Source organism: Pleurodeles waltl, chromosome 4_2 (genome assembly GCF_031143425.1).
Source record: "Pleurodeles waltl isolate 20211129_DDA chromosome 4_2, aPleWal1.hap1.20221129, whole genome shotgun sequence".
Classification (NCBI taxonomy): Eukaryota; Metazoa; Chordata; class Amphibia; order Caudata; family Salamandridae; genus Pleurodeles; species Pleurodeles waltl.
Genome location: NC_090443.1, coordinates 329,584,149 through 329,872,506, shown reverse-complemented (window position 1 = coordinate 329,872,506; position 288,358 = coordinate 329,584,149). Strand labels below are relative to the sequence as shown.

General features: G+C 46.6%; 1 protein-coding gene across 3 annotated transcripts; it reads right to left on the bottom strand.

The window, feature by feature from the left end:
- Positions 1 to 52,378: 52,378 nt before the first annotated feature.
- On the bottom strand, positions 52,379 to 263,197 carry CSNK1E (casein kinase 1 epsilon). Of its 3 annotated transcripts, XM_069231329.1 has the most exons (12): positions 263,006 to 263,041; positions 239,667 to 239,767; positions 194,635 to 194,722; positions 194,165 to 194,275; positions 167,193 to 167,341; positions 165,127 to 165,355; positions 164,476 to 164,646; positions 134,790 to 134,938; positions 134,350 to 134,548; positions 93,444 to 93,583; positions 93,134 to 93,198; positions 52,379 to 54,460 (listed from the first exon to the last, which is right to left on the bottom strand). In XM_069231329.1, exons 3-11 carry the CDS (start codon positions 194,708 to 194,710, stop codon positions 93,166 to 93,168), a joined length of 1,257 nt encoding a protein of 418 aa, XP_069087430.1. In that variant the 5' UTR covers positions 194,711 to 194,722; positions 239,667 to 239,767; positions 263,006 to 263,041; the 3' UTR covers positions 52,379 to 54,460; positions 93,134 to 93,165. The 3 variants fall into 3 exon arrangements, with proteins under 3 accessions (XP_069087430.1, XP_069087428.1, XP_069087429.1); XM_069231327.1 differs by lacking the exon at positions 239,667 to 239,767 and having other exon boundaries at positions 263,006 to 263,197; XM_069231328.1 differs by lacking the exons at positions 239,667 to 239,767; positions 263,006 to 263,041 and adding an exon at positions 262,860 to 262,973.
- Positions 263,198 to 288,358: the final 25,161 nt, after the last annotated feature.

The following is a 288,358-nucleotide window of genomic DNA, read 5'->3' as shown; positions in this document are numbered from 1 at the left end:
ACAGAGGCTGCTGCGTCCTTCCTGTAATCCTTTCCCAGTGGGAGTGTCATAGTGCTGGACTACGGGATAGGTATGAGTCACTGGGAGCCTCTAAAGGCTCAGACGCCCCTTCTTTTTCCCGTGTTTCCCCCCCCACCACGTTGGACGTTAGGACAAAACCAGTTGCTCAGTTCCTCCTGGCAGGGAATCAAGCGGGGAACTGGACCGTGAGCTACGCCACACTCTGCGTCTCTTGGAGTGCGTGCGCTGCCGCTGATCTGAAGGCTGCCATGGCTGGACATCTGCCGGCAGCACCTTGCGACTTCAGGGAGCCACCCCAACGAGGTCCCAGCGGGACCTCCTCGGTCACCCACGTCCATGCCACTGCAGGAGTCTCAAACAAGTAAGTCTTATTATTGTGCACCACTCTGTGTTTATCGGGAAAAAGAAGACGGTAAGTTATCTCCATCGCTCTTAATTTCTGCTTAACCTCTACATAGGATCTAAGTTGTAGTTGGACTTCTCTTGCATAGTCTGGAAACAAAAGGACCTTTGTTTCATCACAGCACAATTCCTTTCTCGTACATGTCTCCTGTAACACCACATCTCTGTCTTAAAAATTAAAGAAACGGAGTATCACAGGTGTCAAAGGAGAGCCCGGCAGGGGCCTGGCCAGCAAAGCCCAATGGGCTCGTTCTATGGCAAACCAGGGTGTGAGGCGCTCCGCTGGCTTCTAAGATTTAAACCACTCTTCCAAGAAGGATGCGAGGAGGTTGCCATGTTTTCGGGAAGTCCTATGATACGTACGTTATTGCGTCTTGGACGGTTTTTAATGTCTTCTGCCCTGCCATGCAGTTCTGATGTCTGGACTAGCAACTTGGACACTTGAGATTTAAGGGCAGACATTTCGTCCTCCACATTGGATATTCTAGACTCCGCCTCAGTAATCCTTGCCGTTGCATTGCAGAGATCCTGATGCACTAACGCCACATCGACTCTGACCTCTCCGATATCACCTCCACAGCTGTTTCGGAGGTCTGGATGGCCTGAAGAATGGTTGCAACATCTCCAGCGGGCACTGACTTCCCGTAAAAAACTGCTCCATATGTGTTTGCACTGAAGTGGACTGGCCAGTTTATCCTTCCCCTTTGTAGCCCTCACTGAATGTGTACACAGCAGTGGTGGAAACTGTCTTCGTAGAAGGCTACCTCCAGTTGTAGTAGCGGCATCACCTCAGGCTCCGGGACCAAAACATACAACGGTGACCAGTGCCACCCGGGCCTCAGTGGCCCAGCAGCGACTATGTCCACAATCAGCACGGCCTCGGGGAACACAAAACATACTCCCCCACAGCGGTGCGGGCGCCGAGCAGTCTAAGCGAGGGCAACCAGGGGGTCACCACTGATCAAGGACTGCCCAAGATGTCCTCCCAGCAGACCAACCAGACCCCCACCGGGACTGACAGCCACCCCAGTAGTCACATGTCCATTTCTGCTCCGCAGCCCCAGGTTCCATAGGACCACTGGGACCAGATCTCACCCCACAGCACAGGCACAATACCATCACCTGCCAGTGGCACTTCAGTACAATGAGCCCACTACCAATGAATCTTTTCGTTTGGATGGGCTAGTCAATTAAAGGCAATGCCCTCACTCCTCACCACTTTCAGCGTGCAATGGGCCCCCTGGCACATGCAGGCTGCCACTACGGGTGGGAGAGAGTGGAGACGTGGTGAGTGAGGGCTGCGCAGCCGGCGCTCTTCTTCACAACCGTAAACCTCATGCCGCGCAGACGCCTCCCGCATTGGTAGGCCCCAGGCTGCCGGTGCAGGCCAACATCATCCCCGTGATTCCCATTCAGTTGATTTCTCTTCAGGGTAGCGCAGCCCCATGCGCCCGCCTCTGCCATCCAACGGGCCCTCTTTCTCAGCATAGCCCACCACGATCCCCGCAATCACGGGCCCCCAGCACTTCCAGCCTCACTTGGCCACCACTCCGCATTGCAGCCCTCCTGCAGCTCCTGTCCGTCTCCTCCCGTGTCTTTACTGCAGGGAGCGGGGACGCGGACCCAGGGGAGATCTGTCCAGGCAATAGCGGCTTACCCAGGCCAGCCGCTCTGTTGCGGACCCCCGGCGGCCGAACCTAGGAGCCATCTCGCCTCCTTCGCGCCCTCAGACGCCACCCCAGAGGCCCCGTCTGGCCCCACGCCACCTCTTCCTCCACGGCCTCACCTCCAAAGCACATCCACTGCCGTGCCGTGCCAGGGGGGACCAGCGATCAGCAGATCGGCCCTCCCAGCCACCATCTTAGGGCGCACTGCTCCTCGCTGCAATCGCCTTCTTACAGGTCCCCAACAGCCCTGCTCATCGGCTCAAACGCCGCCGCCGGTTTCACAGAACTTCCTGTGCCTGTTTCAATGTAGGGCACAGGGCGAGGAGGGCATAATCAGAGGCTGATGACAGAGGGTTCCGGAGCACTATTACAGTGCGACCGCCATCTTGACGCCTTGGCCATACCCTCTCAGCTATGAAAATGTTACCAAGGAAAGCCATAGTAGCAGCCTTCTTTCTAGTAGAGTGAGCTTTGTGAGAAACTGGCAAAGGTCTCTTGGCTTTAACATAGCAAGTTTGTACCCAATTGACAATCCACTTAGCTATGCCTGATTTGGATACATGGTTGCCTTCGTGGGGTGGAGAAAAATCTATTTATTTGGGCTTTCTAAGAGTGCTCTTTTATCATCTGAAGTGTGAAAGGCTCTTTCAGCGACAAAATCTGGTTGTGGGAAGAAGACTGGTAGCTTGATGGACTGGTTAAGGTGAAACCGAGAAACCACTTTAGGAAGAAATTTGGGATTAGTGCGAAGAACTACTTTATCCCTATGAATTTGGAAGAAAGCCTCTTCCAAGGTTAGCAATTGGAGATCACTAACCTGCCTGAGTTGACTAAGAAGGCCACTTTCTAGGAAAGAAACTGAAGTGGGAATAAGTGAAGTGGTTCAAATGGGGGACCCATTAGTCTAGTGAGAACATTGTTAAGGTTCCACGATGGGGCAGACGGTACTCTAGGTGGAATCACACGTTTAAGGCCTTCCATTAAAGCCTTAATAACTGGTACTCTGAACAAGGAAATATGTTGTATGTTTTGTAGATATGTGGCTATGTCTGTGAGATATAGTCCAATGGAAGTGTAGACTAGAGATGCTTTCAGCAAGTGAAGTAAATAACAGATTTCTTGTACTGTGGCGTTGATGGGGTGAATGTGCTTCCATTTTCTGCATTGCAGGCTCTAGTAGTAGATCTATGTGCTTCTTAGAGAATGTCCATGCACTCTGCAGGTAAGCCTAAATATCCAAACTCTACGACCTCAGGAACCATATCGCAAGGTTGAGCGACCTGGGGTCTGGATGTCTGATTTGAGCTCAAGTTTGAGTGAGGTATTGTAAGGAAATGCCTCCTTGGAATGGTTACCCCCTAACTTTTTGCCTTTGCTGATGCTAAGTTTTGATTGAAAGTGTGCTTGGACCCTGCTAATTAGGCCCCAGCACCAGTGTTCTTTCCCTAAACTGTACCTTTGCTTCCACAATTGGCACAGCCCTGGCCATCAGATACGTCCCTTGTAACTGGTACCCCTGGTACCAAGGGCCCTGATGCCAGGGAAGGTCTCGAAGGGCTGCAGCATGTCTTATGCCACCCTGGGAACCCCTCACTCAGCACATGAACACTGCCTCACAGCTTGTCTGTGCTGGTGGGGAGAAAAAGACTAAGTCGACATGGCACACCCCTCAGAGTGCCATGCTAACCTCACAATGCCTGTGGCATAGGTAAGTCACCCTTCTAGCCGGCCTTGCAGCCCTAAGGCATGAGCACTATGCCCCTACAGTGTCTAAGCAAAACCTTAGACATTGTAAGTGCAGGGTAGCCATAAGAGTATATGGTCTGGGAGTTTGTCAAACACAAACTCCACAGTTCCATAATGGCTACACTGAAAACTGGGAAGTTTAGTATCAAACTTCTCAGCACAATAAATGCACACTGATGCCAGTGTGCAATTTATTGTAACATACACCCAGCGGGCATCTTAGAGATGCCCCCTGAATACCAATCTGACTTCTAGTGTAGGCTGACCAGTTTATGCCAGCCTGACACACACCAGACATGTTGCTGGCCACATGGGGAGAGTGCCTTTGTCACTCTGTGGCCAGGAACAAAGCCTGTACTGGGTGGAGGTGCTTCTCACCTCCCCCCTGCAGGAACTGTAACACCTGGCGGTCAGCCTCAAAGGCTCACCCCTTCTGTTACAGCGCTCCAGGGCATCCCAGCTGGTGGAGGTGCCCACCCCTCTGGCCACTGCCCCCACGTTTGGCGGCATGGCTGGAGGAGATAATGAGAAAAACAAGGAGGAGTCACCCACCAGTCAGGACAGCCCCTAAGGTGTCCTGAGCTGAGGTGACTCCTGCCTTTAGGAATCCTCCATCCTGAGTTTGGAGTATTCCCCCAATAGGATTAGGGATGTGCCCTCCTCCCCACAGGGAGGAGGCACAAAGAGGGTGTGACTACTCTCAAGGACAGTAGCCACTGCCTACTGCCCTCCCAGACCTAAACACACCCCTAAATCTAGTATTCAGGGCCACCCCAGAACCTAGGAAATGAGATTCCTGCAACCTGAAGAAACAAGAAGGACTGCTGAGCTACAAGCCTGCCGAGAAGACGGACGACGACAACTGCTTTGGCCCCAGCCCTACCGGCCTGTCTCCAACTTCGAAAACCTGCAACCAGTGACGCATCCGACAGGTACCAGTGACCTCTGAAGCCTCAGGGGACTGCTCTGGACTAAAGGACCAAGAAACTCCTGTGAGCAGCTGCTCTGCTCAAAACCAGCAACTTCTTTGCAACAAAGAAGCAACTTCCAAAGACTTCATGTTTCCCGCCGGAAGCGTGAGACTTCACACTCTGCACCCGATGCCCCCGGCTCGAGATCCAGAGAACAAACACCACAGGGAGGACTCCCTGGCGACTGCCAGCCAGTGAGTAGCCAGAGACGACCCCCCTGGACCCCCACAGCGACGCCTACAGAGAGAATCCAGAGGCTCCCCCTGACCGCTACTGCTTGTAACAAGGGACCTGACGCCTGGAACCAGCACTGCACCCGTAGCCCCCAGGACCTGAAGGAACCGAACCTCAGCGCAGGAGTGACCCCCAGGCGACCCTCTGCCTAGCCCAGGTGGTGGCTGTCCCGAGAAGCCCCGAATGCCTGCCTGCACCGCTAGAGAGACCCCCGGGTCCCTCCATTGATTCCTATCTGAATCCCGATGCCTGCTTTGCACACTGCACCAGGCCGCCCCTGTCCCGCTGAGGGTGTGTTTTGTGTGCCTACTTGTGTCCACCCCAGTGCTCTACAAAACCCCCGTGGTCTGCCCCCCCGAGGACGCAGGTACTTATCTGCTGGCAGACTGGAACCGGAGCACCCCTGTTCTCCATAGGCGCCTATGTGTTTTGGGCACCTCATTGACCTCTGCACCTGACCGGCCCTGAGCTGCTGGTGTGGTACCTTTGGGGTTGCCTTGAACCCCCAACGGTGGGCTGCCTATGCTCAGGAACTGAGACTTGTAAGTGTCTTACTTACCTCACAATCTAGCCAATACTTACCTTCCCCAGAAACTGTTGATTTTTGCTCTGTGTTCACTTTGAAAATAGCTTATTGCCATTTTAACAAAGACTGTATATGATATTGCTTTTATTCAAAGTTCCTACGTTACCTGTGTGAAGTACCTTGCATTTTATGTGTTTACTTCAAATCTTGAACCTGTGGTTCTTAAAATAAACTAAGAAAACATATTTTTATATATAAAAACCTATTGGCGTGGAGTAAGTCTTTGAGTGTGTGTTCCTCATTTATTGCCTGTGTGTGCACAACAAATGCTTAACACTACCCTCTGATAAGCCTACTGCTCGACCACACTACCACAAAATAGAGCATTAGAATGATCTACTTTTGCCACTATCTTACCTCTAAGGGGAACCCTTGGACTCTGTGCACACTATCTCTTACTTTGAGATAGTATATACAGAGCCAACTTCCTACCTTGGTGGATCAGCGGTGGGGTTTAAGACTTTGCATTTGCTGGACTACTCAGCCAATACCTGATCACAGGACTAAATTCCAAAAATTGTCATTAGAAACTGATTTTTGCAATTTGAACTATTTTTCTACATTTTTAAAAGTCCTGCTAGGGCCTGGCGTAAGTCCCTGTTAGCATTTCTTTTAGAGTTTAAAAGTTTGTAAAAGTTTGGATTTAAGTTCTAGAAGTAGTTTTTAGATTCTTAAAAAGTTATCCAAAGTTTTAGAGAAATAGGGGGTTATTCTAACTTTGGAGGAGGTGTTAATCCGTCCCAAAAGTGACGGAAAAGTGACGGATTTACCACCAGCCGTATTACGAGTCCATTATATCCTATGGAACTCGTAATACGGCTGGTGGTATATCCGTCACTTTACCGTCACTTTTGGGACGGATTAACACTCCTCCAAAGTTAGAATAACCCCCATAATGTCTAGCACAGAAGAGATGGTGGTGGAACTCAACCTCACCCCTTACCTTCATCTAGGGATGTCAGAGCTAAGGACTCTCTGTAAGCTAAAAAATATAAAGACTGGGTCCAACCCTACCAAAGTTAAGCTCCAGGAGTTTTTGGCAGAGTTTGCAAAGGACCCCCCCTCTGAGGATAACCCTACAGAGGGGGCAGCTAGTGACCAGGAGGATGATTCCCTCCCTCCTGTCCTTGTTAGGGAGGCCAGGGTCCCTCAAACCCTGACTCCACAAGTGATAGTCAGAGATTCTGGTTCTTCCACAGGGGGGACCAGTAACTCTGGAAGCATTGAGGGCAGCCTCAATGAAGATGACCTCCTGTTAGCCAGGATGGCCAAAAGATTGGCTTTGGAAAGACAGCTCCTAGCCATAGAGAGGGAAAGACAAGAGATGGGTTTAGCTCCCATCAATGGTGGCAGCAACATAAATAGGGTCAGAGAAAATACTAACATGCGAAAAATCCCCAAAGGGATTGTAACAAAATATGAAGATGGTGATGACATCACCAAATGGGTCACAGATTTTGAGAGGGCTTGTGCAACCAGAAAAGTAAACATGTCTCACACTGGGGTGCTCTCCTTTGGGAAATGTTCACTGGAAAGTGTAGGGATAGACTCCTCACACTCTCTGGTAAGGATGCAGAATCCTTTTACCTCGTGAAGGCTACCCTGATTGAGGGCTTTGGATTCTAAACTGAGGATTAACGGATTAGGTTCAGGGTGGCCCAAAAATCCTCGAGCCAGACCAGGGTTGATTTTGTTGACTTCACAGTCAAAACACTAGACGTTTGGATTAATGGCAGTGGTGTAAATGATTATGATGGGCTGTATAACTTGTTTATGAAAGAACATCTTTTAAGTAATTGTTTCAATGATAAACTGCATCAGCATCTGGTAGACCTAGGTCCCATTTCTCCCCAAGAATTGGGAAAGAAGGCAGACCGCTGGGTCAGGACAAGGGTGACCAAGACTTCCACAGGGGGTGACCAAAAGAAAAGGGTCACAAAGCCTCCCCACGGGAAGAGTGTTGATACATCCAAGGGAAAAAGTAAAGAGTCTTCTACAGGGCCCCAAAAACCTGCACAGGAGGGTGGGTCCAAAGCCTCTTCACAATCCTCATTTAGATACAAGGGTAAAAACTTTGATCCCAAAAAGGCCTGGTGTCACAGCTGTAGCCAGCATGGACACCAAACTGGAGACAAGGCCTGTCCCAAGAAAGGTCCCACAACAACTACTACTCCAGTTAGCTCTGGAATAGCCAGTCTCCAGGTGGGATCAACAGTGTGCCCAGAGCAAATCAGGGTTCACACGGAAGCTACATTAGTCTCAGAGGGTGGGGTGGACCTAGTCACACTAGCTGCCTGGCCGCCTAACATGCAAAAATACAGGCAGCAGCTCTTAATTAATGGAACTAGAGTAGATGCCCTGAGGGATAGAGGTGCCAGTGTCACTATGGTGACAGACAAACTGGTTTCCCCAGGACAATACCTGGCTGGACAAACTTATCCAGTCACCAATGCTGACAATCAGACTAAAGTCCATCCCATGGCAATGGTAACTTTAGAATGGGGAGGGGTCACTGGTATGAAACAGGTGGTAGTCTCTTCTGCTATACCAGTAGAATGTCTGCTTGGAAATGATCTGGAGTCCTCAGCATGGGCTGAAGTAGAACCCAAAACCCATGCAGCCATGCTGGGTATCCCTGAACTGGTGTGTGTCAAGACAAGGGCACAGTGAAGGGCTCAGGGTGAAAAAGAAGTGTTGGAGTCTGGAATAATGGCCCAATCTTCCAAGAGAAAAGGAGAGAAGACTGGGGAACCAGCTTCAGCACAGAAAAAGAAACAGAACCTCTCTTCCCAGGAAGAAATTCTATCCCCTGAGGGAACTTAGTCCACGGAGCTGGAACCTTACCAGGTTGAGCTCTTGGGCCCAGGGGGACCCTTAAGGGAACAGCTGTGCAAGGGGCAAGAAATGTGTCCCTCTCTTGAAGGCCTCAGACAGCAAGCAGCTTAACAAGAAAAAGGAATGGTCAGTGGAACACACAGGGTCTATTGGGAAGATGGACTCCTTTACACTGAGGCAAGACATACCAATCCTGGTGCCACTAGGAGAGTGGTAGTGCCTCAGGAGTTTAGGGAGTTCATTCAGACCTTAGCCCATGACATTCCCCTTGCTGGGCATTTGGGACAAACCAAGACATGGGAGTGATTAGTCAACCATTTCTACTGGCCCAACATGTCCCAGAAGGTAAAGGAGTGTTGTACCTCCTGTGTCACCTGTCAAACCAGTGGTAAGACAGGTGGCCATCCAAAGGCCCCCCTCATTCCACTTCTAGTGGTGGGGGTCCCCTTTGAAGGAGTGGGAGGGGATATAGTGGGTCCACTTGAACCTCCCACAGCCTCAGGGAATCAGTATATCCTAGTAGTAGTGGATCATGCTACTAGGTACCCTGAAGCAATTCCCCTTAGGTCCACTACTGCCCCTGCAGTAGCCAAAGCACTCACTGGTATTTTTACCAGAGTGGGATTTCCTAAGGAGGTGGTGTCTGACAGAGGTATCAACTTCATGTCAGCTTACCTGAAACACATATGGAATGAGTGTGGGGTGATTTACAAATTCACCACACCATACCATCAACAAACCAATGGTCTTGTTGAGAGATTTAACAAGACATTGAAGGGCATGACCATGGGCTTCCCTGAAAAACTCAAAAGGAGATTGGATGTCCTCTTGCCATGCTTGCTTTTCGCCTACAGAGAGGTGCCTCCTAAGGGAGTAGGGTTTTCCCCCTTTGAACTTCTGTTTGGCCATCCTGTTAGGGGACCACTAGCTCTTGTAAAAGAAGGCTGGGAGAGACCTCTCCATGAGCCTAAACAAGATATGGTGGACTATGTACTTGGCCTACGTTCAAGGATGGCAGAGTACATGGAAAAGGCAAGCAAAAACCTTGAAGCCAGCCAACAACTCCAGAAAATGTGGTATGACCAAAAGGCTGCTATGGTTGAGCTTCAGCCAGGGCAGAAAGTCTGGGTTCTGGAGCCTGTGGCTCCCAGGGCACTTCAGGACAAATGGAGTGGCCCTTACCCAGTGCTAGAAAAGAAGAGTCAGGTCACCTACCTGGTGGGCCTAGGCACTAGCAGGACCCCCAGGAGGGTGATCCATGTTAGCCGCCTCAAACTCTTCCATGATAGGGCAGATGTAAACATGTTAATGGTTACAGATGAGGACCAGGAAGCAGAGAGTGAACCTCTCCCTGATCTCCTCTCCACTGACCCTAAGGATGGCACAGTAGATGGAGTGATCTATTCAGACACCTCTCTGGCCAACAGCAAGCTGACTGCAGGCAAGTCCTCCAGAAGTTTGCTGAGCTCTTTTCCCTAACCCCTGGTCAGACTCACCTGTGTACCCATGATGTGGACACAGGAGAGAGCATGCCTGTCAAAAACAAAATATTCAGACAGTCTGATCAAGTTAAGGAAAGCATCAAAGTGGAAGTCCACAAGATGCTGGGGTTGGGAGTGATTGAGCACTCTGACAGTCCCTGGGCTAGCCCAGTGGTCTTAGTCCCCAAACCTCACACAAAAGGTGGCAAGAGAGAGATGAGGTTTTGTGTGGACTACAGAGGGCTTAATTCTGTCATCAAGACAGATGCTCATCCCATACCAAGAGCAGATGAGTTAATTGACAAATTGGGTGCTGCCAAATACTTAAGTACCTTTGACTTAAGAGAAGGGTACTGGCAAATAAGAATGGCACCAGGAGCAAAAGAGAAAACAGCATTCTCTACACCTGATGGGCACTACCAGTTTACTGTGATGCCCTTTGGCATAAAGAATGCCACTGCCACCTTCCAAAGGTTGCTGAATCAAGTCCTTGCTGGCTTGAAGTCCTTTAGTGCAGCTTATCTAGATGATACTGCTGTCTTTAGCTCCAGGTGGCAGGATCACCTGGTCCACCTGAAGAAGGTTTTGCAGGCTCTGCAAGCAGCAGGCCTCAATATCAAGGCATCTAAATGTCAGATAGGGCAGGGTACTGTGGTTTACTTGGGACACCTTGTAGGTGGAGGCCAAGTTCAGCCACTCCAACCAAGATCCAGACTATTCTGGACTGGGTAGCTCCAAAAACCCAGATCCAAGTCAGGGCGTTCCTTGGCTTGACTGGGTACTATAGGAGGTTTGTGAAGGGATAGGGATCAATAATGACACCCCTCACAGAAATTACCTCCAAGAAAATGCCCAAGAAAGTTAACTGGACCATGGACTGTCAAAAGGCCTTTGACACCCTGAAGCAATCAATGTGCACAGCACCAGTTTTGAAAGCTCTAGATTACTCTAAGCAGTTCATTGTGCAGACAGATGCCTCTGAACATGGGATAGGAGCAGTCCTGTCCCAAACAAATGATGATGGCCTTGACCGGCCTGTTGCTTTTATTAGCAGGAGGTTACTCCCCAGGGAGCAGCGTTGGAGTGCCATTGAGAGGGAGGCCTTTGCTGTGGTCTGGTCCCTGAAGAAGTTGAGACCATACCTTTTTGGTACTCACTTCATAGTTCAAACTGACCACAGACCTCTCAGATGGCTAATGCAAATGAAATGAGAAAACCCTAAACTGTTGAGGTGGTCCATATCCCTACAGGGAATGGACTTTGTAGTGGAACACAGACCTGGGACTGCCCATGCCAGTGCTGATGGCCTTTCCAGGTTCTTCCACTTAGAAAATGAAGACTCTCTTGGGAAAGGTTAGTCTCATCCTCTTTCGTTTGGGGGGGGGGGGGGGGGGGTTGTGTAAGGAAATGCCTCCTTGGCATGGTTAGCCCCTAACGTTTTGCCTTTGCTGATGCTAAGTTTTGATTGAAAGTGTGCTGGGACCCTGCTAACCAGGCCCCAGAACCAGTGTTCTTTCACTAAACTTTACCTTTGCTTCCACAATTGTCACAGCCCTGGCACTCAGATATGTCCCTTGTAACTCATACCCCTGGTACCAAAGGCCTTGGTGCCAGGGAAGGTCTCTAAGGGCTGCAGCATGTCTTATGCCACCCTGGGGACCCCTCACTCTGCACATGCACACTGCCTCACAGCGTGTGAGTGCTGGTGGGGAGAAAAAGACTAAGTTGACATGGCACTCCCCTCAGAGTGCCATGCCAACCTCACAATGCCTGTGGCATAGGTAAGTCACCCCTCTAGCAGGCCTTACAGCTTACAGCCCTAAGGCAGGGTGCACTATACCACAGGTGAGGGCATATGTGCATGAGCACTATGCCCCTACAGTGTCCAAGCAAAACCTTAGACATTGTAAGTGCAGGGTAGCCATAAGAGTATATGGTCTCGGAGTTTGTCAAACACGAACTTCACAGTTCCATAATGGCTACACTGAAAACTGGGAAGTTTGGTATCAACCTTCTCAGCACAATAAATGCACACTGACGCCAGTGTCCAATTTATTGTAACATACACCCAGAGGGCATCTTAGAGATGCCCCCTGAATACCAATCCGACTTCTAGTGTAGGCTGACCAGTTTCTGCCAGCATGCCACACACCAGACATGTTGCTGGCCACATGGGGAGAGTGCCTTTGTCACTCTGTGGCCAGGAACAAAGCCTGTACTGGGTGGAGGTGCTTTTCAACTCCTCCCTGCAGGAACTGTAACACCTGGTGGTGAGCCTCAAAGGTTCACCCCTTTTGTCACAGTGCCCCAGGGCATCCCAGCTAGTGGATATGCCTGCCCCTCCGGCCACTGCCCCCACTTTTGGCGGCAAGGCTGGAGGAGATAATGAGAAAAACAAGGAGGAGTCACACACCAGTCAAGACAGCCCCTAAGGTGTCCTGAGCTGAGGTGACCCCTGCCTTTAGAAATCCTCCATCTTGAGTTTGGAGGATTCCCCCAATAGGATTAGGGATGTGCCCCCCTCCCCACAGGAAGGAGGCACAAAGAGGGTGTAGCTACCCTCAAGGACAGTAGCCATTGGCTACTGCCCTACCAGACCTAAACACACCCCTAAATCTAGTATTCAGGGGCACCCCAGAACCTAGGAAATGAGATTCCTGCAACCTGAAGAAACAAGGACTGCTGAGCTACAAGCCTGCAGAGAAGATGGACGACGACAACTGCTTTGGCCCCAGCCCTACCGGCTTGTCTCCAACTTCGAAAACCTGCAACCAGCGACGCATTCGACAGGGACCAGCAGCGACCTCTGAAACCTCAGAGGACTGCTCTGGACTAAAGGACCAAGAAACTCCTGTGAGCAGCGGCTCTGCTCAAAACCAGCAACTTCTTTGCAACAAAGAAGCAACTTCCAAAGACTTCACATTTCCCGCCGGAAGCGTGAGACTTCACACTCTGCTCCCGATGCCCCCGGCTCGAGATCCAGGGAACAAACACCACAGGGAGGACTCCCCAGCGACTGCGAGCCCGTGAGTAGCCAGAGACGACTCCCCTGAACCCCCACAGCGACGCCTGCAGAGAGAATCCAGAGGCTCCCCCTGACCGCGACTGCCTGTAACAAGGGACCCGATGCCTGGAACCAGCACTGCACCCGCAGACCCAAGGACCTGAAGGAACCAAACCTCAGTGCAGGAGTGACCCCCAGGCGACCCTCTGCCTAGCCCAGGTGGTGGCTGTCCCGAGAAGCCCCCCCTGTGCCTGCCTGCAGCGCTAGAGTGACCCCCGGGTCCCTCCATTGAATCCTATCTGAAACCCGATGCCTGCTTTGCACACCGCACCCGGCTGCCCCTGTGCCGCTGAGGGTGTGTTTTGTGTGCTTACTTGTATCCCCCCCAGTGCTCTACAAAACCCCCTGTTCTGCCCCCTGAGGACGTGGGTACTTACCTGCTTAGTTCTGACTGTAGGAATGGTTTTCCTGAAACTGAGGCTTAAAGGTCTGGAAATGCTGGACATGTGCTGGGTTGGGATATGCTAACCGTAACTCCACGTTCAGAATGGCTCCTAAACATGGTTCAATCTGCAGGGGCAGTAGGTGGCATTTGGGAATGTTGAGAGGGAAACTCAGACTGTGAAGAAGATCCACTTTCAAGTAAGTGGGGTGTTGGCACTGTTGTAACAGGCTGGCTTTGATGAGCCAGTCGTCGAGGTAGGGAAAGATGTAAAGATTCTGCTTCTCAGATGTGCTACAACTACTGCTAAGCACTTTGTGAATACCCTGGAAGCGGTAGTGACTCTGAAGGGAAGGACCTTGAATTGGTAATGTTTGCCTGCAATGACAAATCCTAAATCATTTTGATGCACAGGATGAATTGGCATGTGAAAATAGGTGTCCTTTAGATCTAGAGCAGTCATAAAATCACCTTGCTGTAGAAGCGGTATATACTGAAGGGTAAGCAGGTGAGTGTTCTGAAAGAATGTATTTGTTTAGAGGCTTGAGGTCCAGTATGGGTCTCAGAGGTGTCCTTTTTGGGAATCAGGAAATATAGGGAATATACCCCCTGAACTTTGACATTGTGGCAGAACAGGCTCATAGCTCCTTTGAGAAGGAGGGCTCGGACCTCTCGTTTGAGAAGGTTTAAGTGTTCCTGAGACAGCCTGTGATTACAAGGGGGAAATATTGGGAAGAATGGTGGTGAGCTCCAGACAATAACCATGTTGGATAGTGGCAAGGACCCATTAGTTCATGGTAATGGTGTCCCAGGTGGAGTAGAATTGTTGAAGTCTTCCCCCGACAGGTGTTGGATGATCGGGGAAGGTGGAGTTAGTCACTGCTTGGCAGTAGAGGAGGATCCACGTATAGCTGTGGTTTTTCCCTCTCCTTTTATTGGTTAGACCCCCTGTAGGAGTCTCTGTATAAACCTCTGGTGTGGGTGAACTGAGGTTGTCTAGTGAGGTAGATGCCTCTGTGGTAGATGACTTGTGTGAGACCCTGAACCCAAAGTGGCGAAAGGAAGCCCTTTGTGTAGTGGTATGAAGGGCACCCATGGCCTTGGCAGTCTGTCCTTTTTTAACTTCTCTAATGTGGTATTCACCTGCGGCCCTCAAAGGGCATATTAAGGACTGCCTACTGAACCTCAGGTTTAAACCCCAAGCAACGCAACCAAGCATGCTGCCTTAAAAGGATGCTCTGGTTTTTGCTGTGAGCAGCTCTCTGCGCGGCATCTAGGGCGTACCTGATTGAGCTGTTGGAGATAGTCTGACCCTCCAAAATAATCTGTTGCCCTCTTTTGCGTTGCTCTACAGGAAAAAAAACGCCAAGAGTTACACCATTTTAACCCAATAGGCCCAGTCGTACCGGGACAAAAGGGTTTGAGAATTGTCTATTCTCCAATGGTTTGTGGCCTGGGTCGCTACCTTTTTCCCAGCGGCATCTATTTGTTTACTCTCCTTCTCTGGGGGAGGAGAGTCCCCAGTGGCCTGGACACTAGCCCGTTTACGGGCCGTAGTTGCCACAGTGGATCTGGTGGTGCGTGTGTCCTGAAGAAAAGCGGCTCAGAGGGAGCTGCTTTGTACTTTTTCTCCACCTATGGTGTTACTATGCCAGAGGTGACAAGCTCCTTAAATATATATTCAGCATGGTGAAGCATGCCATGGAGCATGGAGAGATACTGTGTCTCTTTGTGAGTGGTCGCTAGTGTCAAATAAAGTCATGCTCAACCGGATCTTTTTGCAGCTCCACATTGTGAAATGCAGCTGCTCTGGCAACTACTTGTTGGTATGAAGGTGTGTCCTCAGGTAGTGAGGGACGTGCTGGGTATAGACGAGGGTTATTGGAAGGAATGAGATCAGGGTCATAGGCAACCCAAGGGTCTGTATCATCTGGGGGGAGCCCCTAAAACCTCAAAGATTGCAGGGAGCCCTGAGGAGTGTAATCCCCGTGAATGGGTGATGTGGGGGAATCTGGAGGGGGAGATGATGGGAGAAAAGGCCTGCATGGAGGGCTAGTATCCATGGCATTGGTCTTTTTATTTATTTATTTTTTAGCAGCAACAGGAACGTCCAGGGCCTCTTGGAAGGAAACATTGCTTTTTAGGGTGCACAAGTGAGGAAGGAGTTGCGATAATCCAACCTGTGCCCTCTTGTATCTAGAGCTTGTGCTGACGAGTGCCCATTTTCTCCAGTATGGGCTTGAACGGAGGTGGGCTGGTGAAAGATTGGCCTGAGTCTTCAGCTTCCACTGTTTTAGTCTCCAAATTTCTCGGCACAATAAGGGCTTCGAAAGCTTGGTTGACACTGAAGAAGAGGCTGGCAGTTGTGGGCTCAGTCCTGAAGCTCGGATCAATACCAAATCAATCTTGGTCTGAAGCAGTGGAGGTCGAAGCAGACGATGAGGTTTTGGCGGGCATTTTTTGCACCAAGCCGTAAGGAGGGGCAGACGAAGAAGATTTACGGTGCTGACCATAGCCAGATGCCAGTGGGGGACCAGTGACCTCAAGAACGGGCTGAAAAGACCTTTTGGAGGACTTATGTGAGACAGCAAGGGCCACAGTATTCATGCGCAAGGCAGAGGTAATCTTGTGTCTTTCAATGTCGAATTCGATATCAAACTCTGAGCTGTCCTGTAAGGAAAGGGCTTCCTCCTCTTGCTGAGCATGTTCCTCTCCAAAGATGTCTGGGGTGTTGTCAGGTGTATCTTGTGGGCCATCTCCAACCGATGAGTGTGTTGATCCCCAAGGGTCTTTTTGGAGCGGAATGACATGCAGGTGTTGCAGTCAGCTTTGTGATGATCCGGAGAGAGACAAAGGTTGCACAGAGGTGTTGGTCGGTGTACAGGAACTTGCTGTGACATCGAGGACAGAATCAGAATGAAGTTCGTTCCATCAGAGAACTTTTCTGTCTGGGCTGGAGCCATGTGGAAGGTAAGCCTGAAGCAGGTGCTGGCACCCCAACGAGAGCGCTGAGATGGGAGAAGCACGAACAATAACAATACTGTCAAAGTAAGACAGTAAAGACTGGAAGAACCGAACTGAAGAGAGTCGATAGACGAAGCAGAGGCACAGGCATCCAAACCTGACAGCGGAGAGACAACAATCTAACAAAGGAGTCGATGCCCATGTGCAATATTACCAAGAGGAGGAGTCACTAGGTCTTGTGACTCTGAACACTTCTTTAAAGAAAAACAACTTGCACCACTCCGAACCCAACACTAGATGGCAGGACTATGCAGAACATGGATATCTACAGCCGCACATGCCATCGAACAGCTACGTTTGTAGAAGGGGGGAGGATGGGAGGGTCGATGAGAGATCTGTGGTTACAGTTTCTCTACCAGACAAGCATTTGCAATGCAATGGGTCTCGCATTTGCTCAATTTAGAGCTATTAACGTTGCAAATTTCTAACTGGACTTTTGCCAAATAAATTGAAAATGAAAAGTAAAACAGTTGAAATAAGTGAGCCGATTTAAAGTGCCACGGCCGCCATGAGCGTGAAGGAGACGCACAAAAGGAACAAGCATTTGCAATGGAATAGGTCTTGCATTTTCTTGAGTTAGAGCTACTGGCGTACTAAATGCATAACTGAACTTTTCTTGCCATATAAATTGGTCAACCCTGCCTCATAATTTTGTCTTTTCCTGCCATGTTTTGGTGGTCACTGGCGGCTACTGACATCAGAAATCACAAGCCCTTGAGGAGGGACGAGAAGGTGACTGTACTACCTTGAGTTGTGTAAACGTCTGAACAGAAATTGGAAAATAAGGCTGGAAAAGCAATTTTCTTTTCGTATTAACAGAATGAAAAGTCTTCCAAGCATTCTTGCCTCGCATTTCAACAAAGCTCTAATGAAGTTAATAACAGAGCCGCATGAGAAGATTTATGACCCCAATAAAGGAGATAAGCAATGCCCTGTGTGCGGATGTCTCTGAGGGCTGGCAGCGAGGGAGCCTGGAGAGAGACTTCAGATGCGAGGCTCTGCAAGTTTCACATCTTTGTTTCTAGGTTTAGCTACAGACTACCAGAAAGGACATATTGTGGCTTTGTGAGCTAAACGTTTAGGCACCAGAGGTTTTTTTTGTAAAATAAGCTTATTTTAGGAGCCAGCGGTAATGCGGCCAACGCTGGAATAAAGCCAAAACAAATGCCAGCGACATGTGAGGAGGTGGGAGGAACTGAATGCTGCATTAAAACACAGGCATCTACCAGCCTAGCACACCCACAGTGAAAAGTAAGCAACAAAGAAATGACACAAGTAGTCCGTCACAGAAACAGATAAAAAACCTAAGTGGGATAATAACGTAGTTGGTCACTGTTCTGAAACAGAAAAAGGATGGAGAAAAAGCAGAACTGACAACTAGCGAGTATGAATTTTAAAGGACACTGCAACCAACAAATCAAATCGCTTGAAGCCATAAGTATACTAAAAGCATACATGGTCGACCGCTTGCGCTCAACCTAAAAAGGAGTTACCAAAGGTAAGTAACTAGTATTTCTGATAGATCTATCTGCAAATTCCACAGCTTAACATCAATCAATACCCAAGCAATAACTCTTCAGAAGAGGGTCTGCGAACCAGATCAAATCAAAGTCCTAAAAGACAAAGCAGGTTAAATGCCTGTTTCAACTGACCTTACTGTCTAAGCAGTAGTGCTTTGTGAACGTGTGGAGTGATGCCCATGTAGCGGATTAGCAGATGTCCCGGACAGGTACCTCATGTGCTAACGCAACAGCAGCAGCCTTGATGGAATGTGCCCACAAACCCTCAGGAGGCACTTTCTTAGTGCGCAGCAGATCTCAATACAGAATACAATCCATCAAGAGATGGCCAGTTTCTGCACAGCCTTGCCCTTCCTCGCTCTAGTACACCTGATGAAGATCTGATAGTTCACTCGATAATCTTTGGTGCAATCAATGGAGACCGAGAGGGTTCTCTTTGAATCCAAAAGATGGGGTTTCTCTTCCTGCTTGGAAGGATGAGGGGGTGTGAAATAGGTAGGCAGAGTGCTACTTTGGCCAACACGAAAGGGAGTGACAACATTCGTCAGCAAAGAGGCACATGTCTGAAGGACCAGTTTGTCAGAGAAAATGTTGGTGTACGGATGAAGAACCAACAGAGCTTGAAGCCCGTTGACCATTGTGGCTGATGTAATGGCCACCAGGAAGACAGTCTCGATGGTTAAGAGCCACAAAGAACAGCTGTGTAGGAGATCGATGTGGGCACAGATGATAAATATGAGGATCAGATTTAGGTCCCACTAGGCCATCACAAAAGGGGTATGAAGGAAAAAGTGTTGCAAATCTTTCAGAAAACAAGTCACAACTGGCAACAAACAGGCTGCCACAGGAAAGCCAAAATGGCCAACAGGCAACTTCTAACTGCCCCGGGCAAGACCTTGAAGGGCTAAAGACCAAACAAACACCACCTCCGACAGCTATGCAGAAATGGGGAACACCAAGCCTCAAAGTTAACCCAACAGCAGTAGTACAATTTTAGTGGAGAGATGCCTGGCTGCCAAGATGATATTACAGGCCGCAGGAGAAAGATCAAAACCCTCAGCTGTCGTCACTCAATCTCCATGCATGAAGGTGGAGGGTGTGCAGGTTCGGGTGCGGGACCTGACCCTGTTGCTGTGACAGGACATCCTACTGGAGGGGCAGCCTTATCAAAGGACTAATGCTCAGGAGATTGGAATACCAAACTTTACATGCCCAATTCGGAGCAACTCGAATGACTTGGGCCTAGTTGGTCCAGATCTTCCTGAGACCTCTGAGCAGGAGTGGTATCCGCAGAAAGATATACAGGAGTCCTGAGTTCCACTCAAGGTGAAATGAGTCTCCAAGCAAGAACCACTTTGAAAACTTCAATGTGCAGAAGTGCTGACATTGCATGTTCTTGACGGAGGTGAACACATTGATCCAAAGTTCTCCCTAGAAATAGACATCTGTAAGTGACAATCTCCACACTGTTTCACTGTTTAAACCCCATGAGCTTGATGACATGTCCCTAGCACACCTGAAGCAAGGCTTAAAAAAGGGAGAGAAAAAAGTCACCATGGTAGCTTTTCCAGATCACGCTGTTGGTGTGGAAAGGAGGGAAAAAAACAAGTTACTTGCCTGCACACTGTGGTTCTCTATTGATATCTTTCATAGATGCACCTGCTTGAGTCTTCCCTGTCGACATGGTGGGAGCCCCACAGTATTCAAAATAACCAGTATCTAAAAGTACATTCAAAGCCCAAAGAAAAAGCAAGTGACATTGTTAACCAATTCACATTGTTTTAATAGACCCAAACTTCAGCCAGGCTGGACCCAGGACCACTTCTTCCAGCAGAGTCACCATAACACAGAATTTGAGCACAAGTGTGAATAAATATATATACTGATATAGCAAAGAGTGGTAAGCCTAAATGGGGAGGTAGGTGGGTCAAATGTGAATCTAAGAAAGATATCAGTACTAGAGAACCACAGGGTACAGGCAACGTGTTTTTTCTCCAGTATTGAATCTTTCATAGATTCACATGCTTGACTAAGAATAGCTAGCAGTAGGTAACCTTAGAGCGTTTAGGCAGAAACACTCTTAACAAGATGTACCTGAAATAATCTACGAAGCATAGTGACAAAAAGGTATCTTATCAGCAAACAAGAAAAACAGCTGAAATATGTGTGTGTGTAATCAACCAGCATAACACAGTGCATATGAACAATTAAAGAAACTAAACAATAATGCATACCTCAATGAAAAAGGTGATAAGACGTCCTGCCTGACAGCCGCATATGCTTTGCATGCCAAATCCAAAAAGTAATGCTTGGTGAAAGTATGGGAATTTGACCCTGTTGTTTCCCTGCAGCTATCTGGTAGCAACACTCCTGCGAATAAGGCTCTGAATGTAGCCATCTTCCTAGTCTAATGTGAAGTCACTTTTCCAGACAGTGGCCTTTCTGCCTTGTTGCGGCAAAGAGCAATAGCTGTTGATACCTAGTGCGCTATGCTGCTTCCTGATAGCGGATACCCGTTTCTAGGAGATGCGAAAGATGAAAAGCTGATCAGATTTTTTTAAAGGTTTCATCTAGTGAATGTATAATTTTAAGCAGTGTTTGACATCTACAGAGTGAAAAGCCTTCTCCGCTGCCAAAGAAGGGTTTTTAAAGTATGTTGTCAAAATTATAGGGTTTGTGATTTAACAAAACTTTATTGTCCCTGAATTGTAGAAAAGGCTTAGAGATTGTAAAAGCCTGAATCTTGCTAACCCTTCCGGCTGACGTGAGGGCTAGTAGAAGGGCTGCCTTTCATGAGACATACTTTATGTTTGCCTTATGAATAGGTTCAAAAGGTGGCTTGATAAGCTGGGAAAGAACCATATTCAACTGCCAGGATGTAGCTGGTGGTTTGATCAGAGGGAAGGCCCAGAAAAGGCCTTTCATGAATTCCTTTACCAGTCTAGTGAACCATAGAGAGATTTCTTCAGTCTTTCTGCAGAATCTGGAAATTGCTGCTAAATGCAGTTTGATGGACGAGTGATCCAAGCGTGATTTTGCCAAGTGAAGAAGATATGGCAGCAATTGCTCTGGAGAAGAGTGAAAAGGATAAATGTAATTTTCGAAACACCAACAACAGAATCCCACCCACTTTACCATATAAGATTTTTTTGTGGAAAAAGCACTTGACTGTCCCAGTATAGATTTGCATTCCCTTAGTATAACTAGAGAGCCAAACTCATGTTCATGAGGTGCCATGCTGACAAACTGAGCGACTGCCTGTGGATGCAATATCTGGCCTTGTTCATGGAGATTAGATTGTTCCTCGGCTGGAAGTGGATGGGCAGACACACTGACAGTGGGAGAAGTTCTATGTACCAATACTGTCTCAGACATGCCGGGGCTATTAGAATGAGATGACATATTCTTTTTTCATTTTGCACAACACCATGGGAATGAGAGGGAAGGGTGGAAATGCAAAGGGAAACACTCCTCTCCACCGACTCTGGAGATCCGAAGAGCATTTCCCCAAAACCCTCTCTGTGGGGAATCTGCTTGCAACTCTTTTGCACTATTTGTTGGATAGAGTCGCAAAGAGGTAGGGTTTTGGAGCACCCCATTTCTTGAAGACCTGAGACAGTTATCTGTGATCCATTTCCCATCCGTGGCATTGACTGGCTGCCTAGCTGAGAGAATCTGCTCATACATGTCTATGCCTTGGTTATGTTCTACTTGCAGTGATGTGTTCTGTTTTAGTAACCACTCCCAAACTTGCTGGGCCTGGGAGGAAAGGTTCTTTGACCTTATGCCTCCTTGCTTGGCAAGGCAAAACAAAGTGGTGGTGTTCTCCGTTCTAAGTACAACAGAGGACCCGCAACTTCTGAGTTGAAACTGGAGCCCTAGGAAAACAGTCTTTAGTTCTAGCATATTGATGTGCATCTGTGCTTCCTGGAGAGACCATTTTCCGAAGATTTCTAGCTCCTGAAGATGTGCTCCCCAACCGTCCAGGGAAGCTTTCCTTTTGCCATCATTAGAGCTTTCCTCATCGTAGAGTGATGATGATTATATCTACTTCGAAGGAGCCGTGAATGTGAATCCACTAAGCATCCAGCTGCTCTTTTAGATGTCTCATCCGGTCTCATCCGGAGGTGACAGTTTGGAATCAATGGGATGCAGACGGACAGCATCATCAACATTGATTTGTACATCCTCACTGAAGTAGACCTTTTTAGGAGGAAGGCAACCATCCGCCTTATTTTCTGTAGTCTTTCTCCAGTTGGGTAAGCTTTGGCCACTGTAATGTCACAAATGGCCCCCAGAAATACCAACGACTGGGATGGAATGAGAGAGGACTTTCCCATAGTTAGTTGGAGCCTCACAGACTTGTAGAGCTGCTGACACGCCAAGATAGAGCCTTTTGTAGTACAGAATGTGGATCCTTTGACTAACCATTTGTCCAAGTATGGGAACACCTGGTGACCGTGTCTTCTCAAGAATGCAGCTACTGGCGCCATACACTTTGTAAAGACTCTAGGAGTCGACCGCAGCCCAAAAGGGAGGTGAATTGATAGTGGCACCCGCCACCTCTAATCTTAAGAACCAATTATGTGAATGGGAATGTTGAAATATGCATCTAAGTGAACGAGGAACATCATGCAATCTCCTCTGTTGATCATCAGTAGAATCTCTTGTAATGAGCGCATGCGGATGGCTGCTTTTTTATGTATTTGTTCAGATTTCTGGGATCCATCACCTGTCTGTATTTCCTGGACTTTTTCGTTATCAGGAAGAAGTTGGAATAGAAGCCTTTGCCACGGTGCCAGAAAGGAACTTCTTCTATAGCTCCCTTTAATAGAAGAACCGAAATTTCCTGCTTTAGGAGAATAAGAGGTGTTGATGTGCTTTCCTGCGTGGCGGATGACATGGATGCTTTTGCGGAAATTGTAGGGCGTGACCCTGATGTATGATGTCTAAGACCCATCTGTTGCTATTGTTACCCTCCCATTGATTGAAAAAAAGTGGAGAGGTGGTGGCTCAAATGTTGTCTGTGTGGTATGAGGAGGCTAGTGCCGGAGAAATGTCACTGTTGTCTTGCCAATTCTTGTACTCTTCCTCCGAGTGAAGGCCTCCTTCGAGCTGGTTGCTTACAGTAAGTGGTGTTGGAACCTCTGTAATGCTGCAGTTGCCCAGTGTATTTTGGTCGATATACTAGCTGTGCCTAAGGTTGGTACCTGTACGACTGGAAAGAGGACCTCTGTGTGTATTGTCCTCTTCCTTCACGAAAGGACTGAAAATGCTTCTTTTGCAGCGTTCCTAGGGAAAGCCCTGTGCCTGTATGTAAGCCTTGATAGCCTGAAGGGCATCATCCACGAGCTTTCCAAACAAATTCTCCCCATCGAAGGGCATATCCAATATTTTGGCCTGGGCCTCTGGGTGAAATGAGGTGGCCTTTAACCAGCCCTATTGGCGCAGGACTGCTGCGCCTGCCATCTACCTAAAGCAATAGAAGATATATCCATTGCTGTGTCAATCGTCGAGAACGCCATGGCACCCTCCTGCAGAATGTCTTTTGCCTCCTTTTTGTCTTCAGGCAGGTGGTCGAGAAGAGATGCAAGATCTGACCACATTTGGCAGTCATAGTGACCTAGAATGGCCAGAACTTTCAACGCTCTGATGGAGGTAGCTGCCATCGCTGCAAAGCGTTTGCCAATACTGTCAAGTCTTTGACCTTCCTTGTCCAGTGGAGTGGAACAAGAGGCAGACAGATTCCTGGAGTGTCTGTGCCACTTGCTTTACCAGTGAATCTGGCCTGAAGAGGCCCTATCAAGCATGTTGGTGATGAATCCGGGGCCTTATATTTTTTGTCCATGCTCAGAAGCACAGCAGTGACATAGTGTCAGAGTACCTTGGTTCGATTTCCTTGGGAGCAGAAGATAAATCCTCAGTCCCAACCCAGACTTCTCGCAACAAAATAGAAAATAGAATGAGCACCCTGGAGGTATATAATCTTCCATCTTTCATTAAGAACACCACACATATTCTTAGCATTTTAAGTGATGTTGAATGGGAAGGCAATATGCTATTAGTAACATTGGTTGTGGTCTCAATGTATACTTGCATTACCCATGACTTGGCACAAATGCCTATACAATACTTTCTCAGTAGGAGATCGGCAAGCCTGTGGGAGCACACAGACATGTTGGTCAAAATGATGAACTTGATACTTACTAACAAATTTTTTCTATTCAACAAGGAATGGTTTCGACAGAAGCAAGGGGTGGCGATGGGCTCCAGATTCTCCCCCTTGTATGCAAATCTTTTCATGGGATGTTTTGAGGATAAGTGGGTCTGGGGTCCTGAGTCACCCCAATGGCAGACATATATATTATATTAGGGCACTACATTGATGACTGTCTTATGATTTGGACAGGGAATGTAGACAGATTGATTGAATTCTGTGATTTTTTTTGGCCTCGAATTCCATGACTGTTAAATTTACTTACCAATTTAGCTCTAAGATCATTGAGTTTTTGGATGCAGAATGTTTCACAGACAATAACCAAATACATAGCAGGTTATTTCGTGAGGCCACAGCTTGTAACTCAATTTTACATGTTGCGAGTGCACATCCGAAACATCAGATTGTGTCAATACCTTATGGTGAGAGCCCGACGGAATTGCAGTTTAGACGATGAATTTTTTAGTTGTGTTGATGAGATGGGTAAGAGATTTAGGTCACAGGGGTATTCCAACTGTGTGATTAAGAAAGCACAACATAGGGTAAGATAGATTGCTAGGAGTGACACTTTGAAACCGAGGAACCAAGACAAACTTGATATTGAATCTAATAAGATTCGATTCATAACAGATTACAATAATTCATCTCTGATTTTGAGAAAATTTATGAACAAGCACTGGGGTATTCTACATCAAGATGAGTTACTGAGGAATTTTATATCAGAAAGAGTGGTGACAACTTACCGTAAAGGTAGAACCCTGAGGAGTATCCTCAGCCCTAGTTTTGCAACCGCTACACCTTCCAAAACTTGGCTATCTACACAAGGGATGCGTTTTTTCAAATGTGGTCAATGTGGGGTGTGTCGCTGGGCCTGTCATGGTATTGAAGAATTCTCTACAACTGGACAGAATGTGTTCAGGATTAAGTCAACAATTGATTGTAATACTTCTTTTGTCATTTACTTGATACGCTGTAAATGTACCCGCATATATGTCGGGAGTACCATATGCCCACTCAAAACTAGGATTGGTGAACACGTTAGGGCACTTAAAAATGGTGATGGAAGATATCCTGTTGTGGCACATATTTTAACTTGTGATTCACAAGACACCCGAAATGTTTTTGAATTCTTTGGTTTTGAACATGTCCCTAGGAACCCAAGAGGAGGTAATAGAGAACTTTCTCTACGCAGAAAGGAAGCATTGTGGATAATGAGGCTAAGGGCGGTGGAGTTGAGCCTCAATTCAGATAGAGAGTGGGAGTATTTCCTGGGTGATTGCTTCGTGATGTCCTATTTGTCATATAATGGGTCAAATCTTTTTGTATATGAATTTATGATCATATTTGTATTCTATGATATGTACTTGTGCCACTAATAATGGATCCTTTCACCCTGACACACTTGAGGTGGTAAACACAATGCATTACTATCCACATATACTCATTAAGATATTTCATTACTTTTATTTTTTTCCAGGGTTTTCACCCCCCATTTTTTTTTTTAAGGATATGACTTAGGACTGCGTGGGATTGCCTGCCCACATTCAGGACGACGTGTTATTTCTAACTGTACCAATACTTGTCATGTTTGTGGTATTGTCATGGCGTTTAAATTAAGTAGTTGAGACTTTATTATTTAGTCTCTTTTAAGGGGTCTATTTTCATGGCTGTATATATTCTCTATATACCGTTGGACGGGTGGTGACAGAGGTTTAATACACAGTATTTAGTTGCTTGGTGCCCAGGATCCATTCGTCCTGTTTCTATTTCTATTAAATGAGTAAATTTTTTGTTTCTTGATATTTTCGATTTACTTAAGCACTTCAGCCTCTTACAACCGGGGCTAGCTTACTCGCTGCTCAGACGGCGTTTGGACACCCTGTTTCCGAAGAGACTAACACAAAGGAAATGGGTAATTTTCTTGTTCGTTTCGCAGAGCGTTGGACTGGTGATTTTCACATGACATGAATTGGTATCTTAGGAAACTGATTTTCCTTATCACAACGCTCCATATTTATGGTTTCTGTTTTGTAGTTACTTGCGGGTTCCAATACCATAATTACGGAGGATACAGTGAAATATACACAGCAGTTGTGGATGTACGGACTCCAGGACTTCTTTATATTGGATTATTGAGTGAGGTAGTGTAGACAGTTTTGCTTTATATATGTGGGGGTGGACATGGTTGGAGACGAGTCACACTGTGTTTCTTTTGTAAATGAATAATGGCACCCTCCATTTGTATTTCTGGAATTTAGCCACTCGGGGGCTTTGATATTATAGTAATGGAGGTTACAGGAAAATTGGCCCGACATTGGACGGTCAAAGATTTTTAGAATTCTATATTTGTTCTTGAATAAGGTACCTGTGGACTGTTTTATTTTATACAAGCATGGGGGTAGACACGTTTTCGTTTGGTGCACATGACGTTTCTTTTTGAATTATGTTTCTTCACATGGGGATCGACAATGTATAGGAGTGATTTTGCTTCACATTTTGCACCTCTCGGTCTAATGGCCGTTTCACCATGATATTTAGGGATATATCACATTGGGTGAAACACAGGGTTAGATGCTACAGATATTATTGTCGCTGGGATTTCTGACTGTGATGACAACTATCACATTGAGTGGTTGTGATTTTGGTCCCCTTCACTTTCCAGTGGTTGTTTCCCTATTTGGGCGTTCAGGAATTTTTAATGGTTGTGCTACTTCTGTTTCTTTCTCACTCATCTGTTTAGTTTGGGTGAGAGTGCTTACTATGTTATTCCAGCATTTTGTTTCTCAGCTCAAGTGCTCTGTTTGGTGAAATTTCAGCCCTGAAGAAGTCGTCGGGGTACCTTCCCTGAGACGAAACACGTGTTGGCATTGTGTTCAAGAATTGGCTGAATTTTCAAGAATTTGATCAACTGGGCTTTATGTTCAAGAGTTGGATCAACCGAGTACCAGAAATTATTCTTCAATAAATTATAAAGACTGGAACATGCATCAAAAACTGATTCTTGAGCGACCGTTTGGACTGTGAAATAGTTCATTGAAGTATTTATATGTTCTTGATGTTTACTATCTCACTTAGTTTAATTTGTTTGAGTGCCTCACATAGGTTTTTGTTTTGTTATTGTTTACCTTGTAAGCATATTGGGGGATTGGGTGTTGTCCCCTGTGAAGGCATCTTCTGTATACTCTGTGCCTTTCATTATCCTTGAGTGCCTTTGCCTTTTCCCTCACAATCACAACCCATTTCTGTTGTCATATCCACTGTGGATACTACTTTACCAGCACTCCTATATCTTTTCCTGTACGTTTTGCTGTTATTACATGGCAAGTTTGAGGGTTCTTGACACATATGCTGGGCTTTTCAACAACTTCAGGCTTTCCTCCCATATACAATTGACAACTGGGAAGGATCAGACTGATTTCCTTGCCGAATCCTTAAAGTCGTAAGAAAACACTGAGTGGAAGAAGCAGATCAAATTTCTTGGAAGCACGTTTCATTATTTCAAGAAATCCTCCTGAGGAGAACGAGCTGCAGAAGGTGTAGGTGATGGAGAAAATGGAGCTATGTAGTTATCCCATTCCTGAGCGGGTGTACCTGAGTCTTGAAGTAATTTTCTTTCCTCAGACTGATCACCTTAATTATTTCCTACATAATCATCCCTGTTGGTGGGAAGTACAACTGTATTTTCTTGTGTTCGGGTCTGGTATAGGAGTTGTAGTCAAAGGTACCGTAGCAGGTGCCTTTGTGCGTCCTGGAGTGAGAGGGACTGACGCATGTGAACCAGGAAAGCGCTTATAACAATCATTTAACGTGCCTCAAGTTAGTGACTAGAGAGATGGGCACTGCTATGGTATCTCTTCCCCCAGCTTGCTGTTGTTCGTCTCGCTCATGGTAGGGACAGTGCTCTTGAAAAGTGTTGTATCAATGAGATATGGGCTGCTGGCAGGTCATGAATTAATAGTCTCCGACTAAGTACTTGTCCATGTCAGGATCATCACCATCATCATCCCTGGATTCCTGACATTTTACTCGCAGTCTGTGGATTCCTGTGTGTCAAGAAGGTGGACCAAAAGCAGTGGGAATAACCTCCTGGGTGATTTCAAATCTGGTCTAAGTTGAGCAGATACCCTTTCAGTGAAAAATTTCACTTTTTGAGTCTCCTCGACATAGAGATCTTCTTAGTAATAGTCACGGTTGCCGACACTATTCCCATTGACTTGATAACTGCGGTCAACTGAGTGGTCATTGACAGGATGGCTGTTGTCGACGAGGTGGTGGTCATCGCTGCCCTCGTCCACTAAGCTGTCGTTGACATAATTGCTCTTACGGACATAGGCGTAGGCAAAGGTCTTGCAGACATTGCTGTCCTCAACAAGTCCATCAATGGTCTCACGGTCATCCACTAGGCTTTTTTCTGATGAGTGACAGGCACAGAAGATGATGTGGTGGATGATTTATTTTGCCCAGAGCCTGTACAGGAGTCCTTATAGACTGTTTATTCTGATTTGGATTTTTCCACAGTCTTTATTCTTTTAGAGTCCTTCATGGGTGAGGTAGAGCCCTCATGTTTATGTTTTCGCTCGAGGAGAGTGACTAGGACCACCCTCCTCGTCTGAACCAGAATGAGATCTGGACTTTTTCTTCTGGAGCCATAAAAGCAATCTGGCTTCTCTGTCCTTAAGAGTTTTTGCAGAAAAAGTTATGCAGTACTTACAATCCTTGGGCACATGGTTAGGATGTAAACAATATAAGCACTGCTTGTGAGGATCCTCAGAAAATAGTCTTGCCTTTCTACAGGACCTGCATGACCTTAAAAGCTGTTTCTGGGATCCTTTTGATATATTAAAAGGTAAAACACAGTACCTTAAAAATGGATCCAAAGAATTCCTTGAGAGGAAAAAGAGATCAAGAGTTCACTAACTGTAACAACTGGGCAGAGCTCAGGGAGACTCCCTCACACACGATGTGCAGTTAGAAATCTGAGGTGTGGTGCCTCTGCAGGGGAGAAGTGGTCCTGGGTCCAGCCCCTGACTGGTTGAAGTTTGAGTCTATTAAAACAATTGAACTGTTTAACAATGTCACTTACTTTTTCTATGGTCTTTCAATGTACTTTTTAGCACTATTTATTTTAAATAAGGTGGGGCTCCCACCATAACGACGGGGAAGATTCAAGCATATGTATATATGCAAGATTCAATATTGGAGTAATGTCATCATGCCAGGGTGGCCCTTAGAAGGGCTCTAACATCACTTCTGATGTGGATCTGGCCAAAGCCACCTACTGGTGTGCAGAGATAACGCTAAAGGTTTTTCGGATCCAGTCTGACACCTGATGAATGACCATATGTGAGGAATCTGCAGTCAGAAGTCTATCAGAAACAACACTTTAAATGTACTGCTTGTTATGATGGAAATGTGGTCTACTGATTAAGATGCAATCTTGTTTTAGTGTTGGAGACTAATATGCAGGAGCTGTTACATTGGAAATTGTTTAGCCATTACCTGTGAACGAAAATATGCCAAGTCCTATTCCCAACGTTCTCCACATTAAACCTCAGCTATGTAATTGTACTTATACAGAGCTTACTATCCCTGATAAGACATTGAAGCACTTTTACGCAAGGAGCACGCTACTCCAGAACACAAAGTTAGATCAGTGATAAATTAGTAGATGGAAATATACATTGTTATTGGGAGTGGTGGAAGTGGTAAACATGTGAGTGTTAGTTGGATGATTAGGATGAAGAATGGAAAGAGGAGGAAAGAGTTTGGAAAAGGTTATTTGGGAGTTAGTAGCAAAAGAGATGCAATGAGAGAGTGAAGGTAGGGGATATTTTGGAAGAGGAACAGGATGAGTCAGAGTGGTAGTTTGTTGATGTTTGGGGAGTAGTGAATTTATATTCTTCTCTGCAGTGGAAGGAAAATATATAAAGATGTAGATACATACCCGGTATACATACATTGAGATTTTAACATGATACACAAAAGGAAAATAATCAGGAGATATAACATTGTTCTACCTTAAGTCAAATGTACATGCATAGATACATATCTTGTAATTTCTCTTTTCTTTGTCTCCTAATATTTTAATAGTGAAGGACTTCTAGATACAATTGCCATAATCATATTTACACAGTGACAGATGTGTTATAGGAGAATAAACCTTTAAGCATACACTCATCACCTTATATGGTATTGATATGATTGATATTGCTATATATAGGGTAATGTTTTAAATATATTTATTTTTCAATCCTCTGGTAAGTATATTTGTTTTTTTGCATCAATTTTTATTTTTTTATTTAAATATTTTTGATATATCTATTTGTGATTTGTTTTAAAGTATTAAGTATATTAAATAGCTAACATTTAAAAATACATGTTCAAAATGAAGTGGAATAGTGTGCAACAAAGAGATGGACTGGGATGTGGCCACAGTAATTACCGGTCACTAAGATTTATTCAAGCATTTCATCCATCACTTTTTGTATACTTTATTTTACACATTTTAAGCATAAATATAAAGTGCATAAATTTTAACCATACCTAATATATACATATATAATCTATACATTTGCTAGGCATAAATGTATGTATATTGAGAATGGGTTGAAATGCTTTTAGGGCAAGAAACACAGCAATAATTCCAAGTGGTTTATGTGAAATTATTTCTATTTGGAACCCTATTCCCCCTTGAATGGTACGGTTGTGGAGATGAGCTCCCCAACCTATCATTGATGCGTCTGTTATTGTGGTCTGAGGCACAGGGTCTTGAAATGACTGCCGCTTCATTAGATTGCTGAGATTCCACCACTGAAAGGACGGGTGCGTTTGGCGGTCTATCAACGCTAGATCTTGCAACTGACCGTATGCCTGAGACCATTATTGTGACAGGCATTGTTGTAAAGGTCTCATGTTGAGTCTTGCATGTGGTACTATGGCTATGCAGGATGCCGTCATTCCTAGAATCTTCATGATAAATCCTACAGTGTATTGTTGATTTTGGCTGTATGTGTGGTATGAGATTTTGGAAAGCCTGTATCCTTTGTGTATTTGGATATACTAGGGCTTTTTGAGTATTTAGAATAGCACCTAGGTAAGGTTGTTCTTGTGCTGGTCGAAGGTGAGACTTCTGGTAATTCAGAGTGAACCCTAGTGTTTGTAGGGTTTCTATTACGTACAGAGTGCGTTGTTGGCATTGTGTAAAATTGCTTGATTTTATTAACCAATCGTCTAGATATGGAAAGACTTGAATGTGTTGCCTTCTTAAGTAGGCAGTGCTACTACTGCTAGACATTCTGTGAACACTCCAGGAGCTGTTATGCTGAATGGCAGAACATTGAACTGGTAATGTTTTCCTGCTATGACAAACCTGAGGTATTTTCTGTGAGCTGGATGGATGGGTATATGGAAATACGCATCTTTGAGGTCTAAAACAGTCATGTACTCGTTTCTGTAGTAGTGGAATGACATCCTGCAGAGCCACCATGTGGAAATGTTCTGACAGGATGTATAGACTGAGAGGCCTGAGGTCTAGGATAGGCCTTAGAGTGCCATCTTTTTTGTGAATGAGGAAGTATAGTGAGTATCCTCCTGTTCCTTGCTGAGAATGTGGGACCAATTCTACTGCTTGTTTTAGTAGTAGAGATTGACCCTTATGTTGCAACATTGTCCGTGGTGATATTTTGCCAATGAGAGTGGAATTTCTGTAGTCTTCCCCCAACAGGAGACGTGTGGGGTGGAGGGGTGGGAAAGAAGTCACTGTTTGGATAGTGTAGTTGCTTGTTTTGAGGCATGGAACTTGCCTCCGTTTCTAATATATTGTCCTCTATGGGGCCCTCTAAACCCCCTTGTCTGAAATTGTTGCTGCGGTTATCTCTGCTTTGCCTGTGAGGTAGAAGCTTCAGAGGATTATGGTTTGAATCCTCCCCTAAACTGTGGCCTGCGAAAGGAGCCTCTATACGGTGTTGTGCATAATGCTCCCATTGCTTTGGCAGCATCTGAGTCTTTCCTCAGCTTTTCTATGGTCGTATCGACCTCAGGCCCAGATAAGTGTTTCGTATCAAAAGACATGTTAAGTACTGCCTGTTGAATTTCTGGTTTAACCACTTGCATGCCTTGGACGAGGTGACCTCGTCCAAGGCAGCGGTTCCCAGGTGCCTTGGACGAGGTGACCTCGTCCAAGGCATGGGAACTGGGGGTAGCGCTAGCGCTCCCCCCCTGTGCACCCCACCCACCCCCCCAAGGCAGGGATAGAAGGGGAAGCCCTTCCACTTCCACCCCCCCACACCCCCTTGACGTCAGCGCGCTCGTGCGCGCTGACAATCACAGAGCCTCCCCCATCGCGATCGAAGGAGAAATGCTTTGCATTTCTCTTTCGATCACGTGGGGGAGGCCCGGAGAGGCTTCAAAGGGAAGGAAATGTATTTCCTTCCCTTTGAATTCTCTCCGAGCGTTTCAAAAGCCGGATTGCTTGCAATCCGGCTTTTGAAACACCCACTAGACACCAGGGATTTTTTTTTGTTGGTGAAATTGTCATAAGGGAGCGACCCCTTGGGCAAGGGTCGCACCCAGGGGGGGCATTTTTTTGGAAGGCCTTTTCTGCCCCCCCCTGGGGTCAGGTCGGCCTATTATTAGGCCGATCTGCCCCCAGGGGGGGCAGAAACCTCTAGGCACCAGGGATACATTTTTTTTTGTTTACTTTTATGTTTTAGGTGTGGGGAGCCACCCCTTAGGCAAGGGTCACTCCCCTAGGGGGCAAATTATATTTAGGCCATTTCTGCCCCCCTTGGGGGCAGATTGGCCTATTTTGATGAGGCCAATCTGCCCCCAAGGGGGACAGAAACCACTAGACACCAGGCAGTTTTTTTTTGTTTTAACGTGAATTTCACGCAGGGGGAGCGACCCCGTAAGCAAGGGTCGCTCCCAGGGGGGGGTTGGGGGGGGGGCAAATTTATTTTAGGCCATTTCTGCCCCACCTGGGGGCAGATCGGCCTATTGTTATTAGGCCGATCTGCCACCAGGGGGGGCAGAAACCTCTAGGCGCCAGGGAAATTTTTTTTGTGTGTTTTTTTTATTTTTTTTTAGAGATGGGGAGCGACCCATTAGGCAAGGGTCGCTCCCCTGGGGGGGCAAATTGTATTTAGACCATTTCTGCCCCCCTTGGGGGGCAGAAACCACTAGGCACCGGGGATTTTTTTTTTTGAGCCAATATCACGCAGGGGGAGTCACCCCGTAGGCAAGGGTAGCTCCCGGGTGGGGGTATATTTATTTTAGGCCATTTCTGCCCCCCCCCCGGGGCCGGCTGAGCTAGAGACCAAAATCCACAGGTAGGCACTTTGCAAAAAACACCTCTGTTTTCTGTGAAAAAATGTGATGTGTCCACGTTGTGTTTTGGGCCATTTCCTTTCGTGGGCGCTAGGCCTACCCACACAAGTGAGGTACCATTTTTATCGAGAGACTTGGGGGAACGCTGGGTGGAAGGAAATTTGTGGCTCCTCTCAGATTCCAGAACTTTCTGTCACGAAAATGTGAGGAAAATGTGTTTTTTTACCCAAATTTTGAGGTTTGCAAAGGATTCTGGGTAACAGAACCTATTCAGAGCTCCACAAGTCACCCGATCTTAGATTCCCCTAGGTCTCTAGTTTTCAAAAATGCACAGGTTTGGTAGGTTTCCCTAGGTGCCGGCTGAGCTAGAGGCCAAAATCTACAGGTAGGCACTTTGCAAAAAACACCTGTTTTCTGTAGAAAAATGTGATGTGTCCACGTTGTGTTTTGGGGCATTTCCTGTCACGGGCGCTAGGCCTACCCACACAAGTGAGGTATCATTTTTATCTGGAGACTTGGGGGAACGCTGGGTGGAAGGAAATTTGTGGCTCCTCTCAGATTCCAGAACTTTCTGTCACCGAAATGTGAGGAAAACGTTTTTTTTTTAGCCACATTTTGAGGTTTGCAAAGGATTCTGGGTAACAGAACCTGGTCAGAGCCCCACAAGTCACCCCATCATAGATTCCCCTAGGTCTCTAGTTTTCAAAAATGCACAGGTTTGGTAGGTTTCCCTAGGTGCCGGCTGAGCTAGAGGCCAAAATCTACAGGTAGGCACTTTGCAAAAAACACCTGTTTTCTGTAGAAAAATGTGATGTGTCCACGTTGTGTTTTGGGGCATTTCCTGTCACGGGCGCTAGGCCTACCCACACAAGTGAGGTATCATTTTTATCGGGAGACTTGGGGGAACGCTGGGTGGAAGGAAATTTGTGGCTCCTCTCAGATTCCAGAACTTTCTGTCACCGAAATGTGAGGAAAACGTTTTTTTTTAGCCACATTTTGAGGTTTGCAAAGGTTTCTGGGTAACAGAACCTGGTCAGAGCCCCACAAGTCACCCCATCTTGGATTCCCCTAGGTCTTTAGTTTAAAAAAATGCACAGGTTTGGTAGGTTTCCCCAGGTGCTGGCTGAGCTAGAGGCCAAATTCTACAGGTAGGCACTTTGCAAAAAACACCTCTGTTTTCTATTAAAAAATGTGATGTGTCCATGTTGCGTTTTGGGGCATTTCCTGTTGCGGGCGCTAGGCCTACTCACACAAGTGAGGTATCATTTTTATCGGGAGACCTGGGGGAACATAGATTAGCAAAACAAGTGTTATTGCCCCTTGTCTTTCTCTACATTTTGTCCTTCCAAATATAAGAGAGTGTGTAAAAAAAGACATCTATTTGAGAAATGCCCTGTAATTCACATGCTAGTATGGTCACCCCGGAATTCAGAGATGTGCAAATAACCACTGCTCCTCAACACCTTATCTTATGCCCATTTTGGAAATACAAAGGTTTTCTTGATAGCTATTTTTCACTCTTTATATTTCAGCAAATGAATTGCTGTATACCCGGTATATAATGAAAACGCACAGCAGGGTGGAGCTCATTTATTGGCTCTGGGTACCTAGCGTTCTTGATGAACCTACAAGCCCTATATATCCCCGCAACCAGAGGAGTCCAGCAAACGTAACGGTATATTGCTTTCGAAAATCTGACATTGCAGGAAAAAGTTACAGAGTAAAACGTAGAGAAAAATTGATGTTTTTTTCACCTCAATTTCAATATTTTTCTTTTCAGTTGTTATTTTCTGTAGGAAACCCTTGTAGGATCTACACAAATTACCCCTTGCTGAATTCAGAATGTTGTCTACTTTTCAGAAATTGTTAGGTTTCTGGGATCCAGCATTGGTTTCACGCCCATTTCTGTCACTGACTGGAAGGAGGCTGAAAGAGCAAAAAATATTAAAAATGGGGTATGTCCCAGTAAAATGCCAAAATTGTGTTGAAAAATGGGGTTTTCTGATTCAAGTCTGCCTGTTCGTGAAAGCTGGGAAGATGGTGGTTTTAGCACTGCAAACCCTTTGTTGATGCCATTTTCAGGGGAAAAACCACAAGCCTTCTTCTGCAGCCCTTTTTTTGCATTTCTTTTTAAAAAAAACGAAATTTTTGTTCTATTTTGGCTAATTTCTTGGTCTCCTTCAGGGGAACCCACAAAGTCTGGGTACCTATAGAATCCCTAGGATGTTGGAAAAAAAGGGCGCAAATTTGGCTTGGCTAGCTTATGTGGACAAAAAGTTATGAGGGCCTAAGCGCGAACTGCCCCAAATAGGCAAAAAAAAAAAGGCCTGGCACAGGAGGGGGGAAAAGGCCTGGCAGCAAAGGGGTTAAAGCCAGAAGAGCGTAACCATGCATGCCTTCTTATCGTAATGGTAGTATTTACACTCTTTGCGGCTGTATCAGCAGCATCGAGAGCAGACCTTATCTGGTTGTTACTTATGGCCTGTCCCTCTTCTACGACTTGTGCTCTCTTTTTATGCTATTTTGGGAGGTGCTGCATGAGTTCTTGCATTTCATCCCAGTGGGCTCTATAATATCTGGTAAGAAGTGCTTGCAAATTTGCAATTGCCATTGGTGGTCGCTTGCATGGCCACTCTCTTGCCAGTGGCATCAAACTTCCTACTCTCCTTATGAGGTGGAGGAGCATCCCCCAAGGATTGGCTGTTAGCCCTTTTTGTAGCCGCACTTAGCACAACTGAATCTGGAGGAACTTGGTGTGTGATGTAGACTGGGTCTGTAGGAGCAGGTTTGTACTTTGTCAATTCGTGGAATAATTACTCTAGCTTTGACTGGCTTACTAAAAATTTGGTCTGCATGTTTGACCATTCCAGGCAACATGGGAAGGCACTGATATCTAGAGTGAGTGGAAGTCAGAGTGTTGAACCAGAAATCCCCCTCTAGGGGCTCAGTATGCATAAGCACTCCATGATAAGCAGCTGCCCTGGAAACTACCTGCATGTAGGCAGTGGTGTCCTCTGGTGGAGAAGGCTTGGAGGGGTGTAAGTCAGGATCATTATCTGGAATAGGATCCTGGCCATATAGATCCCAAGGATCCACTGTATCCCCATGAGAGTACTGTGAGTGCGTTGGTGAAGGCAACGGTGGTAGACTATTGTGTGGAGGTGAAAAAGAAAGCTGTGGTGAATGAGGAGGAGAAGTAGGGACAGGAACTGGCTTTTCCTTTTGCTTGGAGACTTTTGCTGGTGGTTGAGCAGAGTCTAATTCTCTGTGTCCTCATTAGAAGGCCTGTAAGATTCTTGCATTGGCTTTGAACTTTGTTTGAGGCGGCTCGAAAATCCTTGTTCCTCTGTATGAGAAGTTTTCTCGGGTTCCAAAGTTTGGATCTTTTTCGGTCCCAAAAACGGAGTCTGCTGTTTCGGCTCCGAAACAGGGCGTCGAAGCTTTGACTCGGAGGAGTGAGGATGCTTACTAAAGTCCAAAGCAGAACTTTTTACCTATTTGCTCGACTTCGTAGTCGACGGAGTGGCCTTTTTCAGTGCCGAACCTGAAGGTCGTTCGACAACAGGCTTTTTTTGGGTCAAACCATGGCCTTCTGGCAGTGGTCTACCCCAGGCCTTCGGTGTTTTTTTTGTATGTGGGTGTAGGGGCAGACGTACTCACGTGCTGGCAGCAGTGATAGGCCTGTCCTCTTCCTATTCTTGCTCGGAGTCGGTGTCTCGCATGGAGACTGCTGTCAGCGCCTGTTCTTCCATGACATTGAGATGCTTTGTACTTTTCAACGCCATCTCTAACCTTCTGGCTCTCCGATCCCGTAAGGTCTTCTTGGATCGAAACGATCGACAGGCCTCGCAATCCTCTTCTCGGTGTTCCGGAGAAAGACACAGATTACGAACCAGGTGTTGGTCTGTATGGGGAAACTTCGCGTGGCACCGAGGGCATAATCGAAATGGCGTCCAATCCATCAGGCTTCCACGCGGTAGGCACGAGTCGGGCACGTGCGCCCAGAAGGGCAAAATCTATATTCCAACTGTACTATCGGTTCTAGATGGAATGCGATCGAAACAATACTGACAATTATCTGAGTTTTCTAAGGTTTCCGATTCGAAATCTCGGAACGAGAGGAAACACGTCCAAACCCGACAGCGGAAAGAAAACAATCTAACAATGCAGTTGATGCCCATGCGCACTGTAACCGAGAGGAGGAGTCACTTGATCCCGTGACTCCGAAAAGACTTCTTCGAAGAAAAACCACTTGTAACACTCCAAGCCCAACACTAGTTGTCGGAAGAGATATGCATTGCATGTGTATCTGCAGCTACACATGCCATCGAACATATATATATATAACCATGAGTAAATATACATTTGTTAAACAGGCTTAGAGTATGGGTATAATTTATTATTATGAAATCGTAACTATACAAATTTCTTAAAGAACTATACATATCTAGAATATACACATAAACAGATTATAATTATTTATCAACTCAGGCATATGCAGTCCATTGCTGTTTGAATATGGAGTTCACACACACAATGAGCCGAAGTCACCAAAACTAGAAACAGTCTTCAGAGTCAGGAGACAGTTGTGCATGGATTACCCTTGTGTGCGCACCAGTAAAGTAAGGACTAAATTAAGACACCACTGTAGCGTGAAAAAGAATGAGAGAAAATAATTAAACCAAGCTTTTAAAGAAGCTCATCACAACGGGTGATTTGAGATGGGACGGTTGTGCAATTAACATAAAGAGCCCTACCATTCAACGGTGCCCAATGCAAGTCCTTGCTAGGCCACAGATATAAAACAATAGACCATACAACAGTTTGGTCTGCAATGGGATCAGTATTGTGGGGGCCACACCATGCTATAACGTCCCAGCAGCCATTGTAGACAGACTTAGGGAAAGGATGACTGGCAAATAAGATGACACCCACAACTTCAGGAGGAAGATTGAATGCGAGCAACTGCCACCTCTCAGTCGCCATACATGGAGGTGCAGGTTCGGATGTAGGATCTGGCACTTCTGCTGTCTAAAATCTGTCTCCAACAGACTGCTTTCTTGGAAACTCCAGTGCTTAAAACTTTTAATCTTGTGCCTTTGCTGTGGTGGCAAAAAGATTTAGCGAGTGATCTCCCCACTCCTAGAAGATGCCCTCTGACACCTGGGAGTATAACCGTCATTCATGCTCTGCCCGGCCCGGACTGCTGAGCTCATCCACCATGGTGTTCAAAGAGCCTGCTAGGTGGTTCAAGACCAGGGAAATGACCGGGCACCTCAGCCAGCTCCAGAAGAGGAGTGCCTCCTTGCACAGAATCAGGTTCTCACTCAGCTATGCTTGTTGCCGTACCACATGCGGTGTTGTTGTCAGTGAGAAGCTGAATCAGCATCTCTTTGATGGACTGTAGAAAGACCTACAGGACATATGGAATGGCTCATCACAGACCAGTCTCCACCTCTCTCAGACGACCACCACATCATAGCAGTGATGCATCTGTCACTATATTCTGATAGTGGGGCTGGGAGATATGCCTGCCACCGATCCAACCTCAGTTGTACCACCTCTGCAAGCCTTTTTACAGTCTCCTGCGAAACCTGGATGGAATCAAATAGGTTCCCCTTGGTGCTAGGCACACTGAGATTTTAGGTTCACTGCAGAGCTCGCATATGCCACCAGCATATTGGAAGAGCAGGGTGCAAGAATCCCGAAAACCTCAGGGCCACTCACACAGTCATGATCAAGGCTGAAACATCAGGATTATAGCCAGAATACCATAGACCAGTGGTTCCCAACCTGTGATCCAGGGATCCCTGGGGGTCCAGAAAGTCTCATTAAGGGGGTCCAAGACTGCTTAGAAAATGTAACCGATTAGGTCCCCAGCTTTCAGTAATGACTCAGTGGGGGGTCCCCAGATTCCAATAATGATTCAGTGGGGGTCCTCGGGTTCCAGTCATGATAAACTGGGGTCCACAGAAGTCAAAAGGTTGGGAACCACTACCCTAGACACTTTGTGGCGGAGGATAGGCCAACACCTCGACATATCTAGGATGGTTCTGATGAAAGGCGGTCTCTGCAAAGGAATCAGGAATAGTTTTGGCATGTTGGTCACGAATACCCTTGAAGTCAACCTTCAACAGCCAGACATGCTAACCTCCAAAGATGTGCTGCAACCACTGCTGTCACTTTTGTAACCACCCAAGAGGAACTAGTGAGGCCGAAGGGGAGGCCAGCGCTTCAGACTGGGTTCACACTTCAGGTGGAAGCTAGAGCTCACCAAACCTTTTGGTGTACAGTGTTGTATCAAACAAATTTGGGATCCATGGTGCCAACCTGTTGCATCTGGCAACCATCCTGTTCACCACAGGACAGGGCTTAGACCATGTGCCCACAAATTTGTCAGTCAGGGCCATAAATGGGAGTAATGGTACCAATTACATTTGATCAGGTTGTAAAACTTTGTTAGAAAGCGGATTTGGACTTCCATAGTGGGTAGCCGTACCTAAACCCTATGCTGCGAGTCTCCTCACTACACCAAAGGATGCTTTCTCTTCTGCACATTGTTCAGGATGAGAACACAACCTAGACTCCAGGAAAGTGTCCGATTCAATGGTGTCATGAAAATCCAGATATAATGTTGGGGAAAGTAGTCCCCATCATCACCCAGTCCTCGCCAGAGGCCGATTTGCTCGCATCAGTCTGAAATGAAAAGATGTTGGAGCGATGCGGTGCATGGTTCTGTCCAAGTAGGAATGAACTGGGCGCAGGTAAGTCAGTACAGCCTACTGGTAGAATTATTACTCTAAGAACTGCTAAAAAAAAAAATAGCTTAAATTCTGGCTAAAATATAGTTTGGATCAATTTATAATAGTAAGTCCCATCAGCTATTCGGCCTTTTTTTATTTCTATTCTAGATTGTGTGTTAAAATAATGGTTTCACTCAGTTCTAAAGACCCCCATTCATTGCCTGGAGATTAAGGAGCCTTACTCTATGCCAGTTCATTGAAAGTCTCTCCCTCTCATCATGGTCGTCGACTTGATCACAAAATATTTAACAAATAGCTCAAAGATGTGTAAAGTTAATATTTATCTCAAAGTAACAATGTGTTCACATTTTTATTTTGTTCATTTGATAAGAAAATGAATAGGAAAGCATCAGTATAGATACGCCAATATTTTTACTATTGACTTTGGACCAGATGTACAAAGCATTCAACCGCATAAAAGCTGTACTACTTCAGTCAAGGCAGAGATGGATTCAGGGTCAGATGACAATAGGAATGATTATTGCATTGGACTGGAATTAGGCTCTGGCATCGGCGGTGATGTCAGTAAACCGTCCCTCCCCCTCCCCCCTCCGATAGGTGCTTTCTGACTAGGTGACCAATCCCCCTTTCAGGGATATGTAGGGTCTCTCTCTTGGGTGGGTCCTCAGCTTGCAAGATTCCAACAGAACTCCTCTGCAACCTCCACTTTGACTTGTGTCCTCCAGAACTGCGGGTGGAACTTCCAGAATCCAACAAGCTGCCTCCAAGAAGGTGGTTATCTGTGGATCTAATGTTTTTGGCGGTGGGGCAGGGGTAATGAATTCCATAGGTTGGCTGCTTGAACAGAGAAAGATGGTCCTTCCTTGGTTTTGTTCTTGTACGCTGGCATTTTGAGGAGTGGCAGCCTTTGCTGGAAAAGGGCTGATGCTGCCTTCTTACCACTGGTTTAAATAGGAATCCAACATGTCTGCTTTGGTTGTGTAATGATTTGCCAGTAAATTGTTGAGAAATGGGGTGGTTTAATTCTGTGCCTTTAGGTTTACAAAATTCGGTGAGAATTTTATTAAAACACTTATTTTTACATTTTGAATTCGGTTTTAAAATTAGCTTTTTTTTTTGATAGACTACTTGTATATTTTGTTGTGTTTGCGTAGGCGAAGTTTGTCTTGAATGTGGTTTGTTTTGAGCCCGGTGCGCTGTAGCTTTGCAATTTGTTTTTTTCTGTTTAGTTCTGCATTCATCCAGGATGCTTGTTTTCTTTAGGCTTTTGTTTTTAGTGGAATTAGGATATTAAAAGCTTGCAGGTGCAACTCACGTTTTTTGTGTGCACATCTTTGCTAGATGTTAGTTTTATTTCTGGATCCTCAACAATCAGTTTGTTCCAAGGTTGATATGTGCTTGCTGGTAAGGGAACCTTATGGGTGGAGAGTTGTGGTGTTTTGTGTTGGAAAGCTACCAGATAGTGGTTTGACCACATGACTATAGTAATCCTTTTGAAAATGACATCTAGGATGCAGCCAGCAACGTGGGGGGGTGGGGGGTGGGGGGGGAGGTTGGGTACGATCTGATGTATGTTCAGTGTGTCTAGGTTAGTTACAAGAAGATGTTGGTGTAGGGTTGTCATGTGATGAGGGCCTCACTCACAACCTCGTATGGAAATGTCTCCTGCTTTTGTTAGATTGTTTCCTTCAATATTATATATAGATTGCTCTCTCATTTCTATGCCGGAAGAGACTTGCATGGTACCTATGAGTGCCACCTCAATCTGCTGATGCCAGTTACTTTTGCGACTTTCCACACCAAGAGCACAGAGCCATGATGAGACCACTGGTGTAGAAAAGACTAAGGCCTTGAAATTGGTGTCCCTTACATCTGAACCGGTTAAGAGAGTGGGAAGGATGGAAGGGGCAGTAAGGAATCTGCAGCTAGTCTCTATTGGGAGGGAGGAGGGAGGAGGGGGGTTGCCAAACGTAAGTAACTTGTTCATCTGATAGACTTCTAGCCGCAGTTTCCTCATCTTTGAATAGATACCCAAGCAATACTTTCCTGGAGGTGGTTCTGCAAACTCAATTAAATCAAAAAGTCCTGCAGAACCGAAAGGGCGACATGCCCGTCATAACGGGCCTGACTGTCCAGGTAGTAATGTTTTGTTAATGTGTGCAGTGATGCCCACATCACTGCCTGACAGATGTCCAAGAAAGGAACGCTGCACGCTAATGCAGTGTTCGCACCCCTGGCTCTGGTAGAGCGAGCCCACAAACCGTCAGGAATCTTTTTCTTTACCAATGCCTAGCAGATCTTAATGCACAGGACAATCTATCGTGAGATGATTCTTTTCTTTACAGCTTTCCTTTTTTTTTTTTTGCTCCCACATAGTCACAGAACAGTTGATCGTTAAACCAGAGCTCTTGTGCGGTCAAGGTAGAAAGACCATTTTTTTGGGGGGGGGGGGGGGCTCGGGGGGCTCTGGCGGTACAGTCTTCTTTGGAGGGATGAGGTGGAGCAAAGAAAGTATGCAGCAATGATCTGGCCTACATGGAAAGGAGTCACAACCTCTGGAAGAACCAGTTTGGGTAAAACGTGTCATAAGGAGGGTGGGCAATAAGCGCTTACAGATTGAGGACTCGCTTGATGTTATGGGCACCAAAAAGGCAGTTTTGATGGTCAACAGTCTTAAGAGGGCAATTGTGCAGACACTGAAATGGTGCACATGAAAAGGGGAGGACCAGGTTGAGGTCCTACTGAGGCATGATGAAGACCATATGTGGGAACATAATTCTGCAGGCCTTTACAGAGCCTAGCCACAACAGGTGACAAAGAAGGTTGGTCCAGCAAACACAAGAACACCAAGATGGCAGACAGGTAACCCTTAACTGTGCCTAAAGTAGATTCCTGCTGGGCCAAAAACAACGCAAACAAAAATACTTGCAACAGGTGAAAATAAGGGGTAAACACTGTGGGAAGCACACCATGCCACAGTTTTCCCCCAATGCCAGGTGTATACAGACTTGGTGGAGGGAAGCCTGGTTGCCAGAAACATCAGACTTTGAAGGAAGGTTGAAAGCTGTCAACTGTCACCACTCAATTTCCACACATGTAGGCGAAGGGTGCACAGGTTCAGGTGCAGAACCCTGCCATGTTGCTGTGACGGAAGATTCTCCCCAAAGAGGGAGCCTGACTTGAAGACCGCTGGTCATGCTCAACAGCTCAGGATATCAGACTCTCCATGCCCAAGCCGGAGCCATAATAATGACTTGAACCCAATCATTGCTGATCTTGAGAACTCTGGGCAGAAGTGGTATTGGCAGAAACGCGTACATAAGGCGGGAGCTCTACTAAAGATGAAAAGCATCTATGAGCGAGCATCGCATTGGCAAAACTACTGCTGACATTGTGCATTTGCAGCAATGAAGAAAATATTTAAACAAGGCTCTCTCCACTGTTGAAAGAGACTTTGCACCACCTCCAGGTGGAGATGCCATTTGTGATCCCCTAGGCATCTCTGGCCAAGTTTGTTCACTGTGGCATTCAGCAAGCCCACTAGATGCTGCACCACTAGGGAAAAGCTCAGACATCGCAGCCATGACTAGAAGCAGAGCGCCTCTTGACCCTGTGTTTACAACTTCACCCCGTAATGTTTGATGTAGTTTTCAGTGAACACCTGCACCAGCCTTCCCTTGATCAAAGGAAGAAAGGCTTCTAAATCCCAAGCAAATCGCCCAAAGCTCAAACAGGTATATGTGAAGCTTAGACACCATCTGAGACCAGAATCCTCTGATCACCTTCCCCAGATGGCCAACCCAGACCAGGAGTGACGCATATGTCACCACCATTAGATCTGGTCTGAGGAAGGGAGAGGGGTCTGCCACTGACCCAATCGTGGTTTGTTAGAAACCACTGCAGGTCTTTTGCAGTTCCCTCCGAGATCTGGACCCTGCTGGAGATTCCCCTGTTGCTGCGTCCACTGGGCCTTCAGGTCCACTGCAGAGCCTGAATACGCCAGCAGGCATGTGTCACCAGCAACAGCGTCAGAGTCAGTGCAGAAAGTTGGCTCTGTATATACTATATCAAAGTGAGATTTAGTGTGCACAGAGTCCAGGGGTTCCCCAGAGGCTTAACAGAGGCTAAAGTAGATAATACTAATGCTCTCTTTTGGGGTAGTGTGGCAGAGAAGTTAGGCTTATCAGAGGGTACTGCAAAGCATTTGTTGTGTACAGAAAATAGAAGAAGCACATACTCAATGACTTAACTCCAGACCAATGGTTTTTATATATCAAAAATATATTTTCTTGCCTTTTGTTACAGCACCCCAGCAAGTGGAGATGCCCGCCCCTCCGGCCACTGCCCCCACTTTTGGCGGCAAGGCTGGAGGAAATAACGAGAAAAACATGGAGGAGTCACCCACCAGCCAGGACAGCCCCTAAGGTGTCCTGAGCTAAGGTGTCCTGAGCTGAGGTGACCCCTGCGTTTAGAAATCCTCCAACTTGAGATTGGAGGATTCCCCCAATAGGATTAGGGTTGTGATCCGCTCCCCTCAGGGAGGAGGCACAAAGAGGGTGTAGCCACCCTCCAGGACAGTAGCCATTGGCTACTGCCCTCCTGACCTAAACACACCCCTAAATTCAGTATTTAGGGGCACCCCAAAACCCAGGAAATCAGATTGCTGCAACCTACACAAAGGAGGACTGCTGACCTGAAAGCCCTGCAGAGACAACTGCTTTGGCCCAAGCCCTACCGGCCTGTCTCCAGACTCAAAAAGAACCTGCACAGCGACGCATCAGACAGGGACAAGTGACCTCTGAAGCCTCAGAGGACTGCCCTGAAACCCGAAGGACCAAGAAACTCCCAAGAACAGCAGCACTGTTCACCTACACCAACATTTTTGCAACAAAGAAGCAACTTTTAAAGAACTCACTCTTCCCACCGGAAGCGCAAGACTTCATCCTTTGCACCCGATGCTCCCGGCTCAAGCTCCAGAGAACCAACACTACAGGGAGGACTCCCAGGCGACTGCGACCCGTGTGTAACCCAAGACGACCCAGGACCGAGAGGAACCACCTACCAGTGCAGGAGTGAGGAGCAGGCAGCCAAGTCGGTGGCTGGCCAGAGAAGCCCCCTGTGCCCTGCCTGCATCACCTAAGCGACCCCCGGGTCCGTCCATTGCTTTCAATAGCAAACCCGCACCTACGTTGCACACTGCACCAGGCCATCCCTGTGCTGCTGAGGGCGTGTTTTGTGTGCCTGTTTGTTCCCCCTGCCCCCAGTGCTCTATAAAACCCCCCTGGTCTGCTCCCCGAAGACGCAGGTACTTACCTGCTAGCAGACTGGAACCAGAGCACCCCTGTTCTTCATAGGTGCCTATGTGTTTTGAACGATCCTTTGACCTCTGCACCTGACCAACTCTGTGTTGCTGGTGCGTTCACTTTGGGGTTGCCTTAAACCCCCAACTGTGGACTGCCTATGCCCAGGAGACGGACTGTGTAAGTGCTTTACTTACCAGAGAAACCTAACCAAACTTACCTCCTCCAGGAACTGTTGATTTTTGCAGTGTCCACTTTTAAAATAGCTTATTGCCATTTTAACTAAAACTGTGTGTACTACTGCTTTGAATCAAGGTTCTATACTTACCTGTGTGAAGTACCTTGCATTTTATGTACTTACCTCAAATCTTGAATCTTGTGGTTCTAAAATAAATTAAGAAAATATATTTTTCTATATAACAACTATCGGCCGGGAGTTAAGTCTGAGTGTGTGTTCCTCATTTATTGCCTGTGTGTGTACAACAAATGCTTAACACTACCCTCTGATAAGCCTACCATAAATTAGTATTATATAATTTTGCCACTATCAACCTCTAAGGGGAACCCTCTGACTCTGTGCACACACTCTCTCTGAGATATTATATACAGTGCCAACTTCCTACAGAAAGTCTTCTGAGTCACGAGGTAGAGTGACTCCTCTTGCTGGTAATGCACATGGGTGTCAAATGCATTGTTAAATTGTTTTCCAGCAAGGCAGGTGAGCATGGAGTGGAAGCACAGCGTAGTGTGACAAGGTGTAATGCTAAATGAAGGTGATGACTTATAAAGTTAACTAAAAGGTGTCTTGGTAGGATGGTGGGTGCATGTGAATCTATAACACTGGCTGCAGATACACATGCTTAGCATAGCCTGAAAAGCAGTCCTCCTAAAAAACAGACAGTGCCTAACCTGTGGGTGTTAGTTGTTTAAAATAGCGTATGGAGAACCGCTTGGCTATGATTAGCTTGTTCACGGGCCAGCACATCTACACAGTAATGTTTGGTAAATGTATGTGGTATAGACCATGTTACTACTTTACATATATCAGCTTTAGGTATATTTCCTAGAAAGGCCATTGAAGTTTTTTTTTTATTTTTATAAACAAGTGGAGTGAGCTCTATGAGGGATAGGTAAACTTCTTTTAGCTTTGAATGCATATGACAATCCAACTGGACAATGCCTGATTTAGAAATGGACTTTCCTTTTTGTTGATTTTCAAAAGGTAACAAAGTTGTTGTGTATTCCTAAATGACTTGGTTCTATCAATATAATACATAAGGTATTGTTTTACATGTAAAATATGTAGAGCCCTTTCCGCAACTGATTCAGGATGGGGAAAAATGCTGGCAATTCAATAGATTAAGGTGGAATTGACACCATCTTCGGAAGAAATGTGTAACTGTATGTAGTACCACCCTATCTCTATGTAGCTGGAAAAAGAATTCTTCTAATGTTAATGCCTGAAGCTCACCAACATGTCAGAGAAGTGATAGTAACTAGAAATTATTTCCGTGATAACAACTGGAGGTCGCAGGAGTAGGGGGCTCAAATGGAGGGCCCTTAATCTGGTTAGTTCAATATTAAGATTCCAAATAGGGGCAGGTGGCACTCTAGGAGAAATAACGCTTAAGCCCTCCAAGGATGGCTCTGAAAGGAAACCTGAATAGAGGAATGTGTTGTCTGTTTTGTAGAAAAGTGACCATCAGCGCTAGGTGTAGCCTTATGAATGTTAAAGCTAGACGAGTAGTGTGTAAATGGAACAGATAAAAGACAATGTCCTGAACATTAGGGTTTAAAGGGTCGATTTGTTTGGAATAGCAGAAGACAATTCTTTTCCACTCTGCAGCGTAACAGCACGGGTAGTTCTTGTGTGTGCATTTCTTTAAGACTGTCTGTACACTGCTGCGGTATGTAAAAAAAAAAAAACTAGGAGCCAGATTCCAAAGTTGCGGGATCATGATTTCTCCATAGTTCTGCAGTACCTCGTGGAGGAACCACAGAGTTCTACCAGTGTTGTAAACCATGGTTGCCATGCCCATTTCAGAGCTAGTAGAATGAGGGTGAGAGATGTCTGCCTAAGTTTGTTAATCACAAACCGAAGTAGTGGGAGAGGTGGAAAAGCGTACGCAAATATCCCTGACCATTTCATCCATAGTGTTGTCCTTGGACTGTGGGTATGGGAACCTGAAGACAAAGTTTCGGCATTTTGCATTTTCTGTTGTGGCGGTATGGTGCATTTCTGGGTGACCCCAACGTTAGACGTATTGGAGAAGGACTTTCCAGTGGAGCTCCCATTCGTGGACTTGTTGGTGCCTCCTGCTGAGATCTACAAGGTTGTTGTCCTCTTCAAACAGGTTCTCAATAAGTGAATGTTGTATTGGAGAGCCCATTTCCAAATGGTCTGGGCTAGGTGAGGGAGCTGAAGGGACCTGGCGCCCTTTGCTTTTGGAGATAGTACGTGGCAGTCATGTCTGTTTTGATCAAGACTACTTTTCCAATCAGGTGGGGAAGGGTGGCTTTGAGGGCTATACAGCTAGCAACGCCAGGTGATTGATTATGGAGTGCTTTCTGGCAGACTGTCCAGCACCCTTGGACAGTGAGGTCTTGTGAATGCGCTCCCCCTCCCGTGAGGGACGCATCCGTTATGGGTCTCTGTGGAACTGGGTACAGGAAAGGCAGTTCTTTTAGAAGATTGTTGGTGTTCCACCATTGCAGAGTGGTAAGCTTGACGGCCGAACGACATTAGATCCTTCAACTGACCTTCCGCTTGAGACCATTAGTGCTCTAAGCACTCTTGCAACGGTACATATTGAGTCTGCCATGAGGAACTATGACTACGCATGAAGCCACCATACAGAGGAGACACATGACTGTTGTCACTTATTTTCTGAAGAGGTTGAAACAAGGGAATAGAAGATGGCTCCTAGGCAGGCTTGTACTTGGATAGGCTGGAGATGGGATTTAACTGCGCTGATAGAGAAGCATAGTTGATGAAGTAAATGTATGGTGGCTTTATTTGCGCTTTTGATGAACCAGCTGGCAAAATATGGAAAAATGTTTAAGTTTTGCCTGCACAGGTGGTCTGCTACCACTGCAAGATATTTGGTGAAGGCCATGGGGGTGGTTGTGACCCTGATGGGTAGTACCTTGAATTGAAAATGTTGGTTATTACGAACCTGAGTTTTTGGTGATGTGCTGGGTTAATGAGAATGTGGAAATAGGCGTCTTTCAGGTTGACCACTGCTGTAATGAAGTCACCTTGTAGTAGTGGGATGACATTTGAGTGACTTGAAAGTACTTTGAGAGGATGTATTGCTTTAGTGGCCTGAGGAGAATATTGGTCTCCAGGACCTGTCCTTTTTAGGAATAAGGAAGTAAAGTGAATAGACTCCTGTGCCTTGCTGGTGTGTTGGCACTAGTTCTATGTCCCCCCCACTTTGTTTTTTTTTATTTTTAAGTTCCTGAACTTCCTCCTTGAGCAACTGCTGCTGTTTTAGCAAGAGTTTGTTTTTGCGAGGTGGACTGCTTGGAGGTGTGGAAGTGAGCTCCAGACAAAAACCATGTTGGATGATATCCAACACCCATTAGTTGGAGGTGATGATCCACCAGGTGGGAAGAAACCCTTGTAATCATCCCAACAGTTTTGTGTTTCGGGGGTGGGGGGTGGGGGGTGGAGGGGGGGGGGGAGGGCAGGGGATGGGGGGTGGTAGGCAAGTTGAGGCTTTGTGAAGCCTGATTTTCATCTGCCCTTAGAATTATTGCCCCTGTAGGAGTCTGTATAATAACCCTTTGCTGAGGTGGTTTGTGCCTGAGGACGTTGGTAGGAAGAGGCTGTATCTATGGAGGCAGATTCAGCTGCCTCACAGTATGGAGAACAGCCAAAGGAGTCCCTTTGGGATGGTGTTTGCAGCGCTCTCATAGTTTGACGTTTGATTGTCTTTATTTTTTCAAACATGGTGTCCAACTAAGGACTGAACATTTTTGTTTTTCCCCAATCAAATGAAAAGGTCAGTATGTTTTGTTCTTTTTCTGGTTTCAAATCAGACTCTGAGCCAGGCATATCATCTGAACAGCACGTTGGAGTTTATGCCCCTTGCTGCTGTGTCGGATGAATCTACGGCACAGGGGACTGAGTTGTTTGCAATTAACGTGCCCTCAGTGATTATCTTGTACGCCCTCTTTTTGTACTCATCTGGGAGGTGTAAGACGAGCTCCTCAATCACATCCCAGTGATCTCTATTATAGCGGGAGGCAATTGAAACTGTACTGTTAGGCCTAAACTGGGTAACAATGCCTAGTCGGAGCAGAGGAGCACACTTCTGAACCTGACGCCAGAAAAAAACAACAATGGAGTCGATGCACATGGGCATTAGCAGCAAGAGGAGGAGTCACTACCTTGTGACTCGAAAAACGTTCTTGAAAGAAAAAACACCTTGCACATTTCAAAGCCCAACACTAGATGGAAGGATTATGCTAAGCATGTGTATCTACAGCCACATATGCCTTAAACATATGCTTTCTGCAAGTCCAACACTACCATCCAGTCTCCCAGATCTAGGACAGACAAAACTTGGATGAGCGTGAGCATTCTGAAATTCTATTTGTTCAAGAAGAGTTTGCAGATCCAGGATAGGACAAAGTCTCCCATCCTTTATTGCCACCAAAAAAGGAGCTGGAACAACCACCATGACCTACTTCCGATGTAGGCACCCTCTTTATGGCTCCCTTGGCCAAGAGCCTGAACTTTGACAGAGCAAGAAGAGATGGCCCTCCATTATCCAATCTTAAGTGGGTGGAAGGAATGTCACAAAGGGGAGGGAACATCTCTTTGGACAATCTGTAGCACCCAACGGTCTCATGTTACTGACCGTTTGTCAGGGAGATGATGGTGTGGGAGAAAGGAGTTTGAGGGGGGTGACTCCCAGCATAAGCACCTGCCAAGATGTTAGCCTCAACTGCCAGTGAGGGTAGGTTAAGGTCCAGTACCTCAGCTGCCTTGCGTACCATCATTGCAAAACCTCCTCCGTAGCCACAATAGAAGGGGAAACCTGGCCAGTGTCAGGTTGTGTCCAAACCACTGGCCTAACCCAGTTCCTCATACCAGTTGTCCTCCTCAACTCTGCCTTCCCCATAAGGGACCACAGACCCTTCCTTAACTTCTTCAACAGGCCTTCCCATCAAATAAGGCACTGGCTCTGTTCCGGGAAGGATGTCCTTGGTCGGCACTGGATGCGGTGTTGCACAACACCCATCCGGCTCAGTGTCAGAGTCTGGAATGCCGGTGGTGATGGCACCTCCTGGCGCGGAGGGCTAACCCTCCAGTGGGGTCCCAGTAGGGGCCCCTCCCACACATGAGGCCAGAAGGCACTCCAGAGGGAAAAGGCTGCAAAAGATGATGTGTACATCCTCAAAATTCCTTCAGCTGGGCAGGGGGTCGCTCTGGGAAAATCAGGGAAGCGTGGAGCAGAACCAGGGTCATGCCCCCACCAACTCACATCCCTCGTCGGATGAGTTTGACGGATGCAAGGAAGTCAAAGAGAGTTTGGACTTCTTGTGCAACTTCCTGAAGACTGAGTGCGATGAAGTAAGTCGAGAGGGGCTCTGTGAATGGTCATGGGACCTCCCATACGAAAGGGACCTCAAGTGTCATAGGTTCTACTGATGCCAGGTGTCGAGGAGCTTTAAGGACCGCTCCCTAAACACCTTTGGGTTCATGGCACGAATGGAGTCTTGTCCCAACTCCAGGCACTACAAACACACCAAGTGGAGGTCTGTCACTGACATCTGCCCATGACAGACTCCCACATGGTTTGAAACTAGCCGGTTTCTTGGACATCCTCACACCAGGAGATCAAATCTGAAAAAATGTGCAAAAATGTTGAAAAAGCCCAGTCAAAAAGTGACTAAGAGTAGCTCAATCCGGATCAGCGCTATTTGGCACAGACCGGAAAGAACTGATGTCAGCACGCTGAGGTGGGTGTCTATATAGGTTCCATGCAGGTCACTTCCAGTATGGACGTCACCAACAATGTTGTGCCAAAATACACCACTTGCGCCTGCATGCAGGGGTACTGCTCGAAAATCTTCTAGATCCAGTCTGATGCCTGGGGATGTTAAAAAAATAAGGAATCTGTGGCTATAAGTCTCTATCAGATAGTGCACTGCACAAAGAGTGCACTCTTACTATCTTTGCTTTGACTTTGCTCCCAGGGCTGTTTAGGGCTCACAGAAGCTAGGGCTACAAAAACGTTATTCTCTAGCTGGAGCAGAGTTCTCACACAATTCACCTTACTAGCTGACATATGGCCAGTTTTCAATGGGATGAATGTGCTATAAATAATCTCTTGTTGGCACGAAGGAATGTTACAGAGTTTACTGCTATCTTTAAAATTACTGGCGACTCATCTTATGCAATGATTTAAACATGATGGATTCAATGCTGGAGACGCAAAAGACCCTGTTTCAATGCCAGATTCCCACTGCCACATGACCACTATTCAACCACTTCATCTCCTTGTGCTTTTTTATTTTTAATCTACAAACCTAGTCCACACCCAGAAAACACTGGAAACGAGACCTACGGAGATAGAACATTTAAGAAAGTTGAAACATCAACAGGATGAGGAAAGGTCACTCTGGTAATAAAACAAAACTCCAAAAATGTCTGGAACTCCTAATCTCTGCACTTAACCTCTTTAACAAAAAAAAGCGTCAAACTGAAATATATTTAGCAAGGTAAGGCTCTTCAAGTAGCTGAAAGGGCCTGAAGGAACCTAAGATGCCTCCATAAGGTCCCTCATCACCACAAACTGCAGCCAATATTGAAGAGCAAGAGCCAAGTTTTGTCCCAGTATGAATTTCTACTTTATTACCTGAAATTAACAAACACAGAAAAAAGCTTCAAAAATGTCACTATTTACACAGTACAAAAATTCCCCACCCCCAAAGAAAACATTGCTTCAGCAGTTAGCTTTTTTGTCATTTTTATTCTTTTCTACCTACCGCCCTCCCCCCAACCCAATAGTTTCCTTTAAATTAGAATGTAATAAAAGACACCCTTACTTTAAAAAAAAACAAAATAAAGACCTGGAGTAAATAGAGGGAGTGATGTGTGTTCTGGGGTGCAAGACTTAAATAAGTTTGTATAAAAAGATCTTTTGAGAAAAGAGGGTTCCTTTGGTGCCATCCTATGGCCACGAGCGGCTGCTGCCCTCAAGTTTGATCCCTCAAACTGCGCCACTCCAGTGCTTTCTTCGATCTCACCACCCTTTAAAACTAAAAGTAAGGCGGGGAGGATGAATCTTTCTTTTTTCTCTCTCCTCCAAGCTTTTCCTGTGTGGTGGCTTGTTAAGCATATTTTTGGAGGGTGGTGGGCAAGGACGAGCAACATAGCACATACTTGAACAGTCCCATCAGTAACTGAGGTCATAGGTGGCAAATCCACGTGTTTTACAACACAGACAGCTTACCAACATCAAAATAAGCACAGAACACCAATGGTCAAGGTCTGGCAAGTTGTAGTGCGTGTTCAATGGCCTTGTCCCGACCTGGGAAGAAAAACGTATCTGGGCTTTGTCAGCAGAATTCTTCTCTAAATTATCTGGCACGCTGGCAGATTAATGAAATAATTAACTAGAGGACTGGAATGATTCGCTAAGGCATGATAATGTTTGTACTCAAGCCTCTACCAGAACAAATGCTTCCTGAAATTTCTGGCCACACCCAAAATAAAAATAGAAAGAGCACCCGACATTCCAATGTATGTGAAGGGAAACTGAAGTACAACCACATAGTGTAATGCGCATGGGAAATTGATACAGGCTTGAGTAGTTCACATCTATAGAGTGCATCTTCTAACTCCGGGCACCAACTGATGAAGACCAGGTAGTGCTTTGTGCTACAGAAGCCAGACTCCTGGCTTGCCAATAACTGCTTGAAGAAGAAGAGTACGCTTTTCCACAGCTCTTTTAGTTCCATTTGCTCTGTCCCTGTCCTCGCGCATCAGCCTAATGTATAAAGGTGACAAAGCTGATACTCCACCAAACTAACCCTTCTTAAACAATTTCACTCAAGAAGAGAAACCAAAAAGGGAGTTCAGAGGGCAGTTAAAAGAAAGTGCACTATTAATTCAAATTATTACCCCTAACTTTGCCACCCCACAACAAACTACATTTTACCGCTGTGTTCCTCCTGAAATAGGAAGCTAAAACAAAATGGTGGAATCTCAAGTCTGCTTCCCTCCATAACTTCTACAACACTTCTGGGACGACTGAAAGAGGGAATGGTGGAATGTAATTCTCTTTACAGTCTAGAAGATACTGTCGCATCCACATTTCATATTCCGTGGTCATCTCTTGGGCTTCCTTGTGAGGGTACTCAGTTTGTCAGGTGCAGGGTATTGGCCTCCACCTCACATTTGCCAGTCCCACTTCTCCCCTCAGTTTCCCCCTCAGGAGATGGGGGTCATCTATTCACAGATAAAAACATGTTAAACAAATGAAATAAATTAAAAACGAAGGAAAAAAAAAAAAAAAAAAGCAGTCCATCGACCCTTGCTAGGGTAGAGCAGCATTGTTGTCCTTCAGCTAGTGCGCAATCCCCGCTGGTTTTCAGCACTACTGTACGATATCTGGCATTTCTCTCCCTCCTCCTTGAGACGTGCATTGAGGGTGCTCTCCATACCCCCATTGATCTAGTTCTATACAAATAAGTAGAGAAAGTTTGGCCTTTGACCTTGGATCTTTTCTGTGTTTTTTTTCTTTTCTTTTTGACTTCCGGCTTTTGGACAAAGTGGAAAAAAAAATCTACACAATGGGTTTGGAGAGGCACCGCGGGGAAGGGTGGGAACACCAGCTTCTCCCCGTTGGCAAAAAAACTGTTTTCATTTTTTTTCCATAAAAGAAAAAGAATTACAATGAGACACTGCAAAGAAAAGAAAAAAAAAAAATTAGAATTGGAGAGAAAATGCCAGTGCATTAGTGTAAGTTAGACCAAACATCCTGTATATTCTTACTGCTAGGTCACCTCAGTTGTACGTAAAGGAAGAACTGTGAGATGGCAGTGCTGGAGCACTGGTACTGAGCTAAGAAGTGATCCTCTGCTGCCCCCAGCATGACCCATTCTGTACTAGCTTGTGGCCGGAATGCAATAGAGGGAACAGTGACAGGGTGGTACAACTGAACTTTGTAATCAGAAGTAAATACAGTGAGCACCTTATTCTTACTTCCCAGTCCCACTGTGTGAAGAATACAAAGTATGAAATGCAGTGGATGAGGAAAATACTGTGATTCAATCTAGTCAATTTGTTAGCCTTGTTTGATCAAACTGTTTCTCAGCACTGGGGTGAACATCTGAAACAGTATGTGCAGAAGGCATGAGGAGCAGCTCAGACAGCGTGTTGCAGACAAAAGGGAGATCTCTGAAAAGTGATGAACACGACTTGGATGCCTTGAAAGGAATTGCTTTTCACAATAAATGAAGCTACCCACCAAGTCAAAACAATCCACAAGCATAACACTGAATTCTCTAGAAACTCTTTAAACAAAAGTAGGTAAAAAAAACAATGAACTCTTTAAAAGTTAAGAGTATAGAAAGTAATATTTGGCAAAGTAGAAATGTTTTGAGTCAACTGAAAGTCGGTTAAAAATAATTACAAATGCTGGATGGCTCCTTAAAACCACCAGGTGTCTCATACCTTCTATGAGGCGCCTCGGTAGTGGGTAGGTAGCTCGTTCATGCTGCAAGCAGACCCTGACCCAGCAAAAATATAGTCCTCGGATGCAATTTATCAAGTATGAAGAATTGATGGGCTCAAAATGTTTATGGAGCAATGTGTTCAGTACGACACAGATTTCCCAAACAGTACAAAGGGTTCCTCATGAAAGAAACAATCCAATGAGGTTGTTGAAATGATCCTAAACATTGTTCTGCCATGAAATAACTTTGGTCTATTTCAGTATATCCCATGCAGATGTTACTTGATTATACCTGGGCCTTTGAGTCGAGTTACTTACCTTCAGTAATGCTCTTTCTGGTACAGACTAACCACAGATTCCTCATCTTCTGAATATTCCTCAGGTGCCAGACTTGAGCTGGAAATTTTTCAGCAGTATCTCTGTGTGCCAGAAAGTGGCTCCTTGAGGTTGCGCACCAATGCCGTTCTGCTCAGGAAATGACATGCGGAGCTTATGTAGGTGCCAATCCAGCACACTGTCATTTGCTTTTGAGATTTTCTGCGCTTCTAGGCGTAAAGCCCAAAGCAATTCAGAGTGACCAGTGCCCAGAATCCTATACTTGCGATCTTTTTAATGGATAGAGTCCAATCACAGAACGGGGAGGATGAGAGGGTCAGTGAGGAATCTGCTAGTAAGAACGTTCCCAAAAGGAAATTAATTTGCTCTTCTGATAGAGACTTCTAGCCCCAGATTCCTCACCTTTTCAATGGATACCAAAACAAAACCTATATGGTGGAGCTTCTGTGAATAGACACAAAACAAAGTCCTGTAGGACTGAGTGGGTAAAATGCCCTTCTCTGTGAATCTGGCGACCCAGGCAACAGTGATTTGTGAACATGCAGAGGGATGCCCCTTGTAGCCACCTGGCAAATGTCTAAGACAAGGACACCGCATGCTAACAGTGGTAGCAGCTCTAGCCCTGATAGAATGAGTGTGCATACCTTCTGGAGGCTGCTCTTTAGCTAGTGCGAACCAGATCTTAATGCAGAGCACAATCCAGTGGGAGATGATTCTCTTCTGCATTGCCTTGCCTTTCTTTGCTACACAGAACTCCACAAAGAGCTGATCGTCCAGCCAGTGGTCTCTGGCTTGATCGATATAACAGCTCAGGTGCTTTCTTGGGGGCCAACCGATAAAACCTCTTCTGCTTAAAGGGGTGAGGTGGACAATAAAACACTGGCAAGGTGATGGTTTGTCGAATGTTAAAAAGCATCACAATTTTCAGGAGGAAGGATGCCAGAGTACATAGACCAAGTTTGTCTGGGAAGAACGTAGTGCACAGTGGATTAACAAAGAGCCTAAAACTCATCGACATGTTATGCAAAGGGGATGGCAAGCAGGGACACCATCTTGATAGTAAGGAGTCATATGGGGCAGCTGTGAAGCGACTCAAAGCACACATCAAATAAGCAAGGACCATTTTGAGGTCCCATTGAGGCATCATAAAGGAGGGAGGGAAGAGACGTATTGCAGCCCTTTAAAAAAATGACATCACATCCAGTGAATTAAACAACCAGTGCTGATCTGGCAGCTGCAAGAAGGCAGAAAGAGCCAAAAGACAACCCTTAACTATGCTCAATTTAAAGCCTTGGGGGCAAGAGACAGAACCAACAAGAGAATGTCAGATAACTCTCTCTGGAGGAGATCAATCAGGCCTGTGCCACACCAAACTACAAATATGTCTCGAAAACAGGTGTCAACAGTTTTTGTCGAGAGGCTCATGGCTGACAAGATGACATTAACCACCTCTGGAGGAAGGCAGAAGCTGTTCAGCAGTCACCGCTCAAGTTAGAAGCATCCACCCCACCCCGTTTGTGCAGTACCACATGGTAGTTGTGTGGTCTATGAGCACGTGTACCAGCCTCCCCTTGATTGACTGAATGAAAGCTTTTAATGCCAGGTAGATGGCCCTCAGCTCCAGATGGATGACGTGAAGACCAGAGGCCTCTAATATCCACCTCCCCCAGATGACTGCGCCAACCCTGAAGCAATGCATCAGTCACCACTGTCAGCTCTGGGTGAGGTAGGGAGAAGGATCTTCTTCTCACTCAATGGCGGTCTTGTTGGTGGTTGCTGGACTTTTTGCAGTGTCCTCGAAATGTGAACGTGGCCCGAGAGGTCCTCTTGATGTTAGGCCCCGTAGGACTTCGTCTCACTGCAGAGCCCACATATGCCAACTGGCATGCTTGACCTGCAGGATACAGGAGACCATAAGTCCTAGCAGCCTCAGTGTCAACCTCCCTGAAATCCAGGATGACGCAGAAAGATCAGGATAATGACCTGAATATCCTGGACTAAATTTTCCTGGGGAAGGCATGAAACCAAACTTTATCCAGAATGGCTCTGCTGAAGGGAAGCATCAAAGGAGGACTCGTGTGACTTCAACACATTGATATTGAGCCCCAAAGATGACAGGTTTGCCGTCGTATGGAGGTGCTGGTCGACTGCTTGAGGCAAGCCCCCATTCAACATCCAGTCATCGAAGTAGGATGAAAACTGGCGGCACCCCCTGACCTCCGAATGTGTGCTGCCTCCACCGCCATCACTTTTGTGAACACCCAAGGGGCAATGGTGATACCAAAGGGGAGCACAGCGAACCGAAAATGCCCCTGATCCACAACATACTGCAGGTAGCGCTCATGGGCTGGCAGGTATATGGAAATAGGCGCCCTGTAGGTCCAACACCACCATTCAAGTCTCCAGGGTCGAGAGAAGACTAGACCTGGGCCAGGGTGAGCATTATGAATTTCTCTTTCCGGAAAAAGGCATTTTTTACTCTTCAAAGTCACCAAGGTGACAGTTGTTACAAGGACTTAAAGGAGGCTAGTGGTCTCAAGCCACTAACCTCCTTTAGGTCCCTGTGACAACTGTCACCCTGGTGGCTTTGTAGAGTAAATAATTTTTTGGGTTTAGTCTGGCACCTGTGGGATGGTTTAATGTAAGGAGGCCGATATATATGGAAAATGTTATTTACCCAGTAGACATCTGTTCGTGGTACGTAGTGCTGCAGATTCACATGCTTTGCATAAGCCTGCCATCTAGTGCTGGACTCGGAGTGTTAAAAGTTGTTTTTGTTTGAAGGTTTTCAAGTCACAAGAGCGAGTGACTCCTCCTCTCGGTGATAGTGCGCATAGGCATAGAGTCCTTTGTTAGATTGTTTTCCCACAGGAGGGTGAAGCAGAGTATATAAATGTCACTTACCCAGTGTACATCTATTCGTGGCATGAGACGCTGCAGATTCACATGCTGTGCACATCCTGCCATCTAGTGTTGGGCTCGGAGTGTTACAAGTTGTTTTTCTTCGAAGAAGTCTTTTCGAGTCACGAGATCGAGGGACTCCTCCCCTTTCGGCTCCATTGCGCATGGGCGTCGACTCCGTCTTAGATTGTTTTCCCCGCAGAGGGTGAGGTAGGAGTTGTGTATATAGTAATAGTGCCCATGCAATGGAGTAAGTATGTATGTACATAATGTGACTAAAAGTGATATATTTACAAATTTACAAATGTACAAGTTAAATTTGTGTCAACTTAAAACAGCTACAGGCTCCCGGGGAGGTGGGAGGGCGCATGTGAATCTGCAGCGTCTCATGCCACGAACAGATGTACACTGGGTAAGTGACATTTTCCGTTCGATGGCATGTGTAGCTGCAGATACACATGCTGTGCATAGACTAGTAAGCAGTTATCTCCCCCAAAAGCAGTGGTTTAGCCTGTAGGAGTTGAAGTTGTTTGAAATAATGTAATTAATACTGCTTGTCCTACTGTGGCTTGCTGTGTTAACACATCCACGCAGTAATGCTTGGTAAATGTATGAGGCGTAGACCATGTGGCTGCCTTACAGATTTCAGTCATTGGTATGTTTCCTAGAAAGGCCATGGTGGCACCCTTTTTTCTAGTGGAGTGTGCCTTTGGTGTAATAGGCAGTTCTCTTTTTGCTTTTATATAACAGGTTTGAACACATTTAACTATCCATCTGGCAATGCCTTGTTTGGATATTGGATTCCCTGTATGAGGTTTTTGGAAAGCAACAAACAATTGTTTTGTTTTGCGAATTTGTTTGGTTCTATCAATGTAGTGCATTAGTGCCCTTTTGATGACTAATGTATGTAATGCTCTCTCAGCTACAGAATCTGGTTCTGGGAAGAACACTGGGAGTTCCACTGTTTGATTTAAGTGGAACGGTGATATGACTTTAGGTAAGAATTTAGGATTTGTGGGTAGAACTACTTTGTTTGTGTATCTGTAAAAAGGGTTCTTGAATGGTAAAGGCTTGTATTTCACTTACTCTTCTGAGAGATGTGATAGCTATTAGAAAGGCTACTTTCCATGTTAAGTACTGTATCTCACATGAGTGCATGGGTTCAAATGGTGGACCCATGAGTCGTGTTAATACGATGTTGAGGTTCCACGAAGGAACTAGTGGTGTTCTTGGTGGGATAATCCTTTTCAGACCTTCCATAAAGGCTTTTATGACAGGGATTCTGAATAATGAAGTAGAATGCGTAATTTGCAGATAAGCCGAAATTGCTGTGAGATGTATTTTAATGGATGAAAAAGCTAACTTGGACTTTTGTAAGTGTAGTAGGTAGCTTACGATGTTTTTTGCAGATGCGTGTAATGGTTGGATTTGATTATTATGGCAGTAATAAACAAACCTTTTCCACTTATTTGCGTAGCAATGTCTTGTGGTTGGTTTTCTAGCCTGTTTTATGACCTCCATGCATTCTTGTGTAAGGTCTAGATGTCTGGATTCTAAGATTTCAGGAGCCAAATCGCTAGATTTAGTGATGCTGGATTTGGGTGTCTGATCTGTTTGTGTTGAGTTAACAGATCTGCTCTGTTTGGCAGTTTGATATGAGGCACTACTGACAGGTCTAGTAGTGTTGTGTACCAAGGTTGTCGTGCCCAAGTTGGTGCTATCAGTATTAGTTTGAGTTTGTTTTGACTCAATTTGTTTACTAGATACGGAAGGAGTGGGAGAGGGGGGAAAAGCGTTTGCAAATATCCGTGACCAACTCATCCATAACGCATTGCCTTGAGAGTGAGGCTGTGGGTACCTGGATGCAAAGTTTTGGCATTTTGCGTTTTCTTTTGTTGCGAATAGGTCTATTTGCGGTGTTCCCCATCTTTGGAAGTAAGTTTGTGGTATCTGGGGATTAATTTCCCATTCGTGGATCTGTTGGTGATCCCGAGAGAGATTGTCGGCTAACTGGTTTTGAATTCCTGGTATGAATTGCGCTATTAGGCGAATGTGGTTGTGAATCGCCCATTGCCATATCTTTTGAGCTAAGAGACACAATTGTGTTGAGTGTGTCCCTCCTTGTTTGTTCAGATAATACATTGTTGTCATGTTGTCTGTTTTGACAAGAATGTGTTTGTGGGTTATTAGTGGTTGAAATGTTTTCAATGCTAGAAATACTGCTAGTAGTTCTAAGTGATTTATATGAAGTTGTTTCTGTTGAGTGTCCCATTGTCCCTGGATGCTGTGTTGGTTGATGTGTGCTCCCCACCCTACCATGGAAGCATCTGTTGTGATTACGTATTGAGGCACTGGGTCTTGGAAAGGCCGCCATTGGTTTAAATTTATAGTATTCCACCATTGAAGCAAGGTGTATGTTTGGCGGTCTATTAACACTAGATCTTGAAGTTGACCCTGTGCTTGTGAGCATTGTGATGCTAGGCACTGTTGTAAGGGCCGCATTTGTAATCTTGCGTTTGGGACAATGGCTGTGCATGAGGACATCATGCCTAGTAGTTTCATCACTAATTTCACTAGTAACCTTTGGTTTGGGTGCATAGCCTGTATTACGTTTTGGAATGCCTCTACCCTTTGTGGACTTGGAGTGGCAATCCCTTTTTTTGTGTTTATTGTTGCTCCTAAGTACTGTTGTATTTGACACGGCTGTAGGTGTGATTTTTGGTAGTTGAGCGAAAACCCTAGCTTGTGAAGGGTTTCTATAACGTATTTTGTGTGTTGAGAACACCGTTCTTGCGTATTGGTTTTGATTAACCAATCGTCCAGATACGGGAACACATGCATTTGCTGTCTTCTGATATGGGCTGCCACTACGGCAAGGCATTTTGTAAAGACTCTTGACGCTGTTGTTATCCCGAAGGGCAACACTTTGAACTGGTAATGTACCCCTTGGATTACAAACCTTAAGTATTTTCTGTGGGAAGGATGTATGGGTATATGGAAATACGCATCCTTGAGGTCTAATGTTGTCATGTAGTCTTGTTGTTTGATCAAGGGGATTACGTCTTGAAGTGTCATCATGTGAAAGTGATCTGATTTGATGTAAAGATTTAGTGTTCTGAGATCTAAGATGGGTCTTAGAGTTTTGTCTTTTTTGGATATGAGAAAGTACAGGGAGTAAACACCCGTTCCTTTCTGATGATTGGGTACTAGTTCTATTGCATCTTTTTGCAACAACGCTTGGACCTCCAGCTGTAATAGATCCATATGTTGTTTGGACATGTGTGTTGTGGGTGGCACATTTGGTGGAAATTGTATGAATTCTATGCAATAACCATGTTGGATAATGGCTAGAACCCACTTGTCTGTTGTTATTTACTCCCAGTTTTGGTAAAACTCTGTTAGTCTCCCCCCCCCACTGGTGTCGTGTTGGGGATTTGTGACACTGAAGTCACTGTTTAGTTTGATTGGTCTTGGGACTTTGGAACTTTCCCCTAGTTTTAGGGAACTGTCCACCTCTGTATTGTCCCCTAAATTTTCCTCTCTGATACTGGCTCTGGTATGTGGGTCTGGTTTGTGAGGTTGAGGGTTCTGTGCTTTGTCCCCGAAATCCCCCTCTAAATGGTGTTTTCCGAAATGTGCCTCTGCCGTTTGGGGAGTAGAACGCGCCCATGGCCTTGGCTGTATCTGTGTCCTCTTTAAGTTTCTCGATAGCAGTGTCCACCTCCGGCCCAAATAACTGCTGTCCGTTAAAAGGCATATTAAGCACCGCTTGTTGAATTTCGGGCTTGAATCCTGAGGTGCGTAGCCATGCATGTCTCCGTATGGTGACTGCTGTATTTACAGTCCTTGCAGCTGTGTCTGCTGCATCCATTGCCGACCGTATCTGGTTATTAGAGATACTTTGGCCCTCTTCCACCACCTGTTGTGCACGCTTTTGGAACTCTTTGGGTAGATGTTCAATGAAGTGTTGCATTTCGTCCCAATGAGCCCTATCATATCTCGATAGCAAGGCCTGTGAATTGGCAATGCGCCATTGGTTGGCTGCTTGTGCCGCAACTCTTTTCCCTGCTGCGTCGAACTTGCGACTTCCCTTGTCAGGTGGTGGTGCATCTCCCGAGGTGTGAGTTCGCCCTTTTGCGAGCTGCACCTACTACCACTGAGTCCGGTGTCAATTGATGCGTGATGTACACAGGGTCTGTTGGGGGAGGTTTGTACTTTTTCTCCACCCTAGGAGTGATGGCCCTGCCTTTCACAGGCTCTTGAAATACTTGCTTTGCATGTTTCAGCATTCCTGGTAACATAGGAAGACTCTGGTACTGACTATGTGTGGACGACAGAGTATTAAACAAAAAGTCATCTTCAACTGGGTCTGCGTGCAGGGTGACATTATGAAATGTGGCTGCTCTGGACACCACCTGTGTGTAAGCAGTACGGTCTCCAGGTGGTGATGGTCTTGCTGGATAACTGTCGGGACTGTTGTCTGATACAGGCACATCATAAAGATCCCATGCATCAGGATCATTTTGGCTCATCCCTGTGTGCGTTGGAGACTGCGTCATCGGTGGGGTAGCCATTGGTGATGGTTGTGGTGAGCGATGTGGTGATTGTGGCGGAGTTACTTGTTTTGCCACCTTTGCCTGTGGTTGTTTGTCTTTTTCTTGGAAAGCAAGTTTCCTTTTCATTCGGATTGGAGGGAGAGTTCTGATTTTTCCTGTCTCCTTTTGAATGTGGAGCCTTCTCTGTGTGTATTCTGGCTCCCCTGCTTCTAGCTCCTTCCAAATTTGTCTCCTTGCATTTGTGATGACAGGCCTTGTTCCTCAATGTAGGAAACCTTTTCAACCGTCTTTTTTGGCTCCGAAGACACTTTTTTGGCTTTCGGTGTTCCGATATTTCAGTGCCAACTTATTTCAGTGCTGGTATCTCGATGTCAAGATTGCTCTGACCAGGTGTCTCGGGACAGAGTCTGTTCAGTGCCGGTATCTCGACTGGAGTCAGATGACTTCGACACATGCGTGCCCTTTTTCGGTGCCGATGTACGGTCACCTAATTTTCAGGTTAAGCCATGGCCTGACGGCGGTGGAGTCCCCTGGGCTTTGATGTATTTTCCGTGAGTCCTGGCCAGGGATGTTTTACTCACGGTTTTCGGCGTCTGTTCGGTTTCAGCCTCGTCCGAGTCAGCAATGGAGAAGGTTTCTTCTTCCTCCAAGTCTTGGTGTCCTGACGGCGCCATTTGAAGTCTTCTTGCTCTCCGGTCCCTTAGCGTTTTCCTCGACCAAAACACTCGACAGGCCTCGCAGGTATCCTCTTTGTGTTCGGGAGACAAACACAAATTACAGACCAAATGCTGATCTGTGTAAGGATACTTGTTGTGGCATTCTGGGCAGAAGCAGAAGGGGGACCGTTCCATTAGCCTTGAAGACGCATGTGGTCGGGCCACCGGAGCTCTTCAAAATTCGGTGTCGATCTGCGTTATCTAACCTGATACCGAACGCAAATAATACCGTCGAATTTTCCGAGATTTAACTAACTTTCCGAACCGAAACACGGAGCGAAGAGGAACACGTCCGAACCAGATGGCGGAAAGAAAACAATCTAAGATGGAGTCGACGCCCATGCGCAATGGAGCCGAAAGGGGAGGAGTCCCTCGATCTCGTGACTCAAAAAGACTTCTTCAAAGAAAAACAACTTGTAACACTCCGAGCCCAACACTAGATGGCGGGATGTGCACAGCATGTGTATCTGCAGCTACACATGCCATTGAACACATATATATATATATATATGGAAAATGTCACTTACCCAGTGTACATCTGTTCGTGGCATTAGTCGCTGCAGATTCACATGCTGTGCACATCCCGCCATCTGGTGTTGGGCTCGGATTGTTACAAGTTGTTTTTCTTCGAAGAAGTCTTTTCGAGTCACGAGACCGAGGGACTCCTCCCATTTCGGCTCCATTGCGCATGGGCGTCGACTCCATCTTAGATTGTTTTCCCCCACAGAGGGTGAGGTAGGAGTTGTGTATGCTAGTAATAGAGCCCATGCAATGGAGTAATGTACATAATGTAGTTTAAAGTAATATATTTACAAATATACAGATGTTCAAGATCAACTTCTAAACGGCTACAGGCTCCCGGGGAGGCGGGTGGGCGCATGTGAATCTGCAGCGACTAATGCCACGAAGAGATGTACACTGGGTAAGTGACATTTTCCGTTCGATGGCATGTGTAGCTGCAGATACACATGCTGTGCATAGACTAGTAAGCAGTTATCTCCCCAAAAAGCGGTGGTTCAGCCTGTAGGAGTTGAAGTTGTTTGAAACAATGTTCGTAGTACTGCTTGGCCTACTGTGGCTTGTTGTGCCGTTAGCACATCTACACAGTAGTGTTTGGTAAATGTATGAGGCGTAGACCATGTAGCTGCCTTACATATTTCGGTCATTGGAATATTTCCTAGAAAAGCCATGGTAGCACCTTTCTTTCTAGTTGAGTGTGCCTTTGGTGTAATAGGCAGATCTCTTTTTGCTTTAAGATAACAGGTTTGAATGCACTTAACTATCCATCTAGCAATGCCTTGTTTAGAAATTGGATTTCCTGTATGAGGTTTTTGGAAAGCAATAAATAATTGTTTTGTTTGTCGAATTAGTTTTGTTCTGTCAATGTAGTACATTAACGCTCTTTTGATGTCTAATGTATGGAGTGCTCTTTCAGCTACAGAGTTTGGCTGTGGGAAGAACACTGGTAATTCTACTGTTTGATTTAAGTGGAACGGTGATATGAGTTTTGGTAAAAATTTAGGATTTGTCCGTAGAACTACTTTATGCTTGTGTATTTGAATAAATGGTTCTTGTATGGTAAATGCTTGAATCTCACTTACTCTTCTTAAAGATGTGATGGCAATTAAAAATGCAACTTTCCATGTTAAGTATTGCATTTCACAAGAGTGCATGGGCTCAAAAGGTGGACCCATGAGTCGTGTTAAGACAATGTTGAGGTTCCATGAAGGAACTGGTGGTGTTCTTGGTGGTATAATTCTCTTTAGACCTTCCATAAATGCTTTTATGACTGGTATCCTAAATAGAGAAGTTGAGTGCGTAATTTGCAGGTAAGCTGAAATTGCTGTAAGATGTATCTTAATGGAAGAAAAAGCTAGCTTTGACTTTTGCAAATGTAGTAAGTATCCTACGATGTCTTTGGCAGATGCGTGTAAGGGTTGAATTTGATTATTATGGCAGTAATAAACAAATCTTTTCCACTTATTTGCATAGCAATGTCTAGTGGTAGGTTTCCTAGCTTGTTTTATGACCTCCATACATTCATGTGTAAGGTCTAAGTGTCCGAACTCTAGGACTTCAGGAGCCAGATTGCTAGATTCAGCAATGCTGGATTTGGGTGTCTGATCTGTTGTTTGTGTTGCGTTAACAGATCTGGTATGTTTGGTAATTTGACATGGGGCACTACTGAAAGGTCTAGTAGTGTTGTGTACCAAGGTTGTCTTGCCCATGTTGGTGCTATTAGTATGAGTTTGAGTTTGTTTTGTCTCAACTTGTTTACTAGATATGGAAGGAGTGGGAGAGGGGGAAAAGCGTAAGCAAATATCCCTGACCAACTCATCCATAACGCATTGCCCTGAGACTGATCTTCTGGGTACCTTGATGCGAAAGTTTGGCATTTTGCGTTTTCCTTTGTTGCAAATAGATCTATTGTGGTGTTCCCCAACTCTGGAAGTAAGTATTCAGTATTTGGGGGTGAATCTCCCATTCGTGGATCTGTGGTGATCCTGAGAGAGATTGTCTGCTAACTGATTCTGAATTCCTGGAATAAATTGTGCTATTAGGCGAATGTGGTTGTGAATCGCCCAATGCCATATTCTTTGTGCCAGGAGACACAACTGTGTTGAGTGTGTCCCTCCCTGTTTGTTTAGGTAATACATCGTTGTCATGTTGTCTGTTTTGAGAAGAATGTGTTTGTGGCTTATTATGGGTTGAAATGCTTTCAGCGCTAGAAATACTGCCAATAGTTCTAAGTGATTTATGTGAAACTGTTTTTGGCGAGTGTCCCATTGTCCTTGGATGCTGTATTGATTGAGGTGTGCTCCCCACCCTATCATGGAGGCATCTGTCGTTATTACATATTGTGGCACTGGGTCTTGGAAAGGCCGCCCTTTGTTTAAATTTATACTGTTCCACCATTGAAGCGAGGTGTATGTTTGGCGGTCTACCAACACCAGATCTAGAAGTTGACCCTGTGCCTGTGACCACTGTGATGCTAGGCACTGTTGTAAGGGCCGCATGTGCAACCTTGTGTTTGGGACAATGGCTATGCATGAGGACATCATGCCTAGGAGTTTCATCACCATTTTGACTTGTATTTTTTGTTTTGGATACATGGCCTGTATTACATTGTGAAATGCCTGAACCCTTTGTGGACTTGGAGTGGCAATCCCTTTTGCTGTGTTGATTGTCGCCCCTAAGTATTGCTGTGTTTGACACGGTATAAGGTGTGACTTTGTTTAGTTGATTGGGAAACCTAGTTTGTGGAGGGTTTCTATGACATACTTTGTGTGTTGTGAACATTTTTCTAGAGTGTTGGTTTTGATTAACCAATCGTCTAGGTACGGGAACACATGTATTTGCTGACTTCTGATATGTGCAGCTACGACTGCCAGGCACTTTGTAAAAACTCTTAGCGCAGTTGTTATTCCGAATGGCAACACCTTGAATTGGTAATGTATCCCCTGGAATACAAACCTTAAGTACTTTCTGTGTGAAGAATGTATCGGTATATGGAAATATGCATCCTTTAGGTCTAGTGTTGTCATGTAGTCTTGTTGTTTGAGTAGTGGAATTACGTCTTGTAATGTCACCATGTGAAAGTGATCTGATTTGATGTAGGTATTTAATGTTCGGAGATCTAATATAGGTCTCAGACTCTTGTCTTTTTTGGGTATGAGAAAGTACAGAGAGTAAACTCCTGTTCCTTTCTGGTGTTTTGGTACTAATTCTATTGCTTCTTTTAGTAGCAATGCCTGAACTTCTAGTCCTAGAAGATCTATATGTTGTTTTGACATATTGTGTGTTTTCGGTGGGACGTTTGGAGGGAATTTGAGAAATTCTATGCAATAACCATGCTGGATAATTGCTAGGACCCAAGTGTCTGTTGTTATTTCCTCCCAATGTTTGTAAAATTTGGTTAGTCTCCCCCCCACAGATGTTATGTGTTGGGGATGTGTGACTTAGAAGTCACTTCTTTTGGAATTGTCCCCCTCTATATTGTCCCCGAAAACTTCCCCGCTGATACTGGCTCTGGTAAGTGGGTCTTGTCTGTGAGGTTGTGGGTTCTGTGCTTTGTCTTCGAAACCCCCCTCTAAACTGTGTTTTTCAAAATGTGCCTCTGCCCTGTGGGGAGTAGTGCGCCCATGGCTTTGGCCATGTCAGTGTCTTTTTTAAGTTTTTCGATCGCAGTGTCCACCTCCGGCCCAAACAACTGCTGTCCGTTGAATGGCATATTCAGCACAGCTTGCTGTATTTCTGGTTTAAATCCTGATGTACGCAGCCATGCATGTCTCCTTATTGTTACTGCTGTGTTGACAGTTCTAGCAGCTGTGTCTGCAGCATCCATTGCTGACCGTATCGATTGTTGGAGATACTCTGTCCTTCTACTACTTGCTGCGCTCTCTTTTGGAACTCCTTGGGCAAATGTTCTATAAAGCGTTGCATTTCGTCCCAATGGGCCCTATCTTATCTGCCCAACAAAGCCTGTGAATTGGCAATACGCCACTGGTTTGCTGCCTGTGCCGCCACCCTTTTGCCTGCTGCGTCGAATTTTCTACTTTCTTTATCTGGAGGTGGTGCATCTCCTGAAGTATGTGAGTTCGCTCTTTTGCACGCAGCCCCTACTACAACTGAGTCCGGTGTTAGCTGTTGTGTGATGTACACGGGGTCTGTTGGTGGCGGTTTATATTTCTTCTCCACTCTTGGAGTAATGGCCCTTCCTTTTACAGGCTCTTCAAACACTTGTTTGGAGTGTTTTAGCATTCCGGGTAGCATAGGAAGACTTTGATACTGGCTGTGTGTGGACGACAGTGTGTTAAAAAGAAAGTAGTCTTCAATGGGCTCAGCATGCAGGCTGACATTATGAAATGCCGCTGCTCTCAACACCACCTGTGCGTAGGCTGTACTATCCTCTGGTGACGACTGTCTAGCTGGATAACATTCAGGACTATTATCTGACACTGGTGCGTCATAAAGGTCCCATGCGTCAGGGTCATCTTGACTCATTCCTGTATGAGTTGGGGATTGCATCATTGGTGGAGTGGCTACCAGTGATGGTTGCGGAGAGCATTGTGGAGATGGTGGCGGGGTTACTTGTTTAGCCACCTTTGCCTGTGGCTGCTTGTCTTTTTCCTGAAAGGCAAGTTTGCGTTTCATTTTAATCGGAGGGAGAGTACTGATCTTCCCTGTTTCTTTTTGGATATGGAGCCTTCTTTGTGTATAGTCTGGCTCTATTGTTTCTAATTCCTGTCCAAATCTATGTGTCTTCATTTGTGTGGACAGTCCTTGTTCCTCAGTGTAGGAACTTGTTTTCGGTTCCGAGGCCGGATGTTTCGGTATCAAAACCTTTTCGGCTGCTTTTTTCGGTTCCGACGAAACCTTTACTTTCGGCGTCGTGGTCTCTCGGCGCCGACCCATTTCGGTGCCGCTATCTCGGTGCCGAACCTGCTCGGAGCCACTATCTCGACCGGAGTCGGATGACTTCGCCCCCAGCGTGCCCTTTTTCGGTGCCGATGATCGGTCACCTATTTTTCAGGTTAAGCCATGGCCTGTTGGCGGTGGCGTCCCCTGGGCTTTAGTGTTTTTTTTTTTCATGAGTTTTGTGTTTGGACGTCTTACTCACGGTTTTCGGCGTTTCTTCGGGATCGATCTCATCCGAGTCCGATTCATGGATGGAGAATGTTTCTTCCTCCTCCTCGAAACGCTCTTGTCCTGTCGGCGCCTACGCCATTTGCAGTCTCCTTGCTCTTCGGTCTCTTAGTGTCTTCCTGGAACGAAACGCTCGACAGGCTTCACAAGTATCTTCCTTGTGTTCCGGCGACAAACACAAGTTACAGACCAGATGCTGATCTGTATATGGATACTTGTTATGGCATTTTGGGCAGAAGCGGAATGGGGTCCGTTCCATCAGCCTTGAATAGACACGTGGCCGGGCCGACCAGGCCCCGACGGGGGATCGAAAAAACCCCGAAGGGCCACCGGAGCTCTTCAAAAGTCGATGTCGATCTGTTGTAACTAACCCGATACCGAACGCAAACAATACCGACGATTTTTCTGAGATTCTAACTAACTTTCCGACCCGAAACACGGAGCGAAAAGGAACACGTCCGAACCCGATGGCGGAAAAAAAAACTATCAAAGATGGAGTCGACGCCCATGCGCAATGGAGCCGAAATGGGAGGAGTCCCTCGGTCTCGTGACTCGAAAAGACTTCTTCGAAGAAAAACAACTTGTAACACTCCGAGCCCAACACCAGATGGCGGGATGTGCACAGCATGTGTATCTGCAGCTACACATGCCATCGAACATATATATGGAAGATGTCACTTACCCAGTGTACATCTGTTCGTGGCATTAGTCGCTGCAGATTCATATGCTGTGCATTATCCCGCCAACTAGTGTTGGGCTCAGAGTGTTACAAGTTGTTTTTCTTCGAAGAAGTGTTTGAGTCACGGGATCGAGTGACTCCTCTTCGGTTCCAATGCGCATGGGCATCGACTCCATTGTTAGATTGTTTTCCCGCAGAGGGTAAAGGTATATAGGTACAAAGTAAGAGATGTCCACGCTAATGTAAATGTATATACATACGTACAAATGTTTGTAACTTAAACGACTACAGGCTTCCGGGGAGGAGGGAGGGTGCAGGTGAATCTGCAGCGGAACATGCCACGAACAGATGTACACTGGGTAAGTGACATTTTCCGTTCGATGGCATGCGTAGCTGCATGCTGTGCATAGACTACAAAGCAGTTTGTCCTCCCATGAAAAAAGCGGTGGTTAGCCTGTAGGAGTTGAAGTTGTTTGAAATAGTGTTCTTAGTACAGCTTGGCCTACTGTGTCTTGTTGTCGTGATACTTTCACTCTACACTACTGTGTAGACGTATTATGAGGTGTTGACCAAGTGGCAGCTTTACATATTTCAGCCATTGGTATATTCCCTAAAAAAAGCCATTGTCACACCTTTTTTCCTTGTAGAATGTGCTTTAGGAGTAACTAGAAGCTGTCTTTTTGCTTTAATATAGCATGTTTGGATGCATTTTACAATCAATTGTGCCAAACCTTGTTTTGATATGGGATTGCCTGTATGAGGTTTTTGGAATGCGACAAATAGTTTAGTCTTTCTAACCGGTTTAGTTCTATCTATATGGTACATTAAAGCTCTTTTGATGTCTAATGTATGTAGAGCTCTTTCTGCCACAGAATCTGGAAGGAAGAATACTGGCAGTTCCACTGTATGATCTATATGAAATGGTGATACCACTTTTGGTAGAAATTTTGGGTTTGTTCTTAGTACAACTTTATGCTTGTGTACTTGGAAGAACGGTTCTTCAAGAGTAAAGCCTTGGATTTCACGTACTCTTCATAAAGAAGTAATTGCCACTAGGAAGGCAACCTTCCATGTTAGAAATTAAATTTGGCACGAGTGCATAGGCTGAAATGGTGGTCCCATTAGTCGTGTAAGCACTATATTTAAATTCCAAGAAGGAACTGGTGGTGTTCTGGGTGGAATGATGTGTTTTAAACCTTCCATGAAAGCTTTAATGACAGGAACTCTAAATAAAGAGCTATGTTGTCTATTTTGTAAATATGCTGAATTTGCAGTAAGATGTTTTTATTGAAGAGAATGTTAAAAAGTAAATAACATACAATCTCTTGTGTTGATGTTGTAAGAGGGTCAATATTTTGGATTGACAGTGATATGCAAACAAATATAAAAAATGTGTATATCACTGTCTAGTAGTGGATTTTCTTGCTTGCTTAATAACTTCCATACATTCTGATGGGAGTCGTAAATATCCAAATTCTATGACCTCAGGAGCCAAACTGCTGGATTGAGTGTCTTGGGATTTGGATGTCTGATGTGACCTCTGTTTTGTGTCAACAGATCTGGCCGGGGAGTTGAGTGTGGTACTACTGACAGATCTAATAATGTTGTGTACCACAGTTGACGTGCCCATGTTGGTGCTATAATTATCATGTTGAGTGAAGTTTGACGCAACTTGTGACTACAAATGCAAGGAGTGGGAGAGGGGGAAAAGCGTATGCAAATATCCCTGACCAATTGATCCATAGAGCATTGCCCTTGGATAGGGGATGCGGTGTCTGGATGTGAAGTTTTGGCATTTTGCGTTTTCGATGTGGCAAACAGATCTAGGTTTGGTGTTCCCCATTGTTGAAAGTATTTTTGAAGTACTAGAGGGTGAATCTCCCACTCATCTGTTTGTTGATGATTTCTGCTGAGAACATCTGCTAGATGGTTTTGTATCCCTGGATTGAATTGTGGTACCAGGTGAATTTAGTTGTGTATGGCCGATTTCGAAAACTTTTGAGCTAGGAGGGAGAGTTGGGACGAATGAGTCCCTCCTTGCTTGCTTGTTTAGGTAATACATGGTGGTCATGTTGTCTTTTTTGATTAGGACATTCTTTTGAGTGAGAAGAGGCTGAAAAGCTTTGAGTGCTAGGCAGACAGCTAACAGCTCTAAGTGATTTATGTGTAGCTGTTTGTGTTGGGTACCCCACTGTCCTTGGATGTAGCGATTGTTGAGGTCAGCTCCTCAGCCAATTATTGATGCATCTGTTGTAATTATGGTCTGAGGGACCGGGCCTTGAAAAGGCCGCCCCTTGTTTAGATTTGTGGAATTCCACCACTGAAGGGACATGTATGTTTGGTGGTCTATCAACACTAGAACTTGAAGTTGACTGTGTGCCTGTGACCATTGCTGTGCAAGGCACTGTTGTAAGGGCCGCATGTTTAATCTTGCATGTGGCACTATTGCAATACATGATTCCATCATCCCTAATATTTTCATGACAAATCTGACAGAATGTGTGTGTGCGATTATATTTTGGAATGTGTTCTTTGCGTATTTGGACTTGCTAGCGCTTTGAGTATTTAGTATTGCACCCAAGTACTGTTGTATTCGCGCAGGTTGCAGTTGCGACTTCTGGTAATTTATTGAGAACCCTAGCGTGTGCAGGGTTTGTATTACGTAATGCGCATGGTTTTGACACTGCGTATGACTGTTTGATTTTATCAGCCAATCGTCTAGATATGGAAAGACATGTATATGTTGTCTTCTTAGGAAGGTTGCGACTACTGCTAGGCACTTTGTGAATACCCTTGGAGCTGTTGTTATTCCGAAGGGTAACACTTTGAACTGACAGTGCTTTCCTTGAATGACAAATCTGAGATATTTTCGGTGTGCCGGATGGATGGGTATATGAAAACACGCATCCTTGAGGTCTAATGCGGCCATGAAATCGCGTTTTTGAAGTAGTGGGATAGCATCCTGGAGAGTTACCATGTGGAAGTGTTCTGACAGGATGCAAAGGTTGAGGGTCCTGAGATCCAATATTGGCCTTTGGGTGCCATCCTTTTTGGCAATCAGGAAGTATAGTGCGTAAACTCCAGTCCCTACTTGATTTTGTGGCACGGGTTCTATTGCTTGTTTGAGTACTAGAGATCTGACTTCTTCCTGTAACAGACTGATGTGTTCTGTGGATAATTTGTGTGGTTTTGGTGGAATGATTGGGGGAGTTTGTATCAATTCTAGGCAATAACCATTGCGGATAATTGATAGTACCCTATTGACTGTGGTAATGTTTTGCCAATTGGTGTGGAACTTTTGTAGTCTTCCTCCCACATGGGAGGTGTGGAGTGGAAGGGAATGAAACAAGTCACTGTTTAGTGTGTTATGAGGTTTGTTTAGATGTTTGATACTTCCCTCTACTTCTGGGATACTGTCCTCTATATGTGCTCTTAAAACCACCTCTCTGCTATTGAGGTTGGTAGGCTGGTTTTGGTTGCGATGCGGATGGCTGCAGTTTGAGCCCTAAATCCACCTCTAAACTGAGGTTTCCGAAAGGATCCCCTGTATTGCGTGGTGTATAGTGCACCCATAGCTTTTGCAGTGTCTGAGTCCTTACGCAATTTTTCAATTGCAGTGTCCACTTCTGGGCCGAAAAGTTTTTTTTTGTTGAACGGCATATTCAACACCGCTTGTTGGATTTCAGGTTTGAAACCGTAGGACATGAGCCATTCATGCCTCCTTATTGTTACAGCAGTGTTGACACTCCTGGCAGCTGTGTCTGCTGAGTCTAGGGCAGGCCTAATCTGATTATTGGTGATGGCTTGCCCTTCCTCCACTATTTGCTGTGCCCTTTTTTGATGTTCCTTGGGAGATGCTGAATTATATCTTTCATCTCATCCCAATGGGCCCTGTCATATCTAGCCAACGCCTGTGAGTTGGCTATTCTCCATTGGTTGGCTGCCTGGGATGCAACTCTCTTCCCTGCAGCATCAAATTTCCTACTCTGTTTGTCTGGTGGGGGTGCATCACCTGAGTCTGGAGGGAGTTGCTGAGTTATATAGACAGGATCAGAGGGCGGTGGCTTATATCCATTTTCTACCATGGGAGTTATTATCCTAAATATTTGATCAGCATGTTTTAGCATGCCAGGAAGCATAGTGAGCGACTGGTATGTTGTATGCGCGGAGGAGAGTATATTAAACAAAAAATCACCCTCCAACGTTTCAGTGTGCATGGTGACATTATGGTATGCTGCAGCCCCAGCTAACACTTGATTGTACCCCGTACTATCTTCAGGTGGTGAAGGCTTAGAGAGATAGCAGTCTGGGTCGTTGTCAGGAATGGGATTTGGATCATAAAGATCCCATGGGTCTACATTGTCTTGTTGCGAGTCAAACAAATGTGATGGTGACTGCATTGGTGTGGGACTGGTAGGAGGAGAGATATGCAGGTGTGGAGAGTGAGGAGGAGAATGAGGAGAAAATTGAGGAGGTGGTCTCTCCTTTGGCTTTGGCACTTTAGCTGGAGGCTGTGTAGTGTCCAATTCCTCCTGAAAGGCTAATTTCCTCTTAGGTTTTAGAGGAGGTGCTGTTAAGATTCTGCCAGTTTCTTTGTGGATATGAATCCTGGCTTGCCTTTTGTCCATTATTTCAAGTATTGGCTGTACTTAGGAGTCCTCCTCAGAAGTCTCATGGCTTTCTTTGAGTGTCTTAGAAAGTCCATGCTCCTCGGTGTAACCTGCTCTTTTCGGCTCCAAAGCCAACTTTTTCGGTATCGAAAAAGATGGTGTTGCGGATGGTCTTGGTTCTGAAAGTGATTTCCGAAATTGTGACTCTGAAGAGCGGTGTTTGCTCGAGTCGGACACCGAACCTTTTGTCGACTCCGATGATTTCGGAGGAGTGGCCTTTTTCGGTGCCGAACTGGTGGTTTGGTCACCATGTGTCTTCTTTCGGGTCAAGCCATGGCCTTCCGGCAGTGGCGTACCCAAGGCCTTATATTTCGGTCTTTGGGATGGGTTAGGGGCAGGTGCACTCACGTGTTGTCCTGGCGTGACCGGTCTGTCTTCGTCAGAATCCTGGTCGAAGTCGGAACCTCAAACGGAGACTGCTGTCTGCATGATCTCTTCCTCTTCGACATTGAGATGTTCGGAGCTTTTGGACGCCATCTCGAGCCTTCGTGCTCTTCTGTCCCGAAGTGTCTTTTTTGATTGGAAGGATCGGCAAGCCTCACAATTTTCTTACCGATTATCTGGGGAAAGGCAAAGATTACAGACGAGGTGTTGGTCTAAGGGAATTTGGCGTGGCACCGAGGGCAGAATCGGAATGGAGTCCGATCCATGAGGCTTGCATGCGGTCGGCCCGACCAGGCCCGAGTTGGCGGCGCGCGTTACGATGAGCGAGTAGAGATGTCTGTTCCGACTATACCGAAGTGTCGATAGAAGATGTACCCGATCGATACAATACTGACGAAAGATGAAGCGTTTTCAAAGATTACGGAATCGAACTATTGGAGCGAAAGGAAACCCATCCGAACCAGACGGCGGAAAGAAAACAATCTAACATGGAGTCGATGCCCATGCACAATGGAGTCGAAGAGGAGGAGTCACTCGATCCCGTGACTCAAACACTTCGTAGAAGAAAAACATGTAACACTCCGAGCCCAACACTAGATGGCAGAAGTATATGCACAGCATGTTCATCTGCAGCTACACATGCCATCGAACATACACATTTGCAATTAAAGTACAACGGCTACAGGCTTCCGGGGAGGAGGGAGGGCATGTGTGAATCTGCAGCACTACATACCAAAAACAGATGTCTACTGGGTAAGTAACATTTTCAGTTCAATGGCATGTGTAGATGCAGATACACATGCTTTGCATAGACTAAAAATCAGTCCCCTCCCAAAATAAGTGGTGGCTAGCATGTAAGAGTTGGAGTAGTCTGAAATAATGTTTTAAGCACTGCTTGTCCAAGGTTTGCTTGATGACGAGATAGCACATCAACACAGCAGTGTTTAGTAAATGTGTGTGGTGTAGACCATGCTGCTTTACATATATCTGCCATGGGTATATTTCCTAAGAATGCCATTGAAGCTCCTTTCATCCTAGTGGAACGTGATTTAGGAGTTACTAGTAACTGTCTTTTAGCTTTAAGATAGCAAGTTTGAATGCACTTTACTATCCATCTTGCCAATCCTTGTTTGGAAATGGGATTACCCTTATGAGGTTGTTGGAAAGCCACAAAAAGTTGAGAGTTTCTAAAGTCTTTTGTTCTTTCTATATAATACATGGGAGCTCTTTTAAGATCAAGAGTGGGGAGAGCTCCTTCAGCAACTGAACCTGGCTGTGGAAAGAAGACTGGCAATTCCACTGACTGATTAATGTGAAATAGTGAAATCACTTTGGGTAAAATTTTGGGTTTGTCCTAAGTACTATCTTGTGTTTGTGTACTTTGAAGAAGGGCTCTTCTAAAGTGAATGCTTGAATTTCACTAACTCTTCTTAAGGAAGTAATTGCTATTAGGAAAGCAACCTTCTATGAGAGAAACTGAAGTCTGCAAGAATGCATGGGTTCAAAAGGTGGATCCATAAGTCTTGTGAGCACAATATTAAGCTTACATGCAGGAGCTGGTGGACCTGTAGGTGGACTAACTCTTAAGACCTTGCATAAAAGCTTTTATGACTGGAATTCTAAAAAGAGGTATGTTGTCTGTTTTGGAGGTAGGCTGATATTGCTATTAAATGAATTTTAATAGATGAATATACAAGATTTGCTTTCTATAAATGAAGCAAATAACATACAATATCCTGTACTGATGCTTTAAGTGGATCAATGTTTTTAGGTTGGCAGTAATATACAAAACGCTTCCATTTATTTTCGCAGCACTGCCTGGTTGTAGGTTTACATGCTTGTTTTAGAATGTCAGTATATTCTGGTGGAAGCTGTAGATATCCAAATTTTGACCACAGTAGCCAAATCGCTAGGTTGAGCATACTGGGAAAAGTTAAGCAAAAATCCCTGACCAATTGATCCACTGAGCATTGCCCCTGGATTGAGGGTGTGGGTATCTGGAATCAAAGTTTTGGCATTTTGCGTTTTCGCTTGTTGCGAAAAGGTCTATGTTTGGTGTTCCCCACATCTGAAAGTAATGTTTAGTTACTTGTGGGTGAATATCCCATTCGTGTATTTGTTGCTGCATCCTGCTTAAGAGGTCTGCTAGCTGGTTGTGTATCCCTGGGATATATTCCGCTAGCAGGTGAATGTGATTGTGAATTGCCCATTTCCAAACTGTTTGTGCTAGGAGTGACAATTGGGATGAGCGCATCCCCCCCCCCCCCCTGTTTCTGCAGATAATACATTGTTGTCACGTCTGTCCTTATTAAGACAGACGTTTTGTGTATAATCTGTGATTGGAACGCTTTGATGGCTAAGAACACTGCCAGCAATTCCAAGATGGTTTATGTGGTAAATTTGCTGGAATGAGTCCCATTCCCCCTGTATTGTAAGATTGTCGATATGGGCTCCCCAACTGGTCACTGATGCATCTGTGGTGATTATGGTCTGTGTCTCAGGGTCCTGAAATGCCACCCTTTTGATAAGTTGGTGTGATTCCTTCATTGCAGAGAGTTGTAAGTTTGGCGGTCCAACAACACTAGATGGTGTAATTGACCCTGTGCCCAGACCATTGTTGCGAGAGAGACTATTGCAGTGGTCTCATGTTTAGATGTGCATTGGGCACTATTGCTATGCATGATGCCATCATTCCAAATAGCTTCATGAAAAACCATACTATGTAAGTTCGATTGATCTGCAATTGGGATGAGTGTGAAATGCTTGGAATAGTCGTAGATTTGGGTAGGCCAATGCTGACTGAGTTCAGAATTGCTCTTAGATAAAGCTGAATTTGTGCTGGCTGAAGGTGGAAGTAAGCATCTTTTAGGTCTAATGCTGTCATGTAATCTTGATTTAGTAATAAGAGAATGTCATCCTGTAAAGTGACCATGTGGAACTGTTCTGACAGGATATATTGATTTAGAAGTCTGAGATCGAGAATTGTTCTGAGTGCGCCATCCTTTGTTGGTATGAGGAAGTATAGAGAATATACTCCTGTCCTTTGCTGACTGATGGGAACTATTTCTATTGCACCTTTGAGCAGAAGAGATTGTACCTCTTGTTTTAACAGAGAAATGTGTTCGAGAGAAAGCCTGTGTAAACAGGGTGGAATGTTTGGTGGAGTGGAGAAATGTTCTAGGCAATAACCATTGCGGATAATTGACAATACTCATTCATCTGTTGTAATTTGTTGCCAGTGAGGATGGAAATATTGCAGTCTTCCTCCCACCGGAGATGTATGCTGTTTGGGAGTTAAGGGAAAGTCACTGCTTTGACGAGGTGGAGGCACCTCATGCAGCAGGGGATTTACCTCTGGATCTGAAATTGTGTGCTCTATAATAGCCCTTGAAAGATCCCCTGGCATAATATTGTTGTCCCAGTTTTTGCTGGGACATTGAGGCCTCTGAAATTTGTGGCTTAAAACCTCCTCTAAATTAAAGTTTGCAAAATGAGCCCCGAAAAGGTGTTGTATAAAGGGCTCCCATGGCCTTTGCAGTCTCAGAGTCCTTTTATCAATGGTTGTGTCCACCTCTGGTCCAAAGAGTTGCTGCTTATTAAAAGGCATGTTAAGGACTGCTTGTTGTATTTCAGGCTTAAAGCCTGAGGACCTCAGCCAAGCATGTCTTCTAATTGTGATGATAGTGTATTCCTCTAGCTGTCGTATCAGCTGCTTCTAGTGCTGATCTGATTATTGGCAATGGCGTGTCCCTCTTCCACTATCTGCTATGCCCTTTTCTGGTGTTCTTTTGGGAGGTATTGCAGGAACTCCTGCATCTCATCCCAATGTGCCATGTTGTACCTAGCTAAAAGGGCTTGGGAACTAGCAATGTGCCACTGATTTTCAGCCTGAGTTGCCACCCTTTTGCCTGCTGCATCAAATTTGCGGCTTTCTTTAGCAGGAGGAACATCCCCTGTGGACTGGCTATTTGAGCGTTTTCCAGTTGCACTGACTACAATGGAGTCTGGTGGTAACTGCTGTGAAATGAAAAGTGGATCAGTTGGTGCCGTTTTATATTTTTTATCTATTCTAGGTGTTAACACCCTGGCCTTGACTGGCTCCTTAAAAATGTCATCTGCATGTTTCAGCATACCAGGTAGCATTGGCAAACACCAGTATTGTTTGTGAGTTGAGGAAAGAGTGTTAAGTAGAAAGTCGTCTTCTAATGGCTCAGAGTGGATCTGCACACTACGATAGGCGGCTGCCCTGGAAATTACCTGCTTATAGGGTGTGTTATCCTCGGGTGGAGATGGTCTTGTAGGATACGAATCAGGATCACTTAGTGGGATTTGGTCAGTCATACATGTCCTATGGATCCATGTTATAAATACTATCACCCATATAGTCCCCATGTGAAGAAGCATGAGATTGTGTGGGTGAAGTTGGTGGTGGTGGAGAAGAGGAAAGATAAGGCAAATGTGGTGGAGAAAGCTGAATAGTCTTTGGCTTTTCCTTATGTTAAATATTTTCGCCAGTGAAAGCCCAGCATCAGAACTCTCCTGTAATGCTAGCTTCCTCTTTGTAACTTTAGGAGGAGAGGCAATTATCTTTCCAGTATCTTTCTGGATTTGAATCCTTCTTAGTTTTTGGTCCAGGACATCAAGAATTGGTCTAATGTCTGTCTCGTCTCCATCCTGTTCTGAAGATGAATGAAAATGTCACTTACCCAGTGTACATCTGTTCGTGGCATCAGTCGCTGTAGATTCGCATGTTTTGCATAGCTCGCCATCTGGTGTTGGGCCGGAGTGTTACAAGTTGTTTTTCTTCGAAGAAGTCTTTCGAGTCACGGGACCGAGTGACTCCTCCTTTTGTCTCCATTGCGCATGGGCGTCGACTCCATCTTCGATTGTTTTTCCCCCGCAGAGGGTGAGGTAGGAGTTGAATTGTAGTAATAGTGCCCATGCAATGGAGTGACTAAGTATGTACTTATTTAAGGTTGAAATGATATATATATACAAATAGTTGAAGGTAACTTCCGAACTGCTACAGGCTCCCGGGGAGGCGGGTGGGCACATGCGAATCTACAGCGACTGATGCCACGAACAGATGTACACTGGGTAAGTGACATTTTCAGTTCGATGGCATCTGTCGCTGTAGATACGCATGTTTTGCATAGACTAGTAAGCAGTTATCTCCCCAAAAGCGGTGGCTCAGCCTGTAGGAGTGGAAGTAGTCTTAAACAATGTTCTTAATACGGCTTGACCTACTGTGGCTTGTTGTGCGGATAACACGTCTACACAGTAGTGCTTGGTGAATGTGTGAGGCGTAGACCATGTGGCTGCCTTACATATTTCTTGCATTGGGATGTTTCCTAGAAAGGCCATGGTAGCACCTTTCTTTCTGGTTGAGTGTGCCCTTGGTGTAATGGGCAGCTGTCGTTTAGCTTTAAGGTAGCAGATTTGGATGCATTTAACTATCCATCTGGCTATACCTTGTTTTGATATTGGGTTTCCTGCATGAGGTTTTTGAAATGCAATAAATAGTTGTTTAGTCTTTCTGATGTTCTTTGTTCTGTCAATGTAATACATTAATGCTCTTTTGACATCTAATGTATGTAGTGCCCTCTCAGCTACGGTATCTGGCTGTGGAAAGAACACTGGAAGTTCCACTGTTTGATTTAGATGGAACAGTGAAATAACCTTTGGTAAAAATTTAGGATTAGTCCTTAGGACGACCTTATTCTTGTGTAGTTGTATAAAAGGTTCTTGTATTGTAAACGCCTGAATCTCGCTTACTCTTCTTAGGGAAGTAATGGCGATGAGAAATGCAACCTTCCAGGTTAGGAACTGTATTTCGCAGGAGTGCATGGGTTCAAAAGGTGGACCCATAAGTCTAGTTAGGACAACATTTAGGTTCCATGAAGGAACAGGTGGTGTTCTTGGTGGTATAATTCTCTTAAGGCCCTCCATGAATGCTTTAATGACTGGTATCCTATATAGGGAAGTTGAATAGGTAGTCTGCAGGTATGCAGATATTGCTGCAAGGTGTATTTTAATGGAAGAGAAAGCCAGGTTAGATTTTTGTAAGTGAAGCAAGTAACCCACTACATGTTTTGGAGTCGTGTGTAATGGTTGGATTTGATTAATATGGCAGTAGCAAACAAACCTCTTCCATTTACTTGCATAGCAGTGCCTGGTGGATGGCCTTCTGGCTTGCTTTATGACTTCCATACACTCTTGGGTAAGTTGTAAGTGCCCGAATTCTAGGATTTCAGGAGCCAAATTGCTAGATTCAGCGATGCTGGATCTGGGTGTCTGATCTTTTGGTTGTGTTGTGTCAATAGATCTGGCCTGTTGGGCAATTTGATGTGGGGTACTACTGATAGGTCTAGCAGCGTTGTGTACCAGGGTTGCCTTGCCCAAGTTGGTGCTATTAATATGAGTTTGAGTTTGTTTTGACTGAGTTTGTTTACCAGATAAGGAAGGAGAGGGAGAGGAGGAAAAGCGTAAGCAAATATCCCTGACCAGTTCATCCATAGGGCATTGCCTTGGGACTGCTTGTGTGGGTATCTGGATGCGAAGTTTTGGCATTTTGCGTTCTCCTTCGTCGCAAACAAGTCTATTTGAGGTGTTCCCCAGAGTTTGAAATAGGTGTTCAGAATTTGGGGGTGAATTTCCCATTCGTGGACCTGTTGGTGATCGAGAGAGATTGTCTGCGAGTTGATTCTGAATCCCTGGTATAAATTGTGCTATTAGGCGAATTTGGTTGTGAATTGCCCAACGCCAAATTTTTTGTGCTAGCAGGCTTAACTGCGTGGAGTGTGTCCCCCCTTGTTTGTTTAGATAATACATTGTTGTCATGTCTGTTTTGACGAGAATGTATTTGTGAACTATTATTGGTTGGAAAGCTTTTAGTGCTTGAAAAACTGCTAGCAGTTCTAGGTGATTTATATGCAGTTTTGTTTGATGTACGTTCCATTGTCCTTGTATGCTGTGTTGATCGAGGTGTGCTCCCCACCCTGTCATGGAAGCATCTGTTATTACGTATTGTGGCACTGGGTCTTGGAAAGGCCGCCCTTTGTTTAAATTTATGTTGTTCCACCATAGAAGCGAGAGGTAAGTTTGGCGGTCTATTAACACCAGATCTAGAAGATGACCCTGTGCTTGTGACCACTGTGATGCTAGGCACTGTTGTAAGGGCCTCATGTGCAGTCTTGCGTTTGGGACAATGGCTATGCATGAAGACATCATGCCTAGGAGTTGTAATATCATCTTTGCTTGTATCTTTTGTGTTGGATACATGCGTTGTATGATGTTGTTGAAATTTTGAATTCTTTGGGGACTTGGAGTGGCTACTCCTTTTGTTGAGTCTATTATGGCTCCTAGGTATTGTTGTACCTTGCACGGCAGAATGTTGGATTTCGTGAAGTTGACGGTGAACCCTAGTTTGAAGAGGGTTTGTATGATCTGATTTGTGTGGTTTGAGCACTCTATTAACAAATGGGCCTTGATTAGCCAGTCGTCTAGATATGGGAACACATGTATTTGCTGCCTTCTGATGTGTGCAGCGACTACTGCTAGACATTTGGTAAAGACTCTTGGTGCGGTTGTTAATCCGAAAGGCAATACCTTGAATTGGTAATGTATTCCTTTGAATACAAACCTTAGGTATTTCCTGTGCGATGGGTGTATTGGTATATGGAAATACGCGTCTTTGAGGTCTAAAGTTGTCATGTAGTCGTGTAGTTTTAGCAATGGTAACACTTCTTGTAGTGTGACCATGTGAAAGTGGTCTGATTTGATGAATGTGTTTACTATTCTGAGGTCTAGGATTGGTCTCAGTGTTTTGTTCTTCTTTGGTATCAGAAAGTACAGGGAGTAAACTCCTGTGTTTATTTGTGTGTTTGGTACTAATTCGATTGCATTCTTCTGCAATAGTGCCTGCACTTCTATCTCCAGGAGATTGGAATGATGTTTTGTCAAATTTTGTGCTTTTGGTGGTATGTTTGGAGGGAATTGTAGAAATTCTATGCAATAACCATGTTGGATAATTGCTAGAACCCAAGTGTCTGTAGTGATTTCCTCCCATGCTTTGTAATAATGACCTATTCTTCCCCCCACTGGTGTTGTGTGGAGGGGGTGAGTGACATGTGAGAACCTGCAAAAACTAACAAACTCTTACTCCCCCTAGGAACTGTGAAAATTGCACTGTCTACTTTTAAAATAGCTATATGTGATTTATGTGAAAAGTGTATATGCTATTTTGATTATTCAAAGTTCCTAAAGTACCTACCTGCAATACCTTTCATTTGAAGTAGTACATGTAAAACTTTAACCTGTGGTTCTTAAAATAAACTAAGAAAAGATATTGTTCTATACAAAAACCTATTGGCCTGGAATTGTCTCCGAGTGTGTGTTCCTCATTTATTGCCTGTGTGTGTACAACAAACGCTTAACACTACTCCTTTGATAAGCCTACTGCTCGACCACACTACCACAAAATAGAGCATTAGTATTATCTCTTTTTGCCACTATCTTACCTCTAAGGGGAACCCTTGGACTCTGTGCATACTTTTCCTTACTTTGAAATAGTGCATACAGAGCCAACTTCCTACATACAGTCAGTGTTTATCCTGAAAATCTGGCTTGGACTCAACTCTCCTTGACCTACATTGGGCACCACTGAGTTAAAGTGTCCTTTTTTCTTGCAGCAAGAGGAACCTAAATGGTTACTTACCAGTAGGAGTAGTTTAGCAGCCAGAAGAGTTTTCTGGATTCACATGCTGTGCATTATATACTGCCATATAGGAGCTGGATCTAAAAATACTCTATTTCCTTTTTTTTTATACCATGACCTGAGATGTGCACCTCAGAAGCCTTTATGCATAGGCCACATCTTCAAATTCTTTTTCCTCTTTGCTGACCTCTGTCCATGTTGGCTTCTTGAGGATTTCAGATACTGCAATATATAACCGTCCTTGTAACCATCTTATTTTCAAGTGAGGTGGAGAGTTGCATGTGAATTCCGAAAACTCTTCAGGCTGCAAAACTACACCTACTGGTAAGCAACCGTTTCTTTTGCACCATGAATCCTTTGCTGTATTCACATGCTGAGCACTGAGGGGGACACAAGTAGGCACACAAAACACACCCTCAGCGGCACAGGGGTGGCCGGGTGCAGTGTGCAAAGCAGGCGTCGGGTTTTGCATAGGTTTCTATGGAGGGACCCGGAGGTCACTCTAGCTGTGCAAGCAGGCACAGGGGGGCTTCTCGGGACAGCCATCACCTGGGCAGGGCAGAGGGTTGCCTGGGAGTCACTCCTGCGTCGAAGTTCGGTTCCTTCAGGTCCTGGGGGCTGCGGGTGCTGTGTTGGTTCCAGGCATCGGGTCCCTTGTTACAGGCAGTAGCGGTTAGGGGGAGCCTCTGGATTCTCTCTGCAGACGTCGCTGTGGGGGCTCAGGGGGGGGGTCGTCTCTGGTTACTCACGGGCTCGCAGTTACCGCAGAGTCCTCCCTGAGGTGTCGGTTTTCTGCAGGTCGAGCCGGGGACGTCGGGTGCAAAGTGTAGAGCCTCACGCGTCCGGGAAACTTGAAGTCTTTGGAAGTTGCTTCTTTGTTGCAAAGAAGTAGCTGGTTTTGAACAGAGCAGCTGTTCACAGAGTTTCTTGGTCCTGTAGTCCAGGGCAGTCCTCTGAGGCTTCAGAGGTCACTGGTCCCTGTCGGATGCGTCGCTGGAGCAGGTTTTCGAATTTGGAGACAGGCTGGTAGGGCTGGGGCCAAATCAGTTGTCTTCTTCCTTCGATGCAGGCTTGTAGGTCAGCAGTCATTTCTTCAGGTTGCAGGAATCTAGTTTCCTAGGTTCTGGGGTGCCCCTAAATACTGAATTTAGGGGTGTGTTTAGGTCTGGGAGGGCAGTAGCCAATGGCTACTGTCCTTGAGGGTGGCTACCCCCTCTTTATGCCTCTTCCCTGTGGAGAGGGGGGCACATCCCTAATCCTATTGGGGTAATCCTCCAAAACTAAGATGGAGAATTTCAAAAGGCAGGGGTCACCTCAGCGCAGGACACCTTAGGGGCTGTCCTGACTAGTGGGTGACTACACCTTGTTTTTCTCATTATCTCCCCTGGACTTGCTGCCAAAAGTGGGGGCTGTGTCCAGGGGCATCTCCACTAGCTGGAGTGTCCTGGGGCATTGTAACATGAAGCTTGAGCCTTTGAGGCTCACTGCTAGGTGTTACAGTTCCTGCAGGGGGGAGGTGTTAAGCATCTCCACCCAGTGCAGGCTTTGTTTCTGGCCTCAGAGAGCACAAAGGCTCTCACCCCAGGGGGTCAGAAACTCGTCTCTCAGCAGCAGGCTGGCACAGACCAGTCGGTCCGGCACTGAAGGGTTGGGTAAAATACAGGGGGCATCTCTAAGATGCCCTCTGTGTGCATTTTGTATTAAATCCAACACTGGCATCAAGTAGCATGCACATTTTGAATTTGTGTGTTTTTATGAATGTGTATAAAAAATGGAGGCCAAGAATTGGTCTGAACAACTTGTCTGGGTTTGGGACAAGAATGATTGTCGGGTAATTTCCTTACTGATTTCTACTGCTGGAACTCTACAGCCCAGTGTTCCAAGATGTCCTGCACCTTGCATTTTAGGCAGGGTCCCTCTTCTTTCAAGGGTGCCCTCTTTCTTGGTTTTACTCCGTGAGGTGTCTTTACAGGTTCCATAAAATATCCGTGTTGGACGATGTTGAGGATACACTTGTCTGATGTGACCCTCCTACAGTCCTGTTGGAAGTGTAGGCAGGCCTTTATCCTACCCTCACTGGGATAGCGTGGCCTAGCCCTGGCCACTGTTCTGCTCAAGTCACTTGGATAAGGAGCTGACTCCTTGGGTTTTGGGGGGGGGAGGCTGTTCTCTTCCACTCGCTCTGCCCCCAAAGGGCAGGCATGTTGTCTGTGACTGCCACTGTTTTACTACTGGATGCTCCTGGCCAGTGTGGTGCCTGTGCCTTGGAAGTTTCCCCTTTAGGCTGGTCTTCTGATGAAGACTGCCCCTCTGTGTGGGTGTCTTTGAAACACCGACAGCCAGGTGGGTCTTCTCAAAGTCATGAACAAGGACATGGCTGCCCCTTTGGAAACTGTTCTGGGAGGTTGCTTCATTAGCTCATCCATTTCCTCCCAGTATTTTTGTGTGTGTGGTGTGGTGTGTGCGTGGGGTGTGTGTGTGTGTGTGTGTGTGTGTGTTGGGGGGGGGGGGCTTAGATTTCATGATCCTCCACTGTTTTGCTGCTCCTCTCCATTTTGCATCCTACCATCTCAACCCTTTTGCTTACCTTTCACGGGTGGAGGGCCCATTGAACTGGGAATGTTGGCACTCTTCCTTGCTGGCAATTCCTCTAATATATTATGGGTCTTTGGAGGAGTGTTTATACTTTTTCCTCCACTTTTGTATTCACGACCTTGCAGGCTGCTGGCTCTCTGAAAGCCTCCCTTCCCATGTTCAGGACACTAAATAGAATTGGGAAATATTGGTTCCTGTTCTGTTAGGGCTCTAGGGTTCTGAGGAGGAAGCATGTTGGTGCCTTCCCCTCTGAATTGTACTCCAGACATGGAGTTCTACTACATACATGTCTGCTGATCTTTTCCCCAATACGATTAAGTGGGGATATAGTCTAGAGGAGATGTCTTAGAGGGTAGGAGTCCGTTTCCTCTTCGGACGAGTCGGTTTCAATATCTTGCCACTTGATGCTTTCAGCATCAGGGAAGAGCCTCTGGTCATTGTTGACCTCTTCGTCCTTGAAGGGTGTTTGCTGTTCTCTTTGTGGCTCTGGTGTTGTCAGCAGGTTTAGTTCGACCTCCTCCGGTTCTTCCCAGCTTGATTCCCCCAAATGCACTGAGGGGATTGGAAATTCCTGAAAGGATGCCTTGGAGTCTTCTTTTGCAGGATGGGTCCCATTTCAGCCTAGCTGTGCATTTTCTTTCTTTTGACCAAGAGCCTTTTCATCAGCATTGATCGCAGTTGGTGTTCTTTTCTTTGGAGTCAAGACCTTAACATCTATTGGTTCCTTCGACCTCTCTTGCTCATCCTCTGACATGGAGCGCTTCTCTGTGGGGTGTGACCTCTATTGGTATTGTCATGTCATGGCTATTTGTGTTTCGACTTCCCTTTGGTCGGCAAATCTTTCAGCGCCAACATAATCTTTCTTCCCTGTTTTTTCCCCCATTCGTGAGGTCTTTTTTGAGGGTCAGTCTCCTTATGCTGCTTCAAGGGAACAGGTGCCATCTCGACTACCTCTTCTTCAACGTGTGACCCTTTGACTTGTGCTGCTTCTGCGCCCCAGTCTTTTTCTGCTTTCAGCAGCCCCAGTTTTTCGAGATGAGCTTTCCTCCTGCATGATAGCAGTGTCTCGGTTTCTACTTATCTTTGGTGCTCAGCATTTTCAAGAGTAACTCTGCACATGCCTCCCAGCCTTTGGTATTATCATCCCTGGGTAGGCAGAGGTTACATGCTGGATGGTTGTCCTTCTAGGCAAATCTGTGGTGGCACTCAGGACAGACCTAAAAGGAGTGTTCTCCATTTGCCTTTGCGAGTCCACTATCCTGTTGGTGCATTATCTGACCACTTGGTCGCCCTTCCACATGCTGCACCTACTTTCGGTTCTGGTCAGTGTTTTTGTTTTTTTGTCTTTTTAATAACAGATTAAATGGTGGATATTCTCATGGTGGATATTCTCTCTAATTCCACGATGATCAGTCAAACTTTGGCTCTTCTTTAGCATCCACAAAGCTTTGGCTGATGTTTTTAGACCAAACAGTGGAAAAAATATTCTGAAGAAGGCAGCCACGCAAAATGAGATGGATACAAGGAGGATTGCATATTATGACACCTGAAGTAATCAAGCCAACGTGGACAGAGCCAACAAGGAGAAAAAAAATCTGAAGATGGGAACCAAGCACAGAGGCTTCCGGGGGCACACCTCTGAGGTCATAGGAGGATGGGCATAGCACAACATGGACTGGGACGATGCCCAGTAGTTAAAAAAAAAAAAAAAAAAAAAACACACACCAGAAAAGGAGATCAAATGAATTCCAAACTCAACCAGTAGATGATGGAATAACGGTCAGCATGTGAATCCAGAAAAGGATTCCCTCTCAAATGTTATTCTATCTGAACTAATCCAGAGTATATGATTCAGTGCCAGTGTTAACAGAATGAACATGGAAGAAGATGCTCTACTACAGCAGTGGCAGCATCTTCCCACACACAGTGTTACTGCAGTAAGAGAAACTGCCAACAAGCGACAGAAAGGAGTGGCAAAGCTGGGTGGTTAAACCAAAAGCAGTGTGCAGGAGGGACATGGGACCAATCACAGTATTCATGTAGGAGGTCAGAAACAAGTCAGGCCCAACTAAAAGAGTACAACTCAGAGGGTTTGAAGTTTCAACAACTAGCACACAGCTGAGGGAGACAAGTCTTCTTAGATCTATTACTAATCTCATGCAGTGGGGCTAGAACGGACCTCACTTCATTTACAGTACTGCACTGAGAGATATCTTACCAAGCTTTGGGAGCCTGGACCTCACAATGCAATCTAGGGGGAAAATACTACACTGGAGAGGAGGCCAGTAAAATAAAACTGCTATTTTCAGAAGTAAATTGTGCTATAGCTCCACTGTGGCGGCAGCAAGGATAGCAACAAAGAAAGATTCCTAGAAAAATATTTTAGGCCTATAGTGAAAATGAGCTTTGGTATGCCTGGTGCCTATACAGGCACAGAAGTCATATTTAAGCACCTCCAGAAAACTTCAAACATGTCAGGTAGGACATGTTTGAAGCTCCCTACCTCTTGGTCAGTTGCCGTTCCACAGCTTCTGCAGATTGCTCTTTTTGTATCTGGGACTACCTTTGCCCCTCACTTGCTGTGCAACTATATGCACCATTGTTGCTGCTTTAGTTTCACTGTTTGCACTTCTTTTGTTCCTGTGCTCACCACATCAACCATTATTCCACCCCCTCCCCCAATTCGGTGCTCCTCCTGCCTACTAGCCCTTCCCACCTCCCAGGACTACAGATGGAGGCAGCAGCACAGCCCCTGTGAGCAGCTCCTTACCTCTGTCAGTTGCCATTCCCCACACTGTTGCAGACCACTCACTTGCTGTGCAACTCTCTGCTGTATTGTTTCTGCTTTATTTTCATTGTTTGCGATTTTCTTGTTCTGGTTATCTGCTCCTGACATTTTTTCCCCACTCCATGCCCTCCGGCCTCCTATTAGCACCTCCCAGGACCGCAGGGTGGAATGGCAGCTAGCACACTAATGACAAGCCCATCAGCGCTTGGGCAATGCCAAGCATCAGGAATTCTGGTCCCACTGCCAATGTTGCCAAGCTTCAAGCCCTGGACCCAGGATCCTGCAACAACTGCTGCCCAACCTCCCCCCGGATCCACGGTAGGACCTTTCACCTGTCGGCACTGCCTCTTCCAATGCAACACCAAAGCTTCATGACCACCAGACATTGCCTCAGCCTTGCCCAAAGGATACAAGATTTCATCAACAGGCAAAGCCGTAGAATCTCCATCATTCACAATGAAATCATCCACTGCACCACCACTGCAGACCACGTCACCCCTATCATGGAACACCTCAACTTCCATGTCTGAACCGACAGCAAAACCACCACCAGAAGAACCGTAGCCTACAGACCTCCAGGGCCTCTCCCCAGTTTCCTCAATCTTTCTGATTTCATCGCCCGCTCACTATAGAGTCTAAAAATGACATCTTCTTCAGTGACCTCAATTTTCATCTCGACAACCCAAACACTACCACCCTCCTTCAAAGCATGAGCCTCACCCAGATGGTCAACCAAACCGGTGAACATCACAGGGAACATGCTCAATCCAATCTTCACAGCTAGGGTCAATCAAGTATAGCCATGCCACTGATCTCACCTAGACCACCAAGCCATCGTCCACTTCACCATCTTGAGATCCCACAATGTCACTCCCCAGCTGCAACAAAGTCTCAGAGAGTCAATGGACTGACCCCCGTAACATCCCCCACCCTCACACCACAACCAACCTAGAACAGGTGGTCAAGAATCTCAACATGGATCACAGATCTTTCTGGTAGAGTCGCCCCCAGCAAACCCTACAGGCTCAAAAAATCCTCCAAGCAGTCCAATAGGGTCACTATGGAACTAAGAACCATGAAGCGCACCTGCAAACGACTCAGAAGGAAGTGGCACACCAACAGAGAGCCCACGGACCACACAACATTAAAAAATGCCCTCAACCAATACCCCCAACTCCTGAAAAAGAGAAAAAAAAGCACCCTGGCCGACCGCACGGAAGCAAACTCCAACCACAGCAAGGAACTCTTCAACACCATCCCAGTTCTCAAGCCCCACTCCCACTGAAAACACCATCACCCCTTCACAGAAACTCAGACTCCAACAGACTTCTTCCACTGCAAGATCTCCAGCACCTACAAAAACCTTTGAACCCCAATCTACCGTCCTCAGCCATCTCTACCCCACAGAGGAGGAACACAACCACCCGCTCACCACCTGGAACCAGCCCCCACGCAAGACACGACAGCTATCATGCGCTCTGTCCACTTTGGAGCTCCCAAGGACCATTATCCCCCCCCCCCCCAACCACCCCCCAAATGCATCTTCAACCTCTGGAGCAAGACCATTAGCAGAGAGCTCACCACCATCCTCAACACACCCATCACCACATTCCTCAAAGAACAGAAGCACACAGAAATCAAGCCCCTACTGAATAAATATTCTGCCAACCCCAACGAACTCCAGCCCCATTTCTCTGCTCTCCTTTCCTGTCAAAGCCCTAGGGAAGGCCATCAACCGCCACCTCAACACCTGGAGACCAACAATCATCTGGACACTTCCCACTCTGGATTCAGCACCAACCACAGCACTGAAACTGCCTTGCTTGCACGCTCAGACGACATTAGATCCCTCCTTGACCAAGGAAAAACAGCAGCTCTGATCCTCCTTCACTTCTCAGCAGCATTCAACAGTATCCCACAACAGACTGATCAAAAACATTGGAATCGAAGGAGACTCCCTCCAGTAGGTAGCCTTCCTCACCAGTAGAACCCAGAGAATCTACCTTCCGTCCTTTACCTCGGACCCCAAGAACACCATCTTCAGAGTCCCTCAAGGGTTGTCCCTCGGCCTCACCCTGTTCAACACCTACATGACTCCCTTGCCTAACGTTGCCAGATCTTATGGACCGAACATCATATCCTATGCAGACGATACCCAGCTCTCCCTCTTCCTAACAGAAGGCTCCTCCAGCACGCTGACCAACTTCCACTGGTGTATGATGATCATCACTGACAGGATGAGACAACAGCCTACACCTCAACACAGACAAGACAGAAGTGCTGATATTTGGGAACACCACCTCCCCAAGGAACGACACCTCCACAATCAGAGCCCAGCATACATCAACCACTGACTGAACTTTCCTCCAGGGACCTGTGCTCCGCCTCCCTTCGCCTCACCCACAGACCCTGCATCCGCTGCAGCAACAGCAAAGGGCGCTCCTTCTACCCCACTGCGAAAGCCTGGAACAACAGTCTGCTTCAGTTACGGACCTCAAAATCCCCGCTGGAATTCAGCAAAGGACTAAAGACCTGAATGTTCAACTGAGCGCCCTGCAGGAGTATCTGCAGCGCCTGGATACCCTTCCGGGGGACTAGCTGCGCGTTACAAATCCAGATAGATTGAAATGAGGAATAAGGAAAAAAATACTTTCAAGAGATGCAGATTTTTGAAATACAAGAATTCATATGAAAAAGGAGTCCGAAAAAGGACAAATGTAAATTATTCCCCACATATGGTCAAAAAAAAAAAAAAAAAAAAAAACGTTCGCAAAAATACCCATTATATTTATTAAAAGTAAGCTGACTCAGTAAGACTGCACACTCTCGAGAACAAAAAAACTGAGCTGACCGGTACCATAAAAGAGATAATCTGGGTGCAGGAGTACAGCACCCACTTCCTCTGGCTACAGAGAATCCCTTCTCTCTTTAAATACTCATGCACATACCTCAGTAGAGTCCTATCACAGGACCTTCCATTGACAAGAACTAAGTGGCCAAACTATTTGTTTACAAGATAAATACCCTTTGGCACTAGGCCAGAACAACAAAGGTCAGGCAGAGGATACAAAGGTGGTCACCACCTGCGGTAGATGGCTCATGGGTCTAGTGTGGAACAGAATACAAATCACTGAACTCCAGAAATCATTGGAGTAAGTTGCTTGGCACAATGATACACAGCTGCTCATCGCCAAGGCTGGAAGTGCTTCAGGGACTGGAAGAGGAATTGAATTCCTTTCAGCTCCAGGACCAGAGGGATAACATAGTACACACAGGAATTTCTAGGACTGGAATAAATCAGGAGAACAAGGAGTGGGTCAGCGTTTGTTATTGCAACATACTTCAGGAGACAGGCACACCTACAGAGATTATCATCTCGAAGGCTGCAGCTGCTCAAGGTAATGGTACAGGGGTGTGAAATCTGTCCCTTCCAGGGAGGAATAAGGTTTCTGAAATGGTGGAGGGTTGCAAAGCCTTTCATGTATAGTGGTAGATGAGTTCTGAGGATTGGCCCAGGGGTGCAGAGCCTGCCACCTATAGGAGTTTGTGGATGAGGGGGTCTGGCACCAGGATACAGACTGCCTCACCTCTAGGACTTGGCATAGATAAATAAGCCAGTCACCTGTATGAAAGAAATAGCTCACAGGACTGGAACAGGGTTTCAGTGCTTGACACCTTTAAAACTATATCCATCAGGGGATAGAAACCGGATATAGAACCTTTCGCTTGCAGAGCTTGAATGCGTAGAGACTAGCAGGAATAAACAGTTACTTCTAGAAGTGGACTGATTCATGGGTATGATCGCTCTATGGCAGGTCTTGGGAGTAAGAGGGAAGGCAAAGGTGAGGATGAGGTTTGCACACAGATAAACCATCACTCCTGCTGCATGGTGGCTAGCGCAAAACAGACTCACCTAAGCAGACGAGAGTCCGTTGATTGCAGTTTTCACTTCCCAAGGTGGTCGAAGGGTGCGCTGGCCTGTGAGTGGAGACAGAAGACATTAACACCACTTACAGGACAAGGATGCCAGTAGTTCTTGTTTGCAATGCAGAGGTCTGAACAACACCTCCCTCCCCAACAGTGTACAACATCACACTGTCCACACTCCAACTGGGTAAGATGCTTCAGTGAGCACATGCGGTGCTCGGATGCAGTATCATAATGTGCTCCCTCTGCACATCTATTGCATGCTGCCAAAAAACTAGTGATTCACTACTGCTCACCTGCGATGCAGAGATTCGTGACACTTCCTGTCGTCCAGTGAGGTCTGAAGAAGAGACATTGGCTGGTGCTCCACGGTGTAACCTCATGCTCACCTTACGCTCCCTGTCCACCCGTGAAATCGCACGAGGTGACGTGTTTCCTGCAAATGAAGGGAGTAAGAGTCAAAGCCCTTTGTTTTAATTTCCAATTGTTTTTATTGACTTACCCTGAACTTGAGCCAGAAACATTTTTGAAGAAAGCACTACTAAGTAAAATAGATTACAAACGTTTGGCAGCTTCATGGGTTCTGCAAATTTGGCTGGCGATACTTTATAGCCCACACTCTTGTAGTTAAAGAAGGCTGGAACACACAAAAAGTTGTAGCCATTCTTCATACCTTTCACACGACAGCCAGTGCGCAAATAAGGAGTTAGAGGATGAACCACTGTGCAGCCCCTGCTTACCTGCACCTCCCACAGAAACGTACACGGGCAGACAGCAAAGACAACCTTCTCTGGTAAGAGTGCAAGGTTCTAATGAGGGGCAAAGGTAATTAATAAGAAATAAGAGATCAATCCAGGTTTATGAAAATAAAAACAAGCACTTGAAACTAAGTCTAGAAGTTCACCTTCACAGATACAGCACAGGGCCAGGGGGATAGTTCTCCTGGAATCTGTAAAAGACTCACTGGTGTTTGATACAGGAACCCTTTTTCTCTTTAGATCCAGAGGCTTGAAATATTAGGTTTTCAGCTCACTTCTCATCCAAGTCTTTCTTTCAAGGTTTGATGAAAAGTCAGCCATGCTGGGGTCACTTGCTTTTGCAATATCCATCATGACAGCATAGGTGTCATTCTGTACCTCGCAGCATGGTTGATCAATGTCTATTTAGATGAGGGTGTCCATCACCTGTGCACAGACATGGAAGGGCATGCAGATGGCCAGGGCTGATATTTGCTTGAACGTTTGCAAATGTGATCATATCAAACCAGAATTAAAATCCTGAAATTGGCCCCATGCAAAAACAAAGATTGAGTTTAAAGGTTGTAGGAAGTTGGCTCTGTATGTGCTATTTCAAAGTAAGGAATAGCATGCACAGAGTCCAAGGGTTCCCCTTAGAGGTAAAATAGTGGTAAAAAGAGATAATACTAATGCTCTATTTTGTGGTAGTGTGGTCGAGCAGTAGGCTTATCCAAGGAGTAGTGTTAAGCATTTGTTGTACATACACATAGACAATAAATGAGGTACACACACTCAGAGACAAATCCAGCCAATAGGTTTTGTTATAGAAAAATATATTTTCTTAGTTTATTTTAAGAACCACAGGTTCAAATTTAACATGTAATATCTTGTTTGAAAGGTATTGCAGGTAAGTACATTAGGAACTTCGAATCATTTCAATTGCATGTATACTTTTCAAGTTATTCACAAGTAGCCATTTCAAAAGTGGACACTTAGTGCAATTTTCACAGTTCCTGGGGGAGGTAAGTTTTTGTTAGTTTTACCAGGTAAGTAAGACACTTACAGGGTTCAGTTCTTGGTCCAAGGTAGCCCACCGTTGGGGGTTCAGAGCAACCCCAAAGTTACCACACCAGCAGCTCAGGGCCGGTCAGGTGCAGAGTTCAAAGTGGTGCCCAAAACGCATAGGCTATAATGGAGAGAAGGGGGTGCCCCGGTTCCGGTCTGCTTGCAGGTAAGTACCCGCGTCTTCGGAGGGCAGACCAGGGGGGTTTTGTAGGGCACCGGGGGGGGACACAAGCCCACACAGAAATTTCACCCTCAGCGGCGCGAGGGCGGCCGGGTGCAGTGTTAGAACAAGCGTCGGGTTCGCAATGTTAGTCAATGAGAGATCAAGGGATCTCTTCAGCGCTGCAGGCAGGCAAGGGGGGGGCTTCCTCGGGGAAACCTCCACTTGGGCAAGGGAGAGGGACTCCTGGGGGTCACTTCTGCAGTGAAAGTCCGGTCCTTCAGGTCCTGGGGGCTGCGGGTGCAGGGTCTTTTCCAGGCGTCGGGACTTAGGTTTCAGAGAGTCGCGGTCAGGGGAAGCCTCGGGATTCCCTCTGCAGGCGGCGCTGTGGGGGCTCAGGGGGGACAGGTTTTGGTACTCACAGTCGTAGAGTAGTCCGGGGGTCCTCCCTGAGGTGTTGGTTCTCCACCAGCCGAGTCGGGGTCGCCGGGTGCAGTGTTGCAAGTCTCACGCTTCTTGCGGGGAGTTGCAGGGTTCTTTAAAGCTGCTTCTGGAAACAAAGTTGCAGTCTTTTTGGAGCAGGTCCGCTGTCCTCGGGAGTTTCTTGTCGTCGTCGAAGCAGGGCAGTCCTCAGAGGATTCAGAGGTCGCTGGTCCCTTTGGAAGGCGTCGCTGGAGCAGAGTTCTTTGGAAGGCAGGAGACAGGCCGGTGAGTTTCTGGAGCCAAGGCAGTTGTTGTCTTCTGGTCTTCCTCTGCAGGGGTTTTCAGCTGGGCAGTCCTCCTTCTTGTTGTTGCAGGAATCTAATTTTCTAGGGTTCAGGGTGGCCCTTAAATACTAAATTTAAGGGCGGGGTTTAGGTCTGGGGGGTTAGTAGCCAATGGCTACTAGCCCTGAGGGTGGGTACACCCTCTTTGTGCCTCCTCCCAAGGGGAGGGGGTCACAATCCTAACCCTATTGGGGGAATCCTCCATCTGCAAGATGGAGGATTTCTAAAAGTCAGTCTCACCTCAGGACACCTTAGGGGCTGTCCTGACTGGCCAGTGACTCCTCCTTGTTGCTTTCTTTGTTCCCTCCAGCCTTGCCGCCAAAAGTGGGGGCCGTGGCCGTAGGGGGCGGGCAACTCCACTAAGCTGGAGTGCCCTGCTGGGCTGTGACAAAGGGGTGAGCCTTTGAGGCTCACCGCCAGGTGTTACAGCTCCTGCCTGGGGGAGGTGTTAGCATCTCCACCCAGTGCAGGCTTTGTTACTGGCCTCAGAGTGATAAAGGCACTCTCCCCATGGGGCCAGCAACATGTCTCTAGTGTGGCAGGCTGCTGGAACTAGTCAGCCTACACAGACAGTCGGTTAAGTTTCAGGGGGCACCTCTAAGGTGCCCTCTGGGGTGTATTTTGCAATAAAATGTACACTGGCATCAGTGTGCATTTATTGTGCTGAGAAGTTTGATACCAAACTTCCCAGTTTTCAGTGTAGCCATTATGGTGCTGTGGAGTTCGTGTTTGACAAACTCCCAGACCATATACTCTTATGGCTACCCTGCACTTACAATGTCTAAGGTTTTGTTTAGACACTGTAGGGGTACCATGCTCATGCACTGGTACCCTCACCTATGGTATAGTGCACCCTGCCTTAGGGCTGTAAGGCCTGCTAGAGGGGTGACTGACCTATACTTGCATAGGCAGTGAGAGGCTGGCATGGCACCCTGAGGGGAGTGCCATGTCGACTTACTCGTTTTGTTCTCACCAGCACACACAAGCTGGCAAGCAGTGTGTCTGTGCTGAGTGAGGGGTCTCCAGGGTGGCATAAGACATGCTGCAGCCCTTAGAGACCTTCCTTGGCATCAGGGCCCTTGGTACTAGAAGTACCAGTTACAAGGGAGTTATCTGGATGCCAGGGTCTGCCAATTGTGGATACAAAAGCACAGGTTAGGGAAAGAACACTGGTGCTGGGGCCTGGTTAGCAGGCCTCAGCACACTTTCAATTGTAAACATAGCATCAGCAAAGGCAAAAAGTCAGGGGGCAACCATGCCAAGGAGGCATTTCCTTACACAACCCCCCCCCCCCCCCAAACGAAAGAGGATGAGACTAACCTTTCCCAAGAGAGTCTTCATTTTCTAAGTGGAAGAACCTGGAAAGGCCATCTGCATTGGCATGGGCAGTTCCAGGTCTGTGTTCCACTATAAAGTCCATTCCCTGTAGGGAGATGGACCACCTCAACAGTTTAGGATTTTCACCTTTCATTTGCATCAGCCATTTGAGAGGTCTGTGGTCAGTTTGAACTAGGAAGTGAGTCCCAAAGAGGTATGGTCTCAGCTTCTTCAGGGACCAAACCACAGCAAAGGCCTCCCTCTCAATGGCACTCCAACGCTGCTCCCTGGGGAGTAACCTCCTGCTAATGAAAGCAACAGGCTGGTCAAGGCCATCATCATTTGTTTGGGACAAAACTGCCCCTATCCCATGTTCAGAGGCATCTGTCTGCACAATGAACTGCTTAGAATAATCTGGAGCTTTTAGAACTGGTGCTGAGCACATTGCTTGTTTCAGGGTGTCAAAGGCCTGTTGGCATTCCACAGTCCAGTTCACTTTCTTGGGCATTTTCTTGGAGGTGAGTTCAGTGAGGGCTGTCACAATGGATCCATATCCCTTCACAAACCTCCTGTAGTACCCAGTCAAGCCAAGGAATGCCCTGACTTGAGTCTGGGTTTTTGGAGCTACCCAGTCCAGAATAGTCTGGATCTTGGGTTGGAGTGGCTGAACTTGGCCTCCACCTACAAGGTGGCCCAAGTAAACCACAGTTCCCTGCCCTATCTGGCATTTGGATGCCTTGATAGAGAGGCCTGCAGATTGCAGAGCCTTTAAAACCTTCTTTAGGTGGACCAGGTGATCCTGCCAGGTGGAGCTAAAGACAGCAATATCATCAAGATAAGCTGTGCTAAAGGACTCCAAGCCAGCAAGGACTTGATTCACCAACCTTTGGAAGGTGGCAGGGGCATTCTTTAAACCAAAGGGCATAACAGTAAACTGATAATGCCCATCAGGTGTGGAGAATGCTGTTGGCTCCAGGTGCCATTTTTATTTGCCAGTACCCTGCTGTCAGGTCAAAGGTACTTAAGAATTTGGCAGCACCTAATTTATCTATGAGCTCATCAGCTCTAGGAATTGGATGGGCGTCTGTCTTGGTGACAGAGTTGAGCCCTCTGTAGTCCACACAAAACCTCATCTCTTTCTTTCCATCTTTGGTGTGAGGTTTGGGGACTAAGACCACTGGGCTAGCCCAGGGGCTGTCAGAGCGCTCAATTACTCCCAATTCCAGCATCTTGTGGACTTCCACCTTGATGCTTTCCTTAACATGGTCAGACTGTCTAAAAATTTTGTTTTTGACAGGCATGCTGTCTCCTGTGTCCACATCATGGGTACACAGGTGTGTCTGACCAGGGGTTAAGGAGAAGAGTTCAGGAAACTGTTGTAGGACTCTCCTACAATCAGCTTGCTGTTGGCCAGAGAGGGTGTCTGAGTAGATCACTCCATCTACTGAGCCATCTTTTGGGTCTGATGACAGAAGATCAGGGAGAGGTTCACTCTCTGCCTCCTGATCCTCATCTGTTACCATCAACAGATTCACATCAGCCCTGTCATGGAAGAGCTTAAGGCGGTTCACATGGATCACCCTCTTGGGGCTCCTGCTTGTGCCCAGGTCCACCAGGTAGGTGACCTGACTCTTCCTTTCTAGCACTGGGTAAGGGCCACTCCATTTGTCCTGGAGTGCCCTGGGAGCCACAGGCTCCAGAACCCAGACTTTCTGCCCTGGTTGGAACTCAACCATTGCAGCCTTTTGGTCATACCAAAACTTCTGGAGCTGTTGGCTGGCCTCAAGGTTTTTGGTTGCCTTTTCCATGTACTCTGCCATTCTAGAGCGAAGGCCAAGTACATAGTCCACTATGTCTTGTTTAGGCTCATGAAGAGGTCTCTCCCAGCCTTCTTTAACAAGAGCAAGTGGTCCCCTTACAGGGTGACCAAACAGAAGTTCAAAGGGTGAGAATCCTACTCCCTTCTGTGGCACCTCTCTGTAAGCAAAAAGCAGACATGGCAAGAGAACATCCCATCTCCTTTTGAGTTTTTCTGGGAGCCCCATGATCATGCCTTTTAATGTCTTGTTGAATCTCTCAACTAAGCCATTAGTTTGTGGATGGTATGGTGTAGTGAATTTGTAAGTCACTCCACACTCATTCCACATGTGTTTTAGGTATGCTGACATGAAGTAGGTACCTCTGTCAGACACCACCTCCTTAGGGAAACACACTCTGGTAAAGATACCAATGAGGGCCTTGGCTACTGCAGGGGCAGTAGTCGACCTAAGGGGAATAGCTTCAGGATACCTAGTAGCATGATCCACTACTACTAGGATGTACATATTTCCTGAGGCTGTGGGAGGTTCCAGTGGACCAACTATGTCCACTCCCACTCTCTCAAAGGGGACCCCCACCACTGGAAGTGGAATGAGGGGGGCCTTTGGGTGCCCACCTGTCTTACCACTGGATTGACAGGTGGGGCAGGAGAGGCACAACTCCTTAACCTTCTGGGACATATTGGGCCAGTAGAAGTGGTTGACTAACCTCTCCCACGTCTTGGTTTGTCCCAAATGCCCAGCAAGGGGAATATCATGGGCTAAGGTCAGAATAAACTCTCTGAACGACTGAGGCACTACCACTCTCCTAGTGGCACCAGGTTTGGGGTCTCTGGCCTCAGTGTACAGGAGTCCATCTTCCCAATAGACCCTATGTGTTCCATTTTTCTTGCCCTTGGACTCTTCAGCAGCTTGCTGCCTAAGGCCTTCAAGAGAGGGACAGGTTTCGTGTCCCTTACACAGCTCCTCCCTTGAGGGTCCCCCTGGGCCTAAGAGCTCAACCTGATAAGGTTCAAGTTCCAAAGGCTCAGTTCCCTCAGAGGGCAGAACTTCTTCCTGAGAAGAGAGGTTCTCTTTTTCTGACTGTGTTGCAGTTGGTTTCCCAACTGACTTTCCTTTTCTCTTGGTAGGCTGGGCCATTTTTCCAGACTCCAGCTCTACTTTTTCACCCTGTGCCTTGCATTGTGCTCTTGTTTTTACACACACCAGTTCAGGGATACCCAGCATGGCTGCATGGGTTTTTAGTTCTACCTCAGCCCATGCTGAGGACTCCAGGTCATTTCCAAGCAGACAGTCTACTGGGATGTTGGAGGAGACCACCACCTGTTTCAGGCCATTGACCCCTCCCCATTCTAAAGTTACCATTGCCATGGGATGTGCTTTAGTTTGATTGTCAGCGTTGGTGACTGTATAGGTTCTTCCAGTCAGGTATTGGCCAGGGGAAACCAGTTTCTCTGTCACCTCTATCCCTCAGGCCCTCTACACTTGTCCCATTAATAAAGAGCTGCTGCCTGTATTTTTGCATGTTAGGCGGCCAGGCAGCTAGTGTGGCTAAATCCACCCCACCCTCAGAGACTAGAGTAGCTTCAGTGTGGACCCTGATTTGCTCTGGGCACACTGTTGATCCCACTTGGAGACTAGCCATTCCAGTGTTACCTGGATTGGAGTTTGGAGTGGAACTTTTCTTGGGACAGGCCTTGTCTCCAGTTTGGTGTCCAGACTGACTACAGTTTCGACACCAGGCCTTTTTGGGATCAAAGTTTTTACCCTTGTACCCAGGATTGTTTTGTGAAGAGGCTCTGGGCCCACCCTCCTGTGCAGGTTTTTGGGGGCCTGTAGAAGACTCTTTACTATTTTTATTTTTGGCTGTCTCACCACCTTTCCCCTGGGGAGGTTTTGTGACCCCTTTCTTTTGGTCACCCCCTGTGGAAGTTTTGGACACCCTAGTCTTGACCCAATGGTCCGCCTTCTTTCCCAATTCTTGGGGAGAAATTGGTCCTAGGTCTACCAGATGCTGATGCAGTTTATCATTGAAACAATTACTTAACAGGTGTTCTTTCACAAATAAATTGTACAGCCCATCATAATTACTTACACCACTGCCTTGAATCCAACCATCTAGTGTTTTTACTGAGTAGTCTACAAAGTCAACCCAGGTCTGGCTCGAGGATTTTTGAGCCCCCCTGAATCTAATCCTATACTCCTCAGTGGAGAATCCAAAGCCCTCAATCAGGGTACCCTTCATGAGGTCATAAGATTCTGCATCTTTTCCAGAGAGTGTGAGGAGTCTATCCCTACACTTTCCTGTGAACATTTCCCAAAGGAGAGCACCCCAGTGAGATCTGTTCACTTTTCTGGTTACACAAGCCCTCTCAAAAGCTGTGAACCATTTGGTGATGTCATCACCATCTTCATATTTAGTTACAATCCCTTTAGGGATTTTCAACATGTCAGGAGAATCTCTGACCCTATTTATGTTGCTGCCACCATTGATGGGTCCTAGGCCCATCTCTTGTCTTTCCCTCTCTATGGCTAGGATCTGTCTTTCCAAAGCCAATCTTTTGGCCATCCTGGCTAACTGGACGTCCTCTTCACTGGAGTTATCCTCAGTGATTTCAGAGTTGTTGGTCCCTCCTGTGAGGGAACCAGCATCTCTGACTATTATTTGTGGAGTCAGGGCTTGAGTAGCCCTGCTCTCCCTAAGTAGGACTGGAGGGGGGGAATTTCCCTCCAAGTCACTATCTTCATCCTCTGAGTTGCCACCCTCAGAGGGGTTGGCCTTTTCAAACTCTGCCAAAAGCTCCTGGAGCTGTACTTTGGTAGGTTTGGGGCCCATTGCTATTTTCTTTAGTTTACAGAGTGACCTTAGCTCTCTCATCTGTAGATGGAGGTAAGGTGTGGTGTCGAGTTCCACCACAGTCACATCTGTGCTAGACATTTTGCTTCTAAAAGTTGGAATACTTTTTAAGAATCTAAAACTGGTTCTAGAATCTAATTCAAACTTTTACAAACTTTTAAACTCTAAAAGAAATGCTAAACAGGATCTAACACAAGGCCCTAGCAGGTCTTTTAAGAATTTAGAAAACTTTTCAAATTGCAAAAATCAATTTCTAATGACAATTTTGGAATTTGTCGTGTGATCAGGTATTGGCTGAGTAGTCCAGCAAATGCAAAGTCTTGTACCCCACCGCTGATCCACCAATGTAGGAAGTTGGCTCTGTATGTGCTATTTCAAAGTAAGGAATAGCATGCACAGAGTCCAAGGGTTCCCCTTAGAGGTAAAATAGTGGTAAAAAGAGATAATACTAATGCTCTATTTTGTGGTAGTGTGGTCGAGCAGTAGGCTTATCCAAGGAGTAGTGTTAAGCATTTGTTGTACATACACATAGACAATAAATGAGGTACACACACTCCGAGACAAATCCAGCCAATAGGTTTTGTTATAGAAAAATATCTTTTCTTAGTTTATTTTAAGAACCACAGGTTCAAATTTAACATGTAATATCTTGTTTGAAAGGTATTGCAGGTAAGTACATTAGGAACTTTGAATCATTTCAATTGCATGTATACTTTTCAAGTTATTCACAAGTAGCTATTTCAAAAGTGGACACTTAGTGCAATTTTCACAGTTCCTGGGGGAGGTAAGTTTTTGTTAGTTTTACCAGGTAAGTAAGACACTTACAGGGTTCAGTTCTTGGTCCAAGGTAGCCCACCGTTGGGGGTTCAGAGCAACCCCAAAGTTACTACACCAGCAGCTCAGGGCCGGTCAGGTGCAGAGTTCAAAGTGGTGCCCAAAACGCATAGGCTATAATGGAGAGAAGGGGGTGCCCCGGTTCCGGTCTGCTTGCAGGTAAGTACCCGCGTCTTCGGAGGGCAGACCAGGGGGGTTTTGTAGGGCACCGGGGGGGACACAAGCCCACACAGAAATTTCACCCTCAGCGGCGTGGGGGCGGCCGGGTGCAGTGTTAGAACAAGCGTCGGGTTCGCAATGTTAGTCAATGAGAGATCAAGGGATCTCTTCAGCGCTGCAGGCAGGCAAGGGGGGGCTTCCTCGGGGAAACCTCCACTTGGGCAAGGGAGAGGGACTCCTGGGGGTCACTTCTGCAGTGAAAGTCCGGTCCTTCAGGTCCTGGGGGCTGTGGGTGCTGGGTCTTTTCCAGGCGTCGGGACTTAGGTTTCAGAGAGTCGCGATCAGGGGAAGCCTCGGGATTCCCTCTGCAGGCGGCGCTGTGGGGGCTCAGGGGGGACAGGTTTTGGTACTCACAGTTGTAGAGTAGTCCGGGGGTCCTCCCTGAGGTGTTGGTTCTCCACCAGCCGAGTCGGGGTCGCCGGGTGCAGTGTTGCAAGTCTCACGCTTCTTGCGGGGAGTTGCAGGGTTCTTTAAAGCTGCTTCTGGAAACAAAGTTGCAGTCTTTTTGGAGCAGGTCCGCTGTCCTCGGGAGTTTCTTCTCGTCGTCGAAGCAGGGCAGTCCTCAGAGGATTCAGAGGTCGCTGGTCCCTTTGGAAGGCGTCGCTGGAGCAGAGTTCTTTGGAAGGCAGGAGACAGGCCGGTGAGTTTCTGGAGCCAAGGCAGTTGTTGTCTTCTGGTCTTCCTCTGCAGGGGTTTTCAGCTGGGCAGTCCTTCTTGTTGTTGCAGGAATCTAATTTTCTAGGGTTCAGGGTGGCCTTTAAATACTAAATTTAAGGGCGGGTTTAGGTCTGGGGGGTTAGTAGCCAATGGCTACTAGCCCTGAGGGTGGGTACACCCTCTTTGTGCCTCCTCCCAAGGGGAGGGGGTCACAATCCTAACCCTATTGGGGGAATCCTCCATCTGCAAGATGGAGGATTTCTAAAAGTCAGAGTCACCTCAGCTCAGGACACCTTAGGGGCTGTCCTGACTGGCCAGTGACTCCTCCTTGTTGCTTTCTTTGTTCCCTCCAGCCTTGCCGCCAAAAGTGGGGGCCGTGGCCGTAGGGGGCGGGCAACTCCACTAAGCTGGAGTGCCCTGCTGGGCTGTGACAAAGGGGTGAGCCTTTGAGGCTCACCGCCAGGTGTTACAGCTCCTGCCTGGGGGAGGTGTTAGCATCTCCACCCAGTGCAGGCTTTGTTACTGGCCTCAGAGTGACAAAGGCACTCTCCCCATGGGGCCAGCAACATGTCTCTAGTGTGGCAGGCTGCTGGAACTAGTCAGCCTACACAGACAGTCGGTTAAGTTTCAGGGGGCACCTCTAAGGTGCCCTCTGGGGTGTATTTTGCAATAAAATGTACACTGGCATCAGTGTGCATTTATTGTGCTGAGAAGTTTGATACCAAACTTCCCAGTTTTCAGTGTAGCCATTATGGTGCTGTGGAGTTCGTGTTTGACAAACTCCCAGACCATATACTCTTATGGCTACCCTGCACTTACAATGTCTAAGGTTTTGTTTAGACACTGTAGGGGTACCATGCTCATGCACTGGTACCCTCACCTATGGTATAGTGCACCCTGCCTTAGGGCTGTAAGGCCTGCTAGAGGGGTGACTGACCTATACTTGCATAGGCAGTGAGAGGCTGGCATGGCACCCTGAGGGGAGTGCCATGTCGACTTACTCGTTTTGTTCTCACTAGCACACACAAGCTGGCAAGCAGTGTGTCTGTGCTGAGTGAGAGGTCTCCAGGGTGGCATAAGACATGCTGCAGCCCTTAGAGACCTTCCTTGGCATCAGGGCCCTTGGTACTAGAAGTACCAGTTACAAGGGACTTATCTGGATGCCAGGGTCTGCCAATTGTGGATACAAAAGCACAGGTTAGGGAAAGAACACTGGTGCTGGGGCCTGGTTAGCAGGCCTCAGCACACTTTCAATTGTAAACATAGCATCAGCAAAGGCAAAAAGTCAGGGGGCAACCATGCCAAGGAGGCATTTCCTTACAAAGGTCCTCTGAACTCAGTCGAGGCTCCTCCGCTATGGCAGAGGAGTGGTGCCACCCTTCCTCCCACCGCCCACCAGCAGTAGCGGCATACCTTTTTACAATAAAACTATAAAAGGAAAATGTCACTTACCCAGTGTACATCTGTTCGTGGCATTAGTCGCTGCAGATTCACATGCTGTGCATAGTCCGCCGTCTGGTGTAAGGTCGGAGTGTTACAAGTTGTTTTTCTTCGAAGAAGTCTTTTCGAGTCACGAGACCGAGGGACTCCTCCTACTTTGGTTCCATTGCGCATGGGCGTCGACTCCATGTTAGATTGTTTTCCCCGCAGAGGGTGAGGTAGGAGTTGTGTATGTTAGTAATAGTGCCCATGCAATGGAATGACTAAGTATGCACAAAATGAAGGTTAAAGTAATATATTTACAAATGTACAAATGTTGAAGATTACTTCCAAACGGCTACAGTCTCCCGGGGAGGTGGGTGGGCGCATGTGAATCTGCAGCGACTAATGCCACGAACAGATGTACACTGGGTAAGTGACATTTTCCGTTCGGTGGCATGTGTAGCTGCAGATACACATGCTGTGCATAGACTAGTAAGCAGTTATCTCCCCAAAAGCGGTGGTTCAGCCTGTAGGAGTGGAAGTAGTTTGAAATAAAGTTCTTAGTACAGCTTGACCTACTGTGGCTTGTTGTGCAGATAACACGTCTACACAGTAGTGCTTAGTAAATGTGTGAGGCGTAGACCATGGTGCTGCCTTACATATTTCGTTCATTGGAATATTTCCTAGAAAGGCCATGGTAGCACCTTTCTTTCTGGTTGAGTGTGCCTTTGGTGTAATAGGCAGCTGTCTCTTTGCTTTAAGATAGCAGGTTTGGATGCACCTAACTATCCATCTAGCTATACCTTGTTTTGATATTGGATTTCCTGTATGAGGTTTTTGAAATGCAATAAATAGTTGTTTTGTTTTCCTAATTAGTTTTGTTCTGTCAATGTAGTACATTAGTGCTCTTTTGATGTCTAATGTATGTAGTGCTCTTTCAGCTATTGAGTCTGGCTGTGGAAAGAACACTGGCAATTCTACTGTTTGATTTAAGTGGAACGGTGAGATGACCTTTGGTAAGAATTTTGGGTTGGTTCTTAGAACTACCTTATTTTTGTGTATTTGAATAAATGGTTCTTGTATAGTAAATGCCTGAATTTCACTTACTCTTCTTAGAGGTGTAATGGCAATGAGAAATGCAACTTTCCACGTTAAGTATTGCATTTCACAAGAATGCATGGGTTCGAAAGGTGGACCCATGAGCCTCGTCAAGACAATGTTGAGGTTCCATGAAGGAACAGGTGGTGTCCTTGGTGGTATTATTCTCTTTAGGCCCTCCATAAACGCTTTAATGACCGGTATTCTAAATAGGGAAGTTGAATGAGTAATCTGCAGGTAAGCAGATATTGCTGCGAGATGTATTTTTATGGAATTAAAAGCTAGATTTGCTTTTTGTAGATGTAGTAAATATCCTACTACATCTTTTGGAGATGCATGCAATGGTTGGACTTGATTATTATGGCAGTAACAAACAAATCTTTTCCATTTACTTGCATAGCAGTGTCTAGTGGATGGCCTTCTAGCTTGTTTTATGACCTCCATACATTCTTGTGTGAGGTTCAAGTGTCCAAATTCTAGGATTTCAGGAGCCAAATTGCTAGATTCAGCGATGCTGGGTTTGCATGCCTGATCTGTTGTTTGTGTTGTGTTAACAGATCTGGCCTGTTGGGTAGTTTGACATGAGGTACTACTGACAGGTCTAGTAGTGTGGTATACCAAGGTTGTCTTGCCCATGTTGGTGCTATTAGTATGAGTTTGTTTTGACTCAATCTGTTTACTAGATATGGAAGGAGAGGGGGAATAGCGTACGCAAATATCCCTGACCAATTCATCCATAGAGCATTGCCTTGAGATTGCCGGTGTGGGTACCTGGATGCGAAGTTTTGGCATTTTGCGTTTTCTTTTGTTGCAAATAGATCTATTTGAGGTGTTCCCCAAATTTGGAAGTAAGTGTTCAGGATTTGGGGCTGAATTTCCCATTCGTGGACCTGTTGGTGATCCTGAGAGAGATTGTCTGCTAGCTGGTTCTGGATCCCTGGAATAAACTGTGCTATTAGGCGAATGTGGTTGTGAATTGCCCAATGCCATATTTTTTGTGTGAGGAGACACAACTGTGTCGAGTGTGTTCCCCCCTGTTTGTTTAAATAATACATTGTCGTCATGTCTGTTTTGACAAGAATGTATTTGTGGGTTATCATTGGTTGGAATGCTTTCAACGCTAGAAATACTGCTAACCATTCTAGGTGATTTATATGAAACTTTCTTTGATGTACGTCCCATTGTCCTTGGATGCTGTGTTGATTGAGGTGTGCTCCCCACCCTGTCATGGAAGCATCTGTTGTTATCACGTATTGTGGCACTGTTTAAATTTGTACTGTTCCACCATAGAAGCGAGATGTATGTTTGGCGGTCTATCAACACCAGATCTAGAAGGTGACCCTGTGCATGTGACCATTGTGATGCTAGGCACTGTTGTAAGGGCCGCATGTGCAATCTTGCGTTTGGGACAATGGCTATGCATGAGGACATCATGCCTAGGAGTTTTAAGACCATCTTTGCGTGTATCTTTTGTGTTGGATACATAGCTTGTATCACCTTGTGAAAATTTTGAACCCTTTGTCGACTTGGAGTGGCTACCCCTTTTGTTGTGTTGATTGTCGCTCCTAAGTATTGCTGTGTTTGACACAGCAAAAGGTGTGACTTTGCATAGTTGATGGAGAAACCCAGTTTGAAAAGGGTTTGTATAACATAATCTGTGTGGTGTAAACACTTTGTTAGCGAGTTGGTTTTGATTAACCAATCGTCTAGGTACGGGAACACGTGTATTTGCTGCCTCCTGATATGTGCAGCTACTACTGCTAGACATTTTGTAAAGACTCTTGGTGCTGTCGTTATTCCGAATGGCAACACTTTGAATTGGTAATGTATTCCTTCGAATACGAACCTTAGGTATTTCCTGTGCGAGGGATGTATCGGTATATGGAAATACGCGTCTTTTAGATCTAACGTTGTCATGTAGTCTTGCTGTTTCAGTAGTGGTATTACGTCTTGTAACGTGACCATGTGAAAGTGGTCTGATTTGATGTAGGTGTTTAGTGTTCTGAGATCTAATATTGGTCTCAGACTTTTGTCCTTTTTCGGTATTAGAAAGTACAGTGAGTAAACTCCTGTGTTCTTTTGTGTTTTTGGTACTAATTCTATTGCGTCTTTTTGCAGTAATGCTTGAACTTCTAGTCCTAGAAGGTCTATATGCTGTTTGGACATCTTGTGTTTTTTCGGTGGGACGTTTGGAGGGAGTTGGAGAAATTCTATGCAATAACCATGTTGGATAATTGCTAAGACCCAAGTGTCTGTTGTTATCTCCACCCAAGATTTGTAGAACTGGCTTAGTCTTCCCCCCACTGGTGTTGTGTGAAGGGGTTGAGTGACTTGTGAGTCACTGCTTGTTTTGAGGGGTTTTGGGCCCTTGAAATTTTCCCCGGTTTCTTGGGAATTGGCCCCCTCTGTATTGGCCCCGAAAGCCTCCCCTTTGATACTGTCCCTGGTAGGTAGACGGTGTTGTTTGTGAGGTGCTGGCTTGTGTGGCTTGACCTCGAAACCCTCCTCTGAAAGTAGTTTTGCGAAATGTGCCAAATGTGCCTCTGCCCTGCGGGGAATAGAGTGCGCCCATGGCTTTAGCTGTGTCAGTGTCTTTCTTTAATTTTTCAATTGCAGTGTCCACTTCTGGTCCAAACAATTGTTGTTCATTGAACGGCATATTGAGCACTGCCTGTTGTATCTCAGGTTTGAAGCCGGATGTGCGCAGCCATGCGTGCCTCCTTATCGTTACAGCAGTAGTTATAGTTCTTGCAGCTGTATCTGCTGCATCCATAGAAGAACGGATTTGGTTGTTGGATATGTTTTGTCCCTCTTCAACCACTTGTTTTGGCCGTTTTTGGAATTCTTTGGGGAGGTGCTCGATGAGATGCTGCATCTCGTCCCAATGGGCTCTGTCATATCGCGCTAAGAGTGCCTGCGAGTTGGCGATGCGCCACTGATTTGCAGCTTGTACTGCAACCCTTTTCCCGGCTGCATCAAACTTTCGGCTCTCCTTGTCTGGAGGTGGTGCGTCGCCTGATGTGTGCGAGTTGGCTCTTTTACGAGCTGCTCCTACGACAACTGAATCTGGTGTCAGTTGTGATGTAATAAAAGCAGGGTCTGTGGGTGGTGCCTTGTATTTCTTCTCCACCCTTGGGGTTATTGCTCTGCTTTTAACTGGCTCCTTAAAGATTTGTTTAGCGTGCCTTAGCATTCCAGGGAGCATAGGAAGGCTTTGATAATTGCTATGGGTGGAGGACAGGGTGTTAAAAAGGAAGTCATCCTCGATAGGCTCTGAATGTAGCGATACGTTATGAAACTCTGCTGCCCTAGCTACCACCTGAGCATACGCTGTACTGTCCTCAGGTGGTGAGGGCTTAGTGGGGTACGACTCAGGGCTATTGTCCGATACTGGGGCGTCATAGAGATCCCATGCGTCCTGGTCATCTTGGCTCATGGTGGTATGAGCTGGTGATTGTGACGGAGTCTGTGCCGGTGATATAGGAGTTGCCGGTGGTGGAGAGGGTGGTGGAGTTACCTTCTTCACCACTTTTGCTTGTGGTGTTGTTTCTTGTTGTTGGAAATCTAGTTTCCTTTTTCTTCTGATTGGGGGAAGGGTGCTGATCTTCCCTGTACCACTTTGTATAAAGATCCGCTTTTGCGTGTGATCTACAGCTGTTGTTTGTAATTCCTCCTCAAACCTGTGTTTTTGAAGTTAGGAGGACAATGATTGTTCCTCTGAGTAGGAACTGGCTTTCGGTTCGGTTGCTGGGCGTTTTGGCACCGAAACCGTGTCTTTTGTTGTTTTCGGCTCCGAAGAGATTTTCCTCTTTTTCGGTGTCGTACCTTCTTGGCGTCGACCATCTTCGGTGCCGCTATCCCTGTGCCGAGCAGCTTCGGTGCTGCTGTCTCGGTGTCGACCCTTTTCTGCGGCAGTATCTTGGTCCCGAGATTGCTGCGTGCCTGTGTCTCGACCTGAGTCGGACGATCTCGGCACCAGCTCGCCTTTTTTCGGTGCCGATGGGCGGTCACCTACTTTATGGGTTGAGCCATGGCCTGTCGGCAGTGGCGTCCCCTGGGCTTTGTCTGTTTTTCTGTGTGATGCTTGTTTCGACGTCTTACTCACGGTTTCTTCGACGTCAAATTCTTCGGAATCGGATTCGTGGATGGAGAATGTTTCTTCTTCTCCCTCTTCCTCGAACCGTTGTTGTCCTGTCGGCGTGGACGCCATCTGCAACCTTCTGGCTCTTCGGTCTCGGAGCGTTTTTCTCGACCGAAACGCTCGACAGGCCTCACACGTTTCTTCTTTGTGCTCGGGTGACAGGCACAAGTTACAGACCAAATGTTGGTCTGTATAGGGATATTTACTGTGGCATTTAGGACAGAATCGGAACGGGGTCCGTTCCATCAGTCTCGATGTTGCACGCGGTCGGGCCAACCAGGCCCAGACGGGGGATCGGAATTACCCCGAAGGGCTACCGGAGCTCTTCAAGATTCGGTGTCGATTCCAATCTAACCCGATACCGAACGAAACAATACCGACAAATTTTCCGTTGATTCCGACTAACTTTCCGACCCGAAACACGGAGCGAAAAGGAACACGTCCGAACCCGATGGCGGAAAAAAAAACAATCTAACATGGAGTCGACGCCCATGCGCAATGGAACCAAAGTAGGAGGAGTCCCTCGGTCTCGTGACTCGAAAAGACTTCTTCGAAGAAAAACAACTTGTAACACTCCGACCCAACACCAGACGGCGGACTATGCACAGCATGTGTATCTGCAGCTACACATGCCACCGAACCTATGTTTATTATTGTTTTATAGTAAAAGGGGTGGGGCCATGGGGCGTGAGTGACAGAGGGGGAGTGAACAGCACTCCCCTCAGTGCGCATGTATGTTTGGGCTCTCTCCAACCCGGCACTGTGTTGCTGGGTTGGAGACAGCAGGCAGAGGCTCCCACTCTGCCTCAAAGCGCCAAGCCAGGGCGCTCTGGCCAATCCAAACGCTGCTTTCATGCTGCCAGCAGCATGAAAGCAGCGTTAGGATTGGGCGCGGGGCCAGCTGGGAGCCTGAGCCTGCTATGAGGACTGAGGAGAGGCACGACAGAGGCGGCAAAAAAGGTGGAGTTTTTTTTAAAAAGTTTATTTAATTAATTTCCGTTTGTCTCTCGTCCCACATAAAACACCCTCCCTTTTCCACCCGCAACTGTCTGTACTGTCCACATAGAACACTGGAGGAAAGGACTACCTAAGTCTCCACTACATACCACCTGTACCTGCCACTCCAGGAAGGCACACAGCTTAATCCAATGTAACATCAAATGGTAGCCTGTGACAAGCATCTGAAAACTCAACCAAATAACACGCAGAGCTAATTAAACCAAAGCTTAGCCAACTGGTCACATCTGAACTGTAAGTTTATTTTATTACGTTCTTTGTATAGAGCTTACTACCCCTATGTGTGCACTGAAGTTTTTGTCTACTTGGGCAAAAAGCTGCACCATGTGGGTTTGTGGTTCAAAAGTGTTGTCTTTGCTTGGAGCCTGTATGGAAGTGTTTACATGTTGTGTGGTCGTAGACAGATTTTTTTTATTTTTTTTAATAAGATGAGTTATGCTGGCAGTTGTGATTTATTCCGGAAATCCAATTTTGTATTGGCAGTTTTTGTTTTATGTTTTCAATCAGATTTCCTATGCTGGCTGTAGTAGGAGGTCATGCACACATCTTAAGCATCCGTGAGTGTTTGTGTGAATGTCATTATGAGATGTCTAATGACGAGATTTGCCAAAATGAACTGATTATCATCATCTTGTCCTTATCAGATGGCAGTCCTAGGAGTATATTACTATTTGTAACCTGTATGGAGTCCTCCAGTGATCAGCAGTTTTTTCAGACCTACAATCTCAGCTGCACTGCTTGGGCAGGACTGTGTGGTTATTTAAACTGGTTTGTGTATCCTATATGTGTGCCATCCAGTTGCCAGAAAGAGTCCATATGTCCTTTCATATATTATATGCCTGTCCTGTTGATGACTGACCAGATAAGGAATTAATAAAGGATATAAAGGTGACATAGGTTATATCAAATTGATAATGAGAGGGTCAAACACTAGAGGAACTGTGATCTATCATGGGGTCAGAGGTAGAAGGTACAGTATAAAGATTATGTTACTTGCCCTGTAAGCATCTGTTCGTGGTATGTAGTTTTGTAGATTTGCGTGCTCTGCATACTCCTGCCATCTAGTGTTGGGTCCAGATGTGTGCACGCTGTGCTTCTCCGAAGAACTTTGAGTCACGAGGTAAAGTGACTCTTCCGCTCGGTGTAAATGCGCACGGGCATGGGATCTATTGTTAGATTGTTTTCCTGCAGTCGGGTGCAAATGGAGTGTGAGTAAGTAAAAGAAGTCCATGCATATGAAAGTATAAGAATATACTGCAACAGCCACAGGTGTCAGGGAAGGAGGGCGGGCGCATTTGAATCTATAGTGCTGCACGCCAAGAACAGATGCTTACAGGTTAAGTAACCTAATCCGTTCAATGGCATGTGTGGCTGTAGATACACATGCTCTGCATAGACTGTAAAGCAGTGCCCATCCAGAAATCAGTGGCTAACCTGTGGGTGTTGCAGTTTGAAAAAAAGTATGTAGTACTGCCTGTCCTACATTTGCTTGGTGGCAGGCTAAAAAAACAAACACAGTAATATTTAGTGAAAGTGTTTGGAGTAAACCATGTAGCTGCTTTACAGATTTCAGCTATTGGTATATTGCCCACGAAAGCCATAGATGTTCCTATCTTATGGGTAGTGTGCGCTCTAGGAGATCTGGGCAAAGTACTTTTAGCTTTGGCGTAACATGTCTGAATGCATTTAATTATCCATCCTCAAACGCCCTCCTTAGATATGGGCTTCCCTGTGTGAGGGTGCGAAAAGGCTACAAAGAGTTGCTTAGTTTTACAAAATTGTTTAGTTTTGCCAGCATAGTACATTAAAGCTCTTTTTTACATCTAGTGTAAGAAGAACCCTTTCTACAACAAAATCGGGTTGCGGAAAGAAAACCGGTAATTCCACTGACTGGTTTAGTGGAAAATGGAAACTACCTTTGGAAGGGATTTTGGGTTAGTTCAAAGTACTACCCTATCGTTGTGTAGCTGGAAGAAAGGTTCTTTGAAGGTTAGTGCCTAGAGCTCACTGACACGTCAAAGTGAAGTGATTGTTACTAAAAAGGCTACCTTTACAGGACAGGTTTTGAAGAGGGCAGTTATGCAAAATGTTCGAACGGTGGGTCCATAATTCTGGTAAGTACACTGTTAAGATTTCAAACAGGTGCAGGGGGAACCCTGGGTGGAACTACTCTCTTAAGCCCTTCCACAAATGCCTTAACTGGTAATAAAAAAAATGATAAATATATGTTTTGCAGGTAGGCAGCTGCTGGGCTAATGCAGGCGTATTACAGTGTACGCTAGGTCCAGGGTCTGCAAATGAAGCAGCAGACAATATTTAGAACAGTCACATTGAAGGGAGCAATGTATTTGTCACAGAAGTAGAAAACAAATCTTTTGCACTTAGCTGCGTAACACGCTCCGGTTGTGAGCTTACATGCCTCCTTGTGAATGGGCATACACCCTGGCGGGAGATTCAAGTATCCAAATTCTAGACTTTGGAGCCAAATTACAAGGTTGAATTCCCTTGGATTTGGATGCCTGATTTCACCATGGTTCTGAATAAGAAGATTCGGGGTGAGGGGAAGCTTCTTGTAGGGCACTTCTAAGCGCTCAAGTAGTGTAGTAAACCATGGTTGTCGAGCCCAAGTGGGAGCTACTAGAATTAGAGTGAGAGACGTTAGCCTGAGCTTCTGAACCACAAATGGAAGAAGAGGGATAGGTGGAAAAGTGTAGGCAAATATCCTTGACCAGTTCATCCATACAGCATTGCCCTCGTTGAGGAGGTCGGCAAAGTTGTTGCACATCCTTGGGAGGTGTTCCACTAACAGGTGAACGTGGTGATGTATTGCCCAACACCAAACCGCCTGAAATAGGTGTGACAGAGTTGCTGTGTTGTGGCAGAGGAATCACATCCTGAATAGTTAGCATATGAAAGTTTTCTGATAGTATGTATCAATTTAGTGGCCTGAGGTCTTAAACAGGCTGAAGTGATTTGTCTGTTTTGGGAATTTGGAAGTACAGAGTACAAACTTGTGCCTTGCTGTTCACAGGCTCTCTGGCCCCTTTGTGAAGGAGGGCCAGTAAGTCTTGATTTAGAAAAAATGTAAATGTTCTATGGAAAGTTTTTGTTTGTGAGGTGGGATGTTTGCAGGTGTTTTGATAGGCTCCAGACAATAACCATGTTGGATAATGTCCTAAACCCACTGGTCCGTTACAGTTATCAAAGCATGGAAGAAATGCTGTAGACATCCCCCCAACAGGTGTTAAATGGTCAGAGGGAATAAGACAGTCACTGTTTGGAAGTAGGGGGGGGTGGCGCGAATGGAGGCACCCTTTCTATGACCTTTTGAGCTGTTTCCCCTACATGTGCCTGAGTAATATCCCCTTGAAGGGGAGGTTTGATGTTGCCTATAAAAGGAGGTAGAGACATCTGATGACAATGTTTTGGTGCCCTGTTTGTGTGCTTTAGAAAGCTGGTTCTGTATATACTATATCAAAATTAGATTTAGTGTGCACAGAGTGGAGGGGTTCCCCAGAGGCTTAACAGAGGCTAAAGTAGATAATAATAATGCTCTCTTTTGTGGTAGTGTGGTCGAGCAGTTAGGCTTATCAGAGGATAGTGCAAAGCATTTGTCGTACACACACAGACAAAGAAAGCACACACTGAATGACTAACTCCAGGCCAATATTTTTTTTTATTAGCAAATTTGTATTTTCTTACTTTCTTTTTAGAACCACAAGATTCAAGTTGCAGGTAAGTACATTTGTAAGTAAGTATCCAACATATGTATCAATACCACCTTGTTTAGAATTGCGAAGTGTAGGAAGTTGGCTCTGTATATACTATTTCAAAGTTAGAAATAGTGTGCACAGAGTCCAAGGGTTCCCCTTAGAGGTAATATAGTGGCAAAATTAGATAATTCTAATGCTCTATATTGTGGTAGTGTGGTCGAGCAGTAGGCTTATCAGAGGGTAGTGTTGAGCATTTGTTGTGTACACACACACACACACAGACAGACAATAAATGAGGAACACACACTCAAAGACTTACTCCAGGCCAATAGGTTTTTATATTGAAAAATATCTTTTCTTAGTTTATTTTAAGAACCACAGGTTCAAGATTTACATCAAACACTTTAAATGTAAGGTACTTCACTTAGATACTTTAGGAACTTTGAATGAAAACAATATCATGTACAGTCTTGGTAAAAATGGCAATAAGCTATTTTCAAAGTGGACACAGTGCACGGGGGGGGCTTCGAGGGACAGCCACCACCTGGGCAAGGCAGAGGGTCGCCTGGGGGTCACTCCTGCGTCGAAGTTCAGTGCCTTTAGGTCCTGGGGGCTGTGGGTGCAGTGTTGGTTCCAGGCGTCGGGTTCCTTGTTACAGGCAGTCGCGGTCAGGGGGGAGCCTCTGGATTCTCTCTGCAGGCATCGCTGTGGGGGCTCAGGGGGTAGTCTGCGGTTACTCACCGGATCGCAGTCGCCAGGCCGTCCTCCCTGAGGTGTTGGTTTTCTGCAGGTCGAGCCGGGGGCGTCAGGTGCAGAGTGTAGACTCTCACGCTTTCGGCGGGAAACGTGCAGTCTTTGGAAGTTGCTTCTTTGTTGCAAAGAAGTAGCTGGTTTTGAACAGGGCCTCTGTTCACAGGAGTTTCTTGGTCCTGTAGTCCAGGGCAGTCCTCTGAGGCTTCAGAGGTCGCTGGAGCAGGTTTTCGAAGTTGGAGACAGGCCAGTAGGGCTGGGGCCAAAGCAGTTGTCTTCCTCCTTCTCTGCAGGCTTGTAGGTCAGCAGTCCTTCTTTCTTCAGGTTGCAGGAATCTGATAACCTAGGATCTGGGGAGCCCCTAAATACTGAATTTAGGGGTGTGTTTAGGTCTGGGAGGGCAGTAGCCAATGGCTACTGCCTTTGAGGGTGGCTACACCCTCTTTGTGCCTCCTCCCTGTGGGGAGGGGGGCACATCCCTAATCCTATTGGGGGAATCCTCCAAACTCAAGATGGAGGATTTCTCAAGGCAGGGGTCACCTCAGCTCAGGACCTTAGGGGCTGTCCTGACTGGTGGGTGACTTCTCCTTGTTTTTCTAATTATCTCCTCCAGCCTTGCCGCCAAAAGTGGGGGCAGTGGCTGGAGGGGCGGGCATCTCCACTAGCTGGGATGCCCTGGGGCGCTGTAACAAAAGGGGTTAGCAAAGTTTCGAGGAAAATACAAGACTTACAGTTCTAGTCCGGGTGTTACGATGTCCCCAAGGTGAGGTTCAAGCTAACCCCAAACACCCACCAACCGCAACACGGGGCCGTCCGGGTGCAAAGGTCCGGATTCAGGCTACAGGCGGCAGTGTGTTGGACAGGAGTGGTCAGCCCAGGGTGAGCACTTGCTCAGAATCGGCTGGGGCGCAGCTCTAGTCAGATGGGCCACCTGGACACAGGCTGTGGGCATAAGGTGCAGAGTGGGCAGGACTTGCGCATCCAGGGCAGTTCTGGAGTCCTTGGATGGAGTTTCTTCTTGGACAGGGCCTCTGTCCCTGGGAGTTCTTGGTCCTCTGTGATGCAGGCAGTCCTCTGAAGATTTTTCAGGGGTTGCTGCTCCTGCAGGATGCGTCACCTTTTTGCAGGGCTTTGGAAGCTAGAGACAGGCAGGCAGAGCTGGGGCCAAGTCAGTTTGGTCTTCAGTCTTCTCTGCTGGGGGTCAGCTTAGCAGTCCTCCTTTCTTCTTGTGAGGTCGCCAGGAATCTGACAAGCTAGTTTTAGGGGTGTTACAGGGGTCAAAGCAGTACCCAATGGCTACTGTCCCTGAGGGTCGCTACATCCTCCCTGAATCCACACCTTTTGGGGGAAGGGGACACAGACCTAACCCTAACTGTCCCTGTCCCCTAAACTAAGATGGAGGATTTTGCAAAGTGGGGGGGTAGGGGGGGTTCACCTCAGCTCTTGACACCTTAGAGGTGGTCCCAGCTGAAGTGGTCACTCCTCCCTGTTTCATCTAATTTTCACACCAGACTTGCCACAAAAAGTGGGGCTTTGTCTGGGAGGCGGGCATCTCCACTAGGTGGAGTACCCTGGGGCATTGTAACAAGAGGCCTGAGCCTTGAGGCTCACCACCAGGTGTTACAGTTCCTGCGGGGGTGTGAAGCACCTCCACCAAGTGCAGGATTTGTTTCAGGCCATAGAGAGCCCAAAGTCTCTCACCCCATGTCGTCAGAAACTAGTCTGGAAGTGGCTGGCTGGCACAATCTGGTCAGTCCTTCACTAGCAGTTTGGCTAACATACAGGGGGCATCTGTAAGATGCCCTCTTGGGTGCTGTAGGAAGTTGGCTCTGTATGCACTATTTCAAAGTAAGGAATAGTATGCACAGAGTCCAAGGTTTCCCCTTAGAGGTAAGATAGTGGCAAAAAGAGATAATACTAATGCTCTATTTTGTGGTAGTGTGGTCTAGCAGTAGGCTTATCAAAGGAGTAGTGTTAAGCATTTGTTGTACATACACACGGGCAATAACTGAGGAACACACACTCAGAGACAAATCCAGCCAATAGGTTTTGTTATAGAAGAAAATAAGTTACTTACCTGTAACTGTAGTTCTCCAGTATTGGAATCTTTCATAGATTAACATGCTTGAAACATTCCCCGTCGTCGAGATGGGAGTCCCGGTATAATTTTCATAAGTAATGTTAAAACATATTGAAGAGAAAAAGGCCCTAGGCCTCTTTAATTTGATAGTCTATCAGAGTCATTTTGTGAAAAGGACCAAACTTGATCCTCCACCAATCAGGCGACAGCACCCTTCAGAACCTCCTGAGAGAAGCTCTAGCACCTCAGATTTTCCACGCACAAGTGCGTATATTACGATGAGTATATGTACTACTAGAAAGAAAGAGGTGAAGTGAGCTTCTCCGGGGAGGTGGGTGGGTCGCATGTGAATCTATGAAAGATTCCAATACTGGAGAACTACAGTTACAGGTAAGTAACTTATTTTCTTACTCCAGTATTGGAACTTTCATAGATTCACATGCTTGAATCAGAGTAGAAAGCAATAAGTATGCACATTGTAAAATGACAACCCTTTTAATAAACAGGTTATCTTAGACCACCAAACCTTATCATCATCATGTATAAAGTGATGAAGTATATGAGTGTACTGACATATGTCCCTACATATATATCTATATATAGAGATACATATACACATCTATCTATACACACGTATATATACATAAATATAAGTATCTTTTTATCTCTAATATAAATAGGGATATTCCTGTGAAGATACATGATGAAATTTAAATAACAGACCAGTATTAAAACATAAGACAGTAATGTAACCTGATCAATATCTGATATCCCGCTTACTTATAGAATTATGATAGTGTTCTATTATCTTTAGATACATTTTTTTATTTTTTATTTTTTTATTGTGCATACCTTTTCTAGGATGGAGGGATGTAGGAGAAATGGCTCACCTTCACCTGAAGAGATTCCTGAGAACCGCTTGGCCCACTGCTACCTCTTCGTGCGAGAGGGACTCCAAGCAATAGTGCTTAGTAAAGGTATGACAGCTCTTCCATGTTGCTGCCCTACATATGTCTTGCAAACAGTGCCGCTGACGATGAGACTTTTCTCGTCGAGTGAGCATGCACAGATGACTGCAAAGGTTTGCCCGCTGCCTGATGGCAGAAGCGAATAGCAGAGGCGATCCATCTTGAAATACTCTGCTTGGATAGCGGGTACCCCTTCCTAGGGGCACTGTACGTCACAAATAGCTGATTAGAGCGCCGAAAAGCTTTTTTCCTGTCCAAATAAAATTGAACGCATCTTTTCACGTCTAGAGAGTGTAATGCTCTCTCTGCTGGAGTAGATGGATGAGGGAAAAAAAGACTTGAAGACCAAAGGTTCGTTAATGTGAAAGTCTGACGGAACCTTTGGAATAAAGTGCGGGTTAGTGTGCATTAGTAGTCTATCTTGTTTAAACTGTAGGAATGGCTCTTGGATGGAGAGCGCTTGTACCTCACTGACCCGCCTAGCTGATGTAAGAGCTATCAATAAGGCAACCTTCCACGATAAATGTTTGAGGGAAGCACGGTGGATCGGTTCAAAAGGATGCTTCATCAGTTGTGCCAAAACAATGTTCAGGTTCCACGAAGGAGGTGGAGGTCTGAAAGGAGGGTAAACCCTGAACAGCCCCTTTAGAAATCTCTTAATCAGCCGAGAAGAGAAGAGCGAGGGTGTGTCCTCTGAACGTCTGTATGCAGCTATGGCTGCTACATGAACTTTAATGGACGAGTGTGCTAGGCCAGATCGAGCTAACTCTAAGAGATACGGCAAAATCTCTTCTGGTAGTGAAAGAAAAGGGTCGAGTTGACGATGACACCAGGCACAGAATCTCTTCCATTTACACTGATACGCCTTGTCAGTGCTATCCGCTCTGGCCTGTGACAAAATATCTCTGCAGTCCTGCGGGATATTCAAATGCGCAAATTCTCTGTGGTGAGGAGCCATGCCGCTAACCGCATGGATTGCAGATCGGGGTGTCGAACTTGGCCGTTGTTTATTGTTAGTAAATGAGGTAACGGCTCCAGCGGAATATGAGGTTTGACTGAGAGCATGAGGAGCTCTGTGAACCAATGTTGGCGCGGCCAGTACGGGGCTATCAGTATGAGAGTGCATGGTTCTGTTTTCATCTTCGTGAGGACCCTTGGGATCAACGGAATGGGAGGAAAGGCGTAAGCAAAGATGTCTGACCAGACTATCGAAAACGCATTCCCCCAAGATCCCTTTTGGTGATGCCAACTTGCGAAGAACTGGCATTTGGCGTTGTCCTTCTTCGCAAACAGATCCACTGTTGGTGTTCCCCACTGGGAAAAAATCTGGGTGAGTACCGTCTGGTCTAATTCCCACTCGTGGCATTCCGATTTCTGTCTGCTGAGTGCATCTGCTGCTTTGTTGTTTATTCCCAGCAAGTGCACCGCCGATAGTGTGACGCCTTGCTGCGAGGCCCAGTTCCAGATCGCTTGGGCTTCCCTGGAGAGGGTGAGAGATCTTGTACCTCCTTGTTTGTTGAGATAGTGCATTGTAGTGGTGTTGTCCGTTCTTATCACCACTCGCGATCCATGGATTCTTGGGAGAAACGCTTGTAAAGCAAGGTGCACTGCCCTGAGTTCTAGCCAATTGATATGCCTTGATGCCAGATGAGTTGGCCATTTGCCACTTATTTTCAGGTCCTGTAATACTGCGCCCCAGCCTTCCAGTGAGGCATCTGTTATGGTCCACGGGGCTGGCTGTTGAAGAAACGAGAGACCGATTGAGAGATGATGCTTTTGAGACCACCACTTGAGAGTTTTGATCATTATCGGAGTAATTTGTATCTGGTCTTCGAAAGTTCCTGATACTTGAAGCCATTGACGGTTTGGCTGCTCCTGCAAGGGGCGCATCTTTAGCCGACACAGAGGGATCAGAGGTATGCATGAAGACATCATGCCCAATAGTGATTTGAAGAGACGGACTGTAACCTTTCGTCTTTTGTGTATGAAACTCCCTAGGGTTAGTAACCTTTGTTGTCTCTCTAACGTGGGACATGCGATGCCGGATTCCGTGTTCAGTTTTGCTCCCAGAAAAGTAATACTGCGGCCTGGTAGAGGGTTGGACTTTTCCCAGTTGATCGTGAATCCGAGATTGGTCAGCAAGGAAACGCACTTTCTTGTTGACTTGTGTGCTCCTGTGTAAGTCTTTGCCTTTATTAACCAGTCGTCTAAGTATGGAAAGACCTGGTGCTCTCTTCTCCTGAGAAAGGCTGCCACTGGTGCTAGGCATTTGGTAAATATTCTTGGGGCTGATTTGAGCCCGAAGGCAAGGACGCGATATTGATAATGGCTCCCGGCTACAGTAAATCTCAGATACTTTCTGTGGGCAGGGTGGATTGGTATGTGGAAGTATGCGTCCTTGAAGTCTAGCGATGACATAAAATCTCCTTGATTGAGACGCAGAAGGACGTCTTGCAGGCTGATCATTCGAAACGATTGCTTCTTTAGGTATACATTTAGTTGCCTTAAATCGAGGATCGGTCTCCAATCCTTCCACTTTTTTCGAATTATAAAGAACTTGGAATAAAATCCTGTTCCTCGTTGATCCCGCGGCACCTTCTCTATAGCTCCCTTGAGAAGGAGCTTGTAGACCTCTTCTTTGAGTTGTTGAGGGTATCTTGAAGGAGTCCTGCGGGGAGGGTTGGAGGAAGGTTTCTGGACAAATTCTAAAGTATGGCCCCGTTCCACTAATTGTAGGACCCACTTGTCTGACGTAATGGTTTGCCATTGACTGAGAAATAAGGAGATTCTTCCACCTAGGATGACAGGGGAAAGACTGGGCGTAGCCGGCGCCTCGAAAACATCAGGTTCTACGAGCTGAATCCTTAGCAGGGCGGGTTGAGCGTCCACGGCCTGCCGGTCTATTATAGGCTGGTTGAGTCGGTTGTCTTTGGGAATAGTATGGCCGAAATTGTTGTGAAGATGATGGATGGAACGAGTATCTCTGTTGTTGATATCCCCCTCTGTAAGAGGGCTGGCAGCGCCCCCTAGGACGAAAGGACGATTTCCGATATTGCAGGGTCCCTAGTGACCTTGCAGTGTCTGTGTCCGTTTTAATTGACTGTAGGGCTTTGTCTACAGGTTTCCCAAATAACGCTTGGCCATCAAAGGGTAAGTCTAGGATCTTATTCTGGACGAAATGAGGTGGCTTTGAGCCAGCCTTGCCTTCTTAATACAGCAGCACCTGCAAGCTGTCTGAAAGCAGTGATCGCTATATCCATTGCACAGTCTATAAGCTCTGCAGACGTGCGTTGACCCTCTTGCACCGTCTTATTTGCCTCTGATTTTACGTCTTCTGGCAGTTGATTAATGAAAGGTGCAATATCGGCCCAAAACTGTCTGTCGTATCGAGACAAAATAGCCAAGGAGTTGGCAGCTCTAAGCACTAGGCTGGCTATACAAGAGAATCTTTTTCCTATGTTATCTAACCTTCTACCCTCCTTATCTGGGGGCGCGGAAATCGGAGCAGAAGGATTCTTTGATCTTCTTTGAGCCGCTTGAGCTACTACCGAATCTGGAGGAGGATGGCCTGTCAAGCATGTTGGGGCATCATCAGGAGCTTTGTATTTTTTATCCAGACGTGGTAAAACTGCTATGACTGTTGCTGGATTAGTCATGACTTTAAGGCCTTCTTCCCACAAGTAGTTCACCATCGGGATGGACCGCACAGACTTCTGGAAGGGCTCTTTAAAATCATAAAGGAAACAATCTGTTTGCTTCGTAGGTAGCGGTAATGCAAAACGCTTGGCTGCCCTCTCTAGGAGATTATGAAAACCTCCAATGTCTTCAGGTGGGGACTCCACCTTCGAATGAGAAGGAGAAGATGGAGCAGGAATAATATACTCGTCCCACTCTGAGTGAGTATCTGTGAGTTCTCCTTCTTCTTGATCTCCTTCTGAAATGTCCGTGTCTTGGGGAATTGTCATGTCTGGGGTGGCAACATCCGTAAGATGCAAAGACGTTGGTCTTTGATGTGGAGTAGAAGGACCAGAAATGGGCGATGGATGAGCCTGCTCTCCTTGTGGAGGAAACCTTCTGTTATAATCCACCAACATGGCTCTAAGGCCAGTAAGCAGGTCGGAAGGGATATACGTTCCCTGTTGATACTGCTGATGCTCCAAGGAAGCCTGGGGATCATAAGCTTCCTCATATTCCTTCTCTTCCTGATATTTTACATTTAATTCAGAGGGGCTGTGGGCTGTACCAAAAGGCCCGTCTTCATCTGAATCTTCATCTCCCTCTAAAAGATGTACTGGTACCAGGGAGGATACCTTACTAGGTGAAGTGTGGGTTGCAGTTAATTTTTCTGTTCTCTTTTGATATTTTTCCCTCGTCGACGACGTGTAAACTGACTTTGTCGTAGACGGTGCCGTCGACGCTGGACGCACAGTTATTTTAATAGCCGCAAGCTTCGCCGACGAGTCTACCGTCGACGAAGTCATCGTCGACGGTAAAGCTGACACTGACATCAGCGCCGTCGACGATGACGAGGTGTAGACGGTCGTCGACGCTGAAGTCGTCGTTGTAGTTCTCGTCGACGGTGGTGTATTCATCGACGATGTCGCCGACGGAGCCGTGGATGATGGAACACCTAAAGTAGCTGTTGTTGTCGGCAATGCGCCCACCGACGGTGCCGTCGACGAGGAGTCCGTCGACGAGGCCTTTTTTCCAGTCACAGAAGATGGCTTTTTGAAAGGCACAGATGGTGGAACAGATGAGGATTTCCTGGGCCTCTCATAACTGGAAGAATGTCTTTTACCCTCCTTACTTGAGAGTTTAGTTGGGGAAGAAGATGGGCTGCGACCCTTATAAGACCCTGAGGCAGTCATTTTGAGGGCTTTCCTTGAGGTTTGTGAGGGAGATCTAGAGCGTGATCTTGCCCTTTTAGTTGATCTCTTGGACGTTGATGATTCCTCACTCTCAGAAACTGGTTCCTTCCTATGTTTCAGTTTCTGCAGCCATATTAGTAATCTGCCTTCTCTATCCTTTAAGGTCTTAGAAGAAAAGGTACGGCAAATCTTACAGTCCTTAGCTGAATGATCTGGATAGAGGCAGTAAATGCAATCTTGATGAGGATCTTCAGAATGAAGTCTTTTCTTCCCACAGGTCTTGCAGTCTCTAAAGAGACTTTTCTTTTCCTTGTCAGACATAGTTGAAAAATAGCTGACAAATCAAATAAATGAGTTTCTCTGAGAGAAAAAGAGCTGAATAAAGGTGTGAAAACAGAGCAGAGCTCTGAAGAGACTCCCTAGCACGACGTGCAGAAAAAATCTGAGGTGCTAGAGCTTCTCTCAGGAGGTTCTGAAGGGTGCTGTCGCCTGATTGGTGGAGGATCAAGTTTGGTCCTTTTCACAAAATGACTGATAGACAATCAAATTGAAGAGGCCTAGGGCCTTTTTCTCTTCAATATGTTTTAACATTACTTATGAAAATTATACCGGGACTCCCATCTCGACGACGGGGAATGATTCAAGCATGTGAATCTATGAAAGTTCCAATACTGGAGTAAAAATATCTTTTCTTAGTTTATTTTAAGAACCACAGGTTCAAATTCTACATGTAATATCTCATTTGAAAGATATTGCAGGTAAGTACTTTAGGGAATTTGAATAATTACAGTAGCATATATACTTTTTACATAAAACACAATAAGCTGTTTTAAAAGTGGACACTTAGTGCAATTTTCACAGTTCCTGGGGGAGGTAAAGTATTGTTAGGTTTCACAGGTAAGTAAGTCACTTACAGGTTTCAGTTTTAAGTCCAAGGTAGCCCACCGTTGGGGGTTCAGAGCAACCCCAAAGTTACCACATCAGCAGCTCAGGGCCGGTCAGGTGCAGAGGTCAAAGAGGAGCCCAAAACACATAGGCTTCAATGGAGAGAAGGGGGTGCCCCGGTTCCAGTCTGCCAGCAGGTAAGTACCCGCGTCTTCGGAGGGCAGACCAGGGGGGTTTTGTAGGGCACCGGGGGGGGGGGGGACACAAGTCAGCACAAAAAGTACACCCTCAGCAGCGCGGGGGCGGCCGGGTGCAGTGTGCAAACACGCGTCGGGTTTTCAATGGTTTTCAATGAGAGACCAAGAGGTCTCTTCAGCGGTGCAGGCAGGCAAGGGGGGGCTCCTCGGGGTAGCCACCACCTGGGCAAGGGAGAGGGCCTCCTGGGGGTCACTCCTGCACAGAAGTTCAGTTCCTTCAGGGGCTGGGGGCTGCGGGTGCAGGGTCTTTTCCAGCCGTCGGGACTTTAGGTTCAGGCAGTCGCGGTCAGGGGGAGCCTCGGGATTCCCTCTGCAGGCGTCGCTGTGGGGGCTCAGGGGGGACAACTTTGGTTACTCACGGACTCGGAGTCGCCGGAGGGTCCTCCCCGAGGTGTTGGTTCTCCACCAGTCGAGTCGGGGTCGCCGGGTGCAGTGTTGCAAGTCTCACGCTTCTTGCGGGGAGTTGCAGGGATCTTTAAATCTGCTCCTTTGAAACAAAGTTGCAGTTCTTTTGGAGCAGTGCCGCTGTCCTCGGGAGTTTCTGGTCTTTCTTGAAGCAGGGCAGTCCTCTGGGGTTTCAGAGGTCGCTGGTCCCTTGGAAAGCGTCGCTGGAGCAGGTTTCTTTGGAAGGCAGGAGACAGGCCGGTAAGTCTGGGGCCAAAGCAGTTGGTGTCTCCTGTTCTTCCTCTGCAGGGGTTTTTCAGCTCAGCAGTCTTCTTGTAGTTTCAGGAATCTGAATTCTTAGGTTCAGGGGAGCCCTTAAATACTAAATTTAAGGGCGTGTTTAGGTCTTGGGGGTTAGTAGCCAATGGCTACTAGCCCCGAGGGTGGGTACACCCTCTTTGTGCCCCCTCCCAAGGGGAGGGGGTCACATCCCTAATCCTATTGGGGAATCCTCCATCTGCAAGATGGAGGATTTCTAAAAGTTAGAGTCACTTCAGCTCAGGACACCTTAGGGGCTGTCCTGACTGGCCAGTGACTCCTTTTTGTTATTCTCATTATTTCCCCCGGCCTTGCCGCCAAAAGTGGGGCCGTGGCCGGAGGGGGCGGGCAACTCCACTAGCTGGAGTGCCCTGTGGTGCTGGAACAAAGGGGGTGAGCCTTTGAGGCTCACCGCCAGGTGTTACAGCTCCTGCCTGGGGGAGGTGTTAGCATCTCCACCCAGTGCAGGCTTTGTTACTGGCCTCAGAGTGACAAAGGCACTCTCCCCATGGGGCCAGCAACATGTCTCGGGTGTGGCAGGCTGCTGGAACCAGTCAGCCTACACAGATAGTCGGTTAAGGTTTCAGGGGGCACCTCTAAGGTGCCCTCTGGGGTGTATTTTACAATAAAATGTACACTGGCATCAGTGTGCATTTATTGTGCTGAGAAGTTTGATACCAAACTTCCCAGTTTTCAGTGTAGCCATTATGGTGTTGTGGAGTTCGTGTAAAACAGACTCCCAGACCATATACTCTTATGGCTACCATGCACTTACAATGTCTAAGGTATTGCTTAGACACTGTAGGGGCACAGTGCTCATGCACTGGTGCCCTCACCTATGGTATAGTGCACCCTGCCTTAGGGCTGTAAGGCCTGCTAGAGGGGTGACTTATCTATACCTGCATAGGCAGTGAGAGGCTGGCATGGCACCCTGAGGGGAGTGCCATGTCGACTTACTCGTTTTGTTCTCACCAGCACACACAAGCTGGCAAGCAGTGTGTCTGTGCTGAGTGAGGGGTCTCCAGGGTGGCATAAGACATGCTGCAGCCCTTAGAGACCTTCCTTGGCATCAGGGCCCTTGGTACCAGGGGTACCATTTACAAGGGACTTATCTGGATGCCAGGGTGTGCCAATTGTGGATACAAAAGTACAGGTTAGGGAAAGAACACTGGTGCTGGGGCCTGGTTAGCAGGCCTCAGCACACTTTCAATTCAAAACATAGCATCAGCAAAGGCAAAAAGTCAGGGGGTAACCATGCCAAGAAGGCATTTCCTTACAGGTGCATTTTTCCAATTACTCCAACACTAGCATCAGTGTGGGTTTATTGTGTTGAGAAGTACGATACCAAACTTCCCAGTATTCAGTGAAGCCATTATGGAGCTGTGAGGTTCGTAATGACAAACTCCCAGCCCATATATTCAATATGGCCACACTGCACTTACAATGTCTACGAATGGACAGACACTGTAGGGGCATATTGCTCATGCAGCTATGCCCTCACCTGTGGTATAGTGCAAATGCCTTAGGGCTGTATTGCCTGCTAGAGGGGTGACTTACCTATGCCACAGGCAGTAGTTAGCGGGCATGGCACTCTGGGAGGGGTGCCATGTTGACTTTGTCTTTTGCTCCCCACCAGCACACACAAGCTTCAAGGGTAGTGTGCATGTGCTTGGCAAGGGTTCCCCCAGGGTGGCATGATACATGCTGCAGCCCTTGGGGACCTTCCGTGGCCACAGGGAACTTGGTACCATGGGTACCTTTTACAAGGGACGTAACTGTGTGCCAGTGGTGTGCCAATTGTGGGAACAATAGTACAGATTTAGGGAAAGAACACTGGTGCTGGGGGCCTGGTTAGCAGGATCACAGCACACTGTCAGTCAGGTTGGCATCAATGAGCGCGAGGGAGAGAGCGCAATACCATGCCAACAAGGGCACTTTCCTACAGGTGCCTAATAGAGCCACAAGGAGTGGGAATCTGAAGTGTCCCCATGGATTAGGCAACTTCGATTTAATTGTTTCTAAAGTATGATCCACCTGAGGGACAAAGAGATGTTTGTTAGTTGAAGGGAAGGGTCTGCTGTACCTCTGGCTTAAAGCCAGATATATCTACGCAATAGCATGCTGGTATTTATGCCTCGGACAGCTGTGTCCGCTGCATGAAGGGCATATCTGATTGAATTGTGCAAGATCAGTTTACCCTCATATACAATTTGGTGGCCTTTTTTCTTGTACTCATGAGGAAGATGTTGGAGGAGTTCCTACGTTTCATCCCAATGGTCTCTGTCTTACCTTTCCAACAAAACCGTAGGTGTTGGCAATTTGCCAGTAGTTGGCTGCCAGTACTGCCACCCTTTTACCTGATGCAGCAGTGCGTTTAGACTCCTTATGTGAGTGGCATCTGCTGTCTGAGAGCTAGCCCTTTTACCGGCATTAGATAATGCCAGCGAGTCTGGAAGGAGTTGGCCCTTGATGTAGGGAGGATTTGAGGGTGCAGTTTTGTATTTCTTATCCACCCTAGGTGTAATAAAACGTATGTGCACTGGATCTTTAAGATCTCTTCTGCGTGGCAGATTATTACTTTTAACAGAGGCAGATATTGACAAGCCCTAATGGTAGAAGAAAGCGTCTAGAATAGAAATTCATCCTCTATAGGCTCTTTGTGTAAGAGGACCTGACAATAGGCAACTGCCCTAGCTATAAGTTTCTGGAATTATGTTGATTCAACCGGGGGTGATGGCATACCTTGGTAGAGGTCTGGGTCAGTATGTCAAGGATGGGGTCAATGTCATAAGTGTCCCATGGATCTGTGGGTGGTTGATCCACGTCATTCTCTCCCCTACTCCCCCATGATCCCCTGTGTAGGACTGCGGGGAGCCCTGTACAGTAGTAGCACCTAAATCACTGAGTGAAGTATTGAAGGACATGGTGGTGGTGGAGAAGCAGGCAAAGGTGGCTGTAGAGGACTAGTGGAAATGTCCTTTTTAGGAGGTGGAGGTAGAGTTAGATCAATGGCCTCCTCGAAAGAAAGTTGGCAATTCAATGGAGTAGGTGTGGGCTGCACTGCCTTTGCCAAAATGTGGCCGGTAGAAGGCTGGATGTGAATTTTCTTTTGCTTTGGATCGAGCCTCTGCCATAGCCGCCAGGGTTGGTTCCCATGCCAAAATGGAATGTTTTGTTGCCGAACTTGGTCTTTGTTTCAGCACTGAGGTGGTCGGAGCTGAAGCAGTGGATACTGGGGTGCTCGGAGCCTATTAGGCAAATGGTCGGCTCAGCACAGAGACTGGTCAGCTCGGTACAGCAGCAGGTGTTTTCAAGTTGGCTTTCAGTGCCAGGCCAATCTTAACAGATGGTCGGTGCCTACCATGGCCTGTCGCAAGGGAGCCGTAATTTCCATCAAAACTGAATGTCTTAGTCAACTAGACAGGGGCATAGGTACTCACTGCACACTGTCCTGAAGGAATATCTTGCATCTGCATGTCGAGCTCTATTTTGGAATCAAATTCAGAGTCTTCGACTGAAAAGATCAACAACTCTCACAGTATTCCTCGTTGTGGTTGGGAGACAGACATGTTGTAAACCTGTTAGAGGTCAGTGTGCGGGTATGTTGCATGGCAGCTGGGACAGAACTGAAATGGAGTCCGTTCAATTAGCAGTGCATCGTTGGTCGAACCCGATCATATGAGAAAGAAGGCCCCAAGGCCAAAAGTGGAGAACGTCAAATTCATGGTTGACTATTTTCTTCTGTTTTCGAAGGAGAATGAAATGCGAACAAAAATACCAGTGGGTGTAGAGAACACAACATAGCGAAGGGGGCCAGAAAACAGTCTCAAACTGGAATACCAAAGAACACGCCCGAAACCAATGGTGGAAAGAAAACAAATCTATCAATTGGGTCGACACCCATGCGCAATATCACACAAGAGGATATTTTACCTCATGACTCGAGAAACTTCCTCAAAGAAAAACAACTTGCAAACATCTGGACCCAACCCTAATGGCAGGAGTATGCAGAGCATGTGTATCTACAGCCACACATGCCATGGAACTTAAGGTTTACTTCCCAAAGTCAATTTAATGCAGTTGTGTACATTCCAATTACAACTTTTGAATGAAATGTATTTAACGTGAGATGACAACAGTACATGACAAGTAGGGAAGCCTATATATTGTGAAGATTTTAAAATCTGCACCATGGTTTTAGCCATCAGAGGAACATGGAAGGAGCACTACAACAATGACCACAAAGCTCTATTTAGAGAAGATATACAAAGGAACACGTTCTCAGCAATACTTCTTTCCAGATGTACAGCACACTAATCTTAGGAGTACACATCCCAGTCCTGCTTTGGAACGGCTTCTCTTAACCTTGGCTATCTTCTTCTCCACCACAGGATGATGTGTTTCATTCTCACCAAAATTTCAGCTTGGAACAAGAACATCAGATAAGGGTCCACTTTCTAATTACTCTCCAAGGCCGAATTTGACTGCTGGACTCACACCAAGAGGTTAAGAACTGAACATATTTCAAGGACACGCCTTATCCTAAGGGGAACGTCCAAAAAACTACCTAGATAAATAAATAATGGCAACCAGTACAAACTGAGTCCTTTGTCCCTGGAATAATGTAGCAGGGGCAATCGAAACCCATTCTAAAGAGAGGACTATTCACTCTGGAGGAGCAGAACCCCACTGAAAAGACCAGCTAATCTAACAATTGCCATACCCTTCATTTAAAGTAGAGGTTCTCATAACTTTGGGGGACAACAGAAAGCCCACAACGTTTGCTTCTGCGAACAGTAGTGCTTGGTGGTGCTCGAGACTAGCTGGAAAGTTGGGCCAGATATACTGGTCCACATATAGCTTTATAAAGCAAAGCACCAAGATATGTACATATTAGCAGGAGTGTCTAGGTAATCATTGAACAGACCATCTATTAGCAATCCCCTTTTTTTCTCAGGCTGCCTTTTCCTTGCAACATGTTGAACACTCTTTAGACACTGCAGGGCACACCCAATTATACATCAATTTAATTCCTACACAATCTTTCCGTCTTCCACTGCTGCCCAAGCCTGTGTCAAATAAACTGCAGTTTAAGAATCACCCTGAGCCACATCTGGTAACAGTCAGGCAGGCAATATGTGTAGGGAGAGACTGTTCTCAGAGACCCCTTTTGCGCATCCTGAGGCCTCAGAGGAGATAGTTGGAACCTTAGATAATGATTAAGTGAATTCTAAAGGGCAGTCACTCACTAGATTGCGTTAAGACTCATACCACAAAGATACCCTGCTACCAGTTCCAGGCGGTCATCAGTCATAAAAGTAAACAAAATGTACTAGCGAAGCACAACAATTTTTTTTCTTTCTTTCTTTCTTTTTTCTAAAGTATTGATAATCAAAAAGTCAAAAAAGTCAAATATGACTATATAATTAGTAAATTGTGATACTGTACACAATCCATATACATTCAAATATTATTAACCTCAAGCAATGTAGGTTCTCATAATTTTATATAATGAAAATATTTATTTCAAAAATTGGTGACAATAATAAATAACATACAACACTAAACCCCTACAGTAGACAACCAATCAACATAAAAGACATAATGTAAATAGATACAATAAAAGTCCATAATCTAACACAGAAATAAACTATGAGTCAAAGGACCGGATGATATTTTGTCGAATCCACATGTAACATCAGCCGACATGTGTTTCGTCCACACATTGGACTTCTTCAAGGCTGATAAATCATAATTCAAAAATATTACATTAATAATTTAAAAATACAAAATCTGAAAAACAACTCCAAAGACTAAAGAAAGGATCACAGTTAGTCAACCTGCACCAAAAGTGTGTTGGAAATAGAAAAAGTGCCATGGAGAACCTACATCCCAAATTAGTCTTTGAGATTAATAAAATTATATAGTAAGTATGAGTGATAGGGATGAAATTTGATATGAATGTGAAGGTGAGTCACTATTTTTAAGTATAAAAGAGAGACCTATGTAACCCCCAAAAAGAGTTTTGAAGGGAAAGTCCCTTAATCTCTCCATTTACCACTTGTATCTCCAAATGATATTCAAATCTCTAAATGACAGAGAAACAGGGGAAGATATCCAATCATCAACTGTCAAAACGTAAACCATATGTGTTACCTATAGTCATAAAAGTGAATGCTGAGACTTGCAATCTTCAACTGAAGCAACTGGACGATCAGACCAGATTTGTAAAAGGGGTGACAAGGAGCCAATTGTTAAACCAATTCTTCATAGACTAGATTACCCCATCACTCAAAAAGAAACAAAAAAATTCCAGCATGTGGCGGACATTTTTCTTATTCAATTGTTAAGGCAAAGTGTAAGAAATTGGATTACTGATTGAGGGGTGTGAAACCCTACTCAAGCCGCAACCATAACACTTTGTCAGGGAGAAGCCACAAGCAAGCCCTAAATGAACAGGTATTTAACCCTCAGGTAGATTAGAACAAAAGTAGTCAGGCTTAACTTAAAGGCAATGTGTAAAGTATTTAAGAAGCACTAAAATGAATCAAGAAAAATCCCACACCAATTTAGGAAAAAGTAAAATTTAATAAACAATTTAAGACCAAAATGACAAAAATCCAATCAGAGTAACCCAGAGATATGGAACTTCACAGATTTAAGTGAAAATGGTGCAAAAAAGCACAAAGCGTGAACTGTATTGATCTGGTCGCGCTGGATCTTGACAAAGTCAAGAGTTCAGGCCGACCGTAATGGAGCGTGGGCCGGCTACAGTGACACAACTTAACCCGCTGAACAAAAGTACCTTAAATCAGAGCAATGCACTGTACTGTGTCAAGGATGCGTTGTGCAGCAGCAATTCCAGGAAACTCCTAAGCAATGTCCTGTGTCGTTGTCGAGGATGGCATCAACTAGGGGCTTGCGATGAGATAGCATGAGTAGAGATATGTCGCGCACCAACTGCTTCCAAAGAAGCTTTGAGGTGGAGTACTGCATCTCGTTGAGGATGGTGTCAATGAGGGTCTTGCAATGTGAAGGCGTGCACTGAGGATGCGTTGCGCCGCAGCGCCGGTTCCCGGAGGGCCGCAGGCAGTGATGTGAAATGCGGCATTGGGGACAAGTCAATCAGCAGTCCCAATGCTGAGTTTTGAAAGGCGATGCACCATGCTGCAGCTCAGATGTGTCAGTTCTGCCGGTACCACAGCCGGGCTGGCAAAGCATCTTCAGGCCCCCTTCGATAGGTCCAGGACTGGGGTGGCACCAAGTCGAGAGTAGGACACACAGCTGACAGAGTCCAGGTGCTGGGTTGAAGATGGAGGAAGCCTGTTCTGTTCCCGAGGCTTCTGACACAGAGGCCAGCCAACTAGCCCTTGGGGTCAACCCGTGTAGTTCTGGGTTTAAGATGCAAGTCAAGTTCTTCTCACTCAGGCAAGAGGGCAGCACAGCAGGGCAGCAAAGTGGCAATCCTCCTTGCAGTGGAGCAGCACAGCAGTTTATACCCGGTGCCCAATCTGTAGGAGACACTTCAAGGGGATTCCCACCCATTAGCCATCCCACCCCCACAATCCCACTCCTTTGAGGTACTTGAAACTTCCTGCCACCCTGTCCTGGCACCAGATTGTCTAGGGTTACAGACTAGTGTCAAATCCATTTGTGAGCATATTCAGGCAGGGCCTTTGCGATGTTCAAGTGTGGTAGGTGACAGCTTCCCCCCTTGCTAACTTAAGAGTGGCCCATCCTGCCAACACCCATTTTCCCTTTGTCTCACTGTCCAAAAGCAATATACAAAGACCGACTGCCAACTACACCAGGTCATGTGACCCAGGATACAGGCAGACACCAAACGGTTGGGACAAGAAAATGCCAACTTTCTACAATATGGCAATTCGAGAATAGTGGAAAAAAAAAAAATGACTACCATTCAAGAGGTCTTTTAATTACAATTCTTTAGACAACAAACTATCTCTAAACTTGCTCTCAATGGAAAGTTATCACTTATTAAATGTAACTGAGTAACCCAATGTTATCCTATGGGAGAGGTAGAAGTTGCAGTAGTGAAAAACAAAACAAATGTAAGAGGTGTTCACTACCAAGACATGAAAAACATAAATGTACATGTTCAGCTTTTTAGATACACTGTACCCTGCCCTCTGGGCTGTTCAGGGCCTACCTTAGGGGTGACTTATAGGTCTTTCAAAGGAAGAGTTTGGCCTGGCGAAAGGTTTATTTTGCCCGGTCGAATTGGCAGTTTAAAATTGCACACAAGCTGCAATGGCAAGCCTGGGACATGTTTTACAGGGCTTGTGGGTGGTACAATATGTGCTGCAGGACAAAAAGAAACTAAAAATTCCAGCGTGTGGCTGACATTTTTCTTATTAAATTGTAAAGGCAAAGTGTAAGAAATTGGATTACTGATTGAGGGGGGTGAAACCCTACTCAAGCCACAACCATAACTTTTTACAGGCCCAGTGTACATGCAGGACCACTTTAAAGACTGAAAACTAAATAAAACAGGCCAATTCGGTGTAAGCCAATTCTACCATGTTCAAAGGAGAGGGCACAATCACTTTAGCACTGCTTAGCAGTCCTAAAAGCCAACAAAAACCGTTCAGAAGGGTAAATGGCCAAGACCAACATACATAATCTAGTCCTGTGAGACTGTTTTTACTTTCAAACAACTACTTAAAGATCATGGTGGTCGCTAGTTTCCCTATATCTTTTCAAGCGTGCTCATCGCAGATCTTAACTACAGATACATTTTCAAGCAGAGATCCCGCAAAGTTAAACTACACTAATAAGGCCTCACCTTCTCATTAATCTTAATCCAATATGCGCTTCTCATTGCAGGTCAAGGCACCTGCTTCTACTCACCGCTCTGCTGGATTCTGGAAGCGGGAGTGGAGACCATTGGCTCAGGGCCATTCCGGAGGCGATTGGCAGCGGCGGCGGCACCAGCAGGTGGACCTGGTGGTATGGCTCGGGTAGCTGTACCTCGCACCTGGCCCAAGCGTTCCTCTCGGTCATGTTCGCGTCTCTCTCTGTCCAGCTCGTCAGGATTCCGCGCTGCTCCCTGAGAAGAAGAAAAAAGCTAGACCTCAAAAACAGTTTCAAAACGCCCCAAGAAAACGAGTTCAAGTCCACCCCAGACACTCCACTCAGGAATATCTTTACTGTGAGCTGCAACTCTGTAAGCCCTTCTTAACCTTATGGCTTTGAGGCCCTTACCTCTGTATAACTCAGCACAGTGCTAACAGGTTTAAGAACACCCACTCATGCAAAAACCCAAAAGCAATAGACGGGGCCATACTCACAAACTTGAGCATGTTCCAATCAAAGACGTAGTCGTATGAGAAGCCCTGCCGGTGAAATAGGTTCCTGAAGAGCTGGCGTAAATACGAGTAATCTGGCTTGTCATCGAACCGCAGAGAGCGGCAGAAGTTCAGGTAAGTGGAGAACTCAGCTTTTGGAGGAAAGTGAGTAAACAAAGATGGTGAGGACCCAGAAAGCACACACAAAACTGTGTCAAAATCAAGATTACTAATAATATGATTGTATTTAATAGAAGGAAACAAACCTCTACTAATCTCTACTAATCTCTACATGAGTGGCTGTTTGGCAGAGTTCACAATACAGATGATCAACAGATAACAGTGCACTAAGGGCACCACCTTTATACCATTAATAGCACCACAAAAATCGTTTTCTGTGAAACTGGAAAAAGTATGCCGGCTTCTTATTCACTGCTACTTTTCACTACAGCAGCCCTCAGGTGTCAAAAGGCACACTGGTATATTACACTTTCAGAATCAGGAGGGTTTGTGAACGAATGATCCCTGGAAAGTTACTGAAGCCTTACGGTTAAGAGTGGAAGATGTGGCTCAGCTTGCACTTAGTGTGATTTGGGGAACAATATGCTTTTCTTTCAAAGACCGTGGCAAAAGGAGGGGGGGGGGGGGGATGGAGAGAGACACATCCAGAATGTGAAGCAAAAGAGACCCGGCAGCAAGAGGGGCTAAAATTAAATGGGAGGAAAAGAGGGCTGCACAGCCCAACAAAGGGAGGCTTGGTGTTGTAAAGTGCCAAGCTTTACTATATATTTTGAAGGAAGGTGGTTGATGCTTAGCGACGCACATCTGAAACCAAGAACAAGACAAAGTAGTATGTCATCAAAAAGTCCTGTGGTGGGTGCCAGCCTGGTGCAAAGAAACCCAACCACCGAGGGTTTCGAAGTGCACACACACACAAAGGTGGATGTCAACAAACACCTATGTCATGCGCTGTAGGTTACAGAATCTAAGAAAAGAGCAACCAGGGCACTCCAAACAAAAGAGTCCAAAGTCGGGTGACTTAGTGTGGAAACGTTTAATCCTCAGTGATCGGTAGTTGAATCATAGTTCAAAGATGTTTGAATCCACATATGAGAAAGTATATAGCAGGTTACAATAACAATCTGACTCCTCAGAATGAACAGGCATAGATGAGCAACAAAACAGCCAACACGTGTTTCGTCCTCTCGGACTTTTTCAAGGCTCTAGATACACTTTTTAGAGAAGAGTGGCTGATGGTGTTCAGTTAGACATCCACACGATGAAATTAACTCAAAAATAAAAGGATCCAAAGTACTGGAACCGTGTTCCTTCCAAATCAAGACCAGGTGTTCCTTACGCGTAGCGACTTCAAAGTCCAAAAGGCATGCCCCCAAGTAAGGGACATACAGACAAACGAAAAGTCTAAGTAGACACTGCCTGTACCTAACCGTAGAGTCCGGGAAGCGAGTAACGACGGCATATGTACTTGCCACCGCAGCGTCTGATAGAGCTGCCGTTTTACCATATGGAGTATATCTGTTTGTGGCATGTAGAGCTGCAGATTCACATGCTATGCATATCCATTCCGACATCTAGTGTTGGGCTCGGAGTGTTACAAGTTGTTTTTCTTCAAAGAAGTCTTTTCGGAGTCACGGGATCGAGTGGCTCCTCCTCTCGGTTCTATTGCGCATGGGCATCAACTCCATTGTTATCCCGCAGAGGGTGAAGAAAGGAGTGAGATTATGAAAATATAAAGAGATGTCCATGCAAAATTAAATGTATATACCTATGTACAAAGGCAAAACTTAAATACTACAGGCTTCCGGGGAGGAGGGAGGGTGCATGTGACTCTGCAGCACTACATGCCACGAACAGATGTACACTAGGTAAGTGACATTTTCCGTTCGATGGCATGTGTAGCTGCAGATACACATGCTATGAATAGACTACAAAGCAGTTAGTCCTCCCAAAAAGCAGTGGCTAGCCTGTAGGAGTTGAAGCTGTTTGGAATAATGTTTTTAAGACAGCCTGGCCTACAGTGGCTTGTTGCTGTGACAAGACATCAACACAGTAGTGTTTTGTAAATATATGAGGGGTTGACCATGTAGCTGCTTTACATTTGTCAACCATTGGTATGTTACCTAAAAAAGCCATTGTTCTTTCTAGTAGAATGCGTTTTAGGAGGGATCAAAAGCTGTCTCTTTGCTTTGATATAACATGTTTGCATACATCTAACAATTCATCTTGCTAAGCCTTGTTTTGATATAGGATTGCCTGTATGTGTTTGTTGGAAAGCAACAAAAAGTTGCTTTGTTTTTCTAAAATCTTTAGTTCTGTCTATGTAGTACATAAGAGCTCTTTTGAGATTTAGGGTATGAAGAGCTCTTTCTGCCACAGAATCTGGCTGTGGAAAGAAGACTGGCAATTCTACTGTTTGATGTTAAAAGGAGATACTGCTTTTGGTAGAAATTTTGGATTTGTTCGTAGTACAACCTTACGTTTGTGCACTTGAAAAAAGGTTTGTAAGGAAATGCCTCCTTGGCATGGTTACCCCCTGACTTTTTGCCTTTGCTGATGCTATGTTTTGAATTGGAAGTGTGCTGAGGCCTGCTAACCAGGCCCCAGCACCAGTGTTCTTTCCCTAACCTGTACTTTTGATTCCACAATTGGCACACCCTGGCATCCAGATAAGTCCCTTGTAACTGGTACCTCTGGTACCAAGGGCCCTGATGCCAGGGAAGGTCTCTAAGGGCTGCAGCATGTCTTATGCCACCCTGGAGACCCCTCACTCAGCACAGACACACTGCTTGCCAGCTTGTGTGTGCTGGTGAGAACAAAACGAATAAGTCGACATGGCACTCCCCTCAGGGTGCCATGCCAGCCTCTCACTGCCTATGCAGGTATAGATGAGTCACCCCTCTAGTAGGCCTTACAGCCCTAAGGCAGGGTGCACTATACCATAGGTGAGGGCACCAGTGCATGAGCACTGTGCCCCTACAGTGTCTAAGCAATACCTTAGACATTGTAAGTGCAGGGTAGCCATAAGAGTATATGGTCTGGGAGTCTGTTTCACACGAACTCCACAGCACCATAATGGCTACACTGAAAACTGGGAAGTTTGGTATCAAACTTCTCAGCACAATAAATGCACACTGATGCCAGTGTACATTTTATTGTAAAATACACCACAGAGGGCACCTTAGAGGTGCCCCCTGAAACTTAACCGACTATCTGTGTAGGCTGACTGGTTCCAGCAGCCTGCCACACTAGAGACATGTTGCTGGCCCCATGGGGAGAGTGCCTTTGTCACTCTGAGGCCAGTAACAAAGCCTGCACTGGGTGGAGATGCTAACACCTCCCCCAGGCAGGAGCTGTAACACCTGGCGGTGAGCCTCAAAGGCTCACCCCTTTGTCACAGCACCGCAGGACACTCCAGCTTAGTGGAGTTGCCCGCCCCCTCCGGCCACGACCCCCACTTTTGGCGGCAAGGCTGGAGGAAACAAAGAAAACAACAAGGAGGAGTCACTGGCCAGTCAGGACAGCCCCTAAGGTGTCCTGAGCTGAAGTGACTAACTTTTAGAAATCCTCCATCTTGCAGATGGAGGATTCCCCCAATAGGATTAGGGATGTGACCCCCTCCCCTTGGGAGGGGGCACAAAGAGGGTGTACCCACCCTCAGGGCTAGTAGCCATTGGCTACTAACCCCCCAGACCTAAACACGCCCTTAAATTTAGCATTTAAGGGCTTCCCTGAACCTAAGATTTTAGATTCCTGCAACTTACCGAAGAAGAAGACTGCTGAACTGAAAAACCCCTGCAGAAGAACAGAAGACACCAACTGCTTTGGCCCCAGTCTTACCGGCCTGTCTCCTGCCTTCCAAAGAAACCTGCTCCAGCGACGCTTTCCAAAAGGACCAGCGACCTCTGAATCCTCAGAGGACTGCCCTGCTTCAAGAAAGACCAGAAACTCCCGAGGACAGCGGCACTGCTCCAAAAGAACTGCAACTTTGTTACAGAGGAGCAGATTTAAAGACCCCTGCAAATCCCCGCAAGAAGCGTGAGACTTGCAACACTGCACCCGGCGACCCCGACTCGACTGGTGGAGAACCAACACCTCAGGGAGGACCCTCCGGCGACTCCGAGACCGTGAGTAACCAAAGTCGTCCCCCCTGATCCCCCACAGCGACGCCTGCAGAGGGAATCCCGAGGCTCCCCCTGACCGCGACTGCCTGAACCTAAAGTCCCAACGGCTGGAAAAGACCCTGCACCCGCAGCCCCCAGCTCCTGAAGGAACGGAACTTCTGTGCAGGAGTGACCCCCAGGAGGCCCTCTCCCTTGCCCAGGTGGTGGCTACCCCGAGGAGCCCCCCCTTGCCTGCCTGCACCGCTGAAGAGACCCCTTGGTCTCCCATTGACACCTACAGAGAACCAGACGCTTGTTTACACACTGCACCCGCGCTGCTGAGGGTGTACTTTTCGTGCTGACTTGTGTCCCCCCCGGTGCCCTACAAAACCCCCCTGGTCTGCCCTCCGAAGACGCGGGTACTTACCTGCTGGCAGACTGGAACCGGGGCACCCCCTTCTCTCCATTGAAGCCTATGTGTTTTGGGCACATCTTTGACCTCTGCACCTGACCGGCCCTGAGCTGCTGGTGTGGTAACTTTGGGGTTGCCCTGAACCCCCAACGGTGGGCTACCTTGGACCCAAAACTGTGACCTGTAAGTGATTTACTTACCTGCTAAAAGAACGAGTTACTTACCTTCGGTAACGACTTTTCTGGTGGATACATTAGCTACCTGTGGATTCCTCACCTCATGAATACTCCCATGGCGCCAGCCTTCGACGGAAATCTTCTTACTAGTCTCTGCACGTCGACGAGGACGTCACTGTCTCGCACGCGACGCCGTCTGACGTCATACAGGCAATAAGAGGTCCTCGACGACGTGCGGACGTCAGTACCAATCATTTTTTACGTGCATGAGAACAACCAGGCAATGCAATGAAAGAACAAAGCAACATCCATTATATTGTAAAAATACACCACATTGTATGAATAACTGTAAATCTTTTTTTTTTTTTTTTTTTTTTTTTTATGTACATATATATATATATATATATAAAACTCTTTCTTTTAAAATATATACACACACCAAGTATATACATAAAGATATATACACCTATACCTATATATATATAAATATATTATATATATACATCTATTGCACCCTCAAAGATCAAGAGGAGCGCACTCAAGGATTACTTGGCAAGACCATAAAGGCAACGGGGAGGCGGGTGGGACCGTGAGGAATCCACAGGTAGCTAATGTATCCACCAGAAAAGTCGTTACCGAAGGTAAGTAACTCGTTCTTCTGATGGATACAACTACCTGTGGATTCCTCACCTCATGAATAGAGTCCCAAAGCAGTACCACGCCCGGCGGTGGGTGCCTAAATGGTCAAACCAAGAAATCCTGCAGCACTGACCGTGCAAAATGGCCGTCTCTTCTAACCTCAGAATCTAAACAGTAATGTTTTGCAAAAGTGTGAAGGGACGACCAAGTTGCGGCCTTGCAGATGTCGACCACAGGAACACCTCTGGCTAAGGCCGAAGTGGCCGACTTAGCTCTGGTGGAATGAGCTCTAATGCCCTCAGGAGGATCCTTCTTTGCCAAAGAGTAACATATTTTAATGCAAAGAACAACCCACCTGGATAGTGTTCTCTTGTGGACTGCCTTTCCTCTCCTCTTGCCCACGTATCCAATAAACAGCTGATCCTCCAGCCTGAAATCCTTTGTTCTATCGATAAAGAAGCTCAACGCTCTCTTTGGATCCAGACGGTGCAGTCTTTCTTCCTCTTTGGAAGGATGAGGCGGAGGATAGAACGTGGACAAAGTAATTGCCTGAGCCAAATGGAAGGGTGAAACAACCTTCGGGAGGAAAGCAGCCTTGGTCCTCAACACCACCTTATCCCCATAAAAAGTTGTATAAGGGGGTTTTACTGATAAGGCCTGCAACTCACTCACTCTCCTTGCTGATGTTATAGCTATCAGGAAGACTGTTTTTAAAAACAAATACCTCAAGGGGCAAGAATGCATAGGTTCAAAAGGGGACCCCATAAGGAAAGTCAGGACTAAGGACAAATCCCATTGCGGCATAACGAATGGCTTTGGAGGATATTGATTTAGAAGACCTTTCAAGAATCTGATAACAATAGGGGATTTAAATAAAGATGGTTGGTCTGGAAGACATATGAAGGCTGACAAGGCCGATAAATAACCTTTAATGGTAGCCACTGCACAACCTTTCTGCGCCAGAGATAGAGCAAAAGACAAAACGTCCGATAGATGAGCTTGTAAAGGATCAATCTGCCTCTCTCCACACCACGCAACAAATTTAGACCACCTATTAGCGTAGATAGATTTAGTGGAGTGTCGCCTGGCCGCTAATATAACATCCACTACCTCAGGCGGGAGAGAGAAGGAACTCAGGTTGCCCCGTTCAATCTCCAGGCATGTAGGTGCAGACTCTGGAGGTTGGGGTGTAGAACCTGCCCCTGCGACTGCGAGAGGAGGTCTGCCCTGAAAGGGAGACGGAGCGGCGGGCACGTTGAGAGTTGGAGAAGGTCGGAGTACCACACCCTCCTTGGCCAATCCGGAGCTATTACGATTACTAGAGCCCGGTCTTGGTGAATCTTCCTCAATACTCGAGGAATCAAGGGTATGGGAGGAAACGCGTAAAGCAACTGGCCGCACCAGGTCATTTGAAACGCGTCCCCCAACGCTTCCTGCATCGGATACTGAAGGCTGCAGAACAACGGACAATGCGCGTTCTCTCGAGTGGCAAACAGATCTACCCGAGGAAACCCCCACTTCTGGAAGATTAAACGGACTTGATCTGGATGGAGACGCCACTCGTGGTCTGCCGAGAAGTGGCGACTGAGACTGTCCGCACGCACGTTCAAGACTCCGGCCAGATGGTTTGCTATCAAGCAAATCCGATGGTCCTTTGCCCAGGACCATAGTCGAAGAGCTTCTCTGCAGAGAAGGTACGACCCCACTCCTCCCTGCTTGTTTATGTACCACATCGTGGTAGTATTGTCCGTTAGGACCTGTACCGACTGACCACGAAGGGAAGGGAGGAAGGCCTTGAGAGCCAGACGTACAGCCCGTAACTCTAACAGATTGATGTGAAAAATCTGTTCCTCTGGAGACCAAAGACCTTTGATCTCCAGATCCCCCAGATGAGCTCCCCACCCTAGAGTGGAAGCATCCGTTATGACTGTGGCCACTGGTGGCGACTGCTGGAACGGTTTTCCTTGTGAAAGATTGTTGCTTGCAATCCACCACTTCAAATCCACAGCAGCATCTCTGGAGATCTTGACAGTACCCTCTAGATCCCCTCTGTGTTGAGACCACTGCCTTCGGAGGCACCACTGAAGAGCCCTCATGTGCCAGCGAGCATGCGTGACCAACAGAATGCAGGAGGCAAAAAGACCGAGCAGACGAAGGACCTTGAGGACTGGAACTACCGCTCCATTTCGAAACATTGGAACCAAATCCTGAATATCTTGAATCCGCTGAGGCGGAGGAAAGGCCCGACCCAATGTCGTATCCAGTACTGCCCCTATGAACAGGAGGCGCTGAGAGGGCTCCAGGTGAGATTTGGGCTCGTTCACCGAAAAGCCCAGGTCGAACAACAACTGGGTTGTTGACTGCAGATGACGCAACACAAGCTCCGGGGACTTGGCTTTGATCAACCAATCGTCCAAGTAAGGGAATACTGCTATCCCCTTCCTTCTGAGCTCTGCCGCAACCACCGACATCACCTTCGTGAAGACTCGAGGTGCTGAAGTAAGACCAAACGGAAGGACCGCAAACTGGTAGTGTTGCGATCCCACCACAAACCGGAGATACTTCCTGTGTGACTTGAGTATCGGGATATGAAAGTAAGCATCCTGCAAGTCGACAGACACCATCCAGTCTTCCATGTTCAACGCCAAAAGCACCTGTGCTAGGGTCAGCATCTTGAACTTTTCCTGCTTGAGGAACCAATTCAAGATCCTCAGGTCCAGAATTGGTCTCAAACGACCATCCTTCTTGGGAATCAGGAAATACCTTGAGTAAACTCCTTGACCCCTTTCCTGCTCCGGGACCAACTCCACCGCGCCCTTTAAAAGGAGGACTTCTACCTCCTGTTCTAGCAACAGGAGGTGTTCTTGTGAACAATACGAAGGGCGGGGCGGGATGAGGGGCGGAAACTCCCGAAAGGGAAGGGTGTAGCCTTTTCCCACAACACTGAGAACCCAAGTGTCCGACGTAACAGTCTCCCATTTGGTGAGAAAATGCTGTAATCTTCCCCCTACAGGAGAGGAGTGAGTGGGAAATGGTGGAAGCCTAAGGCTGCTTCCCCTGCTGCACCCCGCCAGAGGATGAGGAAGAGGCAGAGTGCTGCTGAGAGGCTCCCCTGGTGCGGACCCTACCCCTCCCCCTAAAAGATCTATAGGGATGGGAAGAGGCAGGTTGCTGATATCTTCCCCGAAAGGAAGAGGAGGAAGAGCCACGCCCAAATCCACGAAACCTCCTGAAGAATCTGGAAGAGGCCGTGGAAGAAGGAGCTTGGAGTCCCAACGACTTAGCCGTGGCCCTGCTCTCCTTAAAACGTTCCAAGGCCGAATCAGCCTTAGCCCCAAACAGTTTGTCCCCATCAAACGGGAGATCCAACAATGTGGACTGTACATCTGCCGAAAAGCCCGAGTTACGTAGCCAGGCCTGTCTCCTTTCCACCACAGTTGTGCCCATTGCTCTGGCTACCGAGTCGGTGGTATCCAGTCCCGTCTGGATAATTTGGGTCGCAGCAGCCTGGGTATCAGAGACAAGATCCAAAAGACCCTGGGGAAGCTCTGTAAACGAAGAGGAGATGTCATCCATCAGAGCATGAATATACCTCCCCAGGATACAGGTCGCATTAGTGGCTTTTAACGCCAGACTGCAGGACGAAAAAATCTTCTTCGACTGCGCCTCTAGCTTTTTTGAGTCTCTGTCCCCAGGCACCGTCGGGAAAGAACCAGGCGCTGATTTGGACGAACAGGAGGCCTGCACAACCAAGCTCTCCGGCGTAGGGTGCCTAGATAGGAAACCAGGATCAGTTGGAGCCGTCCGATACCTCCTGGCCACGGCTCTGTGAACTGCTGGGGAAGATGCCGGCTTCTTCCACACCTCTAAAACCGGATCCAGCAGAGCGTCATTAAAAGGTAATAGAGGCTCCGCCGCGGCTGAGGCCGGATGCAACACCTCTGTCAAAAGGTTTTGTTTCGCCTCCACCACCGGCAAAGGCAGGTCCAAAAAACTAGCTGCCTTCCGTACCACTGTATGAAAGGAAGCAGCTTCCTCGGTATATTCCCCCGGGGACGAAAGGTCCCACTCAGGGGAAGTGTCCAGCCCACTGGCCGACTCCAGTCCACGCAGCCCATCACCCGAGTCCTCTAGCTCTCCTTCCTCTAGGGCTCGTTGGTACTCCTGCTTCTCTAGTACCCGGAGAGCACGCCTCCTTGAATGCAGTCGTTGCTCAATCCGCGGAGTCGACAACACCTCCGCCGAAGTCGGAGATCGGCGCCGATCTTCCGAAGCCACCGACGCCGCATCCGGCGCCACAGGTAACTTCGGCGCCGACTGAAGAGCAGATGAAACGGATGGACCCACCGGAGTCACAGGCCGAAATCTCGACGTCGACGGGATGGAAATCCCTGGGGCCAATCCCTCCGAAGCCATCGGAGCGGCCACCGGCGCCGACACTGGCGCCGAGCCCACGTTCCCAAACGGGAGAAAGGGCATAAAGGGTGCCGGCCGAAGAGGCGCAGGATCACCCAAAGAAAAGGCCAAAGGCCCAGCCGGAGCACCCCCTGGAGCCATCTGTTGGAAGATGGCATACATCGCATTCAAGAATGCGGAACTATCGGCTCCAGGGGTGGGAAAAGCCGGATACTGGGGTGCCTGACTCGGAGGCGACCCCGACGCCGGCCTCGGCGTCTGCGCCGGAGAAAACACCTGAGGCTCCAATACCTCAATCACCGACGCCTGTCCAGGCGAAGTTGGAGACGTCGGAGAGAGCAACGGCGTCGAAGGATGCGGCGTCACCGTGGGGCTGACCTCCCATGTCCTCCGGCGCCGATCCGGAGACCTGGAACGAGCCTCCCTTGAATGACGCCGAGATTCTCTACGGCGCCGGGAGTCTCGATGACGCCGATGTCTTGGAGAAGACTTTTTCTTGTGATGCTTCTCCTTTGACTTGGCCATAAACAGCTTCGCCTCGCGTTCTTTAATGGCCTTCGGATTCATGTGCTGACACGAATCACAAGTCGAGACGTCGTGGTCGGAGCTCAAACACCAAAGGCAATCGGAATGAGGATCCGTCACCGACATCTTGCCTCCACACTCACGACAAGGCTTAAATCCAGACTTTCTCTGCGACATTATTTCCACAGAGAAAGAGTACGCAGCAAGATATACACTGTAACCGCAAGAGTAACAGTTGCTCCCTCGAAGATAACCGTTTCGAATGCACGGAAAAAAGGGAACTGACGTCCGCACGTCGTCGAGGACCTCTTATTGCCTGTATGACGTCAGACGGCGTCGCGTGCGAGACAGTGACGTCCTCGTCGACGTGCAGAGACTAGTAAGAAGATTTCCGTCGAAGGCTGGCGCCATGGGAGTATTCATGAGGTGAGGAATCCACAGGTAGTTGTATCCATCAGAAATAACAATACTTTACCTCCCCCAGGAACTGTGAAAATTGCACTGTGTCCACTTTTAAAACAGCTATTTGTGTTTTATGTGAAAAGTATATATGCTACTGTAATTATTCAAAGTTCCTAAAGTACTTAACTGCAGTACCTTTCAAATGAGATATTACATGTAGAATTTGAACCTGTGGTTCTTAAAATAAACTGAGAAAAGATATATTTTTCTATAACAAAACCTATTGGCTGGATTTGTCTCTGAGTGTGTGTTCCTCGTTTATTGCCTGTGTGTATGTACAACAAATGCTTAACACTACTCCTTTGATAAGCCTACTGCTCGACCACACTACCACAAAATAGAGCATTAGTATTATCTCTTTTTGCCACTATCTTACCTCTAAGGGGAACCCTTGGACTCTGTGCATGCTATTCCTTACTTTGAAATAGCACATACAGAGCCAACTTCCTACATTGGTGGATCAGCGGTGGGGTACAAGTCTTTGCATTTGCTGGACTACACAGCCAATACCTGATCACACAACAAATTCCAAAAATTGTCATTAGAAATTCATTTTTTGCAATTTGAAATTTTTCTAAATTCTTTAAAGTCCTGCTAGGGCCTTGTGTTAGTCCCTGTTAGCATTGCTTTTAGAGTTTAAAAGTTTGGTAAAAGTTTGAATTAGATTCTAGAACTAGTTTTAGATTCTTAAAAAGTATTCCAACTTTTAGAAGCATAATGTCCAGTACAGATGTGAATGTGGTGGAACTCGACACCACACCTTACCTCCATCTTAAGATGAGGGAGCTAAGGTCACTCTGTAAAATAAAGAAAATAGTAATGGGCCCCAGACCTTCCAAACTACAGCTCCAGGAGCTGTTGGCAGAGTTTGAAAAGGCCAACCCCTCTGAGGATGGCAACTCAGAGGATGATGATAGTGACTTGGAGGGTGATTCCCCCCTACCAGTCCTATCTAGGGAGGACAGGGCCTCTCAAGCCCTGACTCCAAGCATAATAGTCAGAGATGCTGGCTCCCTCACAAGAGGGACCAACCTCTCTGAAATCACTGAGGATAACTCCAGTGAAGAGGACATCCAGTTAGCCAGGATGGCCAAAAGATTGGCTTTGGAAAGACCGATCCTAGCCATAGAAAGGGAAAGACCAGAGATGGGCCTAGGACCCATCAATGGTGGCAGCAACATAAATAGGGTCAGAGATTCTCCTGACATGTTGAAAATCCCTAAAGGGATTGTAACTAAATATGAAGATGGTGATGACATCACCAAATGGTTCACAGCTTTTGAGAGGGCTTGTGTAACCAGAAAAGTAAGCAGATCTCACTGGGGGGCTCTCCTTTGGGAAATGTTCACTGGAAAGTGTAGGGATAGACTCCTCACACTCTCTGGAAAAGATGCAGAATCCTATGACCTCATGAAGGGTACCCTGATTGAGGGCTTTGGATTCTCCACTGAGGAGTATAGAATTAGGTTCAGGGGGGCTCAAAAATCCTCGAGCCAGACCTGGGTTGATTTTGTTGACTACTCAGTAAAAACACTGGATGGTTGGGTAACTGGAAATGAAGTGCATGACTATGTTGGGCTTTATAATTTGGTTTATGAAAGAACACATTTTAAGTAACTGCTTCAATGAAAAGTTGCATCAGTATCTGGTAGACCTAGGTCCAATTTCTCCCCAAGAATTGGGAAAGAAGGCAGACCACTGGGTCAAGACTAGGGTAACCAAAACTTCCACTGGGGGTGACCAAAAGAAAGGGGTTACAAAGCCTCCCCAGGAGAAAGTGGGTGACACTAGAAAGAATGAAAAAGAGTCCTCTGTAGGCCCCCAAAAGCCAGACCAGGTGGGTGGGGCCCAAGACACAACCCAAAACAAGGGTGGGTACCAGGGTAAAAACTGGGATGCCACTATGGCATGGTCCCAAAACTGTAGACAGACAGGGCACCACACCAAGGACACTTCTTGTCCCAAAAACAAACACCCTAGCAAAATCCCAGGGGTGACCAGTGTAGCCATTGGGGATGACTCCTTAGATGAGGACGTCTTCATAGCCTTCAACTGGAAAAAGGGCCCAACAGGTGAGTTGGAGATTCCAGAGGGAAGTAGACACTTCCACCACCTACTGGTGAATGGAATACCAGCCACTGCCCTGAGAGACACTTGTGCCAGTCACACTATTGTGCATGACAGGCTGGTGTTCTCAAACCAGTACATCCCAGGTGAGATGGCCAGAGTAAGAGTTAGCCCAGACAGGGTCACTGATAGGCCTGTGGCTTTTGTGCCCATAGAAGTGGGTGGGACTTTTAGCTGGAGAAGGGTGGTAGTCAGTACAGACCTCCTCCTTGATTGTCTCCTTGGAAATGACTACCCAGAGGTTAGTCAGAGCCCAAGAGAGGAACTGGTCCAGTGCCAGTCCTCTCCCAAGGATTCTGAAGGTGCTACCCCTGCAGTAACTGCAAGTAGGCCCCAGAAGAAAAAGAAAAGAAAACAAAGTAGGAAAGGTGGACAACCTTTAGCCACGGTTCCAGCAAGCCAAGGAGATTCTGCTCCAGTAGGGGAGAACTCCACCAGTGGCACTGATAAAGTCCAACCTGACCCTCAAGAAGTCCTGGCTAGTCAAGCAACTGTTAAGCCTGAGTGGGTGGCACCCCAGCTAACAGAAGAAAGAGTGGAAGAAGGCTGTTTACTACAAAATGTGGTAACCCCCCACTCTAATACAGCAGACAGGCACCCTGAACCCAAAGAAGCCTGTAACTTAGCCCCTTCCCTTGTAGGTGAAGAGCTAAAGGTGTAGTTCTGGGCACTGACAGCTGTCAGTGGCCTCTGCTGGGCGTTAGCCTTTATGGCTGCACTATCCTTGGCATGGTGGTCAGACCCCATGCCAAATAGCAAGTTAGGCCCCCTGACCCTGTTGGTCATGGTGGGGTTACTCCAGCTCTGGGTAACCTCTTTGGGTAAGCTAGGGGTGACCCTGGCTAAGATAAGATTAGCAGAGGTGGATACCTCTAACCCCAAAATAGAGAGAATGGGTGGAGACATTAAAAACACAGACAAGAGGCAATTCAGACTAGGTCCTATCACTGTGGAAGTGGGTCAGTTCCCCAGAGGGAATGACCCGAACAGGAGGATGTAAGGCAGAGTAGGCCCTGCAACAAACCAGCCTATTTCCTCTACTCTTCCTCGCCTGACAGAATAGGAAGACTCTCCCAGCATTGGCTGAGTCTCCTGGCCTGTGGGCTGGGGGGGGCTTGTGTAAAGAAATGGCTCCCTGTTGCAGTTACCCCCCACTTTTTGCCTGATACTGATGCTGACTTGACTGAGAAGTGTGCTGGGACCCTGCTAACCAGGCCCCAGCACCAGTGTTCTTTCACCTAAAATGTACCATTGTCTCCACAATTGGCACAACCCTGGCACCCAGGTAAGTCCCTTGTAACTGGTACCCCTGGTACCAAGGGCCCTGATGCCAGGGAAGGTCTCTAAGGGCTGCAGCATGACTTACGCCACCCTAGGGACCCCTCACTCAGCACAGACACACTGCTTGCCAGCTTGTGTGTGCTGGTGGGGAGAAAATGACTAAGTCGACATGGCACTCCCCTCAGGGTGTCATGCCAACCTCACACTGCCTGTGGCATAGGTAAGTCACCCCTCTAGCAGGCCTTACAGCCCTAAGGCAGGGTGCACTATACCACAGGTGAGGGCATATGTGCATGAGCACTATGCCCCTACAGTGTCTAAGCAAAACCTTAGACATTGTAAGTGCAGGGTAGCCATAAGAGTATATGGGCTGGGAGTCTGTCAAAAACGAACTCCACAGCTCCATAATGGCTACACTGAATACTGGGAAGTTTGGCACCAAACTTCTCAGAATAATAAACCCACACTAATGCCAGTGTTGGATTTATTAAAAAATGCACACAGAGGGCATCTTAGAGATACCCCCTGTATTTTACCCAATTGTTCAGTGCAGGACTGACTGGTCTCTGCCAGCCAGCCAGATTTGTACGGAGAACCACTTTATGTATTTGTATAAAGGGTTCTTGTATAGTAAATGCTTGTATCTCACTTACTCTTCTAAGTGATGTGATAACTTGGAAGGTAGCCTTTCTAATAGCTAAGTATTGCATCTCACAAGAGTGCATGGGTTCGAATGGTGGTCCCATGAGTCGAATTAATACAACATTAAGGTTCCACGAAGGTACTGGTGATGTTCTTGGGGGTATGATTCTTTTTAGTCCCTCCATAAATGCTTTGATGACTGGGATTCTAAAAAGCGATGTTGAATGTGTAATCTGCAGATAGGCAGATATTGCAGTGAGATGTATTTTAATTGAAGAGAATGCTAGCTTAGACTTTTGTAAGTGTAATAAGTAGCCTACAATGTCTTTTGTGGAAGCATGCAGTGGTTGAATTTGATTAGTGTGGCAGTAGTAAACAAATCTTTTCCATTTGTTTGCGTAGCAATGTCTTGTAGTGGGTTTTCTAGCTTATTTAATGACCTCCATACATTCTTGTGTAAGGTCTAAATGTCCAAATTCTAAGATCTCGGGAGCCAGATTGCTAGATTGAGCGATGCTGGATTCGGGTGTCTGAACTGTTGTTTGTGTTGTGTTAATAGATCTGGCCTGTTCGGTAATTTGATGTGAGGTACTACTGATAAATCTAGCAGTGTTGTGTACCACGGTTGGCGAGCCCAGGTTGGTGCTATAAGTATTAGTTTGAGTTTGTTTTGACTTAGTTTGTTTACCAGATACGGAATGAGTGGGAGAGGGGGAAAGCCTAAGCAAATATCCCTGACCAGCTGATCCATGAGCATGCCCTTGGACTGAGGGTGTGGGGGTACCTGGACGCGAAGTTTTAGCATTTTGCGTTTTCTTTTGTTGCGAATAGGTCTATGTTTGGTGTTCCCCAGCAGTGGAAGTGATCATGTAGGATCTGGGGATGTATTTCCCATTCGTGAGTTTGCTGGTGATCTCGACTGAGATTGTCGGCTAACTGATTCTGAATGCCTGGTATGTATTGTGCTATTAGGCGAATGTGGTTGTGAATTGCCCAATGCCAAATCTTTTGTGCTAAGAGACACAGTTGTGACGAGTGTGTCCCCCCTTGTTTGTTGAGATAGTACATTGTTGTCATGTTGTCTGTCTTGACAAGAATGTGTTTGTGGGCAATTAGTGGTTGAAACGCTTTTAATGCTAGAAATACCGCTAGCAGTTCCAAATGATTTATGTGAAGTTGTTTTTGTTGATTGTCCCATTGACCCTGTATTCTGGGATTGTTGAGGTGTGCTCCCCACCCAACCATGGAAGCACCTGTCGTGATAATAGCTTGAGGCACTGGGTCTGGGAATGGCCGCCCTTTGTTTAAATTTATAGGGTTCCACCATTGAAGCGAAGTGTGTTAGGCGGTCTATCAACACTAGATCTTGAAGTTGACCCTGTGCCTGTGTCCATTGCTTTGCTAGGCACTGTTGTAAGGGTCGCATATGTAATCTTGCGTTTAGGACAATGGCTATTGTAAGGAAATGCCTCCTTGGCATGGTTACCCCCCGACTTTTTGCCTTTGCTGATGCTATGTTTTGAATTGAAAGTGTGCTAAGGCCTGCTAACCAGGCCCCAGCACCAGTGTTCTTTCCCTAAACCTGTACTTTTGTATCCACAATTGGCACACCCTGGCATCCAGATAAGTCCCTTATAAATGGTACCCCTGGTACCAAGGGCCCTGATGCCAAGGAAGGTCTCCAAGGGCTGCAGCATATCTCATGCCACCCTGGAGACCCCTCACTCAGCACAGACACCCTGCTTGCCAGTTTGCGTGTGCTGGTGAGAACAAAACGAGTAAGTCGACATGGCACTCCCCTCAGGGTGCCATGCCAGCCCCTCACTGCCTATGCAGGTATAGATAAGTCACCCCTCTAGCAGGCCTTACAGCCCTAAGGCAGGGTGCACTATACCATAGGTGAGGGCACCAGTGCATGAGCACTGTGCCCCTACAGTGTCTAAGCAATACCTTAGACATTGTAAGTGCAGGGTAGCCATAAGAGTATATGGTCTGGGAGTCTGTTTCACACGAACTCCACAGCACCATAATGGCTACACTGAAAACTGGGAAGTTTGGTATCAAACTTCTCAGCACAATAAATGCACACTGATGCCAGTGTACATTTTATTGTGAAATACACCCCAGAGGGCACCTTAGAGGTGCCCCCTGAAACCTTAACCGACTATCTGTGTAGGCTGACTAGTTCCAGCAGCCTGCCACAACCGAGACATGTTGCTGGCCCCATGGGGAGAGTGCCTTTGTCACTCTGAGGCCAGTAACAAAGCCTGCACTGGGTGGAGATGCTAACACCTCCCCCAGGCAGGAGCTGTCACACCTGGCGGTGAGCCTCAAAGGCTCACCCCTTTGAGCCAGCACCGCAGGACACTCCAGCTAGTGGAGTTGCCCGCCCCCTCCGGCCACGGCCCCCACTTTTGGCGGCAAGGCCGGAGAAAATAATGAGAATAACAAGGAGGAGTCACTGGCCAGTCAGGACAGCCCCTAAGGTGTCCTGAGCTGAAGTGACTAACTTTTAGAAATCCTCCATCTTGCAGATGGAGGATTCCCCAATAGGATTAGGGATGTGACCCCCTCCCCTTGGAAGGAGGCACAAAGAGGGTGTACCCACCCTCAGGGCTAGTAGCCATTGGCTACTAACCCCCCAGACCTAAACACGCCCTTAAATTTAGTATTTAAGGGCTCCCCTGAACCTAAGAATTTAGATTCCTGCAACTTACCGAAGAAGAAGACTGCTGAGCTGAAAACCCCTGCAGAAGAAGAAAGAAGACACCAACTGCTTTGGCCCCAGTCCTACCGGCCTGTCTCCTGCCTTCTAAAGAACCCTGCTCCAGTGACGCTTTCTCCAGGACCAGCGACCTCTGAATCCTCAGAGGACTGTCCTGCTTCCAAGAGAGCAAGAAACTCCCGAGGACAGCGGCACTGCTCCAAAAGAACTGCGACTTTGTTTCAAGGACCAGATTTAAAGATCCCTGCAACTCCCCGCAAGAAGCGTGAGACTTGCAACACTGCACCCGGCGACCCCGACTCGACTGGTGGAGAACCAACACCTCAGGGAGGACCCTCCGGCGACTCCGAGTCCGTGAGTAACCAAAGTTGTCCCCCCTGAGCCCCCACAGCGACGCCTGCAGAGGGAATCCCGAGGCTCCCCCTGACCGCGACTGCCTGAACTCCATTTCCCGACGGCTGGAAAAGACCCTGCACCCGCAGCCCCTAAAGAAACGGAACTCCTGTGCAGGAGTGACCCCCAGGAGGCCCTCTCCCTTGCCCAGGTGGTGGCTACCCCGAGGAGCTCCCCCACCTTGCCTGCCTGCAACGCTGAAGAGATCCCTTGATCTCTCATAAGAAACCATTGAAAACCCGACGCTTGTTTCTACACTGCACCCGGCCGCCCCAGTGCCGCTGAGGGTGTACTTTTTGTGTGAACTTGTGTCCCCCCCGGTGCCCTACAAAAAACCCCCTGGTCTGCCCTCCGAAGACGCGGGTACTTACCTGCTGGCAGACCGGAACCGGGGCACCCCCTTCTCTCCATTGAAGCCTATGCGTTTTGGGCACCTCTTTGACCTCTGCACCTGACCGGCCCTGAGCTGCTGGTGTGGTAACTTTGGGGTTCCCCTGAACCCCCAACGGTGGGCTACCTTGGACCCAAACCTGAGACTTGTAAGTGATTTACTTACCTGACAAAAACTAACAAAAACTTACCTCCCCAGGAACTGTGAAAATTGCACTGTGTCCACTTTTAAAACAGCATATTGTGTTTTATGTGAAAAGTATACATGCTAATGTAATGATTCAAAGTTCCTAAAGTACTTACCTGCAATACCTTTCAAATTAGATATTACATGTAGAATTTGAACCTGTGGTTCTTAAAATAAACTAAGAAAAGATATTTTTCTATAACAAAACCTATTGGCTTGGATTTGTCTCTGAGTGTGTGTTCCTCATTTATTGCCTGTGTGTATGTACAACAAATGCTTAACACTACTCCTTTGATAAGCCTACTGCTCGACCACACTACCACAAAATAGAGCATTAGTATTCTCTCTTTTTGCCACTATCTTACCTCTAAGGGGAACCCTTGGACTCTGTGCATACTATTCCTTACTTTGAAATAGTGCATACAGAGCCAACTTCCTACATTGGTGGATCAGCGGTGGGGTACAAGACTTTGCATTTGCTGGACTACTCAGCCAATACCTGATCACACGACAAATTCCAAAAATTGTCATTAGAAATTCATTTTTTGCAATTTGAAATTTTTCTAAATTCTTAAAAGTCCTGCTAGGGCCTTGTGTTAGTCCCTGTTAGCATTTCTTTTAGAGTTTAAAAGTTTGGTAAAAGTTTGAATTAGATTCTAGAACTAGTTTTTAGATTCTTAAAAAGTATTCCAACTTTTAGAAGCATAATGTCTAGTACAGAGATGAATGTGGTGGAACTCGACACCACACCATACCTCCATCTTAAAATGAGGGAGCTAAGGTCACTCTGTAAAATAAATAAAATAGTAATGGGCCCAGACCTTCCAAACTACAGCTCCAGGAGCTGTTGGCAGAGTTTGAAAAGGCCAACCCCTCTGAGGATGGCAACACAGAGGATGATGATAGTGACTTGGAGGGTGATTCCCCCCTACCAGTCCTATCTAGGGAAGACAGGGCCTCTCAAGCCCTGACTCCACAAATAATAGTCAGAGATGCAGGTTCCCTCACAGGAGGGACCAACAACTCTGAAATCACGGAGGATAACTCCAGTGAAGAGGACATCCAGTTAGCCAGGATGGCCAAAAGATTGGCTTGGGAAAGACAGATCCTAGCCATAGAAAGGGAAAGACAAGAGATGGGCCTAGGACCCATCAATGGTGGCAGCAACATAAATAGGGTCAGAGATTCTCCTGACATGTTGAAAATCCCTAAAGGGATTGTAACTAAATATGAAGATGGTGATGACATCACCAAATGGTTCACAGCTTTTGAGAGGGCTTGTGTAACCAGAAAAGTGAACAAATCTCACTGGGGTGCTCTCCTTTGGGAAATGTTCACAGGAAAGTGTAGGGATAGACTCCTCACACTCTCTGGAAAAGATGCAGAATCTTATGACCTCATGAAGGGTACCCTGATTGAGGGCTTTGGATTCTCCACTGAGGCGTATAGGATTAGATTCAGGGGGGCTCAAAAATCCTCGAGCCAGACCTGGGTTGACTTTGTAGACTACTCAGTAAAAACACTAGATGGTTGGATTCAAGGCAGTGGTGTAAGTAATTATGATGGGCTGTACAATTTATTTGTGAAAGAACACCTGTTAAGTAATTGTTTCAATGACAAACTGCATCAGCATCTGGTAGACCTAGGACCAATTTCTCCCCAAGAATTGGGAAAGAAGGCGGACCATTGGGTCAAGACTAGGGTGTCCAAAACTTCCACAGGGGGTGACCAAAAGAAAGGGGTCACAAAACCTCCCCAGGGGAAGGGTGGTGAGACAGCCAAAAACAAAAATAGTAAAGTCGTCTACAGACCCCCAAAAACCTGCACAGGAGGGTGGGCCCAGAGCATCTTCACAAAACAATTCTGGGTACAAGGGTAAAAACTTTGATCCCAAAAAGGCCTGGTGTCGTAGCTAGTCAGTCTGGACACCAAACTGGAGACAAGGCCTGTCCCAAGAAAGATACCACTTCTAACTCCACTCCAGCTAAAACTGGAATGGCCAGTCTCCAAGTGGGATCAACAGTGTGCCCAGAGCAAATCAGGTGTCACACTGAAGCTACATTAGTCTCTGAGGGTGGGGTGGATTTAGCCACACTGGCTGCCTGGCCCCCTAACATGCAAAAATACAGGCAGCAGCTCTTAATTAATGGGACAAGTGTAGAGGGCCTGAGGGATACAGGTGCCAGTGTCACCATGGTGACAGAGAAACTGTTTTCCCCTGGCCAATACCTGGCTGGACAAACTTATCCAGTCACCAACGCTGACAATCAGACTAAAGTACATCCCATGGCAATGGTAACTTTAGAGTGGGGAGGGGTCAATGGCCTGAAACAGGTGGTGGTCTCCTCAAATACCCCAGTAGACTGTTTGCTTGGAAATGACCTGGAGTCCTCAGCATGGGCTGAGGTAGAACTGAAAACCCATGCAGCCATGCTGGGTATCCCTGAACTGGTGTGTGTCAAGACAAGGGCACAGTGCAAGGCACAGGGTGAAAAAGTAGAGCTGGAGTCTGGAAGAAAGGCCCAGCCTACCAAGAGAAAAGGAAAGTCAGCTGGGAAACCAGCTGCAACACAGCAAGAAAAAGAGAACCTCTCTTCTCAGGAAGAAGTTCTGCCCTCTGAGGGAACTGAGCCTATGGAGCTGGAACCTTATCAGGTTGAGCTCTTAGGCCCAGGGGGACCCTCAAGGGAAGAGCTGTGTAAGGGACAAGAAACCTGTCCCTCTCTTGAAGGCCTTAGGCAGCAAGCTGCTGAAGAGTCCAAAGGCAAGAAAAATGGAACACATAGGGTCTATTGGGAAGATGGACTCCTGTACACTGAGGCAAGAGATCCCAAACCTGGTGCCACTAGGAGAGTGGTAGTGCCTCAGGGTTTCAGAGAGTTCATTGTGACCTTAGCCCATGATATTCCCCTTAGGTCGACTACTGCCCCTGCAGTAGCCAAGGCCCTCATTGGTATCTTTACCAGAGTGGGCTTCCCTAAGGAGGTGGTGTCTGACAGAGGTACCAACTTCATGTCAGCATACCTAAAACACATGTGGAATGAGTGTGGAGTGACTTATAAGTTCACTACACCCTATCATCCACAAACTAATGGCCTTGTTGAGAGATTCAACAAGACATTAAAAGGCATGATCATGGGGCTCCCAGAAAAACTCAAAAGGAGATGGGATGTCCTCTTGCCATGTCTGCTTTTCGCTTACAGAGAGGTGCCTCAGAAGGGAGTAGGGTTCTCACCCTTTGAACTTCTGTTTGGCCACCCTGTAAGGGGACCACTTGCTCTTGTTAAAGAAGGCTGGGAGAGACCTCTTCATGAGCCTAAACAAGACATAGTGGACTATGTACTTGGCCTTCGCTCAAGGATGGCAGAGTACATGGAAAAGGCAAGCAAAAACCTTGAGGCCAGCCAACAGCTCCAGAAGTGTTGGTATGACCAAAAGGCTGCACTGGTTGAATTTCAACCAGGGCAGAAAGTATGGGTTTTGGAGCCTGTGGCTCCCAGGGCACTTCAGGACAGATGGAGTGGCCCTTACCCAATCCTGGAAAAGAAGAGTCAGGTCACCTACCTGGTGGACCTAGGCACAAGCAGGAGCCCCAAGAGGGTGATCCATGTAAACCGCCTAAAACTCTTCCATGACAGGGCTGATGTAAATCTGTTGATGGTAACAGATGAGGACCAGGAAGCTGAGAGTGAGCCTCTCCCTGATCTCCTCTCATCAGACCCTAAAGATGGCTCAGTGGATGGAGTGATCTATTCAGACACCCTCTCTGGCCAACAGCAAGCTGACTGTAGGAAGGTCCTACAACAGTTTGCTGAGCTCTTTTCCCTAACCCCTGGTCAGACACACCTGTGTACCCATGATGTGGACACAGGAGACAGCATGCCCGTCAAAAACAAAATCTTCAGACAGTCTGATCAAGTTAAGGAAAGCATCAAGGTGGAAGTCCACAAGATGCTGGAATTGGGAGTAATTGAGTACTCTGACAGCCCCTGGGCTAGCCCAGTGGTCTTAGTCCCCAAACCTCACACCAAAGAAGGAAAGAAAGAGATGAGGTTTTGTGTGGACTACAGAGGTCTTAATTCTGTCACCAAGACAGATGCCCATCCCATTCCTAGAGCTGATTGACAAATTAGGTGCTGCCAAATTCTTAAGTACCTTTGACTTAACAGCAGGGTACTGGCAAATCAAAATGGCACCTGGAGCAAAAGAGAAAACAGCATTCTCCACACCTGATGGGCATTATCAGTTTACTGTTATGCCCTTTGGTTTAAAGAATGCCCCTGCCACCTTCCAAAGGTTGGTGAATCAAGTCCTTGCTGGGTTGGAATCCTTTAGTGCAGCTTATCTTGATGATATTGCTGTCTTCAGCTCCACCTGGCAGGATCACCTGGTCCACCTGAAGAAGGTTTTGAAGGCTCTGCAATCAGCAGGCCTCTATCAAGGCATCCAAATGCCAGATAGGGCAGGGAACTGTGGTTTACTTGGGACACCTTGTAGGTGGAGGCCAAGTTCAGCCACTCCAGCCTAAGATCCAGACTATTCTGGACTGGGCAGCTCCAAAAACCCAGACTCAAGTCAGGGCATTCCTTGGCTTGACTGGGTACTACAGGAGGTTTGTGAAGGGATATGGATCCATTGTGACAGCCCTCACAGAACTCACCTCCAAGAAAATGCCCAAGAAAGTAAACTGGACTGTAGAATGCCAACAGGCCTTTGACACCCTGAAACAAGCTATGTGCACAGCACCAGTTCTAAAAGCTCCAGATTACTCCAAGCAGTTCATTGTGCAGACAGATGCCTCTGAACATGGGATAGGGGCAGTTTTGTCCCAAACAAATGATGATGGCCTTGACCAGCCTGTTGCTTTCATTAGCAGGAGGTTACTCCCCAGGGAGCAGCGTTGGAGTGCCATTGAGAGGGAGGCCTTTGCTGTGGTTTGGTCCCTGAAGAAGTTGAGACCATACCTCTTTGGTACTCACTTCCTAGTTCAGACTGACCACAGACCTCTCAGATGGCTGATGCAAATGAAAGGTGAAAATCCAAAACTGTTGAGGTGGTCCATCTCCCTACAGGGAATGGACTTTATAGTGGAACACAGACCTGGGACTGCCCATGCCAATGCAGATGGCCTTTCCAGGTTCTTCCACTTAGAAAATTAAGACTATCTTGGGAAAGGTTAGTCTCATCCTCTTTCGTTTGGGGGGGGGGGGGGGGGGGGTTGTGTAAGGAAATGCCTCCTTGGCATGGTTACCCCCTGACTTTTTGCCTTTGCTGATGCTATGTTTTGAATTGAAAGTGTGCTAAGGCCTGCTAACCAGGCCCCAGCACCAGTGTTCTTTCCCTAAACCTGTACTTTTGTATCCACAATTGGCACACCCTGGCATCCAGATAAGTCCCTTGTAAATGGTACCCCTGGTACCAAGGGCCCTGATGCCAAGGAAGGTCTCTAAGGGCTGCAGCATATCTTATGCCACCCTGGAGACCCCTCACTCAGCACAGACACCCTGCTTGCCAGTTTGCGTGTGCTGGTGAGAACAAAACGAGTAAGTCGACATGGCACTCCCCTCAGGGTGCCGTGCCATGCCAGCCTCTCACTGCCTATGCAGGTATAGATAAGTCACCCCTCTAGCAGGCCTTACAGCCCTAAGGCAGGGTGCACTATACCATAGGTGAGGGCACCAGTGCATGAGCACTGTGCCCCTACAGTGTCTAAGCAATACCTTAGACATTGTAAGTGCAGGGTAGCCATAAGAGTATATGGTCTGGGAGTCTGTTTCACACGAACTCCACAGCACCATAATGGCTACACTGAAAACTGGGAAGTTTGGTATCAAACTTCTCAGCACAATAAATGCACACTGATGCCAGTGTACATTTTATTGTGAAATACACCCCAGAGGGCACCTTAGAGGTGCCCCCTGAAACCTTAACCGACTATCTGTGTAGGCTGACTAGTTCCAGCAGCCTGTCACAACCGAGACATGTTGCTGGCCCCATGGGGAGAGTGCCTTTGTCACTCTGAGGCCAGTAACAAAGCCTGCACTGGGTGGAGATGCTAACACCTCCCCCAGGCAGGAGCGGTCACACCTGGCGGTGAGCCTCAAAGGCTCACCCCTTTGTGCCAGCACCGCAGGACACTCCAGCTAGTGGAGTTGCCCGCCCCCTCCGGCCACGGCCCCCACTTTTGGCGGCAAGGCCGGAGAAAATAATGAGAATAACAAGGAGGAGTCACTGGCCAGTCAGGACAGCCCCTAAGGTGTCCTGAGCTGAAGTGACTAACTTTTAGAAATCCTCCATCTTGCAGATGGAGGATTCCCCAATAGGATTAGGGATGTGACCCCCTCCCCTTGGAAGGAGGCACAAAGAGGGTGTACCCACCCTCAGGGCTAGTAGCCATTGGCTACTAACCCCCCAGACCTAAAAACGCCCTTAAATTTAGTATTTAAGGGCTCCCCTGAACCTAAGAATTTAGATTCCTGCAACTTACCGAAGAAGAAGACTGCTGAGCTGAAAACCCCTGCAGAAGAAGAAAGAAGACACCGACTGCTTTGGCCCCAGTCCTACCGGCCTGTCTCCTGCCTTCTAAAGAACCCTGCTCCAGCGACGCTTTCTCCAGGACCAGCGACCTCTGAATCCTCAGAGGACTGTCCTGCTTCCAAGAGAGCAAGAAACTCCCGAGGACAGCGGCACTGCTCCAAAAGAACTGCGACTGTTTCAAGGAGCAGATTTAAAGATCCCTGCAACTCCCCGCAAGAAGCGTGAGACTTGCAACACTGCACCCGGCGACCCCGACTCGACTGGTGGAGAACCAACACCTCAGGGAGGACCCTCCGGCGACTCCGAGTCCGTGAGTAACCAAAGTTGTCCCCCCTGAGCCCCCACAGCGACACCTGCAGAGGGAATCCCGAGGCTCCACCTGACCGCGACTGCCTGAACTCCATTTCCCGACGGCTGGAAAAGACCCTGCACCCGCAGCCCCCAGCACCTAAAGAAACGGAACTCCTGTGCAGGAGTGACCCCCCAGGAGGCCCTCTCCCTTGCCCAGGTGGTGGCTACCCCGAGGAGCCCCCCCCTTGCCTGCCTGCAACGCTGAAGAGATCCCTTGATCTCTCATAAGAAACCATTGAAAACCCGACGCTTGTTTCTATACTGCACCCGGCCGCCCCAGTGCCGCTGAGGGTGTACTTTTTGTGTGAACTTGTGTCCCCCCCGGTGCCCTACAAAAACCCCCCTGGTCTGCCCTCCGAAGACGCGGGTACTTACCTGCTGGCAGACCGGAACCGGGGCACCCCCTTTTCTCCATTGAAGCCTATGCGTTTTGGGCACCTCTTTGACCTCTGCACCTGACCGGCCCTGAGCTGCTGGTGTGGTAACTTTGGGGTTGCCCTGAACCCCCAACGGTGGGCTACCTTGGACCCAAACCTGAGACTTGTAAGTGATTTACTTACCTGACAAAAACTAACAAAAACTTACCTCCCCAGGAACTGTGAAAATTGCACTGTGTCCACTTTTAAAACAGCATATTGTGTTTTATGTGAAAAGTATACATGCTAATGTAATGATTCAAAGTTCCTAAAGTACTTACCTGCAATACCTTTCAAATGAGATATTACATGTAGAATTTGAACCTGTGGTTCTTAAAATAAACTAAGAAAAGATATTTTTCTATAACAAAACCTATTGGCTTGGATTTGTCTCAGAGTGTGTGTTCCTCATTTATTGCCTGTATGTATGTACAACAAATGCTTAACACTACTCCTTTGATAAGCCTACTGCTCGACCACACTACCACAAAATAGAGCATTAGTATTATCTCTTTTTGCCACTATCTTACCTCTAAGGGGAACCCTTGGACTCTGTGCATACTATTCCTTACTTTGAAATAGTGCATACAGAGCCAACTTCCTACAGCTATGCATGAGGACATCATGCCTAGAAGTTTCATTACAAACTTTACCGTGTAGTGTTGGTTTGGTTGTATGATTGATCTCACCTTTTGGAACGATTGGACTCTTTGTGGACTTGGAGTGGCAATTGCCCTTTGTGTGTTGAGTGTTGCTCCCAAGTATTGTTGTATTTGGGATGGTTGCAGATGTGATTTTTGGTAATTTATAGAGAACCCTAGTTTGTGTAGAGTTTGTATGACGTATTGCGTGTGAAATTGACCTTGTTGTTGAGTGTTGGCTTTTATTAGCCAGTCTAAATATGGGAATACTTGCATGTGCTGTCTCCTTATGTGAGCGGCTACTACTGCTAGGCATTTCGTGAATACTCTGGGGGCTGTTGTTATTCCGAACGGTAGCACTTTGAATTGATAGTGTTTGCCTTGCATTACAAACCTTAGGTATTTTCTGTGAGAAGGATGGATGGGTATGTGGAAATACGCATCCTTGAGATCCAATGTTGTCATGTATTCCTCCTTTTTTAGTAAGGGAACTACGTCTTGAAGTGTTACCATGTGGAAATGATCTGATTTGATGAAGAGATTCAGTGTTCTGAGATCTAAAATAGGTCTTAATGTTTTGTCCTTTTTTGGAATCAGGAAATATAGTGAGTAGACGCCGGTCCCTTTTTGGTGATGGGTACGAGCTCTATTGCTTGTTTTTGTAGCAGTGCTTGGACCTCTATTTATAATAGGTCTAAGTGTTGTTGAGACGGTCTGTGTGTTTTGGGTGGAATATCTGGCGGGAATCTTGTGAATTCTATGCAATAACCATGTTGGATAATTGATAGGACCCATGCGTCTGTGGTAATGTGTGTTCAGTTTTGGTAGTATGTAGTTAGCCCCCCCCCCCACTGGCGACAAGTGTTTGGGTGTTGTGACATTGAAGTCACTGCTTGGTTGGAATTTTCCCCTTCCTTTTGGGAATTGTCCTCTATAGGAACCACAAAACCCTCCCCTTTGGTATTGTGATTGATAGGTGGGTCTGCTTTGAGAGGTGGAAAGTTCAGATGTTTGCTGCCGAAACCCCCCTCTGAATTGTGGTTTCCTAACGGTGCCTCTGACTTGTGGGGAATACAGCGCGCCCATGGCTTTGGCCATGTCCGTGTCTTTTTTTTTTTAATGGCTGTATCGACGTCCGGCCCAAACAACTGTTGTTGATTAAACGGCATATTTAACACCGCTTGTTGAATCTCTGGCTTGAATCCGGAACTTCGCAGCCATGCATGCCTGCGAATGGTCACAGCCGTGTTGACAGTCCGTGCTGCTGTGTCTGCAGTCTAGTGCAGACCTTATCTGGTTGTTAGATATGGCCTGTTCCTCTTCCACTACTTGCTGGGCACGTTTTTGGTGTTCTTTGGGCAAGTGCTGTATGATGTCTTGCATCTCGTCCGGGTGTGCCCTGTCGTAGTGTGCAAGTAGGGCTTGTGAATTTGCTATTCGCCATTAATTGTCTGCTTGTGCTGCCACTCGCTTGCCCGCTGCGTCAAATTTTCTACTCTGTCAGGTGGTGGAGCGTCTCCTGACGATTGAGAGTTTGCTCTTTTCCTTGCCGCCCCTACAACCACTGAGTCCGGTGTGAGTTGTTGTGTTATGAACACAGGATCTGTTGGAGGAGGTTTGTACTTTTTCTCAACTCTAGGCGTGATAGCTCTTCCCTTTACAGGCTCCTGGAAGATTTGTTGCGCATGCTTGAGCATGCCCGGGAACATCGGCAGACTCTGATAGGAAGCGCTGGTGGATGCCAGAGTGTTAAAAAGGAAATCATCTTCCACTGGCTCTGTGTGCATTGCTACGTTGTGGAACGTAGCTGCCCTGGATAGTACCTGCGTATATGCAGTACTGTCTTCTGGTGGTGACGGCTTTGTTGGATAACAATCCGGACGGTAAGATACTGGTGCATCATATATGTCCCATGCATCAGCATCATCCTGTGTTATCCCAGTATGTGTGGGTGACTGCATTATAGGTGTTCCCACTGCTGACAGTTGTGGTGAGTGCGGTGGGTACGGTTGTGGTGAGGACATTGGTGGTGGAGATTTGTCTCTAACCACTTTTGCCATAGGTTGCATTTCTGTCTTCTGAAATGCAAGATTTCTTTTTGATTTGAGTGGAGGTAAAGTTTGTATTTTTCCAGTCTCTTTTTGTATATGTAAGCTCCTTTGTGTATGGTCAGGTTCTTCCATATCTAACTCTTGCTCGAATCGATGGCTTGCCTTGAATTGGCTGGAAAGTCCTTGCTCTTCTGTATAAGAGCTTTTTTTCGGCTCCGAGGTCGTTTTTTTTCAGTACTGAAGTTTCTGTTACAGTCTTTCGGTTCCAAAGAGATTTTCCGTGGTTTGCTCGATTCGAACTCTTGGTGTTGAGATCGTTCGGTGCCGGATTCTCGACCGGAGTCGGAAGTCTTCGGCAATTCTTTGGCCTTTTTCGGTGCCGATGTTTGGTCACCTTCTTTTCGATGGGATGAGCCATGGCATGTTGGCGGTGGCGTCCCCATGGCCTTAAATGTTTTGCTGGGACCCTGAGTTTTGGACGGGGCAGGTTTACTCACGGTTCGTTGCACCGTCGAGGGTCGTTCACCTTTGGATTCATCAGAGTCGGTCTCTTGGATGGAAATGCTTTCATCCTCTCCGACGTCGAGCTGTTCCTTCGGTTTCAACGCCATTTGTAGTCTTCTTGCGCGGCAATCTCTTAAGGTCTTTTTCGATCGGAATGCTCGGCAAGCCTCGCAAGTATCCTCTCTGTGTTCGGGTGATAAACACAGATTACAGACCCGGTGCTGGTCTGTATAAGGATACTTAGGACAGAAGGGGGCCCGGTCCATTAGTATGGGACGACGGGTGTGGTCGGACCGACCAGGCCTCGCTGAAGAGTGGAAGCCCCGAAGGGCTGCCAAAGCGGTCTTGATGTCGGTGTCGATACACTAACACTAACCCGGTACCGAGTGATAACAATACCATCGAATTTGATACTTTAGCTAACTTTCTCGATTCGAAATACGGAGCGAAGAGGAACACGTTCGAACCCGATGGCGGAAAGAAAACAATCTAAGATGGAGTCGACACCCATGCGCAATGGAGCCAAAAGGGAGGGGTCTCTCGGGTGTGTGTGTCTCTCTCTCGGGGCAAGGTTTCTCACTAGAATCAAGTTCATTGATGTCTAGCCACTCCCAGTCACTCTTTGCCCTGTCCCCAAATTGAGCCCCCTATCTTTCCCACTTCCCCAGACATTACAAATCCCTGTTCACTTACATGGATAGCCCTTGCACAGCACCTCGATTGGAGTTGACATTTTCTTCTCGCTGATGCGCTCGTATTTCTGTCTCTTTGTTGCCGCCTTCAGTCCCTGCCAGGGCAACGACCCCAGGTTGAAATACATCAGCACATATCCCAAGCTCTCCAAGTCATCCCGGCGGCTTTGCTCTGGGCAAGGAGAACATGGCGTCAAAAGTATGACAAGACACAGCATGGCAAGAAAGGCAGGGTTTCATGAGTGAGGCAGGTGGGTCACACATACATCATACGAGGGGTGCATAAGCCATCATATTATATAGGACATTCAAGTCTTGCTGTAGTGAATTCATACATAAGACCAGTAAGGTTAAAAAACAAAAATACAAAAAAAAACACTTTGCAGCAACTATGCAGAGACAGTTCAACGCGCATCACAGGAGTGTTTCTCCGCCCTCCCTTGCATGCTTTTATAGGTGAAGACAACTACCTGCTACAGAACATTGACATCCAGTCTCCTGGCCAGCTACCCAGCGAGAAACGCTGCACACCATGGGCCACAAAGACTTCACAGCAAGGATCACACACCCATCATTTGGGGGAGGGAGGAAGGGGGTGGGGGGGGGAGGGGGGCACACGCTCTCACACTGGAATGTTGTGGCAGCTGCTCACCAATGCCCAGGTGGGTATTAATAGATGCGTAACGGGCAGTGCCAGTCAAGTTCTTATTCTCGCGGTAGGGGATGTGCTGGTGAGTGCGGGCATCACGGTATTTCTTGGCGAGGCCAAAGTCAATGATGTACACAAGGTTCCCTTTCTTGCCCAGGCCCATGAGGAAGTTGTCCGGCTTCACGTCGCGGTGAATGAAGTTCTTGGAATGAATGTACTCAATTCGGCTGATCTGTAGTTAAGGAGCAGAGATACAAAGTGGGAGAAACTGATTAATATGGAGAGAGAACAGTAAAGTTCTCAGACAGAAAATGGGATTCAAGGCAAATTTCTTTCTGGGGGACATATTTGAAATGGAGGAAAAAGATTACTTAGGGGAATGACAGTTCTGTATGCTCACAGTACGGAGATTAAAGGGGAAAACTGATTTGTTACGAAGGAAAATAGTAACTCTAACAGGAAATCGGATCCTAGGCAAGCTGTGAAGTACACAGTACCAGAATACCTTGGGGAAGTAGAAATATTAGTAAAGAGTGAGGCATGGGAACAGTTCTTAGACTTACACTGACTACAGGCAGAGCTCTATCTGGATCAAAGTATTAAATGGGATGCAGGGAGAACAGAAACCGGATGAGTAATGGACACAGAAAACCTCTGAGAGAATACTGCTTACAGGCATAGTGTTGAGAATCACAGAAGTATAGCAACAAGAGCGCAGGTGAGGGAGGGCTCATGATTTAGATACTGTCAGCAGTGCAGGCCAGAGGACTGCTATAGCACTTTGTTTTAAAGATTAGGCTGAGAAAAACGCCAGAATGATCCAGAGGCAATACACATAAAATAAAATGAGTAGAAATAGCACACAAACTGTCTGCAAGGTGTAGAGCTGCCCATTTTCTACTCTGTATTTCTAGGTTTACTCAGTTGTTATTTAATGGGTAGGCCCTTGCTTTGGGTGTGGGGTAAAGGGGATAAAAGATGTTGGAAAAGATAGGCCACACCTAAAACTTATAAAGCATCACCTCGGACTGTGGGAGCACACTGTCATGCAGAACTGACACGCAAGTACTATCCCTTTTTGTACAAAAAGGACAAAATAACCTAATTAATCTTTGGTGATAGTCACCCACTGCCCATCAAGATTTAGCACAATTCTCCATAAATGCACCCAAATCCTTTTTGAATAAACACGGGATAAAGTAAACTCAATATAGGTGAGAATGCAGGTTCTTACGTGTGAAATCAAAGACCTAGCACAGACCGTCTAGGACTTGAGGCTCCAGCCTTGAAGACGTATGGGATATATCATAACATGCATAAGCAGGAAACCAGCCTTATAAACACTAAAGGATGTCTAGCTGTGTTACAGGAAGTGTCAGGAAACCGGGCCTTTGTGCAAGTGAAACTTGCACTTCCTAGGGCAGTACCCAGTTCAGATCTGCAAACCCGTGAGCAACACAAGTTCCGACTGCCTTAGGATGCAATGAACCCATTGGGAAAGTTGACATGGATTAGAGGCTTCCTTTCAGGGAAACAAGAAAAAAAAGTGTCACTGATGAAAGAGTGGTGTCTAGGCCAGATATCAACCATAACCTCAAAATACTCCAAACTGTACTATTTCGGGCACCAGCTTGCACAATTCTGCATGATTAGCCTTAAGCTACATTTTAATGAGTGTAATATGTAAAAAACAATCTTCGGAATAGCCTATCTTCTTTGCTGTTCCACTTCATCTCACACACAAAGTTTCAACTACCTGCTTTAAAGTAAACTTTTGTTAGCCCTGGCTCCTCAGACCACAAAAGAGGTCAGTCCTAGCAGACCTCTGTGAAAAGTGCTATATTCAAAGCGATTATTAACGCACTTATTCTGAGCTTTGAGTGACAGCAAGTTGGTAACCTAAGCCCTGAAGTGGACCAAAAGATCTGCAAAGCTGATTTCATGGTTGACACATGAGTATCAAGCAGTCTCTTCCCAATCCTAATCAGTTAGGAATAGAGCCCATCCCTCATGCAGGCAAAGTTTTCCAGACGTTCCACAGACAACCCTTTAAAGACTGCGAGATATACCATCTGGTCGGCGAGCAGCAGCACAGTCTTCAGGCTGAACTTGCGGGAGCAGAAGTTGAAAAGATCTTCCAGGCTGGGACCCAGCAGCTCCATCACCATGACGTTGTAGTCGCCTTCCGCACCACACCATTTAATGGAGGGAATCCCCACTGAAGAGGGAAGAAAAGAGGCGGAGATAAGAGAAGAGGCAGAGATGAAAGAAGGAGGAGATGAAAGAAGAGGGGAGGAGTAGGTAGGAAGGAAGACAATGGAAAGGAGAGGGGTCGAGTGAAAAATAAAGAACAATATCCAGGTCAGACAAGCATGTCTGGATACTCTTGACCTACATCAGTTTGGTTAAATAGCTCTCCCAGCGCCCTAATGTGTTCCTCTCACAAGGGATACTCTAATAAAGGGTACCATACTGGTGAGAAGCAAGAACTCACTGGGCCTACCATAGGTCAAATGTCATGCTCAGTGCAATCAATGGCTTTGGGTTATCATTCAACCTTTCTTCCTGTATGTGACTTTGCATTCAATGTCTCACTCTTCCACTGTGCCCGATGACCACGTCAGGAGTATCCAAATGACTGGCAGAACACTCCAAATTGCCCACATCGAATGTTGTGCCCCTCCAGAGGAGCCCAAGAACTCTTAGTGAACACATCCCCCTCACCCTGCAAAGGGTGCGTTGGGATGCAGAATGAAAAATTGGAGGAAATCCATGAATCAACAAAAGAGGGTTGATAGTTAATTTGATCATTTCCACCATGTCTTCAGCCCCTTCCTTCTCAGAACTCAAGTCATGATACCAGTAAACAGGTAGTACTACCCTCTAAATGTGCATGGAAAGCTTGCAGAAAGAGGGAAACTGGAGAGGTTTGATGGATTTCAGTGTGCCAGGCCTTGCAAGCTATTTTTGGCATCTCAATGTCACTAAAGAACAAGTTACTTACCTTTGGTAACGCCTTTTCTGGTAGAGAAATATTCTAGTTGCAGATTGCTTGCCTTTTGAATTTCTCCAGGCATCAGTATGGATCTGGAGATTTTTCTTGAGCAGTATCTCTGCGCTGTAAGGTGGCACTGATCAGCTCCATGTCAGTCATCATCCCCGGACATGACGGCACGGATGCCACCCTGGCACATTGACGTCAGTTTCTTTTCACGACTTTCCACACCAGAAGCACAGGGCCATGAAGAAAACTGACCACTGGTGCGTGAAAATTAAGGCCCTGAAAGGGATTCCCTGTCCCTAGAAATCAGTTCACAGAATGGGGAGGCTGGGTGGGTCGGTAAGGAATCACCAACTAGAATAGGTCTCTATCAGACAAGGTGTTACCAAAGGTAAGTAAATTGTTCATCTGACAGACACTTCTAGTTACCGATTCCTTACCTTTTGAATAGATACCCTAACAATTCCTTCCTTTGAGATGGGTCTGTGAACCAAGATCAAACTAAAAAGTCCTGCAGGACCAAACAGGCAAAGTACCCGTCCCTACAGACCGGCCTGTCCAGGCAGTAGTGTTAGGTGAATGTGTGTAAAGATGCCCACATTGCCACTTGACGGATGTACAGAACTGGAATGCTGCATGCCAACACAGCGGTCTCAGCTGTTGCTCTGGTAGAATGAGCATGCAAACATTCAGGTGGTTGCTTCTTGGCCTGTAAGTAGCAAATTTAAATACAGAGTACGACTCATCGGGAGATGGTCTGCTTCTGCACTGCCTGACCTTTATTCACATAACCAACAGAGTTGATCATCCACCTGGAACTCTTTTGTATGATCAAGGTAGAACACCAATGCTCTTTTTTGGGTCCAGGCGGTGGGGTCTCTCCTCTTCTTTAGAAGGCGGTGGGGGTGTAAAGTAGGTAAAGTGAAGGATTGGCCTACATAATAGGGCATGACCACTTTGGCAAAAAGGAAGCCCTAGTGCAACGCATCATTTTGTCAGGATAGATAGGGTGGCTTAGATGACAATGCCTGCAGCTCACTCACCCTACGAGCAGATGTAATTGCCACAAGGAAAGCGGTCTTTAAGGTGAGAAGCCTGAGAAGACAACTATGGGAGGCTCAAAAGGAGCGCACATTAGAAATGTCTAAACCAAATTCAAATCCCATTGGGGCACAATGAATGGAGATGGAGGAAAATATGAGTGAGGCCTGTAAGGAACCAATTTACAATTGGAGACAAACAAGGAAGGTAGATCAGACACCTTCAGAACCGCAGCGATAGCAGATAAGTAACCTTTGAAAGTGTCCATAGTGGAGCTCTGCTGAGCCAGAGAAAGTATAAAACAAGAGAACCTCAGAGAGAGGGTGTAGGAAGTTGGCTCTGTATGTGCTATTTCAAAGTAAGGAATAGCATGCACAGAGTCCAAGGGTTCCCCTTAGAGGTAAAATAGTGGTAAAAATAGATAATACTAATGCTCTATTTTGTGGTAGTGTGGTCGAGCAGTAGGCTTATCCAAGGAGTAGTGTTAAGCATTTGTTGTACATACACATAGACAATAAATGAGGTACACACACTCAGAGACAAATCCAGCCAATAGGTTTTGTTATAGAAAAATATCTTTTCTTAGTTTATTTTAAGAACCACAGGTTCAAATTTAACATGTAATATCTTGTTTGAAAGGTATTGCAGGTAAGTACATTAGGAACTTTGAATCATTTCAATTGCATGTATACTTTTCAAGTTATTCACAAATAGCTATTTCAAAAGTGGACACTTAGTGCAATTTTCACAGTTCCTGGGGGAGGTAAGTTTGTGTTAGTTTTACCAGGTAAGTAAGACACTTACAGGGTTCAGTTCTTGGTCCAAGGTAGCCCACCGTTGGGGGTTCAGAGCAACCCCAAAGTTATCACACCAGCAGCTCAGGGCCGGTCAGGTGCAGAGTTCAAAGTGGTGCCCAAAACGCATAGGCTAGAATGGAGAGAAGGGGGTGCCCCGGTTCCGGTCTGCTTGCAGGTAAGTACCCGCGTCTTCGGAGGGCAGACCAGGGGGGTTTGGTAGGGCACCGGGGGGGACACAAGCCCACACAGAAATTTCACCCTCAGCGGCACGGGGGCGGCCGGGTGCAGTGTTAGAACAAGCGTCGGGTTCGCAATGTAAGTCAATGAGAGATCGAGGGATCTCTTCAGCGCTGCAGGCAGGCAAGGGGGGGCTTCCTCGGGGAAACCTCCACTTGGACAGGGGAGAGAGACTCCTGGGGGTCACTTCTGCAGTGAAAGTCCGGTCCTTCAGGTCCTGGGGGCTGCGGGTGCAGGGTCTTTTCCAGGCGTCGGGACTTAGGTTTCAGAGAGTCGCGGTCAGGGGAAGCCTCGGGATTCCCTCTGCAGGCGGCGCTGTGGGGGCTCAGGGGGGACAGGTTTTGGTACTCACAGTCGTAGAGTAGTCCGGGGGTCCTCCCTGAGGTGTTGGTTCTCCACCAGCCGAGTCGGGGTCGCCGGGTGCAGTGGTGCAAGTCTCACGCTTCTTGCGGGGAGATTGCCAGGTTCTTTAAAGCTGCTCCTTTGGATAAAGTTGCAGTCTTTTTGGAGCAGGTCCGCTGTCCTCGGGAGTTTCTTGTCGTCGTCGAAGCAGGGCAGTCCTCAGAGGATTCAGAGGTCGCTGGTCCCTTTGGAAGGCGTCGCTGGAGCAGAGTTCTTTGGAAGGCAGGAGACAGGCCGGTGAGTTTCAGGAGCCAAGGCAGTTGTTGTCTTCTGGTCTTCCTCTGCAGGGGTTTTCAGCTAGGCAGTCCTTCTTGTTGTTGTTGCAGGAATCTAATTTTCTAGGGTTCAGGGTAGCCCTTAAATACTAAATTTAAGGGCGTGTTTAGGTCTGGGGGGTTAGTAGCCAATGGCTACTAGCCCTGAGGGTGGGTACACCCTCTTTGTGCCTCCTCCCAAGGGGAGGGGGTCACAATCCTAACCCTATTGGGGGAATCCTCCATCTGCCAGATGGAGGATTTCTAAAAGTTAGAGTCACCTCAGCTCAGGACACCTTAGGGGCTGTCCTGACTGGCCAGTGACTCCTCCTTGTTATTCTCATTATTTTCTCCGGCCTTGCCGCCAAAAGTGGGGGCCGGAGGGGGCGGGCAACTCCACTAGCTGGAGTGTCCTGCGGTGCTGTGACAAAGGGGTGAGCCTTTGAGGCTCACCGCCAGGTGTTACAGCTCCTGCCTGGGGGAGGTGTTAGCATCTCCACCCAGTGCAGGCTTTGTTACTGGCCTCAGAGTGACAAAGGCACTCTCCCCATGGGGCCAGCAACATGTCTCGAGTGTGGCAGGCTGCTGGAACTAGTCAGCCTACACAGACAGTCGGTTAAGTTTCAGGGGGCACCTCTAAGGTGCCCTCTGGGGTGTATTTTGCAATAAAATGTACACTGGCATCAGTGTGCATTTATTGTGCTGAGAAGTTTGATACCAAACTTCCCAGTTTTCAGTGTAGCCATTATGGTGCTGTGGAGTTCGTGTTTGACAAACTCCCAGCCCATATACTCTTATGGCTACCCTGCACTTACAATGTCTAAGGTTTTGTTTAGACACTGTAGGGGTACCATGCTCATGCACTGGTACCCTCACCTATGGTATAGTGCACCCTGCCTTAGGGCTGTAAGGCCTGCTAGAGGGGTGACTGACCTATACTTGCATAGGCAGTGAGAGGCTGGCATGACACCCTGAGGGGAGTGCCATGTCGACTTACTCGTTTTGTTCTCACTAGCACATACAAGCTGGTAAGCAGTGTGTCTGTGCTGAGTGAGAGGTCTCCAGGGTGGCATAAGACATGCTGCAGCCCTTAGAGACCTTCCTTGGCATCAGGGCCCTTGGTACTAGAAGTACCAGTTACAAGGGACTTATCTGGATGCCAGGGTCTGCCAATTGTGGATACAAAAGTACAGGTTAGGGAAAGAACACTGGTGCTGGGGCCTGGTTAGCAGGCCTCAGCACACTTTCAATTGTAAACATAGCATCAGCAAAGGCAAAAAGTCAGGGGGCAACCATGCCAAGGAGGCATTTCCTTACACAACCCCCCCCCCCCCAAACGAAAGAGGGTGAGACTAACCTTTCCCAAGAGAGTCTTCATTTTCTAAGTGGAAGAACCTGGAAAGGCCATCTGCATTGGCATGGGCAGTCCCAGGTCTGTGTTCCACTATAAAGTCCATTCCCTGTAGGGAGATGGACCACCTCAACAGTTTAGGATTTTCACCTTTCATTTGCATCAGCCATTTGAGAGGTCTGTGGTCAGTTTGAACTAGGAAGTGAGTCCCAAAGAGGTATGGTCTCTGCTTCTTCAGGGACCAAACCACAGCAAAGGCCTCCCTCTCAATGGCACTCCAACGCTGCTCCCTGGGGAGTAACCTCCTGCTAATGAAAGCAACAGGCTGGTCAAGGCCATCATCATTTGTTTGGGACAAAACTGCCCCTATCCCATGTTCAGAGGCATCTGTCTGCACAATGAACTGCTTAGAATAATCTGGAGCTATGAGAACTGGTGCTGAGCACATTGCTTGTTTCAGGGTGTCAAAGGCCTGTTGGCATTCCACAGTCCAGTTCACTTTCTTGGGCATTTTCTTGGAGGTGAGTTCAGTGAGGGCTGTCACAATGGACCCATATCCCTTCACAAACCTCCTGTAATACCCAGTCAAGCCAAGGAATGCCCTGACTTGAGTCTGGGTTTTTGGAGCTACCCAGTCCAGAATAGTCTGGATCTTGGGTTGGAGTGGCTGAACTTGGCCTCCACCTACAAGGTGGCCCAAGTAGACCACAGTTCCCTGCCCTATCTGGCATTTGGATGCCTTGATAGAGAGGCCTGCAGATTGCAGAGCCTTCAAAACCTTCTTCAGGTGGACCAGGTGATCCTGCCAGGTGGAGCTGAAGACAGCAATATCATCAAGATAAGCTGTGCTAAAGGACTCCAAGCCAGCAAGGACTTGATTCACCAACCTTTGGAAGGTGGCAGGGGCATTCTTTAAACCAAAGGGCATAACAGTAAACTGATAATGCCCATCAGGTGTGGAGAATGCTGTTTTCTCTTTTGCTCCAGGTGCCATTTTTATTTGCCAGTACCCTGCTGTCAAGTCAAAGGTACTTAAGAATTTGGCAGCACCTAATTTATCTATGAGCTCATCAGCTCTAGGAATTGGATGAGCATCTGTCTTGGTGACAGAGTTGAGCCCTCTGTAGTCCACACAAAACCTCATCTCTTTCTTTCCATCTTTGGTGTGAGGTTTGGGGACTAAGACCACTGGGCTAGCCCAGGGGCTGTCAGAGCGCTCAATTACTCCCAATTCCAGCATCTTGTGGACTTCCACCTTGATGCTTTCCTTAACATGGTCAGACTGTCTAAAGATTTTGTTTTTGACAGGCATGCTGTCTCCTGTGTCCACATCATGGGTACACAGGTGTGTCTGACCAGGGGTTAGGGAGAAGAGTTCAGGAAACTGTTGTAGGACTCTCCTACAATCAGCTTGCTGTTGGCCAGAGAGGGTGTCTGAGTAGATCACTCCATCTACTGAGCCATCTTTTGGGTCTGATGACAGAAGATCAGGGAGAGGTTCACTCTCTGCCTCCTGATCCTCATCTGTTACCATCAACAGATTCACATCAGCCCTGTCATGGAAGAGCTTAAGGCGGTTCACATGGATCACCCTCTTGGGGCTCCTGCTTGTGCCCAGGTCCACCAGGTAGGTGACCTGACTCTTCCTTTCTAGCACTGGGTAAGGGCCACTCCATTTGTCCTGGAGTGCCCTGGGAGCCACAGGCTCCAGAACCCAGACTTTCTGCCCTGGTTGGAACTCAACTAGTGCAGCCTTTTGGTCATACCAAAACTTCTGGAGCTGTTGGCTGGCCTCAAGGTTTTTGGTTGTCTTTTCCATGTACTCTGCCATTCTAGAGCGAAGGCCAAGTACATAGTCCACTATGTCTTGTTTAGGCTCATGAAGAGGTCTCTCCCAGCCTTCTTTAACAAGAGCAAGTGGTCCCCTTACAGGGTGGCCAAACAGAAGTTCAAAGGGTGAGAATCCTACTCCCTTCTGTGGCACCTCTCTGTAAGCAAAAAGCAGACATGGCAGGAGGACATCCCATCTCCTTTTGAGTTTTTCTGGGAGCCCCATGATCATGCCTTTTAATGTCTTGTTGAATCTCTCAACTAAGCCATTAGTTTGTGGATGGTATGGTGTAGTGAATTTGTAAGTCACTCCACACTCATTCCACATGTGTTTTAGGTATGCTGACATGAAGTTGGTACCTCTGTCAGACACCACCTCCTTAGGGAAACCCACTCTGGTAAAGATACCAATTAGGGCCTTGGCTACTGCAGGGGCAGTAGTCGACCTAAGGGGAATAGCTTCAGGATACCTAGTAGCATGATCCACTACTACTAGGATGTACATATTTCCTGAGGCTGTGGGAGGTTCTAGTGGACCAACTATGTCCACACCCACTCTTTCAAAGGGGACCCCCACCACTGGAAGTGGAATGAGGGGGGCCTTTGGGTGCCCACCTGTCTTACCACTGGATTGACAGGTGGGGCAGGAGAGGCAAAACTCCTTAACCTTCTGGGACATATTGGGCCAGTAGAAGTGGTTGACTAACCTCTCACACGTCTTGGTTTGTCCCAAATGCCCAGCAAGGGGAATATCATGGGCTAAGGTCAGAATAAACTCTCTGAACGACTGAGGCACTACCACTCTCCTAGTGGCACCAGGTTTGGGGTCTCTGGCCTCAGTGTACAGGAGTCCATCTTCCCAATAGACCCTATGTGTTCCATTTTTCTTGCCCTTGGACTCTTCAGCAGCTTGCTGCCTAAGGCCTTCAAGAGAGGGACAGGTTTCTTGTCCCTTACACAGCTCCTCCCTTGAGGGTCCCCCTGGGCCTAAGAGCTCAACCTGATAAGGTTCAAGTTCCAAAGGCTCAGTTCCCTCAGAGGGCAGAACTTCTTCCTGAGAAGAGAGGTTCTCTTTTTCTGACTGTGTTGCAGTTGGTTTCCCAACTGACTTTCCTTTTCTCTTGGTAGGCTGGGCCATTTTTCCAGACTCCAGCTCTACTTTTTCACCCTGTGCCTTGCACTGTGCTCTTGTTTTTACACACACCAGTTCAGGGATACCCAGCATGGCTGCATGGGTTTTTAGTTCTACCTCAGCCCATGCTGAGGACTCCAGGTCATTTCCAAGCAGACAGTCTACTGGGATGTTTGAGGAGACCACCACCTGTTTCAGGCCATTGACCCCTCCCCATTCTAAAGTTACCATTGCCATGGGATGTGCTTTAGTCTGATTGTCAGCGTTGGTGACTGTATAAGTTTTTCCAGTCAGGTATTGGCCAGGGGAAACCAGTTTCTCTGTCACCATGGTGACACTGGCACCTGTATCCCTCAGGCCCTCTACACTTGTCCCATTAATAAAGAGCTGCTGCCTGTATTTTTGCATGTTAGGCGGCCAGGCAGCTAGTGTGGCTAAATCCACCCCACCCTCAGAGACTAGAGTAGCTTCAGTGTGGACCCTGACTTGCTCTGGGCACACTGTTGATCCCACTTGGAGACTAGCCATTCCAGTGTTACCTGGATTGGAGTTTGGAGTGGAACTTTTCTTGGGACAGGCCTTGTCTCCAGTTTGGTGTCCAGACTGACTACAGTTTCGACACCAGGCCTTTTTGGGATCAAAGTTTTTACCCTTGTACCCAGGATTGTTTTGTGAAGAGGCTCTGGGCCCACCCTCCTGTGCAGGTTTTTGGGGGCCTGTAGAAGACTCTTTACTATTGTTAGTTTTGGCTGTCTCACCACCCTTCCCCTGGGGAGGTTTTGTGACCCCTTTCTTTTGGTCACCCCCTGTGGAAGTTTTGGACACCCTTGTCTTGACCCAATGGTCCGCCTTCTTTCCCAATTCTTGGGGAGAAATTGGTCCTAGGTCTACCAGATGCTGATGCAGTTTATCATTGAAACAATTACTTAACAGGTGTTCTTTCACAAATAAATTGTACAGCCCATCATAATTACTTACACCACTGCCTTGAATCCAACCATCTAGTGTTTTTACTGAGTAGTCTACAAAGTCAACCCAGGTATGGCTCGAGGTTTTTTGAGCCCCCTTGAATCTAATCCTATACTCCTCAGTGGAGAATCCAAAGCCCTCAATCAGGGTACCCTTCATGAGGTCATAAGATTCTGCATCTTTTCCAGAGAGTGTGAGGAGTCTATCCCTACACTTTCCTGTGAACATTTCCCAAAGGAGAGCACCCCAGTGAGATCTGTTCACTTTTCTGGTTACACAAGCCCTCTCAAAAGCTGTGAACCATTTGGTGATGTCATCACCATCTTCATATTTAGTTACAATCCCTTTAGGGATTTTCAACATGTCAGGAGAATCTCTGACCCTATTTATGTTGCTGCCACCATTGATGGGTCCTAGGCCCATCTCTTGTCTTTCCCTCTCTATGGCTAGGATCTGTCTTTCCAAAGCCAATCTTTTGGCCATCTTGGCTACCTGGATGTCCTCTTCACTGGAGTTATCCTCAGTGATTTCAGAGTTGTTGGTCCCTCCTGTGAGGGAACCAGCATCTCTGACTATTATTTGTGGAGTCAGGGCTTGAGTAGCCCTGCTCTCCCTAAGTAGGACTGGAGGGGGGGAATTTCCCTCCAAGTCACTATCTTCATCCTCTGAGTTGCCACCCTCAGAGGGGTTGGCCTTTTCAAACTCTGCCAAAAGCTCCTGGAGCTGTACTTTGGTAGGTTTGGGGCCCATTGTTATTTTCTTTAGTTTACAGAGTGACCTTAGCTCTCTCATCTGTAGATGGAGGTAAGGTGTGGTGTCGAGTTCCACCACAGTCACATCTGTGCTAGACATTTTGCTTCTAAAAGTTGGAATACTTTTTAAGAATCTAAAACTGGTTCTAGAATCTAATTCTAACTTTTACCAAACTTTTAAACTCTAAAAGAAATGCTAAACAGGATCTAACACAAGGCCCTAGCAGGTCTTTTAAGAATTTAGAAAACTTTTCAAATTGCAAAAAATCAATTTCTAATGACAATTTTGGAATTTGTCGTGTGATCCGGTATTGGCTGAGTAGTCCAGCAAATGCAAAGTCTTGTACCCCACCGCTGATCCACCAATGTAGGAAGTTGGCTCTGTATGTGCTATTTCAAAGTAACGAATAGCATGCACAGAGTCCAAGGGTTCCCCTTAGAGGTAAAATAGTGGTAAAAATAGATAATACTAATGCTCTATTTTGTGGTAGTGTGGTCGAGCAGTAGGCTTATCCAAGGAGTAGTGTTAAGCATTTGTTGTACATACACATAGACAATAAATGAGGTACACACACTCAGAGACAAATCCAGCCAATAGGTTTTGTTATAGAAAAATATCTTTTCTTAGTTTATTTTAAGAACCACAGGTTCAAATTTAACATGTAATATCTTGTTTGAAAGGTATTGCAGGTAAGTACATTAGGAACTTTGAATAATTTCAATTGCATGTATACTTTTCAAGTTATTCACAAATAGCTATTTCAAAAGTGGACACTTAGTGCAATTTTCACAGTTCCTGGGGGAGGTAAGTTTGTGTTAGTTTTACCAGGTAAGTAAGACACTTACAGGGTTCAGTTCTTGCTCCAAGGTAGCCCACCGTTGGGGGTTCAGAGCAACCCCAAAGTTATCACACCAGCAGCTCAGGGCCGGTCAGGTGCAGAGTTCAAAGTGGTGCCCAAAACGCATAGGCTAGAATGGAGAGAAGGGGGTGCCCCGGTTCCGGTCTGCTTGCAGGTAAGTACCCGCGTCTTCGGAGGGCAGACCAGGGGGGTTTGGTAGGGCACCGGGGGGGACACAAGCCCACACAGAAATTTCACCCTCAGCGGCGCGGGGGCGGCCGGGTGCAGTGTTAGAACAAGCGTCGGGTTCGCAATGTAAGTCAATGAGAGATCGAGGGATCTCTTCAGCGCTGCAGGCAGGCAAGGGGGGGCTTCCTCGGGGAAACCTCCACTTGGACAGGGGAGAGAGACTCCTGGGGGTCACTTCTGCAGTGAAAGTCCGGTCCTTCAGGTCCTGGGGGCTGCGGGTGCAGGGTCTTTTCCAGGCGTCGGGACTTAGGTTTCAGAGAGTCGCGGTCAGGGGAAGCCTCGGGATTCCCTCTGCAGGCGGCGCTGTGGGGGCTCAGGGGGGACAGGTTTTGGTACTCACAGTCGTAGAGTAGTCCGGGGGTCCTCCCTGAGGTGTTGGTTCTCCACCAGCCGAGTCGGGGTCGCCGGGTGCAGTGGTGCAAGTCTCACGCTTCTTGCGGGGAGATTGCCGGGTTCTTTAAAGCTGCTCCTTTGGATAAAGTTGCAGTCTTTTTGGAGCAGGTCCGCTGTCCTCGGGAGTTTCTTGTCGTCGTCGAAGCAGGGCAGTCCTCAGAGGATTCAGAGGTCGCTGGTCCCTTTGGAAGGCGTCGCTGGAGCAGAGTTCTTTGGAAGGCAGGAGACAGGCCGGTGAGTTTCTGGAGCCAAGGCAGTTGTTGTCTTCTGGTCTTCCTCTGCAGGGGTTTTCAGCTAGGCAGTCCTTCTTCTTGTTGTTGCAGTAATCTAATTTTCTAGGGTTCAGGGTAGCCCTTAAATACTAAATTTAAGGGCGTGTTTAGGTCTGGGGGGTTAGTAGCCAATGGCTACTAGCCCTGAGGGTGGGTACACCCTCTTTGTGCCTCCTCCCAAGGGGAGGGGGTCACAATCCTAACCCTATTGGGGGAATCCTCCATCTGCAAGATGGAGGATTTCTAAAAGTTAGAGTCACCTCAGCTCAGGACACCTTAGGGGCTGTCCTGACTGGCCAGTGACTCCTCCTTGTTATTCTCATTATTTTCTCCGGCCTTGCCGCCAAAAGTGGGGGCCGGGGCCGGAGGGGGCGGGCAACTCCACTAGCTGGAGTGTCCTGCGGTGCTGTGACAAAGGGGTGAGCCTTTGAGGCTCACCGCCAGGTGTTACAGCTCCTGCCTGGGGGAGGTGTTAGCATCTCCACCCAGTGCAGGCTTTGTTACTGGCCTCAGAGTGACAAAGGCACTCTCCCCATGGGGCCAGCAACATGTCTCTAGTGTGGCAGGCTGCTGGAACTAGTCAGCCTACACAGACAGTCGGTTAAGTTTCAGGGGGCACCTCTAAGGTGCCCTCTGGGGTGTATTTTGCAATAAAATGTACACTGGCATCAGTGTGCATTTATTGTGCTGAGAAGTTTGATACCAAACTTCCCAGTTTTCAGTGTAGCCATTATGGTGCTGTGGAGTTCGTGTTTGACAAACTCCCAGCCCATATACTCTTATGGCTACCCTGCACTTACAATGTCTAAGGTTTTGTTTAGACACTGTAGGGGTACCATGCTCATGCACTGGTACCCTCACCTATGGTATAGTGCACCCTGCCTTAGGGCTGTAAGGCCTGCTAGAGGGGTGACTGACCTATACTTGCATAGGCAGTGAGAGGCTGGCATGACACCCTGAGGGGAGTGCCATGTCGACTTACTCGTTTTGTTCTCACTAGCACATACAAGCTGGTAAGCAGTGTCTGTGCTGAGTGAGAGGTCTCCAGGGTGGCATAAGACATGCTGCAGCCCTTAGAGACCTTCCTTGGCATCAGGGCCCTTGGTACTAGAAGTACCAGTTACAAGGGACTTATCTGGATGCCAGGGTCTGCCAATTGTGGATACAAAAGTACAGGTTAGGGAAAGAACACTGGTGCTGGGGCCTGGTTAGCAGGCCTCAGCACACTTTCAATTGTAAACATAGCATCAGCAAAGGCAAAAAGTCAGGGGGCAACCATGCCAAGGAGGCATTTCCTTACAGAGGGGCAGAAAGGGGGTCATCAGAACTGTATGTGCACCATGCCACTAATTTAGTTCAACAGCTGTATACCGTTTTGGTGGAGGGACGCTTGGCTGGCAAGATTACATTACATTACAGACTTCAGGCAGTAGGTCAAAAGCGGTCAACTGCCACTGCACAATCTCCATGCAAGAAAGCAGCAACTGGACAGGTTTGGGTGAAGAACCTTCCCCTGCTGTTGAGTCCGAAAATCCTCCTGAAGGGGTAAGTCTGAACAGAGGATCAATGGCCATGCTCAATAGTTTGAGATACCAGACCCTTCATGCCTAGTCCGGAGCCACAAGGATTTCTTGGGCCTGGTCGTTCTTGATCTTCTTGAGAACTCTTGGCAGAAGTGGTATGGGCAGAAACTTGTACAGGAGGCCTGAATTCCACTCCAGACAAAAAGCATCGATGAGCAATTGCTGCCTTGGAAACTCCAACATACGATACTGCTGACATTCCAAATTCTCTCCAGAGGCAGACCGATCTAACCAAGGCTCTCTCCACCGCCAAAAGAGACCTTGTGCCACCTCTGGATGGAAACGCCACTTGTGATCCTCTAAGCATCAACAGCTGAGTTGGGCTGCTCTGCTACTCAGATCCCACCAGATGTTGAAACATCAGGGAAATGCCCTGATATTCCAGTCACGTTCAGAGGCGCAGAGCCTCTTGACAAAAGGTCCACGACCCCACTCTGCCCTGCATGTTTCAGTACCACATGGCAGTGGTGTTGTCCGTGAACACCTGCGCTACCTTCCCTTTGAGAGAGGGAATAAATGCTTTCAATGCTAGTCTGATTGCCGGAGCTCCAACAGATTGACATGGAGTCCCGACTCCGCCTGAGACCAGATGTCTTTGATCACCGTCTCTCCCAGGTGGCTTCCCTATCCCAGAAGTGATTCATCCTGTCACTGTCAGGTAAGTTTGGGGAAGGGAGAGGGGTCTGCCTGTGACCCAATCGCGGTTCGTTAGCCACCAGTGCAGATCTCACGCAGTTTCCTTCGAGATCTGGACCATGTCAAAAAGATACCCTTGATGCTACAACCACTGGAACTTCAGGTTCCATTGCAGAGCCAGCACATGCCATCTGGCATGAGTCACCAGTAGGATGCAGGAGGCCATGAGACCCAGCAGGTTCAGTCAGATCACTGAAATCCAGGACAGTGGCTAAAACGTCAGTATCGTAGCCTGAATATCCTGGGTGTGCCTATCAGGAGGATAAGCCCAAATCCCCAAATGTGCACTGTATCCAGAACAGTTCCGATAAAGGGGAGCATCTAAGAGGGAGTCCGGTGTGAATTCAGCACGTTTATAATGAACCCCAGCAAATGCAGGAGGTCCGCACCGTAGTCTGGACGTGGGAGACCATAGCCTGGGGCAAGCAAGCCTTCAACAAAGTTGTCGAGATAGGGGAAAGACTAAAGTCCCTAGTAAGAAGCTGGCTTGGTGTGTGGTGAGCAACTATGATGTTATCACCTTATAACAGGTCCAGGTATCCCCTATTAAAGTGCAGACAGTGTCTAGGAAACCAGGGCTCTCCAGAGGTAGCTGTGAATGAGCAGACAAGACATATCCAAGAGACCTGCAAAGCTTATGCAATACCACTATAGTCACACGGCAATTACACACATGAAAGAATCACACAGTGTTACAAAAATAAAGGTACTTTATTATGGTAACACAAATGCTAAAATACTGTATAGGCAGTCCTCCACTAGCAGGTGAGTAAACACTATTATATACACATTAGTCATCAGCAATGGGAATAGAAAGCAATAGAAAATGGCGATTGTGAGGAAATGCCTCCTTGGCAAGGTTGCCCCCTAACTTTTTGCCATTGCTGATGCTAAGTTATAATTTAAAAGTGTGCTGGGACCCTGCTAACCAGGCCCCAGCATCAGTGTTCTTTCCCAAAACTGTACCTTTGTCTCCACAATTGGCGCAACCCTGGCACTCAGGTAAGTCCCTTGTAACTGGTACCAAGGGCCCTGATGCCAGGGAAGGTCTCTAAGGGCTGCAGCATGTCTTATGCCACCCTGGGGACCCCTCACTCAGCACATGCACACTGCCTCACAGCTTGGGTGTTCTGGTGGGGAGAAAATGACTAAGTCGACATGGCACTCCCTCAGAGTGCCATGCCAACCTCACACTGCCTGTGGCATAGGTAAGTCACCCCTATAGCAGGCCTTACAGCCGTAAGGCAGGGTGCACTATACCACAGATGAGGACATATGTGCATGAGCACTATGCCCCTACAGTGCCTAAGCAAAACCTTAGACATTTTAAGAGCAGGGTAGCCATAAGAGTATATAGTCTGGGAGTTTGTCAGACACGAACTCCACAGTTCCATAATAGCTACACTGAAAACTGGGAAGTTTGGTATCAAACTTCTCAGCACAATAAATGCACACTGGATGCCAGTGTGAAACTTATTGTAACATACACCCATAGGGCATCTTGGAGATGCCCCCTGAACACCAACAGACTTCTAGTGTAGGCTGACAAGTTTCTGTCAGCCTGCCACACACCAGACATGTTGCTGGCCACATGGGGAGAGTGCCTTTGTCACTCTGTGGCCAGGAACAAAGCCTGTACTGGGTGGAGGTGCTTCTCACCTCCCCCTGCAGGAACTGTAACACCTGGCGGTGAGCCTCAAAGGCTCACCCCTTTTGTTAAAGAGCCCCAGGGCATCCCAGCTAGTGGAGATGCCCACCCCTCCGCCACTGTCCCCACTTTTGGCGGCAAGGCTGGAGGAGATAATGAGAAAAACAAGGAGGAGTCACCCACCAGTTAGGACAGCCCCTAAGGTGTCCTGAGGTGACCCCTGCCTTTAGAAATCCTCCATCTTAGTTTTGGAGGATTCCCCCAATAGGATTAGGAATGTGCCCCCCCCCCCTCCCCACAGGGAGGAGGCACAAGGAGGATGTAGCCACCCGTCAAGGACTGTAGCCATTAGCTACTGCCCTCCCGAACCTAAACCCTCCCGAACCTAAACATCCCAGGAAATCTGATTCCTGCAACCTTCAGAAACAAGGACTGCTGACCTACAAGCCTGCAGAGAAAGAGGAAGACGACAACTCATTTGGCCCCAGCCCTACTGGCCTGTCTCCAACTTCGAAAACCTGCACCAGCGATGCATCAGACAGGGACCAGCGACCTCTGAAGCCTCAGAGGACTGCCCTGAACTACAGGACCAAGAAACTCTGCACCCGATGCCCCTGCCTCGACCTGCAGAAAACCAACAACTCAGGGAGGACTCCCCGGTGACAGTGAGCCCGTGAGTAACCAGAGACGACCCCCCATGCGCCCCCACAGAGACGCCTGCAGCGAGAATCCAGAGGCTCCCCCTGACCGCGACTGCCTGTAACAGGGGACCCGACGCCTGGAACCAACACTGCACCCGCAGCCCCCAGGACCTGAAGGAACTGAACTTTGATGCAGGAGTGACCCCCAGGTGACCCTTTGCCTTGCCCAGGTGGTGGCTGTCCCGAGAAGCCCCCCCTGTACCTGCCTGCACCGCTAGAGTGACCCCCGGGTCCCTCCACTGAAACCTATACAAAACCCGACGCCTGCTTTGCACACTGCACCCGGCCGCCCCTGTGCCGCTGAGCGTGTGTTTTGTGTGTCTACTGTTGTCCCCCTCAGTGCTCTACAAAACCCCCCTGGTCTGCCCCCCGAGTATTCGGGTACTTACCTGCTGGCAGACTGGAACCGGAGCACCCCTGTTCTCCATAGGCGCCTATGTGTTTTGGCTACCTCTTTGACCTCTGCACCTGAACAGCCCCGAGCTGCTGGTGTGGTAACTTTGGGGTTGCCTTGAACCCCCAACAGTGGGCTGCCTATGCCCCAGGACTGAGACTTGTAAGTGTTTTACTTACCTCCTAATCTAACCTTTACTTACCTCCCCCGGAACTGTTGATTTTTGCACTGTGTCCACTTTGAAAATATCGTTTTCATTCAAAGTTCATAAAGTATCTAAGTGAAGTTCCTTACATTTAAAGTGTTTAATGTAAATCTTGAACCTGTGGTTCTTAAAATAAACTAAGAAAATATATTTTTCAATATAAAAACCTATTGGCCTGGAGTAAGTCTTTGAGTGTGTGCTCCTCATTTATTGCCTGTGTGTACAACAAATGCTTAACCCTACCCTCCGATAAGCCTATTGCTCGACCACACTACCACAAAATAGAGCATTAGAATTATATACTTTTGCCGCTATCTTACCTCTACGGGGAACCCTTGGACTCTGTGAACACTATTTCTTACTTTGAAATAGTATATACAGAGCCAACTTCCTACAGTGATGACAGAAAATAGAGACGGGGGGGGGGGACAAAACCATATATTAAGTAAATGGACTGCGAAAGGCAGATTCCCCCACACAAGGAAGTTAATCTGTAGAGGGGAGCTGGAGGAACTAGGAACCCTAATAAGGTAAGACCCAGGGTGCCCACAGCGACCAGGAGAGAAGAGGTAAGCACCTGGTTTTTCCCCAAACCCACAAGTAAACTTTGTAAAAGGACTGTGCAAGACTCAAGCAAGACTGGAAGAAACAGAAGATGGATCCTGACAGAAGAGGCCCTGCAAATGAAGGGGACCAAGTCCAGTTACAGTTGGAGTGTCCGGTTGGGGCAGGAGCCACTACTCACCCTTCTGGAGATGCAGGACCAGGTCGATGGTGAAGACCAGGAGTCAGCTATGTAGCACAGGAGAAGAGTTCCAGAAGTGATGCAGGCGATGCCCCATGTCTAAAGAAGAGTTGCAGTGAGTCGGTTTTGAAAAACCACCAACAAGCCTTGGTAAAGAGAGTTTTAAAAAGAGGGGTCGGGGGGGAAGATATCTACCCAAGGAGGGGAGTCCCAGGTGACCCAGAAGTCAAGGATGCAGCCCCTAAACGCATCTCACAGGCAGCAGGCACAGGCGTCGCAGCGGGGCCCACCTGGTAGCTGCAAGAGTCACAGAACACAGGGGTACTGTCCTGCAAGGAGAGGCAAGGGTTTACAGCCTCCCAAGTTAGACAGCTGGAAGAGAGGACCAAGAGCATCACTCCAGACCACCACCTATTATGCAGGAACCACGCAGTTTTGCAGGAGAGGAGATCTATGCAGCAGCTCGTTGTTGCAGCTGGTGCTTGCGGATGCAGGGGAGTGACTTCTTCACTCCAAGTGATATGCTTTCTTGTGCAGGCTGAAGACTTGTCGCCCTCAAAGGATGCAAAGCCAGGAAAATTTTGCATTTGGAACATGAAGAAACCGGAGAAACAATGTTGCAAAGCGGAGTCGTGGCTGGAATTGCAGATTGTCAGTTCCTGGTGGGCCCAGTTGCAGTCCCGGTGGCCAGTAGAAGTAAACGATGCAGAGGAGTCCTGCCGGAATCTTGTACGTCGAATCTGAGGACCCATTCAAGAGGGAGACCATAAATAGCCCAGGAAGGAGGATTGGTCACCTGTGTCGTCACCTGCCTGACTTGGACACTTAGATGCTCCCAGGGGCCTCTGCCCACCTTGCATTCAAGGTGACAGAATCAAGTGGTCCCCTAGAGGAGCTCTGGGCACCACCCCTGGTGTGGTGATGGACAGAGGAGTGGTCACTCCCCTTTCCATTGTCCAGTTTTGTGCCAGAGCAGGGACCGGGTCCCTAGACTGGTGCAAACCAATTTATGCAAGGAGGGCACCAAATGCGCATTTCAAAGCATACCCTTCCCAAGCCATGTAACACCTATTTCCAAAAGGAGAGGGGTGTGGCCTCACTCTCCAAAAGGAAATCCTTTGTTCTGCCTTCTTGGGCTTGAGCTGATCAAGCAGTAGAGGGGCAGAAACCGGTCTGTAGGATGGCAGCAGTGCGGGCTGCCTGGGAAAAGCCTGCAAACTGGTAGGAGCAAAGCTGGGGGTCCTCTAGGGAGCCCCCAGAGTGCATGGAATCATACAACCAATATTGGCAACAGTACTGGGGTATGATTCCGACATGTTTGATACTAAACATGCCCAAGTTCAGAGTTACCATTATGTAGCTGTGGACATAGGTCCAGTCTAGTACATGGGTAAAATGGCTTCCCTGCACTTATGAAGTCCAGGAAAATGGACCTGCAGTTCGTACAACCAGAGCCAGTTCAGATCAGGAATGGATCCATGGGTGTCCCTCAGAGCAGAAGCTGAAGCCACCGGTGCAGAACCCAAATGGACCCCTTCCAACTCTGCAGGGCCGAAAGGTGCACCAGCTCAAAAATGAGCTGCGTAGCCTCACAAAATGTTCAGCTGGGCAGGGGTCACTCCGGCTCCCGTAAACTCAGGGAAAGAAGAAGTCTGCCCAGATGCAGGCTCTGCAGACTGAGGCCTCGAGCAACAACGCTCCCCCCCCTCACTCATCTTGTCAGCAGACAGACTGGGTAAAGTCTAAGAACGTTTGTCCTTCTTTGACGACCAGTTATGCCTCAACTTACCTTAATGTCTCAAAGACTTGCAGTGGGACTAAGAAGAGGGGGCTGTCTCCGGGAACACTCACAAAACCTTCCTCTCAACCAAGATCGGGATTTACGTGGAGTGGAGCACCAGGCTACTGTCAGCTTTAGGTACTGCTTCCTCAAAGCCTTCGGAATCATGGCCCAGGACTCGGAGCACGACTTCTGGTTGTGTTCGCGCTCCAGAAACCAAAGGCACACGAGGTATGGATCGGTCACCGACATTGCCTGACGACAGGACAGACAGGGCTTGAACCCAGTCTTCCTAGAGGATATCCTCGAAGCACCATGAGTTATACAACCTGAAAAAAAAAAAAAAAAAAACTTGACAAAAGTCAAAAGAGACCAGTCCAGACCAGTCAAAAAAGGACTGAGGGGTAGCTCTTCATATTACCGCTGGCTGGTGCAAAAAAGAAAAGAACTGACATCAGAGCGCCGGGGAGGGGGGGTACATATTTAGGACCCCTGATGTCATTAGGCGTGGATGATGCTGACTGACACAGAGCTGATCAACGCCACCTAACTGCACGCAGGTGTACTGCTCATGAAAAATATCTGAATCCAGACTGATGCCTGGGGCAATTCAAAAGGTAAGGAATCTGCAACTAGAAGTCTTTATTAGATATGCTCTGCTGATTGATTATCAGGCCACTAACCGTTACTCAAACCTCATAGGGTGACCTAGGTCCCATTTTTACCAAGATGTACAAGCGTAGTAACTAAAGACTCTTAAGTACAAAAATATATATAGTTTTGATTGCATTATCTATATTCTTATACTAAGCCCTATTAAAGCAGATACACTGCTGGGTATCACCGAACCTTTGCTTTCTTTGTTAATTACAGAGTAATATTAGTTCTCAGTGACGAGATTTGTACTTTGACGACCATTAGATAGACTTGTTGAAAGGAAATCTTTGCAAAACAACATTATCTCAGCTTTCTCTTGGTTCACAGAATAAATTGGATCACTTAACTTTTCCAAGCCCATGTCAAAGGATTTTGGCTATACTGAGTACTTGTAATTCTCCCCTTCTTGTGCTTCATCAGACACTGCCCCTCTCGCCAGGTGCTCATAAGGAAAAAGTTACATACCCAGTAAGCATCTGTTTGTGGCATGTAGTGCTGAAGAGTCACATGCTCTGCATACTTCTGTCATCTAGTGTTGGGTCCAGAAAGTTGCAATTTGTTTTTCTTCGACAAGTCTTTCGAGTCACAACGTATTGCGACTGTTTCTATTGCTGGAAATGGGCATTGACTCCATTGTTAGATTGTTTTCCCGCAGGCGGGTGAGAATGGAATGTAGTGTAAGAGAAGAGAAAGATGACCATGGAAATATATTTATGAATATTTTGAAAGAAAACTGCAACAGCCATGGGTGTCCGGGGAGGCGGGTGGGTGCATGTGAATCTACAGAATTACATGTCACAAAAAGATGCTACTGGGTAATGACCATTTTCTGTTTGATGGCATGTGTGGCTATAGATACACATGCTCTGCATAGACTGTAAAACAGTGTCTCCTCAAAGTGGCGGCTAACCTGTGGGTGGTGTTGTGGTGTGCAATAATGTATGTACATTAGCTTGCTGGCGTACTAAGACACACAATGATTAGTGAAGGTGTGTGGTTTAGACAATGTAGCTGCCTTACATATGTCTGCTATGGGAATGTTAACTAAAAAAAGCCCTAGTTGCCCCGAGTGGAGTGTGCGCTAGGAGAAATACATAATGGTCTTTTGGCTTTAGCATAGCAGGTCTGGACACATTTAACAACCCACCTAGCTATAACAGCTTTAGATATGGGATTGCCTCTGTGTGGAGGTGAAAAGGCAACAAAAAGCTGTTTAGTTTTTCTATCTGTTTTAGTTGTTTCAATGTAGAACATAAGCGCGCGCTTTACCTCTAATGTGTGGAGAGCACTTTCAGCAACAGTTTTTGTGCGGAAAGAAGACTGGCAATTCAATGGTTTGATATAGGTGAAACTGTGATACCACTTTTGGTAGGAATTTCAGGGTTAAGGTCTGGAGCTCGCTCAAATGCCTAACTGAAGGGATAGCAACTAAGAATGCCACCTTCCATGACAGAAATTGAAAAGAACACTAGTGTAGAGGTTCAAATGGTAGACCCACGAGCCTAGACAGTACAATGTTAAAATTTCAGGATGGCACTAGAGGTACTTTTGGTGGAATTACTCTTAAATTCTTTAATTTCCATAAAAGCTTTAGTGACTAGAATTTTGAAAAGGGAAGAAAGCAGTCTGTTTTGAAGGTAAGCAGCAATAGCTACACTCATTATGGAAGTATACGCTAAGTTTGCTTTTTTTCAAATAAAGAAGGAATAAAAGGATACCCTTCACTGATATTTTAAAAGTGCCCCATTGTTTGGATAGACAGTGGCCGAAAAAATGTTTCTATGTTGCTGCATAACATGCTGTAGTAGTGGGTCTCTAAGAATATCAATGCATTCTTGAGGTAGTTTAAGATATCTAAACCCTGACTTCAAGAGTCATATCATAAGATTTAATTCCTTTGGATTTGGGTGCTGATTTGACCATGGTTCTGAGTGAGGTCAGGGTTGAGGGGAAGCGTCACGTGAGGAACCACAGCTGTCTGAACCATGTGGGGGCGCCACCAGTATCAATGTGAGGAATGGTCACCTGAGCTTCCGAACCAGAAACTGAAGGAGAGGGAGAGGTGGAAAAGCATAAGCAAATATGTCTGGCCAATTCATCCATACAGCATTGCCCTTGGACTGAGGGTGTGGGACCCTGAAGGCAAGCGTGGGCATTTTGCGTTTTCCTTTGTTGAGAATAGATATAGATTTGGGAACTCCCCACTTTTAGAAGTAGGGTAGCAGGACTCAATGGTGGAGATCCCACTTGTGGACTTTTCCACATCCTGCTGAGGTTGGCAAAATTGTTGTGTGTTCCTGGGAGGTGTTCTGCCAACAGGCAGATGTTGTGGCGAATGGCCCAATGCCAAATTGTCTGTGAAAGACAAGACAACTGTATAGAATGAGCCCCGGCCCCCCCTCCCCAGGTTTTTGAACATAATATATGGTTGTCATGTCTGTGCATATGAAAACTACGATGCTAAGATAAATTACAAATGCTTTGAGTGCTAGTTGAAAAGCTATCAACTCTAGACAGTTGACATGTAATTTCTGATGTGTGTGTGATCCAAAAGACCCAGGACTGTGAGGTTCTGGAAACGAGCATCCCACCCTGCCTGAGAGGCATCCGTTGTCAGGATGATCTATGAAACTGGGTCCAGAAAAGGCCGCCCTTTTAGAAGGTTGGATTTGTTCCACCACTGCAAACAGCGATAGGTATTACTGTCTACCAACATTAGATCCTCTAAACGACTGTGCCGGAGACCACTGGTGTGAAAAACATTCCTGCAATGGACGCATGTGAAGACAGGAGTGTGGTACAACAGCAAAGCAATAAGCCATCAAGCATAGGCAAATATCCCTCACCATTTCATCCATAGAGCATTGCCCTTGGACTAAGAGTGCGGGAACCTGGAGGCGAAGAGTGGGCATTTTGCTTTTTCTATTGTTGCAAACAGGTCTGTGTCTTGGTATTCCCACTTCTGGAAGCAGGACTTGCAGGTGGGAGTTCACTCGTGGACTTGTTGCTAAATACTGCTGAGGTCGGCAAAGTTGTTGTGCGTCCCTGGGAAATGGTCCGTCAGCAGGTGAATGTGATGAATGGCCCAATACCAGATTGTGTGTGCTAGGCAAAACAGCTGTAGAGTGTGCCATCCGACCCCCCCCCCCCCAAAAAAAACCTCATCTCTGCATATAGTACGTTTGTCATGTCTGTACATATTAGGCTAACTTTGTTGAAGAGGTGAGCTGTGAACACTTTCAACTCTAGCTGAACAGCTAGAAGCTCGAGGTGACTGATGTGCATAGTGTGATGTTTGGGATCCCAGAGACTTTGGATTGAGAGATTCTGAAGGTGATCACCCCACCCAAACTGCGATGCGTCCATTGTTAGAATCATCTGTCGAACAGGGTCTAGAAAAGGTCACCCCTTTAACAAACTGGTTTTGTTCCATCACTGTAAAGAGGGATGGGTACAGTTTTCTACCAACATAAGGTCCTCTGGATGACTTTGGGCGTGAGACCATTGGCGTGGTAGACATTCTTGCAACAGGTGCATATGTGAAGACAGGAATGTGGCACTATGGCAACGCAAGAAGCCATAATACCAAAAGCCTCATAACACATCTGATTGTGACTTGATGATCGGGCCGAAAATACTAAAGTTGTGCTTGAAGGTTTTGTATACTTGCTGCATTGGGATAAGCTAATCCCAGTTGCTTGTTCAGAATGGTCCCGAGATAGTGCTGTATATTAAAAGAATGCAGGTGAGATTTTTGAAAATTGACAGTGAAACCTAGTTGATGAAGCAAGTCAATGGTGACTTGAGTGTGATGTCTACATAGATCAAGAGTGCTGGCTTTGCTAAGCCAGTCGTCCAGCTATTGGAAGACATGACTATTTTGTCTGCATTAGAGAGCTGCCACCATTGCTAGGCACCTGCTGAACACTTGTGGCGCAGTTGTTACTCCAAAAGGGGAGAACTTTGAATTGGTAGTGTTTGCCTGCTATATCACATCTGAGGTATTTCCGGTGTGCTGGGTGTATAGGTATGTTAAAGTAAGTGTTTTTTTTAGATCTAATACGGAGAAGAAATTGTCTTGCTGAAGAAGTGGGATCACTTCCTGAAGTGTGAACATGTGAAAATGATCCGACGGGGTATAGTGATTCAAAGGCCTAAGATCCAGGATAGGCCTTAACGACCAGTCCTTTTTGGGGATTAGAAAATACAGTGAGTAAACCTCTGTTCCCTGATGTTGTAGGGGAAAGGGTTCTATAGCTCCTTTGCTTAGTAAAGCCTGGCCTTCCTGTTTGAGCAAAACAATATGTTCTGATGAAAGTTTTTGAGTGGGGATGTTTGGCGGTATGGAAATGAGTTCTAGACAGTAACCATGTAGGATAATATCCAAAACCCATTGATCTGCTGTTATATTTTGCCATGTCTGAAAAAAATTGTTTAAAGACATCTCCCTACAGGTGTTAAGTAGTTGGAGGGAAGGAGTAGGGAGACTGCATTTGGAGGCTGTGAAGGAGCCTCTGGAACGAGTGTTTTACCTTGCCTTCAGTTATTGTTTTCCCTGTGGGGACCTTTTTAAAATCCTCTATGGGAGGATAAATGAGTGTCCCTTTTGGTAAGAAGACCAAGTGTCCTTGGCTGTTTTGGAGGCAGATTCCTATACTGGTCAACAAAAAGCACCACGAGACACGGGGGTTTGCAGGGCACCCAAGGACTTGGCCATCTCATTGTCTTTCTTCATCTTTTTGAGCCCCTGGTCGCCCTGTGGCCCAAAGAGGTGCTCCCTGTCAAATGCTACATTAAGTAAGCTTTGCTGTCCCTCAAGTTTAAAGCCAGAAATTAGTAGCCACACATGTCAGTGCAACAGGACGTTGGAGTCGATGCCCATTGCTGCCATGTCAACAGAGTCCAAGGATCAGTTTATAGAGTTGTCAGCGATAAGCTGGCATTTCCTGACAATTTCTTGGCCCCTATCTCTGTGCCCTTATGGGAGATATAAGAGGAGCTTCTTCATTTTGTCCCAGTGGGGATGGTCATACCTAGCAAGCAAGCATTCAGTGCTAGTGATATGCCTATGGTTAGTAGCTTGGGCAACAACCCCCCTTTCCAGAAGCATCAATTAATTTGCTTTGCTTATCGGGAGTCAGAGCATCGCTAGCTGCTTGTGAATTAACCCCGTATCCTTGCACTAGAAACCACCAGAGAGTCTGCAGGAATCGGACTTCTAAAAAAGACGTGGACTGAGAGAGAGGCTTTGTATTTTCTCTGCATATGCAGTGTTATGAAATGTGCCCTGGCAGTATCCTTAAAAATGCCCTCCACATGTTTCATCATTCCCTTAAGCATGGGAAGGTATTGTGTGGCCCTAGGTGACATAGTGAGGTTTCCAAAGAGGAAATCATACTAAGTAGGCTCTTTGTCTGCAGGCACCTATAAGCAGCCGCCCTCCCAATCAGCTCCTGAAAGGAGGTAGTGTCACCTGGCAGAAACGTTCTGGCCGTATAGTCGTCTGTGTCAGTGTAAGGGTCCACATCATATTGTGACCAAGGGTCTGTGTCTGGTGGGAAAGTCGGAGTATCATCCTTTGCTACTTGTTCATCATGAAAAGAGTGCAAGAAACCCCGAGGTGTAATGTCAAGGGGTGCACCCGTGAGAATGAGGTGAAGGGGAGGGTGGAGGTGGTGGTGAAGATCGCAAAGGAGGGTGTATGTCACCAGAGCGTCTATCCATTCTGTGTTTAGCAGGAGGCATAGGAATAAATCGATAACCTTTTCAAAAGTAAGCTGTCTTTCAAGTGTTGAACCAACATCTTTACCCAGAACATGTCCAGTCTGGTCGGATCTGAGGTGAAGTCTGCTTAGAATCCAGTTGCTGCTTCATTTTGTGGAGGATAGGCTGTATGGAAGTACTCCGCTCCGAAGGTGAGGACACTTTCAATTTTTTCTGTGCCAAAGTGCTCTTCTGTTTCGATCCCAAAACTGCAGAGGCAAGTAACAGTATTTTTGGCACCTTGGGTTGGGTGGTGCCGAATGGGAGGACGAAGCTTTCGGTGCTGAATCTGGAGGTGTTTGTCTCAGCACCAAGATGTGTGCTTAGGCTTAGTTTTCGGAGCAGACCTCACAGGCAGGGCTTCCGAATGAGTCTTTTAGTGTAGGCCATGGACAGATAGACTTTGCTTCTGTGATAATGGTTGTCATTTTGTGCTGAACTGGGGAACCAGTACTCACGGTTGGCTGAGCTGGAGGACGTCTTGCATTTCAAGAACTCTGACCATGTCAGACTCAGAATTGTCGCCCGAAAAGTCTTCTTTATCAAATGCAAAGGCCTCTTGTAGCTCCTGCTCTGGCTCAGACCCAACATCTTGTTGTCCGAAAATGTCTGGAGTCTGATCTCTTGTCACTGCATCTCACGACAGCAGGCACTTTGATCCCTCAAGGTCTTTTTCAATCAAAAAGATTTACAATCCTCACAGTCTTCCTCTCTATGGTCTGGGGACAAACAGAGGTTTCAGACCTGGTGGTGGTTGGTCCACGGGAACTTCGCTTGGCACTTAGGGCAGAAAGAGAATGGATTCTGTTCCATTAGAAGTTCATTTTCTTAGAGGTGGAACTGAGAAAATGGCAGCCCGAAAGGCCTTTGTCAGAATGCGCTGATCAGACGGGTAGTTTCTTCTTGTCCCAGAACTCAAACGATAGAATGCACGCATTCGAAAAGACAATACAGACAGTAAGGGAAGTATCCCAAACGGAAGAGTCTGTAGGAAGGCCTCAAGCTAGAGCTCTGTGAAAACACAACCGAACCAGACGTTTGAAGAAAAACTTACAATGGAGTCGATGACCATGCACGTTGCCAGCAACAGGAGTCACTATAACTCATGACTCGAAATACTTTTTTGAATTTTTTTTTAACAATTGCAACATTCCGGACCCAACACTAGATGGCAGAAGTATGCAGAGCATGTCGACAGCCACACATGCCATCAAAAAAATTACTACAAGTTTTCACCCATAGTCTCCAACAGAATCTGCTCTTGAAGTGCATTTTAATTACCTGCCTCACTGCTGATCTTCAAACCCATGCCTTCCTTGCCATGTCAACCCCCTTCGAAGCACTACTCACCTCCTCCTTGCATCATCTTGTAGAATTTGCTCTCTATGTGCAGCTGTGGGTGTTTAGTCTTCACACACTCCAGCTTAATCGCCACTTCTTCCCCAGTTGCAATATTTGCTCCTGTTGGGGACAACATGTATTCATTACCTATAAAACTCAAGTCTCCTCAACTTGTTAACATATCCAACCCACTCCCCTATCACTTCAACATGACCAACCTGCTCAAGACACCGACACCAGCTACACTCATTAACATATATCTGTCCCCAACTTCACCGCCACCCTTCCCTCCAAATACAATCACCAGTCCTCACAACACTGCTAGAATAACACCACGGCCAGAATCTCTGCCCACTTACATCAATGCCACCACTGAAAATACATTCTCACAAGCAACTTACATCTCTCAGACTACAGGGAGTATACACAATTCCTAGTCTCCATTTGTGTTCAGGAAGCGGTGGGTGGCACAAACTTACCGAGGTAGATGTCACCAAAGGAGCCGCTGCCGATTTTTCGGCCCAGCCGGTATTTGTTCCCAACTCTCAGTTCCATGATAAGGTCACTCTGCCAAAAAACACAAGCCGTCACACTCTATTACAAGTAATGCATCCTCATTTTTGTTTTGTCGTGCTCAGAAGTTATATAACGTTTGTTGCATCTAAATAATCCATAACATGGGGCACCAGAGAAAAGTTTCCATTAAACTATACTACATCTGATCTATTAATTGCTTGAGCAATAAGTAGGCTAGGCACCCAGGAGAGAGAAACCCATGTCCTAAACAGAAAAAAATCCAGTCCACGCCTAAAATTTTACTCACCATTTGCAGAAAGAAAAGCAACAAGTATACAGGTTTTGCCTTCGGCATTATTTTTAGCTAACTTACATTTTTGGTTTTGGGGGGGGGGAGGGGCTGCGTGTGTGTGAAAAGTGAGAGCCAAGTGGAGGTGATAGGGAGGAAGTTTACAGGAGAAGAAGCATACTGTGCAGAGAAAGTAACACTGAGCACCACAGGGGGGAAAAGCATGCAATCTAGTAGAGTGCTTGAACAAAAAGAAAAAAGTAGTGCCTGAAAAAGCTATCAGTGGAAGGACTATTTGTCCATGTTCGAGGCACAGGACAAACTGAAAAAGAGAAAGGAAAGCCCACATAGCGATTAAATAAGAAGCAAACAAATAAGTGACAATGAAGCTTGCCAATGTTTAGCAGTTTTATTGGGGGGGGGGGGGGGGGGGTGTCTAAGCTGCAGGAAAGTACCATCCTTCTTGGCATGTCATCCCCAATTTCTACCTGGTTGCCAGTGTGTTTTTACTGCCCCACTGGGATCCTGCTAGTCAGGACCCCAGTACTCAGTTTGTGGCCTATATGTCAGTATGTTTTACTGTGTTGTCAGTATGCTTGACTCTCACTGGAGTCCTGCTAATCAGAACTCCAGTGCGTATGCGCTCTCTGCTTCCAAATTTGTCACTATAGTCTAGTGACCACTTATTTTACTCCAGATTGGCATGCTGGACCCCCCCCCCCCCTTATAAGTCCCTAGTATATGGTACCTACGTGCCCAGAGCATTTTTGTTTCAGGAGATCCTTATGGGCTGCAGCATTTCTTTTGCCACCCATAAGGAGCTCAGACAAACACTTCCTCAGGACTGCCACTGCAGCCTGAGTGAAATAGTGCAGGCACTATTTCACAGCCATTTTCACTGCACCAGGTAAGTTATACGTCACCTATATGTCTAACTTTCAGTTCCTGAAGGCTAGGTGCAAAGTTAGTATGTGTGAGGGCACCCCCGCAGTAGCAGAGGTGTCCCCACATGTGTAGGACCAATTTCCCAGACTACGTGAGTGAGGGGACACCATTATAAGCATGCACTGCATATATGTCAATACAGATATGTAGCTTTACAATGGTAACCCGGGAATATGTCCTTGTGAGGGGTCTAAGATTGGGAAATTGTACCCCCAATCCGATTCTGCTATTGGTGGGCCAATTCCATGCACCCTGGGGGCTCCACCATGGACCCCCAGTACTGCCAAACCAGCTCTCTGTGGTTTCCACTGCAGCCCCAGCTGCTGCCACCTCACAGACCAGTTTCTGCCCTCCTGGTTTGAGCAGCTCAATCCCAGGAAGTAAGAACAATGCATTTCCTTTAGGAGAGGGGTGTTACACCCTCTCCCATTGGAAAGAGGTGTTACAGGCATGGGAGGGGTATCCTCCCAGAGCCTCTGAAAATGCTTTGAAGGGTACAAACGGTGCCCTCCTTGCATAATCCAGTCTACACCGGTTCAGGGATCCACAGTCCCTGCTCTGGCGCAAAACTGGACAAAGGAAAGGGGAGTGACCACTCCCCTGTCCAACACCACCCCAGGGGTGCTGCCCAGAGCTCCTGCAGAGTGCCCCTGGGTTCTGCCATCTTGTTTTCAGGATTGTCAGGGAACTCTGGGAGCATCCGAGTGGCCAATGCCAACGGGTGACGTCAGAGACCCCTCCTGATGGGTGCTTACCTGGTTAGGTGACCAATCCCCCTCTCAGGGAAATTTAGGGTCTCTCCTATGGGTGTTTCCTCGGATTCTGTTTTGCAAGATTCCAGCAGGACTCCTCTGCAACCTCTGCTTCACCTTCTACCGCCAGATCAACCGCAGAACTGCTCCAGGAACTCTACAACTGCAACAAAGTATCCAAGAAGGCTATTGCAACTCTAACTTCAGTTGCTGCCAGCAACTGCAACAGTTTCCAGGTTGTGCGTGCTCTGAGGACTGCCTGTCTCCATCCTGCACCAGAAGGAATCTCCCATGGAGTGATGGAGTCACTTTCCTGCTTCAGCAGGCACCTCTTTGCGGTGACAACCAGTACTTTTGGACTCCTCTCCTGTCGACGAGTGTGATTCCTGGAACACAGGTGGTGGACTGAAGTGATCCTGACTGTGCAAAGGTCCAGCTGTCCAAATTTGGTGGAGGTAAGGGCTTACCTCCCCGAGCCAGACAGACAGTACCCCTGTCCCCCGCGTGTTTTGCAGCTCCTAGGGCTTCTGTGTACTTCTCCAAGAAATCCTCCATGCGCAGCATAGCCCAGGTCACCAGCACTCTATCATGCGACGCTCAGCTCCCTGAGTTGTTCTCCGGCGGCGTGGGATCCCTTTGTGTAGTACTGTGATGACCGCTATTTGCAACTCCTTTGTCTCTGTGTCCTGGGACTTCTGTGGGTGCTGCCTGGTCTTCAGAGGGCTCTCCGAAGTGCTGAGAACCCCCTCTGTCTCCTCAGTCAGAGTTGAGGCCCGGAGGTCCCTCCTGGGCCCCGGGAGCGCCTTTTCCCACCAACCGTGACATTTGCGTGAGCCATGGCTTGCTGGCAGAATCCAATGACTAAAACCAGCCTGCATCCAACAACTCGATGTGGGACATATCTTGCACCAAGCAGGAACCCGCAGCTGTCTTCTTTGGTGCTTTTCCAACTTTTTCCTTCCAACCGGAGAATCCACTTTTGCACCTTCATCCGGATTGGCAGTGGCTTCTGTTCTTCCTTGACTCTTGGACTTCCCTCTCCACAGGTCTTCAGGTCCAGGAATCCAAAGTTGGTGTCTTGCAGTCTTGCTTGGTTTTTGCATAATGCTTTACCACGACTCCTCGTGTGTTCTGAGGAAACTTGCTGTTTACTCCTGCTTTCCTGGGCTCTGGGATGGGGTACTTTACTTACCTTTGGTGTTTTCTTACACTCCCAAAGCCCCTCTACACACTACTCTTACCTAGTGGGGAAACAGACTTTTGCATTCCACTATTTTAGTATATGGTTTGTATTGCCCTTAGGCCCATTCTAGCCTATGGTGATTTTCACTGTTTGCACTATTCTATGACTGTGTACTTACCTGATGTTGGTTACTACTGTATATTTTGTGAATAATACTTACCTACTTAGGGAGTATAGCTTCTAAGATATTTTTGGCCTTGTGTCACTAAAATAGAGTACCTTTATTTTTTGTAACAGTGAATATTGTCTTTCTTGTGTGTAAGTACTGTGTAACTACAGTGGTATTGCAAGAGCTTTGCATGTCTCCTAGTTCAGACTTGGCTGCTCTGCCTACAGCTACCTCTAAGACAGTGTGGCTTCTAGACACTGCCTACATTTCACTAATAAGGGATAACTGGACCTGGTATAGGGTGTAAGTACCTGTGGTACCCACTACAAACCAGGCCAGCCTCCTACATAAGCCCACTAAGAAAGATGTGTCTCTTAACAGACAGTACATATGCGGTTTAAGAAACTGGATTATTTGGACGGGGGCGACTGTCCATCTCAAGGAATACTTCAAAACCTTGTCACGGTGAACTCTCAAAGCCACTAAATTAACCAGAGCTCAACCCACCCTTGTACCTATGGCAAACAGCAGACAGGCTAAAGTAAGGACAATTTGTAAACTGTTTATATGCTGTAACAAAATAGTAATAACATTGAAATGCTAAACAATAAAAAGCTAAACCAAATTAGAGAAAAATGGAATAAACAAAATGAGAAAAATCCAGTGAGGATAATTAGAGATATACATTTTTAAAGTTTGATGTAGGAACAGCACCAAGATGCATATAATGCCAATAATGGCAATAGACTGGCACCTAGACACAATCTGACGCTTGCCGTGATGGGGCATAAGTCTGATACAGCAACCAGGTTCACCCGAGCTCAAGATTTTACCTTCTGAATTTAGTCCTGTAAATCCCAATCTACCACAGCAGTAAACTTTTAAAGCCTCCCAGGATCTCAGAGGAGGCACTTGGAAAGTCGAAGTTCAGGTAGAGGCCAGCAGTAGGCCCCAGTCCAGGTCCAGTTGCCACTGATAAGCTAGGAAGTTGAATGAAAGGCCTTTTGCTTTGTTATTAAAGTTTGAACAGGTCAATCGAGTGACCCTGGGGTGTCCACAAATTTGTTTCATGTACAAGGGAGAGCAGGTCAAGTACTTCAGGACTCTTCTCAGGTCACAGACAGCAAGTTGAGTTTTCATCTGATCGTCCTCAGTTACATTTGTGTTCTCAAGTGGGTGCCTGGTGCTGCCCCATTTAAGCTTAGCACAAGCTAGTGGATGGAAAGACTTCACTGGATGCCCTAACGTATGGGGAAAAGTTTCAGGGGGCAACCCTACCCACTTTGGGCATTTTCAGAATGGCAACAGTCCTCAGCCACACTAAACTTGGGATCTGAGGGCTGGAGGTGTATGTGAGGTGTGTACTATGGTAATCCTAGTGTCTTCCCACATCGAATACCAAAATCCACATTAAAGCAATCACAGTACCCACGTCTGGTAAAACAAAGCAGCATTTTTCAGCCACTAGAGAGTGGATACACAAGAATTGTTTTGGCGTCCTGTTTCCCCTCATTTTAAGTGTGTCCCCAGTGTTCTATGTAAAATCCTAGCAGATCTGTCAAGCAGGACTTGATACTGTAATGTCAAAAAGGATGCTCACAGACACCACCATGCACATTCTGGTAGTTCAAAGAAGTCTAGGCCCATTCCGGTAAGCCTATTCTTTGGCTCCTGAGAGGCACGCCGCATCTTTGTCACACCTACTTAAATGCTTACTGCTGGCAGAAGTGGGAGGGCAAATGCAAATCTAGTTTCCAGAACTTCAGGGAGGGTAAAGGTAACTTTCTAAAAGTATTCAACTTCACTTTTGAATTGGATGTTTTCTGCACGTCCTAAATTCAGAAATCATGCACCTTGCCTTGTGGACTACAAGGCCTATGTAGGGGTGACTTAATATGTAAAGTCTAGGTTTTGATCTGTCGAAAATAATTATTTTGACAGGTCGAATAGCAGTGTTTAAACTGCCACAGTCATGCTGCAATGATATGCCTGAAGTTACATTTTATACTGTAGTAACAGTGGGTGGCACTGTATGTGCTGGAGTCCAAAAGTGACATCTAATTCACAGGCTCTGGATATATTTTGTACCATACAGAAGGAACTTACATGCAAGTTCAAAATATCAAGAAGGAGTAAACAAATATGCTGAAAAGAGGAGCACAAGCACTTTTCAACTGGTTAGCAAGAGTAAAGTGCATTGAGTTTTAACACTAGCAAAAATATAGGGTCCAGCAAAAGGTGAAAATCCTGGGTATCTATGCTGAAATGGCAGATTTCACACATGCAGTCTTTGGTGAGACCGAAGAAGCATACCATTGAGAGGATTTAAACCGTCGACCCTATTTATGAGATGCTGCCCAGCGGAAATGTGTCACTAACTGGTGACAATGTACTTTAATGGATCATAGCAGATGCTTTTGTAAGTGGCTTATCTTCCTCCCAGGTGCCACCTCTTCCTAGAAAACAAGTGTACAGTATAATATTGAAACTGTAAGGAAGCGACCTTAATATGAACCATTTTAGGAAAACCTCTTTTCCATCTTTTATACTTCATGCAACTTCACTTATTTTCACATAGCACTTAAAGCGATTAGAGACCCCAAATGTATAGCATTAAGTAAACAGTTTGACACAATTCTGAATTGTAATCAACAGACTGACTTCACAAGATTGAAGCCTGAGGTAGCATTTCTACATTTGAACTGGTGACGTAGTTCGAAGCTACAGTGATAATGTCACCACTTTTAATACCACTGGTAACATTCACTCAACACAGCATTAAAATTAACTTAACTCGACAATGTTTAATAGAAACATACGATTTCGAAAAAATACACTTAACATTAGAACACAAAAAATAGCAGAAAATAAATTTGTCACCCTTCTGGGCAAAACATGGACCAACTGGCAAAGAGGTGCTAGGGAGAAGAAGCTTTTCATTTTCAACAGCTAAAAGGGGTGAATTTGAGTTACTCCATTCCCAGTCAGCTCTTTACCAGAATACAGATTCAGTGGATAACCCAATGTGGGGATGGGAGAAAGTCTGGTCGAGCAGGTGATGGGAGGCCAGAAATACAGAACACCATCCCTAGACAGGCAAAAGACCTGGTGATTCTCTGAGGGGCAAAACTAAACATAATGAAAGGACATATAGACGGAATATTTTACCCTGCATTTCTGAAAGGACATATAGACGGAATATTTTACCCTGCATTTCACTTTGGAGTAAGCTTACATGTATCAAGCATTTGCAACGCAATGGGTTTCACATTTCCTCGAGTTAGAACTCTTAGTGTTGTAAACTTGTAACAGACTTTTCTTGCCACATATATTGAAAGAGAAAAATTAGTGAGATCGCGCTATGTAAAACCCAGCGCAATCGCGCTGAAATTGAAAACAAAACAAACAAGTGCGATGGCACTATGTTGAACTTAGCGGGATCGCGCTGCGTGGAAAATAAAAAGAAAGTAGTGCAGAAACCAGGCTGAAAATATGGAGCCTCGTATGCTTTCAGTAGATGGCGGGTGCGCTTGAGGAGGGCTAAACACCGGAAAAGGCATGACATATGCCTATCTTTCACTAATGAAATCAAGAGGATTTTAAAAGGCAAGCCCATAAAACAATGAAAAAGTGACAGGCGTGACATGGGCGTGGTTAAAAGCCCAAAGAGAGATTACAACAGGGACAGACAACTTGTGTGCTCGCCCCTAAAAATAATATTTAGCATGACTACTACATTATTTTAACAAAGAAATTACTCAACAGGATCACTCATTTATCCATACACATTATCAGGTCCCCTTTTACGCCAAGGGTCTGACAACTTTAATGTTGCCCATTCTCTCCCCAGTAAGATAAATTCATCAGGGTCCCCCAACAAGATAAACAAATGCGGACAATTACTCTATAAAAAGAGAAATACTGCAAGCGACTTAAAATAAATTGATGGGGTTTGAGGGCACACACTACTAATAAGAAAGCCGACACGTAGTAGATTTTTTCAATTTCACACCCTAGAAATATATGCAAGTTAAAACATAGCGAATGAGCCAAACATTTCACCCAATATGCGTGTTCTATCTTACTATTCTTTCTACAATGAATCCAGTGCAAAGGGACAGTAGGGATGGACACCTTGGCCAACCTGGATAACAGTAAAATCCTCAAAAAACAGGAGAAGAAAGCAGGGGACCTAGCAAACCAATCAGCTTTACAGGATCCCATGTGAATCTCAAAACGAGAGGAGAAAAAAACAGTTAAAAGGCATTACAAAAACAATGTTCTCCTAAGGAAATGTGGTAACATTTTGAAAAAGCAACATTTTAGTCAGGGTCTTAAGTGCAGTTACACAGGAAGATGTTGGTTAAAGAGGGTCAACTTGAAGGGAGAGGTAGTGAGATGAGATCAAGGGAGTGAAATAACTATCATTAGGGTTAGACAGAGAAGATGAAAGTTGTTGGGGGAGGAAAAAAAGTACATTTTTTTACAGGTTTTGAGTCACTGATTGCAGGGAGTACTTGTTCCACCAATCTTCTATGGAAAATTTGTGTTGGTTAAAGGTTTAAACACAAGTTTAGTAATGGAGAATTTATATGAATATTTAAAAGGAATATAGGGTCTTCAGTGGTAATCAACAGAGCCCCATGATCAGGATAAATTAGATAGATGTAACCAGTCCTTTCCTACCTCCTGGACCACTACATACAAACAGACTCATAAACCTCAGAGGTGGAAGGAAATGTTTTCACGAGAATCATATTGAGGGTAGTCCACACGAATTGAGTAAAGAGTCTTCTTCCCTCTACAAGGAAGATGCCGTTCTTGTCTTTCAATAAAGCACCAGGCATTTATCCTTAAATGCCCGATAATCAAAAACCCAACAAGGTAGTAGGAACACCTCTGTGCTGTTTTCTGGACTTTTACCCAGACATTTTTACATGATTCAAACAGAATACTCTGGGGAAAGTTAAAGACAAGAAGAATTGAAGCACACCTAGTTGATAGGACTTCATGCCTCAGAGTTGTATTGCTCTTCATTAGGCATTTGTTATGGAAACAAACTGACCAGAAGATTTCAGACCAACACACAGTACAGCAGTTGGTACCTACCAGAGATTGTTCACATTTAAATCAAAAAGCACAAGTGTTGGCAGGTTTGAGAGAAGCAAATCCAATCTCTCAAAATAAACGCATAACTTCAGGCACAGCTCTATGCAGATAATTCAAGTTTTAATGGCAAGAGGGGATCTTGCTGTTCAGTTGCTACCCAACAAAATTTAAATTTACTGCAAGAAACTTGGTATAATCATTTCCCACATCCAGAGACCCCCAATCAACAAAATGTGCAAGCAAGTTTGTAGAGTCAACCCCTGTGGAAAGTGATGCATGCTAACTGCCCACCAAGCCCCCCAGACTGAAAGGCAGTAACAGAGTGAAGGCTTAAGAAAAACAGCATTCTAAAAAAATGTAATGTAAATTAGCACTTGTATAGCGCACTACTCACCCGTTAGGGTCTCAAGGCGCTGTACTCATACCGCTATGGAACCCCTCCTGGCTTTTTCCCTGTGAGGCGCCCACTCCTGAGCACCCCAAGGGTGAAGCCAGGCATCCAAGCGCTGTTGGGGCCGTTGTGGAGATTAAGCAAGCTATTGCCCAGAGTTGCAGAGTGGGACCCATGAATTAGATTAGGCACCGAGGCGAGAATTATCTGGTCAAGGGGAATTGAGCCCAAGACCTGCCGAAGCGGGACTTGAACCCTGGTCTTGAGCCAGATCTCTGCTTCAGGGTCTGCCGCTCTAACCATTGAGCCACACTTCTCCACACTTCTAACACTTGCAGAGATTCAGATGGGATGGAAAAGCATAAGGAGTTCATCAACTAAGCCCAAGTTGGTACCACAATGTAATTAGGAGCAGAATTCTGGGTCTCAGCAAGGGCACCGACTTTGCCAAAACAGCAAAAAGTATATTTTGGGTATAACACTAGTGCTCCACCCCTAAAACTGATTAGGATCCTTGAGGCAAAAGGCAACTTTGGTCGAGTTTCAGAATGAGCTGAGGAGACTGATGTTCTACATCTTGAAGAGAGAACCGCACAAGGAGACAACATAATGAACAGGTGCTGTGCAGAAATCTTTGCGAGCCAAACAGGCCCTTCCCCACAGAAACCTTACTGAGCAGACATGTGACTACAAGACCTGGCACACCTCCCTTTTGCTCGCACAAGCCTGGACTAAAACAGCAACTGGATCACCATGTGAGAATCTCATAACCATGAAAAGATGACATCAACCAAACAAATACCTTGATAACTCCAAGTTACCTCTAAACAACCTCTATGAATATGAGTGGGAACAAGGAGGAAAAAAGATGCTTCTACTTAGGGAGAAGTAACTGGATAACCACAAACAAGAACAAGGAAAGAAGAAAAAAAAGGATCACATTTACCAGCTGCCTGCAGCGATCAACAAATTGTAACTGTGCCGCACTTGATGCTGGCCAGCCAGAAGTAGCGTATCTAAAAACAAGCAATTTGGTAAGATGTCTAAAAGAAAGAGAAAAGTTAAAATCCGATATTCTTTCTATGTGCAACCTGAATGCTGAGGGCTATAAAAGTAGCCACACTTTAAGCAAGAAAACAATGCACCTCAAAGCAAAGGAACAACAGTGTAGGCTTTTTCCCATGCAAACCCTGAATTGGAGTCACCTTTTAGTAAGCAGATCAATTAGGAGAGAAGATAAAAGAACAGAAGAGGAATAGGACGTACTAAGGCATGTCTAAGTTATAAATATGGGGAAGCCTGTGCAAGGGATATTAGCCCTCTGTGAGGGTAAAGAAGAACAACCATGTACAGATCTAGGGCATCCAGAGAGCCCATTGAAGTGAAAACCTAAACAATCTCTCACCACTGTCCTTCTCCAGGACAAAAAAAAAAAAACATGGCTGTTCTGTCATTTTGTAGCTGTGTGCATACATAATACAAGCATGCACGTGCCTAGAAATAGACACTGTGACTGTTTTTGTTCGCTGATCCGAGATGGATCAGTAATTTAAAAAAAGCTGTGCAAAAGCACTTTTTTTTTTTTTTTTAAACATATCATGAAAGATCTTCTAAGAATAAAAAAAAAAGCACAACAGATTAGCAGGTTGGTGAGCTGTTGGTGGTGAAGCAAGGAGGGCAAGATGAGAGCGAGAACACTGGGGAAAGGGAGAAACACACAAGTGAAGGTCTGCTGTGTGGAGCATGGGGGTAGAAGCACATGGGCAAGAGAGCAACACAAGTCCCTAGGGGTGCTGGAGAGAAGCACGTGGGCAAGAAAGAGCAAGGTGTGGGGGAGAAAAGCACAAAAAGGGGGATAACTAGAACACACATGTAGTCGCATTTTAGTTCTCTAAAAGCGATCAAAGAAAGCATAGAAGTCAGCCATTCAAAGAGATGGTAAAGAAGTTATTCTCTATGGAAAAGACAAACATAAGATGGCCAGAACAAAACAAGGAAAGCCATTCAATAGAGCACAATCGGATAATAGCAACAACAAAGACCACCAATGATAAGCAATAGGACAGGCCCGTCTGGAGCTGGAGGAGAATGCAGGGAATGTCCCATGGCGAATGCCTGCAACAGATCAGGAAACCGCCAGATAAGCAGGGAGAGGAACGGTCAAGCGGTCTGATTGCAGGACTGCATTGCTGCAGGGGCCACGGTGGTCCTGTGTGGGGACACAGACTGCTGTAGAAGTGTGGAGACCCACTAGCGGCACAGGAGGCCCACTGGAACAGGCACAGAGGCTCCCTGACAAAGTGAGGAAGCGCTAAGGGCGGTGGAGGTGGGCACAGGGAATGCTGGTTGGCCTGGAACTGAAAACAGCCTACTAAGGGTGGCAGCGCAGCTTGTGCACGGCCTGATCCAGATCCGGGCTGGGCTTGAACATTGACGTGACTAGAGGCCCTTGCGCTTCCCAGACTAAGACAAGATAATGCACTGGACATGGTTTGGGCCCCTGGAAGAGAGTATATGGGTGGAAAATGCAACGGCCCGAGTACAAACACTGGCAACTCACTGCCAGACCCATGTTGTGGCTGGTGGGCTCCCTTCCAGAACTGCATGTGACCTCTGAGGCCAGTGATGGTGGCCTCTAGGGGACCGAGGCTCTCTGTCCACTGTGAAATTACCCTCTCTAGTGAGCCCCTGTAGGGACACTGAGGCAGGAAGTCTACTTGTCCTGCACGCAACTACAGGCTGGGGGAAATCTGGGATTGGAACTGCAGCAGCTGATTGTCCACTATTTGGTCCTACCAAGTTGACATGGGGAAACCCAGAACCAAGCCAGCAGGCATGCAGAAGAACGCAGGTGAACACTCCCAACCCTACACTTCAGTCCCCGGAAGAGACAGCTGCCTAATCGACTTCCATCCACCTCGATAAAATTCTTGCTGCCCTTGCCAACACGAAAGACACTCTTCAGCACGACTTTAGTGCAGTATTGGGGAATCTATAACTGCTACAGGCGGAACACCGCAAGCTGAATTATCATGTAAAACTGGTGGAGACTACAATGGAGAAAATTAAACCTGAACATAAAGCATGAGCGGTAGAGTCACAGCTCTTGGAGAAAAGGTGCATGTCCTGGAGGACAGGGCAGAGGACGTGGAGAGCTGGAACCATCCCAATAAGATCAGAGTGGTGGGACTCCCCGAAGGAATGGAGGGAGACTACTTGGTTGCCTACCTGGAGAGATGGCTTCAAGAAGAGGTGGCCCTTAATGTGCTCACACAGTTCTTTGCCGTGGGGCAGGCAGAGAGTGTCAGGCCGCCTTCCTGCTCGACCACCCAGTGGTGGCCAAACTGTACCAATTCTGAGACAGAGATACGATACTCCGAAGGGCAAGGACCGCTGGCCCCTTCACAGTAGACAACAGTAAAGTCTCTGTCTTCCCTGACCTACGGCAGCTCTGCAAACAAGGAGTGTGTCCTTCCTTGTAGTGAAAAGGGTGCCTTAGGAGGAAGGCCTGAAGTACTTCCTGATGTTCCCTGCCAGGCTGAGAATCGTGTTGTATGGCGCAACATATTTCTGCAACGACCCAGGGGTGGCGTGGGAGTGGACTGAGGCATACAAAGCTGGAAATTCTCTGGCACAAGCCAGATGCTGCCCGGCAGCCCTGAGAAACAGAGCAAGGAAATGCCCGAGAAATTCGCTGAGAAATCGAACTTTGAATAGGCCAACGTCGTCTCAAACTGAACAGGAGCAGCAGCACTTCAGGCCATTGCCACATTTGTCCTGATGAGATAACCAGACGTGGCTTCAGGCCCACCTTCGGATGAGAAATCTGAGATTTTGGAACTCTGGGTCTTCCCTGACAGATGGAGGCTTCTCCTCCATGGGGAATATTTTGAGTGATATTAAGCTGTCATGTTGGCAAATTGTTGCATGGGGTGGTTGGGGGATTACAGACAAATAGTACTCCTCTGTGCTTTATTGTGGTCGTGATGGGGTACCAGTATATGGGGGAGAAACTATACACTAACTGCATGCCTTTACAGCGGGCAGCTGAAGCAGAAACTCGCAAAAGGAGGTGGTTTACTCCCTCTAGATCGTCTCCTAAATGGTTGGAGGTGGTTTATGTCTGTATTTCTTAGTTTGGGTGGTAGGCCGCTGCCAAGCTGCTCATGGGGAGGGGAGTTTACAGTTGAGGGTTTGTGTTATGTTTTGGTCCGTCTCGGGATGATTATGGTCTTGATTGAAAGGGATGGGGTGGAGGGAGACCCATGGAGGGTGGATGTGCTCACACTTGATCCTTAGAATGCAGGACACTAGACGTTCCCTAACTTTCACGACTTGGAACATTAGAGGTTTAGGATCTGCCCACAAGAGAAATGAGGTTCACAGATACCAGAAAAGACAGGGGGTTGCAGGCAGTTATGCTGCAAGAAAAACACCTGACTGGAATGGAGGTGGAGTGATAAGGCACATATGGTGGGGCCAGTTATATGACACCTCACTCAGCATATGCAAGGGGGGGGGACTAATTTGGGTCAGGGCAGGGACACCCTTTGAGCTCATCATATCAGTCATATGTTTCCATAAAAGGCTGACTCCTGGGCAGGGGTATTATGCTGGGAAGTATATATGCCCGGAATTAGGACCAGGTGGCTTTTTTCACTCACTTCCTGCCCCTCTGGCCCCTTTAATTAGACGACCATCTGACGGGAGGGGATTCTAACTGTATCCATTGACCTTGATTACTCCACGCCCTCCCTCCCAGGGGCACTGGCATATAAAACTGCAGAGGGCTTTTGGAGACTGGTTGACGCACTGGGGTCTACCTGACCGGTGGAGAGCCCAACATGAGATGACAAGACTATTCTTATTACTCCACTGATTACCGTCTTCATACCTATATAGATAAATATGTGGATTTGGATAGGCTCCATCAGTATGTTAAATGTACCTAATACTTGGGACACACCCTGTCAGATCATACGCCCCTAATACTGGGCTTATGGCCAATTGAAGACAGACCCAAGATCCCCACATGGCATCTGAACCCACAGTCATTAGAAGATGCATGCTTTAGAGAACCAGTAACAAAATATTTTTTACTTAATGAGGGAACAACCTCATAGAGATTACTGGAGCAGGAAGCTTTCAAGGTGGTAGTACGGGACCACTGCTTGGGTCAAACAGTAGGTATCAGAAAAACCCCAGATGGAGAGTTCAGGACCCTTGAGAACAAAATACACAAGTTAGGCAACACCCTCTGCCCAGACGGAGATGCAGAGGTGAGTCTGTGGGAACAATATCATACAGTACTGGAACGCATGCACTGCCACGATTATAAAAGTTATGTAGGCAGAACACATGAAGAGGGGAAACAACCAGGCAGACTACTGGCCTGGCTCATTAAACCTGAGTCACGCGGAGCCCCTATTACACAGAAGAGGACACGATACAATAGGATACTTTACTATCTCAAGGCCATCAATTACACCTTTTGAGACTACTATGAGGTATTGGACGAACAACCTAGGGCTCAGGACCCAGAGGCTTCCACTAAGGAAATTCCCTCAAGACTCTTGCGAGGCGTTAGGAGGCCTAGACAAACTACAAGAAATTCAACTCTTAACTAAAGAAATGGAGGCTGGGTAAACCCCATGCCCAAACGGTTTGCCTGCTGAGTTTTATTACAGTTTTGTAGCAACACTGGCCCCAAGGTTGGAGCTATTATATGCAAACTCCCTAAAAAGCTGGACAGCTGGCATCCACTTGGAATGCAGTAGTTGTCCCACTCCCCAAGACACAGACACAGGGGTCTCCCCCCTCGCAATACCACGTGTTCTGTGGCAATAGGCATGGCTGTTCCTTGTTGCCTCTCCTCTTCACTCTGGCCATCGAGCCACTGGCAAAGCTCTCATCAGGAGGGGACTGGCACAGGAATAGTGGTCAAGGGTAGGGAACATAATCTCACTATATGCGGATGACCTCCTACTTTACCTGGCTGATGGCCTAACAGGAGTGATGGTGGCTTTACACAAACTGGACAAGTTTGCTAGGTTTTTGGGCCTCAGGGTCAACAACGCCTAGATGTGTGTATTTCCGTTACTAAAGAAGACTAAGTGCCCATGCAGGATGCCACAGGAGCTAGCTTAGTCACACCCCCCCCCCCTCCTCCTTTAAATATCTGGGAATTCAGATCTTCCACTCGTTGGAAGACCTCTGAGATGGTAACCTAGGGAAGGTAATAAGAGCACTTAGGTCTTGCATTCCTTCTGGCATTCTCTTAAACTGCCGCTTATGGCTTCAAAATGGTCATTCTTCCCAGATTGCTCTACTGCTTCACAAACCTTCTGGTGAGAGTGCCCACTTACTAGTTGCACCAGCTGGACTCCTCCTTGCGTGTATTGATATGGGACGGGCCGCCACTGGGTTTCTTTGGAGGCACTTTGTCGACCTCCAGATGAGGGAGTTCTAGGAGTGCCAGCTTTTTAGGTGTATTTTCTGGTCGCCCAGATGCAAGGAGTCTCACTGGTTAGTGGGTGTCCAGGATGGAGGAGCTGAGGGGGGTGGATGAGACCTGGGACAAAAGCCTTGTTAGCAAAGCTCCTTCGCCTGGCATTGGTGACACCCCAACCTGGAGTGTTATTAGCAACAACTCTCCACTGCTGGAAATGTTGTGTACTAAAAACAATGGAAACCCCTCTCTATGTGCCCACCATGCCCCTGGCGGGCATGCCAGATGGGGATCCTTTCACTTATTTCATGAAAGCACAGATGTCGTCATGGGTGGATACCAACCTAGTAACTTATAGGGAATTGCTTCCAGCTGGGTAACCTGCTACAGTTAGAGGACCTAGTAGATCACCACAGCTTACCAGAAGGTCAATTACTGACCTACGAAGCACTGTCCAGAACCCTTGGGGGATCACTGGTTGTCTGGACAAGACAAACCACACACACATGTATTTTCGCAATCCTTGGTGTCATTGGGGATAGCGCGACACCTAGTAAAATGGTTTTATAGAGCACTTAACACAATAGTCTGTAAACCTCTACTAACACTGAGGATTCGCTGGGAAGACATCCTAGGAAGGGAATTCACAGCAGGGGAATAGAAGCAAGTCTTGGCATACCCTAAGAAGGTCTCCAAAATTATGCGTGCGCTCCATCCACCCAAGTGCTGCTCCTGCACTTTAAATATACCAAATATATCCAATTCAATTACCTACACATGACAAACCTGACCCCCACACCCCTCCAAAGACTACACGTGATTTATAGTGGTGAGCTATACAGCTGCCCCCAATGTGACTGACCAGACTCAGATTTCAGTAATAAGACATGGAGTTGCCCCTGCCTGCAACTAGTCTGGCATGCATTGGTAAAGCACTGAACGATACCTTAACCAGATCCCTAACCTCGAGTTGGGAGGTTTGTTTACTAGGATTGTTCCCTAGACACATAAGAGGCGAGGGGGCTGCCGGTTCATAAATCTGGCCTTGGTGAGAAGTTGCATAGCAATGGCATGGAAGTCGGTGTCTGGCATATCGCTGAACGCCTGGATGACCAATGTCACTGTGTGGAGTGCAGCTGAAGAAAGAACCTTGCTATGGAAGGATGATAGAGGAGTGCGATTGTCCACTGTCAGGGCTCTGGGCAGAAATTCTTAAAACTTGGGAGCACTCGGAGGAGGAATCAGAGGAAACAGGTGGAGAGGTGGTTAACTCAGGGACAGCTGAGAGCTCCCTAGGGGAAGTGAGAAAGGGGGCGGGATATGTGCTGTGACAAATGAAGTAGCATTATCAGGAGTGGGCGACCCCGGTTTCTAGACCAGGCTAAAGTGGAGAAGTCCCCCATACTGATTCTAATAAACTACTCAGAGACTGATGCGGATCTGGTTCCCTTCCCCCCTTCCTCAGCCCTGAACCACACCTCTCCCCCATCAGACCTACTTTACAGATTTTCTTTCATGGGGTGCCCCTGGGCCCTTGCAGTGCATCTCTCGTGTCTCTCCTATAAACTGAAGATTGCCTCGTTATTTACTAACCCACCACCTCATGAGGCAGATGAAACGTTCTCAGAAAGTTTGTTAAAGTTTCAAGTTTACTGGCTGCCAATACATAGGATGTGATCACCCATTATAAGAATGGCCTAGAGATTATAAGAAACACATATAGGAAGGAGCTTGATACTGTAGTGACAGTTACAGATGATATACTAACAGCTGACAGTGTTGATGCATAAGCTTGAAAGGTCAAAATACAGTCAACAAAAGACTACCATTATAGCCTGATTGTGGCAGTATAAAAACCACAATTCAATCTAACAAAATAAATCCTTCTGATGGATCAAAACCTCCTCATGAATATTAGTAAATCATCTTTATATAGGTCTTGTAGACTGCAAGGCAAGGTGCATGGTATTTATAAGTAGAACATGTAGAAATTTAACGTTAAGATGTTACTACTGTGACTAGCATCCAAAAGCTATTTTTCAGTGAGGCATGCCTACCTGTCCTAAACAGAAAGCCAGATCACAGACTGAAAATTCTGTGTTATGGGATTGAGAATAGCTAGAAAGGTAATTAAACAACTACTTTAATAGCTATTAAAATCAAATTCAATGGTGAAGTTGGATTTTTAACGAACTAAAAGGAAAAGTAACTCTTACAAAGATACCTTTACCCTGCTTGACGTTTTTGCAGGCCAACTTTGCATTACCTTTCCCACTTCCTCCAGCCAGTGATTAGCACTGAATAGGTGTGAAATGTTTACCTGAAGCAAACAATGAGCTGCCCTGAATGTGCAGCAAAGAGTCCTCTGAAACCCACAGACTATGCAGAATGGGGCTGTGAGCATCCTTTTGACATTACATTGTCAAATCCTGTTTGAATGTCAAATCCCGCTTGACAGGTCTGCTGGGTTTACATATAACACTCTAGGGAGCACCTGAAAGGGAAACATAACACTAAAACAAATCTTGCACATCCACCATCTGTTTGCTGGAAAACCATCCTTTTGTGCTAAGAGACTTCTGCCTCTAGATTTATTGTGGGCACAGTGGCTGCTCCAAACTGGAGATAGATGTGGGAGGACGCAACGATTACAAAATAGGTACTTACTGGTAGGAGGAGTTTTGCACCTAGAAGAATTTTCAGGCTTCACATGCTGTGCATTACTCCGCCATCTAGTGGTTGGGTCCAGAATCTGTTGAATATAATAGTCCTTTTTCTATTTTGTTGGGTGTTAAAGGTCCCCACTATTTGCTGCTTGTTCCATCCTTCTCTGACGCAATATGCTATCCCCGGAAGTCTCACTCTTGTTCACCCATGTTGGAAAATGGCCCTCTTTGAAAGGTCACTCCAAACTTTTTGCCTTCCTCCTCCTCTTTTTCTGACCTCATTTTTGTTGGCTTTAGGACTCTAGAATATTTACCACTGCTAACCAGTGCTAAAGTGCATGTGCTCTCTCCCTACAAAACATAACATTGGCTCACACACAATTGGCATATTTATTTGACTTGTAAGTACCTAGTAAAGTGCTCTACATGTGCCAAGGGAATGTAAATTAAATGCTACTAGTGGGCTTGCAGCACTGATTATGCCACCCACATAAGTAGTCCCTTAATCATGTCTCAGGCCTGCAGTTGCAAGGCCTGTGTGTACAGTTTCAGTGCCAATTAAACTTGGCATTTGAAACTATTTGCCAAGCCTTAAACTCCTCTTTTTCTACATATGTCACCCCTAATGTAGGCCCCAGGGAACCCACAGGGCAGGGTGTTATGCAAGTAAAAGGCAGGACATGCACTTATATGTTTTACATGTCCTCACAAATTCGTTTCCACTACTGTGAGGCCTGCAACTCTCATAGGCCAGCATTAGAACTGCCCTTGTATACTTTTATGTGTAGATTCTGATCTGAAAGGAGCAAATCTGTCATGTTTGGTATGGCCACAATGGTAATAGAAAATCCTGCTTACTAGTTAAGTTGGATTTAATATTACTATGTTAGAAATGGTTGACAAATCCCCTTGTGCATTCCACCCAGACAGCCATAAACACAAGACACTCAGTCACATCTGCTTTATCCTCATACTGAATGGGTCTCCCTGGGCAGGAAGGGTGGAGGGACTCTTGTACACTTCAAAGACCAGTGGCCTGCCCTCACACAAAGGATGGATAACCCCCGTAGGAATCCTGGCAGGCAGGACTGGGCTGAAAGGGGAAATTGTGCACTTCAAAACCACTCTTAGAAGTTTCACCCACTTGAAAGGCATTTTTGGGTAAATATACTGGGTCTCCGACTCCAACAAATCAGACTTCTGGATCGACACCTGGACTCTGTCTGAGGGACTGCCTGGATGGCTAAATGACTCATCTGGACTGCTTTGCTGAAAAGGACTGCTGCCCTGACGCAGCTGGAAGGACTCTGCCTTCCCCTCAAATGCTCTCCAAGGGATGGATTGAGCTTGCCTCCTGTTCTGAAGTCTCACAGTCACAAAGACTCCATCCCAGAGAAGAAAATCCATGCGTGTCGAAAAATCGACGCAATACATGCAGAAATTGACAGTACCTGCCTTGTGGCTGAAAATTCGCTGCATCACCTACCGGATCGATGCAGCGCCTGCTTTTTCAACGGATTGTCCCTGGGTGTCAAAATATCCCCAAATCGCAGTGAGAAACCAAGTCTGCGCCCCAGGAAATCGACGCATCACATTGCAGCATGGAAAGAAAAGGCACATCATGAGCCACGCCAGAAAATCCGATGCAGCTCCAATTTTCAACGCATCTCCTTCTCTGCAACCCTCGTGCATCTGTATTTTTGACGCATGCCAGGTGCATTGTTACAAGGATGCAGCCATTGATTGAGACTCTTAAAACCTTTAAAAAGTGATATCTTGACTTGTTGCTTGTCATTTTGATCTTATTCTATTCAGATAAATATCTATTTTCTTAAGCTCGTGTGGAGTACATTTTGTGGTGTTTTCACGGTTACTGTATGCGTTATTGCACAAATACTTTTCACATCGCCTTCGAAGTTATGCCTGCCCTATGCCACGCTAGCAGAGGGTGATCACAGGACAATTTAAATTGTGCTGCGACATACCCAGACTAGGATTGTGGCCCCTACCTGGACAAGGGTGTCTATCTCTTCCAACTAGAGTCCCAATTTCTAACCCATCTCCAGAATTCTTTTTGCGCTTCCTGTTAGTTTTCTATATAAATGTCCTCTGTTTACTTTTGTTGCCTTATTTTCTAAGGAAGGTGAGGGGTGGGGGGTGGAGGGGGTGCTGTGGATCCAGAACATTCTTCTAGTTGCAAAACAACTCTTGAATCTTTTCTGGATTTGTATGCTGGGCATTAACTGTGTAGAGTTTTTCCTAGTGGTTAGGCTGAAGATGAGCTTGAACTTGTAAACAGATATTTCAAAGAATGTTGTCCCACCTGTGCTTCTCTGTTTACTTGAGCATCAATACAATCGTGTTTTGTACACGTGTATTGAAAAACCATGTAGCCGCCATTCAAATGTCATTCAGCGGAACTGTAGCTAGAAAGGCGGTTGTTGCTCCTTTCTTCCCTGTAGAGTACGCTCTTGGCTTCCCCTCTAGTTAAATGCCAGCTTGCTTGTGACATATTTAAATAGTCTGTGTTAACCATCTTGCGACATTACTCTGTCACTGGTTCTCCTGTACTGTTTGCAAAGGATATGAAGAGCTGTTTTTCTTTCCTGATGGTCTGTTTTTTTTGATGTAATACATTATTGCTCTGTAGCATGGAAAGCGTTCACTCTGCCCGAGTCTTCGGGTTTTGAAAAAAAACTTGGAATTTTGATGTTTTATTTATGTGAAAACGTGTTATAACCTTAGGAAGAAATTGTGGGTTAGTTCTTATGACTACCAGTATTTGCATGTATGGTTCTTGTATGGTAAGTGCTTGTAATTCCCATACTATGTGTAGTGAAGTCATGGCCATTGGAAACACTTTTTAGCTGATTAATTTTAAATTTGCTTTGTAGATTGGTTTAAATGGTTCTTCCTTTAACTGTGTGAGCGCCACACCGAGATTTCATGTGGGTGTTGGTGCATTTGTAGGTGGTGCTATTCTTTGAGCCCCTTCTAGAAATCTTTTATTGGTAAGGTAAACAAACGTCGTCCTATGTAGCTTCTTCTTTAGACTATTACTGCTGCCATATGTACTTTAAAAGAAGCATATGGGAGGCCTTCTTCCAACAGATGTGTTAAATATCCGATTACCATAGTTTAACATGCCCAGTTCTAAAGTAGATTATTTCTTTCATATCAATATTTGAATCTTTCCCATTATTCAGTGTAGCATTTTCAAGTTGTTTCTTTCCTTGCTTCTCTGATGACTGCCATAGATTTTTCAGGTAGTCCTAGATGACCAAATTGTCTTCACCAGCCATGCTGCTAGACTCCTTGGAAAGGGTAAGAGTTTTTCATCCAGAACCAAACACATGGAATGCAGGTTCTGTAGCACTGGCAGCCTTTCCACTTCTAATTCCAACTTCATTAAGTCAGTGTACCCTTGCCCATTATAGAGTATGAGTATAGAGTGTATGGGCATCATTTCAGACTAACTGCACTTGCTGGTCACTCAGAGTGAGTGCTATCAGGGGAAAAACGTAAGCAAATTTCCCTGACCAACTCAGTGACTGCGCATTCCCTACGGACTGAGGGTATGGATGTCTGGATGCCAAAAACTAGTATTTTTGTGGAGTTGCGAACAAATCTATTTTTAGAGTTGCCCATTTTTTGACAACTCCAACACTATATGGATCAGTTCTCACTCATGTGAAATTGATACTTGTCTGCTAACACGGGTTCTACTCCCGGGAGGTCTATCACGGTTTGTTGTCTATAAATAGCCCATCTCCAGAACTGCTGTGCCATCTTTAAATCGGTGGAAGCAACCATGCCCCCCCCCGGTTTGTTGAGTTAAAACTTTTGTGTACTGTGTTTGTATTGCTTTGTTCCACATTTGTTGTTGAAGGCTTTTAATAATAGTAACACTGTTTTCAACTCCAGGAGATATACAGGTTAGTCTGATTCTTGTGGGTTCAATATTCCTCTGACGGAGTTTCCTCAAGTGAACTCCACATCCGACGTGAGGTATCTGTGGTAATGGTCAGTGTTAGAACTTAGTCCTAAAGGGTCCAACTGCTATTACATTGATCTTGTTCCACCAACTCAATTGCTCCTGTACTATGTGTGTGACAAACACTAGATCCTCATAGCTGCCCGTAGTTTGTGACCATTGGCTCTGTAACCATTCTTGGATCTGTCTCATGTAAAGCCTCACATGTGGTATTATTAGAGGTATGCATGAAGCCATCATTCCTATTAATTCCCCCACAGTCCTCACTGACCCCTTTGGTACCGGACAGCTTCTTGTGTTACAGCTTGTACTCCCAGTTGCATAAAAAAAGCTTTCCCCTGAATTATGTTTATCTTTACGACCAAGAAGAGTTTCTGTTGCTCTGGTGTGGGTGAAGACTTCTCCATATTTATGGTGAATTCTAGTTATTGCAATGTTGTCATCACTCTTTTTATATACTCTTTACACTTGTGCCCCGAGTTTGCTCTTACCATCTAGTTGTGTAATTACTGGTAAGTATGTATTCCGTTTTTTCTCAGGTGCGTGACTACAGCTGCTAGGCACTCTGTGAAAACATGTGGAACTGACTTTATCACATAAGGTAGAACTTTGAAGTGATGTGTCCTGTTTATCACAAACCTCAAGAACGTCTTCAGTGTTGAGTTCAATGGGATGGTAGATGGGTCTATGGTTGCCACTAAATCCCCCGTAGGAGTTGAGGAATGACATCTTCTATCTTCATCTTGAATGTTTGTGTTCTTTTAAACTTGGTTAAGAAACAGATCTAGTATAGGATGCAGTGTCTTGTCTGGTTTAGTAACTAGGAAGTATGTAGATTAGACTCTGATTTTTCTCCCTAGGGTGTACTTTTTTGTGGCAGTCCCTATGCTTTTTTTGGGAAATATATGGTCTTATTGTCTCTTCCTTCATGCGTGTTTCTCATTTTGAGTATTGTGTTGGAGGATGTTTCTCCAACTCTACGCAGTATCAATGCTGGATTATATTGAGAACCCATTTGTCTGAATCCACCTTCTGCCACTCCTGGAGGAAGTTTCCCTTTGTCTCCCCACAACCCCCTTTTCCAGGTGTGGTGTGTTAGTTCAATTTTAAATGCGTCACGTTGCTCTTCTAGCTGCTCTTCTTGACCACAGGCTTTTTCCTCTTGTCCAACCATGAAAGGAATGTCTTTGTGGTGTTTGGATTTTTCACTGATGTGACTAACTGTGGCTGCCCTGTGCTTTGAAAGCTTTGTTAAGGTGTCCCTGTTTGAAAACTACCTCCTCAGTCAGGGTTTCTAGTCTGGGTGATTCCCCTTCTTTGCTGGCTCCTAAACTGTAGGCCCCCATTGATTTGGCCATATCATATTTTTTTATTTGTTGTAGGGTGTTGTCTGCAGGTTTTTCAAACAAATGCTCAGCATCAAATCAAATGTTGATTATGCTGGCTTGCATTTCGTTCTTGAAGCTTAATATCCTCAGCCATGCATGACATCTAAAGGTTGTCCCTGTCGCCAGCTGTCTTGCTCCCGTATCTGCAGCGTCTAATGCGGACTTTAGACGTATTGGTGATCCCTGTTCCCCCTTCACCGAGAGCTTTTGCTCTTTTCTGATATTTTTCAGGGAGGTGTTTCATTAACTCTGCCATCTCTTCCCAGTTTGATGAGCATATCTGTTTAGCAGTGCATTTGAGTTTGCTATTCTCCACGGAGTAGCAGCTCCCCTTTCAAAGTTTCTTCCCACCATTTCTATCCCCTCACTTTCTCTATCTGGAGGAGGTCAAGATGTGGTAGGGATATTTACTCTACCACCGGATAGCCCCATATGCTCGTGCTTCAGAGGACTACTTGTATTTTTTCTCCACTCTGGTATTCACTGCCCTGCAAGCTGCTGGCTCCTTACATGCGCTTCTCCCCTGATCCATAATGTTTGGGAGCACTGAATAGAACTGTTTCTTGTTTTGTGACGGTATCAGTGCCCCTTAAAAATAACCGGTCTGAGCCTTTTCCTCGTCTAGCTGTACTCCGCATCTATCAGCTGCTTTTTCACCAGATGGTTGTATTATGGTCACATCATTTTGAGGTGATAGCCTCAAAGGAGTGGTGTTGGTTTCTATTGGGGAAGGAGAGGGGTGAAGGGGGGAGGGGGGTGGAGTCTGACTTGAGTTCCTGCCACTGGTCATAGACTCCTTCTGATTCTTCGAAATTCTGGTGCAAATTCGGTCCTTCTGTCTTCTTCGTAGAAGAGCTCTTGTTCATCTTCCTCCTGAGGCTCAAGTGTTGGAGGGTTGTTCTAATTCCTCTGAATCCTTTACCTCTCTGAAGACTTCTATCAAAAGGTTTCAATGGAATCCTTAAAGCCTGTAAGAAAGCGTTGAACTCCTCCTTTTGTAGGATGACCGCCATTTCGGCTTTGAGTCGTTCTTACTTGTGTGCGCGCGCTCGCTCACATGTTCCTCTGTGTTGAAGGTAGATGTTGTTCTCTTTTTCGACACCAAAGATTCAGCTGCTGTTGGTATAGCTGCCGTCTTCTCTGTCTCAGCTTCGTTCATCTTTCGACTCCGAAGTATTCTCAGCAGTGTTCCCACCAGAGGTATTCTTTATTTGGAACTCAAGGGGATCTTTGTTCCTTATCTTGGTCGGGGAGATTTTTGGCTCTGAGGCTGACTTGTGCTTTCAGGAGTCCGTTTTTGACTCTAGCACCATTATCTTTTTCGTAGTTACCAATTATTTTTTCTTTTTGTTCTTTTTCAATGTCGGAGTCTTCTCCTCCCGCTTCTTTGGCAGCATTATCTTCTTCCTCACTTGACAACCCCAAATCTCAGATTAAGCTCGTATCCTTTTGGCCCTGCATTGCACAAAGCATATGCCTTTGTTCGCCTAAAGCCTTCAGCGTCTTCACCTTAATCTACGCATAGGCCTTGCAGGATTCAGATGCGTGGCCCACTGAAAGCAAAGACTGCAGACCTGACGGGTGTCCCTCTGTGCAAATTTATGGTGGCACTGAGCAGGAATGGTATGGCGCCTTCTTCATTTCAGAACGGGCAGGCGTCCCTCCTAGCTGCACATTCTCCCTCGATGAAAAAAACTCCACTTATTTCAAGTTTTGCTTGGAGTTCGTAGCAATCACTTCCTTTGATATCATGAAGTTTTCTTCAGTTATCTTTCATGAAATGAAAGAAAACCCTATTACTTCTTATTCATCGTATATCTTGGAGATCTTCCCAATGCTTCAAGACCCAACGGTGGAGGAAAAAAACTAAAAAACACACACACATACAAAAACCCTCAAAAAGCCCAAGCTTAGCATGGCTGAAGACTTTCACCATCTTGCAAATGTTCACAAACTTTTGGTTATGGTGTGCCCAGGATTCATTTACACCCACTGCTGATCTCAAACTACTGAATTTTTTTTACACCAAATGAACAAACGCATGCTTTCTGAGTAAAGTTGATGTGCAACATGACTGAAAGAAAATAAAAGAGATATGACGCGCTCAACTTTGGTTGGGTCATAGCACTTTTTTTTTTTTATTTACTTGGGCCATGTTGCACAGCAGCCACGCTGCTGTATGATATTGCTAAAAGATTGTGACAAAGATGAACAAGTTACTTACCTTCGGTAACGCTTTTTCTGGTGGATACACTAGTGTATTCTGCACCTTATGAATTCTCCCAATGCACCAGCATTAGAACATTTTCTTCCTAGCTCTCCACGTCGAGGATATCACAATTGTACAGCTCCACACGCGACTCTGTCTGACGTCACCGTGGCAATAAGAGGTCCTCGCCAGCGTACTGACACGTTTCACCCTTTTTTACGTGCCTTTGAGACAAAAGGTGAAAACCGACCTCTCGATAGCACATATATAAATAGATATAGCCATATGGATGCAATACAAGTATAATATTTATTCATATAAAAAATAATCAAAACATATATACATTTATAATAAAAAAGTCTTGCTATGACCAGACAGGCAACGGGGAGGCGGTGGGACTGTGAGGAATCCACAGGTAGCTAGTGTGTCCACCAGAAAAAGCGTTACCGAAGGTAATTAACTTGTTCTTCTGATTAATACAATTAGCTGTGGATTCCTCGCCTTATGAATAGAGTCCCAAAGCAGTCCCGCACTCGGAGGTGGGTGCCTGACTCGTCACAAGAAATCCTAAAAATGGCCGTCCCTCCTGACTTCCGAAACCACGCAATAGTGCTTCACAAAAGTTTGGAGGGAAGTCCAAGTTGCGGCCTTACAAATATCTACTACCGGAACACCTCTAGCCAAAGCTGAAGTGGCAGACTTAGCCCTGGTAGAAAGAGCTCTAATACCCTCAGGAGGAATCTTCTTTGCTATCTTAATGCAAAGAATGACCCACCTGGATATAGTCCTTTTATGGACAGCTCTGCCTTTCATCTTGCCCACATATACAACAAAAAGCTGGTCACCCAAATGAAAGTCCTTTGTTCTATCAACATAGAAACTGAGAGCCCTTCTCGGGTCTAAACCATGGAGTCTTTCTTCCTCTTTTGAAGGGTGAGGCAAAGGAAAGAAGGATGAAAGAGTGATAGACTGCCCAATATGGAAAGGAGTGACAAGCTTAGGAACGAAAGCCGTCCTGGTTCTCAGCACCACTTTGTCAGCATAGAATGAAGTAAAGGGAGGTTTGACACAAAGGGCCTGAAGATCACTCACACGCCTACCAGACGTAATAGCAACAAGGAACTGTCTTTAAGACCAACAACCTTAGAGAACAAGAATGCATAGGTTTAAACGGTGAACCCATTAAAGTCAAAACCAGATTTAAATCCCACTGAAGCATGAGGAACTGAGTGGGAGGAAATTTATTAGCTAGGCCTTTCAAGAACCTAACAACTATAGGTGATTTGAACAAGGAAGGTTGATCCAGAAGGCAAGGAAAGGCTGACAGCACTGACAAATAGCCCTTGACACTCGCAATTGCACAACCCTTCTGTGCTAAAGTAAAAGCAAACAACAAAACATCAGACAAATGGGCTTTCAAGAGATCAATTTGTTTCTCTCCACACCAAGCCTATCTGCCAGCATAATCAGACAGAGTGGAGTGTCGCCTGGTGGATAAAATAAAATCCACCACTTCTGGCGGGAGAGAAAGAGAACTCAGATTGCCCCATTCAATCTCCAGGCATGTAGGTGCAGGCTCTGGAGGTGGGGGTGTAAAATCTGCGACTGCGAGCGGAGATCTGCCCTGAGAGATGGAGGGCACAGTGAGAGTTGGAGAAGGTCTATGTATCACATCCTTCTCAGCCAATCTGGAGCTATTAAAATGAACTAAACCTGATCTTGGTGAATCTTCCTCTAAGCCTGATCTTGGTGAATCTTCCTCAGAACCTGAGAAATCAAGGGTATTTGGGGGGGGGTGGTGGAAGACTGACGGTGATGGTTTGCTACTATGCAAATCCGATGGTCCTGTGCCATTTTCTACAGAGAAGGTGCAACCCTACTTCTCCCTGCTTGTTGATGTACCACATTGCGGTAGTGTTGTCCGTCAAGACTTGAACTGACTGACTGCAAAGGGACGGGAGAAAGGCCTTGAGAGCCAGACGTATCACCCACAATTCAAACAGATTGATATGAAAAGTCTGTTCCACTGGAGACCAAAGACCTCTGATCTCCAGGTCCCCCAGATGGGCACCCCACCCTAGAGTGGATGCATCAGTTAGTTGACCGAGGCCACTGGAGGCGGTAGAGCAAACGGGTTTCCTTGGGAAACATTGCTGTCCACAGCCCACCATCGTAGATCCACTGCAGCGTCTCTGGAGATAGTTATAGACTCTTTTACATCCCCTTTGTGTTGAAACCACTGCCCGCAGAGGCACCATTGGAGAGCCCTCATGTGCCAACGTGCATGAGTGACCAATAGAATGCAAGAAGCAAACAGACCAAGCAGACGAAGGACCTTGAGGACTGGAACAACTGCTCCTTTTTGAAACATTGGAATCAATGCCTGAATGTCCTGGATCCACTGAGGTGGAGGATAGACCCGATTCAATGTTCTATCCTGTACTGCCCCTATGAACAGGAGGCGTTGAGGGCTCCAGGTGAGACTTGGGTACGTTTGCCGTAAAACCCAGACTGAACAACAACTGCGTTGTCATTTGGAGATGACGCAGCACAAGCTCTGGACACTTGGCTTTGATCATCCAGTCGTCCAGATAAGGGAATACAGATATTCCCTTCCTTCTGGGAAGCGCTGCAACCACTACCATCACCTTTGTAAAGACTCGAGGTGCGGAAGTAAGACCAAAAGGAAGGACCGCAAACTGGTAGTGTTGCGACCCCACCACAATCACTTCCTGTGTGACTTGAGAATGGGGATATGAAAGTAAGCATCCTGCAAGTCTAACAACACCATCCAATCCTCTTTGTTCATCGCCAAAAGCACCTGTGCTAGAGTCAACATCTTGAACCAATTCAAAATCCTCAGATCCAGGATAGGTCGCAATCGACAATCCTTCTTGGGAATCGGGAAATATCTCGAATAGCATCCCTGACCCCTTTCCTGCTCTCGAACCAACTCCACTGCACCTTTTGATAAAAGGACCTGAACCTCCCGCTTAAATAACAGGAGATGATCCTCTGAACAAATCGAAGGACGGGGAGGGACGGGTGGGGTAAACTCCCAGAAGGGAAGGGCATACCCTTTCTCCACAATATTCAGTACCCAGGAGTCCGATGTGACTAACTCCCAATCGTGGAGAAAATGAAATAACCTTCCCCCTACAGGAGAAGCATGACTTAAAATGGATGGAAAACTAGGGCTGCTTTCCTTGTGGTTCCCCCAGAGGATGAGGAAGGGTGCTGCTGGGTGGCTCACTGTGTCCTAACCCTCCCCCACCCTGTAAAGGACCTATATGGAAGGTTGGCAGACTGTTGAGTTGTGGATTGAGGCCACCCACGAAAAGTGGCTCCACGGCCAAACCCCCTAAACCTCCGAAAGGGCCTGAAAGGAGTAGATGCGGAAGCCTGCAGGCCCAAAAACTTTGCTGTAGCTCTACAATCTTTAAAGTGCTCTAAGGCAGAGTCCGCTTTGGCCCAAAACAACTTTTCTCCATCGAAAGGAAGGTCTAAAAGTTGTGTGGACATTCGATGAAAATCCAGAAGACCTCAGCCACGCATGTCTCCTAATGGCAACTGAAGTGCCCATCGCCCTGGCCACGGAGTCTGTAGTATCCAGACCAGATTGGATGATCTGCTTGGCCACAGCTTGGGTGTCCGACAGGAGTTCATGGAACTGTACCTGCATATCATGTGGCAAGTTAGGCACTACAGCTCTAGCCGTGTCCATAAAGGCAAGTACATATCTACCCAACACACAGGTAGCATTAAGCGACTTCACAGCCATAATGCAGGATGAAAAAGTCTTCTTAGCCGTCTGCTCCATTCTCTTGGACTTCCTGTCAGAGAGTAAAAGGAAAGGAGCCTGGAGCAGAGCGAGCAGAACAAGAAGCCTGGACTACCAAGCTCTCCGAAGTTGGATGTAGTGACAAAAATCCCAGACCACCCGGAGCCACCCTGTACCTTTTTGCAACAGTTCTGGACACAGCTAGTGATGCAACAGGCTTTCGCCAAATCTCTAAGCTAGGCTCTGTAAGAGCATCATTGAAAGGGAGCAAAGGCTCGGATGTAATACTTTAGTTAAAAGGTTAGTTTTAACCTCAGCAGCTTGGCAATGGAAGGTCCAAAAATTCTGCAGCCTTCCTTAAAACAGAGTGGAAGGAAGCCACCTCTTCAGTAAACTTCCTCATCAATTGTCTCTGGTACTCTTGCTCTTCCAAGAGTCTCAACGTTCTCCTCTACAACCACAACCTGGCCTCCAAATCTAGGCATCGACATGGAGTTTGCCAATGGCTCTGGCTTCAAAAGCAATGGGCATGGACCGTGAGAAGGAGGAGATGCACTCCGCCCCGACCGGGATCCATCCGGCAGCGGATCAGACTCAATTAGCACCGTTGGCACGAGGCGCTGCCATCGGTGTCATCTGTCCAAGCGGTAATGTCATCGGCACCGGAGGCCTATGAGGTGATGTAATCGGCGCCAACCCGGCATCCATAGCCTGACAAAAAGGCACAAATGGCACCGACTTGTATGAGCCAGGGGGCCCAAAGAGAATGCCAAAGGACCCATGGGACCAGTTGGTGCACCACCAGGGGCCATAGCCTTATTAACGATAGTGAACATGGCATTAAAAAAATGCTGCTGGATCAGCTCACTGAGTCGGGAAAGCAGGAAACCTTTGATCTTCATGAGATGACTGGGCCGGATCCGGAACCTGTGGCGCAGACTTTTGAGCCCCAGGTGAAAGATGAGGACCCAATGGAGACTCAACCACCTTAATAAGTGATGAAGCCGACAAAGCCTTAGGACTTTGAGGCTGGGGAGTTACAGTGAGACTAACCTCCCACGTCGTACGCCGCCGTCTGGATGAATTTTGGGAGCTTGTTAACTGCTCATTACTTAACCCAGATTCAGGTTCATTATTATCATATCTTACCCAGTATGTGGGTTAGGCACTTTGATGGCATTTATGAGGTCTCAAGCCCCGGTCCCCCATTCATTCCATGCCTCTACCCTTTTTGTAAACCATTTGCAGTTTTTCTTTAATATTTGCTTTGGAAGTGGTGAGAGATGCCATACATGGGCCCAATAATAAAGCTCCTGCCCCTAATTAGATGCCATTGGGCCTATTTATGTCCAATTTACGTCCAATATCGCGCTATGGGTCCCATTTCTCACCATTTATATTAATGCAACCCTTATACACAGTCTCCCACCACTCTGGACTAAATTAAGTAACTCTTAGTGTTGTTGCCCCATTTCATTGATAGGCACTGTCATCAAGGTACTATGAAGACTGGTCCTATCCGGGTTGATGCCTTGGGCTATTAACTGTCAAGATCTTTCTGAAGAGCAGTATGGATTTCAACCTGGAAGAGAGACAGTGGATCAACGTTCGAATCTGTATTTTCTTATAAATAAGTAAACAGTGGCTAGAATGGGGGCGATACACTTGGCCTTTATGGACTGGAGGAGCTCTTTTGATCAGATCAATATGAGACATCTGTGGCTTATTATGATGACACGAGGAATCAAAAATAGTATTTTGTGAGACTTACATTCACATCTGACTAATTCTGTAAGGCACTCTGATAAAAGGGAATGCACTGGGGCGTGGCCGCGGACGTCAAGATGGCGGTCGCACTCTAAGAGTGCTCGGGACCCCTCCGTCATCCGTCCTGAACCTGCCACCATAATCGACCTTTGAAATCCTCAGCCGTGGTGTGGGGGCTGCCTGGATGCCTCCCGGTTCCCGTGGATCTGAGCCCGGGGTTCCGGAAGGCCGTAGAGGCGCCGAGAGAGGAGCGACCCCGGGCGCTGGACTGCGCCTCAGAGGGAGTCACCGGACGCTCCGGGCTGGGGCGTGGGTCGCGACCGGACGTCGCCGAGCCGGATCCTCCGAGGCCGCGGGGATCGTGGCAGGAGGTGCTTTTCCCCCTCGGCGTGCCTGGGGGAGCTGCGGCTGTTCGCGGCCAAGTAGAAGAGGGGCGGGGCCGGTGCCGCAAGACTCTGCGGCCGGCCTGCCTGAAGACAGCCGGGGTCTGGAGCACAGCGCTGCGCGACAGTGGCCCGAGTTGGGCAGAGCGAGAGAAGAAAAGAGAGGCACACACTCCTGGGGCTGGAGCCCTCGGGGTCTAAAAAAGATCTTGCCGGGCGGCACTGCGGGCCCAATCAGGCACGGGCCAAGAGGAGAGGTGCCCGCCCACCCGGAGAAGCTACCGGATCGGCGCCTGCAATTTGGAGCACCCGAGCCGGACTCGCATCACTGCAGCAGGCGAATAGACTGAGCAGCCGGAATACGTGGTCATGGAAGTAAGGAGTGAAAGAGGGTTTAAACGGGCCTAGAAATAAGAGAGACTCTGCCCGGCCCCGATTCAGGAGAGGCCAACAGAGAGGAGTGGGGAGTCGCGGGAGACCGAGGCGACCGGGGCACGGGCACCGGAGGGGGTTGCCTACTGATTTGTGCCCATTGAGGTACCAATCACACCAGACTGGCCTTGAGGTGGTTCCCACGGAAGATGCAGAGTCAATAGCGGAGACGTCAGAAGAGGGACTGGGGTGCCTGAGAGGTCCAATGGTTCATCAATCTCCCCGGCTTGCAACCGGTGTAGGGGGAGGCCCCTCGCTGACCATCTTGGTCTTGGACTCGCCGTGTGACAGCGCAGCTAACTCCAATCCTCTAGTGGACCGAGAGGAGACCATGGAGCCCTCCCGGAGATGACGCCCGTCCAGTAGACCCCCGTCGGACCGGGTTGCACCCCCGGTGTGGTCAACTGGACCCACAGCTGCCGCAGACAGAAGAGACACGAGATCCTAACCGCGACCGGACCCCCGGGGGCGTAACTGTGCTTGCTCTGCAACACCGACACAATGGGGAAGGACAGAGCCCCCAAACAAGCTCATCCATCCCAGCAGAAAATTGACCAGTTCACCACGCCGGCGGCTCCTCTAACTGGAGGAGACGCCCCACCCCCTGATCAGGCCGCAGAGGGAGTCAACACTATCCTGCTTGCAATCCAAACCTCACAACGAGCAGTGGAATTTAAAATTGGAGAGGTGAGAGAAGAGATGGGCCTCGTGAGACAAGACCTCAGAAATGCGGTGGGCCGAATCACAGAGGTGGAGACCCGTGTTTCGCAAACCGAGGACGACCTGGCTGATCTAAGATCGAAGATGGCCCACCTGCAAACTAGGACCGGAGAACTCCATCGCAGAGCTGAGGATGCGGAGAATCGCTCCAGGCGCAATAACCTGCGCGTCGTAGGCGTGCCAGAAGGAGCCGAGGATGGCAAGGCCGCCGAATTCCTGGAAGAATGGATTAAATCCTGGATGCCAGAGAACTCTCTCTCGCCATGGTTTGCGATACAGCGAGCGCACAGGGCCCTGGCCCCGAGTCCCCCGCCGGGGGGCCCCCCCGACGACCCCTGATAGCGCGCTTCTTCAACTTTAAAGACTGTGATACCATCCTCAGGGAAGCTAGACGCTCCCCCAACCTCCTTTGGGACAATCAGAAAATCTTGATATTCCCTGACTACACACGTGAAGTCCAAGCCAAACGTCGATCATATGAACAAGTGAAGCAGAAGCTGAGAGCTATGCAACTCTCATACAGGCTCCTCTTCCCGGCTCGTTTGAAGGTGATCCTGGCTGATAAAGCACATTTCTTCGAATCGCCCGAGGAGGCATGGGACTGGCTGACGGAAGAGGGCCTGAGAAGTCGCAAGTGCCCGACTGGCCCGCCTAAGGAACCCAAGGGGACGCGCCCGAACATACATGCGGACGCGAGGAGGGGTCGGAAGCGTACCAGATCCAGGCGTGGCAGACTTAGGAGGAAGCCTGCGTGACCCGGGATCCCCCGCCGGGGGGGGGGGGGGGGGGGGGACGGGGATCCGACTGACGGCCCGGGGGATCAGACCATGGGAGAGGAGCAGATAGATGATCGCCTGAGCCAGTCCCCCTACCTGGGTTGATGGAGAGCCCACACGTGCTGGACTCCGGCTCGTCGGGACCTGCCAGCGGCGCCGGGTGCCACTCCACGCTGATGGAACAGGGGTGCACAGGGGTTGTCACTCTGCTGCACACCCCACTGACTTTACCAAGGGTGAGGATTCCCTACCAAGTTAATTGCAACTGATCCGACATGCAGGAGGGGTCCACCACTCCACTCAGAAGCAGTCTACATGGCTGTATTGCCCCGGTTGGGCTTTAGGGCGACAGATGCTTCAAGGGTAGAAGTATGGGGTGGGGGGAAGTTGGGGTGTTTAAAGCTCACGTTAGGGCTTAGTGTAGTGTTTAGGATAAGTTACCGCAACAGCACCGACATCTATCGTATAGATCCCTCTCAATCAATATGTCCGTCTCTGGGTCCCAAATCGAGTCCTTGTTTTCCCAACGCACGGATATGGCACAAGTGGATTCTCCACTGACACAGATCTTATCTTGGAATGTTAATGGCCTCCTATATAAAGTCAAAAGATCCGCAGTCTTTAGCACGCTGCGCAGATACGCCCCCACAGTGGTCCTTCTACAGGAGACCCACCTACTTGGCACCAAATGCCCTATCCTGGCTCGGGGAGGTTTTGACAAGGTTTTTCATGCAGGCTTTGCAAGGGGTTCCAGGGGGGTGGCCATCCTATTCCACCGCTCACTGCCAATAGTAATTACCTCCACTACATCGGACCCTCATGGTAGATTTGATCTAGTGTTTATGCCTGCCCTGGACATCTCCAGAGTCACCGGTGCTGAGATATTGGCCCGAGGAGTCTCGGACCACTCCCCAATCCGCATCCGACTGGGGAGCGTACCCCCCAATCAGCGCCCCACGTGGCGCATGAACGCATGGTATCTACAGGACGATGATTACACCACTGAAATAAGAGACCACCTTACCCAATATTTCGCTCATAACCTGGGGTCCGTTCAGTCCCCCGGCACGATTTGGGCGGCGTGCAAAGCCACACTTAGAGGCTACGCAAAGCATCGCGTTCGAGCCCGTGAGAGGGCTCGGGTCCGGCAGGTGACAGCCCTTGAGGCCAAAGCCCTTGCGCTGGAACGCTCCACGACCACTGCCGCATCAGCCTCAGTTCTGAGACGCCTAACGGCAATCAGGGAGGAGGTTAGGCAATTGGTACTCGAGACCGCGAAACATGCTTGGAGGGCATCGGCGGCGCGCGTGTATGGGTGGTTGGCCACGCGCCCACTAGCCAATAGAGTTGTCCCCGAGGTCGTGGATGAGGCAGGCTTGGTCGCAAGAACCCCTAGTGGGATTGCGGGGAGCTTTGCGTCCTATTACGCTCACTTATATGCAGTGCGTCACCGCCCACTAATTGAAAGGGAGTCCCCTCTACTGAACGACATCACTCTCCCTAGCATCCCGCATACAACTAGGATGCTCCTGGATGAACCCATAAATTTGACCGAAATCACGACAGCTATTGCTGGTCTGACGTCAGGTAAAACACCCGGACCGGACGGGTTTCCGGCTGAGCTCTACAAAAGATGTGGGGACATCTTAGGCCCCCACCTACTTAATATGTTTAACGAGGCAGAGAAGACCGGCCGCCTCCCCGCTGGGATAGACCAAGCCACAATAGTGGTGATCCCAAAGACTCAACCACCCTCACGAGATCTCTCGGCCTATAGACCAATCTCCTTGCTGAACGCGGAGATTAAGGTACTATCAACTTTACTTGCTACAAGACTGAAAACGGTGCTCCCCTACACTGGTACACCCGGATCAATGTGGCTTTATGCCCTCCCGCAGCACCAGACATTGCATTAGGAGACTGCAGGTCGCACTGGCTCAGCGCGGCACCCTGGCCGGATCCCCTCTCGCTCTACTCCTAATAGACTTTGAAAAAGCTTTCGATACAGTGGACTGGTCATATTTAGAACAAGACTTAAGAAGGAACGGATTTGGACCAAAGTTTCGAGGCCTTGTAAAACTGCTTTACTCCAACCCAACCGCCCGGGTTCAAGTGAACGGGGTGGCCTCTGATCCATTCCCTATCTGTTGCGGAACCCGTCAGGGATGCCCGCTGTCGCCACTGCTCTTCGCCCTAGCGATTGAGCCACTGGCCAAACTATTGAGAGAGGACCCGCTGATAACGGGCTGGGAGTGGCCCACAAGCCAGAGTAGCAATGTACCCTGATGACGTACTCATTTACCTCTCTAACCCAGCAACGAGTGGCCCTCGTGCCTTAGAACTCCTGGACCTCTTCTCGCAGGCCTCCGGTCTAACTCTGAATCCCAGTAAATCCCTGCTGATCCCAGTACACCCCTCTAGAGACTGCATAGACTGGCAGGAAAGCATTCCAATCCGTCGTAACAGCTTCAAGTATCTAGGAGTCCACATAACTCTGCTGCCCGAACTGACATGGGAACTTAACATCGCACCACTTCTTAAGAAGACTAAAAAAGACCTTCAGCGCTGGCGGGACCTACCACTCAATACACTGGGTAGAATTGCATTATACAAAATGATGATACTCCCCGGCTTCCTATACCAATTGCAAAACTTCCCATACCCAATCACCCGGAAGTGGTTTAACGACATCGAATCAACTGCACGCCAGTTTTTATGGCACGGCTCCCGAACTAAGCTATCCCTTGCTACATGTCAAAGGGACATAAGTGAAGGGGGTATGGGAATGTCCAACATTTATTTCTACTACCTGGCCATGCGCCTGCAGGTGATCAACGACTGGCTGTCGGGAGGCTGGACGGACCCTGCATATAGACTAGAGCTCCAGACGTTGGGATACAATGGGATCTTCGATGCTCTATACGGAGGAGCGATTCCACAGACCACTCCTGAGGTTACTAGGCTGGTATTGACGGGGTGGCGAGAGGCACAGAAGACCACGGGGTGGTGGCCTCGACTAACTCAACAGACACCTCTTTGGAAGGGGAGATGGTTGAGGGAAGTTTCTGCGCTAGAGGGATTCCGGAAATGGGACACTATAGGAATATCTACACTGGGTGACATTTGGGGGGATTCACAAATCCTGTCCTTCGAGGAGCTTCAGAAAACGCACTCTTTAAACAAGACCCAATTTCATAAGTATCTGCAACTTAGGCATGCCTTACTAGTACACCTACATCCCGGGGATAACATCCCAGAACACAGCCCACTCGAGGCGAAGGTTATGATGGGACACCTAAACAAAGGAGGGATCTCCCAGATTTACCGAACTATCCTTGCAAATGCAACTTCCCCCCCTTGACAAGCTACGCCAGAAATGGGAGGGTTGGGTAGGTCCCATAGACGACCTAGATTGGAGAGAAGCATTAATAGCCCCCCGGAATCTGGCCATATCTACACGATTCCAGCAGCTACAAACCCTCTACCTACACTCAGCTTACTTTACACCTAAAAGGCTCCACCAAGCCAATCTCCGCCCCACAGACGAATGCCCCCGTTGCTTTCAACCAGGGGCTGACTTCTTTCATATGATTTGGACCTGCCCAATTATAGAGTCATACTGGGGGTCGGTCCTGGGGGAGATCTCCGAGGTCCTACAGACTGAGATAGATATATCTCCGATTCCAATTTTGTTGGGGGCCATGGGCGAGATGGGGCTAAACAGAGCGAATAGAACCTTCATGGGGGTGGCCTGCTTGGTGGCGAAGAGAGACATCATGTCAGAATGGAAGGCCGTCAAAGCTCCGGCCCTCGCCAAATGGAGACGAGGTATGGACTGGTGTGCAAGATGTGAAAAACTTGTATATGAGGTGAGGGGGTGTCCAGACAAGTACAACAGAATATGGGGGACTTGGGACAGTTTACTGAACATTTGATTAACCTATGAGAATAGAGTTTCCCAGAATTATCTGGAGAAACCCCGTAACTGATGGGAAGGGGCGCATCTAGTTGCAGTCCCTGCTTCATAACAAGGGAAGGACCAAGCCCACTGGGGTAGCATGAAGACGAAACCGGACTTTATTGGGCAATGTGGTAGCGGGGGTCTGCAGATCCTGCGCTCTTGAGATCGGAGCAGGCCTAGACCTTAATCCCTATCCCATTCACATGGAACCCGCTGTGCATATCAAAAACATTAAGACTAGAAAGACGATCAAGTCGGATGTGACAGGTGTTACATCCTGTAGATGGTGTTGGATTGTCGGTATTTGTATTGGTGTTACTTATTATGTGTTTAATTGTTTCTTTAACCCTAAATAAATAAAAAAATCTTTATAAATAAAAAAAAAAAAAAGGGGAATGCACTGAGCATTCCCTCTTATCAGTGGGACCCCCTGCCTTTTGAACTCCTCCAATCCTCTTGCTATTCTAGCATGGTGTATTGCGCAGAAGAGGACTATTATCAGGATGAGACAGATGCCCTATGAGCATTAGATGGAGGACAGACTAGTACAGGCCCTAGGTCACCATGTACAGGACTCTGTTAACCAGGCTCCGATAAAACTTTTGAAGCCTTTCACTCACCCTCTAGTGAGATTTGGTCAAAAGAATTGATGGGGCAAAACTCCCAAGAGATGCAGATTAGAAAAAGTCAGTCGTCTGATGTGGTCCTTGCCTCAAGAGCTGCAGTGGATCCATTTTCTCGGCGGAAATTTCCATGCAAATGGCTACTTCGGTCCTTAAAAGATCATGAGTACGGCACTGGGCCGCTTTAGATTTGTCTGAATTCTTTCCAACCCCCTGTCGTACCTCGCACTGAGGCATCTCATTCCTCCGATTCACACACTTCTGACTCTGACCAAGCGGAAGCGGAACCTAGTCTGCCAAGTGCAAACCCAAGACCCGTCGTGTCACGTCCGAAAGAATCTTATTTGACCCAGATCACATTATACATCCAAGGTCTACAGAGTGGGTACCATGTATGGAAGTGGCACACTGTGCAAGAACGGCTGCAGAAAAGTTTTGATAAAGATGTACATAACACCTTACACTCTGAATGTCCTCGCCCTTCTGTACTTGGCAAGTGGCTGATAACCGAGAACTGGACAAGAGTGTGGCCACGTTCCTCAAAACATTTGCTAGAGATCCGAGAAAGGCCTGGATCGGGTATGGAGAGGTTACCAAGACAAGCTCCTTGACATATCATGGCCTATTACCAAGATCCTTGAATTGGCGGTACAGGCGAAAGACTCCAGTATGTCATTGGATCCTTAAGCCATTTTGGAATGGGCACAAGGGAAATATGCCTTTTGGGCAACGCCAATTGTGCCATATCCACAGAATGGCGGCAGATGCTAAGTTAGCGGAAATAGTCCAATCGGAAACAGGAACTCTGGCAAATGGTCTGCTTTTTGGGATAAATTAGTGAAAGACCTAGGCAAATATGCCTCCACCTTTTCAGCCCTTGACAAGGTTCAAACTTCTATGAAGCGAATCTTTAGCAGGGGCCTTTTTACCAGGGCCGGAAGCTATCGAGGTTTCTATCAGGCCTCCTCAGAGTATTCCCAGAGAGGTCGGGGCTCCAACCAAGCTGCGTCAGGATTCTACCCATCCTGGACCTGAAGAGGTGGTGGTCATGCACACAGAGGCGGGAGTCTAGGTGGTTTCAACGACACAGATGTGTCAGCATCAGATGAGTAATCCCCTTTTCGGAGGTTATTCTGGGGGTGGAGAGGCTGAAAGGGCATCCATCTGCTTGGGAGCACATTTCTTAGGATCCTTGGGTTCTACAGATAGTTCAGGGTTACAGACTGGAGTTTTACTCCCCTCCCAGATAGGAAGTTGTCCCTCTTCCACTTTGTTTTTCCCAAACAGAGAGCAGTTTAATAGACAACTAAATTGATTTTCTCCTTCGCAAACACTCAATAGTTAGGACAGTTCCCCACCCGGTAGGTTTTGTCAGTACCATCTTTTTGGTGCAGAAAAAAGGTGGGGGTTACCGGTTAGTTCTAAACCTAAAAACTTTCAACTCATGGAAGTGTACCGCCACTGTAAAACGGAGGGCATCCATCTATTAAGAGATCTCTTACAAGAAAGAGATGGGCTTGTTCGGTTAGATCTCAAAGATGCTTACTTAACAGTGCCGTTCTTTTGCCCCACATCGACGCTTTCTTCAATTTTGTTGGAGAAACCAGAGGTACGAACTGCTGCGGCCAGTGGTGCACTTCCTTCAAGAACAAGGCATTCGCCTAATAATTTATCTCAACAAAATCTTGATCATGGCCCAAACCAAGGAGTTCGTGCTAGTGCATCTGTATTGGACTGTTCAAGTTCTGCAGGATCTGGGTTTTCTAATAAACTCAGACAAGTCCATTACAAATCCCTGTCAATGTATAGAATCCTTAGGTTTTCAAGTAGACTCCATTAAAGCACAGAGGAAATAGCCTCTAATGAAACGTGTTTCGATCAAGAGTTGCAGAGAGCTCTTGCCTCTCCAACTAGATCATTGAGGACCCTTGGTCACCTGGTAGGACTTTCAGCCTCTTCTATCCAAGCGATATTTCTGGGGCCCCTGCATTATCAGGCCCTTCAACGTCTAAAAATCTTACATCTTCGCAAAGGACTGTCCTACTGAGAGCAGATTTTATCAACGGAAGAAGCCAGGTCGGAGATAATGTGGAGACTGGATCACATGGATGCATGGGACGGCAAGGCCATATTTGCATCCTCTTCGGAGATAGAGTCAGACGCCAGTCAATGGGGCTGGGGTCTCAGTGCGGAACGGTGGTCCCCAGAGTTGTTGAATCTCCTTATCAATTGTTTGGAGCTCCTAGTGGGAGCTTTTGCAATCCGATCTCTCCATCCCTCAAGGCCAGTTGTTGCATAGTACTATGTATGGACAACATATCAGCAGTGAGATATATAAAACACCTAGGAGGGACCAGATCTTGAGTCATAGTGGAGATTGTAATGGAGTCTTGTCACTTTTGTCTCAAACACCAAAATATTGGTGACAGCAGAGTACATTCTCAGATATTCCAATGTGGTGGCGGGCTGGAACGCTCATTTTTTGGGGGATGGCAGCAACTGGAAACTCCATCAGAGTCTTTCACAGACTGAGTCACTGGGGCGAATGCTCAACTGACCTTTTTGCGTCAAAACTCAATGCTCAACTTCCACTGTTTTACAGTTGGAGGCCTGATCCTCTAGCCCTGAGGGCGGATGCGTTTCTCCAGGATTGGTCACTGGGTCTTTATGTTTTTTCTCTGTTCCCTATGATTCAAAGAGTACTCTCTCATGTGAAGAGGCAGATGGCGGAGATCATTTTAGTGACCCCTCTCTAGAAAACTCAGTCATGCGTTCCAGGAGTGATGTCGTCGTCGTCGTATGCTCCTATGGTCTCCTTCCATCCTTCCCATCCCTGCTACTAGATCCGTGGGCTCTGCCTCATCCTCTATTACAAGAACACTTGATTCTCATGGCTTGGAGACTTTCCGGAAACACTGTCAAGTGCCAGGAATTTCGGAAAGATGCTATCTTCTTCTTATCCCAATCTTGGACGCCTTCCACCCATAAACGTAATGAGTCCTTTTGGAAACAATGGGTGGATTGGTGCAGTGAACAAGGCACTGATCCCATGGGGACCAACATTAGTACGACTGTCAATTTTCTTTTGGATTTTGCTACCCAAGGCTTAGAGTATAGGACTGTTAATATTTTAGATCAGCTATTTTTGCAGGACATCCTCATCTTGAAGTTAAACCAGTGGGTGAACTTTCTTTAATTTGTAAACCTATGCGAGGGATCCAAATGATCAGACCCCCTAAACGTAAGTATACAACTTTATGGGACATAGATATTGTTCTGTGTTTTCTGAGAAAATGGCCATGTGGCAAGGATCTCTTGTAAACATTTGTCGGCCAAGCTCACTGTACTTTTGTGCCTCATTTCCTGTCAGAGTGCCTGATGTACAAGTCCTGGATTTGGCAGGTGGAGTACTTACTCCTTGAGGGGTTTCCTTCACTATTTCTAGACGTACAAAGACACCAACTAAGTGTATTTCATACCCAGCTTTTCCCCATTATCAGAAGTTGTGAGTCACAGAGATGCTCGAGGCCAACTGCTGATAACACTACAGAGTCCTTTTGCTCCAGTGACATCAGCTACATTGGCCAGATGGCTCAAATGGCTATTGGGAGAGACTGGCATAGATACTACCACATTTGGGGTGCATGCAGTGTGCAGCACTTTGGTATCAAAGTCCTGAAGCTGGCTCCCATTTAAGAGGATATTATGGCTGCCGCAGATGGGTCTTCTGACACTACGTTTAAGATTTTCTATCAAAAATCTATTGTTGATATGGCATCTTCAGTGGTGGATCAGCTGTTAACTAGCATAAGCCCAAAAAAAAAATATATATATAACACTTTCTAGCTATTGCGTCAAGATTTTTCAATTATATTAAGGACACGGAGGCATGGCATACCCCACCCATATCAGGATGTTATTCCTAACTGTTTATTGCAACAATTATGTGATTACATATAATTCTATTTGATGGCTATGCATGATCTATTTCTGATCTATTTTATTTCTACCCACTCATGTTCTGAATAGTCATTACTAGTTTATTAGCGACTATGGAGGCAGAGACATTTATAGGGGACAAGGACTGGGATTGGGCACGTTATGGACTCCGAGGAATGTTGGGAAATGTATTTTTTTCTGTTAAGTTACAGCAGCCGATCAACATTAACTAACCAGTAAAGAAAAGAGAAAGCATAATCCTCGCCTCAGTGTCCTTAAAAGAATTGAAAATGGACGCGCTAGCTAGAAAATGGTTTCTTCTCTTGAGAGACCGGGGGCGGATAGACTCTTCCACACATGATTCCGCAGGGCCGCCTATTTTCCCAATGTTATGAGTGGTGCAGCAGTTCGTAGCCCAAGTGTGGAAACAGCTGCTACCCCCTTCTTTGAACATGTGGTAGGAGAAAGGTTTGGTCCCTTTACGCCATGGAGGAACTGACTGCTATCATCCGCAAGAGTAGTCCAATTTGATTTTGTATGGTGCCCCTCACAACCCACATACACAACCCACATAAAGTGCCTACAAAAGCAGGACTCCACATCACAATATCGGGAACACTATTGACATCCAATATACACATCATGTCCTCCCAGGACCCCATAGGGTGTTACCTGAAACCTAACTCCCATCTAGATGGCTATGTTTGTTTTTCCTTTTAGATTGCTTGTGAGGATGTTTGAGGAGAGTTTTCTATGAACTCATTTGGGCAAAGTTGTACCCCAGTCATCTTGATTGTAATCATAGGTGCATGGGCTGCTCCTCCCATTTTCTATTCAGTACACTGCTTCATTTGCAACTGAACTGTTTCTCATGTTCTTTTCTTTTTTGAAAATACAAAATAAAATTGATAAAAAAATAAAAAATAAAAAAATCGGACTGGCAAGCTTTCAATCTGAAAGGAAAGTCTGGCACTACACATTACCTTAAAGGAAATGTGGGTTCCAAATTATCTCAGCTCATATTGTGAGATGCCTGGCAAAACAAGGATCCCCCATCACCAGCACAGCCTAGAACTCCAGGATGTTCTCCTCCTGGAGAACGCAAGACGCATAATATCCATGCATGGATCAAAGTCCCCATCAGTCTTCACAGACAATGAAGGTCATTGCAACCTACAACACCAAACCTCGCCACCTCTAGCATACACTTTAACCATCACAACACATGGAGCAACTAATAACTCATACTTATGTGAAGGGCTTTGGAGACTCACCAACGGATATTGAAACAATACAGAAATGCTACAACACAAGACACCCAAGAACCAGATACCACGATGAAGACACGGAATTCGCATATCCCCAATTTTAGCATTTGTCATTCAAGAGGAAGTTGTGGTGACTTGAATGTGTGGGGAAGAACAATAAAATATTAACAGAATAGTGGAAAACAAATATAGCATTCAGGCAGGGTCATAAATTATTTCATGATTAAATATTCAATAGTGTAGCAAAAGCTCGTTCTTGGACTACAAAATACTTTAGTTCCAACTATAGGTCTGTATAGGAATCAAACATGCAGTCTCATAATATACAGGCGCTAATCTGGGCGTAACAGAATTGCCAGGTAGGTGCGATGAGAAGCCTTCAGGCGAAAGTTAAAAAGTTCAGGGCAGGCAGGTGTAAGAGTTGTAATTCTTTTTGGTGGATGCGTGTGAATGATTATGAGAGTTTTACTGTACGTTGTCAAGAGTTCTAAGGAGTGTGCGGTGTATGGTGAGATCAACAGTAGCCATCTTTCAAGGAGGGACTGGTATGGGTTGCAGGCCGTTACCAACACAGAAGCGGGTTGGGGGTCAAATGGATTAAAGACAGCAATGTAGAGCGACAGGGAGAAAGCACAAAGGCAATTCAGGAGAAGTGGAAGGGAGAAGCGTTCAAGCAAGAGAAAGGAACAAAGAGCACAGAGAAGCAAAAGAGGGAGACTGCCAACAAAAACAACAACAACAAAAACACACAGAAAAAGCGAGCAATGGAAGGAAACGTTTATGCGTGCACGCTCCAGGTTCTGAACAAACAAGTGGAGAACCGAAAGCCCACACACCAACCGAATAAGAAGCAAGCAGGGAAACCAACTAGAGGCAGGCTCTAGGTCAACTTTAGATCATTATGCGTCTTGCAACAGGCAATGCATGTGCTGTCTTATGTGAGACTTAGAAAGGGAGTCACATAATGTAGTATCTTGGCAGATGTCAATGACAGCCTTGATGCGTATGAGAAACTGAGCGTTAGTTTTTGCACACACAGCAACCTACCTTCTTCTCTCATCCAGTTCAAAGCTGCACAAGCTTTACAAGTCCTATAAGTCTGGTCCCAGCTTCTGATGAAAGAACAGCAGGCCTTCCTGGCACTAGTGCAAGCCTTTTCTGGCTACATGCAGAGCATACACTGGAAGCTTGCTCATAGGGCGAGTTTTTATCAACCACCTACTATGAGCAGTTGCAGTTCCCGAATTCTTTTGGGGCAATCCAACAGGGATCAAGAAAACATTGCTCCTGGAAAGCAAACATCCTAAAATGGTGTCGGTTTTGGTACCATGATGGCGGTAGGCATTCCATAATTTCACCAGGGCTTATGGATTCAACTCCAACCTGTCACTGTTGTCCTGTTTCAATTTGCTTCTACCAGAACTAACCCGAGGGCATAGGGTTGGGCACTTAGCACATCTTTGCTCAAGTGTAATCAGCAGTCTTGCCCTTTGCCACAAATCATCATCAAGGTAATGCCTCCTTTCCAGACAATGGGAGTTCTACTCTAAGTGATCCGAATTAGTGAGGTGGGCACGAAAGGCCATCCTCTGCTTTACTGAGTTTTAAAGAACAAATCACCTGGCTGCAACGGCTTTTGCGGGGAGGGTGCAAGTACTGAACAGTGCAGGGAGTACGCAATGTGACAAGTGAAACCACTCTCTCCAAACATCCTGCCCATCATGCCACACTCCATTCTTGGTACTACACACACAAAGTTTAATTGCACCAGGGATTTTAGACCCTATTTTTCCTCAACATACCTCATGGTTGTGGCTACCTTGTGAATGTCAGAATGTAGGGTCAACCTCTTTCAGGCCTCCAGTAGACCGGAGGAAGCAAGTGTGTAAAACTGGCATGCACCCTGGTGAAAAAAAACTATGATTTGTAACTCAATTCAAATCTTTGTATCGTTTTTTAATTAACCAACAAATGCATGGAAAATTAGAACTATTTTAAATGAGCTATCACTAAACAGAAACAACACTCCCCGGGCCCTTTCTTTTACTGAACCTAAAATTGTGCATATCACAGGAGGAACTGGATGCAATACATAACATTTAGCATCAATGGTTAAGTCATTTCCATGCAGCCCTTGCCGGCACCAAATTTAACTGTGAAGTTAATCATGAAAACATGCCCTTTTAATGACTACCGTAGGGCTATGTCACAGGATAACCCTAAGAATTGCAATATTGCAAGCAGAGTTTGAAATATGGTAAAGACGCGAGAAGAGAGGCATTGTAATAGTCGCAGGAGAAGAAACAGATAAAAGGAAGAAGGAGAAATAATGTAAAGACCTAGAACGAGAGACTAGAGAGTTAGAGAATAGAACGGTTCAATCACAAAACCGATGAGAATTCGTCACCTTGATCAGTGGAGACCAAAGTATAAAGCGGTGGCGAGAAATGAGGTTTGCCTTGTATACCAAGCTAAGCAGTAGAGGGCATATGAGGGAGGAGACAAGGCAGGGAAAAACTTAGCATCGGTAGCAATCAGGAAAGTGGCAAGAGCACACAATTTAATTAGTGGACCCATAGGGAAATATAGTGCAGGGAAGTGAGCCCACTGCAGAGGTCATGTTGGGATACTTTCAGGGGCTTTAAAGGGGGAAACCCCAAGAGTGAAGACTAAGTTAAAGACCTTTGTGAGGGATAGCCCCTGTAGAAAACTGGGTAAAGTGAAAGTACTGGAGCTAGCGGCAGACTTGAGAGAAGAGGACATCACTGTAGCACTCTCCCAGCTACAAACTGGAAAGGCACCAGGTCAGAACAGCCTACTAGTTGAGATTTTATATCTATTAACCACGAAAGTAGTGCCTCCCCTACATAAGATGTGTATCAAAGCTTATGAAAGGGGCTAACTCCCTTGGGATCTGCAGACAACAACAGTTATGCCTATCCTAAAACCAGGGAAACCCACAGACACATGGGACTCATACAGACCCATCTCACTTTTGAATGTTGCTACCTAAATATTGGCAGAAGCCCTTGCGAATAGGTAAAGGGGAGTGAAACTAGAGTTGATCCACCCAGATCAAAATGAATGAGCACCTCTGAACACGCCGCGATATCTATGTACTTATTCCTCACCAGCAGCAGAGAAGACAGCCTGGGCTACTAAATTGTGAGGCAAGCCCTTTGCACCAGAGAATGGTTTGAACCCAACAGTGCTCTAGTTGGATTGTGGGGGCGCAGAGCAGCTCAAAACACGACAGACCTGTATAAACCCTCCTAAGTGTTACAGAAATCTGGCCTACACACAACTCCTGGATGGTGACAACTGTGGCTGCTGCTCTATGAGGGGATAGAATTTTACAGTGGCTAAATAGATCTGCTGGGGACAGCGGAAATGGATCTAAACGCCTTTGTTTGAAGACAACAGCTGTTGGAAGTAATTTATTGACATGCAATACAGTGACTTGAATGGTTATTGGCATAGCTTGAACTGGCCTATTTGGTGTTGCGTGCAGACGGCCCACCTTACAGTGTGTGGAGACATGGCATGACCAGAGACTCTGGGCCGCAGCAGCCTCCCCACCACTGTCAGAGAACTTTTTGGGACTTTCTTATACTCACACACTCCGCTCCCCCAGGTACAGAACGGCAATGTTGATACCAGTCAGAATAGGGAATGCAGATAAGCAACACTCCCTTCTCACATTTGAAACTAGATGTGCCTCTAGGCCGCAGTACCCCGTGCTCTCCGACTTTGAGTAGGCATCACAACCGCGGGACGCCACGCCTCTTGAGACTACACTACTAGCCTTGCCGCAGAGCCTGCAATCTATTGACAGCAAGATCAACGCATTGACTCTTAGGATGTTTCATAAGGCTGCAAAACTTGATAAGCAGGCGACACAAATTGCTGAAGTGGAACAACGTATATCAAGTGTGGGAGATGAATCGCAGACACCTGCCAACAAATGCTTAAGGACAGAAAAGGTGCTGGAGTTAATCCAGGCAAAAAATAAAAATAAACTAAAATGAAGAGCCTGAAGCACACTCTCAGCAGAATAACCTCCAAATTGTAGGGGTTCCAGAATCTACTAATACGGGCCACCTCGAGGTTTATGTATAAACCGTGCCGAAAAATATTTATTTGTACCAGAGCATCTGTCAGCAGCTTTGATAGTGAAAAGGACACAGGTCACTAGCAGCACGCCCACCACCTACACCCCCAAGGTCCATTATAGCCAGGTTGTTGAACTACTGTGACCGAGATGCCGCCCTCCACCTCTTTAGGGAGAAGCAGAACATTAAATACTAAGGCTATTATTTGGCCTTTTTCCCAAATTTCACTCTTGGGGTGCAGGCCACACGCAGGAAGAACACCCAGGTGAAGAAAAAACTGCTAACATGCCCTATGCTATTTTGTATCCTGCCTGTCTCCAGGTAGAGCACGGCAAGAAGCAGAAGATCATCATACCGAGAGCAGCTATGGGTTTTATTAAATCTATACACCGCTCAGAAAAAAGCCCACCACCCTCTCCTTCCTCGACTGCAGATTCTCCGCTACTGTGGCTGCTAAACAGGGTGAACTGTAAGTACGTGGAACTGTATGGAGAAAGTGTGTATAATAAGGCACAGGAATGCTGCTGAGACCTGAAGGTGGACCCTACTGGTATACCTTGTGGAGTAGTGATGGGCTTACATGCAGAGCCCCAACCACGTCATACGAACTGCAGGCAAAGGCCTTAATATAGACATTTGGATGGCCTACTGAAATCTTACTCATGTACCATACCAGCCCATACTGAAGCTTAACATGCAGCTTGCCCCTCAGATATTCTAACCTGATTTCCGCAGGTCAGACATGTTCCCAGCCATCCCCCATCCATTGGGTGGGACTTATGGCCTCTAGCTGTCCCAAGAGGGTACACCCCAGATGATATTATGCTGGGTTACTGCATTATCTAGGACGACTGTTATTATTTGTTTGCTCTTATTTCAATGTTATGCATGGGATGGCTTTAGCATGGTTGGGATGCTGAAGTGGGTGGGGGCAAGCTTTTTTACTGTGTCTGCAATTGTTACAATACATCACAGTGAGGAATGCTCATGTGTCACGTAGTGCTTGAACACTGCTACCACATGACATGATACAACCACACACTCAGAAAACATGATGCACACACAGGGCCATATCAGGTTGCTAACATGGAACATCTGAGGGCTCAATAATCCTAAAAAAATAAGGCAGGTGCTTGTTTGTCAGGATCACCACCAGGAGCAGATAGTGCAAATGCAGGAACCACACCTCAAGCGCTGTATTGTCTTGCATGTGGGAACTAGATGGTCTGCAGTCTAACAGGACCTCATTTTATTGGCCATACTCCAGGGGGTCCACGTTTTAAATAAAAAGGGTCTCCAGTTCACATTCACAACTCTGAAACAGATGATCAGGGACACTACATAATAATACAGGGAAATTTGTGCAGCACAGCAGCGACTTATCAATACATACAGAGCTAATATAGACAACCCTGAATTTTACAAACAGCCTGGGAGGTCGCCTGTATGCTCTGCAACCTATGGTGCTCGTCTGGGCAGGGTATCTCAACACATATATAGACCCCACATGGGACCGTGCTGCCTCGGCAGACTGGCAAGGCAAACAGTTAGCCCAGGTTATTCAAGACACTATGGAGGAATACGGGCTTTTAGACGTCTGGAGGGCATATCATCTGAACGCTAGGGATCGGACATATACCTCCTCAGTACACAAAACAATATGTAGGCTGGATTATTGGCTGGTGTTGCTGGATGGGAGCATATGGACAACGGCCGTTTTTCCTCTTACACAGAACACTTTCAGATCATTCACCTATTGAGCTAGAAATAACACTCCCGACGAACAGACCCACACAATTTTAATGGGGGCCGAGCCTCATCACTACTAGACCCGGTGTTTCATGAAGGAGTGCAAGAGGCGATTAAACACTATTTTGATGAGAACAAGGGCTCTGGAGATGCAGCGTACACATTGAGGGAAGCATTTAAAACCACTATTGGGGGGGGCAGGGGTCTAATGATAATTGTGTTTTGACCACAGACTCCACGTTGCATTTAGCCTAGCAGCACACGGTCACATTAGTGGCCACCAGCTTCATTTTGCCTATTGATTTTATTTTAGCGTTAGCCACTGCCACGTTAGAGGTGCAGATGTTAGAAGTGCAGAAGCTGCAAGTATTCTTCCGTGCCCATGTTATGCAATGTGCTTTTTGCTCATGTTTTTATTCTATGTGTCTGCGTGTTCTTTCTCACCAAGGGCTTAGAGAGATAAGAGTATACTAGAATGATGTTCATGGTACTGCAGGGAATAGTTTTGTTTTGAGAGAGCACCTTGGGATCTTGGCCCGTTCCAACCTGTTCCTTTCAAACTGACCTGAAGTAGCCAGAATGTTTGAAAAACAAATTGCAGAGCGAGGGGGTGGGGGCGTCACATAGAAATCCCCTCTCTGGCTTGTTTAAGGTATATAAGAGACCAAAGATTGACGGTGAAGTGATTCAAAGCCCTCTGGCAGGGTTGGGACGCCCATGCCAGTCATCCTTCTCGTGGGGGTAGATCTCTCTCTTCACAGTCGATCTGGGGTCAACGACTTAGTGCTGACGGGAGAAAAATGAAATAAACTGTGCCCCATGGTGATGAATTTTTAATTCCTATTTGCTTTGCATTGTGTGTTTGTGTATATATATATATATATATATATATATATATATCTTTGCATACATATATTTGCTGTTTATAGATTGAAGATTCTTTGTAGATGTTTTCATTTCATTATTGCGCACATTTTAAACGTGCACTTTTGGTTGTACTGACCTTCCGTTACGAGCCCTACAGAGTGATTTAATAAATGTATTCTCTAAACCAAGAGGTGCATTCCAGAGATTCTTTTCAGTGTGTTTGTATGTCAGCTTGGTCAGCATTGAAACAAAACAGGGTCTTACGAGTCCTCTTCTCCCGGATGTAGACCATGGAGAATACTCTGAAGAGCCTGCTAAGGGAGTATGGGTTGGACCCCTCACCAAACACCCCAGCAGATATAAGAGCTTATAACTGAATACAATGATACAGCCGGGAAAGAGGTACGACATTGGTCTAGACAATGGGTGGCGAGGTCCTATGGAGAGGGTGGGAGACCAGATCACAGTATAGCCAATAAAATAAAAGAGCAACAGATACAAGCCCACATAGTGGGGCTAGAGACCCGAGATGGTGAGATGTGCCATGATGCTATTGTGGTACAATTCTTGGACTTCTGCTCCAGTCTCTATGGGCCACGAGTGTCAGCAACGGTAACAGAAATGGTTGTGTACCTTGACGAGGTGGCCCTGGAGTGGCTCTCCCAGGGGCAATGGGAATTCCTGGTGCAGCCAACCATGCTATAAGAAGTGCAAGAAGCCATACGCTTGCTAACGAATGGGAAGGCATCTGGCAGCAACGGGGTCCCTAGTGAAGTTTATAAGGAATTTCCATATCTGTTGGAGCCATATTTGCACACAATGTACTGAGAGGCCTATGAAAAACGAATATTGCCACTGACCCTTTGCAAAGCGCTCGTAGTAACTGTTAAAGCCGAGCAAAGTGCCAGGGAGATGCAAATCATATTGACCACTATCACTAATGAACACAAATTCTAAAATACTGGCAAAAGTATAGCTGCGCGGCTCCAGCCACTCCTCCCAGCATTGGTACTGTCGGATCAATCGGAATTTGTCCCACCACCTCACATAACCTGCACACCCTGTTTGCAGTTCTGCACCAATTAGACCTCTCAATCAAGACGTCGGCTTGCCTCTTAGATGCCGCTAAGACGTTTAATTCTATAAGTGGGACTACAGGTTCACTGTACTGCATTGTATGGGCATGCCCCAAGCGTTCACAAGGTGGACACGCTTGTTATACACCGATCCAGCAGCATAGGCATCAATGGCAATATATTGAGCTTAATTAAGATATGTAGGGGTACACAACAGGAATACCCACCGTCACCGATATTTACCATTGCGCTAGAGCCTCTAGCATGAAGGATAAGACATACATTCTGAAGTAGCACTGAGATTCGACACCACCCCCGTTGCCTATTCCCCTTTATGCGGACAACATGGTGCTGTAAGTCTGCAACCCAGATACACAACTAGTAACCCTTATACGTGAATATATTCAGTATGAGGGGTACCCTGGTATGAGCAAAAACTGGGACTTATCAACCATTTTCCCATCTAACTCAATGGACTGAACCCCACACGCTTGATTTCCCACTTGAGTGGTGTTCGGAACCAGTCAAATATCTACGAGAGTGGATAAATAGGGATCCTGAAATCATTATTCGACAGAACTATGGACAAGCGGTTTCCAAATTAGAGGAGCAGATAGCCCTATGGATGAGACTCCCTCTGTCACTGGCTGACAGGGTGGGGGTCATGAGGATGGTCATCTTGCCCTGGTTCCTATATTTACTCATTAATATCCCTCTCATATTAACGAAAGCTTTTTTCAGAACGCCAAAGTCCGTCTGATAACGCTAACCTGGGCAGGGAAGCAACCCAGAAGTAGCTGGGAAACACTAAGCCTTACGAAGGGGAGTTGGGGCGATTTGGCGGATATGTACCTATATTACGTATGTGCACAGGCACAATTTGCACACTATTGGTACTTTCCTGTTACATATTTGTCACACCTAGCGATAGAAACCGATGACGCACATCCTACCCCTCTTAAGGCTAACTTACCACACATACAAACGGATACCCCTAGATTAGAAATCAACATGATATTTAGAAGAAGCGGCTCCCAAATTTGATCAATGGTTGATTAACGTGGCGTACTGCAGAGACCAATTATACTGATATGCAGAAAAACTACCAGTGGCATGGAGTCCCAAAAATATATGGGTACCGTTTGCACCCTATCTCCTGTCAACAGCAGCAGAGGACTGCTCTGTGTTGGGACTATATACTAGCTTTGTGTCAAACATTATCGGATATACTGTACTAAAGCATATGTGATGAATATTAAATGAGATTGCTGTGAATGTATTGAGATTGCATTGTTCAACATCATGTTCGGACAAAAAGTTAAAAAAAAAAAAAAAAAAAAAATAGGTAGATGGCAGAGAGACACTGGAGACCTTGAGGATTAAGATTAGGTAGATGCACTACAGTTTCCCACACAGGTGATATATTAATGCCCAATATAAATTAATACAGTAAAAAATCCTACATAGAGTCTATTACACTAGAATCCATTTATATAAAATAGGGGCTATGTTAGATGATTCCTGCTTTAGAAGGTGTGGACCCTTCCTAAATATATTTTGGGACTGCCCGGCTTTGAGTGCATTCTGGGAGGGAGTGACACAGACTAAAGACAGTAACTGAAGTGAGGATGTTGATGAGCGCCCCACTGGTCCTATTAGGAATTCGGAGCGAATCGGAGGCAACGCCCTATCAATGCACACTAATTTAGGGTTCTTCCACGCAAAAAGAAATGGCACATAAATGGGGATCCCCAGTGGCCCCAGGGATAAAGGACTGGGAAAAAGAAATGGATAGGAGCCATGAGCAAGAAAAAACAATCTATGAAGAGAGAGGGTGTCAAAAGAAATTTGCGAAGATTTGAAAAGGATGGAAATGTTACGAGTGAATTACTCTAAATGCCAGCGACCTAGGAGGGGGGGAGAGGAGAACAGGTGGGTTACACTAAGTATACGTTGTATGGTTTGGGGAGGGGGGAAAAAAAACTTGTATTAATGCTACCCAAGTGACCACTACTACTAATCAATGTGAAAAAAAGCAAAAACTACTGACATTGATTGTCAATGCTTGCCTTGTGCATGTATTTTTTTTTTTTTTTTACAAGTGGCTCTATATAAAATGGACCTCCTACATAATGGCCATCCCCAATTATGAATTTGTTTCTTGCCTGTAATATTTTCTTCAGAAATAAAATAAAAATAACACCTTAAGATAAACCTTGCACTCTGTACTATCCAAGCACTTAACTCTACATAATGTCTCTACACACTGAAATTAAAGATGATTCTCCACAGAAAAATCGAGCACCAAGCTCACTTCTAAATGAAGGAGAAAAGCTAAAACCGGTGCACAAAAATGTCCCAAATGTCCTCGGTGGAAGACAAAAATCAAAACATGTAGAAGGTAGGTTGAAGATTGTGCAAGACCTTAGCTACCAACGATACGGAAGAACAACGGTTCAAAACATGGACATTTTTGGTCTAAAGATAGTGAAGATCTGCTTACCAATCAAACATGAGGAAAATTATAAAAAATAAAAATAAAAAATAATAATAATAAGACATGTAGATCATGGAAAAGGTGGTCTTAAAATGAGGCACCTACCCTACAAATTTCAGACAGAGAGTAAACAATGAAAACATTAATACCTGGAGATGGCACTGAAGAAACCCTTGAAAGAGAGAAATACAAAGAAGAACAGCATTGAACGATGGGACAAGAACTGCCCTTGACAGTCCAAGGGTTAACAAAAGGATCACAATCTCTCACACACACTCTCACTCCAATTTAGATAACAAGAGCAGTTTCTGTAGGACTCAAGGTCAAATACAGCCGACTAGATTAGGAACCTAAAGGTTTGTACCCTCTGAAACCACCACCCTTTATGCAGTAGTACCAGTTAGTGTAAGGGTGGTGTTTGAGACCGAAGAGCAATGCCAAACAGTATAACAGACTACAAGGATTAGTCATGCCTCATGCAATTTAAAAAAATAAACAATAAACCTCCAAAAAGGACGTCAAAGCTGCCTCATAGAAAGTGCATCCAGTAAGGACCCACATGAAAGGAATGCAGTGCATAGCTAAGTAATGTAAGCGCTCGACCTCTCATCTAAACAAATGCACCTGATAGAGTGGGATACCTTGGAATCAAGCCACATGGTCCTGACTCCCTTGGAAACTATTATGTCACCAACCAGTTTTTGAGGAAGAAGACAATCACTTCCATGGCAGCAAATTACAGTCTGACAGGAAGCAACTGTGGCATGAACTTGCAACAGTACAAATTACTGACTGATGGGAGATGGCAGCACAAAGATCCTATACACGACTGTTTCCAGCCCAGGGTGGGGTAACAGCAGAAAGGATTTGAAAGAACAAGGTTAGAGATCTGGGCATATATACTAGCATGGAGGAGATCATGTAGCTAGTGAAATAAAATCAATGAAAAAATGGTTAGATAATATTTGATGTCATCCATGCCGTTTGAAATCTTGAGCTCTGCAGCGAGGGTCTTGGGCATGGAAGGAGCGTACAATTGAGATTTGGCTGCACAGCTTACCACAATAGGATAATTTGCTTCGTTTATGAAGAATTTGTATGGCGTTTTCAGCAACATTATTTAGAAATGAGAGATTAAAAAAAAAAAAAAGAATACACAACAACAAAATAAAACTTTGATAGTTTTTTTATTTTAGTTCACCTTTTTGGTTGTGTTGCAATATACCTGGTCCTCTGAAGCTCAGTCTTAAGAGGAAATATTTTTTCAGATTTTTTCACACACTTATCATGCTAGGTTACACACAATCAAAACAAATATACAGATGTAGACAATATGACACTACATCAGCGTCAACCGGTATTTGGGAAAGGGCAAATCCCTGTGTATAACAACACTTGTGTATAGGCAGAGCTGGGGTTATACGTCCGAGAGAGTTATTAAGACAACAAAACTACAAGCTTGTAACAAAATAAAACAAATTTCATACGGTCTGTGGACTCTCTCACCTCTGGAAAAATATTTGTATTCCTAATATGGTGAGCCCTCACTCTTTGGAATAGTGTGAACACTTTATAAACGTACATGCCAACCTGGAACTATTTTCTGCAACATGTGTTGGTAAATAGCGGTCAGTGTAAACCAACAACACGTGATGGGAGATGGATAAAAAAAATAAAATTATATATATATATATTTATATATATACACACACACACACACAACCAAAATCATTTAAAACTTAACCTTTTCCCATTTGCTGAGCCCTTTTTGGCTATTTGGGATTGTTAATGTTTAGGCCTCCATAACGTTTTGCACACATAAGCTATCTGCACCAAATTTGTGTCTTTTTTTTTTTTTTTCAAACATCCGGGGGGATGCTACAGGTGCCCAGTGGTTTATGGATTCCCCTGGAGTATTTTTAAGAAGAAAAAAAAGGGGGGAGCTGGGAAGTGCTCCAGATAAATGCTAAAGTCACCATCTTTCCAGCTTTTAGAAACATGCAGAGTTGAATTTAATTTTTTTTTATAAATTGTGCCACAGTTTTAGCATTTTTCTCAGAGGTAGCCTATTTTCCCCATGTTTGTGTTCTAAACCTACTTTCAGTTTGTGGTGAAAGCCAGTGTGAAACCCATGGGTGATCCAGAAAAGCTATAAATATATGAATTCAGCAAGGGGTTGTGTGTGTCGATCCCTCAAGGTTTTCACTAGGAATGGTTGAGAAAAAAAAAAAAGTAGTACAGAAAATGAGTCGGAAAAACAGGCATTTGCGACAATATTTTCATCTATAACTTTTTGTCATAATGGCAGATTGACAAAAGCAATATACCATTATGTCCACAAGACCCTGTGGATTATAGGGATATATAGTGTTTGTGGGTTCTCCAAGAACCCAAGGTACCCAGAGCAAACAACTGAGCTGCATCGTACAATGGTTTTTCTGTGATGTAAAGTTCCGGAATATGCGGAGAGCCACCAACTTCCTTTCAACAGGCATTCCCGTAAGTCTCCTGATGAAAGTGGTACCTCACTTGTGTGAGTAGAACTAGTGCCCATGACAGGAAACAGTACAACACACAACATGAACGCAGTGCATTTTTCCACCGAAAACGGATCCTCTTTTTCCAATGTGGGTATCTCAAGATTTTAGATCATAGCTCAGCCAGCAGCTAGGGAAACCTAGCCAACCTGTACATTTTTTTTAACTAAACACCTAGGGAAATCCAGGATGGTGTGCCATGCGTGGAACCCATAAGGTTTTTTTTTGTTTTGTTTTTTTACCCCCAATTGCCCTGCAAACTTCAAACTTTACCTGAAATCACACATTTTCCTTATAAATATGTAATGGAGAGTTCTGGAAACCGAAGGCATCCACAAAATTCCACCATCCAGCATTGCCCCACCTATGTCCATAAACCTGCTGCTCCACTTGTGTGGCTTGGCCTAGTAACAGATCAAACCAAGGGCAATAGAAGCTCTTGTGTGGAGACTCCCGTTGACCTCTTTTGGATCTGTTCTCGTCACTGGCGCAATACCCAGCCACACAAGTGGATCAGAGTTTTTATCTGCACGTGTGGGGCAATGGTGGGTGGTAGGAATTTAGTGCCTTCCTGCGGATTCCAGAAGTTTCCATCACAGACATGTAGGGAAAATGATTGACTTCAGGCAAAGTTGGAGGTTTGCAAAGCATTGTGGGTAAGAAAATGGTGTGGGGTGCATATGAAGCACACTACCAAGGACACACCCAGAGTCTGCTTTTCAGACGTGTCTGGGCATGGTAGGTTTTTCAGGCTGACAGCCTACACAAGCCCAAAAAGGGCCGATGTTCAACATGGTAAGGACGACGATTTGGGAAGTTAGCCAAGCTCTACTGGCCCATATGTAAAATCAACAACCAAATGCCTCCTGCTTGACATTGGGATGAGCAGAAAGACCCATGAATCCTTCAGTTGGGGTGGGGGCATAACCATGGTGGAGGGAAGCCACCAGCGCTTTTCATTTTTTAATACCCTTCCATCTACTGGGCTGCCTCTACGCCTCCCCCCGGTAGGGGTGCAGGGAGGAAGACTTTACATTTGTGTGCTTAATTGGCTTTCTGCCCCCTGCTGGGGCACATCGGGGAGGGCTGAACTGTCCAAAATAATATGGGCAGGAACAAAAGCTCTTGCCCAAGGGGCCGCTCCTCCCTCCCTGGTGCCTAGTGTAATGGATCCCTGCTTGGGAAATCACACTCCTGCAGTGAACCCCTAAGCAGGGGTTCACTAAGGAAGCGTACCACTGGAAAGGGAAGAGAACTCTCCTTTCCAATGATACCTCTCCCGTCTGCCTAGGTGCTCAGAGGGCTGCGATTGCCTCCTACCAGCTGATCTGCTCATTTCACTTTTGTTTTCAGTTAAAGCCATGTGCGTCGTCGTTTCGATGAAAACAATAAACAACCTCAGGAGCTAGGGAAACTATTCCCCGGCTCCTGAGGATTTTTTTGGCAGAAGAAAATCCGTCTGGTGCCTGCGTATTAGGGATTTCCTGTGCTGTATGCGTGAACAGACAGGAGCCGCCCGACACACACAAGCAAATCGGCAGAGAGCTCCTGGGCGTCCGGCGCACACAAGTGCGTACGTTTTTAAACCAGTTTGAGAAATTCAGTTCAAATGTACAAAATTCAAGATCCCTAGTGCCGACTTAGTGTGAATGTATATATATATATATATAAACATCCAGCTTGGCATACTTTACGTACAGGAATGTAATCTTTCAAGTTTGGTTTCTTCCAGCTCAGCAACCTACTTGTCCTCAGTCACCTGTCAAATGAGACTCTCAAAACACAAAGCTTCCAACCAGCACTGACTTTCACAAGTTGCCGACATCCTTTGTAAGGTACCTGGGCTAAGCTTGAGGAAAAATACAAGCAAAAAAAAGGCACACACAGACTGTGCGAAAACAGAAAACCACGGAGCCCATCCAGCTTCACTTATTCTGTCCATAGGGACTACACACACTGCATGGTGTCTGGCTTACAATTCTATCTATGCTAACAAAAACACTGCCACTGTGATGGAGCACCAGAGCAGCAAGAGGTCCTGTACTTTTGGCTACATATTCAGACACATGAAGTCTGCTAGTCGTCACATTAAGTGTCACTCGTCTGCATCAAAGCCAGCTGAATAGTCACTGGTGGGTCTCTTAACAAGGGGGAAGAGAGAATGTATTGTTTTACCTTGGTATTTTGATGTCACCTGCCCTCACCTTGGTTTCTAAAACATTAAAGCACAGTTATGGCTTTGCAAAAAGTGGATCAGCAAATTGATTACTGGGAGTCACGTCACGCACTCCTCTAGTCATCCTCAATTATCAGCATTAAAGACTTTTCGTGCTACGAGAGGAAATACTAGCTCCTTAAAGTAGCAAACAGCGCAATCCACTGGGGGCAGCGCAGTATGCATTCATTTTTTAGAAAAAGACTCCGTGTAAAAGCCTAGCAGTCCAATATTAAACTCGGGAAGGAGAAAGGCAGGAAATAGGATGATTCGTCTGTACTACAACGGCTACAGACCAACCAGGACACCATCTCTATATTCATTTAGACAACATAGGAGCACAATACCCACGGCCAAGAGGAATCCAATTAGATCTTCTATCGCCATCTCCTTTCCAACACTCGCCCTCCAATTCCCTTACACCACAGATATCCTAAGAAGCAGACCACTGGAAGGGCTCAACGGTATGTGTATCAGTTTTTTCCAATTCACATTGCCTGTAATAAACCAAAGCCCTCCTTCAAGCAATGCAAGGAAGGGAAAAAAAGAAAAACAAGCATTTTCAATGCAACAGGTCTCGCATTTGTTCGAGTTAGAACCATTAGTGTTGTAAAGCAAAAGAAAGAAAAAAAAACGCAGCGCGACCGCGATATGTAAAATGCAGCGCGATCGCGTTGCGTGGAAAATACACAGATAAAGTAGTCCGAACTCCAGGCTGAAAACATCGAGCCTCGTATGTTTTTGGTACTTTACTGGTGCTGTGTAGGTGGGCTAAACACCGGAAAAGGCATGACGTATGTATGCCTTTCACAAATGAAAGCAAGCGGATTTTAAAAGGCAAGCCCATGAACCAATGTAAGTGACTGATGTGGCATGGGCGTGGTTTCAAGCCCAAACCGAGAGAACAGAAACTTTGTGCTCGCCCATTAAAAAGCGCAAACACACACAACAGATGGAGGAATGCCTGCAATGTGTATAACCACAGTCAACTGACTGGTAGCACTACAAACCACCTTTCTTTTGCCCATCATGCCACCTCAGTTTGGACACAGCCATATGCAAATCCATCTTAACCCTGCTCCAGTAGGAACAGTGTTGCCGAACTGCCAGGCCAGTGGTTGGACTTATTGCAAGCACCCTTCATACACTTTGCATGTTTAAAGATCGACACTAAGCAGGAAAAATTTAAACTATCACGTACTCTTAAAAATATGGCAATGAGTAATCATGGTGTAGAACAACCAATTGTAGTGCAAGGGGTCTTGCGTTTGCTCGAGTTGGAGCTATTAGTGTTGTATATTCCTAAATTGACTTTTCTTGCCACATAAATTAAAAAAGGACAGACAGTTGACATAGGCGTGTCTATTCAAAGTGATGTGGCCGCCAAGAGCATGAGTGCAAATGAGAGACACAAAAGGAAAGATCACTCACTGTCAAACATCGGCAAAAGTGCAATTATCCATGTAACAGGGTCGATGGTCAAGGCGGTAACAAAACTGCCCCAAAGAGGGACACACATAAAGCGTTTACCATTGATAAAGGATTTTTGAAAGGCAACCCCATGAACGAGTGATAGTGAATGGAGCGCGATGGGTGTGGTTAAAAGCCCAAAGAGATTGCAACACGTCAGAGCTCAACCTAATGAACAACGAAACCGGACAGTAAAACAAAGTTAGTAAACTGCAGTTTTTTTCTAAAAGAAAGCTCAAATCAAATAAAATGGCCAACAAAACTAAACATGGCAAAATAATTAAAAAAAAAAAAAAGTTACTTGTAGCTTTAAATAAATCCTTCGGTCAAGGGAAAAGAGGTCGGAAGGACATCTTCAATCCCCACAAAGTTCTTCAGATATTCTTGCTTGCACGCCTGGCATTTAAGCCCATCAGCAAGCAAGCGTACATATACTTTGAGTCAGTGGCTCTTAATCTCTTGACCTTTAGGGACCCTCAAGAATCACAACTGAGGCCACCAATTATCTGCTGCACTTGCATCACTCACTCAAATCAAGGATAGCATTTTATTTTTTCAATTTGATTTACAGAACATTTTTGAAATATTCAATTTAATGTTTTACTTTACGCACATACACTTTATTGCGCTATTATTTAATATTCTAAACAGTCGCCAGACCCAGGGTAAGAACCAGGCCTTTAATAAACTTCTACAAGACAGACTTTTGAGCATGTATCCACCTCTGCGAAGCTACGCTCAAGCACGCAAGACCAAATGCAAGAATGTATTGTGCTCCAATGACCTTAAGGCACTGCTTCCAGGGGAAACTTCCTGTAACCCACATTCCTACACTACACAGACTGTCACACTTTCACAGCTTTTAAATGCAAAATATGTGCTCCTTGACCCCGTGTTCCTATGGTTGACACTTCCAAATGACCTCCCCATACCGCTCCAGTGAAGGTTTTCCATCCGTTGTTACAAAGTGACAAGGTAAAGGCTGTATGAACACAGTTTAAGATCCAGCACCTGTGCGATAGGCACATTCCATTAACCTCTCCCAAACTTGTGGTGAGGAAATGACAATAAGCAACCTGTTCATACTTTATGAATACTTCACAGAGCACAAACCTAGTGAAGAGACAAACCTCCAGAACTCTTATGTTTTGGTGTTGTGGAGCCAATTCCATACCTCCTGCCAGTCTCCGAAATGGCGACACCCTGTGCATTCCCCTTATGTCTACTGTGCAGTCACGCCACACATCTGTGAACACTGTAGACCCTCACAAACCTCCAACCTGGCCCCCCATCATGGGGCCAATTCTGACATGTGTCCATCACTTGAGCAAGGACATTCTGTGAACCTCAGCTCTACACTGCCTGAGACACTCCGAGTAGCCTTTTCACCATGTACAGGACATGTTCTACTGTGAACAATCAAAGAACATGCCATATTGACATTCATTTCGATAGTTACTCCATACCCGTTTATGTGCTTTTACAGACAGGCTGGGTAGAGCAGGAAGCAACAATGAGGAAAGAGGGCAAGTATTTTATAGGGAAGAAGTGCACAAGGGAGACAGCAAAAAATAGGTCTTGCATTTGCTTGAGTTAGAGCTATTGACGCTATAAATGCGTAACTGGCCTTTTCTTGCCCCATAAATTGATCAACCCGGTCGCATAATTTGGTCCTCTCTGTTAAACAATTCCAGTGGTCCTGCACATACCCAAAGCACTTCCATTTACCTTCTTCCTCCAGCTACTGCAAAAAACGAAAAGATTGCCACTATTTATTATATTATTTTACCCCATCCCCCGCCAACCTAGTGTGGGGACCCAAACAGAAAAAGCACGCTGTGCTTACCGATTTGATGGTGGTCCCACTGTCCTAGGGCCACCACACTAAGTTATGGGCAAAAATGTTTTGTAAAAGCAATGCCCCATAATTTATGGGGCAAGTATCCGAGTGCAGCGACAATTGTAGTATGTGGCTGTAATGCTCAGAACAGCCTCTAGAGAACCCCACAATAAAAATATAATTTGTATGAAACATCATCATATAAGCATATAATTAGCCCCTAGAGGGCATAACCACATGAAAATAAAATGGCACAAGGTAATGTAGTGCAACCATATATTTAGCCCCTAGAGCAGTGGTTCCAAACCTTTTGACTTCTGTGGACCCCCACTTTATCTGTAACGGAGTCCAGGGACCCCCACTGAATTATTGGAATCCAGGGACCCCCCCCCAATGAGTCCTTACTGAAAGCTGGGGACCTAATCTGTTATTATTACTACATTTTTTAAGCAGTCATAGACCCCCTGAGGATGCTTCGCGGACCCCCAGGGGTCCCCGGACCACAGGTTGGGAACCACTGCCCTAGAGAGCTTAGTGCCTTACACATTTTCAGGCATAGGAGGCCTACTGCAATATTAAGGCCCTTAGGACACAAACTATTCCAAGCTATTCAAAACAAAAGTTCTAGCCATAAGAGAGCTTAAAAAGGGACTGAATGGCAGGAGGGGCTATTATTAGTTTGGGGTCCTCATAGATGACCTAAACAGAAAGTGTGTGGCATTCTGAACGTTTTGGGTGTGGTCCCACTGTCCTAGGACCTCCACAGGCTGAGTTATGGGCAAAATGTTTTGAAAATGAATGGTTGCAAAGCATTACGGGGTGACTTTTCTGAGAGCAGTGAATACTGTAGTATTGTTTCTCCCGATGTGTCGAGACACATTGCAGATTTCTGTGTTTGTTACGTAAAGCATTTATCAATTACATGTTTTTTTTCGGAAAGCGTTACGCTGTTACATACATACACCTATCGACCATGGAGCAAACTCAATTTGGATCACTTAGAGACACAACTAACAGCAAACACAGATCTTGATACAATTAATTCTGTGCCAAAACTGAGTGGCTACGGGAAGCTTTTGATATCCTAATACCACTCAGAAAAACTAAACACAACAAAAGAAAACCAACACCTTGGAGAAACACAGAACTTAAAAAGATAAAGCAACAAATCAGAAAGTTGCAGCGGACCTGGCCAGCGTAAACAATGTGACCAGCACTCCAATACCGCCGATGGAGTTTGTGCTGTTGGCGCTGTCGGAGCAAACGAAAGAAAAAAAAAGTTCATCCACACTGAAGTATATCAGCAATCGTGTAATTATCCATGTAACAGGGTCAGTCTACAAGGCAGTAACAAAACTGTCTCAAGGCGGGGCAAACAAAGCAATTACCAATGCATCAAGGGATTTTTGAAAGGCAAGCCCACAAACTAGTGAAAGTGATGGGCCGGGTTAAAAGCCCACGATACTAACAGGTCAAAGAACTTGTGCGCTTGACCTAAAAATTGATCCCTAGGCCATTTAAGTGGAGAGCTATTTTCTTGCTACATCCGAGCATTGACTCGCTAAACTTTTGCTAGAATATAACCATTTTGCATCTGACTATGTGGAATTTAAAAAAAGCAATGTTTCTCCTCTCAAAATAGACATTGAATAGAGCAGTCCATCAAACTTAAGAATGTGTACCTTCCCACGCTCGTTTCTAAAAGTTAATACAACCCACAAAAAGCTATTTTTGTACCAGAGACTACTTATGCAGAATTCACTTCCAAATTAAATATTATTTTTGTCCGATCTTTAAAAAAAAAAAAAAAAATAGGGAAATACCAAACCCCAGAATATTTCCAGCAGCTTTTCTGGAGTCATCAGACTCCAGAGGCTGCTCAACCACAGTGTAGTGTGGATTAGCAGTACAAACCTGTGCTAAACAATTACTCTTCTTAGACATCACTACAATTCTAAGCTGGCTTCCCAGTCTGGCTACCACTCGATTATCTTCTTGAACATAACATTCTAACTGTGCTCTTATTCATCTGCACATAAAGCCCCAAGAAGTTTACCCTGAAATGTAAAAATGGGCATGCTGTGCAAATATTAGTATTGAGTTTGCATTTATGCGATGTCAGTTCACTGAATTATGAATCGAAACATACTTGTATAAAGAGGCACAGGCATGTAAATATTAATGTTTCCAGCCACCGTTTTCTATAGAAGTACTGCGTTCAGAAACATCTGTAATATGGATTACATGTGCTACTGTGGGCTATCCCCACACTAGTGTTCTGTCTGCACATGTACACAGAGCTGCACAGCAATCATTGCACACACATGCTTTCAACCACAAGACGGAATGTAGGTAATGTATGTTAAGACTGAAAGACAAAAACAACCAATGAGGAAGAAACACCTTTTCATAAGAAGTACTTGCTGTGCGAGGATCAGATAAAAAGACAGAGTATTAGAGCTCACATTTAGAGTGGGGTTTCTGAGCATCCCAGCACACCACACTCACACATTCTGCCTAACAAGTCTGTTGTGTCATGTGTAACATGTGGGGCACACCAGAACACTACACTGTCAAATCCTGCTCTCCAAGTCTTTTGAGCCACATGTAACATTTGGGTTACACTTGAAAGGAAGAGAACAGGATGCCAAGACAATTCATGTGGATTTCCCATCTAGATGCTGCAGGTCCTTACTTTTGCCCTACAAGACTTCTATTTTTGTTTGTTGTGGGTACACTACCTGCTTTACACTTGATTTTACTGTTAGATGTGGGAGAAAAGTAGTATTACCTTAGAGCAAACCCCACACGCACCCCCAGTCCTCAGAGCCCAAGTTTAATGTGACTTTTGTCATCGTGAAAATGTTTGGCACGTGGCAATTTAGGCCCTGAAACAGGAACTGTGGAGAAAGTGGGTAGGATTAACCCTAGCAATTTTAACCACATTGGTTAGGGAGGAGCCAGGAGTCACCTGCATCCACTTGCTGGTGCATAAATGTGGCGCCTCCAAGTACCCACTACAGTACACTTTTTGGATTGGCAGAAGAATCAAAGAAGACTTAACCAGCTGTCTGTGACCAAGAGAAAGAAATAGTCTCCAAGGGTCAGACGGCTGACCTACTGTGTGACTATAGGCAAACAGCAGCAAGAGGCATTTTCCTGGAACTACCCAGCTGACTAAACCAGGTGTGTTTCTAAGTGCCTCCTGTGAGGACTTTGGGGCTTTAGCAGAGTACTTCTATTGCAGATTAGGACTTAAAAGACAAATTAAGAATGTTAGAATCTTTGGGACAAACGAGGTTGGTGTATTTGATCCACACCCCATTGCGGTCAAGCCTGAAATTTAGCCCGGGTCCTTGTCTACTGCGACCATGGACAATTCTTGGCAATAAGCACTTTTTGGTGCCCTTTCTAACAATTTGTAAAATCCATATCCCTGGTTCCCCTCATTAGATTTTTTCATTTTATTTATTAATGTTTACTGTATTGTTTTCTTATTTGGTATTCTGACTTTATTAATGTTTCGGTACTGCATAAATACTTTACACATCAGCCTAAAATAGGCCTGTCTGGGCTGTGCCATAGCTACCAAGTGGTTAAGCACAAGTTAATTTAGAGAATTGGAAGGTTCACCATGACGAGGGTTGTGATTTCTCCTTGAAGTGGGCAGTCACCCACCACAAATAATAGCCCAGTGTCTTACAAGGATGTACTTAGTCACCCTTTGGTAGAGGAATGACTTGATAGACGGGAGCCCAGTTTCATACTGGGGGTTATATAAAGTCCTCCTGTAAGGGTGCTCTGTCATTCCAGTAGAGGAGCTGTGTGTGGTAGATGCAAGCATCCACTGATAAGAGAAACCACTGAGGCAGAGGGAAAACCTCTTGTAAAGGGGGGTGGGAAGAGAGAAATACTGGTACTGGGTTCTACATACTGCTCTGATAATAGATCTCTATAAGAGCAAGCTATGTCTGGGAAGAGGGTTTCTGCAGCAGAGGAACACCCTACTAAAGGGTTTGATGTGGCCAAGTGGGTACGCTCTACTACTGGATTTCTCCTTTGAAGCAGAATTCTTGTTAGGGGGTTCTACCTACCTCTCCCTGATAGAGGGTTTTTCTGTGTCAGAGTGAGGTTCCCTCTCAAGATAAGTTTATGTAGAGATGTTGTCTGTGAATCAGTGGGCAATTTCTACGCATAAGACCTTTTGTGCCTGAAATAATTCTCTAGTGAGGGGTTTCTGTGTGGGAGCAAGGAAGACCTCTCTGGTAAGGGTTATTAGATAGAGGAGACATCAGTGAGAGGGGCCACTATCTGGTAAAGAAGTTCCCAGTGGAGCTCTCTTTGGTAAGGCAATTTTCCTTCGCAACTGAACTCAGTTAAAGGGGTTCTTGGTGGCAGCAAACCCTCTCTGGTAAGAGGGTTTCCTATGAGATGGCCTGAGGCGGGGTGTAGGTTTCTCTGCAGCTGTATGGTTGTCTAGCTCTATGTGGCAGAATGATGCTTTGCCTGAAAAAGAGGCTGTATGCGACAGAAAATTCTGGTATGAGGTATTTGCCTCATATAGATCTTGGTGAGAGGAAGCAAAATCTAAGAGAGAGTTTCTATACCAGAAGGGTGCCCTCTCTGGTGAGATGATTTTCCTTGACAACAGAACAATCTCTTGTAAGGAGTTTCTCTTGTAGAGGGGTGAACAGTGGTTAATGAACACTCTCAGGTAAGGGGTCCTGTGGGAGGGAAACTTTCTCTCACAAAGACGTTCTCTGTAGCAGCGTACACATCTCTCTCTTTGGTTCTATGTTGCAGACTGGAGCTCTGTCTGGTAAAGGGGATTCCATGTGACTGCAAACTCTCTGAAAAGGGAGTTTTCTGTTGGAGTTCTCTGTAACAGCTGCCCAATAATAAGGGCACCCTGCCTTTTAAAGGAGGCCTCTGGCACAGATCACTCCTGTAGGGGATTTCTCATCTCAGAATTTCTCGTCTCAGATTCAGTGCAGAAAAGGACAGCGTTTCAGTAATGAAGTTTTTCTGTGGCAGGGATGTTCTCTCTGATAAAAGTTCTCCGTCCATCTCTGATAGTACATCCTCTCACTGCCATCTTCTCTATCCGGTAACTGGATTCCTTCGGAAGGATGGATCTCTCTCTGCTAAGGTACTTCTCCTTGACAAGTGAAGTCTCTCCCGCTCTAGTAAAGGGGTTCTTGATCTCCCTGGCAGAGGAACAATCTCTGCTATAGATTCTCTGTAAGTCACAACATTCTGATAAGGAGGTTATGTGCGTGGGGCTGTTTCACTGTTAAGTAATATCGCTATCGTACAGTGTAGTTCTCTGTAGCAGTGTTTTCTCTAGTTCTACATGGCAGAACTCTGTCTAGTAAATGGCTGTGCTGTGGTAGAGGGGAAAATCTTTCTGGTAAATCGTGGGCAGGGGACTGTCATTGCAGTGGAACTCTTTAGAAAGAGGGTTTTCAAGTATCTCAATGGTGGAGGTTTTCTGTATCAATAAAACTCCGCATGGCAAGAGAAGGTCTCTGCCTCTAATAAAGGGGTTCTTCGTGGTAGACTGGATGCTCTCTCTGCTAAAGGGTTATCAGCAGCAAAGAGGAGCTCTCGCTGGCAAGGGACTCTGCCTTTCGGTTAGACGTTCTCTGCAGTAGCTGACATTTATCCGGTACGAGGAAGATCAGGTCTCCCGCAGAGGGTTTTATGCAGCAGAATATCTGGTAACGGAGTTCTATGCAGAAGAGGAACTCCCACTCTACGTTACATGACATGTACAAAGTATACTATGAATGTAGTGCCTTAACACTCGAAAACAACTAACAGTAACTACACAGATGTAAAGCCTAGATCAAATGATACAGTAGTCTAGTTTAAGACCCTTTTTTTTTTTTAAACAAACATTGATTCCCAATGGAAAGATGTGGAATTGAGTTCCAGTTTAGTCACAGACATACAGAAGGTATGCTTTACCATCCTTACATTTATTAAACTTATTTCCCCAACTAAGTGAACTATAAGGAGTTCAAAACTGCATTGGATACGACCCACCCGTACTTAATGCCATGAACTCAGGGCACCTTTGCACAATGGTTAAGGTTTTAATTCCAAGGTATTATCGAGTCGTACTAGCATCCAAAACGAGCCCTGACGTGCAAACTTGACTTACTTAGCAGGAGTGAGTTTAACACCCCCTCCCTGACTCCAACTGATTTGTGCGACCTGATGGAGGGAGAAGCAAGAGGGATTTTAACTGGAGTTGTCTCTCTACTAAGGAGTACTATTGGGGCAGAGGCGTTATGACTGCCTCCCGCACATAAAGGTTTTCTACGGGAGAACTGAGATGTCTCGGCCTTTCCCATGTTTGTTAGTGGAGTTCTGGCTACGGTGGGGGGATGGGAATGTCCGTTTCGGAGCTTAGGTCTCTGATAAAGGAGGAGTGGGTCCGTCTTCACTAAACTGAATTATTTCTCCATAAAGAAGTGGGCTTGCTCTCTCGGATGCCGCCATGAAAGGTTGTGGGGGGGCGTTTGGTTTTGCCTCCCGGATTTGACAGTGGGGGGACGCTGAAGGAGGCGGCTGCAGGGATCTCCCAGTGGCTCCGCCCCCTGTCCCACTTTCCCCGGCCCCCCTACCTCCACGGATGATCTCCCACTCCCCAAAAACGGATGGTCCTACGCTCCATCCTAGGGACTCCCTGCTCAGGGTGCAAAAGAGCCGGGATGGTCCCGGGCGGGAGAGGATGCAGAAGGATTGCAAACCAAGGAAACAGCGGCCTTACCTGGGCTGTGCGAGCTACGGCAGCGGCGCTTCCTGTTCGTCGAGCCCCACCCCCCGCGCCTGACGTCATCGCGTAATGCCACGCCTTCAACGTCACCACAACATGGAGGGTCATTTACAGCTGATGTCAGTTAGGCTTCACAACAAGGCGTGGGACCGCCTACAGCGACTGACGTTCCATCGCCTCTGGTGTCTGCACAACACAGCGAAGCACCGCCTCCTAAGATCAACCTCAGTTCACTTGAGACCTCTTTCTCACACGCGGGAGCTTGTCCCCCAGCCCCTCACGTTGTAGCCACGCCTCTACACCTTCCGACACAACAAGGAAATTCTCCGTATCCAATGAAGACGTCGGTGGTAAAGAAGAGACGAGTGTGTTGTGCTATCGCAGCGCAGGTCTGTCATCGAGTACATCCTTAATGAGATGCATCAGTAAATATCAAAAAGACATTGAACAACGCGCCACGTTTGTCCCAGTGCACTGTGTCTTCATGTATATTATTACATTTGATCATGTATGTGTATGTTTTAACAATACTGTACTGCTTTAATCACAAGACTAAATATATACGCACTGCAAAAAGTCAGAAGTTAACATTTTTCTTTGAATTTGCATAAGACATTATTTATGGTTTAGTAAGTGGTTATCAGATTCCCCGGGGTGCTGTGCAGACATCTGGATGAAGCAGCGATGATTGTAAAGGGTGGCCGAATGCTACATGTAAGGCTCAAAAAGGCGAGATTACTACTGAACTGCAACTGGCCCAAGTCTGGCCAACTCGCATCACTCGATGTAACCAGAAACACGTTTTTTTCTGTGCTAGGCTTTCTTGTGCCAACCGACTCCTATATGGTGTTCTAGTATTTTTTTAAAATATTTTATTACGTTTTCAAGAGCATCAAATGAGCATGGACAAATCTAACAAAAAATTGCCAATAGGTGTACAGCGCCCAAAGTGCAAGAAAGAATAAACAGGATAAAAGTACCCCCACCCTTCCCCAAGAAACCTACAGACACTCAGGTGGTCATTCTGACCCTGGCGGTCTTTGACCGCCAGGGCGGAGGACCGCGGGAGCACCGCCGACAGGCCGGCGGTGCTCCAATGGGGATTCCGACCGCGGCGGTAAAGCCGCGGTCGGACCGGCACCACTGGCGGGGTCCCGCCAGTGTACCGCCGCCCCATTGAATCCTCCGCGGCGGCGCAGCTTGCTGCACCGCCGCGGGGATTCCGACCCCCCCTACCGCCATCCAGATCCCGGCGGTCGGACCGCCGGGATCCGGATGGCGGTAGGGGGGGTCGCGGGGCCCCTGGGGGCCCCTGCAGTGCCCATGCCACTGGCATGGGCATTGCAGGGGCCCCCGTAAGAGGGCCCCTACATGTATTTCACTGTCTGCTGCGCAGACAGTGAAATACGCGACGGGTGCAACGGCACCCGTCGCACAGCTTCCACTCCGCCGGCTCGATTCCGAGCCGGCTTCATCGTGGAAGCCTCTTTCCCGCTGGGCTGGCGGGCGGTCTGAAGGCGACCGCCCGCCAGCCCAGCGGGAAAGTCAGAATTACCGCCGCGGTCTTTCGACCGCGGAACGGTAATCTGACGGCGGGACTTTGGCGGGCGGCCTCCGCCGCCCGCCAAGGTCAGAATGAGGGCCTCAGTCTCCAAGTCAAGTATAATTCCAAGCGTTTTCCAAGTCCACCCTCGTGCCATGAATCCAGAGTTACCTCCCTGCCCGCCTACTTCAATGGAGCGCAGTAATCTATATGTATATCTATCTGCCTATATATCTTCCATGTCCCCAGGTCTTCCACCCATCTATATGTATATCAATATCTTCCATGTCCCCCAGGTCTTCCACCCACCAGTTACTCAACCGAAGAAGGGTGTCAGGCATATTATCGTTGATGTCTATAGGTCATGGACATCGCCCCCTACCTATCTCCTCTATCAGTAGTCTGCCTTCTAATGGGGTGTAGTCTGGAATCCCCTCCTTGGGAGACCCTCTGCTCTCCATGCATGGCGCACCCTTGCATATTGCACTGCGACTTACTAAGGGAATACTCCCTTTGAAGTGAGGAACAGGGCATAATATCCTCGCCTTCCATCACGTCTCTTATTTTGGAAATTCCAATGCAGTTCCAGGCCTCAAAACCTGTCAGTTTTCTGATTCCCTTAATCAGTGGCCATCCCACAGTGGAGTCTCTCATCACGAGAATTACAACGTCCTGCAATTCCAAAGGTACTGTTTGCGGGTCTTCCCGACACCGTAGCTGGCCAGCGATGCCGTGGGTGGCCTGAACTGTTGGTTTTGTTGATCACGACACTGTGATAGCCCCAGGTGGAACTATCGACTTCAAGGAACTGTATTTGTAAGTAATTATTGCAGCATTCATATTTTTATTACTGTATGTTGGATTTTTATCGTATTTGGTCTTGTTTTATACAGATAAATGTTGACTATTTTTCTATAACTGGTGTGGTGTCATTTTGTAGCATTTTCACTTTGTTACTGTGTGTTATGTGCAAATGCTTTACACATTGCTTCTGAGATAAGCCTGACTGCTCGTGCCAAGCTACCAAGGGGGTGAGAAGGGGTCATCAGAGCGGGTATCACCCTTACCCTGACTAGAGTGAGGGTCCCTACTTGGACAGGATGCAAACAGACTGCCCACAAGAGACTCTATTTCGAACAAGCACCCACTCCCTATATCGAGAGCCAAACCAAAATCTCTCCTGTGTGCCTTCCAAAAAGGGCCAGTGAATTGCATCAAATGCCTTCTCGTCATCAAGAGCCATGGAGACGTGTGACTCTGCGCATTTCAGAATTTCATTCAACCAGTTGTGCATGTGCCATAAATTGTAACACATTGGTCGCCCTGGCATAAGTTGGTTTGGTCCTTATGTATCAGAGGAGTGATGACCCGTTGGAGATGTGTAGCCAATACCGTGGCTAATATTTTCACCTCCACATTCAAGAGTGAAATCAGTCTAGAGAAGGCACAGAGCTCTTTAGGTCTTCTTTCCTTGTGAATAATAGCTATGACGGTCTTTCTCAAGTCAGGGGAAGGGTCCCCTGCTGCGGGCCTCTAGAAACATATTCAGGACATGTGGGGCCAGAAGCCTGCCATAAGGTTTGAGCCCATTGGGGCCTGGGACGTTACCAGAGTTCAGCTTCCAAGTTGCGGCCTGTGTCTTTTCCAGGATAATTTCACTCTCTAAGTCCTCCCAGGCCTCTGCATCTAAGACATGGACTGGTACCCCCTGCAAATACCTCTTAATCAAGGAGGCATCCTTCAGTGGCCCACCCCTGTAGAGGTCTTTGTAATAGTGAGCAAAGGCCTCTGGCATCTCCACGTCCGAAGATAACTCAGGTCCCCTCAGGGTCCACTGTCTCAGGCACCCACCTCATTTCAACCTCTTTTCGACCCAGCCAGGCCAGGAGCTTCCCAGCCTTGTCCCCCGTTTCATATAGTCTATGTTGGGTCTTTACACCTTCCTGTGCTAAATCTGGTATTCAGTCCATACCAGGTCCAGGTTCCTAAGAGCCAGGTGGTCAGGCTCCTGACCAAAAGCACCCTCAAGTGCCAGTAGGTGGTGTTCCAGCCTCTCCAGGACTGTCGTCACCTTTTTCTTTTTTCAGGTGATCAGGTTCTGAGCGCTGTTCCTGAGTATTGTTTTGTACAACTCCTAAAGCACCACTTTAGACTTGACAGAGTCAACCATTTCTTTGAAATGGAAGTCTGCGACTACCTGGATCCCAAAGCCACTTCCCTGTCTTGTAAATCCCAGGCATTTAATTTCTAACTCCTCACCCCATCTCCCCGACTACCCAGTTGCACCACCAGTAGAGAGTGGTCAGACAGCCCTCGTGCCAGATAATCAGCCAGAAGGACGGTCTCCACCTCCATTGCTGGGGCAAAGATGTATTCCAGCCTTGAAAATACCTTATGAGCCCCAGAAAAATAGGAGTATTTACTGTCTCCTGGGTGGGCACGTCACCAAAGGTCAGATAAGTTGAGGGACTTGGCAATAAGAGGAAGAGGGGTAGGGAGTCTGGGCATCTCAGGATGTGGAGTGGGAAGTCCATTTCCAGTAAAATCTCTCCTAGTCTTTCCAATAGGGGTGCCTGGAGCATGAGCGGGGCATAGGCACTGATAAGCACAACTTCCTGTCTCCCCCAGAACCCATTCAGTCCCACAAATCTTCCGTATGGATCCAACCATTTTCATGTGATCCAGAAGGGTGGGGTCTGGTGGACCAGGAGTGCCACTCCCTTAGAACCTGAAGTGAATCCCACATGGGCTGAGATCTATTGTAAACACCAGAAGACAAGGGTTGTCCTATGACACTGCCCTAAAGGGGCTACCTCCTATAAGGACTGCATTTAGAATAAGGACACAGCCATATTGGAATATGATTGGAAGAAGAAAAATACTTTGCAAATTATGTGCAATACTAAAGATTGTTTGTGTGATTGATTGTTTAACATGTGTTTGTTATATAATTGTACGATATAACAATATTAGGCTGCTTGATATAAACATGGATGGTACAGACAGCATACAAGACTATGGATTCCGTACTTTCTAAAGTAGTTTTGCAAGGAACGTGTTAAAAGGAATTTTTATTTCTAGCCTCAGAGTAATTAGTATAATCTGGTTTGGCAATCAATTTTTGATTATTGGTCCCCACATTATATTAGGACATAAAATTCCCAACCTCTTCCTGTATCTCTGAGCTCCATCCAAGGCACAGAAATATGGGAGGCTGAGTGGGGCATAATAACTGGAACTAGGATGAGTTAGACTAAGAGTAATGAAGATTGCGGAGAAGTAATCAGCCCATTATCGCTATATCTCTCACCCTCGTCTTTACGACATGAGATATGCCAAAACCATGAAGGTCCTTGATGTCAAGAAGTCACACACCGTATAATTCAACACCCATACTATTTAATGCATAAAAGGTGAATGGAAAAATCCCAAAACAACATAGTTATAAGTGATTGAGATTCACAAAATGGCACACTTATCATGTTGCATAATGCAAAACATCAGATCCAAAGCTTTCATTCACATTACCGAAGCTCTGAATATGATAATTTCTAATAAATGTGTGGTTTGATCTGTAGTGGCTTAATTATAGAGTGGAATGAAATTTCCAACAGAAGAAGAGTATGATCTGATAGACCAGAATGCAGGACGTATTGAGATTGATAACACAGAGTTTCAGAAATCAAAAAGAAATCTATACGCGAAGAGCTTTTAAATCGGGAAGAGATGCAGGTATATTCCCTTACATCGGGGGAGTCTCTCCTCCAAGGGTCACATAATGCCAGAACCTTAACATAATCTCTAAATATCTTGGCTACTTTAGGTTTATACTGTCTCTTACCTTTTACTGTAGAATCTATAGCTGGGTCCTGAAGAAAATTGAAATCCCCCCCAATAATAATTTTCCCTGTGAACTGGAGAAGGGAGTGAAACAAGTCTACATATGGGGCCGGATCATCCGTCAGAAGGGCATAGAAGCTAACAAAAATAAATCTCTCCCTTGCGATAGTACACTGAACCCAACACCAATGCCCTTCAGGGTCGGAAAGAAAATCCAGCGGTTGTGCATTCAGGGTTTTAGCTAAAAAAAACTGCCACCCCTCTATGAGCCGCTGAGGCTGCTGCAAGAACTTTAAAATCAGCCATTCTTTTAAACATTTGAAAACCCGGAGCTTTATGAAATGGAATATGGGTTTCTTGAAGAAATATAACTGAGGGATTGAGATCAATTACCCTCTTTTCGATAGCAGACTTCTTCCTACGATTGTTTAATCCATTAATATTCCAGGACAGGAATCTTAATGGCAAAACTACTTGTGTCATTTGATTAAATTTTGGACTCGTGTGCCTGTAGTCTCACTAAATCTGTGGACAAAACTCCTAATCAATTGTGACAATCCTATACAATGACAAAAATAAATCTTAATATGCATACCCCCCCCTCTTTTTAGTGGCCCACACCTGGAGCCATCCCGCCTGGACGACCCGGGGCCACATCCCGCCCCCACCCTTTTCCCCACTTCTTTCCTTACAAGGTGCCTTGTCATAGCACCCTAGGCTAGAGGCTGAAGGGAGAAATTTAGAGTAGTCTGTCCCTACGCTGCGGGGGAAAAAAAAAGGAAAACCCCCACAAACCCGTACACCCAAAGAAAAGGGGTGGGGGGGGGGAAACAAAAAAAAAAAAAAAGGAGGTCAGTGCCTCTACTATGAGACTGACATTTCTAATATTCAATAGATACTTATAGTCTGTCTCGTGTTCTTCCCCCGCTCCCCCCCTCTTGTGCCGGCTGTTCGGAGTTTTGAATTGTATACAATATTGATTTAGCAGCATCAACCGTATGAATGAAGTTCGAATGGCCCTTAAAAAACACTTTAAGCTTTGATTGTTGCACGAGGCCTGCCTGCGCCCCTGCTTTTTGGAAAGCTGGAATCATTTCTTTTAGCTCTCTCCTTCGATGTGCTGCCACTACTGACATATCTGAAAAAATCTTGAATGAGTAATCTCCGGGAATCTGAAAAGTTTTAGTTCTGATTGCTTTCTGGAAAATCAGTTCCTTGATACGAAAGTCCCCAAAGTTCACTAATATATTTAGAGGATACTTAGGGCCTCATTATGACCCTGGCGGGCGGCGGACGCCGCCCACCAGGATGCCGCCCTCCATAATACCGCTCCGTGGTCAGAAGACCGCGGAGGGTATTATGAGTTTTTCCCTGGGCTGGCGGCCGGTCTCCAAAAGACCGCCCGCCAGCCCAGGGAAAAACTCCCTTCCCACGAGGATGCCGGCTCGTAATCGAGCCGGCGGAGTGGGAAGGTGCGATGGGTGCTACTGCACCCGTCGCGTATTTCACTGTCTGCTACGCAGACAGTGAAATACTAGCGGGGCCCTCTTACGGGGGCCCCTGCAGTGCCCATGCCATTGGCATGGGCACTGCAGGGGCCCCCAGGGGCCCCACGACAATCCCTACCGCCATCCTGTTCCTGGCGGGCGAGCCGCCAGGAACAGGATGGCGGTAGGGATTGTCAGAATCCCCTCGGCGGCGCAGCGAGCTGCGCCGCCTTGGAGGATTCTTACGGGCAGTGGAAAACCGGTGGGAGACCGCCGGTTTTCCCGTTCTGACCGCGGCCAAAGCGCCGCGGTCAGAATGCCCAAGGGAGCACCGCCGGCCTGTCGGCGGTGCTCCCGCCCCCGTTGGCCCTGGCGGTTCTCTACCGCCAGGGTCATAATGAGGCCCTTAGAGTTGGATGGTTGGACTGCAGGGACCCGATGGGCTCTCATGATTGTTAGATCCGAATACTTATCCTCTGACACTGCTAAAACATGACTTTTTATCAGATCTGTCACCAACTCCATAACCGTCTGACCGTTTTCGCGCCCTTCTGGGACTCCCGTAAAACGCAAATTAGATCTACGTGATCGATTTTCAGCATCGTCCAGACGAATTTGTAGATCTAGCAGGTCAGCTTGGCATCTTGCCAAAGAGGGTTCCACCGTCACCCGAGTATCCTCCAGAGCAGAGACTCGTTGTTCAATACCTGTAACTCGTGAGTTGAGCTGCTGAATGTTGCTGCAGATCAGGTTCAGTTGAGATTCCGTTCTCTGATTCGCATCATCCTGGGAGACTTTTAATGCTTTCAACTCACTTAGAATCTGCAGAAGTAGGTTGTCAGCAGGAACACCGGTGTCTGACCTAACTATTGTTCGTTGTACAGAGGCTTCCCTTAACCCCTTGGGCCCGGCTGAATCAATAGGAGGAGCATTAGAGAAGGAAGTGTAGGTAGAAGCTTCAGTTACTGCATCGGGCCTTGTTTTGTTGATCAATTCTTGTATAGATAGTGAAGTCGAGTCGACCGGCTGTACAGGGGAAGTGTGGGTAATGCTGAATGCTAGATGATCCTCCTTACGGTTCCTTCCACTTTCAAACAAAGGAAAAAGAGGTCTGGAAGCAGATCCAGTGTTCACTGTTGGATCAACAGCTTTCTCAGAACCGCTGCCGACGATCGGCTGAGTCAGTAATGATGAGCCCTTAATTAACCCTGAACTAGAGTCCAGATCTGATGGGAGGGCCCCTGAATCTTCAGACGGACAATCCAGACTGGTGCTGGATGAATTAGCTTCTAAGGGTAGAGGGCTGATAGGGAGTGGTGTAGGCAAACTAAAGACTGACTCCATAGCTGAAACTGAAGGAGGGGGGGCTGAGCCCAGAGCCTTGTACAGGTGGTTATCCAGCCTCGGCGTCCCTAGCAACCTCCTTCCTGCCCCGATGCTTCCGGCTGCAATTGCTGGGTTTCGGGACGGCTTTCCCTCTCTTTTTCCTTTTCGAGCCGGCGTCCCTGACGGCTCTAAATAACTTTCTGCATTCCTCCGGCAGCCGCCAGCCTGGCTACAGCTTCCTCATTCCTTTTCAGCCGCGGTGCAGTGCAGCGCGTCTAAGCTCAGCGCGCGCTCCCTCCGGCCGCCTCTGCCTTCAGCCGCAGAGCATGACGGGTGCTCTGCCGCCGTCACAGGAGACATGACAAGACGAAGCACCCAAGTTAGGCAAATAGTTTGAAATCTGATGAGTGGGAACCATGACCAACATGGCCAATAATGAACTACTAAAATTAACTATTTCCTCTTCTTATGAGCCTTCAGAAGCATTTTCAGAATGAATGGGAATGAAAGGAACACATATAAGAATGCCGTTGGCCATTTGAACAGAAGTGCATCCACTCCACATGTGTCTAACTCAGGAAGCCTGAGCAAAATCTGGAAAGCAGGGAATTGGTCTTGGATGCAAAAAATATCCAGATAAGAGGTACCACATCTGTTACAAACCTTCTGGAAGACTTTTTTGAATAAAGACATATGACATAGAAAGCATCCACCTCAGCCTGTCCAGGCCAGACCATCTACTCAGAACTTCTGCAGCCTCATTTAGAAACTTCAAGTAAGTGCTACCCTGATGGTTTATGTAGGCAATAGTCACAGTATTGTCCGACCCCATCAGAACATTCCTTTGATGAAGATAATTTTGAAAATGATGCAAAGTTTTGAGGTCAGCTGTTGGTTCTCTCCAATTCATAGACTTGTTTGTCTCCATCTTGGACAATTTGAGCCTGACCTGATTTCAGTGTAGGTCCCTGACCAATTGAATTGAAATCTTTTAAAATGTTCAGAGGCACTGGATGCATTGTTACTGCTTTAGAGAGGTTATCTGGAAATAGCCATCACTGAAGCGGACAACTGATCTCATCTGTCAGTGACATCATTACATCTGCTGATTAAAACTTCTTTGACCAATTTGTTTGAAGATGCCAGAGGATGGGACAGAGATGCAAACTTTTTCTCCTGTTCCGTTAAGACATGGTGCCATCTGATCTTAAACCTGCAACCACTTGAGAGCTGAAGCTTTTTGGCTAAACAGAAGACTCTTTAGATGGCTGCAAAGATGAACTGCTGTGAGTTCTGGAAGAAACACTGTGTCTACATTTGTCCTAAACCGTGCTCCAATAAATATTAGGCCTTATTATGGTGTCATTTGGTATTTCAGCAGATTGAGAAGAAACCCATGCCAGTTCAGAGTTGATCACATAATCTACAGCAATTGAAGTAGCTCCTCCTTTAAAACTGCATGAATCAACCAATCATTGAGATATGAGAAGATTGGGATTCCCTGTGTAGGAAGGTAGCTCTGTACTATCTCAAAGTCAGAGATAGTGTGCACAGAGTCCAAGGGTTCCCCTTAGAGGTAACATAGTGGCAAAATTAGATAATTCTAATGCTCTATTTTGTGGTAGTGTGGTCGAGCAGTAGGCTTATCAGAGGGTAGTGTTAAGCATTTGTTGTACACACACAGGCAATAAATGAGGAATACACACTCAAAGACTTAACTCCAGACCAATAGTTTTTATATAGAAAAATATATTTTCCTAATTTATTTTAGAACCACAAGATTCAAGATTTGAAGTAAATACATAAAATGCAAGGTACTCCACACAGATAAGTTAGTAACTTTGAATTAGAGCAGTAACATACACAGTTTTAGTAAAATGGCAATAAGCTATTTTAAAAGTGGACAAAGTGCAAAAATCAACAGTTCCTGGGGGAGTTAAGTAATGGTTAGTTTTTCAGGTAAGTAAGGCACTTAAAGTTCCTGGGCATAGGCAGCCCACCGTTGGGGGTTCAAGGCAACCCCAAAGTCACTGCACCAGAAAACACAGGGCCGGTCAGGTGCAGAGGTCACAGGAGGGCCCAAAACACATAGGGGGTCATTCTGACCCTGGCGGTAATTACCGCCATGGCGGAGGTCGGCGGTAGCACCGCCAACAGGCTGGCGGTGCACCGCTGGGCATTCTGACCGCGGCGGTTCAGCCGCGGCCAGAAACGGAAAGTCGGCGGTGTACCGCCGACTTCCCGCTGCCCTTGAGAATCCTCCATGGCGGCGGAGCGCGCTCCGCCGCCATGGGGATTCTGACACCCCCCACCGCCATCCTGTTCCTGGCGGGTCTCCCGCCAGGAACAGGATGGCGGTAGGGGGTGCCGGGGGGCCCCCGTAAGAGGACCCCACGAAGAATTTCAGTGTCTGCTTTGCAGACACTGAAATTTGCGACGGGTGCAACTGCACCCGTCGCACCTTCCCACTCCGCCGGCTCCATTCTGAGCCGGCGTCCTCGTGGGAAGGGTGTTTCCCGCTGGGCTGGCGGGCGGACTTTCGGCGGTCGCCCGCCAGCCCAGTGGGAAACCCAGAATGACCGCCGCGGTCTTTTGACCGCGGTACGGTCTTCTGGCGGTTCCCGCTTGGCGGGCGGCTACCGCCGCCCGCCAAGCTTAGAATCAGGGCCATAGGCGCCTATGGAGAACAGGGGTGCTCCGGTTCCAGTCTGCCAACAGGTAAGTACCTACATCTTTGGAGGGCAGACTAGGGGTGTTTTGTAGAGCACTGGGGGGGGGGGGGGGGACACAAGTAGGCACATAAAACACACCCTCAGCGGCACAAGGGCGTCCGGGTGCAGTGTGCAAAGCAGGTGTCGGGTTTTGAATAGGAATCAATGGAGGGACCCAGGGGTCACTCTAGCGGTGCAGGCAGGGCACAGGGGGCTTCTCGGGCCAGCCACCAACTGGGCAGGGCAGAGGGTCGCCTGATGGTCACTCCTGCACTGGAGTTCGGTTCCTTCTGGTCCTGGGAGTGCAGTGCTTGGTCCAAGGGCAGGTTCATTGTTACAGGCAGTCGTGGTCAGGGGGTGCCTCTGGATTCTCTCTGCATGCGTCGCTGTGGGGCACCAGGGGGGTCGTCTTGGGTTACTCACGAGGTCGCAGTCACCTGGGAATCCTCCCTGTAGTGTTGGTTCTCTGGAGCTCAAGCCGGGGGGGGGGTCGGATGCAGAGGGTGAAGTCTCACGCTTCCGGCGGGAAGAGTGAATTCTTTAAAAGTTGGTTCTTTGTTGCCAAAATGTTGCTGTGGATGAACAGTGCCACTGTTCTCGGGAGTTTCTTGGTTCTTCGGTTCAGGGCAGTCCTCTGAGGCTTCAGAGCTCACTGGTCCCTGTTGGATGCATCGCTGTGCAGGTTCTTTGAGTCTGGAGACAGGCCAGTAGGGCTGGGGCCAAGTCAGTTGTAGTCTCCGTTGTCTCTGCAGGGCTTTCAGGTCAGCAGTCCTTCCTCTTTGTGTAGGTTGCAGGAATCTGATTTCCTGGGTTCTGGGTCGCTCCTAAATACTGAATTTAGGGGTGTGTTTAGGTCAGGAGGGCAGTAGCCAATGGCTACTGTCCTGGAGGGTGGCTACACTCTCTTTGTGCCTCCTTCCTGAGGGGAGGGGGCCACATCCCTACTCCTATTAGGGGAATCCTACAAAACCAAGATGGAGGATTTCTAAAGGCAGGGGTCACCTCAGCTCAGGGCACCTTAAAGGCTGGCCTGACTGGTGGATGACTCCTCCTTGTTTTTCTCATTATCCTCTCCTGCCTTGTCACCAAAAGTGGGGGCACTGGCCGGAGGGGCGGGCATCTCGACTAGCTGGGATGCCCTGGGGTTGGGGTGCTGTAACAATAGGCATGAGCCTGTGAGGCTCACCGCTAGGTGTTACAGTTCCTGCAGGGGGAGGTGAAAAGCACCTCCACCCAGTGCAGGCTTTGTTTCTGTCCCCAGAGAGCACAAAGGCTCTCACCCCATGGGGGCAGAAACTTGTCTCAGTGGCAGGCTGGCACAGACCAGTCAGTCCTGCACTGAAGGATTGGGTAAAATACAGGGGGCATCTTCTAAGATGCCCCCTGTGTGCATTTTGTAATAAATCCAACACTGGCAACAGTGTGGGTTCATTATTCTGAGAAGTTTGATACCAAACTTCCCAGTATTAAGTGTAGCCATTATGGAGCTGTGGAGTTCGTTTTGACAAACTCCCATACCATATACTTAATATGGCCACAAAGTACTTACAATGTCTAAGAATAGACTTAGACACTGTAGGGGCATATTGCTCATGCAGCTATGCCCTCACCTGTGGTATAGTGCACCCAGCCTTAGGGCTGTAAGGCCTCCTAGAGGGGTGACTTACCTATGCCACAGGCAGCATTTTGTGTGCATGGCATCCAGGGGGGATGCCATGTCGACTTTGCCTTTTTCTCCCCCCCAACACACACAATCTACAATGGAAGTGTGCATGTGTTAGGTAAGGGGTCCCTTAGGGTGGCACAACATGTGCTGCAGCCCTTAGGGACCTTCCTTGGTCACAGGGCCCGGGGTACCACTGGTACCTTTTACAAGGGACATATCTGTGTGCCAGGGATGTGCCAATTGTGGAACAATGGTACATTTTTAAGAGAAAGAACACTGGTGCTGGGGCCTGGTAAGCAGGTTTCCAGAACACTTCTCAGTCAAGTCAGCATCAATATCAGGCAAAAGGTGGGGGGTACCTGCAACAGGGAGCCATTTTCCTACACCCTGTCACTATAGAAACGGAACCAGAGGAATTACCATGTTCCTCAATGCCTTTGGTGCAGATTTTAGTCTGAAAGGGAGAACTGTAAACTGCCATTGATTGTGCTAAATCCAAAACCTAAGAAACGTCTGATGCTCCAGAGCAACAGGAACATGAAGGTATGCATCCATTAAGTCTATTGCACACATGAAGATGCCCACTAGGAGTAAGGGAATAACCCTTTGGAGAGTTTCCATCTAGAAGGAGGTATCATTGACAAGCTTGTTCGACCTCTTCAAATCTATCAACATTTAAAACCTCTCTTTGGTTTGGGGACCACAAACACAATCAAAAATACTCCTTGACGTTTCTCCATTGCAGAAGAAGGATTTATTGCTGTCTTGGAAACCAAAGACTCCACTCCTTCTTGAAAAGTTTTAATCTTCTCTTGATTCATTGGGTATGGCTTAGCTATGACCCCAGATTACGGAGGTGTGGAATTGAACTTTTTCGTGTATCCACTGTGTATAATCTCCAAGACCCATAGGTCTACGGTAGGTGTCCTCCATTCTAATAGAAAGCAATAGATCATTCCACCTAAATGTAAAATCTGGTCTCTGTTCTTCCTGTAGCTTGATATTGTCAGAAATGAAGACCTTTTGTTCCTGATCGGCCCTTCACTTTTTATGACACTTTCCCAAGAGTTTTTGTATGAACCATGAATTATCATCTGAATGTTGCTGCTTTCTTGAAAACTGCCTAAAAGAAGATCTTGATCTCGTGGAAGAAGAACAAGAGACCTGGTTTGATGTCTTTTAATTGAAACTGGGTGTTGTAGGAAAGTACCATCTTGCCTGGCATGTTACCCCCATATTTCACTGTATATATGTTGTTTTAGTCTATGTGTCACTGGGACCCTGCCAGGCAGGGCCCCAATGCTCATAAGTATGTGCCCTGTATGTGTTCCCTGTGTGATGCTTAACTGTCTCACGGAGGCTCTGCTAACCAGAACCTCAGTGGTTATGCTCTCTCTGCTTTCCAAATTTGTCACTAACAGGCTAGTGACTAAATTTACCAATTCACATTGGCATACTGGTACACCCATATAATTCCCTAGTATATGGTACTGAGGTACCCAGGCTATTGGGGTTCCAGTAGATCCCTATGGGCTGCAGCATTTCTTTTGCCACACATAGGGAGCTCTGCCAATTCTTACACAGGCCTGCCAGTGCAGCCTGAGTGAAATAACGTCCATGTTATTTCACAGCCATTTACCACTGTACTTAAGTAACTTATAAGTCACCTATATGTCTAACCTTCACCTGGTGAAGGTTGGGTGCAAAGTTACTTAGTGTGTGGGCACCCTGGCACTAGCCAAGTGGCCCCCACATCGTTCAGGGCAAATTCCCCGGACTTTGTGAGTGCGGGGACACCATTACACGCGTGCACTGTACATAGGTCACTACCTATGTACAGCGTCACAATGGTAACTCCGAACATGGCCACGTAACATGTCTAAGATCATGGAATTGTCACCCCAATGCCATTCTGGCATTGGGGGGGGACAATTCCATGATCCCCCGGGTCTCTAGCATAGAACCCGGGTACTGCCAAACTGCCTTTCCGGGGTCTCCACTGCAGCTGCTGCCAACCCCTCAGACAGGTTTCTGCCCTCCTGGGGTCCAGGCAGCCCTGGCCCAGGAAGGCAGAACAAAGGATTTCCTCTGAGAGAGGGTGTAACACCCTCACCCTTTGGAAATAGGTGTGAAGGCTGGGGAGGAGTAGCCTCCCCCAGCCTCTGGAAATGCTTTGATGGGCACAGATGGTGCCCCTCTCTGCATAAGCCAGTCTACACTGGTTTAGGGATCCCCCAGCCCTGCTCTGGCGCGAAACTGGACAAAGGAAAGGGGAGTGACCACTCCCCTGACCTGCACCTCCCAGGGGAGTTGCCCAGAGCTCCTCCAGTGTGTCCCAGACCTCTGCCATCTTGGAAACAGAGGTGTTTGTGGCACACTGGACTGCTCTGAGTGGCCAGTGCCAGCAGGTGACGTCAGAGGCTCCTTCTGATAGGCTCTTACCTCTCTTGGTAGCCAATCCTCCTTTCTTGGTAGCCAAACCTCCTTTTCTGGCTTTTTAGGGTCTCTGCTTTGGGGAATTCTTCAGATAACGAATGCAAGAGCTCATCAGAGTTCCTCTGCATCTCCCTCTTCACCTTCTGCCAAAGGATCGACCGCTGACTGCTCAGGACGCCTGCAAAACCGCAACAAAGTAGCAAGACGACTACTGGCAACCTTGTATCACTTCATCCTGCCGGCTTTCTCAACTGTTTCCAGGCGCTGCATGCTCTGGGGGTAGCCTGCCTCCTCTCTGCACCAGGAGCTCTGAAGAAATCTCCCGTGGGTCGACGGAATCTTCCCCCTGCAACCGCAGGAAACAAAAGACTGCATCACCGGTCCTCTGGTTCCCCTCTCAGCACGACGAGCATGGTCCCTGTAACTCAGCAACTCTGTCCAAGTGACTCCCACAGTCCAGTGACTCTTCAGTCCAAGTTTGGTGGAGGTAAGTCCTTGCCTCCCCACGCTAGGCTGCATTGCTGGGTACCGCATGATTTTCAACTGCTCCGGCTCCTGTGCACTCTTCCAGGATTTCCTTCGTGCACAGCCAAGCCTGGGTCCCCGACACTCTAACCTGCAGTGCACAACCATCTGAGTTGTCCTCCGGCGTTGTGGAACTCCCTTTTGTGACTTCGGATGGACTCTGATTCACTTTTCTTTTAAGTGCCTGTTCAGGTACTTCTGCGGGTGCTGCCTGCTTCTGTGAGGGCTCCCTACGTTGCTGGGCGCCCCCTCTGTCTCCTCATCCAAGTGGCGACATCCTGGTCCCTCCTGGGCCACAGCAGCATCCAAAAACCCTAACTGCGACCCTTGCAGCTAGCAAGGCTTGTTTGCGGTCTTTCTGCGTGGGAACACCTCTGCAAGCTTCTTCACGACGTGGGACATCCATCCTTCAAAGGAGAAGTTCCCAGTCCTCTTCTTTCTTGCAGAACTCCAAGCTTCTTCCAACAGAGGGCAGCTTCCTTGCACCCTCAGCTGGCATTTCCTGGGCTCCTGCCCACTCTCGACACTGTCGCGACTATTGGACTTGGTCCCCTTGTCTTACAGGTACTCCGGAAATCCACTGTTGTTGCATTGCTGGTGGTTGTTCTTCCTGCAGAATTCCTCTATCACGACTTCTGTGCTCTCTGGGGGTAGTAGGTGCACTTTACACCTACCTTTCAGGGTCTTGGGGTGGGCTATTTTTCTAACCCTCACTGTTTTCTTACAGTCCCAGCGACCCTCTACAAGCTCACATAGGTTTGGGGTCCATTCGTGGTTCGCATTCCACTTTTGGAGTATATGGTTTGTGTTGCCCCTATACCTATGTGCTTCTATTGCAATCTATTGTAACTTTACACTGCTTGCATTACTTTTCTTGCTATTACCTGCATAATTTTGGTTTGTGTATATATATCTTGTGTATATATCTTATCCTCATACTGAGTGTAGAATAGCTTTTAATTTGGTATGAAAAATTCATCCATTACAACAAATAATCACCAATACTGAGGGTACTCACTGAGATACTTTTGGCATATTGTCATAAAAATAAAGTACCTTTATTTTTAGTACTTCTGTGTATTGTGTTATCTTATGATATTGTGCATATGACACCAGTGGTATAGTAGGAGCTTTACATGTCTCCTAGTTCAGCCTAAGCTGCTTTGCCATAGCTACCTTCTATCAGCCTAAGCTGCTAGAAACACCTCTTCTACACTAATAAGGGATAACTGGACCTGGCACAAGGTGTAAGTACCTCTGGTACCCACTACAAGCCAGGACGGCCTCCTACAGGTGTTTTCATTCTTTAAACATCTTGTCAAGTCTCCCCTGTACTTCAGTACCAAAAAGACAGGCACCTTCAAAATACATTCTAAGCACAACTGATCTGTGCATCAGGTCTGTATTCCAATCCCTAAGAAACACATTTTATTGAGCAGCAACAGAAACTTCACAATACAAAGCTGAGGCCCTGAAGACATTGAAAGAAATGTTAGAGAGAAGTTCAAACTGAAGTTCTAAATTATCTGACAAATTTGTACATTTTTGCCCATCTTTGACTGCTTTAAAAACGTTTCTGAAGTCAAGAATGGCACATCATATCACCTAATAAGAGATGAAACGAAGTATATGTGGGTATGGTCAAATATTATAGTGGGAAGAATCAACACTGATGTTCCGTCCTTTTCATAGTGCATGGAGCTGGGAATAATTGACAAACTTTTCTTTCTCACGGCTCCAAAGATGACTCCAAGATTACATCCAAATCAGGCAGGGTAGAATAATATGGAACTTCACAGCATCCCTTGTCCCTGTCTAGGAAGGCAAGAAATAAAACAGAAAGAGGCTGGAAATGCCATGTCCTTTTGTGGCACCCAGCTGCGGTGGGCAGGATTTTAGATTTTGCATTCCTGTCTATTTTTTAAGTGTCCATGATGAAATGGAATAAGGTAATCACCTTAATAGTCACTGTAGGAAACTGGAACTGGGCTATTAGTTGACAGGGTATGTAGCCACCTCAAGTAAGAATCACAATCAATGTAAGGGTGAACCACAATAAAGTCACCTAATATACCTAAGCGCAACTCTCCGGTATCTATGGCAGAGAGCTGACAGGCCTACATTAGAGGCAATGTGTAAAGTAATTATTTAGTACTAAAACAGTAATAAAGTTGAACTGCAAAACAATAAAATCCCAAACTCAATTGAAAAAGAAAGTAACATTTAATAAATAAAATGACATGAACATGACAAGTTATCCAATAATGGGAACTGAAGATATTATTTTTTACAATTGTAAGTTGAAATAGTGTCATGAAGCACAGAGTTCCAATGATAGTCAGTATTGTGGCAGAACAGTACCTAGGAGTGATTTGACACTGACCACAATGGGGTGCAGGTCAGATGCACTAACCAGGTTCATCCTGTGTAAAGATTTTACTTTCTGACTTTGGTCCTTTAAATCCTAATCCACCACAGGAGTACAATTCTAAAACTCCCAGGACGTTAGAGGAGGCACTTAGAGACTCACAAAGTGGCAGGTAGAGGCCAACAGGAGAGCTCAGTCCAGTATCTCTGTAGCTTTAACTGGAGGTCAGCCGTATGACCCTTCGAGTACACTTCTCTGTCCTGTGTACTAGAGAGAGAGCAGGTCCAGTCCTCAGAGGCTCTTTTGAGGTTGCAGACAGTATGTTTAGTCCTCTTTTGATGTTCACTAGGTCTTGGAGGGTTCTGAAGTGGGTGCCTAGAGGTGCCACACTTATGCCTGGAATGAGCTAGTGTGTGGGAATGACCCCTAAGGATGCCCTAACCAATGGGGTAAAGGTTCACTGGCAAACCTACCCACTTTGGGCATTTTCAAGGTGGTCAAAGTCTCCGGCCTCCCTAAACTTGGGTTCTGAGGGTCAGTTTTAGCCAGTCACTGTACCCACACCAAACTCAGAGACAGAAGTCTGTTATAACAAACCTGAGCACTCAGCAACCAGACAGTAGATGCACACAAATTGTTTTGGAATTCTGTTTTCCTCTTTGAAGTGCACCCCAAATGCTACATGTAAAACTAGCAGACCTGTCAAACAGGCTGTGACACTGTAATGCCAAAAGTTTCCCACTGTGACTGGGGCCAGACTGGCTAGGAAGACAACAGAAGCACCCTACCGAGATGTCAGGTAACATTTGCCTGTGACAGGGTAGGTCCCTTTGAGGTACGCCTCAAGTGTCATATGAAAAGCCCCAGCAGACCTTTCAAGCAGGATGTTGTAGGAGGCTGGCCTGGTTTGTAGTGAGTACCAAGGGGTACTTACACTCTGTACCAGGTCCAGTTATCCCTTATTAGTGTAGAAGAGGTGTTTCTAGCAGCTTAGGCTGATAGAAGGTAGCTATAGCAGAGCAGCTTAGGCTGAACTAGGAGACATGCAAAGCTCCTACTATACCACTGGTGTCCTATGCACAATATCATAAGAAAACACAATACACAGATATACTAAAAATAAAAGTACTTTATTTTTATGACAATATGCCAAAAGTATCTCAGTGAGTACCCTCAGTATGAGGATGCCAAATATACACAAGATATATGTACACTATACCAAAAATATGCAGTAATAGCAAAAGGAAGTAATGCAAGCAGTGTAAAGTTACAATAGATTGCAATAGGAGCACATAGGTATAGGGGCAACACAAACCATATACTCCAAAAGTGGAATGCGAACCACGAATGGACCCCAAACCTATGTGAGCTTGTAGAGGGTCGCTGGGACTGTAAGAAAACAGTGAGGGTTAGAAAAATAGCCCACCCCAAGACCCTGAAAAGTAGGTGTAAAGTGCACCGATAACCCCCAGAGAGCACAGAAGTCGTGATAGGGGGTTTCTGCAAGGAAGACCAACACCAGCAAAGCAACAACAGTGGATTTCCGGACCTGAGTACCTGTGGAACAAGGGGACCAAGTCCAAGAGTCGCTACAATGTCGAGAGTAGGCAGATTGCCAGGAAATGCCAGCTGAGGGTGCAAAGAAGCTGCCACCGGATGGTAGAAGCTGTGGATTCTGCAAGAACGAAGAGGGCTAGAAACTTCCCCTTTGGAGGATGGATGTCCCACGTCGTGAAGAAGCTTGCAGAGGTGTTCCCACGCAGAAAGACCGCAAACAAGCCTTGCTAGCTGCAAGGGTCGCGGTTAGGGTTTTGGATGCTGCTGTGGCCCAGGAGGGACCAGGATGTCGCCACTTGCATGGGGAGACAGAGGGGGCGCCCAGCAAGTCAGGGAGCCCTCACAGAAGCAGGCAGCACCCGCAGAAGTACCAGAACAGGCACTTAGAAGAGGAGTGAACCGGAGTCCACGCGAAGTCACAAAAGGGAGTTCCACGACGCCGGAGGACAACTCAGAAGGTTGTGCACTGCAGGTTAGAGTGTCAGGGACCCAGGCTTGGCTGTACACGAAGGAAATACTGGAAGAGTGCACAGGAGCCGGAGCAGCTGCAAATCACGCGGTACCCAGCAATGCAGTCTAGCGTGGGAGGCAAGGACTTACCTCCACCAAACTTGGACTGAAGAGTCACTGGACTGTGGGAGTCACTAGGACCGAGTTGCTGAGTTCCAGGGACCACGCTCGTCGTGCTGAGAGGGGACCCAGAGGACCGGTGATGCAGTCTTTTGTTGCCTGCGGTTGCAGGGGGAAGATTCCGTCGACCCACAGGAGATTTCTTCAGAGCTCCTGGTGCAGAAAGGAGGCAGGCTACCCCCAGAGCATGCACCACCAGGAAACAGGCGAGAAAGCGGCAGGAGAAGCGATACAAGGTTGCAGTAGTCGTCTTTGCTACTTTGTTGCAGTTTTGCAGGCGTCCTAAGCAGTCAGCGGTCGATCCTTTGGTAGAAGGTGAAGAGAGAGATGCAGAGGAACTCTGGTGAGCTCTTGCATTCGGTATCTGAAGAATTCCCCAAAGCAGAGACCTTAAATAGCCAGAAAAGGAGGTTTGGCTACCTAGGAAGGAGAATAGGCTAGTAACACAGGTAAGAGCCTATCAGAAGGAGTCTCTGACGTCACCTGCTGGCCCTGGCCACTCAGAGCAGTCCAGTGTGCCAGCACACCTCTGAATCCAAGATGGCAGAGGTCTGGGGCACGCTGTAGGAGCTCTGGGCACCTCCCCTGGGAGGTGCAGGTCAGGGGAGTGGTCACTCCCCTTTCCTTAGTCCAGTTTCGCGCCAGAGCAGGGCTGGGGGATCCCTGAACCGGTGTAGACTGGCTTATGCAGAGATGGGCACCATCTGTGCCCATGAAAGCATTTCCAGAGGCTGGGGGAAGCTACTCCTCCCCAGCCTTCACAGCTTTTTCCAAAGGGAGAGGGTGTAACACCCTCTCTCTGAGGAAGTCTTTTGTTCTGCCTTCCTGGGCCAGGCCTGGCTGGACCCCAGGAGGGCAGAAACCTGTCTGAGGGGTTGGCAGCAGCAGCTGCAGTGAAACCCCGGGAAAGGCAGTTTGGCAGTACCCGGGTCTGTGCTAGATGCTCGGGGGATCATGGAATTGTCTCCCCAATGCCAGAATGGCATTGGGGTGACAATTCCATGATCTTAGACATGTTACATGGCCATGTTCGGAGTTACCATTGTGACGCTATACATAGGTGGTGACCTATGTATAGTTCACGCGTGAAATGGTGTCCCCGCACTCACAAAGTCCGGGGAATTTGCCCTGAACAATGTGGGGGTACCTTGGCTAGTGCCAGGGTGCCCCCACACTAAGTAACTTTGCACCCAACCTTCACAGGTGAAGGTTAGACATATAGGTGACTTATAAGTTACTTAAGTGCAGTGGTAAATGGCTGTGAAATAACGTGGACGTTATTTCACTCAGGCTGCAGTGGCAGGCCTGTGTAAGAATTGTCAGAGCTCCCTATGGGTGGCAAAAGAAATGCTGCAGCCCATAGGGATCTCCTGGAACCCCAATACCCTGGGTACCTCAGTACCATATACTAGGGAATTATAAGGGTGTTCCAGTATGCCAATGTGAATTGGTGAAATTGGTCACTAGCCTGTTAGTGACAATTTAGAAAGCAGAGAGAGCATAACCACTGAGGTTCTGATTAGCAGAGCCTCAGTGAGACAGTTAGTCATCACACAGGGAACACATACAGGGCATACTTATGAGCACTGGGGCCCTGGCTGGCAGGGTCCCAGTGACACATACACTAAAACAACATATATACAGTGAAATATGGAGGTAACATGCCAGGCAAGATGGTACTTTCCTACAGACGTGACATTCAAACAGAATGTGACACTTTAAAGAGACTTTAATGTCACAAAGGATCCTCCCATCCACCCTTGCACATTCTATCAGGCTCAGAGGGGTCATCTCTGCCCTTCAGGTCAGCCTTGTTTTGCTCCTGGGAGCAAGTTCATACCACATTCACGTATATTTGATTACTGGCTGACCGAAGAGGGAGAACAAAATGCAAACTTAACTTCCAGGGGCTTCAGGCAGGACAAACGTGACTTTTTTAAAAGCTAACTTTCCTTTAATATTTAGAAGAAATCCAACTTCACAATTGAATGGGATTTTAAACAACTATTAGAAATAGTTGTTTAATTTGTTTTCTAGCTAGTACCATTCCGAGGTACAGGATTAGTATTAAATGTTGTGTTGAAGCAGATATGCTAATTAAGAAAATTATTAATGCTTTATATGATATTACTAATGAGAAAATGCATAGAGAAATTAATCGTAGAAAAATAATGTGCATGTTTGAAAAATGTGCCCTCGGGGTATGACCATCATGTGTACTAAAACGACTGAAAATGTGCAAAATAATGAAAATATGTAAGAAAAATGTAGTAATATGCATAATGAGACGCATAACCTCCATTTTGTATTATTAAGTTAGCTGAACTAAAGGCCTGGCATACTCTGAACATGAAGAAGCCGGACACCTTGCAAAGTACTGGAAACCGCTGACTACAACTATGACCCGTTCGAAGTTCAAGTTACTTAGCTAGAATTTTCTGAAATGTACCAGCGGACAGGAGATGATGAAGACAATTTGATACAATTATGTGTAGAGGAGGCTAAATGTACTTTCCCAGGACTTGAACAATAGAGGCACTGACTGGAGAGCCGTATGCAACAATTTTGATACCTGAAGGGCCGGAAGATGAGGGCATCGCATGAAGAACCAATCTGCTTCTTGTGACTTGGAACATATGAAAATTAGTACATTTGGTAAACAAAAACTATAGGTTAAAGTCATATCTGCTGACTGACTGACCAATTAGCAATTAGGGGGATGGACTGGGAGACCCTAATAAAAAGGCGAGAAATCAGAATTGCGGGGAGAAAACTGATGACATCAGGAGACGCTGTCCGAGGTGCTGATATTCAGTTCATACTCTGTGAGCCTGATCCGTAGCTGACTGATTTATGACCTGTAGAGGAAGACTGACTTGTTGCTGATCCATCCTGGATAGGTAGCTATGAAAATGTGACTGACGATTTTTATGCCTTTTCTTCTAGGTACCAACTGCGCTGTTTATAGAGATTCTCACTTAGGTAGATTTTCCAAATTGATGTTTTCTCTAAATTATTTTCGCATGAAGACCCCCATGCTAATGGTAATGCTAATCTTGGTTAGGTAGGCTGTTAGGGTTGATGTTGATGGTGACAAATGACTGACAAACTTAATTGCTGAATTACATTATTAATGCTGGTATTCATAGCTTAAGGTATTGCATTTTCGTGTATGTCTTCTTAAGTGATGGTGTTTTATTAACAAGTTAATGAATTGAATAAAGTTTGAACTAACAGATAATTTAGAATTGTAAGCAATAGGGAAATAAAAATTGTTAACTCTATTCTGAGGAGTGGTTATTCTTGATTAGTATGGTTTAACGTTGTTTTTCATAAAATGTTTTCTTGATTATTGATGCTAGTTATTGATTCGGTAGTCACTGCATGACTAGGATACTCCATGCGATCCAAAAGGTTCATCGACCTATACGCGTCCCCTTGTAAGTTTACTTACTAAGGACCAGGCACGCTAGCAGTTGCATTCCAGTGATTTCCTATGGAACAGCCAAACCTGCTACTGTGAACATAGCTTTGAGGGCATTTTCACTGTAAGGACATGTTTAACATTAAACATTTAGATGTCCTACTTTTAAATGACATGTACCCCGCATTTAAGGGCAATAAGGTCTACTTAGGTGTGACTTACAAATATATAAAAGTAAGGTTTAAGCCTGTCCAAAAAGGCTGTCTTGACAGGTCAAATTTGCAGTTAGAACGTGAGCAACCAGGCTTTTGGTGGCAGGTCTGCAGTCATGCTTACATTGTCACTGTAGTGGATGGCACAATGGGGCTGCAGGCCACACGTAACATTTCATTTCCAGGCCCTGAGTACAACTTGGTGCACTATACTAAGGATTTCTAAGTAAGTCAATTATGCCGGTCAGGAGTATACAAATTTTATCATGCTGAAAAGCTAAGCACAAACACTTTTCCCCGGTAAGTAGGGGTAAATGCATACAGTTCTGTAGCCAGCAACAATAGGATTCATTAAAAAGTCAAAATATTCAGTGTGACTCTGCAGAAAGAGCAAATTTCAAACAGTGACATTACAGGAAGTGTTTGCCATTTGTTGTGCAGGCATTAACAAGAGAGGATTTCATTGGTATGGGATGGGAAGGAAGATGTTTGTGTGGGTGCTTTGGCAGTCACAAGACATTTGTTTGTATCGGCTGCATCTTGAATGTGCATGGCCACTGTTCACTATTCCTTTATCTGACTGCAGCTATTAACAATGTCTTTTTACGTACAATTACATATCACACATCTGTTGATTCAAAGCACTGTAAATAACAGCTGTTACTCTTACCTAATTGAAAGGTACTCAATATTCTGATCTCAGCTAGATGGATGCCTGAGTTGGCCATGTCATGACTCAACCCTCTGACCCGGAGGTCAATTTAGATGTCAGTAGTAAGCATTTATTTACTTTATTGAGCCATCTAAGTCATATGATTGAACAGTACTGTTTTTGGAGTTTCTTGAAGAGTTAACAGTACAGCATATTAGGTGAAAGAACATAACTTACAGGGATTTTCTGAGCCCATTCTTACAGTTCTAAAAGTTAACTGACTGAAATCTGCTTTTGGCTAAAAAGCAAGGACTGGCTGAAGATATCACACACTGTATCATCCACCTCTCTTCTGCCCCAATCTTTACTGCTCTCTTTTGTTCCTATTTGTAGTGCTTGCTCTACATCTCTTTTACACTTTTCCATTCCTCACTTCCTCCACTCTTTCCTTTTCCCTCTTTCTACCTTCTCTGCAAAATGCAATTCCTTTTTTGCACATACTCATTGTCTCCTCCGAGCATTTTATGCATTTGCTTCTTTGTAAACCTCAGAGGGTACTTTCATGCTGAGGTTCAGGCACCTCTTTTGCTGCCACCTTACCCAAAATTCCTAGCATAAAATTGCCTGTTTCTTGTTTTGACCCTCCAACGTATTTATCTATTTCAGTGTATTACAATGGGAAGTTCCAGTTGGACCTGCTTGTTAATGTTAGTGACCTCATCATAATTGTGAGAGCTCCTGAGCATTTGTTCTGTTGCTCTTCATCAGACGTTAACCTCCCTCCATTTCCTTCATATCCACGTAGCAGTTCCTGGGCTTCCTACGTTTTTCAATTTAATTTTTCCCTAAAGCAGAACACAGTGCTTTCTGGCAACTTCAGATCACCCTCCTTCACACAATCTAGTGGGTTTGGTCCCCTATCTTATATAACTTGCCAACTAATCATTGTTCTAAATTGAAGGCTTGCTTA

What these genes read in the sequence shown, in the direction of transcription:
- CSNK1E (XM_069231327.1), bottom strand. Translation starts at nt 263,119, where the DNA reads ATGACCCTCCATGTTGTGGTGACGTTGAAGGCGTGGCATTACGCGATG. An exon ending in TGCTGCTCGCCGACCAGATG is followed by an intron (nt 165,356 to 167,192) that starts GTATATCTCGCA and finishes CCTTAACTACAG; the next exon opens with ATCAGCCGAATTGAGTACAT. An exon ending in ATTGGAACATGCTCAAGTTT is followed by an intron (nt 134,549 to 134,789) that starts GTGAGTATGGCC and finishes TCTTCTTCTCAG; the next exon opens with GGAGCAGCGCGGAATCCTGA.